At 42.3% G+C, this 288358-nt stretch overlaps 2 protein-coding genes across 3 annotated transcripts; one reads left to right on the forward strand and one right to left on the reverse strand.

The window, feature by feature from the left end:
- Positions 1-406: 406 nt before the first annotated feature.
- On the reverse strand, positions 407-88603 carry LOC126259237 (CXXC-type zinc finger protein 1-like). Of its 2 annotated transcripts, XM_049955861.1 has the most exons (10): positions 88433-88548; positions 88091-88247; positions 48234-48355; positions 31526-31616; positions 20828-20957; positions 7362-7723; positions 4533-4832; positions 4269-4427; positions 3974-4111; positions 407-741 (listed from the first exon to the last, which is right to left on the reverse strand). In XM_049955861.1, exons 3-10 carry the CDS (start codon positions 48329-48331, stop codon positions 592-594), a joined length of 1428 nt encoding a protein of 475 aa, XP_049811818.1. In that variant the 5' UTR covers positions 48332-48355; positions 88091-88247; positions 88433-88548; the 3' UTR covers positions 407-591. The 2 variants fall into 2 exon arrangements, with proteins under 2 accessions (XP_049811818.1, XP_049811817.1); XM_049955860.1 differs by lacking the exon at positions 88091-88247 and having other exon boundaries at positions 88433-88603.
- A 180-nt stretch (positions 88604-88783) lies between these two features.
- On the forward strand, positions 88784-200997 carry LOC126259238 (evolutionarily conserved signaling intermediate in Toll pathway, mitochondrial). The gene is made up of 4 exons (XM_049955862.1): positions 88784-89672; positions 160435-160661; positions 183721-183931; positions 200569-200997. Exons 1-4 carry the CDS (start codon positions 89204-89206, stop codon positions 200862-200864), a joined length of 1203 nt encoding a protein of 400 aa, XP_049811819.1. The 5' UTR covers positions 88784-89203; the 3' UTR covers positions 200865-200997.
- The last annotated feature ends 87361 nt before the right edge of the window (positions 200998-288358 follow it).

Consider the following 288358-nt stretch of genomic DNA (forward strand, 5'->3'; position numbering starts at 1 on the left):
AGAATAACAATGTAAAAACTTTATAAAATAGAACATATCACTCCCTTGCTCCATTTTTTATCTTCCCATGCTGGCCACATTCATTGCCCATAATCTCAAAAGCCTTTCTCTGCCAGGTATACACCTTCATAAATACATCACAAGCCACTGTACAGTCATGGTGGAGAGCAATGCTATTCCTTATCACTGTCTCCTTCTCCTCAGTAATGACAAGACTAATTTAATGGTCCCCACCAATACAAAAAAGCTAACAATTATTCCAGTGAACCATTGCTATTAAGTTGCTAATAATCACACCAGTGAACCATCGCTATAAAGTGGCTAATACCAGTCAACTGTTACCATTAAAAGGCTATGCAGGATTTTTATATGAAAAACAGTTTATCTTTTTTATGCAGTGCAGTCCATTTTATTTTCTGACAAGCAGAAAATGATGTTTAATAATTGCTCACTGTTGATAAAAACATACAATAATATGTTCAAGTGGAACCAAGAGATATTAACTTAACTGTAATTAAAATATTTCTTAAATGTAACACAGCATCAATATTGTGATACTGTAGTTGGTAACATTGCTTCTCTCGGTCAATATTACTGCTGTCGGTCTTGATTTGACGTCATCTGCTCCATGAGGTCGTGATTGTACGTGGAATGCAGCATCAGACCAAGAACACCTGCCCTGCTCGCCATCATGTGGCGTATTTGACGCTCTTGTTCTATCAGCTCATCTATCTTCAGCCACTGAAAAACAGCACCTGTACTGTGAACATCAGCACTAGTACATTAGATAATAGTTTGGAGAAAAAGAAAGAAATTATGAACTGAGTTGAAAGATATTTGATGGTTCTGTTATAAACAGTAACAACTTACACCTTTATCTACATGCACATTTATGGGTTTCCAGCATGCTGAAGAGTCAGCAACTCACGATGCTATTTCAACACGACGACCAGACAAAGTTGCAAAATACCTCTTTTTATTACTTGATGATGACTAGTTTTGGGTTTTCATTTATAACCTATTCTCAACTCACCCATGTAATCAGAATAAATACAGGGCGTTTCAAAAAGAAAGAGCAGATTTCAAACATTTATTTCTCAAAAACTACAAATGATAGAAACACAATTCAAACGTTTCTTGTCAGAGAAAGGTTCAAAGTTTTTCAATGGTCCGCGCAGAAGTTCCATGCAAATCCGCAGTGGCGCTGGCGTTTGTTTGTAGGAAAATGGCGACGACACCACAGGAACGATCATTTTGTGTGCTGCAATTTGCAAAGTTAGAGTCCATTGTTGGTGTGCAACGTGCATTCCGCCGTCAATTCAACAAACAGCCGCCTCGTCATAAGCAAATTTATGAGTGGCATCACAGATTCGTAGAAGATGGTTGCATCTGCAAGCGAAAAAGCACGGGTCGTCCACGCACATCGGATGAAAATGTCGAGCGTGTCCGTGCAGCTTACGAAAGGAGCCCTAGAAAATCCACGGCACGGGCAAGTCACGAACTAAACATGTCTAAAACAACGGTATGGCGCGTTCTGAGTAACCGTCTGCACATGAAGCCGTACAAACTGCAGTTATTGCAAGCATTGCGTCCTGACGACCACAACAAAAGGTTCGAATTTTCAACTGCAATTCTACAGGACATGGAAGAGGACAATTTTGCCGAACGATTAATTTTTTCAGATGAATCAACGTTTCACATTTCTGGTAAAGTTAATCGGCATAACGTACGAATTTGGGCGAGTGAAACTCCGAGGGACGTTATTCAACATGAAAGAGACTCACCAAAGGTTAACGTCTTTTGTGCAATTTCGGTAAACAAAGTTTATGGACCTTTCTTTTTCATGGAGAAAACTATCACAGGAACCATTTACCTGGACATGTTAGAAAACTGGCTATTTCCTCAACTTCAGGAAGATTCAAATCACTTCATCTTCATGCAAGATGGCGCCCCACCACACTTCTCTGAACCTGTACGACGGTACCTAAATAACACCATTCCAGGACGGTGGACTGGAAGAGCAGGAGCACAAGATCAATGTCATCGTCTGTGGCCTCCCAGGTCACCAGACCTTACTCCCTGCGATTTTTATTTGTGGGGGTACATAAAGGACTGTGTTTATGTCCCACCTATGCCCGCTACTCTTCAAGAGGTACGACATCGAATTGTTGCGGCCGTGAATTCGGTAACTAAAGACCAGTTGCGTCGTGTGTGGCAAGAAATGAGATACCGGTTTGATATTTGTCGTGTAACAAATGGTGCTCATATTGAGGTACAGTTTTGATATTTGTTGTGTAACATTTGGTACTCATATTGAGTGAAGGACCGTTGGAATTGTGTTTCTATCATTTGTAGTTTTTGAGAAATAAATGTTTGAAATCTGCTCTTTCTTTTTGAAACGCCCTGTATTACTCCACATAGCAAAAAATCATGAAAATCATTATGCAAAGGAGTCAAAGCAAGCCATCATAACTATTGTCATGCTTTTTTGCTATGTGGAGTAATATTTATTCTGAGTGGATGGATGATTTGAGAATGGATTTGAATAATAACCTAAAACTAGTCACCACCAAGTTATGAAAAGAGCTATTTTGGAGCACTGGCTGTTTGTCACATTGCTCTACATCTGCATCTCAGTGGCAACTTGTACCACTACCACTACTAGTTATTCCCTTTCTGTTCCACTCACAAATGGAGGGGGGAGGGGGGGGGGGAAGACTGTCTGTACGATTCTGTGTAAGTCCTATTTCTCCTATCTTGTCTTCACGGTCCTTACACGAAATGCATGTTGGCAGCAGTAACTTGTTCTGCAGTCAGCTGCAAATGCCGCCAGTCCCTTAAATTATCTCAACAGTGTTTTTCGGAAAGATCATCATCTTCCCTCTGGGGATTTCCATTCGAATTCATGAAGTGTCTCCATAATACTCGCATGGTATGCTTTATAGATGAGCTACATGTTTTCAAAATTCTACCAACAAAACTAAAGTTTACCATTCGCCTTCCCCCTACTACTGACTTTGTCCTGATTTCATTTTGTATCACTTTGCAATGTTATGCCTAGATACTTAATCGTCACAACTATGTCGGGGAGTACATCATCAATACTGAATTCTCGGGGAGTACAACATCAATACTGTATTCAAAGATTACAAGACTAAAGCTACATCGTCAGTACCTGACATTGTGATAGTTCCATGATTGTACAAGCTATGTTGTAAAAACAACAATTGTCCACTAATTAAATGAACTTTTACTTTTTTCAAACAATCCCACATACTTAACGTGTGGTGTATAGGTAATCTATTAGAAACATTTCAGGTCTATATTTGTGTTAGCAACTGGAGCAGTTAATTTTGGTGTCCTATGAGAGAGTAGTGTTTTGAAGCTCGCACAAACCTTCCTCATGAATCAAAGTAAAAGTGAAAACCAAACCAAAATCGTACATTAGTTTCTGAGATTAGCCTAACTTATACAGACACTGTGGTGGGGGATTTTGATTTAACTTAAAATGTAACTGATTAAAATTTCTTTCTCAGATCTATTACTAAAAACATGTTACCTAAAAACAATAGAATTATGAAAAGGCTGGAATGCTACTCACCTTAAAAATGACATGTCTAGTTGCAGACACACAAAACAAAGACAGTTACACACGTAGCTTTTAGCCAAAACCAGTTACACACTTAGCTTTTAGCCAAAGCCTTCTTCAGAAATGAAAACACGTACATATTCACACAAGCAAACACACCTCATGCGTACATGACTGCTCTCTCCAGCCACTGCAGCCAGAATGCCATCACGAATGCATGAGGTGCTTGTGTGAATGAATATTTCCTTTTCTTTTCTCAAGAAGGTTTTAGCCTAAAGGTAAGCAAGTGGTCATTACGGTGAGTAGCAATCTACCCTTTTAATAATATTGTTGATATTCCAACCTGGACTTTCCATTGTTTGATTTCACCTAGAAATAACATACCTGTCTAACTCTCTCCATATCAATTTCAGCTCTCCGCAATCTTTCCCAATGATAGTGTTTCACACAGCTCTTTTTTGGCGCACGACAAAATTCGCCTGTAGGTTCAAATACATTTACCACCAGAGGACAGCCACATACCTGAGATGAACAATAATGAAACAGAAATTTTTTTCTGACCTTGCAGTACAGATAATCTGATACAAATGGTAGGACATTTATTAAAACAACACTTAGCCAAATGAATACTACTTTATGTTCACTTTCAAGAAAAGTGTTCATCACATTTTACACACACCTCAGTATCAGAAATCTTTGGTTCTTTTGAATGTTCTGGGCAGAGTACCTTCAGTCTCTTGCAATATGTCTGGTTTGCTGGGTTATAATAGTCACAGAACATATTGTTACCCTCAATACGAGTTTTGTATATAGATCCAAATGAAGACTGACTTTCGTACTAAAACATAAAATGCAAACGGTTAACAGAAAAAAATATCACAATGAAAATTTAATTCTCATTTCGTAAGAAATAAGGCTAAGAATTCATAGCGTAGTGATCTACCTTGTTGAAGCACTTCTCCATATGCTTGATGGCAGTTCGTGAATGTATCTCGTGACCACATGTGATGCAGTACATGCTAGCTTCACATTCATCCTCTGCTTCCTCTTTCCAGTTAGGGTCAGCTACAGCAGCAGCTGCTCGATCTATCATAGCATCCAGTTCCTTATGCCGTTTATCAAGATCATGAAGAATAGCACGTACTTCCAACTGTTGTCTCCGTACACTTTCTAATTGTCTTTTATTGTTTTCTTCTGCAACACAAGGTGAAAGGGACCATTCCTGGATACGTTGTGGCAAGACCTAAATGATAAGACATTTCAGTCAGTATAATTTTCTCAGCAATTTTCAGTTATATTATTAACTTTAGTCTTTTGTTGTACTTTAATAAACAAAAGAATCTGAAAACAATAAAAGGTCTAGTTGTGGGCTTCAGATAGAAAGTGATAAACAAGTTCACAAAGTGTCTGAAGAGAGAAGTATTTGATGGTATGTGGCACTATGTGTACAGAATGAAAGGAGAGACAATTCCCCACGAAACACTTGAATCGTTGTTTAAACTGATTGTGATATTTAGTAAAGCTGGTACTATGCTACAGTATTGTTTAACTGAAAAGGTTCTACCAGCAGCTGATACACAGTTTCTGTTTCCACTGCACTGCTTTCTATTCATTCAGGACCAGTGAGGTGACATAGAAAAACTAGATTGATTGTTCACTTGAGGGATCTCAATGAACTTGGCTGCAAACTAAACAGCCACAAGAAAATCTTTTGTACGGAACACCTTAATCACTGTCCCGCCCACATATCCTCCAGGGAAAGTTTCAAAACCTGATATAATGGCTGTGAGGTTGTAATGCTTTATCTAATACCATTAAAGTGAAATGAATTCTACGAACATCCTCTGCAACAAACAACTTAACACCACCAGTAATGTGTTCCTGCACTTTTTGCCACACCCTATCCTACTAAACATTTTCACAGTTCTCTTTACTTTGTATTCAGTCTCATAACTCATTCATATCTGCACTTTCCTCCCTATGTCTCAACGCCTGTAATTTTACCTGTTTAGATAGTAACATGTTTTCAATCATTAATTTTTCTACATTCCATTACCTTCTCATATGATGTTACTATGCATATTAACAGAACTCATCTCAAGTGATTGATTTTTCTCACATACAAATCTCTGATACTGTCATTCGCTTCTATCCCATTCGTGTAGTCTTGATTTCTGGGTAGTGTGCTACCTTCACAGAATCATTTGGTCTTATTTTTTCCTCCCTATCTCTATTAAGTATTGTGCATGTACAAAATTTTCTCATAGCTTTCAATACAACATTTCCTTTTTCTGACAACAGCTGCTCTCTCATACAGCATTATTCACATTTACGTATTCATTTCAGTATGTTGAGGTTAACAAGAGTAGCACAGAAGTGCAACTACTTACAAAAACAGCTTCAAAAAATGTATTCCTGGATAGAACCTGCATCTACATTACATTACATCTCCATCTACATCGATTCTCCACAATCGATCTTACGGCGTATGGTACCCCGTATCCCTACTACTCATTTCCTTTCCTGTTCCACTGGCAAATAGAACGAGGCAAAAACGACTGTCTAAATGCCTCCACACGGCTCCCAATTTCTCGTGTCTAATCTTCATGGTCCTTACATGCAATGTATGATGGAGGTGGCAGAATCGTTCTGCAATCAGCTTCAAATGCGGTTTCTCTAAATTTTCTTAATAGCTTTTTGCAGCGCGCCTGTGAATTGCTTTGATGTCTTCCTTTAATCTGACCTGATATGGATCCCAAACACTCTTGCAATTCTCAAGAATGGGTCACACTAGTGTCCTATAAGTAGTCTGCTCTACAGATGAACCACACTCTCCTAAAATTCTCCCAATAAACTGAAGTCTACCATTCACATTTCCTACTGCAATCCTCACACACACATTCTATTTCGTATCGCTTTGCAATGTTGAGCCCAGATATTCAAATGATGTGACTGTATCAAGCAGGATACTACCAATGCTGTATCCAAACATCACAGGTTTGGTTTTCCTACTCAGCTACATTAACCTACATTTTTCTACATTTACAGCTAGCTGCCATTCATCACGCCAGCCAGAAATTAGGCCTACGTCATCTCGTATCCTCCTACAGCCGCTCAACTTCGACACCTTACTGTATACCACAGCATTATCGAGCAAACGACTGCACATTGCTGCCCACCCTGTCCACCAAATCATTTACGTATACAGAGAACAACAGCGGTCGTATCACACTCCACTGGGGCACTCTCGACAATACCCTCGTCTCCGATGAACTCTTGCCATCGAGGACAACGTACCTGGTTCTATAACTTATGTTTTTGACCCACTAACTACCTGCAAACCCCTTCCATATGCTCGTACCTTCTGCACAGCTTGCAGTGAGGCACCATATCAAATGCCTTCCGGAAATCTAGAAATATGGAATCTATCCATCGTCCTTCATCCGTAGTTCGCAGTATATCGTGTGAGAAAAGGGCATGCTGAGTTTCGCATGAGAGATGCTTTCTAAAACCACACGGTTTTGTGGACATAAGCTTCTCAGTCTCAACAAAATTTATTATATTCAAACTGAGAATATGCTCAAGGAATTTGCAGCATACCAACACAAAGCTACATTTTTGTATGAAAAATTAGGAAAATTACTTGAACTTACAATTGGCCTGTTTCCATTTCCAATAAAAAAATTACATGAAAAAGTAACAAAATACAATTGTACATGACAATGGCAAAGTAATTATAGTGAGTCCACAACATGAAATTTTGCTGTGTTACCTGATAGATGCGATTTGCAGCAAGCTTCAGGCCACAAGCATCACTGCAGTATTTGCTGGAGGGTCTTGCAGGCTGTGTACAGCTTGGGCCATAACACTGACGCACAATGCCACCGTGCTCAAAAACTGTAGGAGGCATAGCTCCTCCACCATCTGAACTGGAGTCGCGAGTACGTACACGACGTCTCGACGCTGTTGCAGAACGGTGGACGCCTATACAGAGTCTGTTGTAGCAGCGCGGTATCTGTCGTCCGTGCCTTATACCATCTGTATTACGACAACCGTCACAGTGTCCACAGTCTTCTGTTCGGTAACAGCCTTTGCAACGTCCACATCGCTTTGACATCCTGGTTTTCTCATCGGCTAGAGGAATAGAAATGAGTCATGTCCAACCCATCAGAGCTACACAATTTTTGTACAAACTGTTCTTTTGTTTCATAAAGCCAAAAAAAAGCCAAAAATATATATCAGAAAAAATATTGGTTAGTCTATTATGACCAAAGTGATTCAAGAAACTGTTACTGGAGAACTGAACTATTATCGGAATGTAAAACACTCATAAAATTGACACACAGTCAAAATATAGCTGTTACTCGTTGTCTGCTAGAATGGGGTGCTTATTATATTACTTAATATGACAGTGTGACTGCTTATCACCATCACTATTCAACAGTGCACTGAAACATATAAGAAGAGAATGGTCCAAGGATAACCCAAAGATGATGAGAATTGGAAGATACAAAAATGATACAACTTTAAACTACTTGGGATTTGCTGATGATCTTGTTCTCCTAGTCAAAAGTATTCAAAAAGACTAACAAGTTAAATCACTATGAGAAACAGGACAGAAAACAGGCCTCAAAATATAGTTTTAAAAAACTGACATTATGCTAACTCATCCACTACCGACGAACAAAATTACAACACAAAAACAGGAAATAAAAATGGCTGATAAAATTAAACATTTAGGTGAAATCATAATATACAACCTAAATGAGAAACCGACACGACAAAATAGAATTAAAAAACTGAACAGAGCAAATTAACTACAACACAACAAAAAAGTCTACTGATATTTGCAAAATGAAAGTATTATGAAACAGTTACACAGCTAGAAACAACACATGCATCTGAAACAACCCTCAAAATAACTAATACAGCAGAAACTGATGGAGCATTCAAGATAGAAAGAATAATAATTAGGATACACATAAATAAAAAATATCAAGTAAATATGCACATATGATAATGGCTCGAAATGAAACAGTACAGTATCCAAGAAAAGAGAACCGCTAATGAGCACAATCAAGCAGAAATGCATTTCACTCTTTCGACATCTGATCGCAACACCACTGGCAAATTAGTAAGAGAATAAAATAAAAACTGCAAAACAGTAAGAACACATTAAACGGATTACAGGAATTAAGAAAGATGTAAGAGAACTCCAAATAATGGAAAATCCAGGATGGAATGTAACAATATTATGAAAACGAAAGTTTCTACTCACCATATAGCAGAGATGCTGGGTCGCAGATAGGCACAACAAGAAGACTGTCACAACTAAGTGTAGTTTCAGATGCCGGAGACTGCAGTCGTGTGTGTGTGTGTGTGTGTGTGTGTGTGTGTGTGTGTGTGTGTGTCTAGTCTATTGTTGACGAAGGCCTGAATGGCCATAACCTCTAGTTCTGACAGTCTTTCTGTTGTGCCTATCTGTGACTCAGCATCTCTGCTATATGGTGAGTAACGACTTTCCTTTTGATAATATTGTAACAGAACTCCAAGTTACAATAAATAACATAAAAGAATAAGACAAAACTAAAATACTGCAAGACACACAAAGCAGATTACAGAAAGATCACTGAAGGACAACAGGAAGGGTGATCTCAAATGGAGAAAAGCAAACAAACAAACAAACAAACATACAAACAAACAAAGGGTGAATAACTATTGGGCAGAAAAAAATCTTTATATATAATTGAATATAATAAAGGGAAACATTCTACGCGGGAAAAATATATATAAAAAACAAAGATGCTATAACTTACCGAACGAGAAAGCACTGGTTGATAGACACAATAAAAAACACACAAACAAATTTCAAGCTTTCGCAACCCACGGTTGCTTCATCAGGAAAGAGGGAAGGAGAGGGAAAGACAAAAGGATGAGGGTTTTACGGGAGAGGGTAAGGAGTCATTCCAACCCCGGGAGCAGAAAGACTTACCTTAGGGGGAAAAAAAGGACTGGTATACACTCGCGCGCACACAAACACACACACACACACACACACACACACACACACACACACATCCATCCATCCGCACATATACAGTCACAGGCAGACATATGTAAATGCAAAGAGGTTGGGCAGAGATGTCCAAACCATAACAAAAAAAAATTTTTTTCTTCCCTTTCAACACTACCGCTGCTATAAAATCCACCGTTTCTAGTTCACAAACAGTTCCTTTCACCTATTAAACAACCATTTCGGCTAGTTCTAATAACTTTCACTTTATTTCCATTTCCGTTTTTCCCACATCACTGATCATTTTTAGCCGCTTCCCACAGGTTTTAACGCCATTATTTCTTCGTCAGACAATTGTTAGCCTCATTTTCATAATCTGCCACCACAAAACCACTCCTTTTAATAATCTACGCACAGTTTTTTCGAAATTTTCCCGAATTTCTCCACCCTTTAACGTGTTTTGGCGGCAACACAACCACCTAACCTTTGTGCACATCATTGTCTACCAACCCAACTTCACCACAGGATCAACATAGCCCAGCTTTAACCAACACTTTTTCGCCTTTTTTCACACCAGATCTCCAGTTGCTTTCTAGTTCACCTTTGTCTCTCCCCATATATTTTTATTTTCATTTTCATTTCAGCCTCATGTTACACTTTCCACCTCCTAATACCATGTCACCCTCACAACACCCCCACAACGACCCCATTAAGTTTTATTTATATTCCCTCCGCAAACATGCCTTCGCCCTAGTCAGATTACACTCCCATATTTTATTTTCTCAGGCTTGTCTGACATTTGGCACTACCCCCAAAGGCCTCACACTTAAAGTTCCCATCTCTGGCTGCAACCCTTCTTTCCATCAGTCCCTATACCAGTTCCAAACTGAACAATCCATTGCCCTCACCCACCTAATCCTTCACTAATAAAGCCTTTACAAATGTCTGCTTGTGTCTGTGTATGTGTGTGTGTGTGTGTGTGCGTGCGCGCGCGCACGCAAGTGTATACCTGTCCTTTTTTCCCCCTATGGTAAGTCTTTCCGCTCCTGGGATTAGAATGACTCCTTACCCTCTCCCTTAAAACCCACATCCTTTCGTCTTTCCCTCTCCTTCCCTCTTTCCTGATGAAGCAACCATTGGTTGCTAAAGCTTGAATTTTGTGTACGTGTTTGTGTGTCTATCGACCTGCCAGCGCTTTCGTTGGGTAAGTCACATCATCTTTGTTTTTAGATATATTTTTCCCACGTGGAATGTTTCCCTCTATTATATTTATATATAATTGTTCATATAAGCACTGTATTACTGAAAAGCATTATTGAATAACAACTCCCTGTATAACCCTTTATATAATGAACTACAATGGTCGAATGAAGGCAATAAAATAATAAAAATTAATAATTACTTAATTATAATTAATTAATTAGCCTTAAAAAGAAAGCAGAGCTGTGGGAAAAGCTCACAAGAAACTATCTATAGCCGAAACCCTTAGTGAGGAAAACTGATAGAAACATTAAGTAGATGGCTCTCATAATAAAAGGTGATTCACGAGATGCATGAAACTATTTACTGTCAGCATACGCATGACAAATTTCAAAGCTAATTTAGAGAGGTCAGTGTGCAGTGAGAGAAGAACACTGAAGCATTTACCCGAGAATCAGTTTAGCTGAGTACAGCAGTGTGACGGTACTTGGCACATGACCAAAAGTTTTTTGTCATTCTAAAAATTTGTAAATGGAAGTATGCATTTAGTGGGAAAAACATAAGTGTAATTTTATAAAGCAAACAATATAATCACTGAAAATATCAAAGAAACGTGACTGGAAAGAAAAAGTGAATCTTTATGATCCGTTTTTGTTACGCTTTTTGAGATGGTTTTCTTGTTTGTTGTTGCGAAAGAGTGAGCTGAGCAAAACTCTTTATTTGTAATGGAGCAGAGTTTAAAATTAATCATGTGCAAAATGTACAATATGAAGTACTCAAATATTTAGGTGTTACTCAATCATTACATATAAGAATTTAAGACAGTTTTAAGTCAAAGGACTTAACAAAGAATATGTCCAATTCGCCTCCATTATGGCTAACTTGTAAATAATTACTGAAAGGAGTGGTGACATAATAGACCTCATAAGGATCACAAGAAACTAAAAGGTAAAATGTCGAACTTCACAATATTTACAGATGCTGGACAGTGAGAGAGCATCAATGAACTGATATACAAATTTTCTTATGATGGCTGACTTGGCACAGCTTCATAATAATACATAAAAATTAACATGTCAATATTTAATTACATAATTGTTTCATATTTTCCTTGTGAGGTAGTCCACAATCTTTCCCATTATTATTGTTAGGTTAGGTTAGGTTAGGTTTGTGTTTAACGTCCCGTCGACAACGAGGTCATTAGAGACGGAGCGCAAGCTCGGGTTACGGAAGGATTGGGAAGGAAATCGGCCGTGCCCTTTCAAAGGAACCATCCCGGCATTTGCCTGAAACGATTTAGGGAAATCACGGAAAACCTAAATCAGGATGGCTGGAGACGGGATTGAACCGTCGTCCTCCCGAATGCGAGTCCAGTGTGCTACCACTGCGCCACCTCGCTCGGTCATTATTATTGTTGTTATGTTGAAGTAGTTCTAAATATATGTGAAACTATATCATTAGGCTCACTTACTAAACAAACAGCAGATGTACAGAAGATTGGTAATGTATTTCAAATTTTGCCAGAAGTTAAAAACAAATGAAAAATTACTTTTATTCGCCATATAGCGGAGATACTGAGTAGCGATAGGCACAACAAAAAGATTCACACAATTATAGCTTTCGGCCATTAAGGCCTTTATCAGCAATAGACACACACACACACACACACACACACACACACACACACACACACACACACACACACACGACCACACGTCTGCAGTCTCAGACAACTGAAACCACACTGAGTAGCGAATTTCCTTCTCTAATATTGTTACATTCCGTCCTGGACTTTCCACTGTTCGATAGTACTTTTATTCAGTTTTTTCAAAAGCTGTTTAAATAAAAAGACAGTTTAATTTTGTGCTCAGTTTTATTAAAGGTGAAATAAAACCACTGTGTGCCTAAGAAATGCAATATACACAGAAGAAAAATTATTTTTGGAACTGAGGTAAGCGTACAAAATTTCACACACTACTACGTTGGGCCACATTTTGAAGACTTGGCAAGTTGGTATTACTTTATAATACCAAATACAATGCCAGATGTGTGGAGGTTGAAGGATTGCTGATATAATTTGACAACTGATGTGTACTGCACTGTGCAGCTGTTATTTCACAGTCAGACACAAGATTACTTTTTTTGCCCAATAAACTGCAGCTCAAGGCAAAGAATCCGGTAACAGGATATGTATTGCATAAACTGGCTATGGGGGAAGAAAATGGTAGCAAAAGTGCTTGCCAGGCACGATTTTGATGTTACCCCATTTCCTGATTGGAGGCAAAGCCTTTGCTTTTAATAATTGTATGTTGAAAGCTTATTTGAGAAGGGTTTCTATATCATAATGAGACAAACAAATCTATAACTATAGGTTATGCCATGCTCGTCAAGTGACAGAAAATGCCTCTGGGCTATTACAGTCCTAGTGCTGAAGTACCCGATATGGCTGACGACCTGATATTATCGGCAATGTGGTTTACACAGTTTGCTACACGACGGTTGACTTGAAGCGAAAGATACTCCATTTTATGGTTACAATGTTAATTAAACAGCCACTCAAAACAACACACTTAGCTTTGCTAGTTTTGGAGGATTTTTAAACAGCAACGGATTTGAAATCGAAATCAGAGAAACTCGGATTTCTTCCGCAGTGAATATGGTTCTGTGGCATGGCAAGAGGCAGCTGTTTACAACGGGTTGTGAATAACAGTTTATACAAGACAAAATGTACAGACTTTCGCCTTTTTAATACATTCATAACAATTCTCATAAATCGTCCACTAAAATATTCCTGTATTCCTCACATCCTATATCATAAATTACGGAGTATCTTGACCACTTTCATTAACTTTTCTTCATCGGAGGCTGAAAAACTTATTTTTGTTGATCAAAGCAATATGTTTGGCCAGTAAAAGCAGTCTCGGGTCACGACACAGTTGGTGCCAGCTCTGCTGCTGGTTGCGGCCTGCTCCCGAGGCAGATGTACGGTGGCGACTGACGCTGTTGCTGTGTTCCACGTGCCTCACCTTGGAAACAGTGGAACCAGTGGTGCCACCTGTGCCTGGTCCATGCTACTTGCCATCTGCGGACATGGTTGGAATCCCACCTTACGAGTTACACGCTGCAACCATTACATTTGTCAACAGGAATCACGACATAATTCCAAGAGAAATGAGACAGTCATGATCATTAAGGGGGACACAGGGATTGTGACTATATAGGGTTGTCATTACACAGAAGGCACCATTACTAACCCCCCCCCCCCCTGTTCTTGTATCACTAAGAAAATGGAGCACCTACTGGGAGAAAGAACAGATAACTTTAAACACAACGAAAAAAGTTTTTATATGTTTTATATGTTTGGAAGTGGATGTCACACTTGGGAAGACAATCTTTCTTCTGGTCATAATGCAAATTTTATACTGCAGTTTAACTTCTACTCATTCCCTTACTGCTTTGTTCTCATGACTTTACAGGCTTATTCACAAGTATCCCCACGGTTTCAGAAGATAACACTGCAAAAACCACAGTACCTACAGAAAGTACACACATGCCAGTGGATAAAGCATCTCATCTCTCCAATTTTTCAACTCACGTTACAGATGCCCAATAAGGGAACCACTTGTGTTGCAACCAATGTCAATAGGACGGTCTAATTCTTGCTATACATGTCGCAACACTTCATGGTCAATATCACTGACCACAATAATCATTCTTTCTTGCAACTCTTCCAAATTAAGTGGCAGTGGAGAAAGGAACACATGATTTTTACACAACTCCATAAGAATAAATCACACGTAGTTAAATTAGGTGATCATTGAGGCCACTTGAGAGGAGGGCAGTCACGATGGGAATCCACATTCAATCCAACACTAGTATTATGAAAAGTTAATTGTAATGTGTCTTAACCCTTTCCACTCCAATGTCGAGTGCCGCTCGACATCGCGAAATTTGTTTTCCGCTCCGATGTCGAGCCTCATTCGACACTACTTTTCGAAGCTCTCAGACGTATTTTGAGTCTACTAGGCATTATTGCTGCAGTGTGCTGCCATCTCGGAGAACTAGTGTTAACTCGGTGTCAAACAGTAGCAGCTGTGTTAAGTCAAAGATTATAATTATTACGTTCAAGTCCACGCGCTCGAAATGGCTAGTTCTTCACGTACAGTCCTTTATGAGGATGAGATTTTAGATCATTTAGAGCAATCTCTAAGTGAAAACGAGAGTGAAAATGATTTTGATTATGATAGTGATTCATTTCAAAACAATTCAAGTGACAATGTGCAAGTTTCTAGTGATTCAGCAGAGGATTCGTGGCAAATGTCGAGCGACACTGACACTAACTTCACAGATTTTCCTTTTGACGAATCAAAGTGTGGTTTTATAACAGAAAGTAGTTCTGTTCCATCATCGCCCGTCAGAAACTTTCAATTAATTTTTACAGATAACCTATTTCAACAAATAGCAAATGAAACGAATAGGTATGCTACATCAAAAATACGTAAAGTGACACCACTTCCACAACATTCTGCATGGTGGGACTGGAGAAATGTTACCATGGAAGAAATGAAACGCTTCCATGGTGTGCTACTGAATATGGGATTACGAAAGTGTAAGAACTTGCAGGAATTTTTTTCAAGAGAATGGTTACAATGATCCAACTTCTTTCCAGACTGTTTTAGTCGCCGACGAATTATGCAAAGTTTCTGGGCACTTCATGTTTCTAATCCGACGAATGCTACACGTGTCAACAGTCAGGTTCAGTCACGTCTGAGTAAAGTGACAAATGTACTGAATTACTTGTCTGGCACGTTTCTCGAAATTTATCGACCGTATCAGTATTTAGCTGCTGACGAATCTACAGTATCATTTAAGGGTCGTGTATTATTAAAAATGTACAATCCTCAAAAACCAACAAAATGGGGACTCAGAGTTTATGTAATTTCGGATTCATCAAATGGTTATATCTGCAGTTTGATACCCTATTTTGGCGCTGTAACAACTGAGTCATTGAATTCTCCGCACTTGAATTTTTCTGAGAGAATAGTTCTTCAGTTGCTTGCTAATATCAGAAATGCTACAGGGCAATCAGGGTATCATTTGTACACTGACCGTTTTTATACAAGTGTCGCATTAGCTGATGAGCTGTTGAAACAGAACACGCATCTCACAGGAACGATTCGGGCCAATCGCAAAAACCTTCCAGCTGCTATCGAGAAAGGAGCTCTGCGTCTAAGGAAGCACGAAATAAAATGCCTCCGCAACAACAAAATGGTGGTTATGGCATGGCAAGATAAACGAACAGTTCTCATGCTTTCTACAAAAGCCAATAACTCAGTGTCACTTACAGAAAGGAGAAACAGAAAGGAAAGTGAAGAAATAAAGAAACCAAATGTGATTATTGATTATACTTCAAAATGGGTGGAGTTGATCGATCTGACGATTTTATTTCCAGTTACGGTTTTCTAATGAAAAGTCTCAAGTGGTGGCGAAAACTATACTTCTGGCTGTTGGAGGTAGGACTTGTAAACAGCTATTTACTATACAAGAACCACTGTGAGAAAAACAACTTGACAATACCATCTCACAAAGCATTCCGTAAAAGTGTTATAAGAGGATTAGTTGCCGAAGAAAGAACTCGAGGACAGAAACGAGGACGTCATTCAACTTCCGATGACGAGGAACGCTTGAATGGAAAGTTGCACATTATCGACAAGCTTCCTGGGAACAAGCATAAGGATTGTGCAGTGTGCTCAGACAGAAAAAAAGAAAGGTGTCAGGCGTGGAACCGTGTGTTACTGCGAAACACGCTCACGAAACCCAGCTCTCCACCCTGAAGAGTGTTTCAAAAAATACCAAACAATGGAAAGTTTTGTACTGTAAAAGCTTACGTTAATATACGAATGAAAGCACACGTTTTGTTTTAATGTATACCCCAATTGTTGGCCAGCGGCCACATTGTTTCCACAAAGAGATCCACGCAAATCTCTGCGGTGCACTGCCACCCGGGCGGGGGTGGTTTAAATAAGAGCACGCGGAGACGCCCTGTGTCTGCCTTACGGAGTGCAAAGGGTTAAGCAATGAATGAAATTCAAACAGTTTTTCTACTATTGGACAAAATTTAATACCGAGGAACGTGTTTGTTTGGACACTGTGACGCAACATACCTTACAAAACTAATTATACTGCTTTTTAACATCAACTTAACCCTCCACCTTTGTAACATAGCAGCAATATCTTATTTTCTATCAACTGTTTATAAATACCACCTGGAAAACAAATAACAAACTTTGTTGCACATGACACTTTTTATTTATTATTTTTCTCTATAAAATTTGGCTGTTCTAAAACACATTAAAGATCAGATAAGAAAGAACGAGACTGCTCATATTACTAAGGAAGCACTTAGTGTGAAGTATTTGTAAATGACTGTTTTTCAACTTTCAACTATGCCTTTATGCTACAACAAGAGTCATCAAAACTGATCATCTCACTATTACTGGATGAGCAAATTATTACAGGTGTGTTCTTGCACTCCAATATATGAGGAGTGATACAGAAGAAACAAGACTGATGCAGCAAATTGCACTTACCAAATACGTTCAATTACTGCTGGTCATCCTCAAAGCAGATTTCTATATGTCATATTCTCTGAGGCTCTGCATGACTGTAGTAAATTGCATGTCCTTTGCCACCAAGCGATCCGAGCAGTCGTACGCTATGACAAATAGCTCCTCAGTAGTATGAGCAGTTATGTTTCTTTTTGTCAGAGCTTGAACATTGCATCTCTAACTTCCAACAAATTTTTGGAGGACTGTTTCTTTGTATACACCAACTGAAAAATAACAATAACGTGAAAAGGATAGATTGCTACTCACCACATGGAGGAGGCACTGAGTCTAAGACAACACAGTGAGAAAGACCACTAAAATATTCATGTTTTTGGACAAAGTCCTGCTTCCACATGACCACTGTCTGAGCAAGGGGCCAGATTGTGACTGTGTGTGATGAAATCAGCAATCTGCTGGTGTGGACAGTGGGGGTAAGGAGGCAACACGGGCAGGAGGGGCGGGGGTGACAAACAGGAGGGTAGGAGTGGAGGAAGAGGCTAGTGTTGCTATGTTGCCTGTGGAAGCATGCAGAGACGTGGTGGGGACACTGTTATGTGTGATTTTGAGAAGGTGTTGTGTTGGGAAGAGGGGGGGTTGGAGGGGGTAGAGAATGGGAAAAGACTAAGAGATGCCTTAGCAGGATAGAAGGCATGTTTAGTGTTGGGGTGTGGGTGATAAGTAGTTGGAGGACAGAGACTAGTGTAGGTTGAGGCCAGGGAACATTATGGGAACATAGGATATATTGCTGGGGGAGAGAACACCTGTGTATTTCAGAAAAGCTAGTGTCGGTACGAAGAATTCAGATGACGCAGGCTGTGAAGCAATCGTGAAAGTGAAGCACGTCATGTTGGGTGGCATTTCCAGCAACTAGGTGCTCCAGCTGGGGCCATTTGTGCAGGCGAACAGCTTGTTAGTTGTCGTGCCCACATACAAATTGGTATCAAGGTTGCAGCTTGTTTGGCAGATCACAGAGCTGCTTTCACAAGTACTTCTGCCTCTGATCGGGTCGGAGATGCCTGTGACAGTACTGGACGGGTTGTCGTACCTGCAGCGATCAAATACGCCGAGGGTGTCACCGAGGCATTCACAGACCAAAATTACCCTTCCACTCTTGTCTGGAAACACATTTCCTGGGCTCTGTCTCTCCAGTACCTACCTTCTCCTACATATCCACTGTCTGGCCACAAAGCAACACTCCTCTCTCTGTATCTCAGTACCTCCCAGGAATGGAGCAACTCGACCACATTCTCCGCCAGAGTTTCAAATACTTCTAATCGTGCCATGAAATGAGAAATATCCTCCCCATTTCCCTCTGCACTCCTTCCACAATGGTATTCCATTGCCACCTGAATATCCTTTTCCATCCGTACTGCACCCACGATCCCAAACACCTTGCCTCATTCATGGCTCATATCCGTACAATAGACTTAGATGCAGGACCAGTCCCATCTACTCCTGACCTGTCACAATTATCTCCCACCCGATCAAAGGTAGGGCAATCTGTGGAAGCAGCCATATGATCTACCAACTAAGCTGCAAGCATTGTGCTATTTTCTATGAAGGCATGACAACCAACGACCTGTCTGTCCACACGAATCACCACCGCCAAATTGTGGCAAAGAGAGAGCTGGACCACTTAGTTGAACATCCTACCCAACACGATGTGCTTTACTTTAACGACTACTTCACAGCCTGTACTGTCTGCATTCTTCCTACCGACACCAGTTTTTCTGAATTTCGTACGTGGGAGCTCTCCCAACAACATAAACTTCATTCCCATTAACTTGCCTGGCCTCAACCTTCACTATGTCCTATCCTCCACCTACCAACACCTTTCCTGCTCCCGGTCCAGTGCTACACACGCCTTCTATCCCGCCAATGCTGTCTACTAGTGTTTTCCCCTTCTCTACTTCTCTCCCCCCCCCTCCCCTCCTCTCCCCCCAGCATACTGCTGTGCCTAGCAGCCCTGCCCTGTCCCCACCATGTTCTTGCACACTTCCACAGGCAGCACTAGAATCTTCCCCCATCCCTACCCTGCTATCCCTCCCCCTCCCTGCCACATGCACCTCCTTATCCCTACTATCCATCCCAGCTGATTGCTGCTCATGTCAGATGCAGTTGCAGTCGGCCCCCAGTGTCTGGAGACAGTGGCCTGCGTATGCGAGTTGTGCTCATGTGGATGTGTGAGATTTTTACTTAGGAATATTTTAGCAGTCTCCTTCACTGTGCCTGTCTGTGGCTCAACACTTCCCTATGTGGCGAGCAGCAATATACCCTTTCCGTATTGTTCTTACTCCACCCTAGACTTTCCACTGTTTGATTCTGCTTAAATGAAAAATATTTGTTTTTAAAAGTTATTGTAGCAACATATTCCAACTATTATAATTCCTTCTTTCTTGGCCTATGTATACATCTTATCTAGCTGTAATGTTCTTTTTTGAAAATTTGATATAACTGGACAGATAATAAGAGTCAGTTCATGCAGTGGTGGCAGAAGAAAACATATACGAAGGTTAAAGAAATGTGGAAGCTTTTGGGGCCATTGGTTCCTTCTTCTGGCAGGGTTGAATGGGAAGGAAAAGGAATGAAGAAAAAGTACTGGCAATATTTAGAAATGTTGAGCAGACCCCGGGTCAGGGGAGGGTTACTGGATTCTGGCCTAAATCTCGACAGTCCCTCTTCCTTCCCGTTGAACCACTGGCTCCAAAAGTTGGCACATACCTTTAACCTTTGTATAGTGCCCTCCTGCCACCGTTTGGTGTGTGTGTGTGTGTGTGTGTGTGTGATTACATTATACCAACACACAAGTGTTTTGCTTATCATCAGAACAATGATTTGCAATCACATAACTAAAATATTGATTTTAACAACACAATAAGTAAATTTTAGGTTTCGAGCTATGTTGACAATTTAATTTTTCTCCACAATATCTCAAATGCAGACCTAGTTTGATTGGATTCTCAACAATTATCACATCTACGGACATAGTGAATGAAATACTGTACATAAATCTGAAATCATAGTCTCATATACCCAAAAATGTGCCTTTCATCAATTATACTACAGAAGCCAAAATCAGGTCTGCATTTTTATTTATGTGAACCTGCATCTTATAGCCTCTCCATTTCGATAATTATTTATCAAAATAGACAGTAGACCTGTAGCTTGTACCATAAACTTTCTATACTAGCTATTTTACACATCCCCTTATATCCTCCATGTACACTCTGGCTTGACGTAAATTTTTTCCAATTATTTTATTTCATAATCAATCATACATACGGTAAGTATTGTATGCTTGAGATGAGGAGCTATGTTTAACACAGATCTCAAATGATATATTATCTGTACTTAATGATTTACTCTTGTTACAAAAAACATTGTGTTAAAAATATAAACAACTATGATAGTACATACCAGACCCAACTTTTTCTTTCCGTTTTCTGTCTCTCGACTGACGATCAATAGCATTTGAAGATGAATGTTCACCCTCTCGTTTTCTAGGCTTGTATTTAGTAACTAATGTAGGATCCTCTTCCCGACATCTCTGTGTAAATGTATAAAAAATACCACATTGTTTTATAAAACTCATATATGATGATAATTGATGCATAACTGAAATCAATGTTACAATGGGAATCACAGAAAATACATATGACATCACACCTCAAACATGTTCTCACAAATTTAAACTTCTGCTCAATACACACATAATGCCTATAAAAATTAATTTCAGTACCACAAACATGAGTCACCAGTCCCAATAACGAGGAAAGGCAACAACTCACCAGCAGATGACTGATGGGTGATAGTTGCACATAAATGATCAGATAGATGCACTAGCTCTTGAGTCTGTATGCAACTGTTTGGTTGGCTTTCCATTCTGAAATTTCTCAAGTTGTATTAATTCACCTGTCAGGTCCAGATGGGCTATTCAATTGGGACTTCTATTCTTTAAACAAACAGGATATTGCTTAAGTGCAAAACCAAAAATTACCTTAAAATACGACATGTTGGTTATGAGGGTAAAACATACAGCAGGTGACTCACAGTGAGGACAGTGGAGGGGGGGGGGGGGGGGGGCGGCATGAATATAGTATAGCACTAAAATCTAACTGCTTTCACTTAAATGAAGCTCAAAAATTAAACTTCATTATTGATAAATGTCTATCTATAGGAAATTTGCTGTTACAGGAAATTTTATCATCAAATGTTGGCAATTATTAATATTCTTTACAACTATTGCACTGTCAAATTGGATGGAATATTCTTTGAAGAACCAAATTTGTCATCTGAGAAAGTTTCACCAGCAAGGCATTTTATCGGTAATTCCAATTTACATACTGTTATAGCTACAACAAATATGATTTAAGGAGCACTTTATAGAGCCAACATAAGATATAATGAGGTACAGGTTGCGCGTAGCACTAAACACTCAGAATGGACAACAGTAATGAAGGTTACAGAATAGGCCGAATACTCTTTTCCAATCACTTAAATAAGGAGATTCACCAGAGTGTGTCAGGGGGCTGACCCAGGTGGCATCTGTAAGCAAAGCCCGTGAACTGAATGGATGTGCAATCTCTAAAATCATGCGCATGGTGAGTGAAGGTACATCAGAAACTTATTTCTTGCCTGTCACACCCTTGAGAATAACATCGCGAAAGTATACAATGGTTTATAAGTAACTGAAGAAAGATAATATAAATTGTTAAAAGTGAAGTTAAAACTATTCTTGATGTGGGAGGAATATATTTGTTCATTTGAAATTAATCAGTTTAAAGTAGTGAAAAACTTATCAAAGCTTATCTACAATAAATCTCTGAGCATTTAATATTTATAGAATGACGAGTATCAACTGATGTGTAAACTTATTAACAAAAGGCATATTACAACCAGTTATAAAGACAAATTGCACTGAATATTACACATTATACTATGCATGTTATGAAATAATATCTGCAAATTTATTAATGCATCTCAACTGCACATTAAATATAAAGTGAGTTCAAACTCACCATTTTTACATGGAAAGTTTCCTGTATATAGAATGAAATCAAAGGATTTTTTCAAGAAATGGAGGCAAAAGCTGAGCTGTGACCCAGAAAAATCACTTAAGTGTAGAAATAGCTGTGTTAAATACTGTGCTGCGTGCAGTAACCACAGACGTTACTCTTTGCATACGAAAAGCATTGCATTATCTCCAATTTTTATTATCTCTTTTGTTGACAGTAATGTTAATGACTTGGATACTGTTCTTGTTCTGATAAATTGTGAATACTACGTATTACAACCTGATAGTACGAGTAAAAGTTGTATTCAAGGGAGAAATAAATGAGTGCTCATCTCCAATAAATTATTAGAAGAGACTCGACTGTAAATATTAGTCTTTCTCATAACTGTAGGAAGTTTCAGCCACAGTAAGTTGATGTGGAGTTAGAGAGACGCTGGGGAGATTGGCCAACGAACCTGCCAATAAACATGGCGACTTTCAATGGACTCTAGAGCACGCAACAAGAAATCTGCTACAGCTCTTTACCAACATATTACAACACAACAAAACACGCGCAAGGCAAGTTTAGTTTCAATGGACAGTTCAATACACAATTTGAAAACCAGGAACACATGCTAGTCTTATCTGCAAAACTACAAAATACAATAAATATAACAATACACCAGCAGAACCCATGTGTCCTCCAAGCCATTCAAAATGACTGAAGTGTAGGAAGAGTTTCCTCAGAACATCAAGGCTACTTACTACCACTGCTGAAAAGTCAGGGAGCAACTTTGGAGGGATACAACTTCCCTTCCCTCTGGTTGGAAAAGAGCTTCTGAAACTCTGCCTCCAGGACATGAAGAGGAATGGATGACCTGGAAATCTTTGAATAGGCTTAGATCGGGTGTGGGTAGGTCAAGGTTTAATCTGGCAAGATGGAGCTGCAATATGGGAAACAATATTAAGTGTGATTGTGGAGAAGTCCAGACTGTCCAGCACATGCTTCAGTGTCGACTGTGTCCAGCCTCCTTTATTGCAGAAAACCTCCAAGCAACAGAAAATAGACTGGAAGTGACCAAATTTTGGTCAAAGACTACATGACACATTAACTATGTACCTATGTATGTTTCTGACTCAAGAATAAAAATTAAAAGTTCACTGCTGTGGCTGCCCCGAGCACTGCCCACACTGAGGCTGACCACTCACCCATGTGGAGTGGGAGGTTTCAGGATGTGGCAGGCAATGAAAGAGGTTCCTGGGAGGGGGATCAAAAGGCCTCCCTGGTTTATCTGACAAAGACCCTGAGCTAGATGCGATCACTTGTCATGTTTCAGAGGAAGCATCTCAGCCTGCAAGATCTGAGCATTCTCACAGAGGATGGGATTACTGTTAGTTGGGAGCTCCAATGCTTGTGATGTGAAGACAAAGCTCACCACCTGTAGCATTGTCGGCACGACTGATTGCGGACCTTTCGTACAGAGCAGAGGAGGGTTTGAATCAGAGGTTCAAACGGTTCTGTGACCGTGCAAGCTGCAGATTTCTCGACTTGCACCATAGGATGGTGAGGTTTCATTTTCTGCTTAATGTCAGGGGTCCATTAAACACAGGGTGGGGCTACATGGACAGCAGGGGCTGTGTGGAGTGGAGTGGACTGGGCAGTTTCTTTGGGTCAGAAGATCTCAGGAAACTACAGAGGGGGCATCAGTATAAAAGGGTACAGAGCAAACGCATGAACGTAGACCTAGTAACAGCTCATATTGTGGTTGCAAACTGTCGAAGTGTTGGAAAAGATCCAGAGCTCAAAGCGCTATTAGAAAGCACTAACACTGAAATTATTGTAAGTACTGAAAGCTGGTTAAGTCAGAGATAAGTTTAGATGAAATTTTTACTAAGAATCTAATGGTTTTCAGAAAGGAGAGATTGAATACAACAGGTAGCAGAGTGTTTATTGCTGTTAGATGTAGTTTACCCTGCAATGAAATTGAAACAGAGACTTCATGTAAGTTACTACAGGTAGAAATTATACTTGACAGGTAGAAGAAACAAATAACTGGTTCCTTTATCGGCCACCGACTTAGTTGATGTAGCTGATGAACACTTCAAAGAAAACTTGAGTTGCACTTCACTTCAAACAAGTACCCTAATCATACAATTATAGATGTTGGTGACTTCAATCTACCCTCTATATGTTGGCAAAAATACATGTTTGAAACACTGTCTGAAATCATTCTGAATGCTTTCTCCAAATGTTATTTTGAACAATCAGTTCGGGAACCTACCCATTATAGAGAGCATCACCACAGATAAAAGGATTAGTGACTAGCAACAATTAATACCATAAGATTCAAATTCACCAGAAATAAACACAAAATGCATCTATTTTAAAAATCGGATGTTTGACACCTTCCAAAGAGAGATTCTCCATTAAAACTGTAACAGTATTATGAGAAGGAAAGTTGCTACTCACCATATAGCGGAGATGCTGAGTCGCAGATAGGCACAACAAAAAGACTTTATACACACACACACACACACACACACACACACACACACACACACACAATTGCAGTCTCAGGCCACTGAAACCACACTGCGACCAGTAGCAACGGTGCATGATGGGAGTGGAGACTGAGTGGGGGTAAGGAGGAGGCTAGGACGGGGAGGGGAGGGATAGTATGATGGGGTGACTGACAATGAAGTGCTGGAGGTTAGATGGTGGGCAGGGGAGAGGTGAGGAGGGAGGACGTACGAAGCAGCAGGAGAGGAGAGAAATAAAAAGACTGGGTGTGGTGGTGGAATGACGGCTGTGTAGTGCTGAATGGGAACAGGGAAGGGGCTGGATGGGTGAGGACAGTGACTAACGAAGGTTGAGGCCAGGAAGGTTACGAGAACATAGGATGTATTGCAGGGAAAGAGGGAAATTCTCACCTGTGCAATTCTGAATTGGTGGGAACATTCCCTGCAATACATCCTACGTTCCCAAAATCCTCCTGGCCTCAACCTTCGTTAGTCATTGTCCTTGCCCATCCAGCCCCTTCACCGTTCCCATTACAGCACTACACAGCCGTCATTCCACCACTACACTCAGCCTTTTTATTTCTCTCCTTTTACTTTACTCCCCCCCCCCCTCCCCTGCTCACCGTCTAACCTGCAGCACTTCACTGTTCGCCACTCCCACCATACTATCCCTCCCCCTCCCAGCCCCAGGTGTATTTCAGCACATTTAAATATGCAAAGTCACAGTGGAAAATCTGGAATGGAATAAGAACGATATCATGAAAGGATGGAATAAGAACAATTTCATGAAAAGGATGGATTGCTACGAAAAGGATATGGAGGAGACAGTGAGTCACAGAAAGGCACACCAAAAAGACTGCTATACATTTAAGCTTTTGGCTAAAAAGCCTTCTTCTAAAGTAGAAAATACTGACACAAGCACAACTCACACTCTGGCTGGTGAGGGTCGTGTGTGTGTGTGTGTGTGTGTGTGTGTGTGTGTGTGTGTGTGTGTGTGTGTGTGTGTGTGTGTTTTTCTACTTTAGAAGGAGGCCCTTTGGCCGATACCTTAAATGTATGTATATCAATCTTCTAGTGCCTGTCTGTGTCAAGGTCTCATCTACACGGTGAACAGCGATCTATCCTTTGTGTGTTGACTCTTTCACCTCAGTATTGATAGTTTAGACGACTGTTGGAAGTGACTACTTGTTGTTCTAAGTTCATTAGAGTTTGGAATTTATATCTGTGGAGAATAAACTCAAAATTAGCAAAAATGGAAACTTAATCCTCTTGTAAATAAGAGCGAGGAACTTTAATTTTGGTGTAAGGTTGGTGACTTTGACAACTACTGCCCCTCCCCCCGGTTAAAAAGGATCACGCCACATGCATTTTTGCATTTTGATGTTCCCATATTTGGAGGGAAACAATAGACCAGGTCACAAACAGTTATTTTTGCTTGAGAACAAGAGATGGAATCTCCTTGAACAAAATGAAAATGTGCCTGCTAGTATCAGTGCTTCCTGAGGATGTGACAGTGACTGAAGAAAAATGCAGCATGCCAACCAAACATTTCAAAGCCACAATCAATCAAATGAGGAACATTTTCTTGTCTCCAGAAGATCACAGTTATCTTATTTGTGATTCAAATTTGTCCACGCAACAGGCTGAGCTCTAAGTTTCAGATTTAAGAGAATGGAATCATCTTTTTTGTAATATCAAACTGAAGTCTTTATTGTGACCACTATGCTGTTTTTCTTCTGAAAGTATGTCCACAGAAGGTGGCGACATTTTTTTGCAATATTATCGTGTCTGCCACGAAGACACTCGGCGACGACTTCAGTGTACGAGCAGTGCTCGTTCGTAGATTGCAGCAAACTTAGTCTGGAAGCAGTACTTTACATAATAGGAACAAATTTCATTCTGTTATGACTGTGCATGCAGTTAATCTTTAGAAGACATATGATAACTTTAAACTGCTTCTTACATTTGTCTCGTACGAAAAATACGAATAACGCGTGTGTGTGGAAATGTCAAGGAAACTGCAATTCCTCTCAGCATGCAGCTCAAATACACAAAGCACTGCTACTTTCTCACTGTGTGGAGCAGCTGAGCCAGAAGAAAGCCACTATTATGGGGGAAAGAATGGCCTGCTCTGAATGAACTATCTACACAGAAGGATATGGTGAACACTCCTCTTGTTGACCACAAAAATGTCTTTCCAGATAACCTTGGGGATGTTAGTAACAAATGTGGACAATGGTTCCACCAGGGCAGTTCTCAAATCAAAATGCATTATCAAGACAACAGGAGTATCACAAGTTGTCCAACTACTGCAGGTTCTTAAGAAGTGACGTTCCTGAGGTAAAGCACAGCAGGAAATCGAGAAAGAATTATTTTGGGTATGACTCTTTATTTTTCTTTCTACTTATGTTAATTATTTCTTTGATTCCTTTGTATATTTAAATACTTTTATTTTCTTTATCAGATACTTATAATACATAGGCTGCTATAAGCATTTACAAAAAAACCACATTACATGAAAACTGAGGCTGGTACAAAAGTTTGAAAATTAAATCTGGATTCAGGGATGAATTATCTTCTAGAAACAGAGTATATTGTTCTTTCAACTGAAAAAGACCTTCACTGTATTTACCCAACTATAATACAAGATTTTTTCCCCTTATTCGTCATTTGATAAATAGAGGGTAATCTTACATTTGCAGATTAAACTACTATCCTGAAGGGCAAAGTTTTTACATTGTATACTAGCTTAATACAGGTGCCATCTTACATTTACAGATGAAGCTTTGGCAAATTAGGTCAACTGCAGATTTAACCTGAAGACTGCGAAGGGTGGGAGAGGGAACAGTAGCACCAGTCAGCCGAGCTCTAGGACGAATCTAAGGAGGGGAGTGGGCAGCAAATTTTGTTGTGCTGTCAACTGTAGGAATTTATACCATGTACCTTGTCTTTTTATGAACATCTAGCATGCTTGAGTTTCAGTCTGCCTGAATCCCACTGTAATCAAAATTAAACTGTCTTTAAAACTGGACAAATACTCAACAATAGTCTACGTTTCTACAGGAGACAAATCAATGTTAACAAAAATATATTCACAAAGACTACTTGAAACATGGCACAACAAATGAAACATGAGCTTCAACAACAGTGATGAATATGTCACTGCTCAACAGCACTGTTCATTTTTAAGACATGAAACAATGTTAACATTGTCTGATATGATTTCTGCTGATTCAGCTGTAAGGGGCGATAGAGGACATCTTACTGTTGTCATTTGGTCTCCTTATATTGTGTGCTGTAAGCACTGAAAATTGCACCAATCAATAATGGGTTTAAATCATGGCCATAACTTTGTTGAGAAACATGTATCTACGAGTTCATTGTTCACAACTGTTTCATGCATAATACATGACACTCATTTTATGCTAACAGTGATTCATCAAGCAGAGGCCATAAAGAAGAAAATTTTGTAGGTAGGGCCAGGTGAAGAATAAATTAAAGACGACCAGTTCTACTTGCTACCCTACGAAAGAACTGAAACAGGGAATGTTTCATGAACTGGAACAGCTGGTTGCTCAGTAGATGTAAGAGAAATGCAATGAAGGCTTCCCGATTATCCGATAAACTGTTCGAAGGAAGGCGCTGGGGATAAGAGAAATAACTGCATGCATCATGGAATACAAAGCAAGTACTGGCGCATGTGTGAAGATGATGAAGAGGCTTACTGTATTTACCCAATTACAAGACGAGGTTTTTTTCCCAAATTCATCATTCAAAAACTACAGGGCCATCTTATATTCAGAGATTAAACTATTGCTGCTGAGGTTAACAATTTTATATTGTTTAATAGATTATATAGGGATTGTGTTACATTTACAGATGAAGCTTTGGCTATTGTGGCTACATGCAGATTTATTTTGAAGAAATTTTGACAGTACTGGGCAAATGATATTTTCATTCAAACAGGTTCAAAATTTCCTAATATTCCGAAGCACTCAGAGTATCGACGTTGCTCGAACAAACACTTAACACCTGACTCATGCTGAGCTAGTGCAAGTGATCCTTTATGCAAGGGACAACGAGAAACAATGAACAGTCACAACAGCAGCATCTTGCTATGCTTAAAATTTGACAATTTTGTGAAACACAGGAGGAAATAGCACTAAATTATATCATCTTACAAACTCTTTTTGTGTTTGGACAGGTTTGCAATAAAAGTTTTACCTGATTCTGCACCCAGATCAACACTTTTTTTGATTATGAAGGTCTGTAAATAAGTGGGTTCCGAATGAGAAAATCAGTGGTTGTTTGCATATTAGAATACCAGGTCAAAACGTTATTGGCTTTTAATCAGCTTTAGAACATGGTGGTGAAATTGAGATGAAACAAGAAGGAAATTTAATCCAGAATGAAATGTCTAACACACAAAATAAAGTATATTACACTAACTAACTGTTGCCGTGACAATAAATTACGGCAATAAAATCTGTTATGGAAATAGTACCAACAGAAGTCAGTAGATCGACTGAATCAAGATTGCTATCTTTTATTTATATATTAATTGCTGTTGCTACATATGACTTGCACCCTACAAGACAATGCAGTCCATGTTTCACATTTCCTCAAGCACAGCACTATGGACTCATTGGGGGCTTGACTGAGAACTTGATACGTGATGGGAGGGGAGTAAGTGGGTAGCTAATTATGTCATGTTGCCAACCATGGGGATATATACACATACAGTTTTTGATGTTTCTGAGCAACAGTCATAAAATAATTTTTAAATGAACATACTGCCATTTGACTGTATTGTTGTTTATTTTATTACGACCCAGGGCAAAACATAGGTCATAATTAAATAAACAACAATACAGTCAAATGGCATGTATTCATTTAAAAAATTTACTGGAGAGTTTCGCTTTTTAGAAACATCTACATCAATATCTACCACATTTTACACTGCAGTTTGCTTGAAACCATTTGGTGTCTCCATTGAATTGACTTCAAAAGCATGTTGAAAAAAAGGGGAACACCTTATGATCAGGATCTTCTTATACTCAGGTAAATACCATATGTTACAACACAGAATTATGCTACCAGCATCTTACAATCATTCTAAGAAAAGGCACAAGTACTTGCTAGGCCATATGAGCAACACTGATCAGACGCCTGATTATTTTGATATCTTGTCAAATGTTATTGTTGACGTGAACGGTATTAAAAGTGTTTCTATGAGAAGGTCTGGCAATGAAAAGACCTGAATGACAGTAATGTAGAAGGCACTAGTAGATAGGAGGAAGCTTCTCTCAGATGTGAAAAAACAAAAACCACCACGAACTGACAACAAATGGAACGATACTAGATTGGGTGAAGGTTGTCTTAAACAAAATGCCAGGTTCCTTGCTTAACAGAAGCAAAATATTGGTGCTGGATCCTTTCAGGAGACACCTCACCCAGGAAGTTAAGAATCTGGTATCAAGAAACAATCTTGTTGTTGTGGTCTTCAGTCCAAAGACTGGTTTGGTGCAGCTCTCCACGCTACTCTATCCTGTGCATCTCCGAGTAACTACTGCAACCTACATCCTTCTGAATCTGCTTACTGTATTCATTTCTTGGCCTCCCTCTTTGGTTTTTACCCCCCTCCCCCCATGCTTACCTCTAGTACTAAACTGACGATCCCTTGTTGCCTCAGAAGGTGCCCTACCAGCCAATCTCTTCTTCTAGTCAGGTTGTGCCACAATTTTCTCTTCTCCCCAATTCTATTCAGTACCACCTCATTAGTTATGTGATCTACCCATCTACACTTCAGCTTTCTTCTGTAGCACCACATTTCAAAGGCTTCTATTCTCTTCTTGTCTAAATTTTTTATTGTCCATGTTTCATTTCCACACATGGCTACACTCCATACAAATACTTCCTGACACTTAAATCTATACTCAATATTAACAAGAAACAGTATAGACCTGGTAATAATCCCTGGTAGTGGAGTGACCTCAAACTTCAAGTAATTACGCAAAAATGGAAGAGAAGGTAACAACTAATGTATACTATTTCATTTTGTTTATTTTATTTCTCCTTATACTGCCAAAGTGTAGACAGTCAATAAATAGCATAAATAATATAATTAGGTGGCTGCTTTATATCAATAAGATAGTTTGTAATTTGGATTAGTCAGAATATGTTAAAAATAAAAATGTCTCAAGGAGCCTCTTAGAAAGTAAAGGGGGGTAGGGTCAGCTTATACAAAGGGTTGTCTTATAGTTGGATGATGATGATGATGATGATGATGATGAATGATGATGATGATGAGTTTGTGGGGCACCCGACTGCGTGGTCATTAGCGCCAATTTTTTCACAGTCCGATCGAGCCACTGTCATGAATGATGATGAAATGATGAGGACAACACAAACACCCAGTCTCCAGGCAGATAAAATCCCTAACTCGGCCGGGAATCGAACCCGGGACCCCGTGATCCAGAGGCAGCAATGCTAGCCACTAGACCACGAGCTGCGGACATCTTATAGTTGGGCAAATACAGTAATTAAAACCACAAGCTTAAACTATGGACATACTAATTATATGATCTTGAAAGTGTTCTTACCACACAGAAGAACTGTTTGATATACTTTGCTTCTTTTTCACTGATTCGTATGCAGTCACCATGGTACCATTCTTCACAATTATCACATGCTCTGAAAATAGTGTAAATGAGTTAGCAATGTACCATTTGCATTTTAAGCACATTTACTATAATAATTTACAGCTTTACTCTATATGTAAATTATGTGTTGCGTTTTAAACTGTGGCCTCTAAAGAAAATGAAGGAAGGATGATTAGAGTCTAACATCCTGTTCTGTAAGTAAACAATCAGATAGTAAGCAATATAAAGTTATTGATACATTGGGTATGAAAGTAATTTGGAAAGACCAGATGGTACAAAGGTACCAAGAACATTTTCACTTACTGTTAGTACGATACTATTAGGTACTTACACACAACACTTCATACAACTTGTAAAGGGTATAAGGAGCAGCACATATAAAAATGTACCTATGTATGTGTGAATGTTCCACCATAGCACTGGAATACCTTGAGGAATATCAACCAAGCTTTGTAAATTTGTTAACTAATCGTATGGAAAATGCTGAGGGACAAAAGGTACTGACTCACCATATGCACGAGGCTTTAAGAGGTCAATTTGCATGTAAATGAGACCAAGCATTCCAACTGCAGTGCCACTATGATGGAGTTCACTGGGTCCACATGTGTTGTATTACATGAAGAACTTTCCATTACTATGTCATTACCTTGAAAAATATGCCATTGGAGTATGACACCCACAGTATGCATAGAGGTGGGGATGTAGGTTTGAATGATGTAACATATAGAAATAATTGAAAACAGCTGATACAGTCCAATTTTTGGGGTCACTGTTTTATAATTTGCAAACTATACTTATAGTGTCAAACACACACAAATAAACTAAGACAGGTATAAGGCTTGTTTCACTTATAGGTGGCAGTGCTGATGATATTTGCCCACGGGTGTGGGGGTTGCAGTAGGAATGAGGGATTTGGGCACCCCCGACCCTCCTAGGGTTGGAGGTAAGACGTTTGTGTAGGTATGAAATACGTGGATCAGTATCTCTCAAATTTAGTACACATTTCACTTACTATTTACAGATAAATAGTACAAACTATACTTATAGTGTCAAACACACATGAATAAACTACTACAATAAGTTTAATTGCTTTTCCTTATTTAACATAAGATTTGTATAAAAAAGTAACCGATTTGTTGGTTAGTTTTGTAACACGGGCACAGGCTGAAAAAAATCTTCAACAGACATACGAGTACAAACATCTTGCAGCAAGACATAAAAATATACGAGAACCACATAAGTGAACTGTGATGAAGCAATGTCGGTGCTTGGGAAAGAATAAAAATGTTGCCCTGACTCCGACATCACTACTCACTGTAACAATTGTAAGCAGTGAGCAACAGGACACCTATGCTCTACCAGTCAAGGCAGCCCAAGAAATACGTTGTAAAACATGCTGTGTGCTTACCAGGGTCACGGGTTGTTCTCCGTCAAAGGTTGTGGTGAACTTGCACGTGGAAGATTTCGAATACAAGGCCCTGGAGTAAGCCCAACAAAAACCAAACTGTTTCTACTGTTACTGGATGAGACGTTCATCAATTGGCTACGTAGATGGGACAGCTTACGTGAATTTCTCCATCACTCCAATCTACAATTTACCGTGCAGGTGGAACAGGATGGGGTCCTCCCATTTCTAGATGTCTTGGTGAAATGGAACCCAGACGGCAAGCTCAGACACAGCGTGTACAGAAAGCCTACATTCACTGATCTGTTTCTACACACCTCCAGTACCATCGCAACTCTCAGTGTGAAGGCACTTTACACACACTTGTTCATCGAGTTGCACCATTTGGTATTCCGAAGGAATGGATACGGCAACAAGCAGATAATGTATGTGTCTACAAAGTTTGTACTATACAATAGCCGGATGAAAAAGAGGAACAGAATGCAGCAAGGCATACATTGGGAAAACTGTACATACCGTCAGAGAGAGGTGCTGAGAACATATATGTCACACTAAATTAGAACTGAACATCAAATCAGCACTGGCTGACCAACTTATAAAAACTGGCAATACTATAAATTACAACAAAAATAAGACACTGAGGCAACTTTCCTCCTCCTGGGATTGCACGATTTATGAAGCGATTCAAATTAGGATCCAAGACAATCTAATTAACAAAGACAGTGGCCTACAAATGGAGTCAGGTCTGAACCTCCCCCCCCCCTGCACATACAAACCACTCTCGTACAGTGATGTACGCAGCCAGTGATAGTGTGGCACATGAAGATAGATGTTTGCAGCCAGGCAGCATCCCTCCCCTCTCCTCCTCCACCACCACCACCACCACCACCACCACCACAGTGGCTTCACGGACTGCAAAAGGGGCAGAGCGATGGAGGGGTAACTACCAATGCATACAAGACATTGAAAAAGGCAGCATCAGGAACCACCTCAAGATGGCAACAAGACTGTTTACCGAAATATTACGGAGAACTAGTGACCCAGGCGGATGATCGAGAATTCTACAAAAAATTACAACAATGTTATGGTACAGGTTCTAGAGTAGGTTGTTCTAGCTCAAGTACCTGCCCACAGGTAGCCAGTCGCCCTCAAGCTGCACGGGCAGTCAGGCAGTCGTGCTGTTGCACGCTCCATACTGCTCTGGTTTAATGTGCACAGGCAGGGGCTACCTGGGAGAAAGCTGAGACCAGCAGCACCTGCCTGCAAAGTGGGCTGATAGGTGTTCCCAGCACCTGAGCCACACGGGGAAACATCCGAACGGCCTGTCCTGGAGTTTGCACGTTAACAAATGTTTGCTCAGAGCCAACTCACCTTCTTGGCAGACTGCTCAAAGTATCAGAAGTTGAAAGAGTCCGGAGGGAGACGGGATGATGATGATTATGCTCAATCTGAACACACGGAATGCTGCCAGAACTATTTGAACTGGTTTCCATAGCTTGTGCAGCTTGTGGAATACTAGGGAGACAGAGCATATCCCTCCTCCACAGTACCCAGGGATGTTACAGAAGCATTCCCTGCTCAAATACGCTGAAGGTGTCACCTGGATCTTTATGGACAACAATTATTCCACGTCACCCAGCCCATAAGAAGTCTCCCATTTCCTCCTGTGCCACCACTTCATCTGCGACAGTGTCAATCCAGATATTTGTAATGTTTGCTGCTGCAAAAGACTGTCATAATGTATATTTCTCTAGTTCTGCCATTTGAAACATTGATAGGCTGAAGGAATGCTGTGCTTAAACAGTGCAATGTGGAAAACTTCAGTATGATGAAAAACCATTAGTCATTTATAAGTTTTGGTTGCCAACTAGTAAAATGTTAATAACAAAAGGTGTGGGTGACATGAAAATCATTTTTACCACAAATGCCTTTTTTTACCAAGTTTCACATTTCCACAAATGGAAGAGAAGGGATACGTGTTTGGTGAATTAGACTGTACAAACTAAATACAAATTATTGTGATGCAAGAGTAGACTCACAGAGAAAGACATTTAGCATTTCCTGTTCCAGTTTGACTCTTGATGCACAGCCTGAGCATACCAAAGAGGTGAGGTGACCTAATCCTTCCTTAAATTTCACTTCATAATGCTAAATTTGAGTTTGCTTCTATGAAGTGATTGATGCGAAACAGCTTTTAAGATACAACATATTCCATCAATTAACAGCCCCTGTAACATTTTTATTTGTCAGGCCAAGGTACAGCAGTTTGTATTAGAGATTCAAGCCTCTTAGCCACAAAACACCACAAACAACTGTTAACAAGAAATTAATAAAATATCCTTTAAGCGAAAAGATAATCAAAACTTTGCAGTTCGATCAACTGTCTTTTAACCACTATGTAGCATTTTATGTTACAATGACAGCCAATTAAATGTAAATACACACACACACACACACACACACACACACACACACACACACACACACACACACACACACACACACCTCATACACACATGACGGCCACAAACCAAATAACATAATTCATCAAAATTGACACTTAACTGCTTCAAACAGTGTAAGCTCCAGGTAAGAATGTCAACAATATAGGAAAAGAGAGATTGATACTCAACGCAAAGAAGACATGTCATGTTGCAGACAGACTGGATTACAACATTCACATTGTAGCTTTCAATCACAGCCTTTGTCAGGATGGGGGAGGGGGAGGGGGAGGGAGGGAGGGAGGGAGGGAGGGGGAGAGAGAGAGAGAGGGTTGTAGGGCAGGGAAGTGGGGGAAAAAAGGAACAAAAAATGAGAGGAGCGGGGAATACAGGTGGATGATGTATTGGCAGAGGGCTGCAAATAAACAAGCTGGGAGATGAGATTGGGGAGGAGATGATACAGCATATGGGGTGTAAACTGTTGTGTGGAGAGAGTACGGACAGTATGTTACTGAAGGTTGAAGCGAGAATAATTACGGGAGCGAAGAATGTGTTGTAAGGGTAACTTCCACCACGTAGTTCAGAAAAGCTGGCGGTGGAGGGAAGGATCCATATGGCTGGGGTAGTGAAACAGCCATTGAAATCAGGTTTGTTATGTTCAGCAGCATGTTGTACCACAGGGTGGTCAACTTTGCTCTCGGCCACAGTTTGGCGGTGGCCATTCATCCTTGTGGAAAGATTGCAGCAGAGCTGGTAAATGACATGGCTGCTTTCACAGGTGACCTGGCCAGTGATTGGATGGGATAAACCTATGACATGGCTGGAATAGGCAGTACTGGTTGGGTGGATTGGGCGGTTTTTGCACCAGGATCTTCCACAGGGATGTGATGCTTATGGCAAGGGGTTGTTATTGGGAGTGGCAGAGGGATGGACTAGGATGTTGTGGTTGGGTGGGCAACGGAACACCACTTTGAGAGGGGTGAAAAGTATATCTGGTAGCATGTCCCTCATTTCAGGATGTGATGAGAGGTAATCAAAGCCATGGCGAAGGATGTGGTTCAAGTGTTCCAGTCTGGGGTGGTACAGGGTAATGAAGGGGGGACACTTGTGGCTGAGTTCATGGGGGTGGTGGGAGGGTTGGGGTTGTGAGGACAAATGGCAATGTAGATTTGCTTGTGGACTAGTTTTGGGGGATAGTGCCTACCTGTGAAGGCCTTGGAGAGACTCTCAGCACAATGAGCAAGTGAGTTTCTGTCCTATCATCTCCTCCCCATTCTCATCTCCAAGCCTGTTTATTTGCAGCCCTCTGCCAATGCATCCACCCATCTTTCCCCACCCCTCTTTTTTTGTGCTCCGTTTATCCCCACCTCTCTGCCCCATAATCTCCTGACACTGTGCCAGTTGGAGTGTCAGACAGTGCTCCTCTCTCTCTCTCTCTCTCTCTCTCTCTCTCTCTCTCTCTCTCTCTCTCTCTCTCCCTCTCTCCCCACCCATACACTGCTATCCCTTCCCCTTCCCCACCTCCCCTGATTACTGATTGATGCTTGCATCCCACCTGATGTTGCATTCTGGCCCAAGATGCTAGAGTTGGCACCCCCCCCCCCCCTTCTCTCTCTCTCTCTCTCTCTCTCTCTCTCCACTGATGAAGGCTGTGGCCGAAAGCTAGAAGTGAATGTCCTAATTGTATCAGTAAGCAATATGACATGTCTTCTTTACACTGAGTAGCAATCTATATTTTCCTGTATTGTTGATTCCTACCTGGAGTTTCCACGGTTTGAAGCAATTAAGTGTCAATTTTGATAAATTATGATGATGATATTTGGTTTGTCGGGCACTCAACTGCGTGGTTATGAGCACCTATACAAAGTCCCATTCTTTTCACTGTCTAGTCTCATCACTTTCCTGAATGATGATGAAATGATGAGGACCACACAAACACTCAATCCCCGGACAGAGAATATTCCTGAACCAGCCGGAAATTGAACCCAGGACAATTCTGATGAATGCCCATTGCCAAGGATAAAACAGACCATCCAGTTACAATGCACACTGCTCACCACAACTCAACTGATTTCAACAGTTGCCTTCAGATTGTCTATATGGAACAACTGCTCCCCCAATCCCCAACTCTCAGCTTCTCTGAGCTGTGCATATGGCAACAGCTCCATTCTTCTCTTCCTTTTCCCTTTTCTTCTCTAATTTCATTCATATCAGTTGTTGCCCTCAGGCACTACTAATTTTACTACTCCTTGCTCTGTTTATAATAATCTTTTAATGTTATAATGTAACAGGTATATTCTCCTGATGGAGAGGCGAGGGGGGGGGGGGGAGGGGGGAGAGGGTTGAAACAAGTTCAAATAAGATGCTACAATGTACAAGACCTCGTCGATGTGTCAACTTATCAATACAGGTCATGGTTGTCTGTTCTCATACTACTGTTTACAATTCTTTTTATTTTAATTTATCTCTACATCTACATCTACGTGATTACTCTACGGGACTGATCCACCATGATATACAAAACACGTCACAACACTGTTGCAGAAGCAATGATAAAACACATGCCAAATTCAGAAGAACGCAAAATCCACAAGATTGGCTAAGTTTCACAGGTGATAATCTGAGCAGCCCCCCTTAGATTGTTTGCAGATGATGCTCTAATTTACCGTCTAGTAAAATCATCAGACCATCAATTCCAATTATCTAGAGAGAATTTCTATATGGTGCAAAAAGTGGCAATTGGCACTAAACAAAGGAAAGTGCGAGGTCATCCACATGGGTACTAAAAGAAATCCGATAAATTTTAGGTACACGATAAATCACACAAATCTACGGGCTTTCAATTCGACTAAATAGCTAGGAATTACAATTACAAGCAACTTAAACTGGAAAGACCACATAGATAATATTGTGGGGAAGGCGAAACAAAGACTGGGGTTTGTTGGCAGAACACTTAGAAGATGTGACAAACCCACTAGATAGCCTATATTACACTTGTCCGTCCTCTGCTGGAATATTGCTGCGCGGTGTGGGATTCCTTACCAGGTAGAATTGATGGAGGACATCGAAAAAGTGCAAAGAAGGGCAGTTTGCTTCATGTTATCGTGCAATAGGGGTGAGAGCATCACTGATATGATACACGAGTTGGCGTGGCAGTCACTGAACAAAGGCAGTTTTCTTTGCAGCGAGATCTATTTACGAAATTTCTATCACCAACTTTCTCTTCCGAATGTGAAAATATTTTGTTGACACCCACCTACATGGGTAGAAATGATCATCATAATAAAATAAGAGAAATCAGAGCTCTATCGGAAAGATTTAGGTGTTCCTTTTTCCCACACGCCATTCGAGAATGGAATGGTACAGAAGTAGTATGAAAATGGTTCGATGAACCCTCTGCCAGACACTTACGTGTGAATTGCAGAGTATCCATGTAGATGTAGACTCTGCTATTCACAATAAATGCCCTGGCAGAGGGTTCAATGAGCCACTTTCAAGCTGTCTCTCTACCGTTCCACTCTCGAACAGCACGCAGGAAAAATGAGGACTTACATTTTTCTGTGTGAGCCCTGATTTCTCTTTTTTTATCACAATGATCATTTCTCCCTATGTAGGTGGGTGGGTGCCAACAGAACATTTTTGCAATTAGAGGAGAAAACTGGTGATTGAAATTTCATGAGAAGGTCCCGTCGCAACAAAAAACGCCTTTGTTTTACTGACTGCCACTTCAATTCATGTATCATGTCTGTGGCACTATCTCCCCTATTTCAAGATAATACAAAACGTCACTGTGTTATAACAAATTCTGTTATATTTGATGTCATGTTATCTGTATGTTTTTCTTCTTTTCTAGTCCTGCAATCATGACACCATATAACTTCACCTGTTGATTTTTATTCTGACATGTTTTTTAAGTTGTTTGAAAATAACAAGCCAGTGTGTGTTGGCAAGATATGCATTCCCCCTTGCCTTTTTTTGCTATGCGTTTTTTAATGACAATTTTTAAAACTGAAACATTCAATTAATAATTTGCAAGTGCACGCTGGTATTTTGTGGTAATCTCTTGGCAAATAAAGAACCCTGTCACACCGAGGTCAGCTGTATAGGTGAATGTAAACAGCGGCTTCAGTTTTTGTGATCACTTCTCAGTTTTGGTTATTGATAATTTGATACCTGTGTCTGAGTTTAATTTGTACAGGTATGTTCTTTCCAACAGTTGGTCTACACTCAGGTGCATTTGTGGTTTTTGTTTTTACTCACTGATCGCTATGTAAAAATTTTTAACTTCCAGCACTGAAGATGTGATCAAAAATCGATTCTGCTACCAATAAAACATCAATATTACGGCCAACGCTGACCTTCCTTTTAATTTAGCATATATGGTCATTGTGCACACAGCACTCCATGGAGTCGCCAATCAATACAAAATGAGCTGCCCTTCTCTGTACTTTTTCAATGTCATCCAGCAGTCCCACCTGATGCGGATCCCACACCGCACAGCAGTACTTCAGAATAGGGCGAACAATTGTGGTATAAGCAGTCTCTATAGTACACCTGTTGCACCTTCTAAGTGTTCTGCCAATGAATCACAGTCTTTGGTTTGCTCTACCCACAACATTATCTATCTAATTGTTCCAATTTAGGTTATTTGTAATTGTAATCCCTAAGTATTTAGTCGAATTTACAGCCATCTGATTTGTGTGACTTATCGTGTAATGGAAATTTAGGGGATTTCTTTTACTACTCATGTGAATAACTTCACACTTTTCTTTATTCAGGGTCAATTGCCACTTTTGGCACCATACAGATATTTTATTTAAATCATTTTGCAATTTGTTTTGGTCATCTGATAACTTTACAAGATGGTAAATGACAGCATCATCTGCAAACAACACAAGACGGCTACTCAACTTCTCTCATATGTCGTTAATATAGATGAGGAACAATAGAGGGCTTATAACATTCCTCGCGGAAGACCAGATATTACTTCAGTTTTACTCGATGACTTTATGTCTATTACTATGAACTGTAACCTTTCTGACAAGAAAGCGTGAATCCAGTCACACAACTGAGGCGATATTCCAGAGGCATGCAAAAATTGATTAGAAAACGCTTGTGAGGAATGGTGTCAGAAGCTTTCTGTAAATCTAAAAACATGGAAGCAAATCGACATCCCGTCGATAGCACTCATTACTTCATGAGTATAAAGAGCTAGTTGTGTTTCACAAGAACGATATTTTCTGAATATGTGCTGTCTATGTGTCAATAAATCGTTTTCTTTGAGGTACTTCATAATGTTCAAATACAGTATATGTTCCAAAACCCTACTGCAAATCGACATTAGTGATATGGGCCTGTATTCATCATGATACTCTTTGTCCAGGATTATATTTTGCTAAGAGGTCAAGTATGCTTTCACAACCATTTACGCTTCGAGTGGGCTCATGAACAAATTGTTCAAAACAATTTTCTGAGAAAGCATTCAGTACAATTTAGGATGACGTTTTATGCCTGCCACCAGCTTTAAATGTACAATTTTTCCAGCACGTAGAGAGTAGAGTCCTAAGATCTCCTTAGGTATATTCTCTTCCTCTTATGTTTACTTTTTCGTAACCCCATCAATTTCGGTCTCTCCTTTCATGCCTCTCTCTCCTGATTATATTTAACCTTCAACTATCTTCCTCTCAGTTATACACTACAGGTCATTAAAACTGCTACACCACAAAGATGACATGCTACAGATGTGCAATTTAACCGACAGGAAGAAGATGCTGTGATATGCAAATGATTAGCTTTTCAGAGCATTCACACAAGGTTGGCGCCGGTGGCGACACCTATAACGTGCTGACATGAGGAAAGTTTCCAACCTATTTCTCATACACAAACAGCAGCTGACCGGCGTTGCCTGGTGAAACGTTGTTGTGATGCCTCGTGTAAGGAGGAGAGATGCGTACCATCACGTTTCTGACTTTGATAAAGGTCGGATTGTAGCCTATCGCAATTGCGGTTTATCGTACTGCGACATTGCTGCTCGCGATGGTCGAGATCCAATGACTGTTAGCAGAATATGGAATCGTTGGGTTCGGAGGGTAATACGGAACGCCGTGCTGGATCCCAACGGCCTCGTATCACTAGCAGTCGAGATGACAGGCATCTTATCCACATGGCTGTAATGGATCGTGCAGCCAAGTCTTGATCCCTGAGTCAACAGATGGGGACGTTTGCAAGACAACAACCATCTGCACGAACAGTTCAACAACGTTTGCGAAAGCATGTACTACCAGCTCGGAGACCATGGCTGTGGTTACCCTTGACGCTGCATCACAGACAGGAGCATCTGCGATGGTGTACTCAACGACGAACCTGGGTGCACGAACGGGAAAAGGTCATTTTTGCGAATGAATCCAGGTTCTGTTTACAGCATCATGATGGTCGCATCCGTGTTTGGTGATATCGCGGTGAACGCACATTGGAAGCATGTATTCGTCAATGCCATACTGGCATATCACCCGGCGTGATGGTATGGGGTGCCATTGGTTATACGTCTCTGTCACCTCTTGCTCGCATTGACGGCACTTTGAACAGTGGACGTTACATTTCAGATGTGTTACGACCCGTGGCTCTACCCTTCATTCGATCCCTGCGAAACCCTACATTTCAGCAGGATAACGCACGACTGCATGTTGTAGGTCCTGTATGGACTTTTCTGGATACAGAAAATGTTCAACTGCTGCCCTGGCCAGCATATACTCCAGATCTCTCACCAATTGAAAACGTCTGGTCAATGGTGGCTGAGCAACTGGCTCATTACAATACGCCAGTCACTACTCTTGATGAGCTATGGTATCATGTTGAAGCTGCATGGGCAGCTGTACCTGTACACTCCATCCAAGCTCTGTCCGACTCAATGCCCAGGCGTATCAAGGCCGTTATTACGGTCAGAGGTGGTTGTTCTGGGTAGTGATTTCTCAGGATCTATGCACCCAAATTGCGTGAAAATGTAATCATATGTCAGTTCTAGTACAATATATTTGTCCAATGAATACCTGTTTATCATCTGCATTTCCGCTTGGTGTAGCAATTTTAATGGCCAGTAGTGTGTGTGTGGGCGCATGCGCGCTGGCCCAAACCTGTGTGCGTGTACCAGCAGTCTCCAGCACAAACAGTAACTAAACCACTTAAAGTTTTGCAGCACCTGCATATCAGCAAGCACATGAGAGCTTACATTAAAGGGAAGCAAGGAATGATAAAATAAGGCTTATGAAACTTAACCTGCTGGGATAACACTTGAAAGTGTGTTCCCCCACCCTGTGCAATGGATTGTGCTGGCGTCTGTTTTGGAGTGCTGTCTACATGGAGACAGACATTGTTGTTCCACAATGGTGATTCTTCCGAGGTCATCCACTGAGTGAGGAGTGTTTCTTTGACATAACATACTGCCATTTCCAACTGACCCCAACCACGCTCAATAGCATTCACATCAGTAGATACTGTAGTCTTTTCCATTTGGTCAATTCCTGCTTGTCAGGAGAAGGTGTTTAAACGATGATCGCAGTGTGCTTGTGTATTATCTTGAAAGATAACCCACCGTTGAAATACTGACCGTAGGGCTGGGCAATACGTTGCAAGACAATATCCAGCTGTGCGCAATCTTCAAATTATTGTAGCAGTGATGAGAGGCAACTGACATTTATGCAAGGTACCAGTCAAAAGCATGACTGATTCCCCTCTCCTGTGGGACTTCCAACCTCTGATGCCTGTACTGTGGTTTGTAATGGAAGCCTATAGATCAAATTCATCATGTGGAGATGGTTGTGCACTTCCTGGGTTGACACATTTTGTTTATGAGTTCTGTAGATGCACCGAACACACTGTCACAAGCTGGATACAGTTAACTCTGCTGGCCGTGCCAAGAAAACAATGGGAAATGACCAAGACAATCTGACGTCTGTCAAAACAGCCAGTTATATCAGTCACTATCATGAATGTCTCCTTAAGAGTGAAAAATTTGTACCTATTGCATAAATATTGTGTAATGACCGAGACTGTAGAATTATAGAAACTGAGATTGTGAAATAAAAATGCAGAGTTCTTCAATAAAGTCATACAAAAATTTAAGTGTTTTGGCCACCACTGTTGGGGACTATGGCAATGAAGCTTCACAAATGCAAATTACTGGTCCCACACTTCTTTGGGTTGTAATTGCACCTGCCTAAGAATAAGAGCAGTACTTGTATCTTCTAACCTTCTGTTCTGTTCTTTTTATCTATCACTGCATTTCATTTCATACTTTATAGTACCCCAAATCTTTAAGCTAATTTTTATAAGTCTTTAACTTTTCTCCTGATTTTGTTTCTTCTATTACTATTTTATTTTTTTATTTACACATCAAGTTCCATAGGACCAAATTGAGGAGCACATCTCCAAGGTCATGGAACGTATCAGCACATGAAATTACAACGTAAAAGTAATAACAGATAAAAATAAGATGTTTATGAACCCAAAAAAAAGTCAAGCCTTAAGTTTAAGTAAAGGCAATCAACAATACAACAAGGATCAGCTTAATTTTTTAAGAAACACCTTGACAGAATAGAAGGAGTGACCCATGAGGAAACTCTTCCGCTTCGATTTGAAAGCATGTGGATTACTGCTAAGATTTTTGAATTCTAGTGGTAGCTAACTGAAAATGGATCCAGCAGTATACTGCACACCTTTCTGCACAATAGTTAAGGAAGTCCTATACAAATGCAGGTTTGATTTCTGCCAAGTATTAACTGAGTGAAAGCTGCTTATTCTTGGGAATAAGCTAATATTGTTAATAAGAAATGACAATAAGGAATATATACATTGAGAGGCCAATGTCAAAATACCCAGACTCGTGAACAGGGGTCAACAAGAGGTTCGTGAACTTACAGAACTTATTGCCTGAACTGCCCATTTCTGAGCCAAAAATAGAATTTTCAAATGGGAGGAGTTACCCCAAAATATAATACCATCCAACATTTGCGAATGAAAATAAGCAAAGTAGACTAATTTTCGTGTCGAACGATCACTCACTTTAGATATCGTTCAAACAGCAAAAATGGTAGCATTAAGTATTTGAAGAATATCCTGAACGTGGGCTTTCCACGACAGCTTACTATCCATCTGAACACCCAGAAATTTGAACTGTTCATTTTCACTAATCATATGCCCATTCTGTGAAATTAAAATGGCAGGTTTTGTTGAATTGTGTATTAGAAACGGTAAAAACTGGGTTTTACTGTGATTTAGCGTTGATTTATTTTCTACAAGCTATGAACTTATGTCATGAACTGTACTATTTGAAACCAAGCCAATGTGAACACATCATCCTTTACTACCAAGCTAGTGTCATCAGCAAACAGAAATATTTCAGAGTTACCTGTAACACTAGAGGGCATATCATTTATATAAAGAACAGGAGTGGGCCCAACAATGATCCCTGCAGCATTCCCTAATTGACTATACCCTACTTAGACCCCACATCACAACCGTTCTCAACACAGCGAATAATGACCTCTTGCTGTCTCTTCTTAAAGTAAGAGGTGAACCAATTGTGAGCTACTCCCCATATTCTGTAAAGGTTCAACATCTGGAGCAATATTTTGTGATCAACACAATCAAACGCGTTAGTCAAATCAAAAAATATGCCTAGCATTTGAAACCTTTTGTTTAATCCATCCAGTACCTCACAGAGAAAAGAGAATATAGCATTTTCAACTGTTAAACAACTTCTAAAGCCGACCTGTACATTTGATAGCAAATCGTGTGCAATAAAATGATCAGTTATCCTTACATACACAGCCTTTTCAATAACTTTAGCAAACACTGATGGCATAGAAATAGGTCTAAAATTGTCTACATCATCCCTTTCTCCCTTTTTATAAAGTGGCTTCACTACTGAGTACTTTAATTGTTCAGGAAACTGACCATTCCTAAAGGAAAAATTACAAATATGGCTAAATACAGGGCTAACATATGCAGCATAGTACTTTAATATTCTGCTAGGCACTCCATCATATCCGTGAGAGTCCTTAGTCTCAGTGATTTAATTGTTGACTCAATCTTCCCCTTGTCTGTTTCACAGAAGAGTATTTCAGACATCAATCTCGGAAAGGCATTTGCCAAGAGAGTTATATGATTTCCTGTAGGAACTAAACGTTTATTTCATTCACCAGCAATGCTCAGAAAATGATTGTTAAATACTGTACATATATCTGATTTATCAGTAACAGAAATATTTTTACTGCGAACCAAATTCATATCATTGACCTTGTGCTTCTGACCAGACACTTCCTTTATAACTGAGCATATGGTTTTAATTTTATCCTGTGAATTAGCTATTCTATTTGCATACCACATACTCTTTGCCATTCTAATAACATTTTTAAGCACCTTACAGTACTGTTTGTAATGGGCTACTGTAGCTTGATTGTGACTACTAAAATTTTGATATAATTTCTGCTTTGTTCTACACGATATCCTTATCCTGCTAGTCAGCCACCCGGGCTGCCTTTTACTGCTAGCACCCCATTTAGATCATTCTAATGGAAAGCAACTCTCAACGAGTATGAGAAATGTTTTAAGGAAAGCATTATATTTGTGATCTATGTTATCGGCACTATAAATATCCTGCCACTCTTGTTGATTGACGAGGCTTAAAAACTCTCTATTGCAATTGGATTAACTTTCCTAACAGTTTGTAATTATATGTGACATTTGTTTGAGTACAAAAGCATTTTAGTGTTAAAATCTGTGCATCATGGTCTGAAAGGACATTCATCCTTTGACTAATAGAATGCCCATCAACTAATTAAGAATGAATAAAAATATTGACTATTGCTGTGATACTTTCCCCCTGCACCCTAGTTGGAAAAAATACAGTTTGCATCAGATCATATGAATTTAGGAGATCTACCACCATCCTTTTTCTTGCACCATCATATACAAAATTTATACGGAAGTCACCACATATAACTAATTTCTGGTGGTTCCTATAAAGTGAATCAAGAACCAACCCTCTCTAGCTTGAGCATAAATGCTCTGAAGACAGAGTTAGGGGACCTATAAACAACAACAATTATAAGTTTAATTTCACTAAATTCAACTGCCCCTGCACAACATTCAAATGTCTGTTCAGTGCAGTGCCGTGATACGTCTATGGACTCAAATGGAATACTGTTTTTTTACGTACATAGCCACTCCCCCACCCCACAAGAAACTCCTTGAAAAACAGCCAGCCAATCTGTATCCTGGTAAAGGAAGCCTCTGAATTGTCAAATTATTTAAGTGGTTGGTTCAATATACTAATAATTTCAGAGTCAACATCTATAAGCAGTTCACTAACTTTATCTCTAATACCTATTACATTTGATGAAAGAAACTAATTCCTTTTCTACTTGGAAACATGATGTCCTCTGAAGGTGAGCCCTTAAGTTAGAGGGACTTCCTTTAAGCAGGTATACCTATCAGCTGACTTAAATCTAAAAAAGGTGCAGCTCTAACACCAACTACTACAGGAATTTTTCCACGAGTGATTCCACCACCACCCACTACACTGTCACCTATAAGCTTTGCCAACCTCCCCTTCCCATACCTACTGAAGTGCAGGCCATGCCCAGTGAAACCTGCTCTACTGATAGACTCAACTGTCACCATTGAAATATGACCCATGCCCTCTACCAGCAGTGCCCTCTCCAGCCCCATGTTAACATGTGTAACAGCCACATTAAGATGAGGCCGGTCATGATGCTGAAATAGTTGCATGAAATGCACGTTAGTGCCACCAGTTTGAGTAGCCATCTTTACCAGGTCAGCATCTACATCATATTCCCCACCCCCCATCAAGACTGTTCCCTACTCCACCCACTATCACTACCTTATCTTCCTTCGTAAAATTCCTACATAACTCCCCTATGCTGTCAGACACCTGAGCCAACCCTGCACTAGGCTTCACAATGCTGGTGACCTGGTACTCACTCCCCAACACTTCCTGCAACTGCTGGCCCACACCTCTACCGTGTGAACTACACCAAGCAGCAGAACCTCCTCCTTCCTGTTACTTTGCAACTGACCTAGGCCTCCTAATGCTGAGGACTTCTGCATGTTCCCTACACCTACAGCTTCAAGAGGCTCCTCTCCACTCAACTCTGACAGCTGGTCAAATCTATTGCATATACGCAAAGTATAACTGTCTGAATACCACCTCCTCCAAGTTTCCTTCTTGCTAACTGCCAGTTCCCATTCCCCAGCACCCTTTACCCTCCTCAACGTATTTAGTTCCTCCTTTGCATGTTGTAACTGCACCTGAAGGGCACATATCTTATGCTCCTGCTCCTCTATCAACTTACTTCTACTACAGATTCTGCATTCCCAGGAGAATGGTAACGCAAACGTGTTACTCCGATGAATGTACGAAGATTTGCAATGATGGACGAGACAAAAGAAAATTCGCAAATGGTACTTAACACAATCCAACAAAAGGCGTACCGAGACTGCTTCCGGAAGTGGAAACGGCAGTGGGAGCAATGTATCAATTGTGGAGGAGAGTAATTCGAAGAAGACCATGCAGAATAAGTAATAGATAAGCGACGAAAAATTTTGTGGAGGAAATTCTGGAATTTTTTGAACAGACCTCGTATAGTTAACAAAAATATGTAACACATGTAAAATATATGACGGTTAAGTGTTATGAGTGCAAGATGAAGATGTCAATAACAGATTCCAGGTGCAGATATAACTTCTAGAAATACAGAAAAAAAAAAAATAGAGAAAAACTTACATCATGAATCTCGAAGAATCAGAGGACCTGCAGATGCAGTAGGCTTGTCCATCTTGCTTCAGAAGTGTCGCTATTTTTGATTTTCTTTCCGGAAGCATAAACTGTCGAGCAATCTCCTCCTTCTGTGAATGACATTTCCAATTTCAGAAGCAATAACAGATGCGCAGTATAACTGTCAAGTTAGGCATGTACTTACAGCAATAACTTATATTCTGCAACACACAAAATGTCATTAAGTGCAAGGAGGAGGGGTAGGGACATGGAATGCATAAAACCAAAGAGGAAGAGTTAAAGAAGTATTACAGAATCTATATTAGTCATAAAAGTTTTATTTACCACATAAGAATAATGAAGAACATAATTCTCAGTGCGTGTGATGCAAGCAGAATAAATTAAGTGATGTATTACGCTACATAAAGGCAAAAATAAAGATAAAACTTATGTATTGGCATCTTTGCTTGTTAGCTTTATCCAGAGAAATGTTCCTAGTGTTCGTATTTTGAATGAACAGCAGTTGCTACAAGGCATAATGGTTCTTTCTGTGTAAACTCCTTAGATTTTGGGGGAGCATAAGGTGACCATTTTAGATTTTAGTCATATTTGGTACACTGATACATGTCTTAATAGTAAAACTGCCAAGTAGAGCTGTCCTAATTCTACCCTTTCATAAAAAAAGGTTTGAAGGGTCAAAAGTGTGTATCTAGAAACTAATCTGGCACCAATTTCCCCAATTTTCAGAGAACAACTACCAAGTACTGAAATGGTCACCTTATAACACACTGTGAGATTACATGTAATTTGTTATGCTGCACATCCTCTCATGATAGTACACTGTAGTATACAGTGTGGTGTTTTGGGGCTGCATTACTGTCAAGGCCAAGACCACTGCTGCTGGCCATCATTTTTCTGTGGAAAGAAATCTCTCTCAACTCTGAGCAAAAGATAGGGCAGAAAACTCTTTGAGGCACTCAATTTAACTACATGTAAAAATGTATGTAGCAGGATAGTTGCAGAGTAGTACTCAAGAGACCTATGATGTCAAGATCCCCTGCATAATATATCTGAGACACAGTTACATTTCATACTTAATGAAGTAATTTTTTACAGGACTCAACATTCTAAATTTTTTATCAGCAGACTGAAATAAAGGAAGAGGTTTTTAAAGAAAGGTCTGTTCTACTAAACCGGCAGTAATAGTTGGTATCAATATCAGTGCAGGCTTTGTTCTAACAAAGAGACTGCTTTATGAAGTCCAGGCCAAAACTGTTTCACAACATGATCAAAGAAAATTAAATCTAGCAGGTCCCCAAAAGAAGAGAGATAGAACAGAGACGGAAAGAGACAAGGACGGGGACTAAATTTATGAAAATTAACACAGAGAGCAAAATAACAAAGAGAGGCTGGGAATGATGAGCTAGAATAGATAAAAGAATGCAAAGAAAAAGTTAGACAGGGAGAAAGTCATAAGAGTACAAACCGTGTTGCAAGGAAAGGGACTGAAGTGAGTTACAAAACATAACTACATTTTATTTGTAATTAGGAGACTGCCAAATGGCCATTCAGAATGCAATTATGATTATGACAGGTACAATGGACATTATTCTGTTGTATCACCAAGAAAATTCCAGCTGGTGCAACACATGCTATTATATAATGACATTCCTATGTCATTTCTGAGTATATACATCAGCCTTTGTCATAACTGAACGTATTCATCAGTTCCAAATGTGGCTAAAACCAAACGGAAAACTGTTTGTGAATTGGGTAGCTGCAATAACTGTGACAAGTACAGGCATTGATGAGCCTAGCTCTGTATTTGGCTACTCAATTAGTATCCAAAAACACACACACACACACACACACACACACACACACACACAAAATTCCTAATGGTTGCTTTGTCCCCTACAGGCAATTCCTTTGTTTCTGAAGTTACATTGAAACACTTAAAGATGTTGAGTGGCAAAAAAGATACAGAGAAAGTGAGAAGTTCACTGTTTTAAATTAACTACTGTTTCCATCAGGGTACTAAAAATGAGCACAATAACTCGGCAAAGTTGTTAAATGGATCAACATTATTCTGTCGAAGAGTATAAGAGGGAGAAGTAAGAGCAGCTCTTGCTAAATTCAATAAGACTAGTATCTGGATTGATACAACCACCAATATTCTTTTAACAAACAACCTCCAAGAAGGCAATAGAATGAGATAAGTGTTTCGAGTATTTTCCTGAGCTTCAGAAGAAGTCAACTTTAGCCCATTATTTTGAAAGAAAAGATGTTTACACTAAATTTTTGATAAACATTAGGAAAAGATCAGGAAAAAGGAAGTTACACTAGAAACAGTCTTAGTAAATTTTGTAGCAACATATGCAGATGAACTATGCAGTCTGCACACTGCAGAGTTGAGCAAATAACCATTTTTACAGAATGCAGCTGACTTAATGAAAATAGAAAATTTTTGTATGCTATTGTAAGTGGCAACCGGACATAGGACAACTACTCATTTTGGACATTTCTTAATGCTGTCATCAGAGACCTAAGAAAAAAAGCTTCCAGACTTATGAACTGTTTGGTTTTTCTCAGATGGATGGGCTGGATGGTTAAAAAAAAAGATATACAATAACAGGATTAATTTCCTGAAGGCAGATTTTAACTTGTGTGGTTAGTGGAACTTCCTCCTCATGGTAAGGGAGCTGTAAATGATGATGGGAGTGTGTGACGAAAAAGGTGTGGCAACAAGTAAAGACCAGGAATAAAACTGTAACAAGAAGAAAATTATGATTGTGGAAAAAAAAGAAAAAAAGAAAAAAAAAGAAAAACATATTCAATAAGTAAAAATCCTTTTTGCACCAATTAATGCAATCTCCGAGTTATGTGAAATCTTTTCAGAAATATGGAAAACTGTACAAGCAATTATAAGGGTCCAAACAAAATATTTTAAAGACCATACAGAATCAAATATATTGAGAGGCCAATATTTGATAGTTTAAATAATTAATCAATGCATCACCAGGTACTGAAAGTGACGATACACAAGACGTGTGTGTGTGTGTGTGTGTGTGTGTGTGTGTGTGTGTGTGTGGATGGACACCACATTTATCTTTATGTATGTGTATGTCAAGGGAACAAAAATGTAAAATTATGAGTATTTGTTTCAAGTTTTTTGTTTATTTAAAACAACTTTAATTATTCTAGTGCTTGCCACACACATAAGATTATTAAAATGGCTATTATATTGAGAAATGTTATTACTGTATTATTCATTAAGGTTGTGAGCAGGTTCTAGTACATTACCAACTTAGCGTAATTACCTGTACCAGTCAGCTTCACAGAGAAATAAGTTGTCTTTAACAAGTCCCAAAGTAAGAGTCGGTTTCGTAAAATGTAGTGAAGAGAAATACACTAATTACCTTTATACCCATTACTCATCTGTGCTTGCCAGTTCTGTACTGGGAAGAACTTCAATGCGTGTTAATAAAAATATAAGTAATTTATCAAACAATGGAAACTCAACACAGGAATATCAACAATGAAGGAACTGTCAGAAGACACATTTTATTTCACACAGCCACAATTAAAAGACACTTACAGAGAGTTTTTTGCGAGAGCCTTCATCAGTACACACACACACACACACACACACACACACACACACGAGACTGCCAACTCCAGCATCTCGGATCAGAATGCAACTATCATGTGGGATGGAAGCAGCTATCTGGAGGGGGTGGAGAAGGTGAAGGGATAGCAATGTACAGGTGGGGAGAGAGAGAGAAATGCTGTTTGCTGGAGTGTGCAGAGTCTACAGTGCCAGCAGGCGTAGTGTCAAGAATTTGTGGGACAGGAAAGTAGGGGAAAAAAAGGAACAAAAAAGGAGAGGGGTGGGGAAAGATGGGTGGATGCGTTGGCAGAGGTATGCAAACAAACAGGATGGGGGATGAGCAGGGGGAGGAGATGTAGGACAGAGGGAGTGGAAACTGTTGTATGTTACCGCAGGTTGGGGACGCGATAATTACGGAAGCGGAGAATGTGCTGGAAGGATAACTCCCATCTTCACAGTTCAGATGGCTCAGGTAGTGAAGCAGTCACTGAAAAAAAGTGTCTTATGCTTATCTGCATGTTGTGCCACAGGATGGTCTACTTTGCTCTTGGCCACAGTTTGGGGGGAGGGGGGGGCGTTCATCCTTTTGGACAGCTGGTTGGTGATCGTACCAATATAAAAAGCTGCGCAATGATTGCAGCAGAGCTGCTAAATGACATGGATGCTTTCATGGGGGGCCCAGTCCATGATGGGGTAGGATAAACCTGTGACACGACTAGAATAGGAAGTGCTGGTTGGGTGGATTGGGCAGGTTTTGCACTTGTGTCCTCCACAGAGATACGATCGTTGTGGCTAGTGGTTGGGATCGATAGTAGCATATGGATGGACTAGGATGTTGTGGAGGTTGGGTAAGCGACCGAACACCACTTTAGTATCACTGGTAGGGTGTCCCTCATTTCAGGGCATGATGAAAGATAGTAAAAGCCCTGACAAAGGATGTGGTTCAGTTGTTCCAGTCCAGGGTGGTGCTGGGTGATGAAGGGGCCCTCCTTTGTGGCTGGTTCTTGGGGGTGGTGGGAGGATTGGGGGTGTGAGGGGAAATGGCATGGGAGATCTGTCTGTGGGCTAGGTCTGGAGTACAATGCCTGTCTGTGAAGACCTTGGCGAGACCCTCAGCATATTGAGCAATGGAGTTTTTGTCACTGCAGATGTGCCATCTCCAGGTGGCCAGGCTGTATGGAAGGGATTTGTTGGTGTGAAAAGGGTGGCAACTGTGGTTTAATGTGGACAGAGGTGCGGATGGAGCCATCAGGGATGAGGTCAACATCTAGGAAGTTGGCACACTGTGTTGAGGAGGACCACAAAGTGGATGGAGAGAGGGTGTCGAGGTAGTGAAGGAACAAAGATAGGGTGTCTTGGCCCTGAGTCCAGATCATGAAGATATCATTAATGAACCTAAACAAGACTAGGGGTTTGGTGTTTTGGGAGGCTAGGAAGGTCTCCTCTAGATGGCTCATTAAAAGGTTGGCATAGGAGAGTGACATGTTGGTGCCCATGGCTATGCTGCAAATTTGTTTCTATACCTTCCCTTAAGATGAGAAGTAGTTGTGGGTTAGGATGAAGTTAGCAAGAGGTAGAAGGAATGAGGTAGTGAGTTTGGAGTCTTAAGGACGATGGAAAATGTAGTTTTCAAGAGCAGTAAGAATTGAAATTCAATCCCTTGCCCCTCAGCACTTGGAGGAGCATTACAGATACAAGTTTCAGTCCTATCCAAAGGCCTCACCTTTAGCCCTTCACAAAATTTAACCAAGCTGGACTTGTCAAAGGCCTACTCGCCTTCTCCCAATCCCTGCAATGGAAGCACTTTTTTGCCGCCAATCCCTCAAACCAAAACCACTAATTCCAACATTGAGCCCTGTCTCTTCCAGTTCATACCTTGCCGCCAATCCCTCAAACCAAAACCACTAATTCCAACATTGAGCCCTGTCTCTTCCAGTTCATACCACCACCCAACCATGATCCTCCCCCCTCCCACCTAATAACCTGTTTATCACCTTGCAGGGATGCCTTACCTTCAATTTAGACTCACCATCCTTCTCCAGGTCCCTTCCTCAGAACACGAGCTTTTCAGCAGAATAGAGGACAGACATACACAACCTCAAAACAGGTTCTGACCTAATGATCTTACCTGCAAACAAAGGTTCTAACAATGTCATCATTAACTACAGTGACTACCTGGCAGAAGGGCTCCACCAATTATCTGACTAGTCCACCTATAAACTCTGCCAGAGTGATCTTGTCCCAGAAGTCCAACACAAACTCCAATCCCTGCTTAAAGCCTCGGGGCCTTCCCAGAACATCTCCCTCGAATCCATTTCCCTCCTCGCCCATATGACCCACCGCACACCCACCTCCTACATGTGCCTCCACTGAAATAATTTCAGCCCTCATTGATGAACACCTTCAACCAATCGTCCATAATCTAGCCTCCCACCAACCACTGCCTTCACTGGCTCTCCACCATCTGTGCCCTTTATCTCCTGGATCCCTACTCGTCACTGTTGACGCCACCTCCCTATACACCAACATTCCTCATTCCCATTGTCTTACCGCTATTGAACACTACCTTTCCCGATGTCCTTCAGACTCGAAACCCACTACTTCATTCCTCATTCACTGACTACCTTTGTCCTTACCCACAACTATTTCTAATTTGAACGGAAGGTATATAAACAAATCTGTGGCACAGCCATGGGCACCTGCATGGCACCCTCCTATGCCAGCCTTTTATCTGCATGGCAAAAGCTCCCTTGCTCAATATGCTGAGGGTCTGTCCACAAACAGATCTCCCATGCAATTTCCCCTTTATCATCCAGTACCACCCTGAACTGGAGCAACTGGACCACACCCTTCACCATGGCTTTGATTACCTGTCATTATGCACTGAAATGAGGGACATCCAACCAGATACTTCCCACCTCTCCTAAAGTGGTGTTCCATCGCTCACCCAACCTCCACATCTTAGTCCATCCCTATGCCACTACCAATCCCAACCATTAGCCACAAGAAACATATCCCTGTGGAAGGGACAGCTGGGCAAAACCTGTCCAATCTCCCCCCCCCCCCTCACCTCTTCCTATTCCAGTCATCACAGGTTTATCCTACTCCATCAGGAGGAAAGTAGCCATGTCATTTACCAGCTCTGCTGCAAACACTGTACAGTTTTTTTTTTTTATTGGTATGACTACCTATCAGCTGCCCCTGAGGATGAAAGGCCACGACCAATCTGTGGCCAAGAGCAAAATAGATCACCCTGTGGCACAACATGCTGCTGAACATAACACACTTTATTTCAATGGCTGCTTCACTACCTGTGCCATCTGGACCCTTCCCCCTACCACAAGCTTTCCTGAACTGTGCAAACGGGAATTATCCTTACAGCACATTCTGCAATCCTGTAACTTTCCCAGCATCAACCGTGGTAACATACTGCCTGCACAACCTTCACCCAACAGTTTCCACATACTGTGTCCTACATCTCCTCCTCATTCTCATCTCCCACCCTGTTTATTTGCAGCCCTCTGCCAATGCATCCGCCCATCTTTCCCCACCCCTCTCCTTTCTTGCTGCTTTTTTCCCCACCTCCCTGTCCCACAACCTCCTGATGCTGCACCTGTTGGCATTCTAGTCCCTGCACACCCCACCAGACAATGTTCGTCTCTCTCCCCACCTACACACTACTATCCCTTCCCCTTCCCTGCCCCCTCCAGATTGCTGCCTGCATCCCATGTGATAGTTGCATTTTGGCTTGAGATGCTGGAGTTGACGGTCATATGTGCGTGAGGTGTCCTTATTCGTGAGTGTGAACGGTGTTTGTCTCTCTTTACTGATGAAGGCTGTGGCCAAAAGCTCTATGTAAGTGCCTTTTAATTGTGCCTGTCTGCAACTTAACGTTTCTTCTTTATATATAATTTACATTTAACATTATCATTGGAAACCTATACTTTCCATATGGGCCATTTCATACCAAATCATACAATTTTGGAAAATGTTCTCAAATGACCATCATAGATTTTGATGAAACTATGTGTGAACATTCACACATGTCCCCCATGAAAATTTGTGTAGTTTTACTCTCTACAATTTAATTCTTGCAGGGATATAGCCATTTGGTTGATCATGAAGTGCAGCCTTGAGTTTTGGCAACTTTGACAAATAATAGCTCTGGTAAAATTTTCTTGAAAGGAACAAAACTATGCCATTTTGTACAACTTTTTGCACTCTGTTATGTATGATAATAAAAAAATATTTCATGAGCAATTTCCATAGAGATAATTTGAAGAAAACTCGGCCAGAAAAATAGCCACTTGGGGGAAAAAAAGAAAGCTAAGTTTAGCTTTTTATATCTAACGGGAATAATTGTGAGGTACATGTGAAACCCCACATAAAATAGCTAACCAGCACAGGTTCTTAATATCAAATTTCATTCTCCTACTGCTTTCTCATAGCTTACAAACTGAGGGCAAATTTGCCGTTAAATGCCAAATTAGTATTTTCAGCCAACTTTTTTGTAAAAGTGTTTAGTGCAAACTCTTTTATACTATTTTACTAGAAAGATCATATTCCAAACCTCCTAAAAAAGTTGATTTGGTTTTGCAATGCAATCATATATGGCCCTAAAAACAGTGACAAGACGAAGGTGCAGTAAAAATATGTCCATATTCCATTGGAAATAAAATCTGACATTTTAATTATGTTTTACAATTGTGTAATGCTGTCTGGGGAATGTAAAACAAGAAGTCTCTCTCTCTCTCTCTCTCTCTCTCTCTCTCTCTCTCTCTCTCTCTCTCTCTAAGTAATCCAATATTAAGGCTAGTTCCCATTTTTTATGTTTGTCTAATAATTTTGTGGTGTCACTGCCAGACACCACACTTGCTAGGTGGTAGCCTTTAAATCGCAGTGAATAGCAGACCGAGTGCCACCACACAGCAGGTCTAGTCTAGAGAGACTCCCTAGCACTCGCCCCAGTTGTACAGCCGACTTTGCTATCGATGGTTCACTGTCTACATACACTCTCATTTGCAGAGACGACAGTTTAGCATAGCCTTCAGCTACGTCATTTGCTACGACCTAGCAAGGCGCCATATTCAGTTGTTATGTCTTCTGAACAAATAATATTGTGAATCATGTGCCGTCAAGAGCGACGTTCATCATTAATGGATTAAAGTTAAGTATCAAACTAATTATGTCCGCTTTCTGAATTCTAATTCCTTGTCATGTTCCAGACCTCACGTCAGTATAGTTCTTCCCTCCTCACGCCAGCCTGCGTGAGCTAAAACGCGTGCATTTCGGCCTCCACTAGTAACACGGTGTTGGGTCTTCTACCAACACAACAAATTTGAGGTAACCATTTAATAATAAGGATAGCTTCTCGTCGTGGCAGTTTGCCCCCTGGAATTTAAATAATGCTTGCTACATCATTGTGAAAAGTGCCCTGGACCAGAAGTTTAGTATCTGCAGCTGCTAGTTATTTCATACAGCATGATCCACAGTAAATAACTCTGAAGAAGCAATAGATCCATACAGATTAAGACAAGAAGCAAGTAGCAGTGGACGAACTTACTGAAGAAGCAGAAACAAAAATTTGGAGTTTGTCATGCCATTATTACATCTCAAGATGGTGAACTTATTATCCTGATGGATTTTACCACAAAAATATTCATTTATCATTCAGGATTAAGTGCAACATGACACAATGACTGTTCATGTTTTTACAAAGGAGCTGATCAAATATGTAAAAACTAAGTTTGTTCGGATTTCACTGGTTGGTTAAAACTCTGACGAGCACGGTTAAAATTGACACACGTAGTCTTCTCAGGTGAGAACCGAAAGCCAGTTGTCTGGGCCCAGGGTTTCAGCCTCTTAATGGGCAGTTGTAGCTTCCTAGTCATCGCCGTAAGTTCAGAGGAAAAGTAGGAGATTGCAAAGTCGTCCACAAACAAAGAGCATTTGACAGGGTTTCTGATTGTGGAGCAAATGCCGTTGATAGTGATGGTAAACATTATGACACTGAGGAAACTGCCCTGGGGCACACCATTCTCCTGAACATAACCATCAGACATGTCATCACCAATGCGATAACGAAAATGCCGGTCCTCGAGAAAGGATTGGATCAGAAGCAGCAGGCGTCCACGTAGTTCCCATTCATGAAGTTGGCAAAGGATGTTGTACCTCCAAGTAGTGTCATATGCTTTTTCGAGGTCAAAAAATACACAAACCAAATGGTTCCGGTGTAAGAAGGACTCCTGTATCGGCGCCTCCAGTAGAGTTAAGTTGTCAAAAGTGGAACGGTAGCACCTGAAACCACACTGGGAGCAGCTCAGGTGACCTTCGGACTCTAGCAGCCAGATCAGGTGGCGGTTGACCACACGTTCAAGAGTCTTACCTATACAACTGTAAGGGCGACACTCCGATAACTGTTAGGGGTGCTACGGTACTTGCCTAGTTTCCACAGTGGAATTAATATGCCTCCTTCCAAGTCCTTGGGTACTGTCCATCAAACCAGATCTGATTGAAACAAGAGAGGAGCTGACCTTTCACTTCAGGGCACAGATGACGAAGCATGGCATAATGGATCTCATCAGGTCCTGGAACAGTGTCTCTGGCTGCAGACAAAGCTGATTTTAGTTCTCACATGGAGAATGGAAGGTTATAAACTTCCTCATTATGCGAGAAGAAATTGAGCTTCCTCATCTCTGCAGTCCGACAGGATTCCTGAAGAAAAGAAGCTTGTCTGGATGACTTAGTAACAGTAAAGAAGTGTTCAGCTAAAACTTGAGCCATGTCTTTTAATGTGTCCACCAAGACCCCATTATTTGACTAGGCCGTAAGGGGATGTGTACTATCCTTGCCTGAAATCCGTCTTATTGATTCCCAAACTTGTGCAGAGGAAGTGGACCGATTAAAGGAAGTCACAAATTCCCTCCAGGAAGCCCTCTTCTGTTCTTTGATCACTCGCCTTGCATGTGCTCTCACAGACCTGAAGGCATGAAGGTTGTCTGTAGTTGGACAGTGTTTGAAGTTCCACAGAGCTGTCCATCCGGCCCTGATTGCCAATCGACAGTCGTCATTTCATCACAGTACAGTCCGTTGTCTGAGGTGGTTACTAGACCTGGGGATGGGCTCTGTGGCAGGCCTCTGGATCTCATGAGCGATATGGGCCACTGCCTCCTGTTCACAATCCTTTTGTTCAAAAATAGCCTGTCAACTGTACTGTATCCAATTTGTCCTGTGCATCATCCACCTGCGTGGTATCCTGTTGGCCAGCGTCCTAGTCGGCAGACGGATCCACATTGGGAAGTGGTCACTAGAATGTAAATCTGGAGCCACTTCCCACCGAACTGAGTCTGCAATAGCTGGGGAACAAAAACAAACGTCAATAGCTGAAAAAGACCCTGTAACTGTTGAAAAGTGAGTGATCTGACCTGCATTCTGAAAGTAGATATTCTCAGAATGGACGAGTCGTTCGATCATCCGACCCTGACCCTGGGAGCAAGTAGTAGCAGAGCCCCACAGCACATTGTGGGCATTAAAGTCCCCCACAAGGAGGAATGGGTGTGGGAGTGCCTGGAAGAGGTCTGCCAGAGCGTCGGCATCCAAAGCGCCATTGGGGGGGCCGGGTACAAAGAACACACGGTGATATTAGAAGGTGCGAGAACTTTCACAGCAATTGCTTGCACGGTCATGGTAAGAGGGACAGGAGAGGAGTGGCATCTGTCGTCGAGGGAAATAGCCACTCCACCTTTAGCCCTGCCTCCAGTAGTATTGTCCTTCCTGTATATGTGGTGGCCCCACAATGCAGGTGTGTCAGTGGCTTTAAGATGTGTTTCTCGTAAGCAGATGCAGAAAGGTTTATCCTGGACCAGCAGCTGCAATTCTTCCAAATGTGAGTGATATCTACTTAAATTCCACTGCAACACAGAGATCCCTGTGGAAGCCATTGATTAGCGACGGTTGTTCTTTCTTTTCTCCCTCGGAGGTGGTGATTAACTGGGGAGGTAAGGGGAACGTTGGCCGGTTCCGTGCTCTCTGGCACCTCTGATTGGAAATCCATACCCTCAAGACCATAGTCTCCATCAGAAAGTGAGAGAGCTCATCAATCCGACGGTTTAACTATCACTTTCTCAGACTCTGAACTACTTTTCGAAGGACGTTTTTCTCTACTGATAGGAGGAGGCGGTTGCCTGGGTTGCGGGGATGGCTTAGTTGGCTTCTGATGTTGGGGAGTGCTACTGCTGACAAATTCGAACAATGTCAGTTGCAAGTGGCGCATTTTCCCCACGGGCACATCGACAAGTGCACGTTCTCATACTTGAATCTGTGGTCTGAGTTTGTGTGGAGGCATAACACTTAGTGATTGGTGTCTTAAGGGCTGATGCAAAAGAAGTAGCAAAAACCGGAGGTTGCATGGCTTTGAAAGCCTTTTTAGCTTCAACATAGGGTATGCGCCTCTTTACTTTCTTCATTGTAAACCCCACACTTTCTGCTCCACACTGGGTAATCCCCAGAGCAGTTTACACATTTTGGAGGAAGTGGACAAGAAGTCCCTGACTCGTGAGCCGAGCCTCCACAATTGCATCAAGTAGCCTTCCCATTATATCCCATAGTGGTATGGCCAAAGATTTGATATTTATAGCAACGCATGAGGTTAGAAACAAACGGGCAAACCTTATGGCGGATATAGCCTGCAAGGATATGTTCCGGTAATTCTGGAGTACTAAACATTACAATTAATGTTGCCAATTTTTCCAAGTTGCCATTGACTCTCCTCTTATAATTCTGCACCTCCGTGATGCCCACATTCTCGCTGCGGTGTCCACCTCCATTATATCGGAGCAGGTAACCACACCCTTATTAAAGTTAAGGGTGTTATGCAACTCAGCCTCGACTGGCTAGTCATCTAAGGCCTCACATACCAGAAGCTTAGATATATGGTTGGAATTAGCTGTTTCAACTAAAAGTGTTTCATTACGAAGTTGTTTGACACTTTTCAGAGACCCAGCAATACCTTCCCACGCCTTATGAATATAGAAAGGAGATATCTTCTCAAAGCTTCATCCATTTTGCTTCATTACGCCTGTTACTATGATTCTGAGGCTTCTTTTCTGGACTGACCAACCAAACTCTCTTTGAGGAGCTGGTGTAGGTGCTGCGTGATGGTACACCTGTCCCATCGGAAGTGGTAGTTTCATGAGGCAGTTCCACAGGGGATCCCACGAGACGCTAGGGAAACTACTGTTGACCTAGGCAGAACCCTGCGTGCCTGAGCAAGCCTTATACAACTGGGGGGCGGCAGGTGCCCTCTAAAGATTGTTTTACCTCAACAGCCATTCACCTCCTCAGCATGTAGCACACCTTGAGGTTGAGGGTATTTTTTTTATAGAGGTGAGTACCTTCCTCGCGGTCCGGGCAGTGAAGCCGAGACGCCCATTCTCCGAAACACGCAACATTCCACCACTGTGCCGCACGGTGGCCGCTGAAGTACGAGCAGAGCTTACGGTAACAGAGGGCTGGTGGTGCTTATCAGTCCCCAGCTCAGGAAGCCCGGGATCGCCAAGCCCGTACTCATCAAATGAATGCTGAGCCCCTGAGGGGAGGAAGTTTATAGAATGTATGTTGCAGCTGTTCTGCAACAATTTTACTACCATGATCTCTAGTGCCTTGGTAACACACATTTAAATTTTGAAGTTTATAACTAATTTGATTCTGATTTACTCTATCATCTTCTCAATCATTGCACTCCATCTTATTTGACTTCACTAGAAATGTATGCACAAATGCAAATGCAAACGGGTAGGGTCTATTAATCATCAGCAGTTCAAATTTACGGTGAATGATGGTATCCATTAGGGAAATCGCATCAACAGACAGGAAAGGACATCAGGTGCACTCAGTGTGTATGCCTAGGTGACTCATTCAAAATGTTGTTGATGTATCCCAGCAGCCATTGAGGGAACAATGGTGCAACCAGCTGCAGATTGAGATAAACACTGGAACAAATGACACCTGTCATCTTGGATCTGAGGTTATACTTCAATCATTCCAATGACTGGCGGAGAAGATTGAGAAGACTAGTCTTGCAAAGAGTTTCAATGACGGTGCAGTTTGCAGCACTATCCCCAGAACTGATCGTGGCCCCTCAGTTCTGAGTTGAGTGGAAGCAATGAGCCACAGACTTCGAAAGTTCTATGAACACTCTAGGCTGCAACTTCCTACACTATGCGGGGTGCAAACAAGTATTTTTTAAGATTAAGTGACTCTCCATCCAATACAGCTGTAGGAAACCAGAAGTATCAGTGTAAAATCTAAAGAAACATCTCCCACAGGTAAGAGTATTAAAATCCTAGTGGTTAACTCACTCTGATCTCTTGCTTTGGAAAAATAACAGAGACTGTGGTAAAAAATTGACCTGTGACCTATTTAAATAAATACAAGCTCTTTTCCAATAACCAGTTCGGTTTCCAACCAGGGAAAGGTACTGAATCGGCAACAGCATATCTAATAAAACATTTCCTAGATGCATTGGATGATGGGAATTATACAACAGGCATATTCCTTGATCTAACTAAAGCTTTCGACACAGCTGACCACAAAATACTGTTAAACAAGCTAGATGAACTGGAAATAAGGGGTTGGTGAAAAAGTGGTTTCAGTCATATCTAGAAAATAGAGAGCAGTTGACTCAAATGACACATATCAAGTAGCTCCAAATATATCTAAAAATATACTTCTGTACCTAAATACGTAAATATAGGGGTACAGCAGGGTAGCATGCTAGGTCCAGTACTATCCTTAATTTACATTTATGACTTATCACAAATTATCAAGCATGGACAAACAATTTTGTTTGCAGATGACTCTAATGTACAGATCACTGACAAATCACTTGAAGCACTATGAGAGAAAGCTGAAGAAACACTTAGCAGGGTATATGAATAGGCAATAAACAATTAAGTCACTCTTAATACAAAGAAAACAAGCACTACAAACATCTACATAACAAAAAAGCCAGATTACAACAACTTTAAAATAAATAATGAAGTTATACCATATGTGGAAAGCACAAAATTTCCAGGGATGCATGTTAACTGTCAATTCTGGAGGGAAGAATATGTAAAAATACTTAGTAATAGAATCTCTACAGCTCACTATGCCCTTCAAATTCTTATATATGTCCGAGATATTTCACATATCAGATCAGTGTATTTCGCTTATATTCATTCTGTTATTAGCTATGACAAAGAGTGATACATATAATGACCAAGAGTGGAAACATGTCTCATTGCCTCACACTTTTTAAAATGCTGGAAACATTAACTGTACCTTGTGAACATATTTTTCAGAGTGATATGTATGTTAAAAAATATTGACCACTATATTAAAAATCATTTAGCACATGATTATAAAACTAGAAAGTGCTCCAGTCTGCATGTAGGCAGAAGAAATCAAGTTGAAACTCAGCAGAGTTTATTGTACAATCATCACAGCATATAAAAGACATAGATACTATCTACTCTTTCAAAACAAAACCTAAAAATTATTTACAAAATAAAAGTTTTTACTTGCTAATGGAGTACCTAAATTGAAACCGGGTACCTATTATAAGGAGCAGTGTTTTAATGTGTATATAGAAATAATATTAGCCAAGACTATAAAAAACCAAATGTAATCAAAATAAACAAATTCATTGCCAATCACTGTATAAGAAATTAATTTTAAGCCTTAAAAATTTCAATGTTTCACTTGACAAAATCCATACAATGTAAATTGTTTCATGGGTTAATACATCAATCAATCAACAGCCAAAGTATTTGCAACAAAGTGCCAGAATTTGAAGCTCCCATGAAACGCAGTGAAGTGCACATACTAGTAGGTACAGAAAGCTGGTTGATACCTGAAATTGATGGCAGTGCGATTTTTGGGGAAAATTTAAGTGTATATCGAAAGGATAGGCAAATGTTTCAGTAGACAAGACATTCCAATCCACCGAGATAGAATTTGAAGCTGCATGTAAGATTGTTTGGGAAAGACTCAGTATCAGGGTTGGGCATAAAATGATAATTGGATCCTTCTATCACCCACCAGACTCATCTCCTGATGTAACCAAAAACTTTCGAGAAAACGTCAGTTCAGTTGTAAGTTCCCCAGCCATACTGCGATCATCGATGGAGACTTTAATCATCCAACAATTAATTGCAAAAATTACAGTTTTGTTAGTGGAGGGCCAGATAAGACATCCCGTGAAACTTTACTACATTCCTTTTCTGAAAACTGCCAACAACAGGTAGTCCACAACCTCACTCATGATGGAAACAGACTGTATCTAATGGCAACAAATACGTCTGACCTCTTTGAGGATGTCCACAATGAAACAAGCATCAGTGATCATGATGCATTTGCGGAAACAATGATTACCAAAGTGCAAAGGACAACCAAAACAAGCAGAAAGATATGTGCATTCAGTAAACTAGATAGAAAGTCAGCCGTGTCATATCTCAACGAGGAACCTGAAACTTTCGGCACAGCGCAGGAGCATGCAGAGGAACTATGACAAGTCTAAAAGAATAGCTGACCATGCATTTGACAGATATGTACCCAGTACAACAGTTCATAATGGAGAGGACCCTCCACGGTATACAGTCACCATAAAGAAACTTCTAAAGAAACAGATATACTGCATAATAGACGCAAAACACAGCATAGGACTATAGACAGAGAAGAGCAATGCATGATACCTTCAATGACTATAGCAGCAGAATATTGTCAAATGATCTTTCACAGAACCCAAAGAGATTCTGGCAATGTGTAAAGCCTGTTGGTGGCACAAAAGTTAGTGTCAAGTCATTAGCAAATGACACAGTAACTGACACTGAGGGTAGCAAAGCAAATGCTGAAATGCTTAACTCTATTTTCAAATGTTCCTTTAAAAAAGAAAACCCAAGAGAATTGCCCTAATTCAATCCTCGTATCACTGAAAAGATGAATGAAATAAGTAGTAGTGTCACTGGTGTTGAAAAACAGTTGAAATCATTAAAACTGAACAAAGCTCCAGGGCCGGATGGAATCCCTATTAGATTCTATACTGAATTTGCGACTGAGTTAGCTCCTCTTCTAACTATAATCTATCATAGATCCCTTGAACAAAAAACTGTGTCCAGTAGTTGACAGAAAGCACAGGTCACACCCGTGTATAAGAAGGGCAGTAGAAGTGAGCCACAAAACAGTCTTTCAATATCCTTGACTTCGATTTGTTCTAGAAACTTAGAACATAGTCTGTACTTAAACATAGTGACATATCTTTAACACAATGACCTCCTCCATGCCAACCACCACGGATTCCAAAAACATCAATCATGTAAAACCCAACACGCACTTTTCTCAAATGTCATACCAAAATCTTTGGATCGAGGCAGCCAGGTTGATGCAGTGTTTCTTGATTTTTGAAAAGCATCTGACTGAGTATCACGCCTACACTTTTTGTCAGAAGTTCGATCACTTAAGGTATCAAGTGAAGTTTGTGACTGGATTACGGACTTTTGGTAGGGAGGACACAACATGTTCTCTTGGATGGAGAGTCATCATCAGATGTAGAAGTAACTTTAGATGTGCCCCAGGGAAATGTGTTGGGCCCCTTGCTGTTAATGTTGTACATTAATGACCTTACGGACAGATGATGCAGTTACCTATAATGAAGTAATACCTGAAAGAAGTCGCATAAATATTCAGCGAGATCTTTATATGGTTTCAAAGTGGTGCAAAGATTGACAGCTTACTTTAAATCTTCAGAAATGTAAAACTGTGCACTTCACAAAATCGAAAAATGCAGTATCCTACAACTACAATAGCAATTATTCACAGTAGGAATTGGTCACTGTAACACTTTGTAGCGATATGAAATGGAATGATCACTTATGCTCAGTTGTGGATAAAGCAGGTGTTAGACCTGGCTTACTGGTAGAATATTGGATTGGTTGGGTGGTTTAAAAGGGAGGGAGGGGGGGTGGGGGGAGGGAAAAAAAAGATAGGTCATCGGTCCCTTGTTCTGAATAAAACAATGAGAGAAGGGTGAGAATAAAACAAGCAATACCGATAACACAAAATGGAGAGAAAGGAAAAAACAACAAGAACGACAGAAGGGCAACAAACACTTAAATGGGAAAAAGGGGAGAAGAAAACCACAGAAACGCAAGAAACAGGTAGAAGAGATTAAAACGACAAAACAGATTATCAAAGCTGGCTGACCACGAGAATAAAAAGGAGAAGCCAGCCACTCTGCAACAAAGGACATGCACTAACATTTAGATCAAATGATAAAACCCACCCTCATGAATAAACGTAAAACTAAATCTGCAGATGAGGCGTTGTCAGATAAAATTAGAGGCAATGAGTTCAGTAACCGAAGATTTCGTCGCAGAGCAGTCAAAGTGGGACAGTGCACCAGAATATAGGCCACTGCCAACTGAGCACCACATCGACACAGAGGCAGGTCTTCACAGCACAGGAGGTAGCCGTGGGTCACCCAAGCGTGGCCAACGCAGAGCCGGCAGAGAACCACAGAGTCCCTGCGAGAGACCCGCATGGAGGACGGCCACACATTCGTAGTCACCTTAATGGCATGCAGTTTGTTGCGTGTACTGAGACTATGCCATTCAGTCTCCCAAAGCCAAAAAACCTGGCGATGTAAAAATGAATGCAAGTCAGTTATTGGAATGCTGGACTGTTTCGCCAGCCTGTCAGCAAGTCCGTTGCCTGGAATTCCGATGTGTCCTGGGGTCCATACAAATACCACTGAACAACCGGACTGTTCCAGGGCACAGATGGACTCCTGGATGGTCGCTACCAAAGGATGACGAGGTTAGCACTGGTCAATAGCTTGTATGCTGTTCGCTCCTCAGGGCACGAACGGATGTGCTCAAGAGCACAAGATATAGCCACCAGCTCTGCAGCGAAAACACTGCAGCCATCGAGCAAGGAATGGTGTTCAATGTGTCCTCCATGGACATATGCAAACCCAAAGTGACCATCACCCATTGAGCTGTTGGTGTAAACCACCCATAGCCCCGATACACGTCAAAAACCGAGATGAAGTGACAGCGGAGAGCTGCTGGGTGAACTGAGTCCTTTGGGCCAAGTGAAAGACCCAGGTGAAGCCATGGCCTATGGTGTAGATCATGGAGGTGTACGTGAATGGACCTAAAGTATAGGTGGTAAAGGCAAGGACTCCAGTTCAGATAGAAGGGATCGGACACGAACTGCAATTGTAAGCCCTGACCTGGACTGCTGATGCAGGAGATGAACTGCCATGGGAGGAAAAAGGAGACGATAATTCGGTTGTGCAGGAGAACTACGAATGTGTGCAACGTAACTGGCGAGGTTTGTGCAAGCCTGACATGCAATGGAGGAATTCCAGCCTCCATAAGGACGCTGCTCACCAAACTCGTCCTAAAAGCTCCCATCGCTAGTCGAATGCCACAGTAGTGCACTGGGTCGAGTAAACGCAATGCTGAGGGCGCCACCGAACCATAAACCAGACTCTGATAGCCACGGCAGGATTGAACAAGGGCTCTGTATAGCTGCAGCAGCATAGGGTGAGCTGCACCCCAGTTGGTGTTGCTCAGGCAGTGGAGGGCATTGAGGTGCTGCCAACACTTCTGCTTAAGCTGACGAACGTGAGGAAGCCAAGTCAATTGGGCGTCGAAAACCAGCCCTAAGAATGGATAAGACTCCACTACAGTGAGCAGCTCGTCATTAAGGTAAAGTTCTGGTTCCGGATGAACAGTACGATGCGGACAGAAGTGCTTAGCACATGACTTTGTGGCCGAAAACTTAAAGCCGTGGGCTGGAGTCCATGACTGCACCCTTGGATGGCTCCCTGTAGGCGCCGCTCAGCAACACCATTACTGGTGGAGCAGTACGAAATGCAGAAGTCGTCTGCATAAAGAGAGGGTGAGACAGACGGCCCTACAGCTGCTGCTAGACCGTTAATGGCCGCTAAAAACAGACACATTCAATACAGACCCCTGTGGGACCCCATTTTCCTGGACATGGGGGAACTATGGGTGGCACCAACTTGGACAAGGAAAGTACAAAGCAACAGGAAATGCTGGATAAAAACTGGGAGCAGGCCTCGGATACCCCACTCGTATAATGTGCGAAGGATATGTCGTCGCCAGTTGGTGTCATATGCTTTTCATAAATCAAAAAAGACGGCAAAAAGGTGTTGGCATCTGGAAAAGGCTGTTCGGATGGCAGACTTGAGGGACAAGATTATCAGTGGTCGAGCGACCCAGGCGGAAGCCGCCCTGGCACGGAGCCAGTAGGCCACCTGACTCCAGGACCCAACCCAGCTGCCAACACACCGTATGTTCCAGCGGCTTACAAAGAATGTTGCTGAGGCTGATGAGCCGATAGCTATCCACATCAGGCAAGTTTTTGCTGGGTTTGAGCACTGGTATGATGGTGCTCTCCTGCCAGTGCGATGGAAAGACAGCATTGCACCAGATCCGGTCAAATATCACGATGAGATGTAGCTTGTAGTCAGACGAGAGATATTTATTCATCTGACTGTGGATCCGCATCGGGCCCAGAAGCTGTGTCGGGGCAATGTGCAAGGGCACTGAGGAGCTCCGCTTTGTAAATGGGGCGTTATAGGGATCACTGTGGAGTGTGGTGAATGAGAGGACTTTCTCTTCCATCCGCCGTTTGTGAGTGCAAAAGGCCTGGGGTAATTCTCCGACACAGAGGCACGAGCACAGTGCTCGGCAAAGCGCTCGGCAATCTCATTTGCGTCAGTAGATAACACGCCTTTTATGTTAACACCAGGAACACCTGTTGAGGTCTGGTACCCAAAAACTAGTTTGATCTTAGAACAGACTTGGAAAGGTGACGTACGGCACCCAATGGTCGACACACACTTCTCACAACACTCCTCTCTCCGCCTTTTGATAAGATGGCGAATGCGGGCACGTAGCTCTTTAAAGGCTACGAGGTGCTCCAGGGAAGGGTGCCACTTACGCCACTGTAAAGCTCGCTGCCGCTCCTTAATTGCCTCGGCGACTTACGGCAACCACCGAGGGACCGTCTTTCACCGGGTCACCCTAAAGAACGAGGGATTGCGTTGTCTGCCGCAGAAATGATCACTGTAGTTACCTGCTCAAGCACCACATCGATGTTACTGTGTGGGTGAGAGTCGACGGCGACAACAGAGGTGAAAGTTTCCCAGTCTGCCTCGTTTAAAGCCCATCTGGGCAGGCGTCTGTGGGCCTGACACCGGGGCAGTGACAAGAAGATGGGCAAGTGGTCACTACGACACAGGTCGTCACGTGCTCTCCAGTGGACAGATGGGAGAAGGCCAGGACCGCAAACCGAGAGATCAAAGGCCGAATATGTGCCACGTGTCACACTGAAACGTGTGGCGGCCCCAGTATTTAAGAGGCAGAGCTCGAGTTGTGACAGTACATTTTCGACACGTCTGCCTCGGCCAGTAAGAATGGTGCCACCCCACAAGGGGTTATGAGTGTTAAAATCTCCCAAAAGTAGGAAAGGTTTAGGGAGTTGATCAATCAGTGCAGCCACTGCGTTCAGGGGTACTGCACCACTGGAGGAAGATAAACGTTGCAGACAGTTATTTCCTGCATCGTCCTTATCCTACCAGCTATACGTCCCTCCCCATATGTGGTGTTTTAAGTGCTCGAAGTTTGGGCACACGTCTTCCCACTGCACTATAAGCGCCATATGTCGAGACTGCGGATGTCTGCTGCACCCAGATACTGCATGTGCGCCACCTCCCACCTGCATCAACTGTGGAGAGTACCACTCCCCCTGTTCGCCAGACTGCCCAGTACTCCAAAAGGAGCGGAAAATTATGGAGTACAAGACCCTGGACCAGTTGACTTACACAGAGGCTACACGTAAATTAGAAAGAGTGGTTTGAAGGGGCACAGGTTCACTGCATACCGAGTTCAGGACATAGACGCAAACTCCACTTGACACACTATTATAATTGCTACAGTTCCTGTAATATCCCTTATAGCCACGGAGGGCAGGGGTCTACATTGCCGGGAACCGGGTTTCCTGGAGGGCAATCCAGAAAGCAGGTGTAAAGTTTAACAGTTGCCGTAGCTCGTCCAGGTGGTGGAAAAAACTGCCGCAATTCCACTGGAGGATGACGTTATCGTGAGGCTGGGAAGGCAGAAATGCGCAAGGAGGCAGGTTACGCCTCAGTGTCATCTGCTGCCTCCGACTGAGTATTTGTAGCCATTTCTATGGTGCACGAGGCATCAGTGATATCCAGGTCCGCAGGGGACGCTAAGATCTCCACTGCACCCTCAGATGCAGAATCGATAGGGAGTGGTGGCGTCGGGGCCACCGGAGGGTCTCTTGTCGTAGCAGACTACTACTTAGTTTGCTTGCTCTCTCGCTTCTCTTTAGGGGCTCGCTGGGAAGATTTCTCCGAAGCAGCTTCAGTCGCGGAGGAAGACCGTGAAGCTCTTCATCCGGCAGCTTTTGGATCCTTTAGCCACTCGTGAGTGTCCGCCGTGGCATTAGTGGAGACCTCGGAAGAGAGGGCCCCGAGGGACCCCTTCTGCACAAGGGGAGCAGGAGGAGACCGTTGCTTCTCCGGCTGGGGGAAAGGGACCGATGCCTCCTGTGTTTGGGGGGGGCCTTGCTCCCAAAATAGGTGCTTTGGGAGCAATGGAGGAAGATTTGCCCCCTACCACCAAAGGGGCAGATGTATTCTGGAGGCCCACAGGGCCCACTGTTCGTGGCACAGAGTGAGTAAACACTGGCACTCGGGACGGCAATGGTGACGTAGCTATAGCGAATGTTGACGTCAACCGAACGGTGTGTAATCTTTTGAATTTACATTTAGCCTCTGTGTAAGTCAACTGGTCCAGGGTCTTGTACTCCATAATTTTCCGTTCCTTTTGGAGTACTCGGCAGTCTGGCGAGCAGGGAGAGTGGTGCTCTCCACAGTTGATGCAAGTGGGAAGTGGCACACGTGGAGTATCTCGGTGCAGCAGACATCCGCAGTCTCGACATGTGGCGCTTCATGTGCCCAAACTTCGAGCACTTAAAGTACTGCATAGGAGGAGGGACGTACGATTGAACATCACAGCGATAAACCATTACCTTGACCTTTTCGGACAATATATCACCCTCAAAGGCCAAGACGAAGGCAGTGGTAGTAACCCTCTTGTTTTTGGGTCTCCTGTAAACGCTCCGGATGAAATGAATACCCCGCCGTTCTAAATTGGCGTGGAGCTCGTTGTCAGACTGCAAGAGGTGGTCACAGTGGAAAATAATCCCCTGGACCACGTTGAGGCTTTTTGGGGGGTGACGGAAACAGGAATATCACCCAGCTTGTCACAGGCGAGTAACGCTCAGGATTGGGCTGGGGATACTGTCCGAGTCGAGACTGCGCAGTTTCTCATCTTGGACAGTGCTGTCACTTCTCCAAACTTTTCCTCAAGGTGTTCAACGACAAATTGACGTTTCATCGGTAGAAAAGAGTCCCCATCGGTTCTGCTACAGAATAAAAACCGAGGCGAATATGGCTCTCTCCGTTCTGTAGCTCTACATTCCTCCCACGGTGTAGTGAGGGAGCGCAACGATTTAGGGTCGTACCTTTCGGCATTGTATTCTATCTTGCCCTTCTTAGAGACTGCTGGTGCCGTATGATCACCAGCAAGAGATGACTTAGTCTGCTTCATTGCAGGTCATCCACCCTGATACCATCCACTCCGATCAGGGGGTGTCCCCACGGGCACCACCCAGCCACAGCAAAGGACAAATGGCACGATGGCCATTGCCGGGAGTCCTGATGCCCCAGAAAGACAGGCATCTACTCCTTGGCATACGTGGGGAATTTACAGCTCAGGCATCAGCAGTGCAATCCCTGTGTTGTCAAGGGGCTACAACCAAACGGGTACATGATGGCCCCACCACAATGGACTGGCTACCGTGCTGGACATTGGGTGCAGTGAAATCCAATATTGTCATGGGGGAGAAAGAGGATAGGAGACAACAGAAGAAGACGATACTCCCTATAAAGTGTCCTCACCCAAATAGTCGAATCGCAGGGGAGATGCAAAGCCATGACAAGAGATTCACGAGTTCGAATCTAAGGGCACTTGTGCACCACGTAAGGCGTCCTTTCTCCTATCCGCACTTCTGTAGATTTTTAAAAGTGGCATGTCAAATCATAGAATGGGACCTGAACTCATAGGGCCGAAAAGTATGAGACTCCTTTTAGTCGCCTCTTATGACAGGCAGGAATACCTTGGGCCTAATCTAACACCTGGACATGCAGGGGGGGGGGGGGGGGGGGAGGAGGAGGAGGAGGATAATACTGGGGAAGAGTAATCAGGCTACAAACCAGACTGCTTACAAATCACTCATGCAACCAATTCTAGAATATTACTCAAATGTTTTGGACCCGCACTAAATAAGATGGAAGGTGGAATTTAACGTATGCAGAGAAGGGCAGCACAAACAGTCACAAATTTGTTTAACCCTTTTGAGAGTGTTACAGTGATGCTGAAGAAATGGACCGAAAGACTCTTGAAGGTGGACATAAACTATACTGAGAAAGTTAACTAACATAGTTTCACGAACTGGCTTTAAACAAAGATTCTAGGAGTAATTACAACCCGCTACATATTGCTCACATAGGGACTATGAGGGCAAGATTGGAATAATCACAGCACACACAGAAACATACAAATAATCGTTCTTTGTGCTATCTGCTGCCATAGACTTCATGGTGTTTTGCAGAGTATACATGTAGATGTTATTCTACTACCTGAACAGCACAGCAGAAATATTCATTCCCAAAAAGAAGTAAAATTCTCTCTGTACAGTCACATAACACTCTCTAAATTGTTTTCTGTGTCAGGGACAATCTTCCTCAAAACATAAGAGAAATTAAATACCTTCCAAACTTGAAAAGACAGTTAATGGTCCACCTTCTATCACAATAGCCACCTCTCCCATGTTTTTTGCAGCTCATTCTTTGAAGTCCCCCTTCGCCCATAGCTTTTCCCTACCCCTTGTTAGCAGGGCCCTCTGCTTATGTTATGTTCTTTCCTAACAGACATTGTCACTGTGATTTCCATCTTCGCACCATCCTCCTTTATGCACTCTGCTCCTTAAAATACTAAACACAGCTTCACATGTGCTCAGCTAATCTATATCGCTCTAAATGTCCTTTACTATTATTACTGTTAATATTGGAAATGTTTTTATAAAATGTTTGGTGTGAGTTTTTCTTGGTCAGGTGTAAGAGTGGGCCTAAAGGCCATAATCTGGTCAGATTAAATAAGCAATAAGCAAACATATCATTGCAAGTACTGTACTGGTGATTGTGAAACTTTATTAAGATATACTGGGAACATGTAACAACATTCACACAACATTTCATCAAAATAGTTTGTCATAATGGAACCTCTAGGTAACTTGGCATTGAATGACCCAAATGTAAGCAAGGAATAATCCCTTTACTCCTATCATAAATGTTGTGGCAGTGATATGCTTATTTCTACTCAGCACCGAGAAACGGGCAGATAGGACCCCGTCAGAATACTGGCGTCATTTACGCAGCCTGGTAGATAGTTCGACAGTCTCTGATAGACTGTTACTCCACATATGGCAACAACAGCTACCAACGCAAGTAAAAACTACACCAGATATATACGACGAAAGATCAGTTGACAAACTGATGCTCGGTGCAGACAGAATCCACGAGACGCACGAGCCTATTGCAACAGTCACAATGACGTCGACAGATGCCGCGTACGGTAACTACCATTACCAGCAAGACCTAACTGACGACATAACAGTAAACTGTGCCGCGGTCGCAACGCGACAAACAACAAAAAGTTCAAACAAAATTAGAGATTTAAAAACTGCAATAGAGGTTTTGCGAACACAGCTACGCACGCTACAGCGACCACAAGTTATCTTTAAGCGCAAGAGAGACTGGGCTGGGCGTGAAACACGAAGTCATCAAGAGGACGACCGTAAGGTGTCTGTACACAAAGACTTATACAATTGCTCTCACGTAATGTTGCGAACAGACTCAGTCAGATCTGCCTTTACAACCAGCATATACGGGCCCATTTCAGGTGCTCAGTAGAAATAAGCATACCGTGGACATAATGTAGAATGGTGTTCCGACAAAGGAATCGATTGAGCGTGTCGAGCCAGCTCGGGTTTTACCCTCTCCGACCTCTTGACACCACGCCTGTGCATCAACACATGATGGACACAGAGCATACCGAAACACCGCTCAGTACATCGTCCGAGACAGGTGAACCACCACCACAAACAACGTCACCGCCCCTGAGACACCCGATGCACGCCAGAGCTGGACGTCGAATAAAATTCAAGTATCAAGATATCCCTGGAGCTCCGCACTTTAAGGGGGGGCGGGGGGGCTGTGTGGGAGTGATATTTTTCATGTCTGGTGCAAAGTGATATCAAAAGTGCACGAGAGGTTTTTTTTTCAGTCATGTGTTTTTTTTTTTTTTTTTTTATCTTTGCCGTAAGACTATAGAGTCTCTTAGTTTTTGTTACTTCTCTGTTGTGTTTTTTAGTTTCTTCTCATTGTGAGTTTTTGGGAATAAATATTTTTTCGTTAACACATTATACCAGACGGCTATGCAATTATTTGTTGTAGGCAAGTCACCTACAATGTATTTATTCCGTAACTGTACAATGTATAATTCATAACAATATGTCTGCTGCAGGAAAGGAATGCTACTTTGCTGGAGGTAAAGTTAAGCACGTCCTTATTAAATAAACTGAAATATCAGTCCATGAGCAAAATCATCCAATTATTAAAGACAATTATCAAATTAATACACATCTCATATACGTATCAAACATTTCAAATAAACAATTTCTAAACACACTGTATGTAACTGGTGCAGTCAGTTTCTTTTAAGTGCATTAAAATAAGCCTGAAACATGATACTAAAATTAGTCAACTTATAAACTGCAACTACTTAGTGGATATCGTGATAATTAATATCAGTAAAAAGCCCACAATTTTGTTAGTATAACATGCAGAAATCTGACAATTATTCCATCTTCAATATTACTACTGAACTCAAATTCAATGTACCACTTTCACAAGATTTTACTACTATCATCACTAGTCTACTCTTTTCTATTAGCACACATGGGGGCCACCCAATTGATAGGGTTGGGGTGGGGTTACTGTTTAAAAAACTTTAGGCATCGGAATGATCACAAAATGCATCGGAATGATCACAAAATGTACACTATCACTTCTTCTTCTCTTACCAGCCGACCGAGCGGGGTGGCGCAGTGGTTAGACACTGGACTCGCATTCGGGAGGACAACGGTTCAATTCCGCGTCCGGCCATCCTGATTTAGGTTTTCCGTGATTTCCCTAAATCACTCCAGGCAAATGCCGGGATGGTTCCTCTGAAAGGGCACGGCTGACTTCCTTCCCAATCCTTCCCCAATCCGATGAGACCGATGACCACGCTGTCTGGTCTCCTTCCCCAAACCAACCAACCAACCATCTTACCAGCCATGAAAACTTATGTTTTCTCCACACAAAATGTTATCAAACAATCGTAATCAAACCAACCAATGGCAAACTATAACAGATGGTGAATGATGTTCAGAGAAAGTATTGAACGATTTCCTGCAAACAGGTTATCAATTAACATGAGATGAATCCTGGCACATGAAAAGTACCATTGTAAATGGCAAAAAAAGAAAATTAATTACTAAAGCATGGTATTGAAGTGCCTTGGTGGAATACAGTTAACAGAGGTACTAAATGTTACCCCTCACCAAACAGTTGACGTGTGCCGAGTATTGGATATGCACACAAACAAAACCGAAAATGTTTCTAGTTTTTGGACAAATCCTTCTCAACAGCTATACAGTACACATTCATACATATACACAGTGATCCAAAAAAATGATTACAAGCTATCATGGCACATCGTGCATAATACAAAGATCACTGATCACACAGAAACTGGGCACGGCAAAGGCCATCCAGGGCTACTAAATGGCATTTAAGTTACTTAGTCACATGCTATAAACGTATGCCCACTACACGAGATGCTCAAAGTTCCGTTCAGATGCATCAAGATATGCCTGACTTCGATACTGCATTGAACGGCACACATTGTCAAAGATACCTCGTGTATCTCGAAGAGATCCTGCTTCTGCAACAATCCTGCTCACTAGGTCCTACAGAGGTGTAACAGGTGTTTCATACACAAGGCCCTTCAGATAAACCCTCCTCCCCAAGAAAAAAGTGTCCGGGGACAGATCAGGTGATTGTGGTGGCCATGCGACTGGCCCACTGTGACCAATCCAGCAGCTGAAAAGGCTGCCTGCAGATGTGCCCCCACTTTTCTGCTTGGCGGGGAGGGGGGGGGGGTGAAGCGGGGGGGGGGGGGGCGGAGGTGGTGTGCCGAAATCTAATATGGTGACCAACAGGCATAGGAACATCATTCGGCATGTCTGGTAGAAGTAATACGAGATACTTGCACTGTCAAGTCAGTCTGGGAAATGTATGGCCCAAATAACCAGTCTCCGACTATGCCAGTCCACACGTAACCGTAGTGGCTTCTCATAGCATTTGTGACCTCCCATTCCTATGAGATTACTAATCGCTGTATGCCCGATGTGGCATGTCAGTTTGTAAACAATTTTTTTGAATCACCCTAAATACCCTCACAGCTAAATCAAACTATGGAAACCCGCGATTGGAATATCAACAATATAAGGAAAAAATAGATGGCTAGTTGCCATAAAGGTGACATGTTAAGTTGCAGAAAGGCAAAATGAAAAAACTCTTACACATTAGTTTTCAGCCAAAGCCTTTGTCAGAAAATGAAACGCGCACACATAAAAATTCACAAAAGGATGCACACCTCACCGAACATGTGATGACCATCCCTGGCAGCTCGGACTGGAATGCAACTGTCGCGTGGAATGGAAGCAGCAATCTGGAGGGGGTGGGGATGGGGAAGGGATAGCAGGGTGTGGGTGTGGGAGAGGGAAGGGTGCTGTCTGGTGGAGCATGCAGGGACTAGACTGCCAACAAGAGCAATGTCGCTTGGTTGTGGGGCAGGGAGGTGGGTAAAGGGGAGGGGGGTGGAGGGTGAAGAAGGAGAGGAGCAGGGAAGGGGAAAGATAGGTGGGTGCATTAGCAGAGGGTGGGAGATGGGACTAGGGAGGAGGTGATAAGGCGAGAGGGGGTGGCGACTTACACTATCCTCTACTTAACCTATCTTTGGCACAGAAAGGGATCGAATATGCTGCTGTAAAACTTTTCGATAAATTACCAGATGAAATAAAATGTCCGACAGACAGCAGTAATAGTGTCAAAAATAAATTGAAATTACATCTCCTTGACAACTCCTTCTATACCATAGATTATTTCTTGAATAGGGATAAATAAATCTATAGGTATTTTGGAGAAAAGAGAACCACTTGTACGAATATCAGAAGCTCAGATGGAAACCCAGTTCTAAGCAAAGAAGGGAAAGCAGAAAGGTGGAAGGAGTATATAGAGGGCCTATACAAGGGCGATGTACTTGAGGACAATATTATGGAAATGGAAGAGGATGTAGATGAAGATGAAATGGGAGATAAGATACTGCGGTAAGAGTTTGACAGAGCACCGAAAGACCTGAGTCGAAACAAGGCCCCGGGAGTAGAAAACATTCCATTAGAACTACTGACTGCCTTGGGAGAGCCAGTCCTGACAAAGCTCTACCATTTGGTGAGAAAGATGTATGAGACAAGCGAAATACCCTCAGACTTCAAGAAGAATATAATAATTCCAATCCCAAAGCAAGCAGGTGTTGACAGATGTGAAAATTACCGAACTATCAGTTGAATAAGTCACAGCTGCAAAATACTAACATGAATTATTTACAGACGAATGGAAAAACTGGTAGAAGCCGACCTCGGGGAAGATCACTTTGGATTCCGTAGAAATGTTGGAACACGTGAGGCAATACTGACCTTACGACTTATCTTAGAAGAAAGATTAAGGAAAGGCAAACCTACGTTTCTAGCATTTGTAGACTTACAGAAAGCTTTTGACAATGTTGACTGGAATACTCTCTTTCAAATTTTGAAGGTGGCAGGGGTAAAATATAGCGAGCGAAAGGCTATTTACAATTTGTATAGAAACCAAATGGCAGTTATAAGAGTTGAGGGGCATGAAAGGGAAGCAGTGGTTAGGAAGAGAGTGAGACAGGGTTGTAGCCTCTCCCCGAAGTTATTCAATCTGTATATTGAGCAAGCAGTGAAGGAAACAAAAGAAAAGTTCAAAGTAGGTATTAAAATGCATGGAGAAGAAATAAAAACTTTGAGGTTCGCCGATAACATTGTAATTCTGTCAGAGACAGCAAAGGACTTGGAAGAGCAGTTGAATGGAATGGATAGTGTCTTGAAGTGAGGATAAGAGATGAAAATCAACAAAAGCAAAATGAGGATAATGGAATGTAGCCGAATTAAGTCGGGTTATGTTGAGGGTATTAGATTAGGAAATGAGACACTTAAAGTAGTAAAGGAGTTTTGCTATTTGGGGAGCAAAATGACTGATGATGATCGAAGTAGAGAGGATATAAAATGTAGACTGGCAATGGGAAGGAAAGCGTTTCTGAAGAAGAGAAATTTGTTAACATCGAGTATAGATTTAAGTGTCAGGAAGTCGTTTCTGAAAGTATTTGTATGGAGTGTGGCCATGTATGGAAGTGAAACATGGTCGATAAATAGTTTAGACAAGAAGAGAATAGAAGCTTTCGAAATGTGGTGCTAATGAAGAAGAATGCTGAAGATTAGATGAGTGGATCACATAACTAATGAGGTATTGAATAGAATTGGGGAGAAGAGGAGTTTGTGGCACAACTTGACTAGAAGAAGGGATCGGTTGGTAGGACATATTCTGAGGCATCAAGGGATCACCAATTTAGTATTGGAGGGCAGCGTGGAGGGTAAAACTCGTAGAGGGAGACCAAGAGATGAATACACTAAGCAGATTCAGAAGGATGTAGGTTTCAGTAGGTACTGGGAGATGAAGAAGCTTGCACAGGATAGAGTAGCATGGAGAGCTGCATCAAACCAGTCTCAGGACTGAAGACCACAACAACAGGTATAATATATGCATTTTGTGCCATTTAAGAGAATAGGAAAGGTAATTAAATATTTACGCTTTCAAAAACCTCAATTCGTATGTGCATTTCTGATGCACTTGACACAATCCAATCATAATGGTGACTATGAGATTGATTAATGTAACAAGTAACTAACTAACAACTAACTGCAGTAGTTGCACACTACAAAAACTACTAAGAATTATTAATAAAAGTTTCCAAAAAACCATAGAAGATGCACGTAATGTCATAAATCAATAATTCCAACAGCAGGCTTAAGGCTATATGGAATGTAGTGAAACTAAAGACAGGACAACCAGCCAAAGAAAAGGATACCATCACTAATGAACTGAATGGAAGGGCTATAAATGATGAGTCACAGGCAGTAAATGTATTTAATAACCATTTCTTAAATATAGTTCAAGGTAAAAATCACAGCAGTATGTTAAAAAAGTAACTGTCATAAAATTCAGTTATACAAATTTATCACCAACTTCTTTCTCTGAAATTAAGAAAATTATAAATTCTCTCAAAAATAAAAGCTCATCTGGTTTTGATACATTTTTCAATACAGTACTAAAGATTTGTTCTCATATAATAAACCTGGTCTTCTCTGAAATATTGCATGCATCACTAACTCGGAGCATTCTTCCAGAGAGACTGAAATACGTCGTTATCAAACCCCTCTTTAAGAAAGATTACAGGAGAGATGTAACTAACTAATGATCTGTTTCACTGCTGACATTTTCCAAAATTTGTGAGAAGGTGATACATTCTAGAACAGTATCTCACATGAGCAACACTAATACCCTCAGGAAATCACAGTATGCTCCTGGATAAATTGAAATTTTATGTGATTGACGGTATAGCAAACCAACAGATAACGAAGCTGTACTTTAGTAATTCACCCAGTGAAGTCCAGGGACATTATTCTGAAAGATTCCACCTTGGCTCCGTTTCAGGTTCACTATTACTCCTCATACACGTAAAGAATCTTCTGTCTAATATACAACATGCAGAATTAGTTCTTTTTGCAGATGACACCAATATTGTAATCAATCCAATCATATGTACAACAACAGAAAAACTGGTGAACAAAGTTCTTAAAAGTATTATTGACTGGTTTTCTGCAAATGGTCTCACCCCCAGTTTTAAAAAGACAACATCTTAAGTTCTGCAAAACGAGGATTACTACACCAATGATATATTTACCATTGCTTTCACTTGTGTAACAAATGAGAGAAAGTAACAAATATGATGGAAACTTCAAATTTCCTAGGTGTCCATATTATGACAATTTAAACCCGAATAAACATGGTTTGGACCTCCTAAAACAATTTAGTTCGGCCACATGTGCACTTAGACTCCTTGCAAATCTTTGGGAGAGACAAATTAGTTGGTTGACATATTCTGCAAATTTTCATTCAACATGTCATATGGAAAAACGTTCTGGGGAAACTCATCTTTAAGAAAAAAAGTCTTCATTGCTCAAAAAAAAAAAAAAAAAAGTGCTGTAAGAATATTACGGGGTGCTCACTCACTATCATCTTGTAGACATCTGTTTAAGGAGTTTGCCATTCTGACTACTGCTCCACAGTATATTTACTCACTCAAGTTTGTTACAAACAATCCACTGCAGTTCAAAGGGAACAATTATGTACTTAAGTACAATACCAGAATGAACAATGACATTAATTACTCCACATTAAAGTTTTCTTTGGCACAAAAAGGATTGCACAGTGCTGCAACTAAAATTTTTGATCACTTACCCAGTGATATAAAATGTCTGATAGAAAGATAAGTAAAATTTGAAAACAAACTGAAAAAGTTTCGCCTTGACAACACACATTCCATAGAATAATTTCTGTTACTGTAATGTGTAAAAGGCGGTGGGTAGGAATTTACTAACATCTCTCTCTCTCTCTCTCTCTCTCTCTCTCTCTCTCTCTCTCTCTCTCTCTCTCTGTGTGTGTGTGTGTGTGTGTGTGTGTGTGTGTGTGTGTGTGTGTGTGTGTGGTGGGAATGCAAAATGACTTGTTGAATATCATTATGATTTATTGTACAAAATGGTCCATAGAACATAAAACTAACTAACTATGTGTTATAAATTATATTAAGCTAATTGTGTGTAGATCAAAGAAAAGTGTATAATAGGGACCTATCGAATGAGGCAATCAACTATTAAAGACACAAACCTCATATTTGGGAGGATGGGGTTCACTCTGTCCGCCCATCTTGATTTGGGTTTTCCTGCATCACCTCAGGCAAATGCCAGGATGGTTCCTCCATCAAGGCCATGGCCCACAACCAGTTCTATCCTTATAGGGTGTAGATACGTATTCTGCAACTTCAGCTATTGATTTTCACCGTATTACAATGACAATTATTGTACCATTGTGAGATGATCCTTGGATGAATAAAAATAATAAAAAAATAAAATCTCAAAAAGTGTCTTCCATGTAGGATCACAATAAAAAGGTAGTCTTTTTTATGTAGAATGAAATTACACAATGTGAATTTTTTCACACATTTCCTTTCCCATGAAGTGATAAAAACATCTGCTATACTCGAGGAGTGTGTTACCCGCAGACAAAAAAGCGTCTACAGTTAGTGCAGTATTTGTGTAGTTCAACACAAATGTATATCATCATTAATATCACTGTAAATCGCCAGCAGTGTCTGTTCCTTCAGATATTCATGCATGTCTGAAAGACATTTGCATCAAACTATACATACACTTGAAATACAGGCACTGCACAAACTGTACTTCATGCTAAAGCATGGGAAACAGACAAGAAGAACATTGTCTCCTCCTATGAACAATGTGTGAGTACTATGGGACATAGACACTATGGTGTGTGCAGGTTTGGGTCAGCCCAGGTGGCGTGCATGGATAGCTGAAGTGATTGAGGCAACAGCTATCGACAAACGGGAAGTCCAGTTTGAGTCCTGAGCCAACCCAAATTTTCGTATGTCTATAGTAAACCATACGGCTGATGTAATATTGTATTCACTATTTGTGAATACATTTTATGAAATAATCATCATCATCATCATCATCATCATCAGTGTTCTGCCTAAAGGCAGGTTTTCACATGGTAGTTCTCCAGGCTGTCTGGTCTTCTGCCATCCTCTTCAGGTCTGCATAATTTCCTCTTCCCTTTATGTCATCTATCATCTTGTATCTCCTTCTTCCTCTCAGTCTTCTCCCACAAACCAATCCTTCCAAAGCATCTGCTAGCAAGCACTCCCTTCTCAATGAATGTCCCAACCTGTTCTTTTTCCTTTCTCATACAACCTTCAGCAGACATCTCTCACCAACCCTTTCCAATACTCTTTCATTACTCACTCTTTCCATCCAGCTTATTCTCTCCATTCTCCTCCACATCCACATCTCAAATGCTTCTAACCTTTTTTCATCCTCTCGTCTCAGTGTCCATGTTTCTGCTCCATATAGTGCCACACTCCAGACAAAACATTTGCCAAGCCTTTTCTTTAGTCCTTTATCTAATTTGCCCCATAAGAGTCTCCTCTTTCTGTTGAATGCCTCCTTCGCTATGGCAATTTGAGTTTTCACCTCCTGGTGACATGTAAAGTCTTCAGTTATTGTACTTCCGAGATATTTAAATTCACTTACTTGGCTAATGGTAGATTATCCTATTTTAATATTGGACAGTCTGTGTCTTGTACTGATGACCATACTCTTTGTTTTTGCTGTGTTTATTTGCATCCCATATTCCACACAAGCTTCATTCAGATCTTTCAGCATGTTATTCACTGTCCGCTCACTTTCTGCCACTAATACCATGTCATCAGCAAATCTTATACATTCTATTCTCTTTTCCACCAATACATATTCATCTTTTCCCATCTAAGCTCTTCGCAATAATCTCTTCAAGGTATACGTTAAACAACAGTTGGGAAAGGCAACAACCTTGTCTGACACCTCGTCCAATGCTGCTTCCTTCTGACATTTCATTTCCAATCCTTATCTTTATTTTCTGGTGTAAATATAGATTCTGTATCAGTCGTCTCTCTCTTTCCAATCTACTCCTTTCCTCTTCAAGATATCCATCAGCTTGTTCCACTGAACTCTGTCAAAAGCCTTTTCTGAATCTATAAAAACAGCAAAGATTTCTCTACCCTTTTCCATATATCTTTCCCCTATAGTTCTTAGCAGGCCAATAGCATCTCTTGTTCCTTTTCCTCTTCTAAATCCAAACTGCTCCTCTGCAATCCCTCTATCCAGCTTGCCATATAACCTTCTATTCAACACTCTCAGCAAGACTTTAGCTGCATGAGAAATTAGACTAATTGACCGGTGTTCTTCACATTTTTTAGTGTTTCTCTTTTTCTCTATTGGTATCATAACTGTCACAGCGAAGTCCTCAGGCCATTCCCCTTTGTCATATATCTCGTTACAGAGGTAGACTATTTCTTTTCTTGCCTTGTTTCCCAGGCTCTTCAACAGTTCTGCTGGTAAATCATATATTCCACATGCCTTCCTATTCTTCATCTCCTTCAGCGCCTTTTCTACTTCTGCTTCCAAGATGGTAAATCCCTTTCCATCTTCCGGCACATATTGCTCCTCTTCAACCTTAATTTCGCTTTGCATTTCATCCCCCTTACACAGACATTCAATATATTCTTGCCATCTGTTCAAAACCTCCTGTGGTTCTTCTGCTAGAGTACCATCCGCTCTTTCTATTTCCATGTTATTCCTCTTTCTTTTACGTCCAAAAACTATCTCACTAGCTAGTCTATACATCATTTCATACTTTCCCTCTCTCTCTCCATTTTCTCTATTTTGTCGCATTTCTGTTTCATCCATTTTTCTCTTGCTTCTTCAGTTTCTCTTCTTAATTCATTATTCAGTTTCCTGTACCTCTTTTTGCCTTCTTCAGTTTCTACACTTTTCCACTTTCTGTGCTCTTCCATCTTTTTCAACATGTTTTCTATTATCCATTTTTTCCTGGTGCTTTGGGATACTCTAATTCCTAGTACTTCTTTGGCAGAGTCCATGAGTCCTTCCCTCATTTTTATCCACTTGTCATTACCACTTTCATCAACACTACCTTTTTGCCATTTTTCCATGAATCTGTTCTCCAAATCTGATGCCTTTCCTACCTCTTTGAGTCTTTCTATGTTTAGTCTTTCCTTTGCTTTACCTTTCCAGACTTTTTTCAACTTCACTTGTATTTCTCCCATCACTAGGTTGTGGTCTGAATTTATATCCGCTCCTGGATAAGCTTTAGCATTCTTCAAACAGTTCCTAAACCTTTTTTGTATCAGGATGTAGTCCAGCTGGTATCTTGCCCTATTCAAGTTTGATATCCATGTGTAACATCTCCTTTTGTGGTGTTCAAATAATGTGTTACCCACTGCTAATGAATTTTCTTTACAGAAACTAATTAGTTGTTCACCTCTCTCATTTCTTATTCCTAATCCAAATTTTCCTACTGTATCTTCATCTCTTCCTTCTCCCACCACTGCATTCCAGTCCCCCATGATGATAATGCAGGCATTTCTATTTTCTTTCTCGATGAGTTCTTGTATTTTCTCATAATATTCTTCCACTTCCTCATCTCTGTGCTGGCTGGTAGGCATATATACCTGTATTAATACCAAATCTCTTGAACTACCCTTCAGTCATATCATTATCAGTCTTCCATCAATATATTGTACAATTTTATGAAAAAGCATCTCTAATGTACTGTACCATGGACTTGTAACATAATCTCCAAGTACTGCTCTACTATCATTGTTCAGGGGCAAATGCATTGTAATATTGCTTAGAAATCTACTTTCTCTCACTGCAACATCTCTTAAAGCTAACTGATAAGCAACAACAGGAAAACTGACGCTAGGAGCTGCATAATTTGGAGACAGGATGTGAGCATGCAGGCCTAGGCATGTGTAGAAGCTAGTTGAGGTACCACACCAGTGCCTTCATATTGTAAAATTTTAATAGTATTGACCTTGTATTGCAGAAGAATCAAGAATAGGTGATGAAGAAATTTTGGTATTCCTAAGACTGTAACTTTTTTTTCAACTCAGCTTAATGAACGTCTGTTGTTGAGAAGTGATCTATCGTAAGTAAAAAAAAAAAAAAAAATAGTGTAATTCAATACAATTTTCAATATATGACAGTCAAAAGCTACATCAAATATTCAAGTCTGCAGGAAAAGTTAAATTACTCTCTTCAAAGATTCTACAATTTATAGGTCCCAAGACTATTTTAAATGTGAAGAAAGTCAATCAACACTGTTGTAATCCCTTCTAAGTGGCTCAATAGTTATTAAGCAAATGCATAAGACAACAAATGACTACTGTTTCATGCTAATTCCTTATTTACGCATTTTCCATGTGTCACCAAAGCATCTTCGGGAGGATAGTTCACTGCCTGTGTGCTATCACAATTAAAAGTTGTGTTTCTTGTCAGAATCAAGTAATGAAAACTCCAGGTAGGAATATCAACAATGTAGGAAAAGACAGATTGCTACTTAACATTAAGATGACCCAGATCTAGATTTCTGGCAAATTCCATGAATCACTTAAGATGAATACCAAGGTGGTTATTTTAAGGGACATGGCTGATTTCCTCTCCTAATCTGAGCTTGCACCTACTGCTCCTATGTAATTGTTTAGGTTTATATTTAACAGTATACTGTCTTTGTGCTATATCAGGTTTGGTTCCACGTGGAAACGGATTTGCCAGCAGCCATATAGCAGGTTTGGCCACTACCCCACTTACTGCAACTTAATCTGAGCATAGGTAAAGTCAAGTATTAATAGTTTCATTTTATACAAATGTAAGGTCTCGTACAACCCGAACACATACTATTAAACATCTATGGCCATTAACAGAACCATATTTATTCTTGGTTCCCTGTTATTGCCATGCTTATGGCCATAAGTAAAAGACAAGCTGAGTGTGTCCTGTTTTGGCAAGTTTTAAAATTTATACAAAAATATCTATAATATATATCTGGCTGGAAACTAAGCATATTTTATTAAAGTGGGTTTATTTAAAATATTTCTGTTATTTTTATACCAAGATAGACCTAACTAATAGTCATGCCCGACCATCTCATAGTAATTTATCCTTTCCATGTTTCAAAATATGCAAAACAAATTACAAAATGATAACATTTTTAACTCAAAGTTTTTTTAGACACCCTGAGGATAACAGATTTCAATATTCTGTCAGCGATGTAAAAAATACACTGTTGGCTACTGTTAAGGGAATGACGGTTGCTGCTGCAAACAAGTTATACAAAGCCACAAAAACATTAAATTACAACTCTACTTCCACAGAAATCTACTGGGCAGTGTGGCCCTTACTACAATTTTTTTTTCTTTTTTTTTTTTTTTTGGGGGGGGGGGGGTTATATGTTGATGGACTTGGTTCTGGACTGTTCCAACATGGGGGTTCCATTTACTAAGGAAAGACTATGTATCTATGCATAAGCTTATTGAAAAGCCACATTTGTGAAGTTCTAAGGCTGCATTGCAAACAATCAACCAGGGAAAAAGTGATTATATGGTTTTTTGGAGAGAGAAAAAGAGTTTTGGCGCAAAAGATGCTGAATGTTAATGAAGCCAGAGTTCATATTGCAGGGGAAAAATTAGAAACTGGTAGCAGAAAGTATCAATCTCTGAATGATAAGGATATGTTATCTTACCCCTACAGGGTTTTTAATACGGGTGAAACCTCTTTCTGGTTCCTACAGTGGAATTAATAATTTGTTACTAGTTCAATCATTACAATACTGTTCCACTCAACTGCTGTAACTTCAACTGCTGTAACTTCTATTTACTTTATGGACACTTGTTTTCTTATATGCTTGTATAAAGAACAAATTACATTCTCTCCAGTTTTATAATAACAATCAGTGGCCAAAAGTGGAGACCTGACTGACCATTGCTATAGTTAATACAGCCAAAACTGGTGAAATACACCATTTTGTATTTTTCCCCCTTCTTCGATAAAAATTAGAACATTTGTTCCCACGTACTTGTAATGTACAGTCTTTGAAACAATATTGTATATTATAACAATATTTTGAAGTAACTTCCCCCCCCCCCCATAGTAAACATGTTGCCTATCTTGAACTGGCCTTACGATGGCCATAAGTGGTGCCGTGACCCTGTAGCAATCAGTTGCAAATAATGTTTATTGCACAACCACCTTTCGGTCACAGTGTGGTCACCTTCAGTGCAGTAAATGTAAGTTAAAACATTAAAACCAATAAGTCCCAACTGGACTGATTGCACTCAACCCTCGACATGACCAGTTCATTTGGAATTGTGTGTATATATAAGTCCCTTTAACATTTTAACTTACTTTTACAGCTCTGAAGACAGCCAAACATTGAGCAAAATACGGATTTGCAATAAAAGTTATTTGCGACTGATTGCCTTACCCTTTACTATTTGTATCATATCTCATGTAGCGATTTCTAGTAAAAAAGCCCAGGTTTCTAAATCTCTAACAGCGTTACATACATATTACGTTTAAGTACAGTCTTCATGCATGTGTATGGGTAAAGAGATATGAAATTACATGTAAGCCTGAGTAAAAATATTTTGTGTAGAATTATCTTAAATGTAACGCACATCCAATACCCCTGTAGTCCCATAAGATACAAAATATCTTCATATAAGAACTATTACAATAAAAACAGCCAACATTCATAAGCTTTTTAATTCATGTAAGTAGCACAAAATTTATGAAGACAGTAAAATCCATAGCAAATAAAAAGCCTCGTCGATAGCTTTTTACATATCTCATTTTATCACATTCAGCTAACTCACAAAAATAAATTATCTTTAATTTTTGCAATCGGATTAAGCATCAGTCATGGTGGTAAATTCATACAGTACTAAGCCAGTAGCCAATCCTGTGAAGATAATTACTAGTACCTAAATATAATTCAATGAATAAGTATAATTGTATGTATAATGAACTACCACTTCGGTTTACAATTTCAATCATGCATCAACAAACATAACTAGTCAACACGGATTTCTAAAAACACAATAATCCATGGTAGCGACGCAATCTTTCTCATTCTTACACTGAACTGACTTACTTTAGACTGACAATGTGTCGTGTTTTCTCAATTCGTTCAAAAAATAAAATTACTGATAGTATCTGATGCTGTGTTGCCTACAGATTTCTTCACAATTTCATTTACAGTACATTTAAGTACTGCATATCTGCTTTGTTCATTTACATCAACGGATGCCCTGTTGTAGAAAGAAAGATATGTCACGTGCTATCTTATCTGCATATTTTAAATAGATCGCTATCAAGCCTAATACAAAATCTATCTTTGCCACTACTGCTGTAGTGTTGTTTAGTGTGAGCTGTGAGTGATACGTATCGCGGTGCCGTAAACATGGGCGCAAAGTGCAAAGCAAATATCACCTACCGAAAGACCTGCATATTCCTTATCAGTCATTTTTATGAGCTCTTGCAGCAATCAGGAACGAGAAACTCCACACGTAAAATGAAATGTCTCATTCAACTGCTCTGAACTTCATTGTCAAAAATTCAAAATAACTCTCTTCCCACAACAACACATCTCCACTAACTTGTCGAGCAATATCTGTGAGTTTCACAGTTTTTTTTTTTTTCTTCGTACGTACAGTTGCTAAATCCACAGCCACTGCGGAAAATCCCTCAAAATAAATCAGCCAATATTAATCAGCTAACAAGCACTGAAACATAGCTGTATTTATGTCAAACGCTGAAAAAAGCAAAGAAAAATATAATTTTATTTACATCAGTCAGTGAAAATCAAAAACTGTTACAAGGGGTTTGTTTTCCAGTCATAATTTTTTTTGTCCAAACGAGGCCACTGGATTAATTTGTGGAAAGCTATCGCCTTATCACACCTGAATCATGTACTGTACTACCCATGAAGACGTGTGAAATGACAATGGGTGCATCTGTCTACATATAAGCGTTGAACGTGGGTCAAAGACGCTTGGTTGTATTGCCGGTGTGCGGTGTGAGATGGTTATAAACCTCTCACTGCTAGTAATCACGCTCGGTTCTTTTTTTCTACAGTTGTATGTTTGAACAACATTATACAGTGTGTTGTGGAATTATTAACTTTATCTGTATGGGTGTCATCTGGCATGCTCCGAAGCCAGAGGAGTGATAAAGTTTATATTTGCTGTGATGAGATTTGCAGACAATGTATAGGAGGAGTTTTCCTGTGATCTGTACAAAATTGCGATGCGTGTTACACGAGCATCGACGAAAGACAAGACCATCTGACCGAGCAGAGAATTTATTTCATTACGTTAGGCAAATTCATAGTGCCCGTCGACTGCTGGAGAAGGACAACACATACAAGAGACAGCTGATAAAAGCCGAAGATTTCGAAAATATCAAGGACAAGAGTAAAGAAACGTATCTAGAAATGGTTCATATATATGAGAATAGTTCGGTTCAAAGACGTGGACATGTAGAATTTATCTATTCGGCTATGAAACACATGAAGGAGTTTGGCGTGCACAAGGATTTGGAAGTGTACAAAGCGCTGATCAATGTGTTGCCTAAGGGGAAATTTATCCCGACAAACATTTTTCAAGCTGAGTTTATGCATTATCCTAAACAGCAACAATGTATTATAGATGTGTTAGAGCAAATGGAAGACAATGGTATGTATGAGTTGTAGCTCATTTTGGGATTAACTTTAGTCGTTTTCTTCTACATCTGTACTCCGTAAATTACTATTAAGTGTGTGGTAAATGGTACTTACCATTATATCGCATATTAGGGCTTCTTCCCATTCCATTAGACTGATCTTGGCTTCGTGAGCCAGCTGTAGTATGTAGGGGGACTCATTCAACATGTTAAATAGGCTATTCCGGCTGCCATTGAGGGAACAGGATGCAACCACTACAGATTGTGGTGCATGTTGGAACAAATGAAGCCTGTCATCTGGGCTCAGAACTGATTGTGCCCTTTGTTTCTGCATTGAGTGGAAGGACAGACGAGAGACTTTGAAGTGTCTGTGACAAGCTAGGCTGCGACTTCCTGGACTTGCACCGTAGGATTGAGAACTGTAGTGTCACCCCCCATGCAGGTCAGGTGTGCACTACACATCACATGCTGCTACTCAGGTAGCTGACTGTGTATAGGGAGCACACAAGGGTTTTTCAGATTAGGTGATTCTCCATTCAGTCCCAATAACAATAACTGTCGGAAACCCAGAAGTATCAGTGTAAGAGCAAAAGAAATGCCCTCCAAAGGCGAGAGTATGAAATAGCCTACTTTGGTAAACTGCCGAAGCATTCGCAGCAAAGTGCCAGAGTTCGAAGCACTCATGGGAAGCAGTGAAGCTCACATACTACTAGGTCAGAAAGCTGGTTGAAACCTGAAATTGATAGCAGTGAGATTTTTGGAGAAAATTTAAGTGTGTATCGGAAGTATAAGCAGATGGGAAGTGGAGGTGGAGTATTTTTTGCAGTAGACAAGAAACTCAAATCCACAAAGATAGAAATTGAAGCTGCATGTGAAATTATTTGGGCAAGACTCAGTATCAGGGGTGGACATAAAGTGATCATTGGATCCTTCTTTTGCCCATCAGACTCATCTCCTGATGTAACCAAACACCTCAGACAAAAACCTCAGTTCAGCTGTTTGTTGTTGCTGTTGTTGGTGTTATTGTTGTGATCTTCAGTCCTGAGACTGGTTTGATGCAGCCCTCCATGCTACTCTATCCTGTGCAAGCTTCTTCATCTCCCAGTACCTACTGCAGCCTACATCCTTCTGAATCTGTTTAGTGTATTCATCTCTTGGTCTCCCTCTATGATTTTTACCCTCCACGCTGCCCTCCAATACTAAATTAGTGATCCCTTGATGCCTCAGAATATGCCCTACCATGCGATCCCTTCTTCTAGTCAAGTTGTGCCACAAATTTCTCTTCTCTCCAATTCTATTCAATACCTCCTCATTAGTTATGTGATCTACCCATCTAATCTTCAGCATTCTTCTGTAGCACCACATTTCGAAAGCTTCTATTCTCTTCTTGTCCAAACTATTTATCGTCCATGTTTCACTTCCATACATGGCTACATCCCACACAAATACATTCAGAAACGACTTCCTGACACTTAAATCTATACTCGATGTTAACAAATTTCTCTTTTTCAGAAATGCTTTCCTTGCCATTGCCAGTCTACATTTTATATCCTCTCTACTTTGACCATCATCAGTTATTTTGCTCCCCAAATAGCAAAACTCCTTTACTACTGTAAGTCTCTCATTTCCTAATCTAATTCCCTCAGCATCACCCGACTTAATTAGACTACATTCCATTATCCTCATTTTGCTTTTGTTGATGTTCATATTATATCCTCCTTTCAAGACATTATCGATTCCGTTCAACTGCTCTTCCAAGTCCTTTGCTGTCTCTGACAGAATTACAATGTCATCGACAAACCTCAAAGTTTTTTTCTTCTCCGTGGATTTTAATTCCTACTCCAAATTTTTCTTTTGTTTCCTTTACTGCTTGCTCAATATACAGATTGAATAACATCGGCGAGAGGCTACAACCCTGTCTCACTCCCTTCCGGAACCACTGCTTCCCTTTCATGTCCCTCGACTCGTATAACTGCCTTCTGGTTTCTATACAAATTGTAAATAGCCTTTCGCTCCCTGTGTTTTACCCCTGCCACCTTCAAAATTTGAAAGAGAGTATTCCAGTCATCATTGTCAAAAGCTTTATCTAAGATAAGTCGTAGGGTCAATATTGTCTCACATGTTCCAACATTTCTACGGAATCCACCTGATCTTCCCCGAGGTCGGCTTCTACCAGTTTTTCCATTCGTCTGTAAAAAAATCATGTTAGTATTTTGCAGCACTGGCTTATTAAACTGATATTTGGGTAATTTTCACATCTGGATTGGGGTTGGAATTATTATATTCTTCTTGAAGTGTGAGGGTATTGCACCTGTCTCGTACATCTTGCTCAGCAGATGGTAGAGTTTTATTAGGCCTGGCTCTCCCAAGGCTGTCAGTAGTTCTAATGGGATGTTGTCTACTCCCGCGGCCTTGTTTCGACTTAGGTCTTTCAGTGCTCTGTCAAACTCTTCATGCAGTATCATATCTCCCATTTCATCTTCATATACATTGTCTTCCATTTCTATAATATTGTCCTCAAGAACGTCTCCCTTGTATAGACCCTCTATATACTCCTTTCTGCTTTCCCTTCTTTGCTTAGAACTGGGTTTCCATCTGAGCTCTTGATATTCATGCAAGTGGTTCTCTTTCCTTCAAAGGTCTCTTTAATTTTCCTGTAGGCAGTACCTATCTTACCCCTAGTGATATACGGCTCTACAGCCTTACATTTGTCCTCTAACCATCTCTGCTTAGCCATTTTGCACTTCCTGTCGATCTCATTTTTGAGACGTTAGTATTCCTTTTTGCGTGCTTCATTGCTGCATTTTTATATTTTCTCTTTTCGTCAATTAAATTCAATATTTCTTCTGTTACCCAAGGATTTCTATTAGCCCTCGTCCTTTTACCTACTTGATCCTCTGCTACCTTCACTATTTCGCCTCTCAAAGCTACCCATTCTTCTACTGTATTTCTTTCCCCCATTCTTGTCAATCGTTCCCTTATGCTCTCCCTGAAGCTCTCTACAACCTCTGGTTCCCCCCAGGGGGTCCACAACTCCTCTGTGGACACGTGCGTAGCAAGCACAGGACCCCAAGCTAATGTGGCCCTCCTTCCTTTCCGGGTTGCACACCTTCCTTTTCCACATCCTTCCTCATCCCCCATCTCCCCCCCCCCCTCACCACCACCTCTCCCCTTCCCTTTCTTCCCCTCTGGGAGTATGTTTAGTGCCTACGTCCGTAGATGGACAGTCTCTTTTCTTCGCTTTGTCTGTTGGCAAGTCTTTGTCCTTCCTTTGCCCTTCTCTTTTCCTTACCTCTTCTCTTTCCCATTTTCTCCGCTGCGGCGTTTGAGAACTCTCTTCTTTCCTTTTCTTTGTTCCTCCCTTTCTCTTAATTCCTCCCTGTGCGTGTCTGAAAGCTGGCCCACGCATAGCCGGTGACAGGGTAATGCGCAATTCCCCGACCCGGGTAGACAGGTAGGCCACATACGTACCCCCTGGTAACAGCCAGGCCCAGGGAGGGGTGATTACCTGAGCTGATACCTTCCGAAAGTGCCGGTTGGCCCCTCCGTGCGTTTCTTGGGAGGTGTGACCTGAGGTGTGAACAATCACCTAAAGAGGAAGTGCCCTCAGCGAGGGCCCCCACAAGGAAGGAGCGTGCCATTGGAGACACCGGTAATCATGGGGGATACTTCCGCAATGGTTTCCTCATCATCTACTATGTATGCTCACAGGCGTAAGTTCAATGAGTCTCAGCCACGGACAGTTCTTCCATCGTTGCCACAGTTCCTTGTTGTTTCTCGGTCAGATGAAGGTCAAGACTTCTCCACTGTCAACCCTTTCATTATTCAGAAAGGTGTCCATGCAATAGCAGGTCCTGTAAAGTCTTGTTCCCGACTATGAAATGGCACCTTGTTGCTAGAAACAGTCAGTGTCCTCCAGGCACAAAAATTGCTGCGTACTTCACTGCTACATACCTTCCCTGTCCAGGTGGAAGCGCACCACACTTTAAATTCATCACGTGGGGTCATTTATACACGCTCCCTCGATGGATTGTCCGAAGAGGATATTCAAAACTACCTGTCTGACCAGTGCGTAATGGCTGTTCATAGATTCATGAAAAGGGTTGACAAGAACATCGTTCCAACCCGTACTGTCTCCTTGACGTTTGACAGAGTTCAACTTCCATCGAACATAAAAGCGGGCTATGAGATAATTTCTGTTTGACCTTACATCCCAAACCCTACGCGTTGCTATTGGTATCAGCGGTTCAATCATACCAGCCAGTCCTGTTCCAATCCGGCCAAATGTGTTATGTGTGGCAAGGATGCCCATGGGGGTGCTTGTCCACCTCCATCCCCTCGTTGCATCAACTGTATGGGTGACCATGCTGCTTCCTCTAGAGATTGCCCCATTTTTAAAGACGAACGGCTCATTCAGAGTGAAGGAAAAGGTGTCGACCTTTGCTGCTCGAAAGTTATTCGCCAGTCGACAAGCCCACTTACACAGGTAAATACAGCACTGTCCTTGCCTCTCCACGGCCTACTAAGGAGGCAGCCACGCAGACTTCTGATCTCATCTTTAGTGCCACGGTCGTCAGATCAGCCAGCACAGAGATCGCCCGTTCAATGTCCCCACTCGCACCTGCTCACTCTATGGCTCACCCTTCTTCGGGTTCTGCTAAATCTCGAGTCCCAAAATCAGACACCCAGGCTTCCAAAAAAGAGCCTACTCGTGAAGACTTTCTACGTACCCCACCTTCACAACCATCGATTGCTCCGTCATCTCAACGTCCTGTTTCCAAGAAGGCTAATAAGAAACCCAGTTCCTCTCCTTCTCCGCCACGGCGTGTCTCATCTACAGCACCAGCTGGCGGTAACCGCCCTCGGCCGTCTTCTGTGTCGCCGAGGCGCACTGCTGGCGGCCGATCAACCAGCCGATCGCTGATGGCAGGAGCTGCTCCTGAACAACCAATGGATCAGGTTCTTCTGCCTTCGGCTGAATGCCATTCCACACTGTCGGTCGCAAGCTCTGAGCAGTCATTGAGTTGAGGGCAACCTTGGTCACAGTCTTCCCTTTTCTGTCCACCCTATGTCCATTATCCATTGGAATATCTGCGGCATTTGATCCAATCGGAATGAATTGTCGATCCTCTTATGATCCTACTCGCCAGTCGTCTTCTGTCTTCAGGAAACAAAACTGCGTCCCCACAATCGCTTTGTTTAACCTCATTTTCAGTCAGTCCGATTTGATCTCCCCTCTGTTGAAGGCGCTCCAGCACATGGAGGACTCGTGATTCTTCTCCATGATACTCTCCATTATCACCCAATCCCCTTAAACAGTTCCTTCCAAGCTGTCGCTGTCCATCTTTCCCTTTATGGATACACCTTCTCTCTTTGTACTGTATACATTCCGTCGTCCACACCAGTGGCAAGAGCTGATCTCCATCTTCCTGGTCAGCTTCCGCCCCCCTATTTGTTGGTTGGGGACTTCAATGCCCACCACCCGCTTTGGGGATCTCCGCGTCCTTGTCCGCGCGGCTCACTATTGATAGACGTCTTCCACCAAACAGATCTTGTTTGCCTCAACACTGGGGACCCTAAATTTTTGTCTGCCTCCACGACAAATTTCTCTCATTTGGACCTTTTGGTCAGTACTGTTCTGCTAGCTCGGCGCTTTGAATGGTTCGCCCTTGCTGATACACACTCGAGTGACCACTTTCCATGTGTCCTTCGACTGCAGCCACAAGTGCCATCTATGCTCCCGAGATGCTGGAAGTTTGCCCAAGCTGATTTGACACTCTTTTCGTCTCTAGCAACATTCGATGACCGTCACTTTCCTAACGTCGATGATGAGGTCACTCATATTACAGAAGTTATTCTTACAGCTGCGGAACATTCAATACCTCGCACCTCCGAATTGCCCCGGTGCCCCCCAGTTCCTTGGTGGAATGAGGCGTGCCGTGACGCAATACGTGAGCGGCGATGTGCTCCTCACGTTTTCCAACACCATCCTACTTTGGCCAACTGTATCCGCTATAAGCAGCTCCACGCGCGATGCCGTCGCGTCATTCGCGATAGCAAGAAGGCAAGCTGGGACTTCTTTACTAGCTCATTGAACACCTTCACTCCCTCCTCGGAAGTTTGGAGTCGGATTCGACGGTTATCTGGCGCGCCTAGTCCCCGGTCTCTGGGCTCACTGTCGCACATGATACATTAGTGGACCCCGTCGCAATTTCTAACTCATTGGGTCAACACTTTGCTGAGATTTCGAGCTTTCAAATTACCCGTCAGCGTTTCTCCTGAAGAAACGTGCAGAGTCTCCTGAAGAAACGTGAAGCGGAAGCCAACCTCTTGCTTTCTCCTCTCAAAATCGTGAAAGCTATTATACTGTTTTCTCCATGCGGGAACTCCAACATGCACTCTCTTCTTCTCGCTCTTCCGCCCCAGGACAGGATGGTACCCACATCCAAATGTTGATGCATGTATCATACCATAGTCTGCGTTACCTCCTTCGCCTTTATAATCGAATTTGGACCGACAGTACTTTCCCCAGACGATGGTGGGGAGCTATCGTCATTCCTGTTCCGAAACCTGGAAAGGACAAACATCTCCCCTCTAGCTATCGCCCCATTTCTCTCACGACTATTGTATGTAAGGTTTTGGAGCGTATGGTGAATTGCCGTTTAGCCCAAAGCCTTTTAACACCTGCCCAATGCGGTTTCTCAAAGCACCGTTCTGCAGTTGACCATCTTGTTGCTCTCTCCACTTATATTGTGAACAATTTTTTCAGGAAACGCCAAACAGTAGCAATATTTTTTGATCTGCAGAGAGCATACGATACCTGTTGGAGGACAGGCATCCTCCGCACACTGTTCTCTTGGGGCTTTCGAGGTCGGTTGCCCCTTTTTCTTCGTGAATTTATGGCAGAGCACACGTTTAAAGTGCGGGGGAACACTACTCTCTCCCGTACTTTCTCGCAAGAAAATGGGGTACCCCAGGGCTACGTGCTAAGTGTTGTACTGTTTGCCATTGCCATAAATCCAATTATGGATTGTCTCCTTCTTGATGTCTCGGGCTCCTTCTTTGTGGACGATTTTGCGATCTACTACCGCTCTCAACGGACAAGCCTTCTTGAACGATGTCTTCGAGGATGTCTCGATCGCCTCCACTCTTGGAGCATCAAAACCGGCTTCCTCTTTTCTCCCAGTAAGACCGCTTGTGTCAATTTTTGGCTTCGTACGGAGTTTCTTCCGCCTTCCCCACATCTAAGCCCTGTCGACCTTCCATTCGCGGACATCACTAAATTCTTGGGTCTTATGTTTGACAGAAAACTGACTGGTCCTCCCACGTTTCCTCTCTTTTGGTTCGCTGTCTGCGATCTGTCAACACCCTCCGTGTCCTGAATGGCACCTCCTGGGGAGCGGACCGAGTGGCCATTCTCCTCCTCTATCACACCTTAGTGCGTTTGAAATTGGACTATGGAAGCATAGTTTACTCCTCTTCTCGGCCGTCTATTCTTTGGCGTCTCAACTCTGTCCACCACCGTGGATTCTGTTTAGTGTCTGGAGCTTTTTACACCAGCCCTTTGGAAAGCCTTTATGCTGAGACTGCTGAACCTCCACTGTCCAATCGGCGTGCTGTCCTTCTGAGTTGTTATGCTAGCCATCTGTCTTCCATGCATGCTAATTTGGCCCATGACATTTTTTTCGATGCCTCCTTGGATTTAGGGTATGCAGGTCGCCCTTCCTCCCTACTATCGCTGGGAGTCCGCTTCTGTCAACTGCTATGCTCCACTTTCCCAAAAACTTTCTTGACAACTTGGGGTACAGCACCGCCTTGGCTCCGGCCCCGGACCTGCCTGCTCCGTGACATTTGTCAGTTTCCCAAGGATGGTACCCCTTCTCTTGTTTATCTTCAGGCATTTGCTGCTCTATGCGCACAAATGAAGGATGCCACATTTATTTACACTGACGGCTCAAAAACATCGTTTGGTGTTGGGAGTGCCTATATTGTTGGCAAAACCCCCAATCGATTTAGACTTCCCGACCAATGTTCGGTTTATACTGCGGAGCTTTACGCTGTTCTCCAAGCTGTCCAATACATCCGTCGCCATCAGTGGATACAGTATGTTATCTGTTCACATTCTCTCAGCTCTCTCCTCAGTCTCCGAGCTCTATACCCTGTCCACCTTCTGGTCCACCGGATTCAGGACTGCCTCCACCTGCTCCACTTGGGGGCGTCTCTGTGGCGTTCCTCTGGATTCCAGGACATGTTGGTATCTGTCGAAATGAGGCGGCCCCCCTGCGGGTCCGGGGTAAGAATAGGCCCGAGGTATTCCTGCCTGTCGTAAGAGGCAACTAAAAGGAGTCCCTCCCCCTCAAGGGGGTAGTTAGCGCCTGCGTCCGGAGACGGACGGTTCCACGACCTCTATTTGCGGTCATTTTGCTTTTTCACTTCTCGTTTCTTCCTTTCTTTGGTTGGTTCCTTTCTTTGCTCTTCTCCACCTCACTGTCTTCCTTACTCTTTCCCCTGCATAATCTCCTTGCCTTCTCATTGCCTTCTTCTCCTTGCCTTCTCATTGCCTTCTTCTCCTTGCCTTCTCATTGCCTTCTCATTGCCTTCTTCTCCTTGCCTTCTCTGGTCTCCGCCTCGGCGTTTGAGACACTGTCCTCTCTCTCTCTCTCTCTCTCTCTCTCTCTCTCTCTCTCTCTCTCTTCCCTTTTTCCTCTTCTTCCTTCCTCCCTGTGCGCGCCTGAAGGCCGACCCACGCGTAGCCGGTGACGGGGTAACGCGTAATTCCCCGCCCTGGGTAGACATGTAAGGCACGCGTGTACCCCCTGGTAAAGGCCAGGCCCGGGGAGGGGTGATTGCCTGAGCTGATACCTTCTGACCATGCCGATTGGTCCCTCCGTCTGGGTGTGACCTGAGGTGTAAACATTCACCTAAGGCGGGAGTGCCCTCTGAGAGGGTCCCCACAAGGAAGGAGCGCGCCATCGGAGACGCTGGCAATCATGGGGGATTTCTCCGCAATGGATTTCACTCCATCTCTCTCGACTTCTGCCCAAAAACGGAAACGTGACCAGCTACCAGTGACAAAAGTACTACCGCCTGCCCCACAGTTCCTCGTCGTTTCTCGATCTGAGGACGGAAAGGATTTTTCCTCTGTCAACCCTTTCGTTATCCAGAAGGGCGTCGATGCCATAGCCGGATCTGTCAAATCCTGTACCAGGTTGCGTAACGGTACCTTATTACTCGAAACTGAGAGCACCTTTCAGGCACAAAAACTGCTTCGGGCCACACTCCTGTACACATTCCCTGTCCGGGTGGAGGCTCACCGAACTTTGAATTCGTCTCGTGGTGTGGTCTACACTAGATCCCTCGACGGTTTGACTGACGAGGAGATTCAATCTTTCCTCGCTGAGCAGGGCGTGACGGCTGTCCATAGGGTCATAAAAAGGTCAACAATGACCTTGTACCGACCCGGACACTTTTTTTGACCTTCGATAGTGTTCAGCTGCCATCGCGCATCAAAGCGGGCTACGAGGTTATTTCTGTTCGCCCCTATGTCCCGACACCTACGCGCTGCTACCAGTGTCAGCGTTTCAATCACACTCGCCAATCTTGTTCCAATGCGGCTAAATGTGTCACTTGTGGCAGGGATGCCCATGAGGGTGACTGTCCACCTCCGTCTCCTCGTTGTGTGAACTGTCAGGGTGACCATGCTGCATCCTCCCGCGACTGTCCTGTCTATAAGGAAGAACGCTGTATCCAAGAAATTCGGGTCAAAGAGAAAGTGTCCACCTCGGCTGCTCGCAAGCTATTGGCTGCTCCCAGCGGGGAAATACAGTACTGTCCTCGCCTCTCCTCGGACTACCAGGGAGGTGGCAACCCAGACCTGCGATCTGACCTTCAGCACCACGGTCGTCCGTTCGCCCAGTGCTAAGATCGCGCGGTCGACGTCTCCTCTTCGTCCCATCACCCCACAGACACCAGCCCCTTCATCAGCTTCTGCTAAGACGAAGACCCAGAAGTCAGATGCACGGGCCTTCAAGAAGGAACCGTCCCATGCAGACTTCCTACGTACCTCGACCTCCCAGCCTTCGTCCGGTACTTCCACCAAACGACCATCTAAGAAGGCTAATAGGAAGCACAGTTCTCCTTCTCTGCCACGGCGCATTTCTTCTCCTGCGCCACCCAGCGGTTGCCGCCCCAGGCCGTCATCCCTTTCGCCTGGCCGCACCGCTGGTAGCCGAACATCTGGCCGTTCACCGGCGGAGGAAGCTCCCCCTCCCAGCCATCTTCCCAAGATGGCCGATGAACCTATAGACCCAATGGACGATGACTGTCCGCCTACTGATAGCGGCGGCAGTGCTCGCTCGAAGCCAGGCCCTCAGCGGCCTTCGAGGTGACCCCTTCTTTCATCTTTCTTTTTTCTTACGATGGCACTTATTCACTGGAATATTCGCAGCATTCGCTCCAACCGAGAGGACTTGAAGTTGCTGCTTCGCTTGCACCGTCCGCTCGTCGTAGCCCTCCAGGAAACGAAGCTACGCCCATGCGATCAAATTGCCTTGGCACACTACACCTCTGTGCGTTTTGACCTACCCCCTGTGGTAGGTATCCCAGCTCATGGAGGGGTTATGTTGCTGGTCCGGGATGATATTTACTACGATCCCATCACGTTGCACACCGGCCTGCAGGCAGTTGCCATCCGCATTACTCTCCCCACTTTTACATTTTCCATTTGTACCGTTTACACTCCATCGTCGTCTGCCGTTACCAGGGCAGACATGATGCAACTTATTGCTCAGCTACCTGCACCATTTTTGTTAACTGGAGACTTCAATGCCCACCATCCCCTTTGGGGCTCTCCAGCATCCTGCCCGAGGGGCTCCCTGTTAGCAGACCTTTTCAACCAGCTCAATCTCGTCTGCCTCAATACTGGCGCCCCTACTTTTCTTTCGGATACATCTCACACCTATTCCCATTTAGATCTCTCTATATGTACTCCCCAACTTGCACGCCGGTTCGAGTGGTATGCTCTTTCTGATACATATTCGAGCGACCACTTCCCGTGTGTTATCCATCTCCTGCAGCATACCCCCTCTCCGTGCTCATCTAGTTGGAACATCTCCAAAGCAGACTGGGGGCTCTTCTCTTCAAGGGCGACCTTTCAGGATCAAACATTCCCAAGCTGCGATAGTCAGGTCGCACACCTCACGGAAGTCATTCTCTCTGCTGCTGAATATTCCATCCCTCACCCTACTTCTTCTCCACGTCGCGTACCGGTCCCCTGGTGGACCGCAGCATGTAGAGACGCTCTACGTGCTCGTCGACGTGCTTTACGCGCCTTTAAACGCCACCCTACAGTGGCGAATTGTGTCAATTATAAACGATTACGTGCACAGTGTCGTCGTATTATTAAAGAAAGCAAGAAAGCCAGCTGGGCTGCTTTCACAAGCACCTTCAACAGTTTTACTCCTTCTTCTGTTGTCTGGGGTAGCCTGCGCCGGCTATCTGGCACTAAGGTCCACTCACTAGTTTCTGGCTTGACGGTCGCGAATGACGTCCTTGTGGCCCCTGAGGCTGTCTCCAATGCCTTCGGCCGCTTTTTCGCAGAGGTTTCGAGCTCCGCTCATTACCACCCTGCCTTCCTCTCCCGCAAACAGGCAGAGGAGGCTAGGCCACCTAACTTCCGCTCCTCGAATCGTGAAAGTTATAATGCCCCATTCACCATGCGGGAACTCGAAAACGCACTTGGCCGATCACGGTCCTCCGCTCCAGGGCCTGATTCTATTCATATTCAGATGCTGAAGAACCTTTCTCCTGCGGGTAAAGGTTTTCTTCTTCGTACTTACAATTGCATCTGGATTGAGGGACATGTTCCCGCATGCTGGCGCGAGTCTATTGTTGTCCCGATTCCTAAGCCGGGGAAGGACAAGCACTTGCCCTCCAGTTATCGACCCATCTCGCTTACCAGCTGTGTCTGTAAAGTGATGGAGCGAATGGTTAACTCTCGATTGGTTTGGCTGCTCGAGTCTCGACGCCTACTTACCAATGTACAATGTGGATTTCGTAGGCGCCGGTCTGCTGTTGTCCATCTGGTTACCTTGTCGACCTTCATTATGAATAACTTCTTGCGGAAGCGCCCGACCGCGGCTGTGTTCTTTGATTTGGAGAAGGCTTACGACACCTGTTGGAGGGCGGGCATTCTCCGCACCATGCATACATGGGGTCTTCGCGGTCGCCTCCCTCTCTTTATTCGTTCCTTTTTAATGGATCGACAGTTCAGGGTACATGTGGGTTCTGTCCTGTCAGACACCTTTCGCCAGGAGAATGGGGTACCACAGGGCTCAGTTTTGAGCGTCGCTCTCTTCGCCATAGCGATCAATCCAATAATGGATTGCCTCCCAGCTGATGTATCAGGCTCCCTTTTCGTGGACGATTTTACCATCTATTGCAGCGCGCAGCGTACGTGTTTCCTGGAGCGCTGTCTTCAGCATTCTCTTGACCGTCTTTACTCGTGGAGTGTCGCCAATGGCTTCCGTTTTTCTGCCGAGAAGACGGTCTGTATTAACTTCTGGCGCTACAAAGAATTTCTCCCACCGTCTTTACGACTTGGTCCCGTTGCTCTCCCATTCGTGGAGACAACAAAATTTTTAGTTCTTACATTTGACAGGAAACTTAGTTGGTCTCCACATGTGTCTTATTTGGCTGCCCGTTGTACCCGTTCTCTCAATGTCCTCCGTGTTCTCAGTGGTATGTCGTGGGGAGCGGATCGAACCGTCCTCCTTCGCCTATATCGGTCGATCGTCCGCTCCAAGCTTGATTATGGGAGCTTCGTATACTCCTCTGCACGGCCATCCATCTTACGCCGCCTCAACTCCATACAACATCGGGGTTTACGACTTGCGATCGGAGCGTTTTATACTAGTCCCTTCGAGAGTCTTCATGCTGACGCTGGTGAGTTGCCACTCACCTACCGGCGCGATATACTGCTTTGTCGGTATGCCTGTCGGCTACTGGCAATGCCTGACCACCCATCTTATCGTTCCTTTTTTGATGACTCTCTCGACAGTCAATACGGGTTGTATGTCTCCGCCCTGCTACCCCCCTGGAGTTCGCTTTCATCGCCTCCTTCAACACCTTCATTTTTCACTCCCTGCCACCTTTCGAGTGGGCAAGAGCCACACGCCACCTTGGCTCCAGGCTCAGGTTCGCGTCCACCTTGACCTCTGCTCGCTCCCGAAGGAGGTTACCCCCGATTCAGTCTACCACTCCCGTTTTGTCGAACTTCGTTCGAAGTTCATTAATATGACCATTTATACAGATGGCTCTAAGACCAATGACGGGGTCGGGTGTTCTTTTATTGTCGGGGCACAAAGTTTCCAATATCGGCTCCATGGCCATTGTTCGGTCTTCACAGCTGAGCTCTTTGCCCTCTACCAGGCTGTCCTTTACATCTGCCGCCACCGACATTCTGCATATGTCATCTGCTCCGATTCCCTGAGCGCTATCCAGAGCCTCGGTGATCCGTACCCGGTTCACCCTTTCGTGCACCGGATCCAACGCTCTCTTCAGCAGCTGGTGGACGTCGGTTCTCCGGTTAGCTTTATGTGGATTCCTGGCCATGTCGGTATCCCTGGGAACGAAGCTGCAGATGCTGCGGCCAAGGCTGCGGTCCTCCAGCCTCGGACAGCTTCTTGTGGTGTCCCTTCGTCAGATTGTAGCAGGGTAATTTGTCGGCGCATTGTCTCGCTGTGGCATGCCGCTTGGGCTGCACTTTCAGACAACAAGCTTCGGGCCTTGAAAGCTCTACCCGTGGCTTGGACGTCCTCCTCACGCCCTTCTCGGCGGGAGGAGGTAGTTTTGGCCTGGTTGCGAATTGGCCACTGCCGGTTCAGCCATCGCCATCTGCCGACGGCTGCGCCGGCGCCGTTCTGCCCATGTGGGCAATTGCTGACGGTCCGCCACATTTTAACGTCGTGTCCGAATTTTAACACCCTACGTCTCGATATTGGCCTGCCATGTACAGTAGAAGCCATTTTAGCGGATGACCCATGAGCAGCTGCTCGCGTTCTTCATTTTATCAATTTGACAACCCTCTCAAAGGACATTTGATTATGCTGTTTTCTTTTTTAATCCTATGCCTGTCAGTATGTCTTTCATCGTGTTTTCCGTTTTGTTGCTGTTTTAAACTTGTGACTCACGGTGCATTCCTAAAGTAGTCTGGGCGCTAATGACCGTTGACGTTGTGCGCCCTAAAACCACAAAAAAAAAAAAAGAAAAGAAATGAGGCGGCCGATATAGCGGTCAAGGCTGCAGTCTCTCTTCTTCGGCCAGCTATTCGCAGATTCCCTTTGCCGATCTACACAGTGTTTTATGTCGTTGTGTTGTTCTTTTATGGCACACGCATTGGTAGACACTTCCCAATAATAAATTGCGGGACGTGAAAGCTCTTCCCTGTGCTTGGACCTCTTCCTCCTGAACGCGTCGTCGGGAGGAGGTAATTTTAGCTAGACTCCGGATAGGGCACTGTCTTTTTAGCCATCAACCTCTTTTAAGCGGTGATCCCTCCCCCTCCCCCCCACTCTGTCCCCACTGCTCTCAGCTGTGGACGGTAAGACACCTTTCACTTGAGTGCCCCTATTTTACTCACTTACGTGCCCGTCTAAGTTGTCGCCTGATATATCTTCCATTTTAGCGGATGACACATGCTCAGCCGATTGCGTTCTCGAGTTTATTAGTGCCAGTTAGATGACGTCAGTCATTTGAGGCAATTTTTGGGGACAAACAACCCCCTTTTCATAGTGGTTTTATAAGCTTTCCTTCTGTTTTTAGTTTCCCCACTTTTTTGAGTTTTGCTCCCATTGCTGCTGGTTTGCAGTTTCGTTTTTTTACCTTTTCCTAAGTCACAGACCGGGCGCTAATGACCGTATCAGTTTTGCGCCCAAAAAAAAAAAAAAAAAAAAAGAGAGAGAGAGAGAGAGAGAGAGAGAGAGAGAGAGAGAGAGAGAGAGAAAGAAAGAAAACCTCTGGTTTAGTCAGTTCATCCAGGTCCCATCTCCTCAATTTCCCACTTTTTTGCCGTTTCTTCAGTTTTAATCTACAGTTCATAACCAATAGATTGTGGTCAGAGTCCACATCTGCCCCTGGAAATTGTCTTCCAATTTAAAACCTGGTTCCTAAATCTGTCTTACCATTAGATAATCTATTCGACACCTTCCAGTATGTTGTATGTAAGTTCCCCAACAATACTGTAATCATCAGTGGAGACTTTAATTGTCCAACAATTAATTGTGAAAATTAACAGTTTTGTTAGTGGTGGGTGTGATAAAACATCCTGTGAAACATTACTAATTGCCTTTTCTGAAAACTACTTAGGACAGATAGTTCGGAACCCCACTCATGACGGATGTATATCGGTTCTAGTGGCAACAAATACACCCGACCCCTTTGAGAATGTCCACATAAAAACTGGTATCAGTGAGCATGACATGGTCATGACAACAATGATTAACAAAGTACAAAGGCCAACTAAAACAAGCAGAATGATATATATGTTCAGTAAACTAGATAAAAAAATGTGTAGCATCGTATCTCAATGAGGAGCCTGAAACTTTAGTCACAGGTGAGGAGCATGTAGAGGAACTCTGGTTCAAGTTTAAAAGAATAGTTGACCATGCACTGGATAGATATGTACCCACTAGAACAGTTCATAATGAGAGGGAACCTCCATGGTATACAGCACTGTAAAGAAACTTCTAAAGAAACAGGGTAGTGCTGCAGATAGAGAGATGCTGAATGACACGCATTCTGCTGTCAAGAGAGCAATGCATTACTACTGTAGCAGAATATTGTCAAATGACATTTCACAAAATCCAAAGAAATTGTGGTCATATATAAAGGCTGTTAGTGTTGTGTCTAGACACAATGAGAGGAAGCCGAAAGGCACGCGCTTAAACTCACGCAGGCTGGCGTGAGGTCTGAAACAGGATACGTAATGAATGCTATAAAGAAAAGTACGTAGCTTCTGGAATACTTAACTTTAATCCACATGTGTAGAACATCGCTCTGGATGATACATTAATAGAATCTCAATATCAATTGAATATGGCGCCTTGCTAGGTCATAGCAAATGTAGCTGAAGGCTATGCTAACTATCGTCTCGGCAAATGAGAGCGTATTTGTCAGTAATCCATCTCAGGCAAAGTCGGCTGTACAACTGGGGCGAGTGTTAGGACGTCTCTCTAGACCTGCCGTGTGGTGGCGCTCGGTCTGCAATTACTGACAGTGGCGACACGCGTGTCCGACGTATACTACTGGACCGCGGCCGATTTAAAGGCTACCACCTAGCAAGTGTGGTGTCTGGCGGTGACACCACAGTTAGTGGCATCAAAGTTAGTGTCCGGCCCCAAACAAATTAGACAGCAACTGAAATTCAGGGGAGCAAAGCAAAAGCTGAAATTCTTAACCCTGTTTAAAATTTTTCTTTACAAACGAAAACCGAGGAGAATTGCCCCATTTAAATACTCTACCAATGAAAAGACAAATCAGATTCGTAGTAGTGTCAGTGGTGTTGAGAAAAAGCTGAAATTGTTAAAATTGAACAAAGTTCCAGATCTGGATGGAATCCCTATCAGATGTTATACTGAATTCGTGGCCAAGTTAGCTCCCTCGTCTAACTATAATCTATCGTAGATCCCTGCCCAGTTCCTGGAAAAAGGCACAGGTCTCACCTCTCTATAAGAAGGGTAGTAGAAGTGATTGACATAACTACCGTCCAATATCCTTGACAATGATTTGTTGTAGAATTTTAGAACATATTCTGAGCTCAAACGTAATGAGGTATTTTGAACAGAATGACCTCCTAAATGCCAGCCAGCCTCTACTTTGAAAACATCAATCATGTGAAACCCAACTCGCACTTTCTCACATGACACATTCAAAGCTTCGGATCAAGACAACCAGATATAAGCAGTGTTCCTCGATTTTCGAAAAGCATTTGATTCAGTATCACACCTATGCTTATTGTAAAAGTACAGTCTTGTATAGGGTATCAAATGAAATTTGTGACTGGATTGAGGACTTTTTGGTAGGGAGAGCACAGCATGTTATCTTGGATAGAGTGTCATCATTATATGAAGTAATTTCGGTGCACCCCAGGGAAGGATGTTGGGGCTCTTGCTGTTCATGTTGTGTGTTAGTGATATTGTATATAATATTAATAGTAAAATGAGGCTTTTTGCAGATGCTGCAGTTATCTGTAATGAAGTACTGTGTGAGAGAAGCTGCATTAATATTAACTCAGATCTTGATAAGATTTCAATGTGGTGCAGAGATTGGCAACTTGCTCTTTGTGTTCAGAAATGTAAAATTTTGCACTTCACATAACGAAAAAATGTAGTGTCCTGTGACTAACATCAATGAGTCACAGTTGGACCGAGCAAGTTGACACAGTGGTTCGCACACTGGACTCTCATTCGGGAGGATGACTGTTCAAACCTGCATTTGAGCATCCTGATTTAGGTTTTCCGTGATTTTCCTAAATCGCTTCAGGCAAATGCCGGGGGCGATTCCTTCGAAAAGGCACAGCCGACTTCCTTCCCCAATCCGATGGGACTGATGACCTCACTGTTTGGTCAGTTCCCCGCAAGTCAAGCAATCACAGCTGGAATAGGCCGACCCGTACAAACACCTGGGTGTAACACTTTGTAGGGATATGAAATAGAGTGATCACACAGGTTCAGTTGTGGACAGAGCAGGTGGTAGACTTTGGTTTATTGGTAGAATAATGGCGAAGTGCACTCAGTCTGCAAAAGAGATTGCTTACAAATCACGTGTGCGACCGGCTCTAGAATATTGCTCAAGTGTGTGGGATCTGTACCAGATAGGACCAACAGGGAATATTTAGTATATACAGAGAAGGGCAGCACAAATGGTCACATGTTTGTTTAATCCTTGGGAGAGTGTCACAGAAATACTGAAGGAACTGAACTGGCATACTCTTGAAGACAGGCGTAAACTATCCCGAGCAAGTCTGTTAAGAGTTTCAAGAACCGACTTTAAATGATTACTCTAGGGATGTAATAAAACCTCCTACATATAGCTCACATAGGGATCACGAGGATAAGATTAGAATCGTTACTGCATGCGCAGAGGCATTAAAACAATTATTCTTCCTGCACTCCACACGTGAATGGAACAGGAGGAAACCGTAATAACTGGTACTCTGCCGTGCTCCTCACCGTCTTTTGCAGAGTGTAGGTATAGACGTAGAAGTAGCTGTGTTTCACACCGAATCCATACTGGTTTTAGGCAACTTAATGAGAGTACTGTTGCTTTTCCATTGTCCAAAATTACAAATGTCTGAGTGTCCATTTTAAACCTTTATACGGTCTGAGCAGGGTGGCTGTAAAGCTGGCCAGATCGTATAATCCCTTAACATTACTAATTCACAATTACTCGGTGCCTTGTGCACGAAAATGTTTAGATTGGTATGTGAGGTAGGCGATGACACCTGCATATGGTTGATACGGTTCTTCATCCTCTGGACCAGCCCTGGGAATTCTACTGCGGTGATAGAATGAAATATGCTGGGAGTTTGGGTGATTCCTCACACAATATTTCTGCTAGTGATCCGCATAGGTCTTTCTTGAAAGCGATACAAAAATCCTAAGAGCACCCACAGTCACAGTCCTCTGTGGCCACTGCTCCCCAAGACGATTGTTCTGAGGGTGGTATGCAGTCAAACAATTATGTGTAATGCCACTGATATCACAGAGTGTCTTGACTAGAGTGAACTCAAATTGTCTTCCCTCGTCTTTCATTATCATTTCCGGGCAAACAAATTGAGCTGTTCAAGCACTGATGAATGCGTGAGCTGTTGACTCTGCTGTAACGCCTTTAGTTGGGACTGATTCCACCTAACGAGAAACTCTGTCAATAAGTGATAATAAGTATCTGTAACCTTCAGATTCTGGAAGGGGGCGTGACAATGTCATAGTTAAAGTGTTGAAAACATGCTTGTGATGTACCAAAGTATCTTAGTTGAGGTTGTATATGAGCACCAGCTTTGCTGCATTGGCACATCAAGCAAGGTCGTGCACAGGCTCAACAGTCACATTCAATGTTCGGGCAAATGAAACATTCATTTATGAGACATACTGTTGGCCTAACAAATGTGTGCACCAGGTTGTGTAATTGTTTGAAAATCGTGTGGGGCATATTGGTGTGGGGACTAGTGGTCCAATTTTGTTCTGAGAGAAATCACACAGAATTTGGATGTCAGTCCTGGGGACCATTCTGCATTCTTTGCGAGGATTGGTGGAATCTCTGTTAAGTAAGTCCGTAATGGCCATATCGTGCTTCTGGACTTTTGCTACTTTGTCATAATCTAGTTGTAGAAATAACATTGATTCGTGACAGGTGGTCTGCAACTATGTTGTCAGGGCGATCTAGATGCCAGACGTATGCTGTATATTCTGCAGTAAAAGTAGAGATGAGGAGTAAAGTCTTGATGGGTGCCATATGGTGTCTGCAAGTGGTGTGTGATCCATATAGCTCATGATGTGTTTTCCTTCAATATCTTTCCCAAAATATCTGACTGCTTCATAGACAGCAGCAGGTAATTCACGATCATTTTGATTTCAGGGCCATGGATTTTTTTTGGAGAAGCGAAGTGGTTGTGCTTCACCCACCATAAACTCTCATAAGACAACACCGATGGCTGAACCACTACACTAGTGCCAGAGTGCCAGTTGTGACAGCAAGTTGTGCATCGGGTATTGGATGAGTGAAAGTGCTCGCTTTTGCAAGGCAGTCTTTGGCTAGTCTGAGCACTTTGTGCTTTTTGTCGGCCCACTATAGATGCTGATACAAATTTATGGTGCCTGGAAAATGTTACAGGTCATGATAATTATGTAGAGGTAATAATTGCTAAAATAGTTCTGTTCGTTTTGAGTTGGGTGTGTTCCCTGTGGCACTTAGTACGTGTCTGAGAAAAGTCGCTATTGCTTACCACAGTTGTAATTTATCCTCATTTAGGACCACGGTCACATCCCTCAGGGCAGCAAGAAAAGTCAAATTTGAAGATAACGCTGTCAGTGAGTCACTGCCAACCTATACTGCATTAGTGTGTAAGGCATTAATAGGAATGGAAAATCTATACAGTGTGATTATTGTGGTCTTTGAGATGTTCTCTGGACTCATAGTTATATACTGCAGTCAATGATGCTGAACGTAGTGGCACCCACTAGAGAATGTGTGAAGTCATTAATATCTGGAATTCAGTAACTAACGTGTATTGTTCAAGCATTGAGAGCTCTGTAATCACCACATGATATAACGGAACTGTCCTTTCCCAGTACAGCATAGTCCATATCAATTCAGGTAGACTAGGAAAAAATCTTACCTTCATAATCTCAGATGATGTTGAATTTAGCATATGTTAAAATGAAGGACTAAGTAAGGAACACATGTTTTTTAACATTGTAACAAAGAAATTAGTAAGAAACAACTTCAGCAAAGACATACATTACCCCTGAAAATTAAAAAAATGACTTTTTTAAAATAAAACCTGTCCAACTTAAAAGTGGAAGCTCTCCTTTACAGAGAATATAGTACTACATGGCACTTATCAACAGAAAAAATCTTTTATGGATTGGCACTTTTGGAGGGGGGGGGAACGTTTTTTCTCTTTTTCTCTGTAACTTATAAAAAAATTCAAAAGGTGACAATAAAAGAACTTTGAGAAGAGATATGTCCAAACTGAGGATACCATTGTAATAATAAAGCAATTATCTTTCAAATAACAAAAGCTCTAACAAAATATCTACAGCTATTACAGAGATACAGCATTTTAAAAATTTTTCTGAAATTTGCATCTTCAAAATAGTGTTTGCAGTGTCATCTTTGGAGGCCTGTATCTTGGGGCAGGAATTTTTTGGAGAAAACAAAAAAATACGTGTTTCTTACTTGTTGTTGTGGTCTTCAGTCCTGAGACTGGTTTGATACAGCTCTCCATGCTACTCTACCCTGTGCAAGCTTCTTTATCTCCCAATACGTACTGCAGCCTACGTCGTTTGTTACTTACATGTGCTAAATTCAGTAACATTTGAGAATGTGAAGGTAACCCCCCTGCCTGAAGTGATACGGATTATGCCGTACAGTTTCATCGGGAAAGCCCACCGTCTGTCCAAAGGTCGGACTTTCTCCGGTTGTAATATGTAGATTGCCACTTTTTCCAGCTCGTAAATGTGCTCGAGAATATGGTGCACCTTACTGCACGAGTGGTGCATTGTACAACTCCTTTCACTCGTGCCTTGGTTTGAGGGGGGTGGGGGGAGGAGGAAGAGGAAGAAGGGACGCACAGAGACGAGGCAGAGTGCACTGTAATCACTGGTGTTTGGGGTCGCTGACAGCACGGAACAGGTCATAGTGACAGCGAGTCGTGGTGGCCAGATTGGACGTGGCAGACGTGTCGCCAATGTCGGCTGTGCGATGTGTGAATGAAAAGCTCTTGCATCGCACTAGTGCAGCAGACACGTTGTGTATGCTTCGATTTAGAGCTGCGTCGTCGGTACGAAGTGCATCCGGTGCTTTGTCAGATAAAGCTGGTGTGTCATTCATTATAAAGCACACCTTTAGTGCAGTAGAGTACGTGACACCGTCGTGCCGATGCCCAGTGCGGCACGAGACAGTTTGACGAACGAGGAGGCGTCGGGCCGAAGAGCCTCGGGACGAGTTGCACAGTGTCGTGATGCAGTAATGCTGCATTTGCTAAACTCGGTGTGAGGCGAAAGTGCTGTAGGAAGGAGAATCATATCACTGGTTCACTCATATCAGTAACAAAGGAAGTCCGTGGAAACCTTTGACCTGAGCTTAGTTTCAGGGTACAGTTAGAGGTTCTGTGCACGGTGGTACGAGAGTCATTTGAAGTGTGGAGTTGTAGGGATGTTGTGCCAGATAGTGCTGCATTTGTATACTTTGGCATCTCGTTCCGGAGTGGCACGGACGATGTTTGTCACACGAATTGTGGGCTTCGGCGGCTCGAAGTGTCAGTGCGAGCCGATGTGCGTACTGTGACCCCGATTTTGAGTTTGGGTAGCACCCTGTAGGCTGGCAATTACATGTAGCATCATCAAACTGGACACGATAACGACATTTTGGTAACCTCGATATGGTAGCTGGCGAGGAGATCGATTGTGTGCATGCCACGAAGGTCTGTGTACTGGCCTGGGGCACTGACGTCACTGTCGTGTGCTTTTGACACAGGTCGAAGCAGTTCGGCGCACACTACGTTCGACAGAGATCTAGCACTGCATGTCTTATTGTTAACAATATTGGTGCATTGTCTGTACTATATGACAATGAACGCTCTGTTCCAATATTATGAAAAGGATAGTTGCTACACACCGTATAGTGCAGATGCTGAGTCGCAGATAGGCACAACAAAAAAAGACTGTCACAAATAAGCTTTTGGCCAACAGGGCCCTCATCAAAAAAAAAAAAAAACACACACACACACACACACACACACACACACACACACACACACACACACGAGACCACAGTCTGTGGCAGCTGAAGCCACGCTACAAGCAGCAGGAACAGTGCATAATGAGCGAGGCAACTCGGTGCGGGTGAGGAGGAGGCTGGGGCAGGGAAGGGGAGGGGTAGTAGGGAAGGGGGGAGGGGGCGGAGTAGTGCTGCTGCGGAGCACGGAGGGATGGGGCAGAGAGGGGTTGGGCAGTTGGGTGCAGTCTGGAGGTTAGATTGCGGTCGAGGGGAGAGGAAGGGGGGGGGGGGAGGGGGTAGTGGAAAAGAAAAGTCAAAAGTGCGTTGGTGGAATAGAGGGCTGTGAGTGATGCTGGAATGGGAACAGGGAAGGGGCTGATGGGTGAGGACAACGACTAACGAAGGTTGAGGACAGGAGGAATATGGGAACATAGGATATATTACAGGGAGAGTTCCCACCAGTGCAGTTCAGAAAAGCTGATGTTGGTGGGACAGATCCATGTGGCACAGGCCAAGGAGCAGTTATTGAAATGAAGAATTCTGTTTTGGGTGTCATCCTCAGCAACTGGTGGTCCAGTCGTTTCTCGACCACAGTTTATCCGTGGCCATCCGTGTGGACAGACAGTTTGTCGGTTGTCGTGCCCACATAGAATGCAGCACAGTGGCTGCAGCTTAGCTTGTAGATCACATGACTGGTTTCACAGGTAGCCCTGCCTTCGGTGGGATAGATGGCAATTGTGACTGGACTGAAGTAGTTGGTGGTGGGAGGAGGATGTATGGGACAGGTCTTGCATCGAGGTCTATTACAGGGGTATGAACCGTGAGGTAAGGGATTGGGAGCAGGGGTTGTGTAAGGGTGGACGAGTATATTGTGTAGGTTCGGTGAATGGCAGAATACCGCTGTGGGAGGGTTGGGAAGAATAGTGGACAGGACGTTTCTCATTTCAGGGCACGACAATAGGTAGCCAAAATCGTGGCGGAAGATGTAATTCAGTTGCTCCAGTCCTGGGTGGTACTCAGTTACGAGGGGAATGCTTCTCTGTTGCCGGACGGTGAGACTTAGGGAGGTTGTGGGTGACTGGAAAGATAAGGCACAGGAGATGTGTTTTTGTACAAGATCGGGAGGATAATTACAGTGTGTAAAGGCCTCAGTGAGACCCTTGGTATATTTTGACTGCAAATGTGATAACCACGGCTGGCTAGGTTGTATGGATGGTGCTTCTTAAGATGTAGTGGGTGGCAGCTGTCGAAGTGGAGTCACTGCTAATGGTTAGTAGGTTTGATGTGGACCTAGATACTAATATAGCCGTCTTTGAGGTGGAGGCAGATATCTGAGAAGATGGCTTGTTGGGTTGAGTAGGACCGGGTGAGGCGAATGTCCAACTATTCCGTACCAAGAAGACTTTTCCATACAGCGTAGCCACACGTGGTCGTCGCAATTGCAGTGACGAGTGGATCCTCGAGAAATATACTAAGGATCTCACTGAGGCTGTTACAGGCCATAATTATCCTCCCAACCTTGTACAAAAACAAATCTCCCGTGCCTTATGTTTCCAGTCTCCCACCACTCCCTAAGTCCCACTGTCCAGCCAAAGAGGAGCATTCCCCTCGTAACTCGGTACCACCCAGCATTGGAGCAACTGAATTACATACTCCGTCAGGGTTCTGACTACCTCTTGTCATGCCCTGAAATGAGAGATGTCCTGCCAACTATCCTTACCACCCCTCCCACACTGGCATTCTGCCATCAACTGAACCTAAACAATACTTGTCCATCCCTACACAACCCCTGCTCCCAGTCCCTTACCTCATGGCTCATATCCCTGTGACAGACCTAGATGCTAGACCTGTACTATAAGTCCTCCCACCACAACCTACTCCAGTCCTGTCACAAACATCATCTATGTCATCCTGTGATCTACAAGCTAAGTTGCAACCACTGTGCTGTATTCTATGTAGGCATGACAACCAACAAGCTGCCTGTCCATAGTAATGGCCACCAACAAACTGTGGCCAAGAAACATGACATCTTTCATTTCAGTGACTGGATCCTTCCCTCCAACACCATTGCGCAGGTGGGAACTTGCAATACATCCTACGTTCCTGTAATGCTCCTGGGCTCAATCTCCGTTAGTCACTGTCCTCACCCATCATCCCCATCCCTATTCCCATTCCAACACTGCAGAGCCCTCTATTCCACCAATGCACTTTTTACTTCCCTCCTTTTCCGCTACCCCCCACCCCCACCCCCCCTGCCCTCCGCCTAACCTCCCAACTGCACCTAGCTACCGTACCCTCTCTCCGCCTCATCCCTGCATGCTTTGCAGCAGCACTTAACCGTCCCTTCCCCTTCCCCCCTTTCCCTGTTACCCCTCCCCCTACCTGCATTAGCCTCCTCCCCCCCCCCTCCCCAGGGGGCTCACCGCTCTTTGGTGAGTACGTGCTTGACGACCACGGGGGCCCAGCCCTCGCAGCACCGCTTCACTTTCTGTGCTGCTTGTCTCCACTTCTCATGTCCTTTTCCCCTCTCTTGGGGAGATGTCTCGTGCCTCCACGGGCTCTTGAAGCTCATTCGCGTTGGTTTGTGTGTAGGAATATTCTCCCTTTTTGTGTGTACTGCCCTTTCCCGATCCCTTTCTTTCCCTGTTCTGCTCTCTTTTTCCTTCACTGCTGCATTTGAGGCCATCCTCTCTTTCTTCCTTTCCTTCTTTTCTTTTCTTTTCTTTTCTTTTCCTCCGCATTTGATGCATAGCAGGAAACTGGGTAATGGGTAATTTCCCAGCCCTGGGTTGGCATGTAGGGCCTGCATGTACCCCCTGGTACAGGCCAGGACCAGGGAGGGGTGATTGCCTGAACTGTTACCTTCCTCCTCTGCCGATTGGTCCCTCCGTCTGTCGTTCGGGAGGCGTGGCCTAAGTTCGGGAGGCGTGGCCTAAGCCGAGGACAATCACCTGAGGCGGGGGGCTCCCCTTTGGAGGGTTCCTGCTGGAAGGAGTGCGCCATCAGAGACACAGGCTATTGTGGAGGGTTCTTCCCAATGACTGATTTTCCTTTTCTTTCTCCGAGTGTTTCACATAAAAGAAAGTGGAATGAGACTCCTGCCTCAATGTCTATTCCTGTTGCACCTCGTTACTTAGTAGTCTCACATTTAGATAAAAACCAGACTTTTGCTACTGTAAACCCCTTTGTTATACAGAAAGGTACGGATGGCATCGTCGGCCCTGTGAAGTCGTGCTCCCGTCTCTGCAATGGAACTCTGCTTTTGGAAATTGATAGTGCTCTCCAGGCCCAGAAGCTACTCAAGGCCCAACTCCTCCACGAATACCCTATACAAGTGGAGGCTCACAGGACACTTAACTCGTCCCACATTGTTATCTACACTCAGCTGTTAGATGGTTTGACGGAGGACAAAATAACTAATTATCTATCAGATCAGGGCGTTACTGCTGTTCATTGAGTTATGAAGAAGGAAGCTGCCGATTTGGTGCCCACTTATACATTGTTCCCGGCGTTCGATGGGTTAACGCTTCTTACCGAGATAAAGGTGGGCTACGAAGTCACCTCTGTCGGCCCTTATATTCCCAATCTGTTGAGGTGCTGTAACTGCCACCAGTTCAATCATACTGGCACATCGTGTAAAAATACAGCCAAATGTGTCACTTGTAGCAGGGGTGCAATGAGGGCGCCTGTCCACCTCCTTCCCCTCGCTGCATTAATTGTCGTGGAGAACACGCTGCTCCTTCTCGTTCTTGTCCTGCCTATCAAGATGAGCAGGTTGTTCTGGAGATAAGGGTGAAGGAGAAGGTACCTTTTCATGTTGCCCGGAAACTGTTGGCGAGCCGTAAACAGAATGTCCCTTTGTCTGGAAGCTACGGCACCGTGTTAGCCTCTCTCAGTCCCACGAAAAACGTGGCTACGCAAACTTGTGACTTACAAATCAGTTCGATGGTGGCAAAGTCGCCTCACCTTCAAGCTGGCACTCCGTCTCCCACTTTCCGGGCTGTAGATTCTGCTACCCGTTCTACGCTCTCACCGGTGAAGACAGTTGCAACGCAGCCAGCGAACCGTCAATTCAAAAAGGATTATTCCCAGGTAGATTTCTTGCATACCTCGAGTTCGCAGCCGTCTGGCTCTTCTGCCAATCGCCAAAAGTCAAAACAATCGTACAAAGGCAAAGTCTTCCCCCTCTCCGAATCGTCGGCCCTCTTTCACTTGTCGGTCCTTTTCAACTGACAGACAGCGGGGATCCTCCATCGTTCCTGCTGCGTTGATGGACGAAGATCCTCCACCTGTGGATTCTAGTGGCCGTCCTCTCTAGACAGCTCACCCTAAGCGGCTGTCGAGGTGAGTGTTTATTCTTCTTTCTCCAGTGTTCCTAAATTTTATGGCCCTTTCACAATGGAATATCTGTGGCCTTCGGTCAAACAGGGCGGACCTCCAGCTGCTCCTGCGGTCACAATGTCCGCTTGTAGTCTGTCTCCAAGAAACCGAGCTACGTCCTCAAGACCATTTTGCTCCTTCCCATTTTACTTTGCTACGGATGGACCTTCCCCTTACGGTGGGGATTCCTGCTCGTGGTGAGGTCGTGCTGCTTCTTCGAGATGATGTTTGTCATCGTCCTATCTCCTTGCACACCCACCTGCAAGCAGATGCTGCCCATGTTTTCCTTTCCGAATTTACCTGTGCTCTCTGCACCATTTATATCCCTTCATCTTCTGCGGTCACTAGGGCGGACCTGATGCGGCATGTTTCCAACGCTTTGGGCCAGTACTTTGTGGAGGTTTCAAGTTCCGCCCACTATCGTCCTGCCTTCCTTCCTCGGAAACAGGTGGAGGAGGCTCCTGCAATCTCTTTCCTCTCATTGAATCGATAATGCCACAATACTGCTTTTACCGTGAGGGAGCTCGAGCGTGCTCTCTCCTCATCCAGGTCTTCTGCTCCCGGGCCTGATACAATCCGTGTCCTCGTGCTGCAGAATCTTCCTCCTGCAGGAAAAGGCTTCCTCCTCGATACCTACAACCACATTTGGACTGACACTGTATCTCCCACACTTTGGCGTGAAGCTATTACTGTTCCCCTACCTTAGCCTGGTAAAGATAAATCTCTTCCTTCCAGCTATCATCCAATTTCCCTTACCAGCAGCATTTGTAGGGTGATTAAACATATGATCAGTGGTCGATTAGTGTGGTGGTTGGAGTCACACTCATCTTCTCACTAATGCTCAGTGTGGGTTCCGAAAGCGCCACTCGGCGGTTGATCATCTCGTCACCCTGTCGACATTCATCGTGAATAATTTTCTGCGGAAGCGCCAAACAGTGGCTGTATTCTTTGATTTGGAGAAAGCCTACGATACCTGTTGACGGACAGGCATTCTACGTACTACGCACAAATGAGGCCTTCGCAGTCGTCTTCCCACTTTCATCCGGGAATTTTTAACAGACCGAGTGTTCAGAGTACGTGTGGGTTCCACCTTATCCCACACGTTTTCACAGGAGAACGATTTGCCTCAGGGCTCCGTACTGTGTGTCGTCCTCTTCGCCATAGCCATCAACCCGATTATGGACTGCCTTCCAGCTAGCATTTCCAGCTCTCTTTTTGTTGACGACTTTCCTATTTATTGCAGCTCCCAGCCGACGTGTCTCCTGCAATGCTGTCTTCGGCATTGTCTGGACCATCTCTGTTTGTGTGTAGTGTCACAAATGGTTTCCGCTTTCCTGCTACCAAATCAGTTTGCGTCAACTTCTGGCGGTACAAGGCGTTTCTTCCACCGTCCTTACAACTGGGCCAAAATGCTCTCTCGTTCGTGGATGCAGCGAAGTTCTTAGGTCTTACGTCCGATAGGAAACTCAGTTGGTCTCCCCACGTGTCCTACCTGGCTGCATGCTGCACTCGGTCCCTCAATGTCCTTCGTGTGTTGAGTGGTACCTCTTTGGGAGCTGACCGAATTGTCCTCCTCCTCCACTATCGATCTCTTGTCCGCTCCAAGTTGGATTATGGATGCATTGTCTACTCCTCTGCACGGCCGTCTGTCTTATGCTGTCTAAATACAGTCCACCATTTGGGGATCTGTTTCGCCACTGGTGCGTTCCGTACTAGCCCAGTTGAGAGTCTATGCACAGAAGCCTGTGAACTACCACTGTCGTACCGGCGCGACATTCTACTCGGTAGGTATGCACGTTGGCTTTCTTCCGTGCCAGGTCACCCGACCTTTAACCCTTTTTTTGATGACATTCTTGACTGCCAGTACGAGATGTTCATTTCTTCTCTGTGACCTCCCGGCGTCCGCTTTCGTCTCCTGTCTCAGCAGCTGCAGTTCACACTTCCTGCCACTTTCCGAATGGGTGAGAGCCCTTCACCACCTTGGCTTCAGGCACGGGTTTGTGTTCATTTTGACCTCAGTTCGTTCGCGAAGGATTCAACTCCCGAATGGCCTATCGCTGCAAATTTCTCGAACTTCTCTCACAACTTGCCGATAGTGTATTTTTGTACACCGATGGTTCCAAGTCCGCCCGCTGTGTTGGCTGTGCTTTTGTAATCGGGGATGATAAGTTTCAATACCGGCTTCACAACCAGTGCACAATTTTTACCGCAGAGCATTTTGCCGTCTGTCAGGCTGTTCACTACGTCCGGAGTCACCAGCTTACTCGCTGTGTGATATGCTCTGACTCCCTCGGTGCCCTTCAGGGTCTGGATGATCCAGATCCAGTCCACCCCATTGTTCGACAGATCCGGGACTGCCTCCATTTGTTCCCGGATGGGGGAGCCCAAGTGATGTTCACGTGGGTTCCTGGCCGTGTCGGTGTGTCTGGGAATGACGCTGGTGATGCTGCAGCCGAGGCCGTAGTCCATCTCGGTCGGCCTTCCTCTTACTCTGTTCCCTCGCAAGATATTCGTAATTTTCTCTATTCGCGTATCACGTCACTTTTGCATGACCATTGGTGCTCTCTTCATGGGAACAAACTCAGAGAAGTCAAACTTCTACCAACAGCCTGGTAGACTTCCTCCCGGCCATCTCGCTGTGAGGAAGTAAGGTTTTCTCAGTTGCGAATAGGGCTCTGCCCCTTAAGTCACTGCCACTTGTTTAGTGGTGACTGTGCACTGAGCTGTCATTTCTGTAGCCACCCATTAACAGTCAGACATTTCCTGATCCTCTGCCCCTATTTTAGCCACTTACGTCTCAGGGTCGGGCTGCTGCCCGCTTTGCCAGACATTTTAGCGGATGACGTGCGAGAAAGCAGTAATATGACAAAAGAGGTTTGATTTCTACCTGGTGACTCCGGTGTCCTGTCGACATGCTTTAGATACTCTTCTGTAGCGTCTTGACATTTCGTGGTCCCAGCATTCTGTGGTTCTATACTGGCCGCTTATGACCTTAGATTTTTTTGCACCCTAACACCCCCCCCCCCCCCCAAAAAAAAAGCCTCCTTATCCCCATCCAGTTGCCTCTCCTATCACGTGCTGCTGTTGCTGCTGCTGCTGCCTGTAGTATGGCTTCAGGTGCCACAGATTGGGTCGTGCATGCAGAGAGAGAGAGAGAGAGAGAGAGAGTGTGTGTGTGTGTGTGTGTGTGTGTGTGTGTGTGTGTGTGTGTGTCTATTTTTGACAAGGGTCTTATTGGCCGAAAGCTTATTAGTGACATCTTTTTGTTGTGCCTATCCGACTCAGCATCTCTGCTATATGGTGAATGTTCTGTTCATCAAGTGTAACTTCTTCTCTATCAACTCTGCCTCGTGATCAAGCATGGTGAGTTGTAGGTGTGTTTGAAGCTTGACAATCCATAAAGTCCTTAATGCAACATCTTGCGTAGCAGAATGATCACATCAAGTAGTGTCCATAGCTGGTGCCACAGCTGGGATGATGTCCTCTCAGCAAGATGTTCATCATAGATCACTTGTTTGTTGTTGTTCTGGGTGTATGACAAATGCTCGAGCGAGGCAAATTTTGCTGCTTCTGTTTTTTCTTTTTCAGGTGGTGTAAAGATGACATTACTGTTGATGTTAGCATGCTCTACTAAGTGGCAAATTAGTTTCATAAATTGGGAGTTATCATCCAAAATTCCCAGTGAAATAAGCCCACTTTCTGCTGTTGTGAGCCAAAGTGTAGATTATTCCAGTCAGAACAGTGGCGGTTTGGATTGTGTCCCAAGTCTCTAAAGTGAAGTTGTTATTGCAATGATGCTGTCATGGGAAACATTAGAACTGATGAATTACCACGGAACATTTATGACACGGTTGCCTATCCGATAATCACACCTGGGTAGTGTGTGGCCTTTTACACTTCACTATACAGGTCTGTCATATTTCCTAATTACAACTGCAGTGCGGTTGGCACGGGAGTCGCATAATTGTTAAAATTTAAAGTAACCTGCCCTGCTGAAGCATAAACTGATGTAAAATGATGCACTTGATGCCAGATCTTTTACAAAATCCAATTGTAGATCGTTTGATGATAATCATTGCTGTGGCATGCTGGGCATGTGTCAATTTGATAAGCCAACACCCACGGTCACATTTACTTCGTGTTTGAGTCTGGTTGACAGTTATTACACTAATGGTGCACGTTACTCGTACTAGTCCGTAAGGCATTCTCTCAAGGGACTGGTGATGTGGTGCAACCGATACTAAATAGCTGCATTGTTACTGCATATTATCACAATACAGAATGGAAAATCTTCCTGTTGCATTATGCAGTTGTTGCAGGTCACCAGTGTGCTAGCTTTCCCTGTTAGGTGCAAGGATCATACCAGTAACAGAGATGACACGCTGATAAGACAGTACTGCTTTATTGCTCATAACCTGACATAAGACGTCCACAAGGTACAAAGCTCTAAACTGAACTAACTCTTTATAGTCCACTCAGATATTATACTCAGCCCCTCGTATTTTCTGGTCAGAAGTGTTTCTCATACTGGTGTCCCCACAAGCATAAGCCAATCTGTGACCTTTAGCAAAATTTACTGGGCAGTGCAAGTCAATTAAATATACGCGCGATATTTGAGATTAGCAGAAGGTATGTTGACTTTCTGGTATTAGCAGGGAGCTCTTGTCTGGTACTTCCTTCCACATACACTTACAGGAATATGTATATGAACTGTTTCATTTTTGTTGCCATATATCTGTTTCTGTTGTTTTCACACAATTCCTGTGTGCTACTACTAGCTATAATGATTCCCCCCCCCCCCCCCCCCCCCCACGACCACCACCACCACCAAACAGCGACTGCAATGAATAAAATGCTTAATTTCAACAAGAGGGTACTCATTTACTGTGAGCTAATAGAAATTATCTTCAAGAATTAGAGGCAGAATCGCAGAAATAAAGAACTTTTTGAAGGAAGTAAATGGGTCACTAGGAAAAACCTCAGTTGCTTTAACATTCGACCCCATTCCCATACACCTCCCCACCATTTTCCTTGTATTTCCAGAGAGTATTATAGCAGCAAAATTGGATCCAATACAGCAGACATTGGAGTGTTTTAAATTCCCAAACTTTCAGTACGCGACTCTTGTTTATATGATGGATGCAGATCAAAAGGAAATGAACAAAATGAATTGTTCAATCAATCCACAGGTGCACTGCCGGTCCATAGTGTCCAACAGGCACAATATTTCAGTGATCAGACATGTCACCATCCTCAGGTGCGCTGCCGAACTGAGCTCTTGAGGGTGGGCGGCCTTCTTAAATCCCCTCCCCCTGCGAGGCGTTCTCTCTGTGGTCTGCTGAGTCAGTGTGGAAGATTATATTGGACAGACAGTGTGCACCATCGAAGATAGTTTCTGAGAACATCAGAAGCACATTTGACTTAGGTACTCCAACAAGTCGGCGGTCGCAGGGCACTGTTTGTCTGAAAATCACTTAATAGACTATCAGCATACCAGGGTCTTGGCACAGACATCTAATTACTGGGACAGCATTGTTAGAGAGTTTATCTAAATTCATATCAGGGATGGACTCATCAACTGAGATTGCGGCTATAACCTCAGCAAGGCATGGGAACCAGCACTGAGTCTAATTAAAAAGACGCTCAGCAAAGAAAACGAACGGGTGACCAGGGCGGACGAGGCAAGTACACAGACGCCACCACAGATGCCGATGCCTAGCGTCTCAGCGACCGCCGATGCACGGCTGCGGGCACGCACTGCGGAGAGAACGCCTCGTAGTGGGAGGGGATTTAAGACGGCTGCCTGCCCTCAGGGGCTCAGTTCATCAGCGCATCTGACGATGGCGACGTGTCTGATCGCCGAAATATTGCGCCTGTCGGACACTGTGGACCCGCAGTACACCTGTGGACTGTTCGAGCAAGAAATATGCCGGGAGAAACGGAAGAATCACAAAATGAATTGTGTACATCTCCACCAAAGTGTATGAATTATTCAAGTGATCATCCTGTGTAAAGCAGTGACAGAAAAATTCAAGAACTGCAGGTCACCAAGAGAGAACCAGATAGTGAAATTAAGAAAGCCTGCAAGATGATATAACGTTTAGCATTCACCAAACTTTTGGAGCAATTCTTTAAAACATGCCATCAAAACTGTCCAACACAAACCCAAACATCGGATTTGGACATGTGTGCAGGTACTTGCAGCTGAATATACAAAGGAAAAGCTTACTTTGAACTGTTAAAGTGTTCAGAAGCCATCAGGTCACCAAAACAAGAACATTCAATCCTAAGAATCCAAAACTATGACCTTGTTTGCACACTCTCTACAACCACCAACAGGAGAGGAATGTTCAACTAAATGCTTACCATAGCTAAGTAAAAACCATTGAATTGTAAAGCACTGTCAGAGAGTGAGTGAGTGAGTGAGTGAGTGAGTGTGAGTGCTTACTGATTAATGATACTTGTAATTCGGTGGAACAAGAAACGGTTCAGAACTTGAATAGAGGAGCTTGGACTCCTAACAAAGGAAAAAAAAAACACTGTACTTGTCTGCAGGAGAGGCAATTCAAAAATTCTGGTGTGCTGTGCTAGGAGACTACTCTGTTCATAGAGAAGATAATCTTTGCACTGATATCCCCCTGTGGGTCCGGGGTTAGAATAGGTCCAAGGTATCCCCGCCTGTCTTAAGAGGCAACTAAAAGGTGTCTTACACTTTTGGGCCCTAGAAGTTCAGGTCTCATTTTATGGTTTGAACTGTCACTTTTCAAATTCTAGAGAAGTGCGGCCCATAGGGCGAAGGACACCTTACGTGGTGCACGAGTTATCCATAGTGCCTTTAGAGTCGATCTCTTGAACCTCTTGTCATGGCTTTGCATCTCCGACTGCAATTCGACTATTTAGGTGAGGACACTTTCCGGGGTATGTCATCTGTTTTCTCCTGTCTTCTTTCCCCTCCATGACAGTATTGGATTTCTCTGTGCCCAATATCCAGCACGATAGCCAGTCCGTTGTGGTGGGGCCGTCATGTACCCATTTGGTGGTAGCCCCCTGACAATACAGGGATTGCACTGCTGGTGCCTGAGCTGTAAACTCCCCACGTATGCCAAGGAGTAGATGCCTGTCTTTCTGGGGCATCAGGACTCCAGACAACGGCCATCGTACCAGGTGGTCTTTGCTGTGGCTGGGTGGCGCCTGTGGGGAGTGCCCCTGATCGGAATGGGTGGCATCGGGGTGGATGACCTGCAATGAAGCGGACCAAGTCATCTCTTTCTCGTGACTGTATGGCGCCAGCAGTCTCTAAGAAGGGCAAGATTGAGTACAATGCTGACAGATATGACCCTAAATAGTTTCCCTCCCTCGCTACACCGTGGGAGAAACCTAGGGCTACAGAAAGAAGAGAGCCATATTTGCTTCGGTATTTAGTCTGTAGCAGAATGGATGGGGACTCCTTTCTATCTTTGAAGCCTCAGTTGTTTGTTGAACATCTTGAGGATGAGTTTGGGGAAGTGGCAGCACTGTGTCCGCAGCCCGTGGTCATGCGGTAGCGTTCTCGCTTCCCGCGCCCGTGTTCCCGGGTTAGATTCCTGGCAGGGTCAAGGATTTTCTCTGCCTCGTGATGACTGGGTGTTGTGTGATGTCCTTAGGTTAGTTTTTTTTTTTTTTTTGATAGCACTGTCCAAGATGAGAAGCGGTGCAGTGTTGATTCAGACAGCATCCTGGGCGTTACTCGCTTGTGACCAGCTGGGTGATACCCCTTTTTCCTTCACTCCCCACAAAAACCTAAACATGTTCCAGGGCATTATTTTCCATTGCAACTTTCTCTAGCAGTCTGACAAACGAGCTCCACGCCAATCGAGAATGGCAGGGTGTTCATTTCATCCGGCACGTTTACAGGGTCCCAAAAGACAACAGGGTTGCTACTGCTGCCTTCATCTTGGCCTTTGAGGGTGATTCATTGCCTGAAAGGGTCAAGGTGACAGTTTACCACGGTGACGTTAAACCGTACGTCCCTCCCCCTATGCGGTGCTTTAAGTGTTGGAAATTCGGGCACGTGTCTTCCCACTGCACTTCCAGCGTGACGTGCCGAGACTGCGGACGTCCACTGCGTGCTCCCACTTGTACCTACTGCAGAGAGCAGGACTCCCCCTGCTCGCCGGGTGACACAGCACTCCCAAAAGGAGTGGAAAATGGTGGAGTAAAAGACCACGGACCGGTTGACTTACCAAGAGGCTAAACATAAATTTGAACGATTACACCCCATTCGGTTGACGTCCACGTATGCTGCAGCTACATTATCATTGCCATCACACGTACCAGTCGTACCTTACTCTGTGCTACGAACAGTGGACCCTCCGGGCCTCCAGAATAGATCTGGCCCCTTGGTGGTAGGGGAAAAACCCCTTCCATTGCTCCCAAGGTACCTACTTTGAGAGCAAGGCCTCCCCAAAGGCAGGGGACATTAGTCCCCTCCCCCCAGCCGGAGAAGCAACGGCCTCCTCGCTCCTCTCGTGCGGAAGGGGTCCCTCGGGACCCTCTCTCCCGAGGTCTCCACTAATGCTACGACACTCGCCAGTGGCTAAAGGAGCCGAAATCTGCTGGACAAAGAGCTTCATGGTATTCCTCCGTGCCTGAAGCTATTTCAGAGAAGTCCTCCCAGCAAGCCCTTAAAGAGAAGTTAGAGGGCAAGCGAGTATAATAGTGCGTCAGGTGGAGTTTGTGCCTATGTCCTGAACTCAGTAGTATGCAATGAACCTTTGCTTCTTGAAACCCTTCTTGAAGCTGTGGCTGTCAGGATAAGGACGACATAGGAAATAACTGTCTGCAACATATATTTTCCTCCAGATGCTGCAGGATCCCTGAACGCAATGGCTGAACAGATTCATCAACTCCCTAAACCTTCCCTACTTTTGGGAGATTTTAACACTCATAACCCTATGTGGGATGGCACTGTGCTTACTGGCCGAGGTAGAGATCTCTAAACTTGCCTGTCTCTACTCAACCTCTGCCTCTTAAAAGTCTGGGGCCCCCACACATTTCATTGTGGCCCGTGGCACGTGCTCGGCCATTGATTTATCCGCCAGCAGCCCCGGACTTCTCCCATCAGTCCACTGGAGATCCCACGATGACTTGTGTGGCAATGACCACTTTACCATCTTTCTGTCACTCCGCCTGTGCCATTCCCCTGGACATCTACCAAGATGGACTTTGAACAAGGCAGACTGGGAAGCTTTCACCTCTGCTGTCACCATTGAATCTCCCCCACATGGTACCATCAGTGTGGTAGTTGAGCGGGTCACTAGAACAATCATTTCTGCAGCGGAAAACACGATCCCTTGTTCGTTAGGGTGCCCCCAGTGAAGGTCAGTACCTTGGTGATTCCAAAAATCACTGAGGCCATCAAAGAGTGTTGGCAAGCTCTATAGCGACATAAGCAGCACCCTTCCCTAGAGCACCGAATAGCTTTTAAATGGCTCTGTGCCTGCATTCGCCAGCTTATAAAAAGATGGAAACAGGCGTGTTGGGAGAGGTACGTCTCGACCGTTAGATACCGTATGTCCCCTTCCCAAGTCTGGACGAAGATCATACGTGTTTGTGGGCACCAGACCCCGACAGGTGCTACTGGCATTAATATCGATGGCTTGTTATCTACCAGTGCAAACACAATTGCCGAGCACTTGGCTGAGCACTATGCTTGGGCCTCTGCATCTGAGAATTATCCCCCAGCATTTCGCACCCTCAAACGGCAGGTGGAAAGGAAAGCCCTCTTGTTCACTGAACATAACAATGAACCTTACAATGCTCCATTTACAGAGTGGCAGCTCCTCAGTGTCCTTGCACATTGCCGCGACACAGCCCGCATGGGTCAGATCGGATCCACAGTCAGGTGATCGGACATCTCTCATCTGACTACAAGCAACATCTCCTCGTCATCTTCAACGGGATTTTGTGCAATGGCATCTTTCCATTGCAATGGTGAGAGAGCACCCTCATTCCAGTGCTCAAACCCGGTAAAAACCCACTTGATGTAGATAGCTATTGGCCCATCAGCCTCACCAATGTTCTTTATAAGCTGTTAGAATGTATAGTAAATCGGCAGTTGTGTTGGGTCCTGGAGACATGTGGCCACTGGCTCCGTGCCAGGGCAGTTTCCACCAGGGTCGCTCTACCATTGATAATCTAGTTTCCCTCGAGTCTGCCATCCAAACAGCCCTATCCAGATGCCAACACCTGCTTGCTGTCTTTTTTTTATTTATGAAAAGCTTACGACTCGACCTGGTGACATCGTATCCTTGCCACATTGTATGAGTGGGATCTCTGGGACCCACTCCAAATTTTTATCCAAAATTTCCTATTGCTCTGTACTTTCTGTGTCCAAGTTGGTGCTTTCCATAGTTCCTCCCCATATCCAGGAGAATGGGCTCCCGCAGTTATTGAGTGTATCTCTATTTTTAGTGGCCATTAACAGTCTAGCAGCAGCTGTCTGGCCATCGACCTCACCTTCCCTGTATGCAGATGACTTCTAAATTTTGTACTGCTCGTCCAGTACTGGTGTTGCTGAGCGGCGCCTACAGGGAGCCATCCACAAGGTGCAGTCGTGGGCTCTAGCCCACGGCTTCCAGTTTTCAGTCGTGAAGATGTGTGTCGTGCACTTCTGTCAGCATCGTACCATTCATCCGGAACCAGAACTGTACCTTAATGACAATCCACTCACTGTATTTGAGATATATCAATTCTTAGGACTAGTTTTTGATGCCCGATTGACACGGCTTCCTCATCTTCGTCAGCTGAAGTGGAAGTGCTGGCAGCACCTCAGTGCCCTTCCCTGCCTGAGTAACACCAACTGGGGTGCAGATTGCTCTACACTACTGCACCTCTACAGAACCCTTGTTCAGTCCCACCTTGACTATAGGAGTCTGGTTTATTGTTTGGCAGCGCCCTCAGTGTTGCGTTTACTTGACCCAGTGCACCGCTGTGGTGTTAGACTGACAACAGGAGCTTTTAGGACGAGTCCAGTGACCAGCATTCTGGTGGAGGCCGAAGTACCTGCATTGAAGGTTAGGCGTGCACAACTGCTTGCCAGTTACATTGCACAAAGTCATAGTTCTCCTGAGCATCCAAATTACCGTCTCTGTTTCCCAGTCACGGCGGTTCATCTCCCGCATCGGAGGCCCAGTTCAGGGCTTAAGATTGTGATTCGTGTCCGATCTCTTCTATCTGAAGTGGAATCCTTGCCTTTACCACCTATACTTTAGGTCCATTCACATACACCTCCACGGTGTTCACCTAGGCCGAAGCTTCGCCTGCACATTTCACGTGGTCTAAGGACTCAGTTAACCCTGCAGCTCTTTGCTGTTACTTCCTATCGATTCGTGACATGTACCGGTACCACGAAGTGGTTTACACTGACGGCTCAATCGCTGATGATGGTCACATTGGCTTTGCCTATGTTCGTGGAGGACATATTGAACAGCACTCCTTGCCAGATGGCTGCAGTGTTTTCACTGCAGAGCTGGCAGCCATTTCTCGTGCTCTTGAGCGCATCTGCTCGTGCCCTGGCGAGTCGATCCCTCTCTGTACTGACTCCTCGAGCAGCCTACAAACTATCGACCGGTGCTATCCCAGCTTCCTATGGTAGCGACCATCCGGGAGTCCACCTATGCCCTGGAACGGTCGTTCTGTGGTGTTTGTGTGGATCCCAGGAAATGAACTTGCTGAAAGGCTATACAAAAACCGCTTCTGGAGATCGGCATCCTTGTAACTGACCTGCGATCATTATTACTCCGCAAGGTTTTTCAGCTTTGGGAGACTGAGTGGTATAATCTCATTGTGCACAACAAACTGCGTGCCCTTAAGGAGACTATTAATGTGCTACCGGCTCCGCGTTGGCCATATGTGGCCAACGCGTGGCTTCCTCCTCCATTGCGAGGATCCACCTCAGTGTTACTGTGGCTCACATATGACTGTTGTCCACATCTTGCTGAACTGCCCACTTGTAGCCACTCTGCAGCGGACTTTTAACGTTCCCTACCTTCAGTGTTGGGTGACAGTGCCTCAACAGCAGATTTAGTTCTACGTTTCATTCGTGAGGGGGGAGGGGGGGGGTCATCGTACCGTCTTGGGGTGGATATTTAGCCTTCTCTCTGAGGTCGCAACCCTCCCTTCATTTTTAACTCTGTCACACTTTCTTTGCATTTGTTTGTCTCGGTGGTTGTCTTTACCCTACATGTGTTCATCTCGCCTTGTCTCTTTGGGGTGGAAATTTTAAAGTGTTGCAGAGTGGCTGGCTCACCCTCTTTTATTATTGTGATCAGCCAGCCCAGACCATATGCTCTATGGTTTTAATACCTTCTTCCACTTTTCCTTGTGGTGTATGTTTTCCCCGTTTTTTTGTTCATTCCATTCATTTTCTTTTTAGGTGTGATATTGGGTGCTTTTGTACCTCGAGCCTTCCTTGCACCAGGAAAAAAGGGAATGGTGACCGTGTAGTTTTGTCCCTTTATACCCCCAACCAACCTACCTCGGCACTGACAAATCTAGGAGAGGGAGGGAGGGGTTGACATTATTTAACTACTGTGTCTGTGTGTACTCCACAAGCTACCTTAAGGTGCTCTCTTTACCCTGTTCAGTTTGTGAATGGGACATGGCAGAAACAACTGTTTATTTTAAAAAAATCCTTAAAAGCTACAATTTCTCTGATTTGTTCATTATGGTCATTTCACGATACGCATGTGTGGGGAAGTAATGTGTTGGCAGACTGTTCTTGGAATGTATGTTCACAGAATATCTTATAGTAAAACTCTCTGTGATCCACAGTGCATTTCCTGTAGCGTCTACAGCTGGAGTTCATTGAGCTTCTCTGTAGTGCTGTTTGCTTCCTAAATGCAAAATGCACCACCCTTTGTCGGATCTTGTCTCTCTTGCCTATTAATCTACATCTAAGTCCGTACCCCCCCCCCACCCCCCTGGGGTGGGGTGGGGGGGGGGGGCTCATACTTCGTTTGTGAGTTTGTACTAGGCACCCATGAGCTATTGGAGTCCGTTCTTCCTTCCTGGGCTGCAGTTCCTTCCCTGTGTCCCTCCCTCCCCATCCTTGCTCCTTCCCCGCTGCCATCTCCTCCCCCTCTCTTGGTGTTTTTATTTATGTCGACCTGGATATCCACTGGATTTTCTGTATTTCTTGTGGTTTTGTTTTAATTGCCATTTCTCTTTCATCCTTTTTGGCATTTTTGGTCCCCCTTTGGAGGTTGACCCCCAGTGCTAAATTTTCTGTCTGTAGTGTGAGCCATTTGCGGAAGAACTCGCTCCCTAGCATCTACGGCACGGATTCCTCCCCCCCCCCCCCCCTTTTACCCTCTTCCTTCCCCACCGTAGCCCCCTCTGCCCTGTTAGGTCACCAGCACTTGTAGTGAGTGTGTGTGGTAGGGTGTTATGTACCCATCTGGTTGAGCCTCCTGACAACACAGGGATCACACTTCTGATATATGAGCTGTTGCTGCCCCATGTATGCGTAGGAGTGGTTGCTCGTGATTCCAGAGCAACAGAACTCCTAGAAATGGCCGCCCTGCCAGGTGACCATTGCTGTGGCTGGGTGGCGCCCACGAGTAGAGCCCCTGATCGGAGTGGTCGGTGTCAGGGCAGATGCTTTGCGCATGATGCGTATCGAGCTCCAAAAAATTTGGCTCTTCTGCTACAGCTGTCTCTTTAAGTGGTAGCAGATCGTTGAATACTGCTTCTTATGACCCTGTGGACTTTCCTTCTCTGGCTACACCCTGGGAGGAGGGCCAGGCTCTTCTGCTTGGAGTGAAACACTTTCCCTGCTACCTGGTCTGTACTGGAATGGACAGGGTTACATTCATTGCCACAAAGCTGCTATCTTTTGTGGAAAATATTGAAGACAAGGTTAGCAAAGTGGAGTCTCTCGATAAGATGTGGTTGGGTTCCCTGTTGATTGTAGTTTTTCCTGCCAACCAATCTGCAGCTCTTTGTGCTTGTGATCAAGTTGGTGATGTCCTGGTATCTATTACATGGCACCGTTATCTGAAAATGGCCATGCGAGTCATTTTTAGTAGGGACCTCATCCTTCAAACTGATGAGGAACTCCGAGCTAATCTGGACGACAGAGCATTAATTTTGCTCGATGTGTGCAGAACGGTCGTAAAGAATACTGCACTGATATTGGTACCTTTATTCTGTCTTTCGAGGAAGATACCCTCCCAGAGAAGGACAAGGTTATACGATATTGATGTGATGTGACGTCCCACTAATCGTGACGTGCATTCAGTGCTCGCATTTCGATCACGTCTTCCCGATGTACGGGACTGTCTGTGTGGTGACTGTGGACACCGACTCCGTGAAGGGAGCCCCTGTGTTCCTCCACCCATACGTGTAAATTGTCACGACCGTCACTCTCCACGCTCACCAGATTGCCTCGGTTACAAGAATGAAAAGAAACTACAAGAGTGTAAGTCGCCGGATCGTCTATCTTACACTGAGGCTCATCGGAAATATGACGGACTCCACCCTGTGTCAATGAATTCCACTTTTGCCTCTGTTACTTCCTTTCCCCCCTCTCCTCTCCCACTCCCACGTAGTTCCCCTGCCCTTCCCTCCGTGTGCCACTCTGCCTCCCCTGCCGAAGATGTGTCCTCCTCCTCCTCGAGCACCAACTGGTGATGGGGCTACCTCCTGGGACTCGTCCCCCCAATGTCTCTCAGGCTGGAAGCTTGCTACCACAACTCAGCCAGGGGACCCACATTCTGTGCGCTCCAAGATCGTCCACTGTCTTTTGGTTCTGGTTCTTGCAGAAGCCTGCTCTCCCTCTGTGCCCTGCCCTCCCTCAATCTATGAAAGAGGAGGAGGAGGAGGAGGAGGAGAAGCACAGGTCCCAGAACAAGTCACCCTGCCCCCTCCAGAGCCCCTTGAGGTGCCATCTCCCCCCTCGAAACCGGAGTCTGATATCTTATTTATGGATGTCACCCCGTTGTTATTTGTGACATGACTGGCTCCAACCCATTCACCTCCCATTTGCATATTGACTCCATGTTTATTCATTGGAACTGTCAGGAATAGTACCATCACCTCCCAGAGCTGCAGTCCCTTACTGCCTTTTACTTGGCAGCTTGTGTCGTTCTCCAGGAATCTCATTTTACTGATGCTCACTCGCTGTCCGTTTGTGGGTTCTGTGCTTTCTGTTGGAATCACGTCGGCCCTTTGAGGGGTTCCGTTGGTGCGTGCGCTTTGGTCTGTATGGATATTGTCAGTACATGCTTCCCACTTCTTACCACATTAGAAGCATTTGCCAATTGGGTCTACGTGGACACTGTCATCGTGATTTGCAATCTCTGTGTCCTCCTGACAGGCCACATACATCTGCTGCCCTAACTGCCCTCTTTCAACAACTCCCCTCTCTCTTCCTCCTCCTTGGGGATTTTAATGCCCATCACCCTTTGAGGGGCAGTGCTTCTTCATCTAGTCAGAAGCTCCTTATTGGCCAATTTCTTGCAGACCACAACCCGTGCCTTCCTAATAGTGATTACCCTACCCATTTTAGTGCTGCATATGGCACTTTTACTCTCTTCCCCTCCCCTTCTCCTTTTCTAACACTGGTTGCCACATCATGACCTCTGTAGTAGTGACCACTTCCCGTCGATTCATTTCCTTTCCGTGTCCTGATGACCAGATTTCCCTGCTGGGATTTCCAACGTGATGATTGGCCTCTATATATCTCCTAGGTTGTGTTCCCACACTCTTTGTCAGGACGTATTGATGTTGTCCGTGATCTGTCCGATGAGATAATACGTGCTGCCAGCATTGATGTTCCACACTTGATGGGCCCTGTTCACCGTCAGCCAGTTCCGGGGTGTGTCACGGTTATTGCCATTGCTATCTGTGTGTGTCATCTTACCTTGCAACATTTTAAGCAGCTCCTCTGCTGGTCTTATTAGCTTTAAATGTCTTTGCGCCAAAGCCCGTTACTTAATAAAAGAGAGCAGACAGATGTATTGGGAATGGTTTTTCTCCTCTCTAGGTTCTTATGCCACTGAGTCATGGGTGTGGACTACACTCCACATCCTCCAAGGTTATCAGCAGCAGTCCTCCATTTCGGACCTTGTCACATTTTGTTACAGCATCAGTGTCAGTCTCCTATACAGCTGCCTCCCTCCTCTGGAATCGGCAGGCCGAAGCTTTACGCATAAATTTTACTGCTTGTCGGGTGGAATACTACAGTGAATCTTTTATTGAATGGGAACTTTTTCTGGCCCTCTCGTCTTCTCAAAATTCAGACTGTGGCCCCGATTCAATTCGTAACCAATTGTTCAATACCTCAGTCCTCCACAATGCCAATATCGCCTCCAGATGTTTAACCATACCTGGCTCCAAGGCATTTTCCCTTCTCAATGAAGAGACAGTATTGTGGTTCCCATCCTTAAGCCTAGCGAGCATCCGTCGTCCCTTTCACAGTTACCGGCCCATAAGCGTGACAAATGGTCCCTGCCAGGTACTAGAACAGATGGTGGCTTGTCAGCTGAGTTGAGTCCTTTAATCTCAGGACCTTTTGACTCCTTACCAGTGCAGCTTTTGGGATGGGCAGTCTGATCAATCGTCTGCTTTGATTGGAAACTGCAGTTTGGCAGGCCCTTTCTCAGCACTGTTTTCAGTTATCTTCCCTTAAGTCGAGGGTGTGCACGTCTGTTGCCATACTGTGGCCAATCTTGATCTGGAGCTCTACCTCAATGCCCAACATCTGACCTTAGTCCCCCAGTGCAATTCTTGAGCCTTCTTTTTGACAACAAGCTTACTAGATTGCCCCATATCTGTAATCTGAAGGTTGACTGCTTTCATTAACTCAGTGTTCTTCACTATATTGCCCACACCTTTTGTGGCACGAACTGTTAGACCCTACTCGGACTTTACTGTGCATTAGTTCTGTCCCGTCTCGACTATGTCAAGTGTACGGACCAGCTGCTCCTTCCGAGCTGCTTCTCTTGGACCCAGTTTACCATTGCGGTATCTGTTTAGTCACTGGCGCCTTTCACACTAGCCCTGCCAGTAGTCTTCTGGTTGATGCTTCCCTTTCGATTTGGCAGTCCCAGCTCCTGGTTGCCTATGCTATTATTATCCGCTCTTCCCCTGCTCACCCATTCTATTCTATTCTATTCCTGTCTTCAAGCTGTCATCCACCAGCTGCCCGCCCTCTGACGGGTTTACCGTTTGGGCTCTGCCTCGCCTTTCTCTGCCATGGCTCCCATCTCCCTCTGTCTTCTCGTTTCCACTATCTCTCCCGACCACTGCACCTCAGTTAATTTCTTGGCCACGGATTTGGATTTATCTCTTCCGGGGACCGAAAGCCTCCATCGCTCGAATGGTGAACCATTGTATGTTCCAAACACTGTTAATGGAGTTCAGGATGCCATTGTTCTTTTTACACTGATGGCTCTAAATCTCCTGATCATGTAGGAAATGCGTGCACATCATCTTTTGGCCTGGAACACCATCTCTTGCCTGCCATGTGTGTGGTAGATACAGAATTGATGGCCATCTACCGTTTATCAAATAGTCCTTTCTCACTTAAGTTATGTTATGTACGGATTCAGTGAGCGGCCATCAGGCTATCGCTCGGTGTTTTCTCCAGCATACCTCGGTCTCTGCCATCCACGACATTCGTTTGATTTTCTTTGGGTTCCTGGCCACATAGGTATCGTGGGTAGTGGGTGAGCTGATCATCTGGCTGGGGGAGGGGAATGCGACCACATACCCCCTTTCTCTGTGAACCCTCTGGGGGTGGATTTGCTGCTTTACATCAAATTCCTTTTTTGCTCTATCGTGAGCTGACTCTTGAGATGCTACCCCTGTCTAATAAACTTCTTACCATCCTTCCTTCTGCCTCTCCCAGCAGGAATCTATCATCCTCTGCCATCTTCATATTGGCCATTCCAGGTTGACCCAGGGTTTTTTACTCTGCATTGAGCTGCCCACACTCCCCCTCATCTTTCATAGCTGCCCCCTCCCCTGCCTTTTGGCCCTCACACTAAATAGGCCCTTCCACCTTCTTTGTATTGGGTGTTAGTGGATGACCCTCGTAGGGTTATGTCTGTCCTCGATTTTCTTGATGAAAGTGGCTTGTACTCTCAAGTAAAAGTCCTCGAATTTTCTGCTGGAATTTGAGTCCCTCAGTTAGCATAGGCATTGGTTATGGAGGCTTTGACCCTGCCTGCACACCGGCCAGTTTCTCCCCTACTCTGCTGTTTTGTTTCTCCTTTTCTCGTGTCTTCTTCCCCTGGTGTTCCCGTCGTATCGTGATAATGATGCGGTGTGGGTGTTGGAATATTTCAGTGGCAGTGCTGGTGCCTCATCACGTGCAGAGTTTCTGGAGCAATCCTGCTCTCCCCGTGTCCCCCCCTCACGCTCCTGTTCTTTCCTCTTCCTGCAGCCCTAATGTCCCTTTTCCCTCTTTGTTTGCACATTATCCCTTCCCCTTGACTGGACTGTGCTGTTTGTATTAGTCCTTCTCTGATTTCTGCCATCCTAGATCGTAGGACTGATGAGCTCGCTGTTTGGTCCCCTCCTCCAAATCGACCAACTGTCTAAGTCTGTATCCTGCAAGTCACCTTACAGTTTACGGTAGAAGGTACGTCGTGTACCATTATCAAGAACACGGTGGCATACGAGACACATTGCGAAAGCAGCAGCCAAATAAAAATTTTGTTGTTCTAAACTTAGCCACTCACAATACCCACTGATGGAAAAAGGTCAGAACACCAAAAAATAATTAATGTAGAGTAACGGAATTTCGGGAATGCGTATTGAAGTCTTTAACATTGTAAGATCACAGGTTAATGTAAATGCAAGATGGCTACTGCAAGTGTGAAATGCCGATACTTTAATAACCGGTGTAACTGGCGGAATGTTGAATCCTAGCACACAAACGTACACGCATTGTTTTGCGCAGGTTCCAGCTCGGGCAGTCAGTACGTGCGCGGTTAATGCCGGTTGCGCACGGCACTGGAGTTTTCTTACGATGGTGTCCCATTTGCGGTCACTCGGAGACAGATCTGGTGATCGCGCAGGCCAAAGTGACTTGTCGACACTGAAGAGTGTGTCGGGTTACAACAGTGGTAGATGAGCGGGTGTTATCTAGTTGGGAAACACGCCCTAGAGTGATGTTCGTGAATGGCAGCACAGCAGGTCAAATCTCCAGACTGACATACAGATTTGCGGTCGGAGTGGGATAGCCGTGAGAGAGCTCCTGCTGAGAATACAAAATCACACCCGAGGCCACAACTCCAGGTGTAGGTCCAGCGTGCCTAGCACACAGACAGGGTAGTTGCAGACCTTCAAATGACGTCGTCCTAATCGACACGTGGTCATCACTAGCACTGAAGCAGAGCCGTCTTTCATCAGGAAGGTTGGCTCAGAGCAGTCCTTGAAATAACTGATTTGTGACAGTTGATTGTCTCCCTGTGGTGCCAACAGCTACTCACATTGACGCTGTGGGTGCAGTACAATGCGCCACAGCCATACACTGAACACGATGGTCTTTCCTCTCTGTATTGCCACGTCGCCATCCACAGCCTCGTCTTCTTGCGACCTGACATTCTCGTGACCACGACTGCCAGTAATCGTATACAGTGGCAACATTCCTGCTTGGTCTTTCTGCCATATCACAGAAGGAACATCCTGCTTCTCATAGCACTGTGTGTGTGTGTGTGTGGGGGGGGGGGGGTAGTGTCAAGATAGTATAGTTCCCACTTTCAGCTTTAACTTACTTTTTTTCTTTTTTCAAAGTTTGATAGTAGTACAGGTAATATGGAGAGAGGGTACATTAGATATTGCCGTAGCCGTGGTGGTGGCAGGAGAAACTCGCACAAAAGTTAAGGAAACGTGTAAGCTTTTGTAGCCAGGGATGAAGGGATAGGACTGGTGAGGTTTAGGAAATGGGCAGAGTTATATTCTCGCTGTCTGCACAGGTTGTAAGCAATGACTTCAGTTTGGTTTCTGCCGTGTGAAAGCTTGTGTCGATTGTGATGCTCCGGCATGGTTATGCCTAGAAGATTCGTCTGGCTCTTCTGGTAATGCACTGATGGTAACTGCTGTAGTCAAAATGTAGGTCAGCAATAAATTACAGATTCTGTGAATGACTGCTCTCCTTTACGTTTGAGTTACAGAAAAGTTGCGTAGAATCCTGTGTCGGAGGAGACTTAACCAGATGGGACGGGAAAGAAATACTGGTTGTTGGAGTTTGTGCTGGATGAGATTTGAAAACCTGAGAGCTTAAATGTAGAAGATAGGCTAATAAGCAAGACTGAAATAAGGTAAGAAGCAATCAGTGAAGTCTATCTTGCTTATTACCCTATCTTCCACCTTAAAGCTTGCAGGTTTTTAAATCCCATCTAGTGCAGTCTCAAACACTGAGTCTTTCCTTCTCATCCCATCCAGTAACTATCTCCTGGCCCAGGGGTTCTGGATGACTTTTCCATAACTACCTTTCCCTAAACATCCTAAACATCACCAACCCTGTTCCTTCATACCTCTTCCTTCCTCTTCAACACTTCTGCTGGGAGGAGACCAGACTGGCTTCACAAATTTGTACATTTCCTTGACTGTTTGCCTGTGCCGCGGTGTGCTGATTAATTAATTAATTTATTTATCCAGTTATATAATATTTTCCATTATTGATTATTTTTATTGGTATATTATCCATGATGTATGACAGTTTCGCTCACAACAAGACAACTACTGCCGAAAACTTTCTGCGGTAGCCAGCGAGTTATGGCAGAATCTTCACACACTCTCTTAACTGCAGTGCCCTGACAGAGACAGAGGGCCTTATTTGATATTTGAACTGTTATCTACCCTCAGGGGGCTCATGGTTCTTTCATGGGTTCGTGCATGGCACACACGGGGCCCCAGGCTATTGCAGCCAGTTCTTCCTTCCCTAGCTGCATTTACTTCTCCCTGCACCCCCCCCCCCCTCCCTATCTCCGCTTCTTCCCCATCACCCCCTCCTTCCCCTCTCTGTGTTTTGATTTATATCGACTTGACTATCCACCTGGTTCCCTGTATTGCTTGCAATTTTGTTCTTTCTGCTATCTTTCATCCTTTTTGGCATTTAGGTCCCCACTTGAGGTTTGACCCTCCACTTCTAAATTTTCTCTTTTTGGTGTGAGCCATATGGGGAAGAACTTCCTCCCTAGTGTCTACGGTGTCCACACCATAGCCCCTCTCCACCCTGCTAGGTCACCAGCACGTGTAGTCAGTCCGTGTGCTGCGACAGTTATTTACCCAAGTGACTGTGAGCCCCTCGACTACACAGTGATCGTACTACTGATACCTGAGCTGTTCCCTCCCCACGTATGCCTAGGAGTGGTTGTTTGTCTTCCCGGAGCATAGGAACTCCTGGCAACGGCTGCCGTGCCAGGCAGCCCTCGATGTGGCCGGGTGTTGCCCACGGGGAGAGCCCCTGGTCGAAGTGGGTAGTATCAGGGCAGTTGCTTGGTACATGAAACATATCAAGCTGCAAAAATCTGGCCATCTCTTCGAATGGTTAAGGATCATTGAAGGCTACTTCGAACGACCTGGCAGCCTTCCCTTCCCTGGCTACACCATGGGAGAAGGGCCAGGCTCGTCATCTTGGGACAAATACTTTCCCCACTATACCTGATCTGTACTAGGACAGATGGGGACACATTCACAGTCACAAAGCTATTGTTTTTTGTGGAGAATATTGAGGACAAGTTTGGTGAATGGAGTCTCTCAGTAAGATGCGAACAGCTCCCTGTTCATCAAAGCTGCTTCTACCACCCAATCTGCAGCTCTGATACCTGATACCTTTGTGCTTGCGAACATCGTGGCAATGTCTGTGTCTATTACCCCTCACCAGCCTCTGAGTATGGTCCAGAGAGTGATTTTTCATAGGGACCTCATCCTGCAAACTGATGAACTCCAGGCTAATCTAGAGCAATGTGATATTCATTTTGTTTGATATGTGCAGAAGGCTCACAAAGATAACTGCACTGATACCAGTGCATTCTTTCTGGGTTTTGAGGGGGATACCATCCCAGATAAGGTCAAGGTTATGTGCTACAGATGTGATGTGAAGCCCACCCACGAGATGCTTTCGGTGCTCGTGTTTTGAACGTACGTCTTCCCGCTGCGTGGCAGGCCCTCTCTTTGGTGACTGTGGACACGCTCTCCCGTGAGGGAAGCCCTGGTGTTTTGCCACCTGTGTGTGTCGACAGTCGTAACCGTCACTCCCCTCGCTCGCCAGATTGCCCAGCTTATAAGAGATAAAAGAAGATCCGAGAGTACGAGTCACTGGTTCTCCTGTCTTATGCTGAGGCTTGCCAAAAATATGAGAGACTCCATGCAGTGTCACTTTCTTCAACGTTTGCCTCTGCTACATCCTGTCCCCTCCTACTTCTTCCTTACCCCAGCCCCCTCCCCCACGTCCGCTCTGCCTCCCCCTCCCACTCCCCCTCACCCTCCCAGGAGCTGCCCCCCCCCCCCTCCCTGCCTGGCTCCTGCCGGTGATGGGGCTCCAGCCCCCGGGATTCCTCTCCCCGGCATCTCACATGCCAGAAGCCTACTACCACAACTTGGCCATAAGATGCACCATCTGTGCGCCCCAAGGTTGCCTGCTCTCTTTCAGTGGAGGAGGAGGAGGAGGAGGAGGAGGAGGAGAAACTTAAGTCCCAAGACAAGGCAACCCCAGAGGTGCCATCTCCCCCCTTGCAACCTGAGTGCGGCATCTTATTTATGGATGTCACCCCGTCCTTGTTGGTGACGATGAATGACAGTGACATGACCTCTTCTCAACTTCTTTGTCTAACCTGCACTCTTGCCACATGATCATCCAGTGGAATTGTAACGTATACTATCATCACGTACTGGAAATACATCATCTTGTTTCTTCCTATTCTGCATTCTGTCTTGCTCTTCAAGAAACTCACCTCCACGATGACCGCTCTGCCACCTTTTGTGGTTATTGGGCATTCTGTCGGAATCTGTTGGCCCCGGAGTAGTGTGTGGCAGGGTCTGGACTTTGGTTCACTAGTAAGTCATTAGTGACTGGAACCCTCTTCGTACCAACTTGGAAGCAGTAGTGGTTAGAATGCAGACAACTCCAGCAATCACCATACGCAATGCCTACCTCCGTCCAGGTAGGCCACTTCCTTATGGTGAACTGTCTACCTTAATACAGCAACTCCTACCTCTGTTTCTCCTCCTCGGGGACTTTAGTGCCCACCACACACTGTGGGGGGAGGGGGGGAATGCCAATTCGACGTGTAGGGGTCTCCTAATTGACCAACTTATCACAGGCACTGATTTGTGTTCCCTCAATGATGGTTCCCCTACCCATTTCAGTGCTGCTTATTGCACCTTCTCTGCTGTCAATCTCACGATCTCCTCCCCTGCCCTCGTAGCTTCCCTACATTAGCCATCCCGTGATGACCTCTGTGACGGTGACCACTTTCTGGTGCTTCTATCATTCCCCTGCTGCTGTCAGGCAGACAGGCCCTCATGTCGGGCTTTCTGCAGGGCCGACTGTCCTTTATGTATGTCTGCTCTGCACTTAGACACCTCCCTCTCGAATTCCATTGATGCAGTCATGCGAGGCATCTCTGCCACTATTCTTCATACTGCTGGCACTACTGTCCCTCTATCCACAGGTCCCCCTCATCGTTGACCATTACCGTGATGGACCGAGGATGTCGCAGTCACTGTCCAGGACAGCTGACAGGCACTGCAGCAATTTAAGCATCTCTGTGCTAAGATTCGTTACCTTATTAAGCAGAGTAAAAGGGAATGCTGGGAGCACTACTTTTCCTTCCCGGGGACATACGCCTCTTCATCACGGATTTGGTCTAAACTCTGTAGCCTTCTAGGCTGCCAGCGACAGTCAACTGTCCGTGGTCTTAACCTCCAAGATACTCTGTACACTGATCCAGTGGTCCTTGCAAAACACCACGCAACACACTTTGTGACAGCATAGGTGTCCTCTTCCTATTCCACTACCCATCTCTGGAAGAAATGCCTAGTTAAACAGACTCCCCTCTGTTTCAGCCTGCACCACACTGAACCCTATAATGAACTCTCCACTGAATGGGAATTCCTGCAGGCTCTTACCTCTTCACGTGACGTGGCCCCAGGTACGGCTTCCTTCCAGAACCAGATGATCCAACACTTGGACGTTACCAGAGGCAAAATCTCCTCGTGGTCTTCGACCGCATTTGACTCACGGATGCTTTCGCTTTGCAATGGCGAGGCAGTATAGTTATCTCCGTCATTAAGCCCAGGGAGAACCCAACATCTCTCCACAGCTACTTCCCGATTAGGCTGACAAATGTACTTTGTAAATTGCTTGAGAGGATGGTTATCTTGAGATTATGTTGGGTTCTCAAATCTCGGGGCCTTTTGTCCCCATATCAGTGTGGCTTCAGGGAAGGATGACCTCCAACTGTTTTATCCACTAGTTTTTATCTCGCTGACTCTCCAGGTAGTGGCACTTCACTCAGCACCCCTCGGATTCAGGAGAACGGTATTTCACGGGGTTCTCTGCTAAGTGTCACACTCTTCCTCATAGCCGTCAATGGGCTTGTAAGCTCTGTTGGGCCTGTGGTTACCCCGGCGTTGTACGTCAACGATTTTTGCATCTGGTGTAGCTCCCCCGTGGTAGCATCTGCCGAGTGCCAGCTCCCAGGTGCCATCAGACGGGCCTCTGTGTGGGCCATCTCCCACGGCTTCCAGTTTTCTCTCTCCAAAACGCAGGAAATGCATTTTCGTTGTCGGCCCACTGTTCATCCCTATCCAGAACTTTATTTAGGCGACCAGCTCCTTGACGTTGTAGCACAGTCCCATTGCTTGGGCCTTATTTTTGATAACAATCTGACACGGTTGCCCCACATTCGCCGCCTAAAGGCCACATGTATGAAGTAGCTTAATGCTCTCCGCCTCCTGGCCCACACACCTTAGGGTGCAGACCATTCCACTCTTCTCTATCTTTACCATGCTCTTGTCTTGTCCAGACTAAATTATGGCAGTTAGGTTTATGGCTCAGCAGTTCCTTCCACTCTGAAAATACTTGACCCTGTTCACCATTGTGGGGTGCCACTGGCTGTTGGTGCCTTTTGCACTAGTCCAGCTTACAGTCTCCTGGCAGAAGCGGGGATTCCCCCTCTTTGCAAATGAGGGATCTCTCTCTGCTGATAACCGCCCAAGGATGGAATTGTCGGTAGGACTGCGTCTCACTTCCCTCTGTCGACATCTCCATCTACCTGGAATGCGCCCCGTGTATTTCCTCCCACACCCTTCCTGGATGGTGCCTAGACCAAGGATTAGGACCGACCTGTTCCAGGGTTCTAAGGTCTCTGTCGCTCCTATGGTTTCCCAGCATCTTGTTCGTGCTGTCCTTGCTGAGTTCCAGGGTGTCGGCATCTTCTACAACTGATGGTTCTAAGATGATAGACAAGGTGGGGTACACTTTTGTGTCTCCTCCTGGCTTAGAAAACCATTTATTGCCAGGATCATGTAGTGTGTTCTCAGCAGAGCTCCTAGCCATTCACAGAGTCCTCAATTTTGTTTCCCAGGCCTCCAGTGTTTTAATTTGTATTGACCTAATGAGCTGTCTGCAGACTATTGACTGATGCTACTCTAGTCACCCTTTACCCTCTGCTGTCCATGATCTTCTCCCTGCCCTTGGCTATGTCACCTCCACAGTTGCCTTTCTCCGGGTCCCAAGTCATGTGGGCATCCCAGGGATTGAACTGGCTAACTGTTTGGCTAGAGAAAAGATACTTATCCCCCATTTCCTTTCATGATTCCAGTTGTGGATATGCAGATCTACATCAAACCTCTCTTTGCCCAAAAGTGGGATGCCATCTGGAGCACTACTGCTCATAGTAATAAACTCCATACAATCAAGAAGTCTACTGCGGTTTGGCGCTCTTCCTTCCACTCCTTTCGGAAGGAGCCCACTGTTTTATGCCGTCTACGCGTTGGTCATACCAGGCTCACTCACTGTTTCCTCTTGTGTAATTAACAACTCCCACAATGTGGTTGTGGAGCCAGACTGACGGTATCCCATATATCTGTGGAATGTCCCCTTCTTTTGGCCCTTTGTACTCGGTATAGTTTTCCAGATTCCTAGAATTTAGTATTAGTAGACGATTCACTGATGGTTGAAGTGGCCCTCAGTCTCCTCCGAGAAAGTGGTTTTTATTTTCAGGTGTAAGGTTTTGCTTTGCTTCTGGAGCACAGGCAGGGTGATTGTGGTTGGCATATCTCTTCATGTTCTCGGTCTGGAACCCGTGACCACTCGTCCTTGCAAAGACTGCTCTTGTATCTCTCTGTTTTCCCAGTTTTTAGATTTCGGCTATCCTTTTATACCTTCTACTGTGTGTGTTTTAACTTCCTCATTTTATAGTTTGACTCCTCTCGACCTTTAGTGGACCCTCTCTCTCCCGTGTCTAAATGAACAATAAATCAAATCAAAATCTTCCGTGTGTAACTTGGGAATCGTAGGTCTGATGACCTCTCTATTTAGTCCCATACCCCCCAATCATCAGTCAGTCAATCGTTGAACTGTTACTTTCGTGTGTAAGAGTAGATGCCTATCCTTTTGAGGCACTGGGTATCTGAGTAGTGGCTGTCAGGACATTACTGGGGCTCAGCATTGCCCTTGAACAGAACTCACCTGGAGCAGGCAGAATCATAGTGGTTGTGTGACAAATGAGAAGAGTTAAAATTAGTTAAAGGCTGTGTAGAGTTAGCTGTTTAATGCAGAAGCCTGTAACCCCACAGCCTTCCCTTCGAGAGCCACACCTCAAGATAAAGGACATGATAAGAAACAAGGTCACTTGTTCTGACCAAACACTTTACTCAATATTTAGTGTACACTAGGACAAAGGGTGAGTCCTTCGCAATAACAAAACTTGTATTCTGTGGAGAATATCAAATATAAATCCAATGAAATAATCTACCTGGAAAAAATGCAGTAGGATCCTTATTGATTAAAGCATCAACAGAAATATGGTCTCAAGTACAGTGAGCATATACTGAGCTGGGAGATAGTAGTGTGTTTGGTACATGACCCCCTCCTCCAAGAAAGCTTTAATATGCCAAAGGCATTAATTAGCTTTCACAGATATGTAATGCTGCAGTGTGACAAACTCTGAGCAAACCTGGAACAGTGTAGCATTTGTTTTTGCGGTACATACAGAGGCCCAAAAGCAGACTAGGTGACACAGATGTCTTCATGTTGCCATTTAAACGGTATGTCTTACCTGGAAAAGTAAAAGTCGTGGTATTTAAATTTGGCAGAAGTTTACACTAAGATTGCCCTTGAGAACAACCTCCCCTCCTCCCCTGTACAAAAACTGCCCAGATTCTCTCTCTCTCTCTCTCTCTCTCTCTCTCTCTCTCTCTCTCCAGTTGCAAGTTTGCGCTAATTGTTATAAAGGAAAAGAAAATTCGTTTTAAACATTCACAAATTTTGTTGGCTGTCAAAGTGACTGCCTGATAGTAATATTGATAAAAACACAATATAATAAGTCACTCGATTGGAAGTTTATTTATTGATGATGTTACAAGTATTTAGTGTCTCCTGGCTTACAGAGATGTTACGTATACTGTATTTTTGTCTTATGGTCTGCAAAGATTATAATAAAGTTATACATCATGGCTATTGTTCCTAACATCTTTGTAAATAATTTTTACATATTTCTGCGTAAATGAGACCTGTGGTTAGTTAATTCTTCAAAAATGTCACGCATATGATTGAAAAATAATAGTAATATATATTATTTTGTTTGAGATCTGACTTTTTATTGTATAAACTAAATTGGATTTTAATTTGATCTATTTTGAAATATAGAAGAGGATCTGGAATAATCTAGACAAAATTAAGGAGGGTCAACTGCATACGAGGTGGTTTGAGGGAAGAGGCAAGCTTCACTAAAGTTCATTACTACTTTTGTTTATTCATTGTCAGTTATTTAATTCAGAATTACATCTGGCCGTCACTTGATGTGTATATATTTTTAATGTCTACAGTACATGTTGTAAATAATAAACTTCAAATTTAGTGACTGGTTATATTGCATTTATATTTTATACAAGACATTCAATTGCCGCACACTCTTTGAAGCCCCAAAAATATGTTAACGACTTCATTTTGTTGATATGATCACCAATTTTGCAAAGGTTACAACTAGCACCTACTCTGTTCAAAGTTGTGAACTACAGACTAAATCTGTAAACTATTTGAGGGAGAAGTTACTTCTCCCCTGTTTTTGAAAGCCGCCCGTACCCCATCAGTGGATGCATCTGTGTTGATGTAGCCAGAACCCTTCTGTCGTTCTCCAGTGAAACTGGAGAGATCACCCCTGGCTTGTCTTGTATTTTAACTGCCCTACACACACTCACATAGCAATCAGTGGGAGAAATTAGTACGAACATGTGGCTGTAAGACACTCCAGTGACCCTTGTACCCAGATATAAACTTGACACCGAGGTATAAACTTGACAGGCTCTCACAAGAAGCAAAATCTTCCAAGGAAAAAATGAAGAAGAAAGATAGGAAGTCGTCTTTTATTCTACCTGTAAGTTTGGATATTACACCAGTCTAACAGGAAGCTGGGGAAGAAACAGTTACTTAATTCAACCGGCTTACTCTTTCGCTGCCACATCATCCCATCTCGCTCGTACAATTAAATTTTAGTGGCTCTTATTGCCACCTGCCTGAACTCGAGAAGTTGATGTCTGTCTCCTCCACCGCACTTATACCGTGCGAGGATTGAGGTTATTGGAAGATCACCTTTCTGTAATCTGTTTGTGGTGACCCTTAAGGATGCAGCTTAACAAAGTGTGGAGCATGGTGGTGAGGGTCTGTTAAGCACCCTTGGCGCTAATGAGACAGAATTAGTAGTTTAGACATTTATTAGATTTGGGTTTTACAATTGAATCTTCTTAGCAGCAGCAGCAGCAAGGGCAGTAGAGGTGGCACGCAGGATTGGAAAGCGCGCACTGATGCATCCACCTCAGCATTCGTGGGGCCGTCGGTGAGGTCACGGCTGCTAACACAGCAGAAGTGGAACTGTGCGAGGCAGCCAGCCCAGCTGGCAGCAGGCGTCGCTTATCTGGCGTCGATGCCCCACAGCTCGATGACAAATTTTATAAGGTTGCACGTGTGCATGTGTTGTCATCAGAGGAGCACCCCAGTAAGCTCCCAGCAGCTCAGCACAGGATGGCGGCGGTTGTGTACGGTTATGTCTTGGCCTCTCCACCAGATGAAGGTCTAGGATGCTGTTATCTACTAATGAATGCAAATCAGGGGACAGCAGTAGTTATTGCACCTCCCTGGTACAGCGACAGTTCGACAGTGCACCTAAATGCCATCAGTTCCTCCGGTGAGCCAGTGGTAGAAGAATTCCAAGTCTTGACATCAGCGGATGAGAGGTCAGCAGATCCCAACAGCTATGTTTAGCTGACCTAGCTGGCTGGAGTCTCGAAGGCAGCAGTCGTCTGGCAAACGGTAGTCGGCACATCACAGGGTCCTGCCTTGAAGCTGGCTTACTGCAACTGGAATAGAAAAGGGCTCGAGGGTCCGAGTATTTGTAGCTGTCTGTCGGAGGCAGTGACGTTATCCTCGGTGAGGATGACCGAATCACGTCAGTGTCAGCTGTGTTTTTCAGCTCTTCGGTGTGGCACTTTCTGCCATGACAGCAGTCTGAAAGGCATTCTTGTGTGACATTTAGGTGTTTTTATGGCTCCTTACAGTGATGTCAGAATGACATTATGTTCCATTCACATTGAGGTGATATTGCTGAATTGACAATTCAGACACCTCGCTCAAGTGATATGTGGCAATGGCCTCAGTTGCGCGTCACAGTATTTGCAGTTTTTACTCTCTTGCCTGTTGGACATTCTGGTTGTGACACTACGCTAGGGTCTGTCGTGGCTTGGCTCTGCGCTGACTGGGGAAAACTTAAAAAAAATTTAAATTTGTCCAGTATATCATTCTGTGGCACTATAGTAGCAGTTGCATGAACACAAAGAAAGCTTCAGGAGGCATTTGCATATCAGTACAATTGCCTGTTTTTGGCAAAAAGGTACCGCTACACATCACACTGTTAGCTGTTAGAATCTAACTGTTTGTCTTGGTAGTGATTGCAACTTATACTTCTGCTCTAGACGGAGAGATCCCCTATCGGGGATAGAATGTCTCCCATTGTCAGAAAAGTTCCTGGACAGTTTTTTTTTATTTGTAGGTTTGCTGTACTAAAAAAGGAAAAATGTTTTTGTGTTATCTAGTTTTCATAGAAGTAGCTTTAAAAATTTTTAGTAGTTTTTTGATCATTAAAAAAAACTTTCACACAACTTTATATACCTTTAATCATTTAATTTCGGAAAATACTCAACACACAATATTTTTGTTTATGACTGTGAAACCAGATACCAATTTTTTCTAATTCTACATTCAAAATTGCTTTAACAGCAGCATATTTCCAAATAGCTTTTCATCCCCTCTTTCAGGCTCTTAGTAGTGGTATTTCAAACAATCTCTTCTAAACCAATGCCGATTATGTAAGATCAACACTCTCTCCAGATTTCAAGTTTCTGTCCATAGCAGTTTTGGCTGGGAGATGCTGACTGAGAACCCAAATACAAATTTTTTATATTTATATTAAAAAATGCTTCTGGTAAATTTTCAACAGCCACTGATTTTTAACTCTGTTACGATACGGATGTGTCACTTAAGGCTCAGCAGCCCCTTCTGTTTTAGGCCATTTAGACACTATACACCACAATGAAATCCATCCTAGGGTTTGAGTTTTCCAAATGAGCCCATTCTGTAGCCTGCTTGTGGAAGCATATATTCTACCTGTAAAGATACACACCAACAACTCTTAATTAATTCCATATTTAAGGTTTACTATAGGCTAGAACTTCACTGCTTTATCCGATCTCCAACATCTGTCACCTCATGAATCACTTGAAAACAGAGAGACCAGCAACGAACTAGATTGAAAGACATGCATCAGGAGCTCATTTTCAGTGTAATAACTTTCCCGCCTACACCACAAAGATCCCTCTTCGATTTATCCCCTGACCTGTTACATGTGTGGAGCTTTGGTGTGGCATTAAGATTCGGCCTTGCTCTAATATTCATTGCAGTAAGTCCTACTTTGTCTTCCAAGACTGTGCAACCTTTACTCAGATTTACACCAATAGCCCTCTCAAGGATGATGAAAATTGGCTATGCATTTGATGGCAGATTGGTTGTTTAATGGCTGTTGGTAATTAATGGCTCATCCATAAGTCATTTATGGACTAAGAACCACAGACCTCAATGTTTCCCTGACTGTGAAGAGGAGAGTGCTGTTTAGTGGGGCATGTAGGGACTAGATGTCAGCCTGGATAAGAGTGCCAGACACGGCATTGTTTGTGTGTGTGTGTGTGTGTGTGTGTGTGTGTGTGTGTGTGTGTGTGTGTGTGTTGGTTAAAGACCTTGTACTCAATTCACTATGACTGCATTAAATTGGTGGCGGAGCCTTAAGAACTAACCCTATACCCAAACACTGTGCTGAGGCTGGAGAACTGCCTCTATCGTTCCAGCACAAGTTTCACATGGTGCAATGTGCATATAAGGTCCATTCAACAACACAGCTCTATCCTTTAATCTTCTTGTCTGGCCATTTAAAATAAATGCACATAAACTGCAGAAGAGCAACAAAATAATTTGGGATTACTGCAAAAGGAAAATTTGCCGAGCATGAGGTGGTAGACTTGAATAGTTTCACAGGTTTGGAGAAAATATTATACATGGTTATGAGTAATGTCATACTGTTTTTAAACTTAACAAAGTACAAGAAATGTTGTTCACAAGATTTTTATTTAAACAAGCCTTTAAAAAAAAATTATGTCCACCAAAGTTTGTCATTTACACGGAAGGGACTAAATAGGGGCCTACTTGGCACCTCAGCTGTTTCCCCCGAGATCCCTGTCTGGAGCTGTTATCAGACAGTAACATGTTGTCACATTGTCTGCCTCTATACTTTTTTATTAGTGGTCAGCCAGCCACATGTACCAAAGAATAATGTAAATTAATAAATAAACAAATCTACTCACCAAGAGGCAGCAGGAGAACACGCACACAGAGGTTTTAACTTGTGCAAGCTTTTGGAGCCAGTGGCTTCTCCTTCTGGCAGAAGAGTTGAAGGGGAAGGAAGAGGGGTGAAGGAAAAGGACTGGAGATGTTTAGGAAAAGGTGCACAGTTCAGAAAAGTCACCCAGAACCCCAGGTCAGTGGAGATTTACCGAATGGAACTATATTGATAAGCAAGCACCATCTGTGTTGTTGCCAGGCAGTATTTCAAACCTCTAATATTTGTCAGTGGGTTATTTTACCAAAAAGAATACTTGCAAGGGAAGACTATGTACAAAGCATTTGTGAACCTTTGTACAGACCATTATCAGCTGCAGTAGTGGCTGAGGAGATGTGTATTTACTTTATTTGTAAATATCTGGAGGTTTCTAATTTTCTGTATGACATGTACTGGCAACTTGTTCTTGACATTTTCCCCAGAGTATAACATACAATTCTAAACTTTGCGGTAAAGATGACCAGTTTAGTTGCAGGCAGACACAACAAAAAAGAAAAGACTGTTACACATTATAGCTTTTGGCCAAAGCCTTCTTCAGGGAAAGAAAAATAACACACACACACACACACACACACACACACACACACACACACACACACACGGTAGGAGCTGCAGACTGTAATGATCATGTACGCATGACGTGTGTGTGTGTGTGTGTGTTATTTTTCTTTCCCTGAAGAAGGCTTTGGCCAAAAGCTATAACGTGTAACAGTCTTTCCTTTTTTGTTGTGTCTGCCTGCAACTTACCTGTACTATGTTACAGCCCACCTGGACTGGGGGTGCACTGATTCAGTTGGCAAGGTAGTCATAAATCTTATATAATCTTTGAAGGTAACCTGGCCCACAACTGTTGTAACTGGTCTTTGATATCCTGGATACTGGCATTGGGACAGAGTTGATGTCCGAATAAGTCAAGACAGTTTATAGAAGCACATGCCCTATGTGGTCGAGCTTTATCCTGTTGAAAAATTGCACCATAATACTGTTACGTGAGAGGTAACATGAGGATGCACGACGTCTGTGATGTATCATTTTGCTCTTAATCACTACCAGCTGTGACCTGAAGCAGTACCCGACGACTCCCCTCAGCGTGCTGCCAGGAGTAACATTCCCTCTCCAAAACATTGGAAGAATGGGATCTCTCCCCAGGTCACCTGCGTACTCGCCATCGATGTTCGTGCTCAACTGCAGTTCACTTCTGAACACAATGTGACACCATTCATCAGCAGTCAAAAGTTCCTGATAGTTGCACCAGTCTGAATGTAGCTTTCTGTGTTCTGGGTTTAGTGGTAGCTTACGTGTGGGACACTAATTCCTGAGCCGGCTGCTACTAGTCTCCAACCAATGGTGCAGGACGACAAAGAATGTCGCAGGGAGCCCATTATTTGTTTTCAGGCGGGAGGTGCACAATACAGCAGTCCTCTCTCTTGGTGGTCAGACTTGGTTGACTGGAACGCCACACGTGTGCCTCTCCTCACATTTTCATTTGGCCAAGCATCTGGCCACTGTCACATCCGAATGCCCCAAAAATCTGTATATTCTGCAGTTCGGCCAGCTGGATGACCTAAGTCTCACATGAGTACAGGGTATCTCAACCATTACAGCTTGGCTTAGAAAACTTTTGTGGTATTTCTTTTATCAATATTGCAGGGCAGGATGTTTCTGTGTGTAAATGAGACAAGGTTTTTCCAGTATAGACAAAGGAGTGCTATTCCTGTGATCCTCACCCAGGATGACTCAGATGGCCTAGCAAGCAGGCTCCATCATGTCTGCGCACGGAACTTTTGCCAATTGTGGCCAAGATTGGTTGTCCGCTCATTCACAATCGCAAACATACCACAGCATTCAAAACTAAATACATTTCCTAAACATAAATTTCAGTTCTTAATACCCAGAAGAGATGGTCAGATGTCAATGTAACTTTTTACACACACACACATTCAGCGAGCAGTGCTCCTTTCTGTCATGTTGTTGTTGTTGTGGTCTTCAGTCGTGAGACTGGTTTGATGCAGCTCTCCATGCTACTCTATCCTGTGCAAGCTTCTTCATCCCCCAGTGCTTACTACAACCTACATCCTTCTGAATCTGCTTAGTGTATTCATCTCTTGGTCTCCCTCTAGCATTTTTACCCTCAACGCTGCCCTCCAATGGTAAAATTAGTGATTCCTTGATGCCTTAGAACGTCCTACCAACCGGTCCCTTCTTCTTGTCAAGTTGTGCCACAAACTCCTCTTCTCCCCAATTCTATTCAATACCTCCTCATTAGTTATGTGATCTACCCATCTAATCTTCAGCATTCTTCTGTAGCACCACATTTCAAAAACTTCTATTCTCTTCGCGTCTAAGCTATTTATCGTCCACATTTCACTTCCATACATGGCTACACTCCATACAAATACTTTCAGAAACGACTTCCTGACACTTAAATCTATACTCGATGTTAAAAAATTTCTCTTCTTCAGAAACGCTTTCCTTGCCATTGCCAGTCTACATTTTATATCCTCTCTACTTCGACCATCATCAGTTATTTTGCTCCCCAAATAGCAAAACTCCTTTACTACTGTAAGTGTCTCGTTTCCTAATCTAATACCCTCAGCATCACCCGACTTAATTCGATTACATTCCATTATCCTCATTTTGCTTTTGTTGATGTTCGTCTTATATCCTCCTTTCAAGACACTGTCCATTCTGTTCAACTGCTCTTCCATGTCCTTTGCTGTCTCTGACAGAATTATGTCGTCATCGGCGAACCTCAGTTTTTATTTCTTCTCCATGGATTTTAATACCTACTCTGAAGTTTTCTTTTGTTTCCTTTACTGCTTGCTCAATATACAGATTGAATAACATCGGGGAGAGGCTACAACAATGTCTCACTCCCTTCCCAACCGCTGCTTCCCTTTCATGACCCTCGACTCTTATAACTGCCATCTGGTCTCTGTACAAATTGTAAATAGCTTTTAGCTCCCTGTATTTTACCCCTGCCACCTTTAGAATTTGAAAGAGAGCATTCCAGTCAACCTAAGTCTACAAATGCTAGAAACGTAGGTTTGCCTTTCCTTAATCTTTCTTCTAAGATAAGTCGTAAGGTCAGTATTGCCTCACGTGTTCCAATATTTCTATGGAATCCAAACTGATCTTCCCAGAGGTCGGCTTCTACCAGTTTTTCCATTCGTCTGTAAAGAATTCCTGTCAGTATTTTTGCAGCTGTGACTTATTAAACTGATAGTTCGGTAATTTTCACATCTTTCAACACCTGCTTTCTTTGGGATTGGAATTATTATATCCTTCTTGAAGGTTTTGAGGGTATTTCGCCTGTTTCATACACCTTGCTCACCAGATGGTAGAGTTTTGTCATGACTGGCTCTCCCAAACCGTCAGTAGTTCCAATGGAATGTTTTCTACTCCCGGGGCCTTGTTTTGACTCAGTATTGTATCTCCCATTTCATCTTCATCCACATGCTCTTCCATTTCCATATTCTCTTATGATTCTTGAACCAAGTGTTACCTATGATTAAGTTATGCTCTGTGCAAAATTCTACCAGGCGGCTTCCTCTTTCATTTCTTACCCCCAATCCATATTCACCTACTATGTTTCCTTCTCTCCCTTTTCCTACTCTCGAATTCCAGTCACCCATGACTATTAAATTTTCGTCTCCCTTCACTACCTGAATAATTTCTTTTATCTCATCATACATTTCTTCAATTTCTTCATCATCTGCAGAGCTAGTTGGCATATAAACTTGTACTACTGTAGTAGGTGTGGGCTTCGTGTCCATCTTGGCCACAATAATGCGTTCACTATGCTGTTTGTAGTAACTTACCCGCACTCCTATTTTTTTTTATTCATTATTAAACCTACTCCTGCATTCCCCCTATTTGATTTTGTATTTATAACCCTGTAATCACCTGACCAAAAGTCTTGTTCCTCCTGCCACCGAACTTCACTAATTCCCACTATATCTAACTTTAACCTATCCATTTCCCTTTTTAAATTTTCTAACCTACCTGCCCGATTAAGGGATCTGACATTCCACACTCCGATCTGTAGAACGCCAGTTTTCATTCTCCTGATAATGACGTCCTCTTGAGTAGTCCCCGCCCGGAGATCCGAATGGGGGACTATTTTACCTCCAGAATATTTTACCCAAGACGACGCCATCATCATTTAATCATACAGTAAAGCTGCATGTCCACGGGAAAAATTACGGCTGTAGTTTCCCCTTGCTTTCAGCCGTTCGCAGTACCAGCACAGCAAGGCCGTTTTGGTTAATGTTACAAGGCCAGATCAGTCAATCATCCAGACTGTTGCCCCTGCAACTACTGAAAAGGCTGCTGCCCCTCTTCAGGAACCACATGTCTGTCTGGCCTCTCAACAGATATCCCTCCGTTGTGGTTGCACCTACGGTACGGCCATCTGTATCGCTGAGGCATGCAAGCCTCCCCACCAACGGCAAGGTCCATGGTTCATGGGGGGGTCTTTCTGTCATATGCCATGTAATATGATATTCTCATTAAATTCATGAGGTGATTTGCTGGAATTAAAATCATAACTCCAAAACTCTTAATTTATTCTTACATTTTTTTCATAAATAAAACTAATATGTACAACAGAGAAGATTTATTTCCAGCATAATTTTAAGTTGTAATTTTAAATTAAATTTCTGCCATTATTCTAATGTGTATAATTTATTTCGAAAACATTGAACACAAAGTATTTAACTGTGAAAGAAACATTTTGGATGTAAAACAGCAATTTTATTCAAATACCGCCAAGCTGCAACTTATTGTATCTTTGCAGTTACTGATTTTTATTTTATATGAGTTATGTAGAAGCAGTGACAGTAGTAGTGGGGGTGGTAGTACACTGCTTGACAATTGATAAGGAGCAACCAAAAATTGCTACAGAACAACCAACCAATGAAGTAAAAGGAAATGTAGAGGGCAGGATGTGTTACCTGCAGTGAACATGTGTACAAACACTCTGTATGCATTCAGTAATTTGTGCATGTTGGTTGGGGTCAGTAACATTGGTTCAGAGTGATGTTCTCCAATGAATCCCACTTCACTGTGGTATGTGATTCTGGCCACCAGTTTGTGAGGAGAGAGTGTAACATTTTACACACCGCAGAATGTTCGCGAAAGTCTGCGGTACGGGCTAGGCATTATGTTTTGGGCAGATTTATGCGCAGTGGCTGAACACTGCTGCATGTCTTTCTGCCAGGTATTATTACACCACAGCAGTATTCCGGCTTTTCAGGAGTATGGTAGGTCCCGACTTTGTGTACGGATGACAATGCCTGCATACACAGTACTGCAGAGGGTTGGGCACACTGGAAGATGAAGATATTGAACATATGGAATGACCTACACTCTCTCCAGCCCAAATCATATAGAGCATGCCTGGGATGCTTTCAGCAGGCACGTTTCCCACTTAGCACCCCGTGCCCAAACCACGCGAGGACTGAAACTGTCTTGAGAGAGGAGTGGGCCAATATGCCCCAAGGACTCCTCAACAGTTTGGTAGCCAGCATGAATAACAGGTGCATAATGTGCATTACTGCCGAGAAGGGTGTATTCCTTACTGAGATTTCAATATCGACCATTATGTTGGGAGTCTGACTTCTGTCAAACGTGAACTTATGTCTGATATCCTACTTTCCCATGTGGTTAAATCTGTACCATTTTTCGTTATAAATACGAGGGCCGTTCAGAAAGTAACCTCCGGTTGATTTAAAAAAATGCACCAAGTTAAATAAAAATATTTTAATATATACATCTTACAACTACATCTTTGCACTATTTTTCTACATAGTCTCCATAGTGATTGAGGCACTTATCGTATCTCTTCACAAGCTTTGAAATTCCTTCTGCATAAAAATCACCCGCTTGTGCCTGGAGCCAGCCTGTGACCGCATCTTTGAGCTCTTCGTCGTCATCAAACCGCTGTGACCCGAGCCATTTCTTCAAATGCATGAAGAGGTGATAATCACTTGGCGCCAGGTCTGGGCTGTAAGGTGGATGGTTGATAACGTCCCACTTGAAGGACTCAAGAAGGGCCGTTGTTCTGCGAGCAGAGTGAGGACGGGCGTTATCGTGCAAAAAAATGATACCGGAAGTCAGCATACCACGGCGTTTGTTCTGTATAGCCCGTCGTAACTTTTTTATTGTTTCACAGTACACGTCTTGATTAATGGTCGTACCACGTTCCATGAATTCAACCAACAACACCCCTTTGGCATCCCAAAACACCGTTGCCATCAGTCTTCTGGCAGAAAAATCTTGCGAGGCTTTTCTTGGTTTGGTAGGCGAATTTGAATGTGCCCACATCTTTGATTGTTCTTTTGTCTCAGGGTTCACGTACTTAATCCAGGTTTCGTCACCGGTCACGATTCTGTTTAACAATGGTTCTCCTTCGTCCTCATAACGTGACAGAAAGTCTAATGCAGAGGCCATTCTTTGAGTTGTGGTGGTCGGTAAGAATTTTGGGCACCCATCATGCACAGAACTTACGGTAACCCAATCTCGCTGTCACTATCTCGTACAAGAGAGTCTTAGAAATCTGTGGAAAACCAGTAGACAACTCCGACATTGAGAAACGTCGATTTTCACGAACTTTTGCATCAACTGTCTGAACGAGTTCGTCAGTCACCAATGATGGTGTACCACTCCTCTCTTCATCATGAACGTTTTCTCGTCCACTTTTAAATAAACGTACCCATTCACGGACAACTCCTTCACTCATAACTCTTGGTCCGTACACGGCACAAAGCTCACGATGAATAGCTGCTGCAGAATATCCTTTGGCTGTAAAAAACCTTATGACAGCACGCACTTCACATTTGGCGGGGTTTTCTATTGCAGCACACATTTCAAACTGCCACAAAAACTAAACTAGCGCAGGTACGACGTTCACTCGACCACGGCTTGATGCCGACTGACCTGTTGAGTGCGTGAACGCACAGATGGCGTCGCTACTCTCCCCACAACCCGCACTGTGACCAATCGGAGGTTACTTTCTGAACCGCCCTCGTATACCACTCCACCTCCATTAAGTATGTGCTATGTTTCACGGTGTCCGTCGTTGCCTGTGATTGATCCTGTCCAGTGATATTTCTGTCCTTAGCAACTGCCAAGTAGTGTAGTATGATGGAGGAATTAGTTGGAAGATGGCTGTTGAAAGAAACACTGTGGAGTTGTCAGTGGTGTGAACTATTTGATTTGAAGCGATTTAGTTTGTGACAAAAAGTTGAGAGTTATATTTTCGAAGAGCAAACTCCTGTAACTGGTCAGTTCGTAGTTCATTCTTAAAAATGAAAGCCTTACTTCCAACATCTGTGGAATCGACCTGAACAGACACCGAGCAACTGTAAAGGAGGCACAGAACTTCACAAGTAATTAGAGTCGACCAGTATTCTTCTCGTAAATTTAATTTTAGATTTTACCTGTCCTCAAAACCAGCTGTTAGCGAAACAGTTAATTACACAAACACAGAGATACAGTCTATGGTCAACTTTTCTGACAAATTGTTAGTTTTTCAAGTGGTCTAGAATGGCTACCAGAGTGTCCTATTTTCGTTCACATTTAGTGTCGTTACTGGGCTCGATGGGTATATGAGGGGTACAGATGGCAACAAATGAGTGATCTCTGTGAAGGACAGGAGCTCGCAGCTTACGGCTCTTACTCGTCAGTGCTTTCTATTCTGCAGTCCTTGTAAAATTTCTGTAACACATTGAAAGCTCACATTCAGGAGCTCCCCAGTGACCATTAGCTTGTTTTGTAATGTTTGTTTTTTGGAATGTTTTGTTTTACATTTATTACCTATTATTAACAAAATACTCATATGTTCAGTGAAGTTTTCATTTACTTTTCTTGTTTCTTGTGGCTCTGAGTCTACAGACTGGTTTGACATAGTTCTCCATGCTAGTCTATCCTGTACAAGCCTCTTCTCCTCTCCACACCTACTGCCATTTCGACCTGTTCAGTGAAGTTCACTTTGATGTGCTCTTACAGTTTTCTTCTCCCCCCTGCCCCTTACCCCCAACTTTCCGCCATTACCAGACTGGCTCTACACTGATGCCTCAAAAACGAGTCTTGTCAACAATCCCTTCATTTAGTCAAATTGCACTATAAATTTCTTTTCTCCCCAGATTGATTCAGTACATCTGTATTAATTACTTGATCTGCCCACGTTAGGAGTACTACTAATTTTGCTGTCTTAACTTTCGATATTGTACTCCTTACGTAATCGCTGGCTCCTGGAATGTTAAGAATCGAGTGTGCCTTTTCTCTGTGAAAGCATTATCTTTCATGTAAAGACAACAAAACCCCAGTGCTAGTGGAAGAAAGATTCATTGTAAGCGGTCGCGTACCGCAGCACTGCAGATATGTAATATGTAAATCAGGTAGAAAGTGGAATTAATAGTCAAAAGTGTTACATTGGTTTATAGAAGAAAAGTATTCCAGTTATTTTGTGAAAATGGTGTTGGAATTAAGAGATTTATGGTTGATGCAGTGTCTTGTTGGAGAATCAATAATTTTGTGGGGAGCAACGTACATTCAGTGTTGTGCTTTAGAAGTAGTAATTGTCATGGAGAAAGATATTGAGAGTAGCAACAATATTTGGAAAAGGAAAGGTGCTACTCACTGTAAAGATGACCCACTGAATTGCAGATAGGCTCAGCGAAAAGACTCCTACACAGTATAGCTTTCAGCGAAAGCCTTCTTCAGCAAAGAGAGTGCACGAGTACACACACAACGCTATAATTAATGTGTAACAAAAGCTATTATGTGTAATGGTCTTGTTTTTGTGCCTGTCTGCAACTCTTACAGTGAGTAGCAATCTTTCCTTTTCCTAATATTGTTAATATTCCAACATGGAGTTACCATTGTAGAGAGTTTCACCTGTTTAATTTATGTGGAAAATGCAATGTATCTATGATTGGTTCTGTGTACATCTGTAACAAATACAGCTGTTAAACAGGACCGGATGACTATAGCCATTGTTTGGGAAGTGTCACGTAAAAAGTACAATAAACAATGGTAATTTAACTTGTAGTGTTACCATTTCACAGTGGCAGTTTTCATTCTTTAATTAAATGACTTCATTATTCTGCTACGTATAAGAGACATTTTGCAACATAAAAGAGAAATGGATTCTTAATAGATATGTGGTCAGTTTATTTTCATAACAAAGTGTGATCTCTGTGTAAGCTCTCAGTACTTGTGTTCAGTAGTCCAATGACTGCTAAAATAAACTAGGAAAGACAGTAATGAAGAGAGGGAGTAACTTAACATCTGTCACCATGACAGTGATGTGACCTAATGCCCATCTAATTTTAAGCATTCTTCTGCAGCACCACATGTTGTGTCTGAACTTTTCAGCATCCACATTTCTCTTCCCTACAAGACTACACTGCAGACAAATAACTTCATAAAAGACTTCCAACCACTTAAATATATGTCCAGTGTTAACAAATCACGTTATTATGTTTAATTGGTGTACACAGTTGCTTGAAGTGTTGCATGTTGTTGGTAGCTGAAAATTTGCAGTCTTTAGATGTTTCTCAGATGTAGATTTTGCAGAAGAGCGCAGATATCTGTACTTTCTAGGTGCATTTGTTTTCTGTACATTATTAAGACATTATCTTTTATGCAGTCTGTGAAATTTGCTTCTACAGACGCCTGTGATAGATATCTCTGATGCGTGAGTTTTGTACTTCCTGCTACCGTCAGTTGAAGATTTTTTTTGTACTCCGTGCCATAACATCTCAAGCATCCATCCGAGGTAACTTTAAATCAGAAGGGTAAAATGATTTACAAAATTTTAGCATACAAGGTCATGGATTAAAAACTTGTGGGTAATGATCAAGGACTTAAGGAAGTGAATGAAATTCTCTCGGGTTATCAGTTGGGTCGTGGCATCATGTGACAATATTTCAGTATGTTTCTTATCTGTCATATTCATACTCAGGTGAAGGGTGCAGTTTGTTCCTTTACAGCAGCCAGACCACAGACTCCTCTGCTGACGGCCTGGTGGGTGGGCCGATTAGCAGTGTTCCAGGAGAGACATTGCTGCCGGAGGTGAGGGACCTTCAAGCCACAGTGGAAGGGAAGGGAATCTGGGGATAGTGGTGCCGACACTTTGGAGTGCAGCATTCTGACCTTATCCATGTTGACTTCTGAGTTGTTGATGAAGGTGGTGGCCTTCCTTGTCAAAACTAATGTAGGATCCTTCTTCACTTGCTCATATGCTGGATTTATTAGTAGCATCTCAATCTTCTGCCAATAGTCGTCTAACAGTAACAGCCTTTGTCAGCTGCTAGGATGGACTGTCGTCGTTCTCACGGAAGGCATATATAGCCTGAGACAGCCAAAATGTTGAAGAATAACAGCTTTGTGGCAGCAGTTATAAAGGAACCAACTGAACATGAACCTGACTTCACCTGAAGACGACAAGTAGGAAACTAGTCAAAATGTTGCGACAACACTGTGCCACGACTCAGCTAATAAACGGAGAAGATTTCATCAATAACTAAAATTTGCCAAGAAAGCCTGCATTGCCACAGCATTTTAGCTTCTTGCACAGAATTCTAATGGCGACCCATGTATTTTTAAAGATTTTTAACAATTGGTGACATAATTATAAGCTAATTAGAAATCTGTCATTTAGTTTCTCAGGTTTCGTTTAAATAATATAATAACTGTAAGAGAAGCTACTAAAACAAAATAATAAGAGGTTTTTTTCATTGCTGTCATTACTTATGTGAAATATAAAAGGAGACAGCTCATGGTGGAGATTTTCTTCTTCTTCTTCTTCTTCTTCTTCTTCTTCTTCTTCGTAATTATTATTATTATTGTTATTATTTCTTTACTTTCTCAGACGTTAAGTCTGGTTGAGAATGGAAAGTGACGCGGACCTTGATCAAGCGTCACTTCCTATTAACTGTACGGTATGTGTTATATTGCATTTAGGAACTTTCGGGTAATTGAACATGTATCAATAATTACGAATTTCTGTAGTTGTATATATGTGTTTGGATGTAGCTCTATTGCATTGATGTACTGGTGGATATTGTGTGGTATGACTCCTGTAGTTGATACTATAATTGGTATGATGTCAACTTTATCCTGATGCCACATGTCTTTGACTTCCTCAGCCAGTTGGATGTATTTTTCAATTTTTTCTCCTGTTTTCTTTTGTATATTTGTTGTATTGGGTATGGATATTTCGATTAGTTGTGTTAATTTCTTCTTTTTATTGGTGAGTATGATGTCAGGTTTGTTATGTGGCGTTGTTTTATCTGTTATAATGGTTCTGTTCCAGTATAATTTGTATTCATCATTCTCCAGTACATTTTGTGGTGCATACTTGTATGTAGGAACTTGTTGTTTTAAAAATTTATGTTGTAAGGCAAGCTGTTGATGTATTATTTGAACAATCCACTATTGCAAGCTAGGTAGGCACAAATGTGATGACATGCATATAAGTCAGATAATTTTTAGGTTTTGACATGTGGTAAAGCACAGTTATGTCGACTTGATAATGGCCATATGTACGAAATTGCTATAGTGGGTTGTTCAAATAAAGAATTTAGCAGTCAAAGACAACCATGAAGTAGTTTATGTGCTAATATCATTGCTTTTCTCAACAGCTCATTCCAATGTAATTAATTGTAATGACAGATGTTAACTGATGATTGTTGTTTAGTACCTCAGTTGTGATGTATTTTGCTTGCAGGAGTTATGCCAGATGCAGAGTTAGAAACAATTCTAATAAATATTTTTGGTAGGAGAGGACATCCAGTACGTAAATACTGGAGAATGATGTACTGGATGCCAAAATTTAAAAACTTATCTCCGTGGCCACTACCAAACCCTGTACCAAATGATAATTTGGAACTTGCCAAATTAGCTATGAAAAGAATAAGCAGTGTCGACTTGCAGTCAAAGGTGGTGGTTTATCAGGTACATACGTACAGTAATGATACTATCTTTATTAGTCATGAAGCTTGTAAACTTTAGACACAGAAGCACTCTTGTAGTGGAATTTCCTGTGTTTGTAACTTCAGTGATTTGTTATAAACTGTTGCTAACAGTTACTATAATGGTGGAAGATAACGGTGTGGGAGAAGAAAGCAAGCCTGTCTGTCACAGCAAAAAGTAGAAATAAACAAACAGCATTGAAGAATTTCTATAACAGGTGGAGAGGTAGACAAATAAGAAAAAATGTACAATGTAAAATATAGCGGCACTGTTTTATCAGCATTAGTGTCTTCCATCCCTCCCCCATCCACAACCTCATACTAAGGCTCTGATTTCTATTTGTTTTGTCATCTGGAGCCACACTGTTTCAATACTTGCTCATAGCTCATTGTTATTTGTATTTAGTTTTAGTTGCATCTGGACCATCACATCCCATAAACACTTACTTCGAGTTTTGAAGATTGTTTCATGCAGCTACATGAACTGCATGAATCTATATACGTATTCTCAGTCATGCTTCATAGTGGACATTGAATCAGCTGGTCAGGGTAGAAAAATCACTAAGGGCCAGCAGCTTCATAAATGCAGGCAAACTGCTAAGCTGCTTGCTCTGTTTTTAAATGCTCCGGTGTGTTTTCTGCTGCCATATGCCATGGAAGTTGATGGTGCTTTGTGACTATGTAGTATACACTTCAGTTAGTTTCTGGATAATTTATAATATCATTTGCAACTGTTGCTGTGCACCACAATCCAGTAAGGGGTGTATAATAACTACCTCACTTTAGAGATGAAATGTCTTACCTATTTGTCATGTCAGTCAGTGGTGGGTGGAGGGGGGAGGATGTGTGGCCTTCAAGAACTCAATAACTCTGCAAAGTGTAAGATAATCTTATTGAACATAAATGCTAAAAGTGGTCAAAAAATATTAATCTATTGCCCACGCATTTGACATAAAGTTGTGGGATGATACAGAGAAGCCTAAGGAGTTGGAAGAGATTTCATTTTGAGGGAAGGAGGGTGGGGCACACATTCGTGTGAGCTTATAATGAAACCATTTGGTTAGGTGGCCTGTTAATGATGGAAAGAGATCTGCTGGGAACAAACTTATCCCAACTTTTTCATTCTGTAAGTGTAGAGGTAACAACTGGTAACCACAAAGCTATTGAACATCATTGATTACTAGTAATATAGAACAAAAAGTTGAAGGTAGAAACATATTTCTACTTAAGAAGGGAAGGAGAATGTGAACAATCTGACACAAAATCATAAATATTGCACACCACATGCTAGACATATTTGTGCTGTGGTAAGATAGTGTGAGATGGAAATGACCTACCATTGTTCAGTAACAATAATAGAAAAGTACTAGTAAAAATAGAGAATGATTTGTATGAAATTGAATCCTTGATGAGAAACGAGAGCTGAACAAAGTCAAAACAAGTGGAGACACAGATGTGTGAGAAGTGCTCAGTGTTTTTGAAAGAAGATTTTACTTGATGAGTTGTCATTTTTGGTCGTACAGAGTCATTAATTGGATCAAAGGTTTGTGTCCAGATTGTCATTGAGCATAATGCTACCACAATGCAAGATGATAAAATGACGGCTGAAACACACAAATTATCTGAAATTTCTATAATTATGAAGATTGCAGCATAGTTATTACTTTTGTCAATATCATGGATGCAAAACTTAATAGAAATATGTCAACATTGGAATAAATGAAAAGAGAAAAGAGGACGAAGAAGAAGAAGAAGAAGAAGATAGAGGAAAAACTACTGAGTCATGCGGCGTACCTTTCAGTTCAATGTTGGAGTGTAGAACTGACACCTCTTCTAGCAGTCATCTATTCTGTAGGTCACTGGAACATCAGTTTGTTGTAAAATCATGAAACTCATTTTGTGATGTTATGAATTTGTAGAAAAAGAATGGAGTTTATTCAAAGTGATGGGAGATTTTAATGCATAGGTAGGCAAAGACAGAAAGGGATTTGAGCAAGTATTGGGATGTTTTGGATATGGAGGCAGAAATGAAGAGGGAGAAAACTTCTGGATTTGTGCCAGAGGAATGCAGTGAAAATAGCAAACAGTTGGTTAAACAGCAAGGAAAAAGGCATGGGAAGAGTTTACAAAAAAACTTGAAGAAGATGTGAAGAGCAATAAGAATGATGAGAAATAAAAGGAAAGCTTCTGAAGTACCAGTAAAGATGGAAACAGAGGACGGTACCGTTATTGAAGATCCAGGGAATATAAAAGATCTCTGGAAAGAACGTTTTAAGAAGCTGTTAAACGCTGAGGAGCAGGTACACGAGGAAACAACAAATAATGGAGAAATTGAGAGAAGTTGGGAAGCAGAATTAGGACAAATTACACGGGAAGAAATGGAAAAAGCTGTGAAGAAGATGAATGGGAGGAAAGCCCCAGGACCCGATGAAGTATCAGTGGACACGATAAGAGCAGCAGGTCCAGTGGGAATGCAGTGGCTGTATAGAGTACTATCAAGCGTGTGGAGAAATAGTACAATACCTGACGACTGGAGAACAGGAGACATTGTTCCCATCTTCAAGAAAGGCAATAAAAGACTTTGTAAAAACTACAGAGGAATAACCCTTATGAGTCATACAGCCAAGATTTTTTGAAAGAATTTTACTAAATCGAATAACTGAAAAGATAGAATAGAGGCTGAGTGAAGAACAGCATGGGTTTAGGAAAGGATGACCTGATATTTTCTATCCGTCAACTGATGGAAAAAAGTTGGGAGTGTAACAAAAGGGTGATAATGGGTTTTTGTAGACATAGAAAAGGCATTTGACTCTGGGAAGAAATGAAGAAGATACATATAGAAGATGGATACATTAATGTAATAAAGACAATGTACAGAGGACACAATTGTAGAATTAGAACACCATTGGGGAACTCTGAATACTTCGAAATAAGACAAGGACTTAAGCAAGGAAGTATTCTATCCCCTGCACTTTTTAATGTTGTGATGGAGGGAATGAATAGGGCAGGTACAGATACAGTAAAAGAAAAAGACAAAAAGATAATTTTTGCAGATGATATGGTAATATGGGGTGATAAATAGGTAGATGTACAGTTACAGCTTGATGTGTGGAAGGAAATAATGAAAAGGTATGGATTAAAAATAATTAAAGATAAGAGTGAAGGAATGGTATTTGGAAGAGAGAAAGGGATCAACGGAAATATTACCTTAAATGGAGAACCCCTCAAAGTGGTAGAAAGTTTCACTTATTTAGGGAGTGAAATATTTAGGGATGGAAGAATAACTAACGAAATTAATAGGAGGTTACAGAAGGGAGGCAATTTCTACCAAACAATAAAGTTTCAGAAAAAGCAAAACTCCTTATGTATAAGAATTATTACTTCCCTATTGTCACCTATGGTGGAGAAACATGGACAATGGCAGAAAGGGACTGGAGCAGACTGCAAGCAGGGGAAATGAAATTTCTCAGAGCAGTTAAGGGAAAAACAAGAATGGACAGAGTAAGGAATGTAGAGATTAGAAAGGATCTTAAACAAGAAAGTATGAGAGAAGAAATTGAAAGAAAGAGATTAAGATGGTATGGGCATGTTAAGAGGATGCATGGGCAGAGACTCCCCAAAATTACGGAAAAACTAAAGTTGGATCGGAAAAGACCTAGAGGGTGCCCAAGAACATGGTGGAAAATGGGAGTGAGAATATCTGTAGAAAGGAGAGGTGTGACCTGGCAGCAAATGGAGGAAGAAAAGTGGTGGGAGGACCGAGCCAAATGGAGAGGACTCGTCAGCACCCAGACCCAGCAGTAGCTGGAGCAGGATTTGGATATAGATAGATAGATGAATTTTTTGGAGACCAGCGGAAACAAACACAGATTCTTTAAATACCTGTGAATGATGTTTGGCCCACTATGTTCATTCATAGGGTTGCAGACAGCAGAGCCCACAGTTGGGCAGTGCTTCTTGACTTCTAGACAGCTTTCAGCTCACTGCCACATATACAAAATATCTGAGACAGATGGAATTGGACCAAAGATTTCCAACTAAAAGAATCCATAAGTTATTTATAATGTGAAGACATCATCACAATTTAAAGTGACATCCAGTGTCCCTCAAAGAAATTTGATGGGACTGTCATTATTAAAGATACATTCAAACAAAATGACAGACAATGATTTTAGCTGTCTTCGGCATGCTGATAGATGATGCACTGGTATGAAGGGAAGTCACTTTATTAGAAAATAATTATGAAATGCGGGTACACTTGCAGAGCAACATCACTTGGTGAAAATACTGGCAGCTTACCTTCAACATAAATAAATGTAATGTATGTGTAAACTGACAAAAAGGCGATAACATAAACCTAAATCTAATACATGTGAGAGTTAAAGATACATATGGGAAAAAAGTAAAAACTATTTCTTCATTCTCATCAAGAAGTTCTCTTGCCATCATTTCATTGGTTGACCTAGTGATCTTGTACCATTGGGATGGTAGTGTAGTATAGTTTGGGATCTTCTGTGAGGTCATGTATTGTAGAAGTTTTTGCCAGTTGTTTTGGTAGTGCTGTATATAATGTGTGATATGTTCCATTTTAAGTTTCTTCAATGCGTCTTTATTCACAGACTGTTAGTATTTTCTGCATAATTTGTCTTTGGTGTCCAGGCTTCACAGCTGTAGCATAGCACACATCTTTCTAGGGCCTTATAAAGGCATATTTTGGTGTGCTTCTGAACTACAGAAGTTTTTATTACATTATTAATGAATCGCATTGTTTTTGTATAATTGATGGCTTTCTCAGCCAAGTCTGCTTCTTCAAGAAAGGATAGTTTACAACTTAAACTGCTGAATGTGTTCACTCTTTCTATAATTTTATTTTTCAAACACATATCACTTTGTCCTGGGTATTTTCCACAGATGGCCATAGTTTTTGTTTTTTAGTTGTTGATGTCTGTGCTGTATTTCTCAGATATAACCTGTAAATTGTATACAGAACATCTGCAGAAGGCAGAGCATGAAGCTTCGTGTTTCCTTTGATTTGAATGAAACCATGTGGCACATGTCTCCACTTAATAAAAACAAGAGTGGTGAGAGGCCACATCCCTTTACATTCCAGCTAGGATTCTGCCCCACTCTAATAATTTGCTCTTCTGTTCCATAGGTATTATCCTTGGTGAGATCTGAATTAATACACTGCATAACAGGGAAACTGCTGCTTTAAAAATGGTGGTGTTCCACTTACACTGTTCCATTGCTGTATGTCTGCCATTACACTTTGAATACATAAAGGTTGGAAAAATAACAAGAAGTCTGTCTTGGGCTTTCTAGTGTTGGAAAAGTAAGCTTTGTGTTTACACATCTAATTTCTGGAAATTGGTTTCTGACTAACTAAAAAACATTGATGTTATTGTATTATCCTTCACCCCCGCTACCCCTGTACTTTTGCAGTAGCATCTTCAGATGTGTTCTGAGCTGCAAGTACATCTGTTATCATTATGGTGTCATTATCTTGAACTTTATAGATTCTGTCATGAAGAAGATTTTTGGTGTCTACGTTGTTGGTACATCTGTGGAAAGCCACAATTCAGTTAGGGATATCAAGACCTGCTTTATTTAGTTTTATGGCAGCATACGGAGTTCCTGGGGAAAAAAAAAAACTTTTTCTAGTAAACACAGTAGCAGAAGAAACATTAACTTATTAATGTAGATTGGGAGACTTTCTCATTTCAAGTCATCTGTCTTTTTGACTGGTTTGATGTTGTCCTATCCTGTGCTGATATTTTAATATTTGCAGAACTACCAAACCCAACACCCTGTGTATTGTGTTTTACACACTCAGGTATCTTATCTAACCTCCCCCTCCACTGCTGTTGCTCCTTCCAATGGAAGGTTAACTATTCTTGGTGGCCTTAGCAGTAGCTCTTCTTCAGATTTCTTGTGGACCACATGTTGTTGTTGTTGTGGTCTTCAGTCCTGAGACTGGTTTGATGCAGCTCTCCATGCTACTCTATCCTGTGCAAGCTTCTTCATCTCCCAGTACCTACTGCAACCTACATCCTTCTGAATCTGCTTAGTGTATTCATCTCTTGGTCTCCCCCTACGATTTTTACCCTCCACGCTGCCCTCCAATACTAAATTGGTGATCCCTTGATGCCTCAGAACATGTCCTACCAACCGATCCCTTCTTCTAGTCAAGTTGTGCCACAAACTCCTCTTCTCCCCAATCCTATTCAGTACCTCCTCATTAGTTATGTGATCTACCCATCTAATCTTCAGCATTCTTCTGTAGCACCACATTTCGAAAGCTTCTATTCTCTTCTTGTCCAAACTATTTACCGTCCATGTTTCACTTCCATACATGGCTACATTCCATACAAATACTTTCAGAAATGACTTCCTGACTCTTAAATCTATACTCGATGTTAACAAATTTCTCTTCTTCAGAAACGCTTTCCTTGCCATTGCCAGCCTACATTTTATATTCTCTCTACTTCGACCATCATCAGTTATTTTGCTCCCCAAATAGCAAAACTCCTTTACTACTTTAAGTGTCTCATTTCCTAATCTAATACCCTCAACATAACCCGACTTAATTCGGCTACATTCCATTATCCTCATTTTGCTTTTGTTGATTTTCATCTCTTATCCTCACTTCAAGACACTATCCATTCCATTCAACTGCTCTTCCAAGTCCTTTGCTGTCTCTGACAGAATTACAATGTTATCGGCGAACCTCAAAGTTTTTATTTCTTCTCCATGGATTTTAATACCTACTCCGAATTTTTCTTTTGTTTCCTTTACTGCTTGCTCAATATACGGATTGAATAACATCGGGGAGAGGCTACAACCCTGTCTTACTCCCTTCCCAACCACTGCTTCCCTTTCATGTCCCTCGACTCTTATAACTGCCATCTGGTTTCGGTACAAATTGTAAATAGCCTTTCGCTCCCTGTATTTTACCCCTGCCACCTTTAGAATTTGAAAGAGAGTATTCCAGTCAACATTGTCAAAAGCTTTCTCTAAGTCTACAAATGCTAGAAACGTAGGTTTGCCTTTTCTTAATCTTTCTTCTAAGATAAGTCGTAACGTTAGTATTGCCTCACGTGTTCCAACATTTCTACGGAATCCAAACTGACCTTCCCCGAGGTCCGCTTCTACCAGTTTTTCCATTCGTCTGTAAAGAATTTGCGTTAGTATTTTGCAGCTGTGGCTTATTAAACTGATTGTTCGGTAATTCTCACATCTGTCAACACCTGCTTTCTTTGGGATTGGAATTATTATATTCTTCTTGAAGTCTGAGGGTATTTCGCCTGTTTCACACATCTTGCTCACCAGATGGTAGAGTTTTGTCAGGACTGGCTCTCCCAAGGCCGTCAGTAGTTCCAATGGAATGTTGTCTACTCCGGGAGCCTTGTATCGACTCAGGTCTTTCAGTGCTCTGTCAAACTCTTCACGCAGTATCGTATCTCCCATTTCATCTTCATCTACATCCTCTTCCATTTCCATAATACTGTCCTCAAGTACATCGCCCTTGTATAGACCCTCTATATACTCCTTCCACCTTTCTGCTTTCCCTTCTTTGCTTAGAACTGGGTTTCCATCTGAGCTCTTGATGTTCATACAAGTGGACCACATAGTATTTCTTATATAATGCAGTGCTCCAAGCATACACTTTCAGAGACTTCTTCCTCGTTTTCATACCAGTATCTGAAACTTTTTTTTTTTACTGAAGAAAGCGTTCTTTGTCTCTGTAAATCTGCTTCTCGCATTCTCTCTTACCACTGTAGGATGACCACTGTTACAACAGTGACTATTATATTCAGTGTGTGCATAGAGAAAATAGTGTCAGTAAACTCACTGTTTCAAGAAAGCATATTAAAACCATTGCAGAGCTTTTATTGTATAAACTCTTGCAAAGTCGGAGACTGCTAAGAAGAGACATACATGCTGCAAATATTAATCTTGCACTACTGACCAATGCAAACATTTACTGTGTCCCCTAACACAAAATATCTGTGTGTTGAGAACATAACATTCTTTAATGTTTTGGATAGTTGTATCATGGTTTTCAAGGGGGCATTTGGTCTAGTTAGAATGTTCGTGACATGATTTTTGATATTATACCTAGTAGATGACTGAAATTTTGAAGGTAGCTATGGTCATCTCCTTATAAATGTGAAAGATTAGTGGATCAGCATGAGGGTGAAATAAGACCTGTCTGGTCTACATAACTGTCATGTCTGGAAATACAGGTTGTTTGAAAAAGACTCATCCAGTTTCACAAGCCTATGTCTTCTACATGAATGGAGATAAAATCTTGGGGGTGGATTTTAACTTACTCATAGGATAGTTAGTTTTTATTTTCATTTTTTTTTAAATAACCATCTCATTTTTAGAAGTGAATGTATTTTACAAACATTCACATACAGTGTTGGGGTACTTTTTACATTTATATTTAGGATCAAAGTTTTCATTTACCACTCACAAATGCTCCACCAGATGTGTCACAAACATCCAGACAATAATCAAACTTGTCCCATATTTTTTTGTTGATGTCTGTATTTACCCCTGTCACTGTGTGGTGGTGGAGTTCACCCAAAGTTCTCGAGTCAGGAGGCACGCAAGTGAAACGGTTCAAAAACTACACAAAATCACATACTGTGAGATCATGTGACCTCGGTGGCCAGTGGTGCAGTGGAAGATCCGTATGGCCTGTACAGTATAGACTACACTATTGACAAGTCATGCCAAGCAGTTGCAAGTGCATTGCACCTGTTGCTCTATTATCACCAACATGGCAGCAAGTAGCAGATTGAGCTACCTGCCTCAGGGAGACCCCTGCTGGCAAAAACATAAGCTGACAAGTTGCAACTGGCACCAAGGTAGACCTTTAGTTCTGATGTGCAAGTACAAATTTACCTCAAGTTTATATCTTCATTCATTTAGGGGATACAGTTTCCTGAAACTAGATGAATCTTTTTGAAGCACTATGTAATATTAAACCATTACAGCTGCGCCTGGAAAAGAATCAAGGTTCCACTGCACTTCTTTGGTATCACATGCAATTAGAACACTGTCTTTGTGGGAAATGTATAAAATCCCATTGAGTGCTATTAAGGACTTAAGGCCATTGACCCCCAGGACGTTTGAATCTGTTTGTGATGCCAAAAGTTGCCCTGTTCCACAAGGAAAGTGTGTTAATATCACTTTTGTAAGTTCACAGTCAATTAGTTGATGCAAGAAACATCTTTGCACTGTAATCACAATGATTTATTTTACCATGAACACTGTCCCTTGTACTATTAACATGCTTACATAGTTTCAGAATCAAGAAATTCATGTAATTTATGTGAATAGTTCCTGAAGAAGAGAAATTTCTTAACATCGAGTGTAGATTTAAGTGTCAGGAAGTCTTTTCTGAAAGTATTTGTATAGAGTGCAGCCATGTATGGAAGTGAAACATGGATAATAAATAGATTAGACAAGAAAAGAATAGAAGCTTTTGAAGTGTGGTGCACACAAGAATGCTGAAGATTAGATGGGTAGATCATGTAACTAATGTGGAGGTACTCAACAGAATTGGGCAGAAGAGGAATTTGTGGCACATCTGGACTAGAAGAAGGGATCGGTTGGTAGGACACGTTCTGAGGCATCAAGGGATCACCAATTTAGTATTGGAGGGAGACCACAACAATGACAGTTGACATTTGCTTCATATAACTAGGTGACAGTGAAGTTCTTTTTTTACAAGATCAGAACTTTGAACCATTGACTGTGTTGTTAAAAGCTTATGCAGAGATTATTTTTAACCCTCAATCAGTTACAGCTGTTCACACCAATGCAAGTTGGCGTTCTCTGTCCATTACTTTTGACAGTTGACAGCTATGGTACCTTCGCTGTAGCAGCTCCTTGTCTCCCACTTTGTTTTGTTACAAGCTGGTTTCAGGATGACTGCTCTGTCCGCTAGATGTCTACTAATTGTTCATTTTGTTAGACAATATCCATTATCATTTCTTTTCAGTAATACATTTAGTTTTAATTACATCACACAGGAGATAATACAGCAATAGTTTAGCATGTAACATGCATTTATTTTCTCTTTAAAGAGTTTCAATACTTTTACATTCGAATTGCAAGCTGATACACTGCACCTGGCTGCATTATTTCAGAGACCTTATCATATTTTAGGTGAGGTATGGTTGATCATGGCAGGCAGCAGTAACATATGTAATATCCTTGATCCAGAACGTTTTGGAGAAATCAAAACATGCTGCTTGAAGAGGATAACAATGAAAAGGAAGATATTTTGAAGGACACCACCACTATTATGAGACCCTGTGAACCTGGTACTGTCAATCAGTTCACAATATAACTACAGGTAACTGGTTGACCAGTATTGGATTTTTGAAGAAATTACCTTTCATTTTTAGGGTTGATAAAAAAAAGAGCTAGTAAAGGAAAAGCTGTCAACATTTCACTTTTCAATTTGAAAACTGGCTGTACGTTGGTATCGTAGTGGAGGAACATTTATTTTCCTGCACACAGGAAGTGCATATCTTGGCATTAAACATGCGTGGTGTTAGTTAAAAGATGCTGGCATAGAAGATAAGTAGAAGCATTTATCACATTTTAAAATAGAGTGAAAGATGGTGTAGGCAATGCTGACAAGTTGCATGCTTCTTATAATGTACCGAGAACTGTGCTCATTACCCATGGTCATACATTTTGATATGGTCAATACGATCACAATCAATACAGATATAATATACTAAAAGGAGTATTACAAAAAGAAGAAAATTCTGAAATGATTACCTGAAACATTAGCTCTGTACCATTGGGATGACAGATGCTTAGTTATCCCAGGACATTCAATAGACACTAAAATGTTATGAAGCAAAATACAATGTAGAATAAAGTAGAAATAATGGAAATGAAAGTCACAGCAAAAGAAGAAATGACGTGTTTGCAAAGAGGAGAAAAACATTGATGAAATAATCTTGAAGAATGTAAATCTTAGCTCTTACTGAAAGAAAAGCTCACAGTTGTTCCCCCTAAATAACTGGACTGTGGAATAGGGGACTTTTCCTCATCTTGCTTCACACTAGTGATCTGTAGTGTCTGTAAATATTTCTGCTTAGTTTTGTAGTAAATTGTTTTTATTGGTGAGACAGCTGATAAATGACATTTCTGTTATTTTTCCTGTGCTGGTTTTTTCTGTTATTTTATTGTCTTCTACTGATTCTTGCATTGATTCAGTGATGGAAGAAGCATTATTAATTTGGCTTATTCCATGTTAAGAGGCTACCAGTTGTTTTCAAATCTAACTGGAAGGCAACTAAGAATGAATGCTTAAGTAATAGTTCAAAACAAATTCTAAAAGTACAAAAATAAGTTCTGTGTTAATTTTTATTGACCCTGTCTCAACTTTTTGTATCTCCATCCTTTTGACTGGAGGTCTTTGAGACCACAGCCACTGACTATTGTAAGAAAATGAAACACCTACAGCTGTCCTTCTGTTCTTATTTATTATATAGCTACCAGTTCCAGTGTTTCAGTGCACTTTTTTCAGGGCTCAGTTGACGCTGAAGGGGTTATCACGATCCATATAGACACTGCATCAGTGGCCAACATAACTGGTTTATGCAGTCTATCTGTAAGTGTGATGTTGGCACTCTTTGAATGTTAATCCAGTCAGTTGGCAGTTTGGCTGGAGTGCTCACATCACAGGTACAGGTAGTCTGCGTAAACCAGTTACGTTGGCCCACTGATGCAGCATGTATATGAACTGTAATAACCCCTTCAGCATCAACTAAGGCCTGAAGATGGCATATTGAAGCACCAGAACTGGTAGCTACACAATAAATAAGAATATAAGGGCAGCTGTAGGCGTTTCATTTTCTTACAACTGTCGCAACTTGTTTGAAACATCAGTGATAATGGAATGTTAGACAGGGTGATTACAATTAAAGCTAAACTTTCAAAATGCTGTAGGAATAACATCACTCGTTAGAACGACTTCAAATTACAACGGAATGTTATCGGAGGAGGAGGGAAATCGTATGGCAGAAGGAAAAAAAAAAAAAAATAATAATAATAATAATAATAGTGTGAAAATTGATCAATAGATGGCACTGTATGTGTCAGAATATGTAAATGAAAATACCTGTCATTCACACGACCCACTTAAGTTGGTATAAACATGCCAGGTACACGGCTTTTCCTCCTTTCGCATCTGTGACTTCACTCTGCTTGTAAAGCTGTGTTACGAGAATGATGACTGTGCACACGTCACTCTGCAGAAATTCCAGACACTGGAGGGTTTTGGTCCAATGACTGCCGAGGGTCTGGAGAAAGTGATTCGGAAATTCGAAAAGATGGGTTCTTTTGGTGTGCAGCCTGGTAGAGGAAGGAAACAAATTGAAGCAGTGGCCACAGCAGTGCTGGAGGAGACGAGTGGTGGTGTACAAACGTGTGGTGCACGGAGAATTGCCCGATCATTGGACATACCCGTGAGCACAGTGTGTAAGCTCCTAAAAAACATCCTTCTTTGCTATCCATTCGAAATTACCCTTGTGAATGAGTTGCTTCCTGTTGACCTGCCAGCAAGAGAGGCCTTTGCTTTAGAATTTCTTGCTCCCAAGGAAGTGGACAGTGATTGGCTGTGGGAGATTTTGTGGACAGACGAAGCCCACTTCCATCTGACAGGATATGTCAATATACAGAACTGTCGAATATGGGCTGTGGAAAATCCACACACAAATCGACCAGTACCACTTCATCCAGAAAAGGTCACTGTGTGGTGCAGGTTTACGGCATCCTTTATCGTAGGGCCATATTTTTTCGAAGAGACAATTGCTTCTGGTCCTGTTACTTTTACCGTCACTGGTAAGCACTGTGGGTGTCTTACACAATCGAGTCATTCCAGCTCTCCAACAGCACGGATGTGTAGATGGGATCATTTTAATACAAGATGGCACACCTCTGCACATTGCAAATCCAGTTAAGCAGCTGCTGAACTGCTGTTTCAGAAATGCTAGAATTATCAGCCGCCGCTTCCCTACAGCCTGGCCGCCGTGGATCACCTGATCTTAATCCGTGTGACTTCTGGCTGTGTGGCTCTCTGAAAGGTGTTGTGCTCAGTGTTCCGATTACAAACTTAGCTGCACTGAAGGCACACATTGCGCTACACATTCTGAATGTGACCCCGGAAACACTTTGATCGGTTGTGGAACGTGCCGTTTCTTGATTTCAACTTTTTGCAGAAAATGGTGGACAGCATATTGAATATGTTTTGCGCCAGTGATATCGAAATTAGTTATCCAATTTGAATTTGATTGGTGCTTTTTATGCAGTTTTTTGTCTCGGGACAATTAAAAGCTGATGTTATTGATACTTCTTATGCAGTTTTTGGTCTCAGGACAATTAAAAACCGATTTTTCCTGTGCGATGTGATATGACCTTGCGGTGGTGAATGGGCTTATGTAACTAACAGTATCACACCTGTACGCCCATGCACACTGAGTAGTACAGTTTGTTTAATGTCAAACATATGCCTTGGGCATTGTTGTATGATTCATTTCTCATTTGTAATCGACCATTATTAAATTATGATTCTTGCAGCGCCATCCATTGCTACATTTTGTAACTATTTATTTTTCTTCTGCTATATGTTTCCTCTTCCCCCATGAACCATGGACCTTGCCGTTGGTGGGGAGGCTTGCGTGCCTCAGCGATACAGATGGCCGTACCGTAGGTGCAACCACAACGGAGGGATATCTGTTGAGAGGCCAGACAGACATGTGGTTCCTGAAGAGGGGCAGCAGCCTTTTCAGTAGTTGCAGGGGCAACAGTCTGGATGATTGACTGATCTGGCCTTGTAACATTAACCAAAACGGCCTTGCTGTGCTGGTACTGCGAACGGCTGAAAGCAAGGGGAAACTACAGCCGTAATTTTTCCCGTGGACATGCAGCTTTACTGTATGATTAAATGATGATGGCGTCCTCTTTGGTAAAATATTCTGGAGGTAAAATAGTCCCCCATTCGGATCTCCGGGCGGGGACTACTCAAGAGGACGTCGTTATCAGGAGAAAGAAAACTGTCATTCTACGGATCGGAGCGTGGAATGTCAGATCCCTTAATCGGGCAGGTAGGTTAGAAAATTTAAAAAGGGAAATGGATAGGTTAAAGTTAGATATAGTGGGAATTAGTGAAGTTCGGTGGCAGGAGGAACAAGACTTTTGGTCAGGTGATTACAGGGTTATAAATACAAAATCAGATAGGGGTAATGCAGGAGTAGGTTTAATAATGAATAAAAAAAATAGGAGTGCGGGTTAGCTACTACAAACAGCATAGTGAACGCATTATTGTGGCCAAGATAGACACGAAGCCCACGCCTACTACAATAGTACAAGTTTATATGCCAACTAGCTCTGCAGATGATGAAGAAATTGATGAAATGTATGACGAGATAAAAGAAATTATTCAGGTAGTGAAGGGAGACAAAAATTTAATAGTCATGGGTGACTGGAATTCGTCAGTAGGAAAAGGGAGAGAAGGAAACATAGTAGGTGAATATGGATTGGGGGGAAGAAATGAAAGAGGAAGCCGTCTGGTAGAATTTTGCACAGAGCATTACTTAATCATAGCTAACACTTGGTTCAAGAATCATAAAAGAAGGTTGTATACCTGGAAGAATTCTGGAGATACTAATAGGTATCAGATAGATTATATAATGGTAAGACAGAGATTTAGGAACCAGGTTTTAAATTGTAAGACATTTCCAGGGGCAGATGTGGATTCTGACCACAATCGATTGGTTATGAACTGCAGATTGAAACTGAAGAAACTGCAAAAAGGTGGGAATTTAAGGAGATGGGACCTGAATAAACTGACTAAACCAGAGGTTGTACAGACTTTCAGGGAGAGCATAAGGGAACAATTGACAGGAATGGGGGAAAGAAATACAGTAGAAGAAGAATGGGTAGCTCTGAGGGATGAAGTAGTGAAGGCAGCAGAGGATCAAGTAGGTAAAAAGAAGAGGGCTAATAGAAATCCTTGGGTAACAGAAGAAATATTGAATTTAATTGATGAAAGGAGAAAATATAAAAATGCAGTAAATGAAGCAGGCAAAAAGGAATACAAACGTCTCAAAGACGAGATCGACAGGAAGTGCAAAATGGCTAAGCAGGGATGGCTAGAGGACAAATGTAAGGATGTAGAGGCTTGTCTCACTAGGGGTAAGATAGATACTGCCTACAGGAAAATTAAAGAGACCTTTGGAGAGAAGAAAACCACTTGTATGAATATCAAGAGCTCAGATGGCAACCCAGTTCTAAGCAAAGAAGGGAAGGCAGAAAGGTGGAAGGAGTATATAGAGGGTTTATACAAGGGCGATATACTTGAGGACAATATTATGGAAATGGAAGAGGTTGTAGATGAAGATGAAATGGGAAATAAGATACTGCGTGAAGAGTTTGACAGAGCACTGAAAGACCGGAGTCGAAACAAGGCCCCGGGAGTAGACAACATTCCATTAGAACTACTGATGGCCTTGGGAGAGCCAGTCATGACAAAACTCTACCATCTGGTGAGCAAGATGTATGAGACATGCGAAATATGCTCAGACTTAAAGAAGAATATAATAATTATAATCCCAAAGAAAGCAAGTGTTGACAGGTGTGAAAATTACCGAACTATCAGTTTAATAAGTCACAGCTGCAAAATACTAACGCGAATTCTTTACAGACGAATGGAAAAACTGGTAGAAGCAGACCTCGGGGAAGATCAGTTTGGATTCCGTAGAAATGTTGGAACACGTGAGGCAATACTAACCTTACGACTTATCTTAGAAGAAAGATTAAGAAAAGGCAAACCTACGTTTCTAGCATTTGTAGACTTAGAGAAAGCTTTTGACAATGTTGACTGGAATACTCTCTTTCAAATTCTGAAGGTGGCAGGGGTAAAATACAGGGAGCGAAAGGCTATTTACAATTTGTACAGAAACCAGATGGCAGTTATAAGAGTCGAGGGACATGAAAGGGAAGCAGTGGTTGGGATGGGAGTGAGACAGGGTTGTAGCCTCTCTCCGATGTTATTCAATCTGTATATTGAGCAAGCAGTAAAGGAAACAAAAGAAAAATTCGGAGTAGGTATTAAAATTCATGGAGAAGAAGTAAAAACTTTGAGGTTCGCCGATGACATTGTAATTCTGTCAGCGACAGCAAAGGACTTGGAACAGCAGTTGAACGGAATGGACTGTGTCTTGAAAGGAGGTTATAAGATGAACATCAACAAAAGCAAAACGAGGATAATGGAATGTAGTCAAATTAAATCGGGTGATGCTGAGGGGATTAGATTAGGAAATGAGACACTTAAAGTAGTAAAGGAGTTTTGCTATTTAGGGAGTAAAATAACTGATGATGGTCGAAGTAGAGAGGATATAAAATGTAGACTGGCAATGGCAAGGAAACTGTTTCTGAAGAAGAGAAATTTGTTAACATCAAGTATAGATTTAAGTGTCAGGAAGTCGTTTCTGAAAGTATTTGTATGGAGTGTAGCCATGTATGGAAGTGAAACATGGGCAATAAATAGTTTAGACAAGAAGAGAATAGAAGCTTTCGAAATGTGGTGCTAATGAAGAAGAATGCTGAAGATTAGATGGGTAGATCACATAACTAATGAGGAGGTATTGAGTAGAATTGGGGAGAAGAGGAGTTTGTGGCACAACTTGACTAGAAGAAGGGATCGGTTGGTAGGACATGTTTTGAGGCATCAAGGGATCACAAATTTAGCATTGGAGGGCAGCGTGGAGGGTAAAAATCGTAGAGGGAGACCAAGAGATCAATACACTAAGCAGATTCAGAAGGATGTAGGTTGCAGTAGGTACTGGGAGATGAAGAAGCTTGCACAGGATAGAGTAGCATGGAGAGCTGCATCAAACCAGTCTCAGGACTGAAGACCACAACAACAACATATGTTTCCTCCTTCTCTGATAATATTCTGTTGCAATTTGACGTCATTCTGACCAGTGGTGTTATTTCTACAGGGGTTGGAAAGTTTAACTTTAATTATAATCACCGTGTACATTATTCGTAAATATTTTTCTGTGTACAGAACGCAACTGCACAATTACACCAAAGAAAGACATACAGTACCTTGAAGAGTGTGTGTAAACTTTCATCAGAAGCCCTAAAAATTCTTAGATACAGTGGAAGCCATGAGCTGCTGTAGGTAGTGACTTTCATGCAGATTTTGTGCAGTGGCTAGAGGAAGGCAGCTTATCACATAAATTAATATTTATTGAGAAAGCTATGGTTGATGTGGGTGGAACAACCAAAAGAAGGGATAAAAATATTGTGACACTAATTGCTAATAGCCATTGCAGTATGTTTTGATATGTATGTCGAAAATTAACATACCATCACCTAACAAAGTGCAGCCACATTGAACCCTCATAAAATTTGGGTGATACTCAAATTGTAGAATTATCTTATATTTACATCTAAATTTTAAGATTCATTTAAAATCTGATTTTAGAATGGCACTAAACATGTGACCACTGTCAGTGAGAGGATTCTTGAGGGGGCGGGGGGAACACAACTGAAACCAGTCACCAGTCATAGTTTTTGAAAAGGTTTTGCATTGTACCATTTGTAATTTTCTCTTTGTGAGATGCTAATTTGACCAGTTATAGAGTAGTGGCCCAGCATTTGGAGTCTTTATCAAGTAAGCAAGATAGCAGAAATTGAATGAATACAGAGAGACAGAGGCTGTAGGACTGTAACAGGTTGGTACAGTCCATACGAAAAGGTAACAGACACTTGGGGACAGAGCATTGAGTAACGTTATACTGAGTGCACTATCCAAAAATTACCTGGAGCAATTAAACAGAGAACCGACTCATGGAGATAACATCTTGGACCTACTGATAACAAACAGACCCAAACTTTTCGACTCTGTAAGCGCAGCACAGGGAATCAGTGATCATAAGGCCGTTGCAGCATCCCTGAATATAGAAAGTAAATAGGAATATAAAAAAAGGGAGGAAGGTTTATCTGTTTAGCAAGAGTAATAGGAGGCAGATTTCAGACTACCTAACAGATCAAAAGAAAATTTCTGTTCTGGCACTCTCAATGCAGAGTGTTTATGGAAAGAGTTCAAGGCAATCGTAAAATGCTTTTTAGACAGGTATGTGCCGAGTAAAACTGTACGGAAGGGAAAAACCCACCGTGGTTCAATAACAAAGTTAGGAAACTACTGCCAAAGCAAAGAGAGCTTCGCTGCAAATTTAAATGCAGCCAAAACCTCTCAGACAAACAGAAGCTAAACGATGTCAAAGTTAGCATAAGGAGGACTATGCGTGAAGTGTTCAGTGAATTCGATAGTAAAATTCTATGTACCAACTTGACAGAAAATCTAGGAAGTTCTGGTCTTATGTTAAATCAGTAAGTGGATCGAAACAGCATATCCAGACACTCTGGGACGATAATGGCATTGAAACAGAGGATGACACGTGTAAAGCTGAAATACTAAACACCTTTTTCCAAAGCTGTTTCACAGAGGAAGACCGCACTGCAGTTCCTTCTCTAAATCCTCACACAAACGAAAAATGGCTGACATCGAAATAAGTGTCCAAGGAATAGAAAAGCAACTGAAATCACTCAACAGAGGAAAGTCCACTGGACCTGACGGGATACCAATTCGATTCTACACAGAGTACGCGAAAGAACTTGCCCCCCTTCTAACAGCTGTGTAGCGCAGGTCTCTAGAGGAACGGAAGGTTCCAAATGATTGGAAAAGAGCACAGGTAGTCCCAGTCTTCAAGAAGGGTCGTCGAGCAGATGCGCAAAACTATAGACCTATATCTCTGACATTGATCTGTTGTAGAATTTTAGAACATTTTTTATGCTCACGTATCGTGTCATTTCTGGAAACCCAGAGTCTACTCTGTAGGAATCAACATGGATTCTGGAAACAGCAATCATGTGAGACCCAACTCGCTTTATTTGTTCATGAGACCCAGAAAATATTTGATACAGGCTCCCAGGTAGATGCCATTTCCCTTGACTTCCGGAAGGTGTTCGATACAGGTCCGCACTGTCGCCTGATAAACAAAGTAAGAGCCTACGGAATATCAGACCAGCTGGTCACTGGATTGAATAGTTTTTAGCAAACAGAACACAGCTTGTTGTTCTCAATGGAGAGACGTCTACAGACGTTAAAGTAACCTCTGGCGTGCCACAGGGAAGTGTTATGGGACCATTGCTTTTCACAATATATATAAATGACCTAGTAGATATGAATATAATAGAAGGAAACATTCCACGTTGGAAAAAATATATCTAAAAACAAAGATGATGTGACTTACCAAACGAAAGCGCTGGCACGTCGATAGACACACAAACATACACACAAAATTCAAGCTTTCGCAACAAACTGTTGCCTCATCAGGAAAGAGGGAAGGAGAGGGAAAGACGAAAGGATGTGGGTTTTAAGGGAGAGGGTAAGGAGTCATTCCAATCCCGGGAGCGGAAAGACTTACCTTAGGGGGAAAAAAGGACGGGTACACACACGCGCGCACGCGCACACACACACACACACACACACACACACACACACACACACACACACATTCTTCTCCCACTCGATATGTAAGTGTGGTTCCAAGTACACACTATCGTGCACTGTAAAGCACCTTACGGAGTACATATGCAGATGTACACTTGCTTATAATATTTTCTGTCTCCAATATGTTTCGTATGATATTGCTTATCCATCATACAACAGGTGCACTTGTCCTCAGGAATTTGGATGAAGAATAAGATGTTGAACAACTTGATATAACAGAGCAAGATTGCAGATACCAGATGATTTCAGAGGAAAATGATGCAGAAAAAATTGTACTTGGAAATTTTAATGAAGCATTGTCATTGTAAAACATTTTCTTATGACTTTAAGCCAGAGATAGACATGACTCATCAGTAGACTTATTATTTTACACTGAGTCTTCAAATTCTAGGGAGATGTTCCTTTTTTTAAAAAAATGTTTTTCTATATAGCTCTATGCAGTTGTCGAAGTTCTGGAAGAGATTAGGGTTTATCAAGGGGTTGCACAAAACTGTATTACCTGATCCAGTTTTCCTTGTATTCGTAGAATATGTACTAACCAATAAAAACTGGCAAAGTGCAACAAGGACTCACACTCCGAGGGTTCCACCCTGGGAATCAACAGTTTTGACAGTTGTTCCCTATTATCAACATTGATACTGGCAAGATACTAGTCCTTAGAATGTGATGACTTTCTGTCTGCCTCCATAGCTGAGTGGGCAGCACAACAGAATACCAGGCGAGGGGCCTGGATTAAATTCCTAGGTGGGTCATTTTCTCCTCAGGGTCTGGGTGACCATCATTATTATTTCATCCTCACTGACACACAAGTCGCCGAAGTGGCAGCAACTAAAAAGACTTGCAACAGGCGACTGGTCTACCGAACAGGAGGCCCTAGCTACATGCACATTTCATTTCAAAGGCTTTCAGCGATGTTTTAATTTTAATTTCGAAGTCTGAAAAATGAATAAAAAACAAATATTTTTGTGAGATGTAATTACTAATTAACAATTTTCTGATTTTTCCCCTTTACTTGTACTGTGAAACCTTGGTTCTTGCCAAATTTCATGATTCTAGGCAAATGGGAGGTGCCGTGTAGGTTTTAATGAGCGAGTTTGTGAGTATCAAAGTATGTGACATAATGGGCCATTTCTTTTGATTGCATGGCTTAGAAGCTTCAATTTCTTATACTGCCAAGGGACCATAGACATAAGTGTGTGACATAAATTTCAACTTCATATGTCTACTGATTCCTGTGAAAAGGGTTTTTAATGGTTGGACAGACAGACGTCTGGACAGAAGGATGAAAGGATGGCGGTTCAATTTTTACCGATTGAGGCATGTAACTCTAAAAATCACTCAGTTCTTACATGAATTTACCCCTTCATGTGGCAGTATTGGAGACCAGCCGTATTTGACAAATACTGAGTCACATGGCAGTTAAATGGGAATTAACTGGAACAACAAATGGTCAATTATGGAATACAGTATAGCATAGCCTACTCCAACTGTACTTTCAGTCTCCTCTTCATTGAGAAACTGGATATGTAAATGGAAGAATGTGTGGCTATATGTTGTAAATAATGAATTAAGGAAATGACACACTTCCTATACTTTCAGATATATTTTAATCCCTAAATGATACTGTCTAAATGAGTTGTTTGCACCAGTACACTTAAGGTCTAATGGTCAGTTCATAAAATGTAAAAAGTTATTTCTTCTGTCATGTCTTATTAGATCCTATTTCACGTGAGAGCTCATTTTTCCTCCCCCAAAAGTAAATGTATCACAGGACAAACATAAACAGTACAGTGCATATAAATTATTGTGGTGTTAAAATAACTTTCCCTCTTGGTTACATACTTCACAATAGGCCCAATCTGCATCTACAGGGTGTGATGATTTGTAAGCACCCTTATTTCTTTCTTTCTTCTTCCTGTCTCTTACTTCCACACTTACTGTTTGCTCAGCAGATGTTGAGGAATCTTTGTACACAGCTCCTGTAAACCATATGTCAATCAACTATATTATATAGTTATTTCGCCTAGTGGAAGTAGAATCAGACTAGGATTGCAATCCTAGTCTGACTCCCACTTTTCTAGAGTAAATTCCATCTACAGTTCTGAGAAGTTCAGTTTGTTTTGTATCTCCTTCTGTTGGTATAGAGTCACAGAAGTAGTTATGTAGCTATTTCATATCTTAAATGGTTCATATAAATAAAAATAAAACATAGCTTTTATCATCACCAGTGTTAAATGTTACAAACTTGCCTATTAAATAAAAAAGGAAATTTAAATCAGACAACTCTTTCGAAAATGCTTCAGTTATTGGCAAAAGCAGTATCTTAAAACAGTGCAGTTTTCAGAGAAGGTAAGACTCAGACCTGCTCTAAAACTTTTCTTTTTTTAACTCTTAGAGGTGGGTAAAAATTGATCACTAAAACATATACTAATAACTATTGATATAATTTCACCAGCACATTTAATATGTGTGATACTTCATGGAGTTTACAAAATCTTAAGAATTAATAAGTCACTTATTTAAAGCAAAGCCTATGTCATGTCTGCAGTGTAGGGGTACCTTTATCAAAATTAACTGCTAGGTTCTGTTCGGCTTGGTGATATGGTAGTAATGAGCAGCTGCCCCGTATCACTGTGTCTGATTTGTTTTACCATCTGACAAGATGATCCGCATAACAATGAAGATTTTGCAAATACGCTTCTTGGGTTTGCCGCTGAATCGTACTGTGTAACTCGCACAATATTTCCTGGATGCAACTGCTCGACATCATCAGATGGTGGTAGCTGCTGCTGTCACTGCTGCAAGGCACGACGGATGTTGCACCGAGGAAATATTGTGCGAGTTACACAGTACGATCCGGCGGCAAACCCGAGAAGCGTATTTGCAACAGATCCGTCAGAAAAGCATGAAAAGTCACAATGAAGATTTTTTCGATGCATTTTAGAGTTGAGAATAAGGTTGTAAAAGGTATAAATTTCATCTTGCGTTCATTAAAATCATGGAAGTGTCATTCAATGGTTCCAGTAAATCACTGTGCATATGACTGTATTTAGAAACTTGAGAATGATGAACTTGGAGTACGGCCAAGTTTTTCTGTATGGGGTTTACTTTCCTTAATGTTTACTTTCCCTTGTTCTGCAAAAATGGACAGTGGACAGCTCTTAACCTAGTGTGTCTTCCCCCCCCCCCCCTTTTCTTTTTTCTTTTCCTTTTACAACCATTACCTACTTACCTCACTGAAGAAGGTACATTTAGGAGTTAAGAGAGGTGGAACCTCCATTTTCTGCTTAAATGTTCCTAAATTTCTGTTAAATGGACAGACTAAATTTTGCATTAGGAAATATATATATATATTTTATTTTGTAGCTTTTCTGCATAATTAAACCATTTTGTGTGTAAACTTTTCTTAACTGTGTTGCAGACAGCAGAGCTAGCTGACAGTGTAGATGATACATGGGTTGTGAGTGTCCAAAGTCCAGATCAAAGGAAACTTGTAGACACACACCCTGAAAACATACCAGTTTATGTTAAAGGGGCTTACAGAGTGTGGCTACGAGATGCTGCTGTTAATTACTTCATACTCATGCGAAAACCAGTGCAAAAACCACAAGTTGCAACTGAAGATCCAGATGGTTTGTATATATGTGTGTGTGTGTGTGTGTGTGTGTGTGTGTGTGTGTGTGTGTGTGTGTGTGTGTGTGCGCGCGCGCGCTTGTGTAAAAGAGGCATACAAATAAGGCATAGGTCAAAGACTTGAGCATCAAAATCTCACTTTTCACCTTGAACATCAAAGGAGGAGGAAAGCTGTCATTTATTCCACATTAAAAAATGCCGTTCATGCAGCACTAACTCCTGTTGTCCCCAGTATCATCTGAATTATAGCTGAGAATGTGTGGTCACATGCTAAGGTGACACGTGCTCAATACATCATTAGTAAGCACCTTATACAGTATTTTCTCTGAAATCACCATAATTAGATGTGGTTTTTCAGTGGACCTTGTATTTAACTGTAGTCACCATCTCTGTACGTTGCCTTCTGTTTCGTCTTTGCCCCCTTCCGAAACATTATGAAAGCTGAGATGTAATGTGAAACGAGTATCATAAGATCTTAAATGATAGGCTACTACTAACATCCACATTTCATTGTAGAGCTCAAAATTTTCTTTGAGTTGGAGTGGTACAGCCATAATTTTAAGGATCATTATTAGGTAACTGAACAAGATAACTAACTTTTTAATCGCTCTGTCCCCACCCCCACTCACAACTCTTTTGAGTATGCACTTAACAAACAAGGAGCTTCAGAACTTGCAATATTACTACTTTCACTGTTCATCAAGTCTTATCCTTCTACTATTCTTTCCCAGGCTGTCCTCCTCCTGTCTTGTTCATAGATTTTTTTTATGTTCTTACTCTGCTTCAGTGTCGGTCTTCCTTGTCACCTTCTTACTCGCATGCATTCCTGAAGGCCAGTCACATGTTAAACGTGTAAAAGGTGACTGGTACCCGGGGTGAGAGGCAGGGCCCACACACGTTCCCTAGTGGAGGTCAGTGAGTGCCAGAGCTCTGGTACCTCCCCAACCGCCAGCCAGTCATTCGGTCTGGAGGTGGGGAGACGAGGACAGTCATAAAGGCATGTTAGTACCCCAATAAGACAAACACCCAGAAGGAAAGAGCTCGCCATCAGAGACGCTGACAGTAATGGAGAATCAGACTGCAGCATGTGAGGGAGTCTACAAAACCCCACCCCCGCCTCCCAGTGTTAACTGTACAGAATGCCGTGCCACTTTGTCCTGCAAATGCTCTGTGTACCTTGTCCAAAAAATGCAAAGCAAATGATAAAACAAATAAAAAGAAATTTTCCTGCCCCTATTCTGTCTCTGAGATCCCTTCAATAACAGTCCTGTGCAAAAACATCACCCAGCAAATCTGTAGTGTGAATCACCAACTGTTCCTCTGCCATAGAGACAGCTGACAAAAAAAAAAAAAAAAAAAAAAAAAAAAAAAAAAAAAAAAAAAAAAAACCCTACCTCTGAAGAAATAATGGAGCAGGATCCTCCTGCTTCTGAATGCTGTAGTACAATGCGTACGAAACCAGGCACTGTGAAGCTGCCAAGATAATCGCCCCTAATATGCAGTTAACAGCTGTTGGCACCGAGCGAGGTGGCGCAGTGGTTAGCACACTGGACTCGCATTCGGGAGGACGACGGTTCAATCCCATCTCCGGCCATCCTGATTTAGGTTTTCCGTGATTTCCCTAAATCGTTTCAGGCAAATGCCGGGATGGTTCCTTTGAAAGGGCACGGCCGATTTCCTTCCCAATCCTTCCCTCACCCGAGCTTGCGCTCCGTCTCTAATGACCTCGTTGTCGACGGGACGTTAAACACTAACCACCACCAACAGCTGTTGGCCTTAAAAATAGCTAAACTCCGATGGAATGTATGCAGCATCAGTTCACATAGGGCATGTGAGGCAATGTCTACAATGAGGAGTAGAGCCTCCCCACAGCTTTAGAAAGCTGACAAGTCATCTTGCACGTGGCTTGTATGTGGTTAGTAAACAAATTATGCACAAGAAATATTTGCTTGTGTTTAAATTCAGTATGATAGACTGCTCCAACTGGTGAGTGGGTTGTGCATTGTCACACTTGGATTTCAGGTGAGCACCACTACATCCACACGAGGTGGGCTTCCCTCCTCAGGCCGACAAATAATAACTCTGCAGCAGTGAAGACGGGGTAGAGTACTTTGTCAACATTATTCTCAGTGCCAGCTAAGTGTTTCATAGCCAGGACATTTTCCTCTTTTGTTAATTTTTCTAAATGTTTTACTCTGCCTTTTTATTAATAGTATGAAAGAGAGAGATTGCTACTCACCATAAAGATGACTTGTCGAGTTGCAGACAGGCGTAATGACAAGACTGTTACATATTGACCTGTAGGCCAAAGCCTTCTTCATAAGGAACACACACGTTCACACTAGCAAGCACACTTGCTTAGCGTTGGGAGGCAGGAGAGAGTGAAAAAGGAGACAAGCAGAGAAGGGAAAAAGACCAGTGGGTGCCTTGGCAGAGAGAGGTGCACACTGAGGCTGAGGGGAGGTGGTAATAGACTGGGTGGAAACTGTTTGGTGGAGAGTGTGGGGACAGTAGGCTACTGTAGCTTGAGGCTGAGACAATTTCAGGAGCAGATAATGTGTTGTAAGGGTATCTCCCATCTGCACAGTGCAGGAAAGCTGCTGGTTGAGGGGAGGATCCGCATGGCCCAGGTTGTGAAGCCGCCATTGAAATTGAGCATGTTGTGTTCAGCTGCACGTTGTGCCACAGGGTGATCCACTTTGCCTTTGGCCAAATTTCTACAATCTGTCCTTTTTGTAATATTTCTGATATTTCTGCGTGGACTTTCCTTTAATACTTCTTTTGTTTTTTGTAATATACTTTGTCATGTTGCGGGGCACAGATCTATCTTTAGATACCTGGTTTTACTTTTGTGAAAAATATCTTTATTGGTCCTCGAGCCAGTGCTTCAGTGGTCTCAAACTGTGCACATTGCTGTTCTGCCTTCCTGCCTCAGAAGTGAGTGGCCGATGCTTGGGAAATGTCTTTCACTTCCCGTGATTGTGAATACTACGAGACTGCTTGTACTGTGATGAACTGGAGTATGCCTTTTCAGTGTTATGCTCCTCCACTCTGGGACCGTATGACATCCACGTTCAGATGTTGCAGCACCTATCTCCTGCTGGCATGCACTTTCTCCTCGATACTAACAATTGTATCCGAAGAATAGCACATTTGCTGTACGTTGGTGCAAAGTCACTGTAATCCCTGTACCTGTGTGTGGTGGAGACAGGCAACGCTCCATTTCCCTCACCAGTAGTGTCTGCAAGGTAACGAGATGGATGAACAGCGTGCAGCTGGTATGGTGACTTGTGTCTCAGGAATAGTCAACAAACATCCAGTGTGGCTTTTGTAGACATCGTCACTCAACAGTTGACCTCCTTGTCACTTTGTTGACTCACATCATGGACAACTTTCTGTGGAAGTGTCACACTGAAGCCATATTTTTTGATATGCAAAAGGCCTATGACACTTACTTGTCGGAGTGTGGGCATCCTTCGTACAATGCGAATGTGGGTCTTCTGAAGCCCCGTGCTCAATTTATTTGGGAGTTTTTAAAAAGGCTGGGCTTTTAATGCACTTGTGGGTTTATGCTACCAGACATTTTTATTCAGAACAGGTTACCTATGACTCTATGCTAAGTATAATCTTATTTCCTATAGCAATAAACCCACTTATTGACTCTTTCCCACCAGATATCTCAGACTCTTTCTTCAGCTATGATTTTGTGGTCAATTGCAGCTCTCAGTTAACCTATTTACTTGAGCAATAACTTTGTGCTGTTTCGACCACCTCTACTATAGGAGCATAGATAATGGGTTCCACATTTCCACAAAAAAAAAAAAAAAAAAAACATTTATATGAATTTCTGGTGGTGAAATTAGTTCCTTCTGTGGGGTCCTGCGCACTCGTCTCTTATAGAGTGCCTAAAGGTTGCTGCTTTCTCAGATAGCTATACAACAATTCAAGCAACTCACATTAATCATTTTTATTACAATAAAGTAGACTGACAATACTTAAACTTTGGTTTACAAGAACATGTGGCAAACAATTAGTGAGATGCAAACAATCGATGTCTTTCGCTATATACAATGTGGTTTCTAGTCCAGGTCTGCTACTGCCCGTCTTTTGCTGTCCGCCCATGGCTGGCAGGAGTGACACTAATATTCTCTTCGGGTAGAGGCCGCTCCTGTGACGTCCTATTCGGTGTGCTATTGGCTGATGTCGTCTCACAGCCGTCTCTGTTCTTTCATTCTTCATGTTCGTGCCGGCAGTTTCGTTACGCTGGAACACCGTCCACCATCCTTACTTCTCGGTTCAGCTTCTCTTTCATCCATTAAAACCACTAAGTTCTTAGAATTAATGTTTGATAGAAAGCTATGTTGGTCCTCCTGTATGCCCTACCTGGCAGCACCCTGTCTCTGTTCTCTGAATGTCCTACACTTTCTTACTTACACCTCATGAGGAGTGGGCCAGAGAGTTCTCCATTGTTTGTATCTATCCTTTGATCAAAGCTGGACTATAGGTGTGTTGTATATTCATCTGCACAACCATCCACTTTACATCACCGTAAAACATTTCATCATAATGGGATCTGTTTGGCTTCTCTACCAGTCCAGTTATGAGTCTTTATGTGGAAGCAGCTGAACTCCCACTGTCACTCCACCAGGATGTTCTCAACAGCAAACACACTTGCTGATTGTCCTGTGTGCCCAGGAAATATGTTTCCTTCTTTGATATCTACCTTGACCGTGAGTATGAGCCACTCTGCTTCTTTGTTGTCTCCCAGAATTTACTTTTGTGTTCTGCTTCGAAAGCTTTAGTACGTATTACTTGCTGCATTATGAAGGGCTGAGAGACCTTCCCTTCTATTGCTTTGTGCAGAGGTCCTTTTTGGACTTACTTCACTTCCAAAGAATATTAGTCCAGCTTCAGTCATTTGCTTGACATTTCTGGAACCTCTTATAAAGTTTGAAAGACCACCTTCATTTACACTGGTGGCTCTAAGGATGACAGAGGTACTGGATGCATGTCTGTTATTGGTGAAGAGGATTTTAGGTATTGCCTTTTAGACCTGTACTCTTATTTTCACTGCAGAGCCCTCCCATTTATCAGGCCACATGCTTGGTGACACAGAATCTCTAAATGTTTTGAATGCCATGATCCTCTGAGTGCTCAGCAGTTTTCATGTGCTGTACATGTACAGCAAATCCAGGTATGCCTTAATTAGCTCACTGATGCTGGCACTGGTGTGTTGTCATATTGGTTCTTTGATAGGTCAGCGTGTTTGGAATGAGGCTCCTATTTTATTTTTCTTCTTCTTCTGAGGCTGCCAGTCTACACCCCAGCCTTTTAGTTGCCACGTCCCCTCAGAAGATCTTAATATTGCTGTACATGGGAACATTTTATCATTTTGGAATGCACACTGGTCATCTCTCTGTGGGAATGAGCTCGGGGAGGTTAAACCTCCCAATGGATTAGATGTCTTCCTTAGGACCATCTCGTCATCAGGTGATGGCTTTAGCTGTACTGTATATCGGGCACTGTCTTTTCAACCACAATCATTGTCTGTCGACTGGCGGCCCTATACCACTTTGCGATGACTGTAACAAACCAATAACAGTACACCACTTTCTAACTCAATGTCAGTTTCTTAACCCTCTGTGTTTTATGAGAATGAAGTATTTCACAACAGCACTGATACGTAAAACATTCTCGGTTTTCTTGTTGCATTAATTCGCAATAAAATATCGAGCTATCGACGATAGCCTCCATCGTCACAGTCGGGAGCAACTGACTGTCTTCACTGCTGCTGTGGTGGCCTTATGCAGCCCAGGGACGGACGGCTCCTGATTGGTTGGCTTGTGATTGATTGGCAATTATGTACTGCCGTTGCAGACAGTGTCAGTGTCTGCGCTGGTGGTGCCACTGCTTCTGTGGGAATGTAAAAACTGCAAGGAATGTCTCTGCTGCTTCTCTGCATCGAGCTCTCATTTCCGTGCACTGCTCAGATAATATTCGCTATCACATTTAAAGTTCTTCTCGCTCATTCGTATTTCAGCAGCCTCCTTAATAACAGAATCCCAGTATGTGGAGGCATGGGCAAAATTTTTGTTCCATAAAACAGTATTTTATGTTTGTTAGTGAGGCTGTGCTCCGCAATTGCCAATTTCTATATTTTTAATATGCCATTGGTGTTCTGCACAGCGGTCGGAAACTGTACGAGTACATATTACTTTCCTCTACGGGGAGCACATTGCATGCCAGGTTCATCAGCTGGAGAAACTGCACGTCAAATATGCACAGTTGCGGAGTAATTTGGCATTTCTGCAACACTGTCAGGATAAGGAGATTGTGCCAAAGTTTGCTGTGTTTAAACACCATATCAAAATGGTTGTAATGAAGAATATATTATGGAAGACCAGCCAGGTGATTGTCAAAGATAGGTTATGACACACAAGGTACGAACTGGATTTTAATGCACGCAGTTTATATAGTTGCCATCTTTTGTTATCTACAGTTTTCTCACCTTTTGCCTGGGAGTGGGTCGATATGACGACGGCTGCTCATCAAAAAGCTCATCTTAGCAATACATCGGCTAAACAAGTAAAGAAATTTGAGCATCTTGCAGGTATGCAAAGATCAGAGTCATCGTTTGAAACAGCATGCACTGTTGTCAACCTGTCTGACAAGAACCTGGACAAAGGAGCTATTTTGGCTCTTAATAAAGGTTTGAATTTTGCTCCCCCATCGTGGATCTTATCAGTGAAGGACAATGCCGACGAAGTGAGGCTTATTACCAGTCACTTTTTGGCCTCAGTTAGGCTCCCAAATCTAATATCAGTAGAGAGGAGAGAGGTGGGCTCCATTTACTTTGGAGAAATGAAGGTTTTGTCATGTTACCACCAGGCAAAGGAAATGCCACTGCCATTCTTAATACTATTGAATATCATAGCAAAATGACATCAGTATTGAAGGACAACACATATAAATGTTTTAAACGGGACACAGATCTGAAACTTCCTGGCAGATTAAAACTGTGTGTCGGACCGAGACTCGAACTCGGGACCTTTGCCTTTCGCGGGCCAGTGCTCTACCGTCTGAGCTACCCAAGCACGACTCATACCCCATCCTCACAGCTTTAATTTCGCCAGTACCTTGTCTCCTACCTTCCAAACTTCACAGAAGCTCTCCTGCGAACCTTGCAGAACTAGCACTCCTGAAAGAAAGGATATTGCGGAGACATGGTTTAGCCACAGCCTAGGGGATGTTTCTAGAATGAAATTTTCGCTCTACAGCAGAGTGTGTTCTGACATGAAACTTCCTGGCAGATTACAACTGTGTACTGGACCAAGACTCGAACTCGGGACCTTTGCCTTTCACGGGCAAGTGCTCCACCGACTGAGCTACCCAAGCACTACTCATGCCCCGTCCTCACAGTTTTAAAACTACCAGGCTGTGGCTAAGCCATGTCTCCGCAATATCCTTTCTTTCAGGAGTGCTAGTTCTGTAAGGTTCGCAGGAGAGCTTCTGTGAAGTTTGGAAGGTAGGAGACGAGGTACTGGCGGAATTAAAGCTGTAAGGATGGGGCGTGAGTCGTGCTTGGGTAGCTCAGTCGGTAGAGCACTTGCCCATGCAAGGCAAAGGTCCCGAGTTTGAGTCTCGGTCCGGCACACGGTTTTAATCTGCCACGAAGTTTCATATCAGCGCACACTCCGCTGTAGAGTGAAAATTTCATTCTAGGGACACAGATCTGATGTACAGCAGAAAAACTATGGAGCTACTGAAGAATTCCCATCTTTCAGATGATGATATGAAAAATCTCAGACTGAGCTCCTAGACCTCCCAGGTTGTACGTACTACTGACGATCCACAAGGATAATGCTCCCTTGAGACTTATTGTCAGTGCAATAGGTTCCCCTACTTACAAGCTGGCCAAGTACCTAACGAAGTTGATGATTCCTGTAGTCAACTGTTGTGAACATCACATCAAAAACTCCCACATATTCGTTGAGAACGTCAAACAGATTAGAGTTGGTCCAAATGACGTTTTAGTCAGCCTGGATGTGGTATCACTGTTTACTAAAGTTCCTGTGGAGGACACTTTGAAAATGTTGGTGGATCTTTTTCCTCCTGAAACTATAAAGTTGTTCTGGCATGTGATGACGACCACCATACTTCTTGTATGGTAGTAAATTTTATGAAATGACAGATTGTATAGCAATGGGTTCTCCATTGTCTCCATCATTGGCTGACCTCTTTATGGAGAATTTTGAGGTACATGCATTAAATTATAGGAGCCCCTCTGTCCATCCTTATTTTATCATTATGTTGACGATACATATATGGTCTCGCCACATGGCTCAGCTCCTCTCGAACAATTCATGGAACACATGAAGAGCATGCATCCAAATATCTGGTTCACTGTCAAGATGGAGAAGGAAGGAAGCTTGCCATTCTTAGATGTTTTAGTAAGACGACAGGCGGATGGGTGTCTAGGCCACTCTTGTGTACTGAAAGCCAATACATACTGATTTATATTTTCATGCACAGAGTTTCCATCATCCTGTTCAGAAGAGAGCCATTTTGAACACGTTGGTATAAAGAGCAAAAACTGTTTCTGACAAGGATCATTTGAAGTTCTAAATTAACCATCTGAAGTACGTGTTCCGAAAGAATGGCTGTGGTGGACGCGATATAAAGACAGTGTTCTCCAAGAAAAGGAAACATGAAAATGCTGCACACTCACAGGATGAACCACCAATTGCGGTTCTTCCTTTTTTGTGGCGCTATATCCAATAAAATAGGGAGAGTCTTGGGTTGATGGGGTACAAGACCGATTTTTTGTGCTCCTAAGAAAATTAAGATGATGATGCGCCCTGTTTAGGACAGTCTTGACCTCTGGGTCCCTGGAATTTATAATATCCTTTGTGAGTGTGAAAGCAGTTACATAGGTCAGGCCATTTGTATGGTTTCTGACTGCTGTATGGAGCACCAGTGGCATATTATAAATAGAGAACTAGAGAAATTGGCAATTGCGAAGCACAGCCTAACTAACAAACATAAAATACTGTTTGATGAAAAAAAAAATTTGTCCCATACCTCCACATACTGGGATTCTGTTATTAAGGAGGCTGTTGAAATACAAATGAGCGAGAAGAACTTTAACCACGATAGCGGGTATTATCCGAGCAGTGCATGGAAATGAACACTCGATGCAGAGATGCAGCAGGGACATTCCACCAGCACAGACATTGACACCGTGTGCGACAGCAGTACATAATCCCTGACCAATCACAAGCCGACCAATCAGAAGCCATTCGCAGGCTATATAAGGCCGCCATAGCAGCAGTGAAGACAGTCTGTTGCTCCTGACGATGACGATGGAGGCTATCATCAAAAGCTTGAGGTTTTATCCCGAATTGACATGGCAAGAAAATTGAAAAGGTTTTAGATATCCCCTGAGTTTTAATGTGTTTTAGTCATCTGTGGTTTTAGCAAGTACAGCACATGCTGTAGAATGTATTCTACTTTTTAGTCATTTGGGCAACATGGCAAAGGAGATTTAATTTTCGACTAGTTGCAGGTGTCATAGCTTCACTGAGCAGCCTCTTTAAACTTTGAAGACTGGCCGGATAGAGAAATATCGGGCAAAGAAGACCAGTCATTTATGCCATTGTTTTAACCACTTCTGGCACATGTCTAACTGATATATCTTAAAGAGTAATACATATTAAAACAGGACAAAGCCTCATGATTTTGTTTTTGTATTTACTTCAGTTTTTAGATAGATTACAAATTTTAAAATAGTAATGTCAGAAAGTATTATTAGCAGAATGAAATTCTCACTCTACAGCGGAGTGTGCACTGATATGAAACTTCCTGACAGATTAAAACTGTGTGCCGGGCCGAGACTCGAACTCTGGACCTTTGCCTTTCGTGGGCATGCGATCTACCATCTGAGCTACCGAAGCACAACTCACGCCCGGTACTCACAGCTTTACTTCTGCCAGTATCTCGTCTCCTACCTTCCAAACTTTACAGAAGCTCTCCTGCGAACCTTGCAGAAATAGCACTCCTGAAAGAAAGGATATTGCGGAGACATGGCTTAGCCACAGCCTATGGGATGTTTCCAGAATGAAATTCTCACTTCTTCCAGGAGTGCTAGTTCTGCAAGGTATGCGGGAGAGCTTCTGCGAAGTTTGGAAGGTAGGAGACGAGGTACTGGCGGAATTAAAGCTGTGAGGACGAGGCGTGAGTCGTGCTTGGGTAGCTCAGTTGGTAGAGCATTTGCCCACGAAAGGCAAAGGTCCCGAGTTTGAGTCTCAGTTTTAATCTGCCAGGAAGTTTCAGTATTATTAGCCTTTCAAAAAAGAGTGAGAATTGAGTTATCAAGAAATTTCTTCTTGAACTTCCAAAATATCTTGCTCACTCAACAAACATGATTTATTTGTAACATAATTACAGCAAAGTGCGAAACGGAACAAGTACATGCACAAAATTATGTCAGAGCCATCGCATATTGGTTCAGCGATTCATGGCAGCAGTTGTTTTGTTTGCTAATGTACCTTTCAGAATAATTATAGAAATTGACTACAAGAAGGCAACACCTGTCCTTTGACAGGTAGTGAGACATCCGTACATTGTTCTCATATGAAATGAGTCCAGTTTCTGAGTGAAAGATTGCTTGTGCATTTATTAAATTGAGGCCCAGGCTATACTCGGGCAAGATGTCGGCCGAGTGGTGCTGAGGCTTGGACTCTAAAGTGCTAAAAGGGGATGTCATTCAAGTTGTTGACTTTACTGCTCCACTGTGTTTGTTGCTTTTTTAAACTATTATTTAATGTCCTTTGTCATTGGTCCTTACAGTTTTACCGACCTGTTAATGCTGATTAGGCTCTTGTGTGTTATCTAACCTCAAGAACCGTGGAGTGCTTTACTTAGAAATCAGCCCTTTGTAAGTTAGGATTTGACAAATGATTTCACAAATGTTAAAACAGCTGTGTGTGTAAGACTAAGATTCATATCCCCTTTTACTTTCTCAAGTATGTGATGTAGTAGTGGTGACATTTCTGGAAAAGTTTTTGAATTGGAGACAAGCGGATCTAATCTTGGTATCACCTTGTAGTATTTTAACATTGGAAATTGTATTTAGTTAAATAAACTCTAGTAGTACTTCACTAGATGTATGTTATCTGTTTAAAAAGTGCAAACAGTTTTGACTTGCTAGCATTGGCTGAGACAAGAATCATCATATTATGTAATTGTGTACATCAGAGGTTCCCAACAAAATGTTCTCGAGGACCCCCTCATCGAGCACGATAGGTACCTTGTCATATCACAGTAGCAAGTACCTAAAGAAGCCAAATTAAGAGTCTCTCTATACGTTTTCTATTTTTGGAACTTAGATCTGTTATCATACGAAATATATTTAATATATTTTTTATTCTAATAGCATCTTGCGGACCCCTCTGGCAAAGCTCGCGGACCCCTGGGGGTCCGCGAACCACCTGTGGGAAACCACTGGTGTAGATAATAAAATCTACCAATCAAGCAGCAGCAGGAGAACACACATATAAAGCTATTTAAATTTGCAAGCTTTCAGAGCCAGTGGCTCCTTCTGGCAGAAGGTTTGAAGGGGATGGAAGAGGCATGAAGGAAAGGACCAAGGACACAGCCAAAGGGGTGGGCGGGGGGGGGGGGGGAGGTCCAAGGGATTCCAGAGCCCTCCTATCACCTAAATGTAATTACACACAACTTATTTGCCATGTAGTGGAATTGAGATATGTTTATTTTCAATCATATGACGAAAAATTATTGATAGTCAGCAAGGCCAACGATAGATTTAAACTATCTACACGTCCATAGCACTGTCAGCCATCACCAGTCCCTATTTTATGCAAGACCAATTGTTGGCCTTACTTGAGCTTAGTTGTTTTTTTAATCAGTTCAGTTCTTACTTGCAGTTGAAGTGAATGTTAAGTACTACCATTTATTGTTTTTGTGCAGTGTGCTGTTGTAATAGTTTCTAATTATGGATACATTCTTAACAAGAAAAAGGAAGAAAACAGATTTTTATTCATCTGCCAGCTTTATGCTAAGTTAAAAATGTGTATGCACTACTATAATAGCCTAATTACCAATCTATAGCAGTTAAATGTTGGCACTGCAGTCATTATTTGGAGACTGCTAGAACTTCAGGGTTCCAATATTTCAGTATTTCCCTAGTCAGCTAAGTGGTAAATACCATAACAAATAATGTTAAATTAAAATAAATGCATCAAAATACACTTGGATTTGTCTGTGTCATCCAAACATCATGCTGATCAACAAAAATATCACCCAGATTGTAATGGTTGCATTTCTTTAAAATATTTGTTCAGTATTCTATCATTAGTAGCCAAAATATCACCAAATCTGGCCATCCGGTGGTACTCAATTACGAAAGCCAGTTCCGATGGAATGATGGGGAGAGGTTTGTGGAGAGGGAGGAATGACAGCACATGCCATAGTTTGCTCGTTTCTAAAAGATTTTTTTCAACGGGCAGCTTGAATTCATCGGAGCCGACAGTGCCCTTCGTTCCTCCCTCCCCCTTTCATCTTAAACCTATTTATATTCTTGTAATACTATAATAACTGAAGCCAGCTATTCCATGCACAGTTAAATCTTAAAATATGCATGTATTCATGCACTATCAAATTACTAAACATCCACACTTAATTGAAAAACATGCAGTCAGAATTCAGTCTTTTGTTGTGATGCATTTTATTTTATTTTAAAACAATGTACAACAAGCAGTTTTTCCAAACTCTCCACTGGCTTCAGGTAGCTCTGCACATTGAGCCACTGAGCTAGCAATCCCTGGATTCGGGAGGCAAGATGGTTTGAATCCATCTACTGGCAACCTTGAAAATGGTTTTCAGCAGTTTCCCATATTCTTTTTACGCTAGTGCTTAGGTTGGTCCCTTACTATAGGCCACAGCTAATTCCTTCCGAACACCATTCTTTGCTGACAGAATCCAATGCCCTTAAAGATGCAACCCGTCTGCTTAAATGAAAAGAGCTGTATTGAAAGTGAACTGAGCATCTCTTTGGAGAGTCTTGGCACTAAAAGTCATATGATAAATAAATAATAATACAAATGCTCCTTCCCTAGGCTCACACATTCATCTGCTGGGATATTCTTTTAAAGCAGAAAATGATCTTTCTTTTATTGCAAGACATGACAGATGCATATTTAGATGAGGAAATTTGGGAAGTTTAAAGTCGAATAATTTCAGACCCTTCGCATTTTCGCCACCAAAAAAAAAAAAAAAATGTTCTAGCATCTCTGTCGCACAGAGATTCTTTATTCCGAAAGCCCTGTTGGTAATAATCACGGTGTCCCTAAGATTAGAGCTTCTGCACTCTTGATCACTTCATCAGCTCAAATGCAGACTGAAAGAAGAGCAGCGTAAAATGACCTTGGATGATGAAGGGAGATTGGAGCATGGTTGCTTCTTAGTGATATGCCAATATACAGCACTCTTAAGCAACAAGATTGTATCTCCACTTGATGAGAGCTCAGAGATCAATTTTGAATAAAATGGTTTATTGTTCTTTACAGACATTTTAAAAATAAATGAAAAACATGACTCTTTCAAGATCCTTTTTAAGAAATCAGATCCCCCCCCCCCCCCCTCTTTTGACAAAATCCTGGCTACATCCTTGAAAGGTCTGGTGAGGCTTAGGAAATGGGGAGAATTTGGATAAGTTGCACAGAACCTCGGGTCAGGGTCAACTTACTTGACGGAATGATAAGGAAAGACATATTTTTGGGGACTGCACCAGACGAGATTTGAAACAGCAATATACCACCATTCTCACCTGATCCTTCACTGGACATATTTAAACTACTAGCCTAGTTCAGAAGCCGGTTTCCCGGGCCATCACATCCAATGCTGGTATTGCTGATCCCTCCAAAAAACAACTTAGGAGTACACCTCTTGTCATTCCCTATTATCATGGTCTTGAATGGGTTAATCAACTACTTCAACAAGGCTATGACTTTAAAATCACACCCTGAAATGAGATCCATTGTGTCAAACATTTTGCTCACCACACCTAAAATAGCCATTTCTTGCCTCCCAATCTCCACAATATCCTTGTCAGACCGTATGCTCCTTCCCATTTTGCTAACATATGGCTCCAACCACTGTTACTGTCTCCACAGTAAGACTAGCAGTATGTACTCTCCTACCACCACCTACACATCATATACCAGCTACTATGTAAACACTGTGTGGCCTTTTATTAGTTGACCACAATATTATTGCACCTGAGAGTGAAGGCGCTTTGGTTGGTTTATCATCAATTTTTATTGTGATATGCCATGGGGATGGGCTGAACCACTTGATATATATGCCCAAGTGTCCTGAAAACATTCACAGTGCGATGGGTTTCTTTGAACACCACTGTACTTGTTCAATCTAACGTCACTGCGTGTTCTGTTAGTGGCCACAGGAGGCCAAATGCAGTAATATAGTGGTCGTGTAGTACATCAGCATGACAACCATAATATTATCAGTTAGGATGAATGGGTATAGGCAGAGGATATATACTGGCAACACACAATATCCTGTTGCAGAGCATGCTCTAAAACATGACAGTCGTGACCTATGTGCCTGTCTCACCACATGTGCCATCTAGATTCTTCCCCCAGACACCAATTGCTTAGAACTCCACAGGTGGGAACTGGCATTACAGCTTGACCTCGGTTCTCACCACCCACTTAGCCACAATTTATGTTAATTTCTTCAATCTCAGAATTTCTTCACAGTAACCATTCCTTTCTTCACTCCCTTTTAGTTCTCTACATCTTTCATTTTCTGACCTGTACATCCCCCCCCCCCCTCCCATCACCATTACGTACAATGCACTTAGCCTTCCACTCTTATTAAGTATTGTACAATGTTTTAGCAATAATCTTTGCCTTGAGTATTACCCTGCCTTCCACCTTTAAGCTCTCAGGTTTTCAAATCTTATCCGGTGTACTCCCCAACAATCAGTCTTTCCTTCTCATCCTGTCTAGTAAGTGTCCTCTAACCTGAGGCTCTGGGTGGCTTTTCCAAACTCTCCCCATTTCCTAAACCTCACCAGCTCCTTTCCATTACACCTCTTCCTTCCCCTTCAACCCTTCTGCCAGGAGGAGGAGCCACTGCCTCTAGAACCTTGCAAATTTAAATACCTTTATATATGTGTTCTCCTGCTGCCAATTGGTTGAGTAGACTTTTTGTCTATCCAATTACATTATAGTGTCAAAAACTGGTTATTTTTGTTAATCATCATATTAGTATTACTGTTAGCTCTTACTCAAATTGCCTTAAACTGTGCGCGAGAGTAAATGTAGTTTGAAGCTGTAGCTTTTGCTCATTATTGTAATTAAACATCAGAAATTGTATTGACTCAGTAGAAATAAAATAACAAATAAGTAGAGCAAAAGGTTAAGTGTAAAAGCAGGAGAACAAAGGTAGAAAAATTGGATCACTACAAACTGGAAAACATTAAACATTGCATTAATTACACCCATATCATACACTCTACATCTGTTGAGTTTCTCTCATGTATATTTTGCCACCAATGTACATCATTTTCTTTGTCCTGTAGTAAAAACTAAGCTAAGAAAAGTTTTATAATGATATAAAATACATATTTTAAGACTTGCATATGAATTGATTTGTTGTATAGTGTTCTCAGGAGGAATAGAAAATCTTTTAGGAGGTGGTAGTGTAGACAAATTAGAATAAAAAAAATTCATTTGCCATACATTGAATTTTCATTGATTACAGAGGCAAAATTAGTTATGCAGATAAGAAACATGTTATCATTTGATATGTTGGTACAACTGTTGCAGGGGTTTATTTATTAATGTCATTTTGGTTGTGCTTAAGTGTATATATTTGAAGTGTTCAACACTGATTATGGTTATTTATTGACCAGTTCCATGGTATTGTTTAAGCGTCACCTTATAGGTCCTCATTTTCTAGACTTCCCTGAAAACGAGCTTCCAGCATTATTCCAAGAGTTTTCTTTTATTAACAAGCATGGGTTATGTTCTTCCAGCATAATGCACATTCTAAATGTCAGGTGACATCATCTAAACCTAATGCTGTCCTGAACATGGAGCATCAGAAATGGTCATGTTTTTTGGCTACTTAAGTCCCCGGTGGGCATTATCAATTTACATTTTTGCTTGTGGGGATAGTTGAAAGGCAAGACACAAGAGATGACTTAACCATCTGGATTACGAATGGTGCTGCCCTCATAAAAGAACGCCAAGACGATCTCGGAACTAAATGTGTTGTTGGCAACCAAAAGTTCACTGAAGTCATGGAATGAGGGGTGGGGTGGGGGTGGGGGAGGGGGATGGGAGTTATGAAAATCAACTTTGAACTTAATGATTTGTCTTTGCTTAATACTTTTTGTGAGTGTCCATTGGGTTATATTTTGATAACTGTATCTCTGCATGTTACAACTGTATCTCTGTATCCTGTAAAAATTGCAAACAACCCCCTTATATGACTCTCATAAGTTAACAGACAAATGTGCAACATAGTATCAATTTAATTCCAGCAAGTTCCATATTGAATTCATGTGAATCACTGTCTAATGTTGCAGATGTAAGCAATCTAAGGGATCCTGTCATCGATATATCGGGAGACAGAATTACTGCTGTTGTGCAAGCACCCAGTGTACACGAACAAGATGATGGCACGATATTGGCCATGTGTGCTACTGGTACTTCAAGCAGAGATTCTCTGCTTTCTTGGATTAGATTGCTGGAAGCTGACGGAAATCCACAGTTAGCCAAGATACCTGTTGTGTTCACTTTGAAATCTCCACCAGGAGACAAACTGTTTTTAGAGGAAGGAATAATAAGTGAAGAACAAAAAACTATCCCACCCAGCAAATGAAGTGCTTCCCAATTGTACTGTGTGATTGGTGTCTCATCTTTTGTCAACTGCATGGTAAATAATGCAGATTGACAGTTATCAAAATAAAAGCTAAATAAAACTTAGTTTGTGCTCGTGCAGTGCTTATAATTTATTTCCTTTGAAACAGTGCAATTTTAGTAAGACTCTTAAGTCAATGTATGAAATGTAATATATGATGGAGAAAAATGATTCAATAATGAAGTCTGAGCAGGGTAGGTAATGTCAAATGAACAAAATTTTCTAAATGACAGTAAGTCGGAAATGCACCATTGTGAAGCTATGGCTACAGAACCGGCAACTCGGCTTCATTTGTCCAGTGAATGTGTTCTGGGTTGTCTAGCATTGCAGTTTTGTCTGACTAAGCTGCTGCTATGTAATGCTTATTATCTTTTAATGTAATTACAGTACTTTTAGCATTGCTGATTCAGTACTGAAGCTGTACCCAGTAAATATTACAGATAATTCCTGTCTAATGTAACTAGCCATTCAGAAATTTAAAGTTTGACAAATGTTATTTTTTAGCTGAAATAATTATCTTCAGCTAATTTAATTAAATTAGTAACTGCACTCTTTAGTGTAGCAAATATTAACTGGAACAGGTTAGTGTAAAAGCACAAACTTTCATAAGCTCATTTCTGATTGGTTGTTGTTTTGATGGCTGTAGTTCCACTGTGGTGTGCAGTTTTAACTTATGGTTATCTGCAAAATTTTGCAGATCCCTTAGCCTACTTTTACCTTATTATTAGTTACTATTCTTGACCCTGCAAAAGGACCCTAGACATGCAACATGCATTCTGTATTAAGTTCCATTGTAATCCTACAAGTTATAACATCTGTAAATGGTATCATCAGTTTGAAGACACAAGCTGCCTTTGCAAAGGGAAGAGTGTGGAAAAACCGTGAGTGACTGTAGAGCATGTTGAACGAGTGAGAGCCTTCCATGCTTAGCTCCAAGAAAACAGTTCAGAAGGCTAGTCGTGTATTAGCAATTCTGGTGAAATCTGTGTTGAGATGTAAGGAGATACTACATCCTTTTTGTTTACAGTTGGTACAAGCTCTAAAAAAATGTTCAAATGTGTGTGAAATCTTATGGGACTGAACTGCTAAGGTCATCAGTCCCTAAGCTTACACACTACTTATCCTAAATTATCCTAAAGACAAACACACACACCCATGCCCGAGGGAGGACTCGAACCTCCGCCGGGACCAGCCGCACAGTCCATGACTGCAGCACCTTAGACCGCACGACTAATCTCGCGCAGCCGAGCTCTAAAGCGCGCAGACTGTGGTTTACGTGCCTACTTTGAAAAAGAAATGTTGCTGCATGACGAAGATTTTCTGTATCGTGTTGTCTTCATTGATGAATTGACATTTCACCTAACTGTAAATGTGAGCGCACATAATGTACACATCTGTAGTCAGCAAATTGCCACAAGATAGTACAGTTGCAATGAGATTTTCCTAAACTTAATGTTTTTTGTGCCATATCCCAGCGGAAAGGTTATGGGTGTTTCTTTTTTGGCAGAGCAACTATACAGCAGTGCTGGTTTATGAGAGCAGCACTCCCGGCAGCTGATACATCCCTGGTTCAATTAGGGTTAAGTGGCTGCAACCAGTGCTCTCCTTGGTGGCAAGAGGTGGTCCACACAGAGTGGCATAAGCAGATTTGTCTTTTTGGTCACTTCATGTTGTTATTTTAAGCTTCTGTTGCATCGATAACAACTATTGTCTATTCCATATAGTTGCTATGGTTTACTTTGTTGACTGGATTGTTACTAGCTGTTCACTGGTGACTACACTTGGACTTGCCTTTGTGCATTGGACTTGTACTGTGTGCAAACTATTCTTGTGTCTCAAGTCCAGTAAACAAAATGTGTGCCACAATCTCAACAGTGGTGAGACAGTACAAATCGATAGTGCTGCTAGATAGGTGCAACATTACTAGGAGTTTTGAAAAGTCTCCAGCAACAAATGACCTTGCATCAGCTGCAGTTTGGAGCTCAGCAGGAGCTGCCTCAGCAGCAGATGGCCGTATAACGACAGCAGCTGCAGCAACAACAACAGTTACCACCATTTTAAAACCATGGAATAGCAACAGTTACCATTATATGAGACCAGCACTGGTTGGTAAGTATTCGTACATTGCTGTCATGTCACAACTTTTAAAGTATATGATCCTGATCTTTAGAAATCATTATTTTTGTTAGGTGACCCATGGATTGTCCCTCTGGAGAGCGAAATGAGATGTCAGGATGATAGTAGATTTGTTTAATTGACTTCTTTATTCCTGCCCTTGGCCATATTACATCTGGAACAGCTTCATAGAAGCATCCAGTTGCCTCTCTCATGAAACAATAAATCTCTGGCATCACAGACCGAAAAGAGTGGGGCTGACAATGGCATCACTTGAATGCTGCTGTTAGCGATGTTCCTGGGTGTGACTGTGATGACAGCGTGGCAGCCCTCGTGACTCGAGGCAGGTTGCCCCATCCTTTGGCCGAACAGCAGACCTCGCACTGCATTTGCTCCAGATGTCACAGGCTCGTGGTGAAAGCTGTGAAACTGAGACGAGAATATTTTAGTAGTACTTTGAAGTCTAGCCTATGTTCATTTAGAGCTTAAGGCACGTACTTTAAACTCCTCCTCGGTGGCAAGTGAGGAAAGACTTCCATCTGTTCACTAATGTATTGCAGGGTCAGTTGTTGTTGCACCGCACCCAGCTGCCTCTCCTCTTGGGGGCTCACCACTCCTCGGTGAGTTCGAGCCTGGCTACCACAGGGCCCCAGCCTTTGCAGCACCTTTTCCCTTCCTGTGCTGCATGTCTATCTTTCTGCTATTCTTTTTCCCCTCTCCCTTGGGGAACATGTCTGATATTTTGGGAATTTATTCTAAAGTTTTAGTAGCCTGATATCAGAACAATCTCTCATCTGTTTTATCTCTCTTTCTTCATTTACCCTCTCCTACCTTCCTCCACATAGATGTTTGAGGTTCCCCTTTGTTTCTTCTTCTTCTTCTTCTTCCTCCTTCCTTCCTTCCTTCCTTCCTGTGCGCACATTAAGGCCGGCACACACGTTTGACACATAACAGGTGACTAGGTAGGGCATAATTGCCAGCCCCAGGTTGACAGGTAGGGATCACGCTTACCCATGCTACAGCTCAGGCCCAGGGAGGGGTGATTGCCTGAGCTGTTACCTTCCCAGACTGCCAATTGGTCCCTCTGTCAGGAGTTCGGGAGGTGTGAACAATAACCTAAGGCGAGTGAGCCCCCTTCTGAGGGGAAGGGGGGGGGGGGCCTCCCAGTTTGAAGGAGCATGACATTGGAGACACTGGGTCATTGCAAGAAAATCCCTCTGTGACTCCCAATCACCATCTCAGTCTACATTTTCTAAACGTAAGCAGAATGAGGCTAAAGATTCAAAGAATCTCCCAGCTACACCTTGGTTCCTCATGGCAACATACACTCCTGGAAATGGAAAAAAGAACACATTGACACCGGTGTGTCAGACCCACCATACTTGCTCCGGACACTGCGAGAGGGCTGTACAAGCAATGATCACACGCACGGCACAGCGGACACACCAGGAACCGCGGTGTTGGCCGTCGAATGGCGCTAGCTGCGCAGCATTTGTGCACCGCCGCCGTCAGTGTCAGCCAGTTTGCCGTGGCATACGGAGCTCCATCGCAGACTTTAACACTGGTAGCATGCCGCGACAGCGTGGACGTGAACCGTATGTGCAGTTGACGGACTTTGAGCGAGGGCGTATAGTGGGCATGCGGGAGGCCGGGTGGACGTACCGCCGAATTGCTCAACACGTGGGGCGTGAGGTCTCCACAGTACATCGATGTTGTCGCCAGTGGTCGGCGGAAGGTGCACGTGCCCGTCGACCTGGGACCGGACCGCAGCGACGCACAGATGCACGCCAAGACCGTAGGATCCTACGCAGTGCCGTAGGGGCCCGCACCGCCACTTCCCAGCAAATTAGGGACACTGTTGCTCCTGGGGTATCGGCGAGGACCATTCGCAACCGTCTCCATGAAGCTGGGCTACGGTCCCGCACACCGTTAGGCCGTCTTCCGCTCACGCCCCAACATCGTGCAGCCCGCCTCCAGTGGTGTCGCGACAGGCGTGAATGGAGGGACGAATGGAGACGTGTCGTCTTCAGCGATGAGAGTCGCTTCTGCCTTGGTGCCAACGATGGTCGTATGCGTGTTTGGCGCCGTGCAGGTGAGCGCCACAATCAGGACTGCATACGACCGAGGCACACAGGGCCAACACCCGGCATCATGGTGTGGGGAGCGATCTCCTACACTGGCCGTACACCACTGGTGATCGTCGAGGGGACACTGAATAGTGCACGGTACATCCAAACCGTCATCGAACCCATCGTTCTACCATTCCTAGACCGGCAAGGGAACTTGCTGTTCCAACAGGACAATGCACGTCCGCATGTATCCCGTGCCACCCAACGTGCTCTAGAAGGTGTAAGTCAACTACCCTGGCCAGAAAGATCTCCGGATCTGTCCCCCACTGAGCATGTTTGGGACTGGATGAAGCGTCGTCTCACGCGGTCTGCACGTCCAGCACGAACGCTGGTCCAACTGAGGCGCCAGGTGGAAATGGCATGGCAAGCCGTTCCACAGGACTACATCCAGCATCTCTACGATCGTCTCCATGGGAGAATAGCAGCCTGCATTGCTGCGAAAGGTGGATATACACTGTACTAGTGCCGACATTGTGCATGCTCTGTTGCCTGTGTCTGTGTGCCTGTGGTTCTGTCAGTGTGATCATGTGATGTATCTGACCCCCGGAATGTGTCAATAAAGTTTCCCCTTCCTGGGACAATGAATTCACGGTGTTCTTATTTCAATTTCCAGGAGTGTATATTGAACGAAGTCAGTCCTTTGCTACGGTTAATCCATTTATTATTTGGGAAGGTTTTGACGCAATTGCGGGCCCTGTCTAATCGTGTTCTCGTTTACGTAATGGAACTTTGCTTTTGGAGACCAATTGTGATTTGCAGATTGACTGTTGTCAGGTGTGCCTTTGTCATTGTCACCATCCATTTTCAGTATTCACAGTAGAGTTCTTCGTTCTGTATCAGGCCATGCAGTACATATGGTGACACAGACTTTTTAATTGTGTCATCTGCTCTGATTCTCTCAATGCCCTTCAAAGACTCTGTGTGCTGTACACAGTCCATCCCGTAGCGCAACGGGTCCAAGGAAGTTTTCACTTGCTCACTCTTGAGGGAGCCACTGTGACGTTCACGTGAGTTTCTGGTCACATCAGTCTGAGGGGAAAAGAGGCTGCCGACATTGCTGCCAAGACTGCAGTCCTCCACCCTCGGTCTGCTAACTCTATCATCCCTTCGCATTATCTCTATGTTGCCGTCTTTCAGCAGGTGGTATCATTTTGGCATCACCACTGGTCTTATCTTCACAGGAACATGCTCCAGAGAATTAACCTTCTCCCAGCAGCTTGCCTGACCCCATCTGCAACCCCCACCCCCCACAGTATGGAGTACCACCGGCGAGGCTTGAGTGGAGGTCGTGTGCGAGTCAGCAGGCGCACAACCGGGTTTTCCATCTCAGTTGAGGCAGAGGCGGAGTGACTGGCGGCATGTCCACCTCATAGTCAGTTAACCAGCAGAGCTGGACGATGCGTCAATTGACCAGAGAGCAGGCTGTTGTACTGCCCCCACTGCAATGTCGCTGGCGTCCATAGTGATGAACAACTCGACCGACGGGTCAGGATGGGCGAGTGTCATGGCGTGAACTAAGGAAGCCTTGAAGGCCTCCAGCTTAGGTTCAGTCCAACGAACTGGTTTAATGCCTGAAGTCTGTTTGCCCGCCAGCGAGTCTGTCAGCGGGGCCTGCATAGCGGCGGCAGAAGGCAGGTGCCGATGTTAGTAATTTATTGTACCCAAGAAACGTCGGAGTTCTTTGTAAGCAGCCAGAGGCAGAAGTGACGTGAGGGCCTGCACGCGGGATTTGGGAGGCTGTATTCCGTCTGTTGAGACAGTGTAACCCAAAACTGTGACAGAGGAATGGCGCAATTGGAATTTGTCCTTGTTGACCTCGACGCCGTTAGAGTTCGAGGACTGGAGGACCTTGTATAAATGATTTTCGTGTTCCTCAGCTGAGTTGCTGAAAATGAGTGTCATTCATATATTCAAAGCAAAACTCGAACTGTCGTAAGATTGAGTCAATGAAACATTGCCACATTTGTGCTCCATTTTTCAGGCCGAAGGGCAGGAAGTTGTATTGGAACAAACCGAGCGGCATGATAATAGCCGTCTTTGGAATGTCTTCCGGGGAATCCGGTGACAGGCACATTACAGTCAATCACACTGAAGATCCCGATAACATGTGAGTAAAATCGTTTATGCTTTGGCACGGGGTAATTGTCCATGACGTTACGAGCGTTTAAGCGTCTGTAATCACCGTACGTTTGAAAAGAACCGTTGTGTTTGGGGATGAGGTGAATCGGTGAAGACCAGTTGCTGTCAGACAGTTGTAGAATAACCTGCCTCCAAAAGTTCACTAATTTGCTGCCGGGTCGCTCGCAGCTTAATGGGGTTGAGGCCTGTGCCTAATGGGAGGGCTAGGAGTGGTAATTATCATGTGTGCCATTCCGTCAGTGATGGAAGAAACTGAGAACTGCACATGAGACTGAGTAACGTCCTGACGTGAAGTTTTTGGATGAGTGGGGCGCGATGAGGCCTAACTGTTAGCGCGGGTGGGAAAAGGCAGCACGAAAGTCACATGTCTATTACGTGAGCATGGCGTGCACTTGTTTGGAGAGGTCGGCTGTGTGCGCAGCATGGAGCGGGTCGGGATGTGCAACGACTGTCTGTTGTCAGTTTTTATCAACACGCAGGGCGGCTGCCTGCGCGGTGGGCGTGGTCGTATCGTGCGCACAATTGTCATTAGAAGCACTGAACGTGGCGAGTGCATCGGGGGGTGCGGTGTGTACCGGACATAAATCATCACACACAATTAATGTTTTTGGACTAACCTGCCGAGTGTCTGAGCTGGTGTCTGCTGGAGAAACAAGGTTATGTGGTGGCACTATGGACTGCAGTTTCATCAGCGAGGTACGAGCCGCGACGAGATCATTGTGTGTGCTATTCATTGTTTCAACTCGTCGTTTGCCCGGCAGAGTTGTGCTGCTGCATCGTATTCTGACAGTAGGTTAGTGACGCAGGTCACAATGTTGCCTGCGAGGGCGGAGCACTTGCACTCGCCTACTAACTCACATGTCACCTGAGAAACAGAACGTGGAACATAAGTGCGGGAGCACAGTATGTGAGTGTTAGCGGGATGGTGTAGCACCGAGCCCTGAACCACGTTCGTAGAGAGTTTGTAATGGGACAAAAAGTCCATAGCAAGAATTGGTTCATCGATGTCGGCAATGTAGAAAGTCCACGGAAAACACAGATAAGGAGATAGGTGCATCGTAACTTTGACAGAGCCTGAGGTTTGTAACGTTGATGTGTTGACAGCTCACAGAAGCGACCTCGTCGGTGAAAAGACGGGGGGGGAGTCATCGACGTAGGTATGATAAGACACATCAGCACCAGTGTCGACAAGGAAAACGAGACGTGACGAAATATCAGTCACATAGAAATGACCGCTCGGACGAGTGGACGGAGTATGGATGAGCTGGATGTGGTGGTGGTGGTGACTGCGGCAGTGGAGGAGGAGGCTTGTCCTCGTTGCTTTGTTCTGGCGTGTATATCGGCACATATGGTGCGTGGGCGATCCTGGAATGTGCAGATGGTGGAGAGATCAAGTGTGTACTGCCAGATGATACAGAAAGCGCGGACGTGGAGCGAGCTCTGTCTCTGCCAGCAGACGGCCGGTAAACAGGAGCAGTTGTGCCGACCAGCGATGAGTGGTGAGCTGGTTGGTGTTGTCGTAGCAATGCATACAGCTGGTCTGCGATGCAGAGACGAGAGCCGATTGACTCAAGGAGTGCAGTAGCAGGTGGAGGTAGGCAATTTGGCGGACCATACCGCCCACAGAGTGACTTCCAGCATTGTATGCTCACTCACGAGCAACCGAAGACGGCGCCAGAGTTATGGTGGAGTTCGGTCCCCCAGGTGTTCCTTGTACAGGATCTTGATGATTAATTCTTGTGTTGAGCAGGCGAGTTGGTCCATGATGGTTTTCTTCGTGACTCGTACTTCTGTGGAGGCAGTGGCGAGAGTAGAAGATCGCAAATTAAGTCTGAGTGATCATGGAGGTGCGTGACGAGACACAGGAATTTAGAGTTGTCGTTGGACACATGATGCAACTCGAAAAGATGCTCAACAAGCGCAAACCATGATGCAGGGTTGTCCTCATATAAAGGAGGCAGCTTTGACAGATGACGTGGGGGGGGGGGGGGGGGGGGGAGATGAAGGCGGCTTCGGTGTCCCTTGGAAAACCAGTTGGTCCACGGTAGGAGAGGCCATACAGCAGACCGGCACAGTAGGTGTAGGTGTGTTACTGGTAAGCATGTCCATAGCAATGGCGGGTTGCATTATCCTTGGCGTGTCACGAAAACATGACGTGGCTGGCACGGTCGGTACCGTGGGAACCAGCGGTTGCACAGTGGGTGCAGGGTCCCATAAACTGGACCAGATTACAGGAACTGAATTGAATTGACCCATCCCGGACATAACGTGGAAAGCAGGCGCGGAAGACAGGTGATGCTGTGGGAGAGGCGAGCAGCTGTGCGACCGAAACCGGGTCCCCCTGAGAGTGCGGGGGAGGGGGGGGGGGGGGAACTTGTATGATCAAAGTTTAAGTTCTTCTTAAGTGAGCATGGAGAATTGTGCGCACTAAAATGTTCTTGATTAGTTTGCCAATGAGGCAAAACTGGAACAGGTCGCAGTTGATAGTGGCAGGGTGCATTTTGCAATAATGGCGGTGCTGCACACAGCACGACAGTAACTGTTGTTGTAGTCCTTTGAGAGCCAAAGTATGCATGCGAATGTAGATCACTCTGAGCATTATATGATTGATCAGTAGGTACACAGTTCTGAATATTATTCACTTCACACGTTGGTGAGCACAGTCCGGCGACATGAAACCAGAGTCCATTGTTTGTGTTAGCGATGTAGCACTCGACCGTTGTAGAGCTACAAAGTTTGAAGTTAATGTGGCTGGAGATCGCAAATCACTGTGAATTAATGTAGAACCGGTCGTTGGCGAAGGAATGAAGACGTCTGGGGATCGTTATTGTGCTTCCATGTCTTCAAACAAAGTGTTGGGTGAGGTAGCCATGGCGTCGTGTGCATAACCTGTTTTGGCGGCAACACAACCACCTAAGCTTTGTGCACATCGTTGTTTACCAACCCAAGTTCACCTCAGGAGCAACATAGCTCAGCTTTAACCAACACTTTTTCGACTTTTTTCACACCAGATCTGTTGCTTTCTAGTTCACCTTTATCTCTCTCCATATACTTTCATTTTCATTTTAGCCTCCTGTTACACTTTCCATCTTCTAATACTATGTTACCCTCACAACATCCCCACAACGACCCCATTAAGTTTTATTTATATTCCCTCCGCAAACATGCCTTTGCCCAAGACAGATTACACTCCCATATTTTATTTACTCAGCCTTGTCTGACATTTGGCATTACCCCCAAAGGCCTCACACTTAAAGTTCCTATCTGTGGCTGTACCCCTTCTTTCCATCAGTCCCTATACCAGTTCCAAACTGAATAATCCATAGCCCTCACCCACCTAATCCTTCACCTACACATCAACTCAGCCAACGAACACACCCGTCAACTCCTATCCTTAATAAAAGTCCTCAATCTTTCCTCTCCCACATCCACATCGGCTGTTCAGAGCATCCTCCTACAGGCCAACCGCAAATTAGAACAGCATGCCACCCTCCACCTCAAAAAACTATCCAATCTCCTGGTTTTCCACCTCCGGAAAGGCAACTCACTCACCCTCCACAACCTTTCCAGCAAAACTCAACCTCCTCTCATTGCACACAGACCCAGTCTCTCCCATCTAATCAATCTCCGACTTACAGCTCCACTCCCCCCAAAACCTCAAAATTCTAATCAACACAATCTGAAACCACAACACCCTAATTCAGTAGTTAACCTTTCCTCCAAACCTCTCTCCCAATCCGAAACCTCTGTCCTATCCAAAGGCCTCACCTTCAGCCCTTCTCCCAGATTCAACCAAACAGCCATTGTCAAAGATTTACTGTCATACACTCGTACTCTCTGCTGGAAATATCACTTTGCCATGAAGAAAAATAATCCTAATCCTACTCATAATGATCCAACTCCCCAAGACACTGTCCAAATTGAACTCTGCCTGGAACAGTTCCGTCCTCTGTCACAGCGGGACCCACCTCCTCTTCCTCAAAATCACCCTCTCCAAACCTTCCAGGAATTTCTCACTTCCAGCCCTGCCTCTCAATCTTTCTTGAAAAACCTTAATCCTACTCCCAACATCACCACTGCTCAAGCTCAGGCTATCCTTGATCTGAAGGCTGACCGATCCATCGTCACTCTTCCGCTGGACAAGGGTTCCATGCCCATGGTACTTGATTGTCGGGAGTATGTGGCTGAGGGACTGTGTCAGCTTTCAGACTACACTACATACAAAGTTTGCCAAGGTAATCCCATTCCTGATGTCCAGGCGGAGCTTCAAGGAATCCTCAGAACCTTAGGCCCCCTACAAAACCTTTCACCTGACTCCATCAACCTCCTGACCCTACCGACACCCCGCACCCCTACCTTCTACCTACTTCCTAAAATTCACAAACCCAATCATCCTGGCCAACCCATTGTAGCTGGTTACCAAGCCCCCACAGAACGTATCTCTGCCTACGTAGATCAACACCTTCAACCCATTACATGCAGTCTCCCATCCTTCATCAAAGACACCAGGCACTTTCTCAAACGCCTGGAATCCTTACCCAATCTGTTACCCCCGGAAACCATCCTTGTAACCATTTGAACCAACTTCCTTATACACAAATATTCCGCACGTCCAGGGCCTCGCTGCGATGGAGCACTTCCTTTCACGCCGATCACCTGCCACCGTACCTAAAACCTCTTTCCTCATTACCTTAGCCAGCTTCATCCTAACCCACAACTTCTTCACTTTTGAAGGCCAGACATACCAACAATTGAAGGGAACAGCCATGGGTACCAGGATGGCCCCCTCATACGCCAACCTATTTATGGGTCGCTTAGAGGAAGCCTTCTTGGTTACCCAAGCCTGCCAACCCAAAGTTTGGTACAGATTTATTGATGACTTCTTCATGATCTGTACTCACAGTGAAGAAGAACTCCAGAATTTCCTCTCCAACCTCAACTCCTTTGGTTCCATCAGATTCACCTGGTCCTATTCCAAATCCCATGTCACTTTCCTTGACGTTGACCTCCATCTGTCCAATGGCCAGCTTCACACATCCGTCCTCATCAAACCCACCAACAAGCAACAGTACCTCCATTATGACAGTTGCCACCCATTCCATATCAAACGGTCCCTTCCCTACAGCCTAGGTCTTCGTGGCAAACGAATCTGCTCCAGTCTGGAATCCCTGAACCAGTACACCAACAACCTGAAAACAACTTTCGCAACCTGCAACTACCCTCCCGACCTGGTACAGAAGCAAATAACCAGAGCCACTTCCTCATCCCCTCAAACCCAGAACCTCCCACAGAAGTACCCCAAAAGTGCCCCACTTGTGACAGGATACTTTCTGGGACTGGATCAGACTCTGAATGTGGCTCTCTAGCAGGGATACGACTTCCTCAAATCCTGCCCTGAAATGAGATCCCACCGAGCGAGGTGGCGCAGTGGTTAGACACTGGACTCGCATTCAGGAGGACGACGGTTCAATCCTGCGTCCGGCCATCCTGATTTAGGTTTTCCGTGATTTCCCTAAATCACTCCAGGCAAATGCCGGGATGGTTCCTCTGAAAGGGCACGGCCGACTTCCTTCCCCATCCTTCCCTAATCCGATGAGACCGATGACCACGCTGTCTGGTCTCCTTCCCCAAAACCAACCAACCAACCAAATGAGATCCATCCTTCATGAAATCCTCCCCACTCCACCAAGAGTGTCTTTCCGCCGTCCACCTAACCTTGGTAAGCTCTTGGTTCATCCCTATGAAATCCCCAAACCACCTTCCCTACACTCTGACTCCTACCCTTGTAACTGCCCCCGGTGTAAAACCTGTCCCATGCACTCTCCCACAACCACCTACTCCAGTCCTGTAACCCGGAAGGTGTACACTATCAAGGGCAGAGCCACGTGTGAAAGCACCCACGTGATTTACCAACTGACTTGCCTACACTGTGAAGCTTTCTATGTGGGATTGACCAGGAACAAATTGTCCATTCGCATGAATGGACACAGGCAGACAGTGTTTGTTGGTAGTGAGGATCACCCTGTGGCTAAACATGCCCTGGTGCACGGCCATCACATCTTGGCACAGTGTTACAGCATCTGGGTTATCTGGATACTTCCCACTAACGCAACCTATCAGAACTCCGGAGATGGGAACTTGCCGTTCAATATATCCTCTCTTCCCGTTACCCACCAGGCCTCAACCTCCGCTAATTTCAAGTTGCCGCCGCTCATACCTCACCTGTCATTCAACAACATCTTTGCCTCTGTACTTCCACCTCGACTGACATCTCTGCCCAAACTCTTTGCCTTTACACATGTCTGCTTGTGTCTATATATGTGTGTGTGTGTGTGTGTGTGTGTGTGTGTGTGTGTGTGTGTGTGTGTGTGTGTGTGACATCACACACATCCATGCCCAAGGCGGGATTCGAACCTGCGACCGTAGTGGTCGCACGGTTCCAGACTGTAGCGCCTAGAACCGCTCGGCCACCGCGGCCGGCGAACACATCCATTTCACACTTCTTATTCACTGTATATTTGTGTGCTATAACTAATACAGCAACCTTTTATTTTTTCATCTTTGATCTGGAACACGTGTCACATCTTACTTGTTTTCCTAGAGCAACTCGAGGTTTTCAAGATCCACATTTCAGAATTCTGGTAATTGCTAGTCCTACCTCATGCTGAAAGTGTGGGTTGATAGCTGTCTCTTCAGATATGATCTCATCAACTGCCATTTCAGAAACTTGAAGCAAAAATGTGATTATTCAATTTTCTGTCAGTGATGAATATATCACTAATGTATAGGTATATTCATGATGGTATAGAACAGTGCAGGGCCATCTTCTGCTGGGTAGACTAAACTGTGCACTTCACATCCAGTGCATCAATTTCTTCATAGGTAGTATCATAGTACACTACTATCTCAGACTTGATTGTTGCGATGCTCAATGAAACAGCATTATGCCTTGAAGACACTAAACTAACAGCCTTCTTAAGTTTTTGAATGAAGGATATAAGAAGTAATATATCCAAAAACAATTAAGTTTTACATTTTGCTGTCAGGAACTCTTTTGGAATCTTTCCTTTTATTATTATTTTGTACATATGTGGCCTTTTTGTTTCCTCTTCCCAGTTTGACGAGCACATCTGATTTGCTTAATGGGGATATTTATGGTTACAATAAATAAATAAATAAATAAATATGTGGATACAATGCAACCTGCAAACCAAGATCATCCTCCAAAACTTTACGAGCCTAGGAAATAAGCACAATGATTTGGACATAGTAGCATGTTTTAATAAACCAGATGTTTCAGTTATTACTGAGCATTGGTATACCAAAAAAGAATCTTATTATGCACCCATTAACAAAGAAGTTCTGCTCATCTTTCAGTAGGGATATCAAACCTTATGGTAATGTTGCAAAAAGTGGCAATAATTGGTGCTCAAAGATGTAATTCCTACGTGTTGAAGGTGTTACTCAACTTTCTGCGATAAGCTGTAGATGGGAGAGGAAACATAATTTTAGATACAGACAAACCTCCATCTGAAATTACAAATTTGTTGTAGCTAATCTCTATCAGTTGCTTGTAGAGAGAGATAGTAAATACTAAGGGAAAACGGCTGGTAATTATGCTGATAATTGTTCACAGTTTAATAAAACCTTATCTAACACAAATCAGTTTTCACTCATAAAGATGGCGAGTGGCACACACAGATCTAACGTTACTGATAGGTAATACAGGGTACCCAGGACTTTGTACTGGGATACTTCCTTTTGTTGATTTGTGTAAATGACAAAATACTGCTCCTCAAATTTAAGGATAGTTCTGTATGCTGATGCTACACCCATTGCATGCAAGTGTAAAGATCGTGAGCAACTACAAAAACTATGAAACTGTATTACAAATGAAATAACTCAGTATTTCTATGAAAGTCATCTCATTGTCAGCACAAGATAGCAGCAGTAACGGATTTTCACCCCACAATACAGATTTTTAAATTCAGTTGTGCACTGGAACTGATATTGTCACCAAAGAAAACTACTGCTTGGTTACAGTTAAACTTTCTATATTTAACATGTTATAACATGGAAATAAACGGTCCTTATCAGAGCCAACTTTAACTATCATATCTATAAATATTGAAGGCATATCATCAGCCAAAGAACATCTGTTATCCAACCTATGCCGTGACAAAAAATGCAACGTCCTGTGTATGCAAGAGACGCATAGAGATGAGCGACAGAGACGACCAAAAATACCGGGCATGAAATTAGCTGCAGAAACACCGCACTCTCAGTATGGAAGTGCTATATTTGTAAGACCAGGGCTTCAGATAATCAGTGCTCACTGCACTGTAGAAAGTAACATCGAAGTCATTTCAGTGGAGCTGAGTAACTGCGTGGCTACCTCTGTGTATAAGCCCCCTTCGGCTGCATTTTCCTTCACACCACCCAGGAACTTCCATAACAGCAAGACGTCTGTAGTAATCGGTGACTTTAACAGCCATAGTCATTTGTGGGGATACTCTGAAGATGACGAAAATGGGGAGGCAGTCCTCTCCTGGGCTGAATCCTGCCAGTTGTCTCTTATACATGACAGCAAGCTACCCCCCTTCCTTCAACAGTGGCAGGTGGCAACGTGGATTTAACCCTGACCTCCTCTTTGTGAGTGAAGACATCACACAGCTTTGCTCCAAATCAGTGTGCTCGCCCATACCAAAGACGCAACACAGGCCACTACTGTGTCAGGTTCTTCCAGCAATAAGGCCACAGGAGGTGAATTTCAAACGGAGATACAATTTCAAGAAAGCTGATTGGAAAAAATTTGCTAAGATGCTGGACAAGGAGATTAAGTCTGTGCGACCTATTCCTGAAGAGTATGACAGCTTTGTTCAAACTGTCAAACATTGCTCCCGGGCATCAATTCCAAGAGGGTGTAGGACAATGTATCTGCAGGGTGTGACACCTGAAACAGCTGCTCTGCTGTACGGATACTATCGACTATATGAAGAAAACCCTTATAGCGAGGAGACTTATCTGGCTGCGCAAAATACTCTCTCCTCAATCTCTGAGGCGAAGAGAGAACAGTGGATTAAACTGATGACAGAATGTGAGATGAGTAGAAGTAGTCAAAAGGCCTAGAGATTGTTACGACACCTTAACAATGATCCCTCCCAAACCAATACGCATACAAATGTGAAGGCAGACCAGATCGCATACCAGCTTTTGAAAAATGGTAAACCTGATCATACCAGTAAAATCGGGAGACGAACCCTGGAAAGGGAGCCCGAACAAGAGGGAAACACTCTGTCTCGACCATTCAGTTTGAATGAGCTCGACTCAGCTCTAAATAAGTGCCAAGTCGGAAAAGCAGCAGGGGTAGATGACATAAGAAGTGAACAGATCAAGAACTTTGGTCCAGGCGCAAAGTGCTGGCTACTCGAGCTAATGAATAATTGTATCAAGAGCGGCAAGATACCAAAATCTTGGCGGAAAGCAAAAATTATAGCTATACATAAACCAGGGAAAGACCGGGATGACCCCAAAAGCTATAGGCCAATCTCCCTCCTATGCCACCTGTATAAGGTATTGGAAAGGTTGATCCTCCAAAGAATTACAGATATGATAGAACCATTACTGATCCCTCAACAGGCAGGATTCAGACAAGGGAAGAGCTGTACAGCACAGGTGTTGAATTTGACACAGCATATAGAGGACGGCTTCCAAAGGTGGCAGATAACAGGAGCGGTGTTTATAGATCTTTCAGCCGCCTACGACACTGTCAACCACAGACTCTTGTTGTTGAAGCTATACAACCTCACCAAGGACTATAAACTAACCTGTCTAATTAGAAATCTTCTGCAGAACCGAAGATATTGTGTGGAATATCAAGGACAAAGAAGCAGATGGAGGCAGCAGAAAAATGGGTTGCCACAGGGCAGTGTACTGGCACCCACACTCTTCAATATATACACTAATGACCAGCCGTTACCAGAAGGAACACAAAGCTTCATATATGCAGATGACCGAGCAATCACAGCACAAGATTACAGCTTTGAGAGGGTGGAGCGGAAGCTAACTGATGCTCTGAAAGAATTAACTGCCTATTACAGGGACAATCAATTGAAACCAAATCCTTCTAAGACCCAGACCTGTGCTTTCCACCTCCGAAACAGACAGGCTAGTAGAACCTTGCAGATAGATTGGGAAGGAACCTCTTTAGAACACTGCAAGACTCCAAAATACCTTGGAGTCACTCTGGACCGTGCTCTTACATATAAGGAACACTGCTTAAAAACAAAGCAAAAAGTGGCTGCCAGGAACAATGTGGTTGGGAAGCTGACTGGAACAACATGGGGAGCACAGCCAGACACAGAGCGCACATCCGCATTAGCCCTCTGCTACTCTGCAGCTGAGTACGCTTGCCCAGTATGGTGCAGATCTACACATACAAAGAAATGAGACATGTCGTATCACTACGGGTTGTTTAAGAGCCACACCTGTGGAAAACCTGTACTGCTTATCCGGCATAGCCCCCCTGGACATCCGAAGAGATACAGCAGCACGGAGTGAAATGAAGAAGGCATTAACATCCGAAGCCCACCCACTACATGGCCACCAACCGGCACAGCAAAGACTTGTGTCTAGAAAGAGCTTCCTTCACAGTACAGAACCACTCGCTGACACTCCACATCAACACCGGGAGAAGAGATGGCAGGTCAGATGCCAGCATCTGGAGGAGTGGCTGATACCGCAAGAAGTTCTTCCCCCAGGCCACACAGAGAAATGGTCCACATGGAAATCACTCAACTGCCTGCGTTCTTCTGTCACAAGATCCAAGAGTAATCTGGAGGGGTGGGGCTTCCAGGTGGACTCTCTCCAGCGTGACTGTGGAGCTGCCGTGCAGACATCAACACATCTACTACAATGCACATTACCTCCAACTGTGTGCGCCATGGAGGACCTCGTAAACGCTACACAAAGTGCACTGGACGTTGCAAATTTTTGGGCATTCACTGTATAGATTAAAATCACCTTATGTTTGACAACACAATCTGTGTCTAATCATTTATTTCATTCTTGACTAGTTTAATTTATAAACCATAATGTAGTAATGTATCTAATATTGTTTTCTGTTTAGTTTGCTTCTGACATGATGAATAAATAAAATAACATGTAAACTAATTACCGTACAAGAACATAACTTGGTAGCATTAATGTCAAGGACATGGGGAAGAGAGATAATGCAGAATCAATTCAATTGAAACACTTTTAATGTGCTGCTACAGTACACCATACCATTACATACCAGTACCATTACTGGTGACGGTGATGGGGGCTGTTATGAAAAGCTTGCGATATTATTCAAATCTGATATGGCAAGTTAACAAAACTTTTGATCCATGTGAGTAAAATTATTGTGTAAAATCGATAGTGCAGCTTCTTACAGAAGTCTCTTCAGGGCCTTCGGAGTCTTTCACTTACATGTCAACATATTTACTCCCTAATAGTATTTGTTGTCCATAATAGGGGTAATTTTACTCTGTTCAGTGAAATGAACTTGCAAAATACTGGAAGGAAATGGAATTTCACATTCTGATTGAAAGTCTTTAAGAGGTTGCTGCAAGACATCAGGCAGCAAACTGAAAATCAAGATTTTAATAAAACACAAAGTAAAAAAATTATTTTATTAGCCTCTCCTTCTATAATTATAATTAAACGTAATGTTCTTACTCAAGGATGCATATGATAGTTAACACTAAGGTTCAAATTAAGAGGGTTTTAATGTTACCATTATATGTAGGGCTGCCAGTACTCATTGTACAGGGTGATTCAAAAAGAATACCACAACTTTAAAAATGTGTATTTAATGAAAGAAACATAATATAACCTTCTGTTATACATCATTACAAAGAATATTTAAAAAGTTTTTTTTCACTCAAAAACAAGTTCAGAGATGTTCAATATGGCCCCCTCTAGACACACGAGCAATATCAACCCGATACTCCAACTCGTTCCACACTCTCTGTAGCATATCAGGTGTAACAGTTTGGACAGCTGCTGTTATTTCTCGTTTCAAATCATCAATGGTGGCTGGGAGAGGTGGTCGAAACACCATATCCTTAACATACCCCCATAAGAAAAAATCGCAGGGGGTAAGATCAGGGCTTCTTGGAGGCCAGTGATGAAGTGCTCTGTCACGGGCTGCCTGGCGGCCGATCCATCGCCTCGGGTAGTTGACGTTCAGGTTTCATAACTAACCTTTTTCGTAGGGACTCTGCATACAGTTGATTGTGGAATTTGCAGCTCTCTGCGAGTCGATTTTCCTGGGCTGCGAACAAATGCTTGCTGGATGCGTGCTACATTTTCATCACTCGTTCTCGGCCGTCCAGAACTTTTCCCTTTGCACAAACACCCATTCTCTTTAAACTGTTTATACCAACGTTTAATACACTACCTATCAGGAGGTTTAACACCATACTTCGTTCGAAATGCACGCTGAACAACTGTCGTCGGTTCACTTCTGCCGTACTCAATAACACAAAAAGCTTTCTGTTGAGCGGTCGCCATCTTAGCTGACGCCTAGTCAACAGCGCCTCAAGCGAACAAATGTACAACTAAATGAAACTTTATAGCTGCCTTAATTCGCCGACAGATAGTGCTTAGCTCTGCCTTTTGTTGTTGCAGAGTTTTAAATTCCTAAAGTTGTGGTATTCTTTTTGAATCACCCTGTAAAATTCTGAAATGCTTTGTACAAAGTATGAGAGAAACAGCACTTGAATAAAAAAAACATTTCTAGCTTTCAGGGTCATTACTTCCTTCCTCTGGGAAGATGAATATGTTCCGTGACTGGAAATGAGGGGAAGATCACTTAGACCACCCGTATCGAACACTTATGTGACACATTCATGAGTACTGCTCCAGAGTTTGAGATCCATGTCAGATTTAAGCAACACATTGAAGCAACTCAGGGGCTGGATGCTAGATAGGTTACCAGTAGTTTCAAACTATGTGCGAGTATTATTTTGTATAACACTATTGAGAAAATTTAGAAGGCATGAGAAATCAGGGATCGTATGATAGACAGCCTTTCTTCCCTCTCTCTATTTGCGAGTGGAACGGTACCATTTGGTTGCTTGTGTAGTATGTATATACATAAAAATACGGAAGAAAATTGTGACTGCCTACTACATTAAGAAGTAATAGTTGAACTAACCTAAAGCTTCGTGATTTACTTCAAATGTTTTGTCCCACTGACACACTCTGACAATCAGTGACTTCCATCTATAGCAGTCTTACAATTTGGAGATGTCAGTATTGCTTCGATCTATTAATATTCCCTCATTGAGCTCTTTTTATTTTAAGATCACATAAACTGGATTTTTGAGAAACTACATACAGGAAGATGTGATTGGCATATAGCTGTTTGTTTACAGAAAAACAACGAACATAATTTAAGCATATCGGTAACGCACACAGGGCAAGAGCACATATCTGGGCAAGAGCACTATACTGGATTTCGCCCCCTTTTCCCTAGAAACCTTGACTGGAGTAATAACTTTATTTGTAGCATAGTCTGAGGTCTACATTAGATTGAAAAGCGATAATTCCGTTGACAGTTGTGGAACCCAGCGAATGAGAAATAAAGGTTGTGGTAACAGACAGACGTTTGTCTTTGCCTAATATTTGTTTGTGGCATATTTAAATGCACTTTCCCACATTTAACGCATTTCTCATAATAAAAAAAATAAAGCTACTAGGTCATTCCCAAAAAACATATATTAGAAAATGAGCAAGCATCCGATGTGTTTTGATGCATATTACGTACAGATATCGTACATAAACTGGAAAAATGCAATGGGCGTTCCACTACGCATCCTTTACCATATTTGATTCGTTTTTCCGCATTTGCTACTGCTGGTATGGGTTCAAAGACAAATTCGTGCTGCAAACGTCTCAGTGGTAGTTAGCCTACACTAGTAAGCAGCAGTTAATGCGCTAAAAGCATTTAGACACATTGTCCGCAATGCGTAATATGTGTTATGCTATGAATCACTCTGCCTTTCGATCAATAATTTGTAATGAGTTGGTTTCAATCAATCACGTACGGCTCTAATATGTAACCTTGACTACGCTGCGGATTTATCATGTCACCATAATACAGATTATTCGCATTTAAACCTTCTTTCTACATTTTATTCTGTTAACTGAAGCTTCATTCAAACAATCTGGATTGATTTGACATTCCAAAACAACAGCGGAAGGCAAGTCTGTACAAACACTGTAGCCAATGTGTGACGTCACTTACGTCAACAGAGTTGTTTACAGGTCTAGTCACCAGGCAGCGCTGTCACGCTTTCAGCCTTGTTGATGACGTCATGAAGCGATTCCTCTGGGCCCGCGAGACGCACGTTGAATGGAACGGATCGTACTCTTAAACAAACGAGTGTAGCATGCCGTAAAATAATACATTTAACGTGACTATTATTTACGCGCGAATTCATTAAAACGAGTTTGAAGATGATTGAAATAAATAAGAACACGAGAGTAGTTACGAGCGCATATATTACATTTTACAAATGTACTGCAAAAAAATCTAAATAATGATCCGTCGAATAGTTGGAATCGGTAACTAGAAGCAACCTATGTTGGACGTCGTTTCTAGTTACCGATTCCAATATTACTGTTTGTTGCGCAAAAATCTTATATCAGAAACGTGCTTAAAAATGATCTTGTGAGTAAACTAGAGAATACGACTAGAATTAAAAAAAAAAAATCTTTACATACACTACTGCACACGCAAAGAAATAAAACGCAAAAATGATAAACCTTGCAACCGAAAACTATACTACATGAAAGACACACCAGCTACAGTCTCAAATAACTCTCAGTAAAATCGACACACCAGAAACGACAGCAAAAATAAGAGAAGTGTAGTAGAAACATCGACAAGGAAAACGTAAAAGTGGCGACATAAAAAGAAACTTACCACGTATGAACTTCCAAAGGAGACAAATATCGAGGCTGACAAGAACGAAAGGAGGACAAAACAAGAAATAATAATGTTGGGTCAAACTGCAAGGAAAGAAGCAAAATCCAGAATAATAATGAAAGAAATAATAAGAAACACAAACTGCCAGGAACGAATGAGATACCACCCAAATCAGTTCTTCCCTACCACCCGCCCTCAATCTCTATATATATATATATATATATATATATATATATATATATATATATATATATATCACAAGTCAATAACATAAACCCTATGATGGGAAAGACACAGAAATGCCCCTTGGACCACCACTGTAATCAGAAAATATTAAAACGACAGAAAAACCTCCGTGCAGAGAAACCAAAAAAGTAGCACTGGCACAATACAGTAATATAAAAAAAACGCAGTGTAAAACAATAAAAAGTACCAGACCCACAAACACGTAACTAACAAGACGAGGCTTGTATATTTTGCCGAATACTTTCATAAATGCAAGACATAAACAATAACCTTTAGGAATACTATTCCTCCAACAGTATTCGTCTAAATGGCCTTACAACACAGAAATCCTTTCCTTTCCCCGCCTGACAACAGATTTTACAGCCCTCAAATACCACTCGATAGTACTGGTACATGCCCCCGTCTTATAATCTTTAAACTGAATATTGTGATTCACGACCAAATGATGATAACCCCGCCGGCCGGTGCGCTACAGTCTGGAACTGCGCGACCAGTACGATCGCAGGTTCAAATCCTGCCTCGGGCATGGATGTGTGTGATGTCCTTAGGTTAGTTAGGTTTAAGTAGTTCTAAGTTCTAGGAGACTGATGACAGATGTTAAGTCCCATAGTGCTCACAGCCATGTGAACCATTTTTTATAACCCCTTTCGCCCAACCCCCTGTACGAAGCAAACCTATCCGACATGACTACAGTACCTTCTTCCACATATTCTATTAAAGATGTCAAGACTTCCTTTGTCCGATTTGGTACAACCCTAAATACATCAGCACAATCTCGTCCAGAAACTACTACTCCAAAAACCCAAAGCCCAACAACATCGTGCCCCCTTTCGTACTTTCTCTTTCCAAAATGTGACTCGTCTACCTCAACTACAACCCCTGCCCCCTCCCCCCCCCCCCCCCTCAAATGGCCCCCTATACTTTATAAATTCCCCGCAGACTCTTCTACAAAACGAGAATCAGTCGACTACAGCGCCACACGAAACCCCTGCTTCGTGAGTGACAGATTTACAAGAATATTCATAGCGAAAATAGTAGGTTAGCATGACAATTACCTCTAAATTCAGTCTCGAACTTTCGAGTCACATCCCACTGCGTATGGATCTCCATATGTTATTTTTTTCTGCACCTCCACATGAATTCGTCGGAAGTTCGTGATGACGCAATCTCCGCCAAAACCGTATAATTTCCACAGACACTGTACTTGCAAAATTCAGCAATGACGCCCAATGATTGCAAAAATTTTATAGTTGATTTACGGTCATTCATTTTCTGAAGAAGAATTTTCGCAGTAAAAACAACTGACTCATCCATAACGAACAGCCCCAGAAATAAAGACCTTATAAATCACGACAACTTACAAATCACTATTTTCATTAACGAAAGATGTCGGAAACAAATTACGAGATGAAAATAATACAATCTACAGCGAATTTTTAATATAAGCGAGTAACGAGGAAATCCAGCGAAATAATTTAACGTTCATCGACAACAATCTGCAGCAGAAACAAAATAACATCACACATTACGTCATTGATCAAAGCCGACGGGTGGTATCGGACACTAGAATTGACCCGATTATTCTGTTTATAGACACTTCCATAACCACTGTTAGAAATTAAAACATTTTTAATTCTCCCTTAAATATTTTTCCAACTCGCCGTAGCGATAATATGTAAGTGATGAGACTTCGCATGCGTCACAGAATAACGAATCTTTGTTAGTAGCAAACTCTTTGGCCTTTCCATAAGTAATTAAGTTATTTCAATTAAACTTATTCATCATTTAGGAAGCTTTTCCCCTTAATTGAAATCTTTTCTTTAATATTGAGAAGATCTACTTTCAGTAGATTATTTATAATTACATTCTTTCAAGAACCTTTTACCAAGCACATTTAAAAACACCACTTTATACGTGATATCGACTCCATTGTATCAATATCTTTGAATTACACTCATTTAGACTTCCGAAAATTCTATAGATATATTCACACTAGATACCAATTAAATAGACTGGAAGGTTTCCTTTAACCCCAATAAAATTGGATTTATTTTCCTTCTAGGTATCTCAATATACATTGTTTATCACCAGTGAACGAGTCCCAGCAAATATATTATCATTCCCCACAATACGGAAACAAGTAATAAAAAAATCAAACAAAAATCCTAAATGTCACCGCCACTTTTCAACTAACCTTAAGTTACAATTTAAAAGCAAATCTTCACCTCTTCAGGTGTTGACCACACACGACCCGCTAAGTTCCCTAACATTTAAATCGGCCTCTCGTGACCTTGATGAATCAAGTTTTGGTTTAGCTACGTGTAGCTCGTTAAATGGTTCCTTCAATTTACTATCGCTTGTCTATGCACACCATCACCGTATAGTGAAACAGTTTGTCGTTCTATGAGCCAATTCTCTGTCTGCTGCAAGCTAGTGGTCTTGAACATACAACTACCAGCACGTGTTCGAGGCTTTCCCTTCTCGATACACACATGCACAATACCCAAACCACCTCAATAAAAACGACAAGCAACCTAATTACCTCTGGGTGCGTCGCGACCACTCAACATACAATGCAGACGGGATATCGGTCACACTGATTCCACAAAACTCAGCACCTAACAAATCAGTCTCTCAAGTAAATCAGGCTCACGCGGGACTCACACCAGCAAATTTTACGAACGAAACTATTCCCACAACTATAATCGACAAAATTCCGTGAACTCTCCCAAGACTTAGGTGTCAACTGAGTAGCCTCACTACACCACGCAGTGAAACGCTGTAAGATCAGACCTGATATACACCACTATCACCACTTGGTCGGTGAGAGGTCTATCCGGGAACTAACTAACCCTTTCCGTTGTACAAAGGAACCATTTAAAACGAACAAACACACAACGCCACGCCAACTTCTAACAATTAATGTAATAATCATCGATGCTGTCAATTCTTCGCAATAGTGGCCGGCTGCTGCGCGTCGCTCAGGCGGCATCCCTGGACGCAGCGAGGGCGATATGGTATATCGCTGCAGTCGCGCATGCTCGCCACCCGCTATCCCGTAGACGCTCTCACATCATCTAGGACACAATTTGATTTTGGTTTTACCACATCATACATGTATATTATCGTGACCACCAGGAGTTATCATTGATTTATCACGCAGGATGCACCAGTAAGGGCGAACGTACCCTGTGCGTTTTGACACAGCACAATGCCACCATTAAAATGGAACAGGAATATTTCCTTCCCCATGCAATATAAGTGGGCCCTCTAACCTACCCAGGTTCACTGTGGTGCAAACCAAGTGAATCCTCTGCAGTATTTCCACAAGGAAACGTTGACGTTAGCAATCCATGTTTCACAAACTGTTGGGCATGTGTGTTTCAGACCGGATATCACTACCCATTGCATACATTTCTGTCAGTGCCCAGTGTGGAAGTTACTACACTCAACATGTCACTGAAGGTACTGTTCATTCGCCTGCTCTCGTATGCTATGTATCTTCCGTTGTCGCCTCAATGAACCACTGTGTTTCCACACATTCCACATACGGTGATTTTGGACCTCTCCTTCCCAAGTGGGCCTTGGGCAACACGTCACATCATGCTCTTGGAAACCACAAAAGCACATCCCTGATGCATTCAACAACCACGGTCGTCCCTTCCCCCTCCAACCCATCGGTCAAACACACTCTTGTGCCCACAGTGTACTGTACAGCATGTAGTCACCTTCTTGACCACTCCCCACCACAAAGACATTGGGTGACACTGCTCTCTACCACCCATCACTCAAACAAGGTTTTGCTCTCAGCACCTCATCTCCCTCAAAGCCTCAGGGTGCACCGATTCAACTGTCTCCAAACCAGAATTTTCTCATCAGCAGGGTTCGTAAACTGCCGCCCTCTCCATTGAAAGACAACCCTCTGACCTGGTTTACAATCTTTTAAACCTGCTTCGCATCGCAGATGAGGATTCATGCTTCATCTGCCTGATGAACCATCTTCATGACCACACAGACCTTATCTATGACCTCATTCTCTTCCCACCTACGCTCCAGAAATACTCAGCTGGCAAAGCAGCGATAATCAAGTGTCTATCACGCCTTTCATCTGAAGTTATTCACTACAGTGTGCATGAAGAAAGCTTGGGTTGGCACACATCATTCCAACTCAGACATTGGGCAGAGGCTTGCCAGTCCCGACTGGCCTGTGGATACCAGGGTTGGTACTAACGATGACACCCCACCTTCCATCTCGCTCAGCTGGCAACGGATGAGTGAGAGTATGCATGGCACTTCAAGACACACAGCCACCTGGTGGCAACCTTTGCCCGTTACCTGCAACTACCACCCGACCATTCTTGAGCAATACTGAGTTTAAATATTTATTTATTTATTGGGCCAAGAATCAGTTCTGTACATTGTTTGTACATGTGATATAGGATAGTGGTAAACCTAGTTAGTTTACCATACAGTAGTCATTTTGACTACATTGTTGACATAATAAAAATGCATAATAATGTAGGATGGTGTACTACATTGCTTCTACATGTTATAATAGCAGTTATTAAGTGACGTGACAAGATAAGCACAATGCAAACTATATTATGAATTGACAGTTAGTGAATTTGGTAACCGAGGTTAAATTATTATGATGCTCCATAAACTCAGACAAAGAATAGAAGCAGTGGTCAAGCAAGAACTGTTTTAACTTTATTTTAAATGCATTTAATGTTGGTATGCATTTTAGGTAAGAAGGCGTATGATTATATAACATAGCTCCAGAATGATACACTCCTCTTTTGCATAAGTTTGTATTTACTATGTTCCTCTGTAGGTTCATCTTCTGTCTAGTTTCGTATGTATGTATATCACAGTTGTGTTTGAAGAGATTTTCCTTTTTTAAGATGCTCCCTTTTGTGAAAATTAGTATTTCGTATATACAGGGTGTTACAAAAAGGTACGGTCAAACAATCAGGAAACATTCCTCACACACAAATAAAGAAAAAATGTTATGTGGACATGTGTTCGGAAACGCTTAATTTCCATGTTAGAGCTCATTTTAGTTTCGTCAGTATGTACTGTACTTCCTCGATTCACCGCCAGTTGGCCCAATTGAAGGAAGGTAATGTTGACTTCGGTGCTTGTGTTGACATGCGACTCATTGCTCTACAGTACTAGCATCAAGCACATCAGTACGTAGCATCAACAGGTTAGTATTCATCACGAACGTGGTTTTGCAGTCAGTGCAATGTTTACAAATGCGGTGTTGGCAGTTGCCCATTTGATGTATGGATTAGCACGGGGCAATAGCCGTGGTGCGGTACGTTTGTATCGAGACAGATTTCCAGAACGAAGATGTCCCGACAGGAAGACGTTCGAAGCAATTGATCGGCGTCTTAGGGAGCACGGAACATTCCAACCTATGACTCGCGACTGGGGAAGACCTAGAACTACGAGGATACCTGCAATGGACGAGGCAATTCTTCGTGCAGTTGACGATAACCCTAATGTCAGCGTCAGAGAAGTTGCTGCTGCACAAGGTAACGTTGACCACGTCACTGTATGGAGAGTGCTACGGGAGAACCAGTTGTTTCCGTACCATGTAGAGCGTGTGCAGGCACTATCAGCAGCTGATTGGCCTCCACGGGTACACTTCTGCGAATGGTTCATCCAACAATGTGTCAATCCTCATTTCAGTGCAAACGTTCTCTTTATGGATGAGGCTTCATTCCAACGTGATCAAATTGTAAATTTTCACAATCAACATGTGTGGGCTGACGAGAATCCGCACGCAATTGTGCAATCACGTCATCAACACAGATTTTCTGTGAACGTTTGGGCAGGCATTGTTGGTAATGTCTTGATTGGGCCACATATTCTTCCACCTACGCTCAATGGAGCACGTTATCATGATTTCATACGGGATACTCTACCTGTGCTAATAGAACATGTGCCTTTACAAGTACAACACAACATGTGGTTCATGCATGATGGAGCTCCTGCACATTTCAGTCGAAGTGTTCGTACGCTTCTCAACAACAGATTCGGTGACCGATGAATTGGTAGAGGCGGAACAATTCCATGGCCTCCACACTCTCCTGACCTCAACCCTCTTGACTTTCATTTATGGGGGCATTTGAAAGCTCTTGTCGACGCAACCCCGGTACCAAATGTAGAGACTCTTCGTGCTCTTATTGTGGACGGCTGTGATACAATACGCCATTCTCCAGGGCTGCATCGCACATTAGGGATTCCATGCGATGGAGGGTGGATGCATGTATCCTCGCTAACGGAGGACATTTTGAACATTTCCTGTAACAAAGTGTTTGAAGTCACGCTGGTACGTTCTGTTACTGTGTGTTTCCATTCCATGATTAATGTGATTTGAAGAGAAGTAATAAAATGAGCTCTAACATGGAAAGTAAGCATTCCCGGACATGTCCATATAACATATTTTCTTTCTTTGTGTGTGAGGAATGTTTCCTGAAAGTTTGGCCGTACCTTTTTGTAACATCCTGTATAAAAGCAAGGCAGTGGCAATATTTTCAAAGTTTTAAAAAGGGGTCTACAGGAATCCTTACATTTAGCTTTTTTATCACCCTGATAATCTTTTTCTGTATTTTAAATGTTTTTGTAGTATTTGTGGAATTCGCCCCAAAAATTATTCCGCAACTGTATACTGCAGTGATACATTGTCAGCACTGATGAGCAGCTTGTATTTTGAGTGAGGTTACTAACAGCATATGCTAGTGAATTCAGTCTCTCATTTATATTGTTTAGGTGTACCTCCCACTTCAGATCTGCCTGAACATGTACACCTAGAAATTTGTATGACTGACCTTCAGCACATTTTTTTTTCCTTCTATAGTGAAAACAGGGTTCACACGATGGAGGTTTTGTGTCATATGAAAGTTAACTGCCACAGTTTTTTTTCAGAATTTATGATGAGACTATTGGTCTTGAACCATTGTGTTAAGGTATGCATAACTGATACTGCAGCCTCCTGAAGATTTTCCTCATTGTGTGATTTAATTAGAATATTAGTATCATCTGCAAACAGTACAGTGGTTCCATCATGTATTTTACTTGCCAAGTCATTTACATACAGCAGAAATAGGACACATCCTAGAACTGACCCTTGTGGGACTCCATACTTGATTTTCTGGTCACCACTGAAAAAACTAGAAATTTTTTGTGTTTCACTATCTTTGTGTTTTATTTCTGTAATCTGCTGACGATTACTGAGGTACGACTGGATCCACTTTACTTAATTTACACAAGAGAATGCCATGATCAATTACATCAAAGGCTTTACTTAGATCCAGAAATATCCCAGATACATGTTGTTTATCATCCACTGCTTTTAATACATTTAAGGAGGCAAAAATTGCTGACTGAGTTGACTTTCCAACTCTGAACCCATGTTGGGAGTCACTTATCAGCCTCTCTTTATTTAAAAAAAAACTGTTAGTCTTCTAAAGAACATTTTTCCATAATTTTTCTGAAGCCCGACAAAACTGAAACTGGTCTATACTCAGCAATATCACTTTTTGCACGGTTCTTATGCAGAGATGTTACTTTTGCAGTTTTTAGATTATTTGGACATACACCACTCTCAAAAGATGAATTTACTATGCCTGTTAGTGGTTCCACAATACATGTTGCACTAACTTTAATAATAGCATCTGGTATCTCATCAACACCCACTGAATATTAATTAGGTAATTCTTCGAGGATTCTTGACAGTTCCTCAAATGTTGCTGGATACAGGAATAATGTGTTTGAATGAATTTTTTGATCTGAGTGGTAGGTTGGCTGTTTGTCATGGGGTGTATTTATTAACTGCTGTACTATATTTGAGAAATAATTGCTGAAAGCACTAGCAACATATTTAGGGTCAGTTAGTTAATTTTTATTCATAATCAGCTCTATATTACTGTGATTAACGGGCCTGATACCCCATTTCTTTCCTTGTAATTTGCCAGGTTGCTTTAGTTTTGTTTTTGGAATCACACAATATTTTGTCATTTTATAGTTTTTTGCTTTTGAAATAACTTCTTTTGTATCTTTTGAAATATGCAATAAAGCCAGGACTGGTATTATGTTTGGTTTGTTTTTTGAGTAGAGTTCAACATAGTTGTTTTCTTGGGAAAAGCCATTAAAAAAATTTGTATGTAGCTATAAACCTATATTTCTCATTAGTCATATACATCTTTCCAATTTTCACCCTCTAGTAGAGAACAAAAATATTCCATTTTTGATACTGAAATTCCTTACAGTGTGTGGGAATTTGGTGTCCTGAAACATTCATTGCAAGAATTTGAGCATAGTGATTGCTAAAACCCATGTTATAGGCATATTTGCACTATTTATCAAGATCTTATCAATAATAGGTGCAGAGGTAGGTGTTTCTCGAGTTGGTTCAGTTACCGTTGGACTGATGTTGAACGATTGTAGTAAATTTATGTCATCTCTGAATGTAATGGATTTCGAGACATCTATATTAAAGTCACCATATATATTTTTCTCGGGAGAGTGAATTTCTTCCAAGTGTTCCTCCATGTGATTGTAAAATACTTTGTCTCCATCTGGTGACCTGTATACACAAATAATAATTGTATTTTGCCTTGGTAGTTCAGCAATAGAATGTTCTATATCTTTTTCACAGGACAGTTTATGGTATTTAGTTACACTATTGAATTCAATATTTTTCTTTAACAGGGTGTATACGTGGACGAGGAAAAAAAAAATGAAATTCCCATAGTTCCCGGTTAAAAGTGCCCTTCCTCCTGGGTGAAAATAAACTTTTTCTGTGTTAAGTGAGAGTATACTTTTCCTCAGAACTGTAAAAGTTATCATTCTTTTGAATGGTTTTGGTTTTATGCAACACCGTAGAATTTCCCAGCACTTTAGCAAAAGAAACTCAGGTAACAAAACTTGTCAGTCAATAGCAACATCACTGTTAAGTAGAGCGAACACACAAATAGGAAAAGTTAATGGTTTAAATTAATATACGTTGTGTTGCCACAAGAAAAGAAAAGCTTTCACATATAATGTTGCCCCTTTTTGCACTTGTTACACTTTAAGATACATCACACAAATGTGCCAGGAAAATTTTTAAGAACATAAATGTAAGATCTTCTGGGCTCGAAATTATTCTAAATCATCGTACTCAAAGAGCTGATTTTTAAATGAGAGTAAAACGCTCTGTGATTTAAGAAATTCATCGTACATTCTCACACACAGTTCGTCTTCCATAAAAGGAAATTTACTTTGAAAGTAACGGATTTCAAACAACCATTCGCAATATTTTCCTGTGACCTGTTAGAAAGAGGTTCGTTTCAGCAGTTGCCAGAGAGCGCCAGATAACAAGTGTCACCACGCTTGCGCACCTACGCAGTAAGGCCGTATGTTCGTACATGTAAAACATTAAAAGATCTTACATAATGCCATAAAAGAGACAAGACATTAGATGATACTCCAAGAGCATGGGAATTTCGTGCACCATATGAAAATGCATAATTCGGCTGAAAGTGCACATTCGTATGTAAATTTTGTTGGAGTACCAGTACTGTATTATCTCATGTTTGATTTTTTATTATGGCATAATGCCATATGTGCTAGGAGATGAAAACATGCACTTGAAATCCAGCGAACATTTGAAACTACATCTATATATATATATACTCCGCTAGCCACCAAGCGGTGTGTGGCGGAGGGCACAATTCGCGCCAAAGTCAAATTCCCCCCCCCCCCCTCTTCCACTCGTGGATCGCGAGGGAAAAACGACTGCCTGAATACCTCAGTACGAGCTCTTATTTCCCTTATCTTTGAATGATGATCATTACGCGATTTGAAAGTTGGTGGCAATAATATATGCTCTACATCCTCGGTGAAGATTGGATTTCGGAATTTAGTGAGCAGTCCCTTCTGTTTAGTGCGTCGTCTATCTGCAAGTGTGTCCCAATTCAAACTTTCTATGAGATTTGTAACGCTCTTGCGATGGCTAAATGTACCAGTCACGAATCTTGCCGCTCTTCTTTGGACCTTCTCAATCTCTTGAATCAGAACCAACTGGTAAGGGTCCCTTACAGACGAATAATACTGTAAGACTGGACAAACTAACTTATTGTAAGCTATTTCCTTTCTTGAAGAACTGCATCTCTTCAGGATTATACCAATAAACCGCAATCTAGAGTTCGCCTTACCCGTTACTTGTGTAACCTGATCATTCCATTTGAGATCATTTCGAATAGTCACACCCAAATACTTCACTGATGTTACCGCTTCCAAAGACTGATCATTTATTTTGTACTCATACATTAATGGGGATTTTCGCCTTGTTATACGCAGTAGGTTACTCTTACTAATAATGAGAGATAACTGCCAGTCATTGCACCACGCATTTATTTTTTGCAAATTCTCATTGATTTGTTCACAACTTTCGTGTGATACTACTTTCCTGTAGACTACAGCATCATCGACAAACAGTCTAAGACCGCTGTCAGTACCATCAACCAGATCGTCTATGTAAATCGTAAAAAGCAGAGGACCTATTACGCTACCCTGGGGCATACCTTAAGTTACCTCGTTCAGGACGACATACTGCTCCCTGTCTTTTCGAAAACTTTCTATCCAACCGCATATGTCATTGGATAGGCCGTAAGCGCGCACTTTTTGTAGCAAGCGACAGTGAGGAACTGATTCGAACGCCTTTCGAAAGTCAAGAAATACGGCATCAACCTGGGAGCCGGTATCTAGAGCCTATTGTATATCATGCACAAAGAGGGCCAGCTGTGTCTCGCATGACCGCTGTTTCCTAAAACCGTGCTGGTTTCTGCAGATGAGCTTCTCAGAGTCTAGAAAGGTCATTATGTCTAAACACAAAATTTGTACCATTATTCAACAACAAATCGATGTCAGTGAAATTGGCTGGTAATTATGTGTATCCGATTTTCTACCCTTTTTATAGATTGCTATTATCTGGGCCTTCTTCCAGTCCCGTGGAATTTTCCGCAGTTCCAATGATCTCTGATAGATGATGGATAAGAATGGTGCTATATTTGTAGCATAGTCAACATAAAATCTTATGGGGATACCGTCTGTCCCAGATGCCTTCCTGGTGTCTAAGGATCTTAACTGTTTTAAAATCCCAGGTACACTAAACACTGTGTCAGCCATCCTTTTGTTTGTTCGATAACTGAAAGGGGGAATGGTGCTGCAATCCTCTATCGTAAGAGAGTTTTTGAAAGCTAGGTTTAGAATTTCGGACTTCTGTTAACTAGGCAATAGCGTGTAATTAAACGCTCGGTTTCAAATAAATTCGCTGGCTTAGGTGGAAAAGATTAATTAGAGCCAAACTTCTTTAACAAATTGACAAAAATAACTTCATTGTTCTGCAAGGCGATTAATGCTTGACTGTCAGAAAGGGGACATAAAATAAAATCTAAAACTAATAACGTATTTTAGCCTTCTGTAATTATGTAAATGTATTTTAATTGACTTGATAGCTTCCGGCCACAGAAATCCGTGCTGTTTTCATTTGATGTGAGAGCCATAAACAAAAAGGAAACAGCAAACTCGCTGAACGTAAACGCGGGTCACGTGAGACTATCCACCTCCCCATTACAACTTAATACTGCTCTGTGGATCAGCCCTGGTCTACGATATTTCCGAACCGGGGCAATACTGGATAGTGGCGCCCCTCCTCCCTCGAGTGTTTGAGGTACGACGCCAAAAGTTTTAAAAATCGACTTTTCAAAAATATGTACACATATTTCTGAAGAGTCCGATACGTAAAACGTAGGCGTTTGAGGAAATGTTTGGTCTTAAATGTGCGAAAGTGCAGTGCCACACCTCTTCAGACAGAATTCTTCTATCACACGTCACAGTATTTCGCTCTGTGGAATTCAAACGTGTAACATTTTGTAACGGGTGCCATCAAACTGTATTCAGGACAGTGGAAATTAAAATGTCCTCTCCTGCTCTCAGTAGGCCCCATTTAAAAAGCTCACAATAAATACTGGATGGAATTATTTGTAACCGGGAGAACAGGAACTCTTCACAAAATTTGCACTCTTTGTTGCCTATTAGCTAATAATTTGATGTTTTGTGTGGCATAAGATTAAAATAGCATACATAAAACCAGTAAAGACAATAGACAAGCAAGACAGTACACATTTCTTCAATCTTTAAGTCCCAGCATTGCTTTCCTCACCAACCTTAGTATAGCTTTACATGGCGTGCTTTCCTTTTGGGAAAGAATCCATTAGCTCATCAAATTTCGTTAAAGGCGTGGGAGCATGCAGACGAATAGTTGCGTGTGCACAATACAGGGGCAGCAGCAAAGACTCTAGTGTGCACATAATCATTTACTCTTTGCTTTGTGTCCGTTTTTGTCTTAGATGTTCTATGTTAATGTCTGGCTCATAGCTTCACAATAAGGTTGAACATTAAGAATACGAACGAGTCTATCATTAACAGAATGGAGCTACGTAGTGGCTACGAAGTGCTGATCCCAAAGTCAAAAGAACACATACTGCAAGAGGCAGAGGAGAAGGACAACGAAGGTAAACTACAACATACGGCAGAAGCTCTACAGCACGATCAGTACACCAGCAGGGTACGGTGCGCGGTCGGGTTCGGGAATTATGGAACGACGTTCGACACCACGGAATGGATTCAGCGGAGGGGGACAGTGATATTACCAGGACAAAATCTGCGGCCGGAACACACATACAAGAGGAAGATTCACTGGGGCAATGCATGAAAGTACGCCCGCCGCCGTTCCTGGCCGATAAACCGGAACTTTGGTCCTCCATGTAAGAACTGGCATTCATGCATAATCGGGTAACTGACGACCGGGAAAAGTTCATGATAGCGGCAAACAGTCTGGATGCCAGGACAGCGATATTGGTTGAAGAGATAATTAGACGGCCCCTGGAAACGCAGCAATATACAACACTGAAGGGCTTTTTAATAAGCCGACTTACTAAACCGCTAGATCAAAGAATCTGCCACGTGTTGCGAGGTGAACGTAGAGGTGACGGAATTTCCCCCGCATATTGGTAGCATTTGCGTGGAATCGTGACGGAAAATAAATTTTCGAACACTACGCTTCATTCCGTTTGGGCAGCACAGCTTCCGTCTGCATTAAGAGCAGCTGTGGCAGCGAATGACGGATACGATATACAAGCACTACTCCAACTCACCGACAGGGTTCATGCGACGGTTGAACCAACAAATTCTCTCAGTACAGCAAAGGTGGAGGCGACGACGGAAGAATACGAAGCGGCGGCGATTAATAAGCAGCGATGCGCTGTTACTGGTACACAACTTCAAAAACTCAAGGAGCAGCTAGACGGGCTACAGAGGCAGACGGAGACATTGAGAGCTACCGGTTCGGAGGTCCTGCCGACACATAAGGGCAGCGGAGATGCAAGGAAGGAGTAATTGTTGGTATCATCGACGATTTGGTATCATCGACGATTCGGGGAGTGAGCCTCAAAGTGCCTTCTACCGTGCAGTCACGCTCGCCGCGTAAATAACATGGAGACTGTAAGTACAGATATTTCTTTACTAACAGTATTTCGGCGACTTTATGTTCGGGATGTGACTGCTTCATGTTATTATTTGATAGACACGGGGGCTGATGTCAGCACGTGGCCAAAGGGGAAATGTACTTCACTCAGTGACAGCACATCTTTTTGCCTCAAGGCTGCAAATAAACAGTCCATAATGACGTATGGCAGTTGTGTCAGAGAAGTGAATTTAGGACCTAGTATTATTTGTCATTGGACTTTTGTCATTGCAGATGTGGCAGAGTGCATATTAGGAGCAAATTTTCTATATGCATTCGGTTTTGCGGTGGACATTCGGTTATCGCAGCTTAGAAGGGGCAAAGAGGTGGTGCAGGGTCATGTAGGAATAATCACAGAGAAGGTACACGGTCCAGTTGGAGTGATGGAAGTATGCCGACTTAGAGGACCGTCAGCGCAGCTGATAGCCGTGGTGGCCCATCATACAGTTCACCACAAAAACACCGTGCCCGGGCCTCTGGTCTCCATCAGACCGAGAAGATTGGCCCTGGACAGATTTGCAGACACAAAAGCTGAGTTCGAAGAGATGTTGGAAATGGGAGTGATACGAAGATCTGATAGTGCATGGGCCTCGCCTTTACATTTACTGCGGAAGAAAGACAGAAGTTGGAGACCTTGTGGTGATTATAGGTTGTTCAATGGCCGTACGATACCTGATCGGTATCCGGTTCCCAACATTCGAAACTTTACAAATAAATTGGCCGGAGCTGAATGTTTCAGTGTAGTCGACTATAAAAAAGAATACCACAAAATACCGGTGGCTGACAGTGACATACCGAAGACAGCAGTCACTACACCTTTCGGTCTTTTCGAGTTTTTACGCATGCCATTTGGCTTAAAAAGCGCTGCACAGACATGGCAATGTTTCATCAATGAGGTACTGCGAGGGCTAGATTTCACTTTTTCCTATTTAGACGATGTACTGGTGTTCTCGGCGACAGCAGCCTTCCATGAAGAGCACCTCCGGACAGTTTTTCGAGAGGCTACGTACTTATGGTGTAGTGGTGAATGACACCAAATGCAGTTTGCGTAAAGATTGGGTGACTTACCTGAGTCACACAGTCTCAGCAGCTGGCATCCGTCCTTTGGAGGAGAAGGTCGAGGTTATACAGCAGATGCCTCGCCTGTTAGATTTGCAACAGTTGCAGAGGTTCCTAGGTGTTTTAAATTTTTACCGCAGACATCTGCCAGGAGCTGCGGCTTTACAAGCGCCACTCATGGAGGCTTTGGCTGGCACGAACACTGGGAAAAATCAGAAGCTACAATGGACATCAAGCATGCAGTGCGCGTTTTGAGCAGGTCGAAGAAAGCCTAAAGAAAGCGGTTTTACTAGCTCACCCAGAGAAAGATGCGAAGCTAGCTATTGGTGTTGACGCAAGTCAGGTGGCGATTGGGGCAGCATTGCATCAGTGGACTGCTGGTCACTGGCAGCCTTTAGGATTCTTCTCCAAGAAACTAACAGACCCACAGCGAAGTTTGAGTACGAATGATAGAGAGCTGCTGGCTGTTTACGAAGCCATAATGTATTTCCAGTCTTACATGGAAGCCAGACCATTTACATTGTTCACACATCACAAACCGCTCACTTTCACATTCTGCAAGTGTACAGATACTTTGTCACCTACACAATTCTGGCAACTGGAATATATAAGCCAGTTTACTACTGATTTACGACATATTACTGGTTTACGACATATTAATGGGGCAGAGAATATGGTGGCAGATTGCTTCTCATGAGTTGCGGCAATAAAGTATTTAGTGAACTATGCTACAATGGCGAGAGAGAAGAAGGATGATGCACAACTGCAAGCTTTTCGGCAGAGCACCCCCACCAGGTTGAAGTTAAGAAAACTGTGTCCAGAAGGTGAGACAATACAGTTACGGTGCGATACCTCACAGGGACGGCCTAGACCTTTTGTGCTGGAGAGTTTGGACCGGAAGTATTCGAAGGGTTACACGGTTTGGCTCATTCGGGACTCCAAGCGAGTGTAAAATTAATGACGGAGAGTTTCGTGTGGCCAGGAATTAAGAGAGACTGTCGGATGTGAATGCAGAAGTGTCTGGATTGTCAGCGATGTGAAGTGGGAAGCCATGTGAAGAAGCCAGTGGGTAAAGTTGATGGGCCAACTGGTCGTTTCGAACATGTGCATCTGGATATTGTTGGACCGTTGCCAATATCCGAAGGCTATCGGTATCTATTGACGGCAATTGACAGATTTACGAGATGGGCAGAAGCAATCCCCGTTTCAGACATATCAGCAGAGACAGTAAGTCGGGCGTTCTTGCTGATGTGGATGGCACAGTTTGGAAGTCCAGTACATGTCACGACGGACCAAGGATGTCAGTTCGAATCCTCCTTGCTCCTGGAGCTGGCAAACATGTGCGGGTTCCGCCGTCACCGTACCACAAGTTATCACCTGGAAAGCAATGGCACGGTAGAGGGGTTGCACCGAACACTTAAGGCCACATTAATGTGCCAAGGCGAGAATTGGTCAGCAGCATTGCCACTAGTGTTACTAGGTTTACGCACTGTTTTCAAACCTGACCTCGGAGCAGCTACAGCGGAATTAGTACACGGGGAAACCTTACGCCTACCCGGAGAGTTTTTTCAGAAGAGTACAGGCGAGAAGGACCTACCGTACTTGTTAACGGGAGTAAGGGCTCAACTGGCCGAGCTTAGGCCACAACCAGTGACACGGCATGGCGTTAGGCCGTCGTTCGTACATCAAGAATTGAGCAAATGCTCGCATGTAATGTTGCGAACCGATGCAGTCAGAACTCCATTGCAGCCGCCATATACGAGACCTTATAAAGAACTATACTGTACAGACCTGGCCATGACTCTCCTAGTTCACGATAAGAGTGTTACTGTGTCAATAGACCCGGTGAAGCCGGCTCACTTACTGCTAGAAGATGTAAGACAAGAAGAGGAGGTGGGCCTGCAGCAAGACGAGGGGCCCCTGCAGGGTGCAACGGATGGTAGGACAGTGAGCCGGATGAAGCCGCGAGAGGATACGACGATGGAGGAAGTACAGCCGGAAATTCGCACAAGAGCCGGGCGAAGGGTCCGATACAAGTTTCTGCACATTCCTGGATCTCTGCTCTTCAGGGAGGTGGCTGTGTGGGAGCACACAGACAAATAGTTGCGTGTGCACAGTACAGGGGCAGCGGCAAAGACTCTAGTGTGCACATAATCATTTACTCTTTGCTTTGTGTTTGTTTTTATCTTAGATGTTCTATGTTAATGTCTGGCTCATTGCTTCACAATAAAGTTGAACATTAAGAGTACAAACGAGTCAATCATTAATAGAATGGAGCTACGTAGTGGCTTTCCTCCTGCATCAAATTGACAAAAGTTGGTGGGCTGGTACTGATTGAATTGTGTTTCTACAGAACTGTGGGTTTGAGCGTTGTCAAGTGGTGAATGGTAATGTATCTGCACTTGTTCATCACGTGAGGGTGAATTATTCCACGCTCCTGACGCGTGATGTGGGGAATTTTCAAATTGACATTTGAGAGTATAAACTTCATCAATTACCTGTTGACACCATTCAGGTAAATCCTGAGCTAATGTTCGTCTTATCTGGCCTAATTCTGACAGGATAGTGTCTCCTATTTCTCCAGGGGCCGCCAGTAGTTCAAAGAATACATTTTTGACAGCTTCCCTGAGTTCGTTCTTGACCTCCTTTTCTATGAATCCGTCTTTGTTTTTAATCCACTCCTGGTAGTGGTCGGACAGTGCTTCGGCATGTGCCTTGACAGTATTCTTTACTTGATCCTCTATATTGAGAGTTTCAGTCTGTTTGGAGAGATCATCAACAGCATTATCGATCGTATCTATTGCGGTTTTAACTTCCTTTACCTTACCAGAGATTGCATTATAACCTTCTTTTCATGTCACAGCTTGTTGACGGTGTGGGTGCACGCAGACGAATAGTTGCGTGTGCACAGTACAGGCACAGTCTAAAGCCCGGTCCACACGCAACGATCTGTCTGCGCAGACATCGGTGCAGATGTCTGTACATGCAAAAGATCGCTGCAAATGTGGTGTGTCCACACGACACAAACCCCAATCTACTACTCGCCCGCCATCTGTCGGTGTAGAAAAGAAATATCAGTGGCAAGCGACTACGCTCCCCATAAACGTCAAACATTTAATTCAGTTATTTTGAAATATAGAAATGGAGGAAGCTTTGTTGTGGTCTGTGTTCGCAACTTGTGTTGCAAAAAAACATTCAGACCAACCGCAGGAAACAGAGAAAGCGGGCAAAATGGTGTAGACAGTGGCTGCTAAAGCGAAAGCAGTTTTCTCACGTAAATTTACTGAGAGAGTTGCAGGACGAACCTAACGACTGGCGAAATTATTTGCGGATGGATGTCAAAACTTATAATTATCTCTTAAAGCTTGTAACCCTTCATATTATGAGGAAAATACTTGAATGAGAAGGGCAATTTCTCCTCATGAACGGCTGGCGGTAACATTGACACTCCAATTTCGTCTTCAGTTGTACTCCTGCTTGGTCTTGGTGTTTCTTGATCACTAAGAAAGCCAAGCAGATCAAAATACCGTAACGTTGGCTGGTATACTTGATCTACTCCTACACCAGATCTAGATTTCTGAACTTTGGATAACTCAATTAGAGCATTGTATGCTGCAATCTTTTTGTCTCGGTCACTATATTCTTTACTTTTAATCTTCCACAAACATGGGTGGTTTCTACAAATTCAATGAATTCACTTGCAAACTCTCGAGAACACTGACGAGTATCAGCCAATTTAATGCCCTGTGCGCACAAATACAAACACTAGACTGAGCAAACAGCTGTTTCGCGCCAGATTTGCGGCGATCTCCTGTCCACACGCTCCAACTTGTCTGCGCAGATGTGGTTTGAACCCACAGATTTGAGAGGTTTCGCTCAAACCTCCAACTCCAACTTCCAGGTTTGCACACACCTCAGGTTGGTGCAAATCTTCTGTCCACACGCAACGATCTGTCTGCGCAGATGTGATGTGTGCAGACATTTGCGCAGACAGATCGTAACGTGTGGACGGGCCTTAACATAAGCGGCAAAGACCCTAGTGTGCACATAATCATTTACTCTTTGCTGTGTGTTTGTTTTTTTCTTAGATGCTTTATGTTAATGTCTGGCTCATTGCTTCACAATAAAGTTGAACATTAAGAATATGAACGAGTCTATCATTAATAGAATGGAGCTACGTAGTGGCTACAAAGGTTTTGCTACATGAAAAAGCCAAATGCCGTTGTCTGATACTGAAAAAGCTATTAATACCTATGAATAGTACCCAAGACTGGTGTGATTTCTCGATCTGATTACGTGTATTTTGTCACTGTCAGCTACATAACATGAAATACGTCTGCCTTATACTGCAGCAATTTTAACACACACCGCCACTGTTCTGGTACAAATGGTCATTTTTATAACACGACAGAATATGATCACGAAGTACCAATATCAAATGCTTAAGTTTCACGTTAAGAAATAGTTTCACATTTCATTCATACGCTCTAGCTTCTGAAGCATGAGACTGAAAAGTAGTAGTAGTACAAATTTTTTTACATAAATTTGGAATCGTCATATTCTTCCATAATTTGTGTGATATCCCCGTTTCTTCTCCTTCCTATTTCTAACAAACACTTGTCATCACCATGTAGTAAATATATTATACGTAAATATTTACTCTATGGTCATCACTAATTCTGTAACTATTCCTGCCAGGGTTAAAACTTATTCTCTGGTTGACTTGACTAACCCTGCCACAGTCACCAGTTTAGTTATGCCGCGTTTATTCTATGGTTAGGCGTTATTACGTGTTCGTACAACGTGTTTTCCGTGTTACTCTCAGAATAGGTTTAGCTGCTGCTAGCCGGGGGCTGTACAAATGGCTCTTACCAGTGTAGCGTTCTGGCAGAAAATTTTGTAACAAAATTTCATTTTCTTGGTTACACCGAGAAGATAATACGTAATCTTTCTTACCTGTTATTTAACAGGGATGCGTTTCAAAATTATGTGAATAATCGATGGACCGACGTGCGCTGGATGCTAGGCCCTTTGTGAAACAATATCTCCCCCCCCCCCCCCCCCCAACAAAAATTGCCGCCCGGGACAGATATCCCGGTTTGGCCCCGACCCCTATATCCAGGCCCGTTGCACATGCGTGAATCTGACAGCTTGGGCACACCAGTAAAATTATTTCCGGGTAGCATCTATCTGGCTGCTTGCCGCTATTGCTTATACAGCTAACTGCCACACTTCTGTAGCTAGAAGCGGGAGAAGGTACTACTCATAAGTGACTCAACTGCGTATGCGCTCACTCGCAACTGCTCAAACGAATCTAATGTAAACATTTGTGACGTCACGCTCATCGGAGGCAATTTGTTGTTATGAAGCATTGCGTAGTCTTCCTAAAGCCGTTTACACATTTTGCTGTTGGCAGACTCTTAGATTAGATTTCTTAGATTAGATTTACTTTCATTCCACTTGATCCGTAGTGAGGAGGTCCTCCAGGATGTGGAACATGTCAAAAAACAATACATGACAAATATTTACAAGCAAAACAAATAAGCTAATGTACCATTCCACAGGTCCCAAGTGGAATGATCGTCATTTTTTAATGAACACTATATGAAAGACATTTTACAAATACTAATGCACTGAATTTAAAATAAAAAAGTTTTTTATTTACTTATAAGGTAATAAACATGTAATACAACTACTATAATACTTATTTACAATGAACACATTACTACACTGAAATGGTGCAGAAGTTAGATTGTACTTACACACACACACACACACACACACACACACACACACACACACACACACACACACACATTTACAATGAACACATTACTGCACTGAAATTGTGCAGAAGTTATATATACACAAATCAGTTCGTTTTACGGAGAAATTCATCAATGGAGTAGAAGGAGTTGGCCACCAATAAATCCTTTAGGCTTCTCTTAAGCTGAATTTCATTGGTTGTTAAACTTTTTATGGCTGCTGGCAAGTTATTGAAAATGTGTGTTCCTGAATAATGCACACCTTTTAGTACAAGACTAAGTGACTTTAAATCCTTGCGAAGATTATTCTTATTTCTAGTATTGATTCCATGAATTGAGCTGTTGGTATGAAAAAGTGATACACTTTTAATGACAAATTTCATTAAGGATAAAATATATTGGGAAGCAGTAGTTAGTATCCCTAGTTCCCTAAACAGGCTTCTGCAGGATGTTCTTGAGTTCACACCACATATAACTCCTACTGCACGTTTTTGTGCCTGGAAATGCTCGCGTGGCTTGAATTACGCCACAAAATAATCACATATACATTATAGCCTGAAAGTAAGCATAATATGCCAGCTTTTTCATTTTTATATCCCCTATGTCTGACACAATTCGCATTACAAATAGAGATTTGTTAAGACGCTTCAGCAGTTCTGTGGTGTGCTTCTCCCAGTTGAATTTATTATCAAGCTGTAATCCCAACAATTTAACACTGTCAACTTCTTCTATCTTCTTGTCATCGTATGTCAGACATATACCCGTGGGACACCCCATACAAGTTCTGAACTGCATGTAGGGTGTTTTTTTTTCAAAGTTTAGTGACAAAGAATTGGCTAGGAACCAGTGATTAATGTCCACAAATATTTTATTAGCCGATCTTTCTAAGACTACGCTTGATTTGCTATTTATTGCAATGTTTGTATCATCGGCAAACAAAACGAACTTGGCATCTGGTAATGTTACTGATGAAAGGTCATTGGTATACACAAGAAAAAGTAAGGGCTCCAAAATGGAACCTTGTGGGACCCCAAATGTATTTAGTTCCCAGTTGGATGATGCCTGATACATGTCTCTTTCTTAATAACACCCTTTGTATCCTGCCAGAGATATAAGATTTGAACCATTTTTCAGCATTTCCTGTTACACTATAATACTCTAATTTTCTTAAAAGGATATTGTGATTTACACAGTCAAATGCCTTTGACAGATCACAAAATATACCAGTTGCCTGCAATTTTTTGTCTAATGAATTAAGCACATTTTCACTGTAAGTGTAGACAGCCTTCTCAATATCAGAACCTTTTAGAAATCTAAACTGAGACCTTGACAGTAGCCGGCCGCAGTGGTCTCGCGGTTCTAGGCGCGCAGTCCGGAACCGTGCGACTGCTACGGTCGCAGGTTCGAATCCTGCCTCGGGCATGGATGTGTGTGATGTCCTTAGGTTAGTTAAGTTTAAGTAGTTCTAAGTTCTAGGGGACTGATGACCACAGCAGTTGAGTCCCATAGTGCTCAGAGCCATTTGAACCTTGACAGTATGTTATTTGAGATAAGATGGTTATAAAGCCGACTGTTGTCTTGTGACAGCCAGAGCGAGAGGACCAGCAGCAGCGAGTACTGTTTGTATAAAGCGTTTATTTCGCATTTTGTATACGACCTTCCACTAAGGAAGGGATTCTATTAGTGTTTATCTGCTCTGCATAGAAACTAACAGTTCTTGATCGTTAGGAGAGAAATTTATTTTGTACTTATTTGCTGCGATTAGCTTTTAAATAGTTTTTCTGGGAAAACCTAGCGTAGTTTTCGCGTCTCGTATTTCAGTGAGTGTTTCTTGATTATCAGAGTAGCTCATCAGAAGATTATCTTGGGAATTTGTCACCGTATAGAGTAGGGTAAACATAGTCATGTGTAGGGACTGTGGTTGTTGTGAGCGGACGCAAGGAGAATTGGCCACTCTTCGGGGGCAGGTGGAGGCTTTGTCTGTTAGGCTCATCGAGCTCGAGGCGCAGGCGTCGGCTCGTAGTGGCGTTGGGGCAACTGTGGTGAGACCTATGCCTACTTCGGTGGCCTTGGAATCACATGGAACCCCTGATGTCGCTGCGTCTTCCGGCAGTGAGCATCTTACCGGTCAGCCATCACTCCAGGGTGAATGGCGGACAGTGGTGGGCTCGCGCGTGCCTGGCCGAAAGGCGAAGGTGGGATCTGGCCGCGTGGCAGCTGCCTTACCCCTTTCCAACAGGTACGGGGTGCTTCCTAGTGGTGATGACATCGTTTCCGAGCCACCACAGGATGCCTCGCCTGTTGGGCCAGTGGCCGATTCTCCGGCAAGGTCCCGACAGTCACAGAGGGCGGGCCTATTAGTTATAGGGAGCTCCAACGTTAGGCGGGTTATGGAGCCCCTCAGGAAAATAGCGGGTAGGTCGGGGAAGAATGCCAGTGTGCACTCGGTGTGCTTGCCGGGGGGTCTCGTCCGTAATGTGGAGGAGGCCCTTCCGGCAGCTATTGAACGCACTGGGTGTGACCGGCTGCAGATAGTAGCACATGTCGGAACGAATGACGCCTGCCGCTTGGGTTCTGAGGCCATCCTTGGTTCCTTCCGGCGGCTGGCTGATTTGGTGAAGACAACCAGCATCGCACGCGGAGTGCAAGCTGAGCTTAATATCTGCAGCATAGTGCCCAGAGTCGATCGCGGTCCTCTGGTTTGGAGCCGTGTGGAGGGTCTAAACCAGAGGCTCAGACGACTCTGCGACTATAATGGTTGCAAATTCATCGACCTCCGTTATTGGGTGGAGAACTGTAGGGCCCCCCTAGACAGGTCAGGCGTGCACTACACACCGGAAGCAGCTACTAGGGTAGCAGAGTACGTGTGGCGTGCACACGGGGGTTTTTTAGGTTAGAGGGACCCCCCCTTGGGCGAAACGATAAAATACCTGACGGCTTAGCAGAGAGAACATCAGCATCGTTGATAAAGAACGTCCGTCCTCAGAGACCAAAAACAGGAAAAGTTAACGTAATATTGGTAAACTGCAGGAGTATCCAGGGCAAGGTTCCTGAATTAGTATCGCTTATTGAAGGAAATAGTGCGCATATAGTATTAGGAACGGAAAGTTGGTTAAAACCGGAAGTGAACAGTAACGAAATCCTAGACACAGAATGGAATATATACCGCAAGGATAGGATAAACGCCAATGGTGGAGGAGTATTTATAGCAGTAAAGAATTCAATAATATCCAGTGAAGTTATTAGCGAATGCGAATGTGAAATAATCTGGGTTAAGTTAAGTATCAAAGGTGGGTCAGATATGATAGTCGGATGCTTCTATAGACCACCTGCATCAGCAACCGTAGTAGTTGAGCGCCTCAGAGAGAACCTGCAGAACGTCGTGAAGAAGTTTCGTGATCATACTATTGTAATAGGGGGAGACTTCAATCTACCAGGTATAGAATGGGATAGTCACACAATCAGAACTGGAGCCAGGGACAGAGACTCTTGTGACATTATCCTGACTGCCTTGTCCGAGAATTACTTCGAGCAGATAGTTAGAGAACCAACTCGTGAAGCTAACGTTTTAGACCTCATAGCAACAAATAGACCGGAACTTTTCGACTCCGTGAATGTAGAAGAGGGTATCAGTGATCATAAGTCAGTGGTTGCATCAATGACTACAAGTGTAATAAGAAATGCCAAGAAAGGAAGGAAAATATATTTGCTTAACAAGAGTGATAGGGCACAAATCGCAGAATATCTGAGTGACCACCATCAAACGTTCATTTCTGAGGAAGAGGATGTGGAACAAAAATGGAAAAAATTCAGAAACATCGTCCAGTACGCCTTAGATAAGTACGTACCGACTAAGGTCCAAAGCGAGGGGAAAGATCCACCGTGGTATAACAATCATGTACGAAAGGTACTACGGAAACAAAGAAAGCTTCATCATAGGTTTAAGAGTAGTCGAATCATAGCTGATAAGGAAAAGCTGAACGAAGCGAAAAAGAGCGTAAAGAGAGCAATGAGAGAAGCATTCAACGAATTCGAACATAAAACATTGGCAAACAATCTAAACAAGAACCCTAAAAAGTTTTGGTCATATGTAAAATCGGTAAGCGGATCTAAATCCCCTATTCAGTCACTCGTTGACCACGATGGCACCGAAACAGAGGACGACCGAAGAAAGGCAGAAATACTGAATTCAGTGTTCCGAAACTGTTTCACTGCGGAAAATCGTAACACGGTCCCTGACTTCAGCCGTCGCACGGACGCCAAAATGGAAAATATTGAAATAAACGATATCGGAATTGAAAAACAACTGCTATCACTTAGTAGCGGAAAAGCATCCGGACCAGACGAGATACCCGTAAGATTCTACAGTGATTATGCTAAAGAACTTGCCCCCTTTCTATCAGCAATTTATCGTAGATCTCTGGAAGAACGTAAAGTACCTAGCGACTGGAAGAAAGCGCAGGTCGTTCCCATTTTCAAGAAGGGTCATAAATCAGATGCGAATAATTATAGGCCTATTTCGCTTACGTCAATCTGTTGTAGAATAATGGAACATGTTTTATGTTCTCGTATTATGACGTTCTTAGATAATACAAATCTCCTTCATCATAACCAACATGGATTCCGCAAACAGAGATCATGTGAAACTCAGCTCGCCCTATTTGTCCAAGAAATTCACAGTGCCGTAGACACTGGCGAGCAGATTGATGCCGTATTCCTGGACTTCAGGAAGGCATTTGATACGGTTCCGCACTTACGTTTAGTGAAAAAAATACGAGCTTACGGAATATCGGACCAGGTTTGTGATTGGATTCAGGATTTCCTAGAAGAAAGAACACAACATGTCATTCTTAACGGTTCAAAATCTGCAGATGTAGAGGTAATTTCGGGAGTACCGCAAGGAAGCGTGATAGGACCTTTATTGTTTACAATATACATAAATGACTTAGTTGACAACATCGGTAGCTCCGTGAGGCTATTTGCAGATGACACGGTTGTCTACAAGAAAGTAGCAACATCAGAAGACTCGTACGTACTCCAGGAAGACCTGCAGAGGATTAATGAATGGTGCGACAGCTGGCAGCTTTCCCTAAACGTAGATAAATGTAATATAATGCGCATACATAGGGGCAGAAATCCATTCCAGTACGATTATGCCATAGGTGGTAAATCATTGGAAGTGGTAACGACCGTAAAATACTTAGGAGTTACTATCCGGAGCGATCTGAAGTGGAATGATCACATAAAACAAATAGTGGGAAAAGCAGGCGCCAGGTTGAGATTCATAGGAAGAATTCTAAGAAAATGTGACTCATCGACGAAAGAAGTAGCTTACAAAACGCTTGTTCGTCCGATTCTTGAGTATTGCTCATCAGTATGGGACCCTTACCAGGTTGGACTAATAGAAGAGATAGACATGATCCAGCGAAAAGCAGCGCGATTCGTCATGGGGACATTTAGTCAGCGCGAGAGCGTTACGGAGATGCTGAACAAGCTCCAGTGGCGGACACTTCAAGAAAGGCGTTACGCAATACGGAGAGGTTTATTATCGAAATTACGAGAGAGCACATTCCGGGAAGAGATGGGCAACATATTACTACCGCCCACATATATCTCGCGTAATGATCACAACGAAAAGATCCGAGAAATTAGAGCAAATACGGAGACTTACAAGCAGTCGTTCTTCCCACGCACAATTCGTGAATGGAACAGGGAAGGGGGGATCAGATAGTGGTACAATAAGTACCCTCCGCCACACACCGTAAGGTGGCTCGCGGAGTATAGATGTAGATGTAGATGTAGATGTACATTACTTCTTCTAAAATTTTTGAGAATGCTGGCAAAAGTGAAATTGCTATTTCTTTAACTCCCTTCTTAAACAGTGGCTTAACTTCATATTTCAACCATCCAGGAAATATTCCACTGATAAATGACTGGTTACACAGATAGCTTAATATGTTACTTAGCTCAGAATCACATTCTTTAATTAGCTTTGTTGATATTTCATCATATCCACTAGATGTTTTTGATTTTAAAGATTTTATGATGGACATTATTTCTGTTGGGGTAGTGAGGGTCAAATTCATATTATGGAAGTTGCTTGAAATTTCTGATCTGAGGTATTCCATAGCAGCATCTACCGAACCTGACAACCCCAACTTTTCAGTAACAGTTATAATATGTTTATTAAAAAGTTCTGCAACACTATACACATCTGTCACCAATGTATCAATTACTCTTAGTGCTATTTGTTCCTCTTCATGTCTGGTTCTACCGGTCTCCTCCTTCACTATATCCCATATTGTCTTTATTTTGTTATCTGAGATGACTATCTTTTCCTCGTAATATAATTGCTTTGACATCCATATTACAGTCTTTAATATTTTGCAGTATTTCTTGTAATGTGCTATAGCATCAACATCGGAACTGTTTCGAATTGACAGATACAGTTTTCCTTTTGTTTTACAAGATACCCCTATTCCTCGAGTAATCCATGGCTTTTTTGTAGACTTTGCTCTAACCTTGGTAAGTTTTGGGAGAAAACAGTGTTCAAATAAGGTAAGCACTTTATTAACAATATTTTTCATTCATGCCATGAGCACTGTAAACATCAGTCCAGTGAATGTCTCTGAGGAGTGTCCTAAAATAATCAATTTTTGGCTTATTGATTACCCTCTTGAGCTCAGATTTAACAGATTTTATATCCTGTTCAGTATTAACATTTAACAGAAGGAACTGCATGTCATGGTCTGAGAGGCCATTGACTATTGGTTTTGTAATATAATTTTGTTCATTGGACTTTTCCATAAAGATATTATCAATGGCTGTTTGTGAGCAAGTGGCTACCCTAGTGGGGAACTTTACAGTGGGAATTAAGTTGAATGATAGTGTTACTAACTCAAATAAGTTCTTATTGGGAGAGTCTTTAAGGAAATCTACATTGAAATCACCGGCAACCACTATTTCTTTGTTTTCGGTTGTTAAATGGGCCAGTACAGCTTCGAGGTGGTTTACAAACAGATTAAAGTTACCTGCAGGTGCTCGATACACACTTAATATTATGAAGGATGTTTTGTGAAATTCTAATTCTGTTGCACATGCTTCCATATGCTGTTATAGGCAAAATTTATGAATGTCTATGTTCTTAAATTTATGACAGTTCCTAATGAATGTGGCAACTCCTCCTTTCTCCATTTCTGATCTACAAAAGTGAGATGCTAACCTAAACCCTGTAACACTTAAAAGTTCTATACCAGTGGTCACATGATGTTCAGAGAGGCAGATTATGTCAGAATATTTTGATGCAATAAAGATAGCTAACATTTCACATTGACTGAGTTAAAATTGGGTAGAGTTATAATATCTGCTGACTGTTGAAAATTATTAACCAATAGCTGTTTATGCTGATGTAATAAGCTGGAATTCTGTTTTTTGATTTCTTTCTCAAACTTAAGGTTTGTCTCATTTCTAACCTCTCTTAAAATTTGCTTTCTTTCTGTCCTTCCTACCCTAAAAAAGGGTCTTTTCTGAACCCTATAACCACTGGTATTTTACCACTCATGACAGTGCCTCCCCCCTTTAACTTTCCTGCTATTTACCCTTCCCCTTCCTGTTGAGGTGAAGGCCATGCCTAGTATAATCCCACTTACTGAGAGAATCAACAGGAACCACACCAATGTGTGACCCTGTACCCAACATAAGCAGCCGTTCCAACTCCAAATAACCTCTCTTGACAGAAGAGTTCAAATGAGGTCGGTCATGGCACCCAAGAACAGATGCAAACTCAACATTAGTATGCTTCGATGCTGATGCAATCTTTGCCAGGTCACACTCTATACTGTACCCACAATCTCTGTCAATACTATTACCTGCCCCATCCACTATAACCACGGTGTCTTCCTTAGTGAAATCTTTGCAAAGTCATACTAAATCCTCTGTCACCTGCTCCAGACCAGCACTAGGTTTAAAAAAATTGGTGACCTGGTATTCTGATCCTAGTTCATCCTGCAGAAGTTGGCCAACACTTCCATGGGAACTACCTAACAACAACACTTTCTTTCTCTTTACTGATTTCCCTACATTCTTACTTTTCAATTTGCTGCTGAAAGTTTGTTGTGCCCTGTCTACACCTGCAACTGCTTGAGGCTCACCAGCTTCTAACTGAAGCAACATGTCAAATCTATTTTCCACAATCAACACGAAGCTGTAAGACAAAGTTCCTCCTGTTGCCACTTCCCACCTCTCTTTACCCTTCTCCCTCCTTGACCTGTCAAGATCTCCCCTGGCCTTGTCTAACTCAGCCTGAAGGGTGGCAATTTTCCCCTCCTGTTCTAGTATCTTCCTATCTCTACTGCAAATCCTACAAAACGACTGATGAGTCTGATTTACTTCCCCCTATTCCCTCACAGCTACAGCACCCATCACACCAAAGCCCCGACCTAACAATTCTACGGCAAGTCAAGCACTTTTCACTCGTGATAAACGTAATAGTTTATTAAGAATAAGTCAGTTAAATTACAGATAAACACGAAAATATGGTTCCACAAATTTGGCCTATATGCAATTGTGTGTAAACAAAAACAACAGTGCAAAGTTTCTCAAACAACAACTTAAACTTAACACTACTTTCCGGAAATGCTAGTTAAATAATGAAGAGGTACACTACAGTTAAATTGCTGGAGAGAGCAAGGAACAACTGAACGAAATTCTATAGATTTGCTGCAGCAGAACGTAAACAGAAAATACGACTGTACTGTCTTTTCGCGTCTTCTGCTTTATTACGTAAAGAAAAATGAAACTTTTAATGGTACACTTAAAAGGCACACTAATACACCTATTTACCACGTAATCAGTACTAATCTATATGTTTTATAATCTAAAATGACTTATCTTTATGAGAACACCAAAACTCGCGCTAGTCGCCTGGCTGCAGGTCTTAAGTGAGCACTTTGTTTTGTTGCTGTATATGGCGCATTTCCTTGGCAACTTAGTTTTATTTTCTTTTTTTTTTCTCTTTCATGTTTTATTGCTGCAGTATTATTCTTCAGTAGCGAGGTACAGTAATATCCTTTGATACAGTATTGGTTCTTACCAGCCAATGTTACAAAAATTTAACTGAAAACTGAAACAATGAAAAATTCCTTGAATTCTAAAAAATTCCCGGGTTTTTCCCGGATCTCCTGGGTCGTATACACCCTGTTTGAACACTATTGAATTCAATATTTTCTTTCACATATATACAAGTACCCCATGACTCAATATTTTACTACAAAACATGCTTGCAAGTTTGAACTGAGGTAGGTGTGTTTGCTCTAACATATCTTGTTTGAGCCAGTGTTCTATAAAGCATAGTACAGAAATATCATTTAGATCATTTAATATTATTTCTCTTTCAAGTAACAGAATCTGGCAGATGTCATGCACGCAGCATAGAATACTCCCACCCTGTGAAAATCCTGCCACCTTTGGCAATGCTGCATGGAACTGGCGACCTACTTGCATATTCCCAAACTCTGCTTGCAGATCGGTTGACATACCCCAGTCATTCCACCTGTGTGCTTTACAAAACAACAATCGACATACACCACCTCCTCTCCTTGTGGCCATGTGTACAAGTTAGACCAAACATCGGGCATATTATTTCTTATCGATACAGGTGTGGAGGCTAGTGTCATTCCTATTGTGTTAGTCCCTGCTCATACATCACAACCAAGCTAACATTATGTGCTGTAGAGCTTCACGTCCACCTCACTCCCAATCTTCATTGTCTACTGGCTTTCCATGTTGCAGATGTGGATGAATCCATACTGGGTACAGATTTCCTTACACAGTTCAGCTATCACCTATATTCAGTTGACCACATTGCTCCACTGCACCTCTGGCTCCCTAGTCCTGGAGTTGTTCAGCTCTACTCTCTTTTCGCCCTCTAACGTCCACCTCCTTAGCTCTCTCTCTCTCTCCCTCCGTGTGAGCGCTCTCGAATCTAACATCTCAACTTTCCACATCACTGGTCGAGCTTATGCTCGACTGCCTGGCTTCCGATGCTCAAAAATGCACAATGCTATGCTTTGCCAGCTGATCATTGCAGCATCCACACAACTGGCATGAGCTCATTAGACACTATCATCTCTCCATTGAGCATTCATCATGCCCGATAGGTATTTCGGCAACTACAATCAAGTCTCTTCTGGCGCCAACTCCTGAAAAGGACTCAAAGATCAGTGACACTTAACTCCCCTATGCCCTCTCCCTCAGACCAACACTGATGATGTTACTTGGGGGTTCACACATAGGTCAATATTAATCATACTTGCCACAGAATCAATACTATACAGGGACTCCCCACTCAAAACATGGCTCGCCGCCTTAATCCCTAAACACTGCACCACTCTTAAATCAGCTATTGGTGAACTACTTGACACGAGCATTACATGCCTGTCAGATAGCAATTGGTCTTCTCCCACTCCCAATGTCCAAAAGAAAAGTGGTTTGTTTCGACTGTGTAGGGACTACAGACTCCTAAACTCTCACATTAATGTCGACAATAATTTGATCCTACACATTCAAGACTTCGCCCAATTGTTCAAAGGCACACATGTGGTCAGTGTACTCGATTGTCGTAAAGGTAATCACCAAATTATCACGTTCAAGGATAACATCCCCAAGGCTGCTCTAAATACCCTTTCTGGACGATTCGAGTAGTTTCATGCCATATGGTCTAAAAAATGCAGTCCAGACTCGGCAGTGGTTTATTGATTCCTCCCATTCATGTATGCCTATCTCAATGACATCTTGATTTCCCCCTCCCTGGGAAGCACAAACAGCATGGGACAATGGTGTCAAAATTAACCACAAGAAATGTCAACTGTCTCAAGGTAGTGTAAATTTTCTTGGCTGTATGGCTTTGGCTGAAGCCATCTGTTCGACATCCGATCATGTTGATTTTATCTGTAACGTTCCTCTACCGACAGGCTACCACAAATTACAAAGATTCCTACGCACTATAAACTTCTACAATCATCACCTCTCTTATGCTGCCTCCATTCAGGCACCACTGCCTTTATCAGTAAAATCACTTTGCTCATGAGGAAAATTCCTTGGGCTGATGATATGATGCAAGTGTTCGAGTCCTTCGCCCACGACGTCACAGTCAGTACCTGATGCCCTCATCGCCGCCACTGCCAACACAAGCGATACATTGATAGGCACGGTTTTGCAACAGTATTTTGGTGATACAATGAACCTCTCCGGTTATTCTCCAAAAACACTCTCCTGCACCATGTTAATGGTCTATGTATGACTGCAAAAACTCCTCATGGTCTGTGAGACAACCAGAAATTTTTGTGATGACATTGAAGGGTGAAAGTTCACTATCTTTACGAATCACCAGCCGCTTGCAGGTGCCATCTGCAACCCTGGTAAAAAAGGTTCCTCACTGATGCCTGTGACACATGGACCTAATCAGCCAATATTCAACAGATGTATGCTAACTACAGTGTTCTGACAACGTTGTTGCCAATTACCTGCCTTGGGTGGATATTATCATGTCCCCTATTGACATGGATGGCAAGTTAAGACACCTAGTCGGCAGACATGCTAAATGACACAAAAAGGGCACCGACTCTCGAGCCACGCCAACTACCTGGCTCAACCACTCCCACTGTGCACGACACTTTGACGAGTACTCTCCAACCAGTGGTACCTCCCCATCTCCTTCAAGAGGTTTCAAAATCCCTGCACACACTCTCACTCAGCGAGGCATCAAGGCCATTACTGCACTGGTTACCAAATGATTCATGGTTGGAGGTAAGGACAATTGTCATTACTGGACACGGGCCTGTTTGACTTGTCAGTGAAGTCAAGTTGGACAACATGCACAGCTTCCTCTAGGACAGCTTAGCATCCTCAACGGACGCCTATGTCATGTACACATCCATAACCACTGGCCAGGGCCACCAATTCGAATCCTCACTGTTCTCCAAATTTATGAGCTGTGCAGTTTTGACAAGTTCCACTCCACCACCTGTCACCCACAGAGCAATGGTCTTGTGGAGCATCGGCACCATACTCTTAAGGCAGCATTCATGTCATGGAGGTTCCTTGTCAGAAGCACTACCATGTATCCTCCTGGGAACATGAATCGCCCACAAAGAGGACTTAAAAGCGTCACTTGCCGACATCCTGTATGACGAAACACTCATCCTCCTGGCTGAGTTCGTTCAACTTTCCCACCTCCTGAGTGAGGATGAGCTTCCCACTCCAGGTGATCTAGTATGTGAACACATTTCACTCATCCTTACTCCTGTGCCGAAACCACATTCCCTACCACGAGTCTTCGTTCACAAAGATCTCGCATCTTCAAATTACGTTATGCTCTGTGACGACTCTGTCTGTGCATTTCTCAAGCCCACTACTCAGACTCTCACAAAGTGCTTGACCAAGGACAGAACACACAGGACAGTCTAGTAAATGTCAAAAGCTAAACTGTCTCAATAAATAAAGCCAGCCTGGCTGTTAACAAAGCTCTCTTTTCTCATAGCTTCACGAGCTACAGTCGAAACAAAGCTTGAAGTGTGTGAGGACTTCACCTTCCTCTGTGACACCCCCCCCCCCTCCTCCTCCTTTGCCCGCTCTCCATAGTGTTTGCAATTGATGTTATGGACACCAACCAGGATGATCTCTCTATTGAGGTTCGAAATGGTGCTGTATTCATTTTAACTGTCCTACCACAACTCGTTGTGCCAACAACTCACAAACAGTTATTGAAATCTTGCAGGTTCCCACCAGACACTGAGCAGGACCTAACAGTGGCCAAAATCTCAGGTACCGGCATCTTCTCCATTGTTGTGCCTTTCCACCCACAACTCATGCACCTTCCTCCATTTGATGAACCTGCCTACTCCCAAGCAGGATCATACTTCTGACCTGGACAGCATCTCCATTCCTCACGTGTGTTCCACACTACAAAGGGGAGGAGGTCCTCAGTGAGGCATTTGGGCACTAGCGTGATTATTAAATGGAGACTGACAATTTTCTGTGAAACAGTCTCATTTCATATTTCTTTCAGCTATATTCTATTTTGGCGCCAGTGTAGGCACTAAGTAACCAAATAAATGATGTCTGTCAGCTTTCTGACTTTATGTATGCCCAAACCTGACCCTAGAACAAACCCTGTGACTTATTCATAAGATGGATTGAAATCAGTCATACCTATGCTTATAGTATTGTAGGTTTAGAGACATGTTTTGAAAATGTTGAGTGGAGCACAAACTTTGAAGTTCTGAAGAAAACATGTATGAAATGCAGAGTGTGAAAGATTATCTGCACCTTGTGCAGTAACTGGACAGTTATACATATGACACAGAACAGGGGCCAACAATTGGGAAAAGAGTGAGACAGGATTTCAGTTGACCTCCATATAATTCAGTCTGCACATTGAGCAAGCAGTCAACAAAATCAAAAAGAAATTTTGAAAGGGAAATGCTATTCCAACAAGAGAAATTAAAACTTTGAGGTTTAGCAATGACATTGTAATTCTGTTTAATTCTGTTGGAGTCGACAAATGACATAGAAGAGCATTTGAACGGAATGTGTTACTGAGACAATGGAAAACACACACACACAGAGAGAGAGAGAGAGAGAGAGAGAGAGAGAGAGAGAGAGAGAGAGTGTGTGTGTGTGTGTGTGTGTGTGGTTTTTTTATTAATTTAATATACAGTTGTGGAACAACAGCACACTCTGAAGGAAGTACTATATGCGCAAACCTGCTTATTTGACATTTCTCAATCCTCAACAATAATGCTGCTATCACATGCTCACTCTAGACAGGGAACGAAAAACAATGAACATTCACAGGGAAAATCTTTTTAAATCATTTGCAGATTCCCACATCTATCAATAAAGAGAGACAAGCCAAAGCAAGAAATGTGTAGATGCTCAACAATGTGGTTAAAATATCAGCATTAAAAGGAATAAATTGGAAACAAACTTCATTTAACGATTTCAGACCCTCTGGCTATAATTGTGTATATTAACTTTACTATGTCTTAGCTGCAACAGATGTATTTTTTCCCAGTGGAAACCTGAGGTACACATTTGTGAATGTTCAACCTTTTCATCATGCACATGTGCTGCCAACTATGAAAATATTAGCATGTCAGTGTAGCAGTGCACAAAAGCTCATGACCACTAGGATACACGGATGTGGTTGGTTTGCTATATTCCACTGTGTAATTGAATATTTTGTTATTTTACATGGTAATTACTGAATGATCATTTTACTATTCGTTACAATAGAGAATATTTTCTAATTAGTTACACAAAATGAAGCAAGTGAAGAAAATCTGTTTTGAAAATGAGACTTATTTTTGCATAAATCTTGCATCTAAAATCGTTCGAAAACCATCTAAGAACATTACTTCATAAATAAAAATTTTCTTTCCTCCAGAAAAATTTCAGGTCTGAAAGGATTAATATTACACTCACTGTCCCCCAGCCATACATCCATGCAATCACAAAAACTATAAATTTGGTCAAATCTTCTAAAACTCTTTTGTTTCTTTTTTTTTTTTTTACGTAATACTAGGAGGCAGCAAAATAATGACTCCAACAATATGTGGCTGGCTGACTGCTTACAAAAACAGCAGAGAACCAGCCGTCCTGATAACACATTTTAAAATTGTATCACAGTTTTCTCAATTCACATAAAATAGAGGGCAGATTTGCAGGTAAATTAGCTATTGCCCTCTTGTCTGAATATAAAACAGTGTCCCACAAAATTCCTTGCATTTTATCTGTACATCACACGCATCTCACATTAGACAGCCCTCTCACTGGAGCAAGAAGCCATGTGTGACAGGACTATATCATCTGCACTGAGACACACATCATCTTGTCTATGGATTGGTAGGAGGTACACATTTTTTTTTAATATGATTTAAACACAGAATAAAATTACATTGAAGAAAAGTAATTACTGCAGAATTAATGGATATCACAATCTGGTTTGAGATGTGAAAGTAATTCTTCGTATTATACATTTCCATAAATGCAGTACTAATAATATACAAATTATTGTTAGAAAATTAATTTTATCCCACTTTAATGACAAGTAATTGCTTGTTATACAAAAGCAACTGCACTTATGGATAATCATTTGAGTAATTCTGGAGAAACTTGGGAGATGTCACTGAACATAAAGTAAAAACTGAAGAATTTACACAATAAAAAAATTTGTAAAATTGCTCTAATGCATAAAAGTCACTTAAGAAAAGCTATAAAATAATGTAATGGAACCATTCCATGCCAAGTAGTCTAGAAGGCTCACATAAGTAATGGATTTTGATGAAATTTTGTGTGAACTTTTGCAAATGTTCCCAATACACATTGGTAAAGTTTCGTGATCCCTAATTCTATAGTTCTGGAGACACAGTCATTTGTTTGACCCCTTAGCACAGCTATCCACAGTGCATCCAAATATATTTTATTGAGAGAAAATAACAGAAACATTTCCTGAGCAATTTTCATATGGACAATTTGAAGCAAAGTCGGCCGAAAAAATAGGCGCTAAAAAAAATGTGATGTTTAGCTTCCATATCTACAGAAGTGACTTCGTAATAAACCTGAAACTTTGCATGTCATAACTTACCAATACAAAGTCTTAGAATATATAAGTTCATTTGTCTACTGCTATTCAATAGTTTACATACTGAGGACAAAGTTGATCATTTCCTAAAAACATCAGAAATGGCTAATTTTGGCCCATTTTTACAAAAAGTCTTCTGCTAATTCCTTGTACCATTTTCATTAGACCATGATCTAAACAGCCTAAAAACCTATATTTGGTTCTACAATGCTAGCATATAATGCCCTAAAAACAAGATAGAGGAGCACTGAAGATGGGTCCATAATCCACTGGTACTCAAATATGATATATTTCATTACGTTCTACAATTATGTGCATAAAATCTGCTATAACTAACAAAACTAGAGTTGTTATAAACTTCCACAATTTCACTGTACATTACCAAGGCAACTGAGATCATGATAGTAAAACTGTCACATAACAGCTGCAGCGCACATCGTATAAATAGTCTTCAGGTTTTCACATTTTGGTGAAATTCATAGCAGTCAGCCTGGCATATTTTGGAATGGATTCATGTTATGAACAATTATTAGTATATCTTTTATACTGTGTAATGCAGTTAATGTACTGGTTCAATTCCAGTTTAAGGTATAGTGTATTTGGTATTAGTCTAGTTTGTGGTTTATGTGGAGCATTAGCGTACTGATGAAAAGTTGTATTAGTTTTGCTGTGGTGGCTTAACCACTGCTCGTTACTTTTAAAGTGAGAAAACCAGCATTCGCATCACCATAGGGTCCACACCTGATAGCTGCGCAACAGCAGATGGATGGGTTTCTTCACAAGTTCCCAAGCCTGATGATGCATTTCTGTGTGTCAGAGGCCAAAGCTAGATGAGTTCTCTTTTAGGTTCCTAAGCTTATGTTTACTTCAAGCTACATGAATTTTTACAGGTTTCATTAATTCACTGTAGAATGTCATACGGAAAGCTATACTGCTGACCACATGATGTCACTGATGGAATTATTTAAGAAGAAATTCTGACAAGACTGGGGCGGGGGGAAGGGGGGGGGGACGGAATTTACACTTTTAAATGTGATGCCTCAAATTATTAGAGCCACAAAACGGGGAAACTATTCTTTTTGTTGAATTACTTATTCCATTTCATTTTTATTAAAAGAATTTTTGTAGAGCTTAATGCTGTAAAGATGTCTAAAACACAAAAAGACTAGTTATTTGCAGTTTTCTGACTAAAGTTAATTTCGTAGTCATCAGGAGGTTTGATATTAACTTCCACAGAGAGTACTAAACAAGTAGAATTTGAGTACTAGCACAATATGTGCCTATTTTCAAAGCTCTTTTCTTTTTTTTCTTTTTCTTTCTTTAAGGGCCCTTACGTGCTTGCACTGCAAAACCAAATTTAGTGTAGGTGGTTTAGAACATGGTGTTTCTAGTGAAAACTGTTGAAATAAGTTTGCAGAGGACAGTTTTGTGGGACAAAAACTGCCATTTTTTGGTGTTTTTAGAAAAATTGTCAACTTTGGTCTCAATTGTTAAACTTTTGGAAAGAAGTGGGAGAATGAAATTTTAAATTCTTGGTATGTTGTGGGGTGCAAAGTTGTAGCTTTGTCTCTCAATTATTTCTGGAGATATAAAAATCTAAACTCAACATTTTTTTCCAAGCATGTTTATTCAGCCAACTTTGCTTCAAGTTATCCACACAAAAATTGCTCACAAAGCCTTTTTTTATTATTTTGCCGGAGATATTAGGTCTCAAAGTTGCCAACAACTCACGGATGCGCTGCTGATAGCCATGCTACAGGATCAAACAAATGATTATATCTCTGGAAGCACTGAATTATTAATCATGAAACTTGACCAATGGTTATCAGAAACATGTGCAAATCTTCACACAAAATCTGTGTTGGTCATGCAGAAACTTTTCCTAAGTTGGCATGGAATAGCCCAATGCATTTTATTAATTGTTAAAACTCTATATGGTGATATAGAGTAGAGGTTCCTAGGGACTGTATGTTAGCTGTGAAATAAACACCAGTCATAATCTTAAAAACACGGGACCACCTCAATACTGATTCTGCAGGAATAATTTGTCTAATGCTAAGCATAAAATTAGCCTTGATAATACAATTTTGCCAAGAACTATGTGGTAGGAAAAGTCAAGCCAAAATTAGTTTTAGTATTCAAAGAATCTGCACCTTGTTACATCGAAACAAATTTACGCCAAGTTTCAGATTAAAAATAAGACGAGATGATGTAGAAAATAGTGATCTACTGAGTGATCCATAGTGGATGAATCTTCAGGACTTGCGATTTTTGTATGTCACATGCTTGCAGAGCATAGGGCTACAAGCCTTTTAGTATTGTGCTGCATTTTTATTTTCTGTACTGCCTCATTTTTCAACTATACTGCTGAATATTATCTTCTTCTGTTATTGATTCCTTTCTCGAACACGAGGTTTCATGATGTTATACACTAAGTAATTGTACACGGTACATGTGTTTGCCGTATTTTACTAACAGTATGAAATTTAGATTGTTATTGTGTCATTAAGTAATAACAGGTCCATACAGAAATAACTGTACAGAGCTCTTTTTCCATTTATTACTTGCCGACATGTAGTTGAAGTATTTGTGTCATTGGTTTCCAGCATATTATAATTTTGCACATTAAATTTAATACTAATTATGGAGTTAGTTTCTTTCATGATTTTTTTTTATTGTGAAGTGAAACATGGTACTATTAAACCAGACGTTATTCACACCAAGGTCATTTATTGTACAATGTTGGATGCATGTCTTCCCTTTCCATTCCCTTCACCTGTGGCCAACAGTGAGTAAACACATGCACACTAAAGTCAAAGATTGCTCAGTTCATTTGCTGAAGCCCATGTGATGAATTCAATTAAATTCCATCTCTGTGCTCACTTAGAAGTGCACACACGTGTCATACAGTAACCAACGTAAGTGTTAGGAGTAAATATGTTTTCAACTTAAGAAGGTAAAATTAGAGTGCTTGATTAAATCCAAGCCAATGCTTCTGCCCTAATGGTTATGACAGAGCTTGGCATTGCCAAGCTGGGTTTTTATGACAGTATGATAAAACACAATAAAACTTTAGACTTTGTGCTAAGACAATATGGATTTGTTGGAAAATGAAAACCGACAACTGGACAAAAACTGACGGTTTTCCATACTCCTGCAATAAAAACCAACACTCCAAGTTCCTGTAAGGAGCATCAAACTGCAGCCAGCAACAGAAAGATCTGGAGATGAATTAAGCCAAACAGATTTCGAGGTTAGTACTGTTGGCTGTTCATACTCTGTAACTGGCACATTATTTCCAACAGAAAAGTGTATGGGTAAACATTACGCGCAGACATTTTAAGTATTGAAGCATTTCATAAAGAATTGAAGACTGCTTTAGAAGACGGAAATTCGTCTTTGTCACAGGTCTACAACCTACAATCTAGTCTGTTTCGGAAGTCTATCGCAACAACACACGGGCCAGCAAGAAAGACATTTCAGCATCTGGACATAAAACCTTGAGTAAGGAATGAATAGCTGGTCTTTTGTATGCTAATGCTGATACTATTTAAAATCACTCATAAGTGGCAACTGTAAACTGTACGACAATCAAAATTACCAGTATTATCACCACAATACCAGTCATCTATGAAGCTAACAACAAGGTTTGTGTTATTACACATCTATTCTTTGACTTGTTCAAGAAATACTGTTCCTGGAGTTCAAAACAGTCTTCAACAGTAATAAAATAAGTTAAAGCAATGTCAACGCAAAGGAAAGGAAATCATGAACAGTTAATATTGATAATACAAGACAGTGCTAATCCAATAAAATTAAACAGAGAGCAATTAAAATGGGAAATTAGAAGAGAAGAGGAAAATGTAGACAAAATTAACTTGGGAGAAGTGCTGCAAGAAAAAGTTATTTGAACTGTCAGTAACTAAGGCCTGGGAGAATTTAACAAAAGGGGCATTAATAGTAGACAGTAATAAAGTTTACAATGTTACAGACAAAAACAAAAATGTAGGCAAAAATGTGACTGAACCAGAACCTATTTTAGCAGCTGAACCTAGCCCTGTTGTTAGTGTTGAAACCTGTGCAGAGTAAAATATTTAGTGAAAAAGATCACAAAAATAATTCTTTTCGTGCACAACACATCATTTAATATGATAATTTTATGCCAATTATTCTGTGTGGGAAAAGTTATTTAAATTTAGCAAACAATTGCAGATTTATTGGTGGGAAAGTATCAAAACAATTTTTGCCAACAATTAGAAAAGTAAGCAAGATGAAAATGACCTATGATAGCAAAGTACATTGACTCATGTAGAATGGTTATTTGTCATGAAAAAATTTCAACATGTTGATCTTTATTTACAATGAATTTGCAGCCTGTGAAAGCAAAATCACTCATGAAACAGTTACATTACAGATGGTTGCAGAAAATGTTTTGGAAGGACAATGTTTAGCTTTGACATTAACATGGAAAAAGTACCTGAGGGTGTAGTACCATATTTAAAAAGCTTAAAAACCTATAGAAAAAAGATGTTTCTCAGACAAATAACAATGATGTACAAAATTTATCTCCTTATATTTTGGTAATGAACATTTTCTTGCCCTATCAGGCTACATTTTGTGAGCAGAACACAGCCGGAGAATGTGTAGAATGATTAATGATAGGAAGTGTAATACGTTAAACATGTTATCCATATTTTGACAATGATCATTTTTGATTGGACTATGTTGTACTATGAATATCTGGTGATTGCATTTAGTATTGAAAGCTGACTATTGCTAGGATTAGGATAAGAGGTTGGCAGCCCTGCAGCTAGGCAACTAGCACAAGTTTTGGTGTTCTCATAAAGATAAGTCATTTTGGATTATAAAAACATATAGTTTATTACTGATTACGTGGTAAATAGGTGTATTAGTGTGCCTTTTAAGTGTACCATTAAAAGTTTCATATTTCATTACGTAATATAGCAGAAAACGCGGAAAGATCGTACAGTCGATTTTCTGTTTACATTTTGCTGCAGCAAATCTATAGAATTTCATTTGGCTGTTCTTTGCTCTCTCCAGCAATTTAACTGTAGTGTACCTCTTCATTATTTAACTAGCATTTCCGGAAAGTAGTGTTAAGTTTAAGTTGTTGTTTGAGAAACTTTGCACTGTTGTTTTTGTTTACACACAATTGCATATAGGCCAAATTTGTGGAACCATATTTTCGTGTTTATCTGTAATTTAACTGACTTATTCTTAATAAACTATTACGTTTATCACGAGTGAAAAGTGCTTGACTTGCCGTAGAATTGTTAGGTCGGGGCTTTGGTGTGATGGGTGCTGTAGCTGTGAGGGAATAGGGGGAAGTAAATCAGACTCATCAGTCGTTTTGTAGGATTTGCAGTAGAGATAGGAAGATACTAGAACAGGAGGGGAAAATTGCCACCCTTCAGGCTGAGTTAGACAAGGCCAGGGGAGATCTTGACAGGTCAAGGAGGGAGAAGGGTAAAGAGAGGTGGGAAGTGGCAACAGGAGGAACTTTGTCTTACAGCTTCGTGTTGATTGTGGAAAATAGATTTGACATGTTGCTTCAGTTAGAAGCTGGTGAGCCTCAAGCAGTTGCAGGTGTAGACAGGGCACAACAAACTTTCAGCAGCAAATTGAAAAGTAAGAATGTAGGGAAATCAGTAAAGAGAAAGAAAGTGTTGTTGTTAGGTAGTTCCCATGGAAGTGTTGGCCAACTTCTGCAGGATGAACTAGGATCAGAATACCAGGTCACCAATTTTTTTAAACCTAGTGCTGGTCTGGAGCAGGTGACAGAGGATTTAGTATGACTTTGCAAAGATTTCACTAAGGAAGACACCGTGGTTATAGTGGATGGGGCAGGTAATAGTATTGACAGACAGGGTCACACATTGGTGTGGTTCCTGTTGATTCTCTCAGTAGGTGGGATTATACTAGGCATGGCCTTCACCTCAACAGGAAGGGGAAGGGTAAATTGGCTGGGGAAATAGCAGGAAAGTTAAAGGGGGGAGGCACTGTCATGAGTGGTAAAATACCAGTGGTTATAGGGTTCAGAAAAGACCCTTTTTTAGGGTAGGAAGGACAGAAAGAAAGCAAATTTTAAGAGAGGTTAGAACTGAGACAAACCTTAAGTTTGAGAAAGAAACCAAAAAACCTAATTTTAGCTTATTACATCAGCATAAACAGCTATTGTTTAAGAATTTTCAACAGTCAGCATGTATTTTAACTCAGTCAATGAGAAATGTTAGCTATCTTTATTGCATCAAAATATTCTGACAATCTGCCTCTCTGAACATCATGTGACCACTGGTATAGAACTTTTAAGTGTTACAGGGTTTAGGTTAGCATCTCACTTTTGTAGATCAGAAATGGAGAAAGGAGGAGTTGCCACATTAATTAGGAACTGTCATAAATTTAAGAACATAGACATTCATAAATTTTGCCTGTAACAGCATATGGAAGCATGTGCAACAGAATTAGAATTTCACAAAACATCCTTCATAATATTACGTGTGTATCGAGCACCTGCAGGTAACTTTAATCTGTTCGTAAACCACCTTGAAGCTGTACTGGCCCATTTAACAACCGAAAACAAAGAAATAGTGGTTGCTGGTGATTTCAATGTAGATTTCCTTAAAGACTCTCCCAATAAGAACTTATTTGAGTTAGTAACACTATCATTCAACTTAATTCCCACTGTAAAGTTCCCCACTAGGGTAGCCACTTGCTCACAAACAGCCATTGATAATATCTTTATGGAAAAGTCCAATGAACAAAATTATATTACAAAACCAATAGTCAATGGCCTCTCAGACCATGACATGCAGTTCCTTCTGTTAAATGTTAATACTGAACAGGATATAAAATCTGTTAAATCTGAGCTCAAGAGGGTAATCAATAAGCCAAAAATTGATTATTTTAGGACACTCCTCAGAGACATTCACTGGACTGATGTTTACAGTGCTCATGGCATGAATGAAAAATATTGTTAATAAAGTGCTTACCTTATTTGAACACTGTTTTCTCCCAAAACTAACCAAGGTTAGAGCAAAGTCTACAAAGAAGCCATGGATTACTCAAGGAATAGGGGTATCTTATAAAATGCAAAGAAAACTGTATCTGTTAATCCAAAACAGTTCTTATGTTGATGCTATAGTACATTACAAGAAATACTGCAAAATATTAAAGACTGTAATATGGATGTCAAAGCAAATATATTACAAGGAAAAGATAGTCATCTCAGATAACAAAATGAAGACAATATGGGATATAGTGAAGGAAGAGACCGGTAGAACCAGACATGAAGAGGGACAAATTGCATTAAGAGTAAATGATACATTGGTGACATGTGTATAGTGTTGAAGAACTTTTTAACAAACATTTTATAACTGTTACTGAAACGATGGGGTTGTCAGGTTCTGTAGATACTGCTATGGAATACCTCAGACCAGACATTTCAAGTAACTTCCATAATATGAATTTGACCCTCACTACCCCAGCAGAAATAATGTCCCTCATAAAATCTTTGAAATCAAAAACATCTAGTGGATATGATGAAATATCAACAAAGCTAATTAAAGAATGTGATTCTGAGCTAAGTAACATATTAAGCTATCTGTGTAACCAGTCATTTATCAGTGGAATATTTCCTGGATGGTTGAAATATGAAGTTAAGCCACTGTTTAAGAAGGGAGTTAAAGAAATAGCAATTTCACTTTTGCCAGCATTCTCAAAAATTTTAGAAGAAGTAATGTACAGTCGGCTTTATAACCATCTTATCTCAAATAACATACTGTCAAAGTCTCAGTTCAGATTTCTAAAAGGTTCTGATATTGAGAAGGCTATCTACACTTACAGTGAAAATGTGCTTAATTCATTAGACAATAAATTGCAGGCAACTGGTATATTTTGTGATCTGTCAATCACAATATTCTTTTACATAAATTAGAATATTATAGTGTAACAGGAAATTCTGCAAAATGGTTCAAATCTTATATCTCTAGCAGGAAACAAAGGGTGTTATTAGGAAAGCCACATGTATCAAGCTATCAGGCAGGCATCATCCAACTGGGAACTAATTACATGTGGGGTCCCACAAGGTTCCATTTTAGGGACCTTACTTTTTCTTGTGTGTATCAATGACCTTTCATCAGTAACATTACCAGATGCAAAGTTCGTTTTGTTTGCCAATGATACAAACATTACAGTAAATAGAAAATCAAGTGTAGTCTTAGAAAGATCGGCTAATAAAATGTTTGTGGACATTAATCACTGATTCCTAGCCAATTCTTTGACACTAAACTTTGAAGAAACACCTACATGCAGTTCAGAACTTGTAAGGGGTGTCCCACGGGTATATGTCTGACATACGAGGACAAGAAGATAGAAGAAGTGGACAGTTTTAAATTCTTGGGATTACAGCTTGATAATAAATTCAACTGGGGGGAGCACACCACAGAACTGCTGGCGTATTATGCTTACTTTCAGTCCATAATGTCATATGGGATTATTTTTTGGCATAATTTATCAAGCCAAGCAAGCATTTCCAGGCACAAAAATGTGCAGTAAGAGCTACATGTGGTGTGAACTCAAGAACATCCTGCGCAAGCCTGTTTAGGGAACTAGGGATAATAACTACTGCTTCGCAATATATTTATTCCTTAATAAAATTTGTCATTAAAAGTGTATCACTTTTTCAAACCAACAGCTCAATTCCTGCAATCAGTATTAGAAGTAAGAATAATCTTCACAAGGATTTAAAGTCACTTAGTCTTGTACAAAAAGGTGTGCATTATTCAGGAACACACATTTTCAATAACTTGCCAGCAGCCATAAAAATCTTAACAACCAATGAAATTCAGTTTAAGAGAAGCCTAAAGGATTTATTGGTGGCCAACTCCTACTATATTGATGAATTTCTCAGTAAAACCAACTGGCTGGTGTGTGTGTGTGTGTGTGTGTGTGTGTGTGCGCGCGCGCTCTTCAAGAAAGGGAACTGACCACAGAGGTAAAGCAAGTTTTGAAAATTTTTATAGGTGAGAGCCAAGAGTAATTTTTTAAGTAAACTATATTAATGATAACCTTTTAGGAAGGAAGTTGAATGATACAAGGATACAGTATTGCCACAGGTGGAGCTCATGTAGTATAATTTCTGCTGCTATGCATGTATAGCTCAACTCATTGCCACTTCAGTACCACCTGTGTCGTCGATCTGGCTTGTTCTGTTCATTTGCAGTGATTGTGTTTGTTAGTGCTGTTTTGTTCTTGTTTTGGTTTGTTTTTTATGATGGCAAGTTTAAATGAACAACATGGAGCTGTAAAATTTTGTTTTCTTCTTGGTAAAAATGCTGCTGAAAGTATTATAATGTCGGAAACAGCTTATCAAGATGATGCTATGGAAAAACTCAAGTATATGAGTGGTTTGCCCTATTTAAAAATGGCGACATGTTGATTGATGACAAACCTCATTCTGGACATCTATCACCTGCCCGAATCAACAAAAATATTGAAAAAACTAAAATATAGAAAAAATTCAAGAGCCTGTGCTCATAGACTGTCAACAGACAACAGATCAACTGTCAGAGATTAGCGGGTTATATTGGAACTCGGTTCAGCGAATTGTAACAGAAGATCAGGGAATGAAAAGGGTTGTTGCCAAGTTTGTTCCTTGGGTTCTGACTGACAATCAAAAGGAATACTGAATTGAAACATGTCATGCTTTGAAACGGCAGCCTGAAACTGATCCAAATTTTCCGTCAAAGGTTGTTATTTGTGATGAGCTATGGTTACCACCTTGAAACAAAGCAACTGTCACAAGCCAATGGAAGACACCACCACCCCATTAAAAAAAAAAATAGTTGTCAATTCAAATCAAACATCAAAACAATGCTGATTTGCTTTTTTGATGTAAAGCGCGTAGTTCATTCAGAGTCTGTTCGCACAGGTCAGACCATCAACCAAACTTTTTATTCCGAAGTTTTAAGAAGATTGTGCAACAGTGTTCGTCTAAAAGGACCCGACTGGTGGCAGACACGAGACTGGTTCTTCCACCATGACAATGCACCTGCATGCACAGCCATCTCTGTTAAGACAATATTTTCCACTACCCCATGCATTTTACTCACCTGACCTGGCTCCGTGCGACTTTTTATTTCCACGCACGATAAGGGGCACGAAAGGACACCGATTTGACAACATTGAAGAAGTCAAGAAAAAATGAAGGAGGAGCTGTCAGCCCTTTCTCAAGATAACTACAAAAAATGTTTCAAACAGTGGGAGCATCAGTGGGACAAATGTATTTCTGTAATGGAGAGTGTTTTGAAGGTGATATGATTGTTTTGTAAGCAACTGGAAAATACACAGATTTTAAAAAAAATAATTCCCTTTTTTTTGGGTACCCCCTTGTATAAAGAGGGCATCCCAGGAGGAATGGTCAATATTCAGGGATACGACAGGAACAATCACTCGAAGAAAGACAGTCTAGGAAACATGGGCTCTAAATGTGTACCTTAAGAGTAATGAGCAGTATTGTGTGTTTCACATTAGCGGAGGTGATCAAGTGCTCACAGCTCTTAAGGTATCCCTTTTAGAGTGCATGATTAGTGAGCTTTTTTGCTTCAAATTATCATTACTTCCATATCCCTGAATATCAGCTATTCCTCCAGGGATACACTGTGGACTGAATGTTACACCCTATGGTGAGAATATCTATACAATATTAAGCTGTTAATATAATAGAGGGAAACATTCCACGTGGGTAAAATATATCTAAAAACAAAGATGATGTGACTTACCAAACGAAAGCGCTGGCAGGTCGATAGACACACAAACAAACACAAACATACACACAAAATTCAAGCTTTCGCAACAAACTGTTACCTCATCAGGAAAGAGGGAAGGAGAGGGAAAGACGAAAGGATGTGGGTTTTAAGGGAGAGGGTAAGGAGTCATTCCAATCCCGGGAGCGGAAAGACTTACCTTAGGGGGAAAAAACGACGGGTATACACTCGCGCACACACACACATATCCATCCACACATATACAGACACAAGCAGACATATTTAAAGACAAGTCTTTGTCTTTAAATATGTCTGCTTGTGTCTGTATATGTGTGGATGGATATGTGTGTGTGTACGTGCGCGCGCGTGCGCGAGATTGTATACCCGTCCTTTTTTCCCCCTAAGCTAAGTCTTTCCGCTCCCGGGATTGGAATGACTCCTTACCCTCTCCCTTAAAACCCACATCCTTTCGTCTTTCCCTCTTTTCTGATGAGGCAACAGTTTGTTGCGAAAGCTTGAATTTTGTGTGTATGTTTGTTTGTGTGTCTATCGACCTGCCAGCGCTTTCGTTTGGTAAGTCACATCATCTTTGTTTTTAGATATATTAAGCTGTTAGATTGAGAACTGGGTAGTGAATATATAATGTTAAAGAAGGGTGTTTGCAGATATTGACAGGGGAGAAAATGTGATAATGATGATGCTTTTGATGAAGAAGTTATAATGATAATATGTAAGATTAAGATTCACAAGCTTAGGGAAATAAATTTTGAATTATGGGTTAGGAGACACTGATTTGCAGACAGACACAATAAGAAGACTACTAAACATTTCAGATTTCGACCAAATAAACAGCGCACACACCTTCTCACAAGGACAACTCACACACACGTGGCCACGAGCTCCAGCGGCAGCAGCTGGAGACAGTTCCCATTTGTGTGTTAGCTGTGCGTGTGAGAATGTGTGCGTGCTATTTCCAAACAAGGCCTTTTAGCCAAAAGCTTAAATGTTTAACAGCCCTTTCATTGTGCCTGTTTGCGAGTCAATCTCCTCTATGTGATGTGTAGCAGTCTACCCTTTTCATAATACTGAATTATGGTGTATAGTGTACATTTATGTGGAAGAGAATGTGTTTGTGTCAGTTGTATTGTCTCCGTGAACTGACTTTAGTAAAGATGTTAAATGTACATTAAAAAATACTCGTGTCTAATTCGCAAGGTAAAAGTTTACAATAATATCCTTTTGTTCCTGTAAAAGTAGCTTTCTTTCCCGGGCAGTATGATACTAATATTAGTGAACTACTCCCCTTGTTGGCCACCTTTACAGTGCATAATATTAATTGTGTTAAATACGGCCCCACGACCTAAGTTTTGCTAAATAAAAGTGCTAAATTCTTAACATCTGATGAAATACTGAATAATAGTCTTTACAATTTTCGCATGTTGCTTCAACTTTTATGTTACCTAATAGTAGGTAGAATGGGGAAATACTACACTGTGTGAAGGAAATGATAATGTTACGATATTGCTGACTACCAATTTATACCACCAGAATGTTGGAACAGGTCTGTCTATTTAAAACCAATTTACGTAAAGAATGAGTGATGGGAAATTAAAACTGAAAAAAATATATATCAGAAACGGTTTTTGAAGTAGAGCACTACAAATACTTCCTGTTTTCTAAATTTAAAAATGACTGAAAACTCTGTGAAATCATTCTTTTTCTCCAAACATTTTTCATGTTGTGTATTAAAGAAGAATATGTTTGTTATGTATGTTACTTAAATTTTGCTTTTGTATCTGATTGATGACCATTTTAGTTAATTTAGCGTTATGGTATCCTGAAATCATGTGTAGTCAGAGTGAACCAATTTTTACGCACTTACCTGCATCAGTGTATGCACAGCTAATTAATTTTGTTATTTTTTATTTTTACTTCACCACCTTGATAATGCAAACATCGTTATATTTTACACAGAATTCTGTCTTTTTTATATCTTGTAGCACACATGTGACAATAATATGCATGTCATAGTGAGGAGGAATACAAATTTGCTTAATGTTTTTTTTTCCAATTTTTCACTATTTGCAAAGTAAATACTTATATGATTTACACCAATAACTGAAATTCATAAATGCAGATTTAATCATTTTACAAAATAATGACTTTGAAAATGTTTGATTTTGAAGTTAGAACAATAATGTACAACTACACAAATCAATCTCTCTCTCTCTCTCTCTCTCTCTCTCTCTCTCTCTCTCTCACACACACACACACACACACACACACACACATACACATATATTCACTTCCAGGAAATTAATTATTTCTATGTTTGTCAGAATTGTGCATTGGGCAGTTTCACTATTTTGTGTCAGAATTTTTCTCATAGTTTCATGCTTACAAAAGTTTTGGAGGGCTATTGTAATGGAACTGATGTACGGACCTTTTTGTTACTTTTGTACTTCGTGATACATGCAATCTGAGTACTCAAAATATACAAATACTCAGTGTACCCAATACACCAAGACAAACAGATCACTTGATACACAAACATTTTTTGGATTTATAGTAATTTTTGGAAAGATATTAAAAATTGTTGTCACTACTGTATGTGAGGAATTATTTGAAAAGAAATAATTAATAACACAGAAATTTCTCTGGAGGTAAGAATTGATACTTTGTACGATATCCGTGCTGCAATTTCTTTTCTCTCTCTGGTCTTCCTGGCCTAACATGTTTTCAGCATAATGAAAAGTTGTAGTCTGTTCTGGGAGTCTGTGCTGTTCTGCTGTAAGTTGAAGCTGGAGTATGCACTTGGCAGGAGAATGATGTGGTTTTGTTGGCACATAATGCGATGTTGAACAGCTTTAATTTGAAGATTTTATTCTTACAAGTTAACTGAAAAATTTGAATAAAATGACAGAACAATTAGACATGGATCACAGTTCCTACATGTCAAATTAGTCCTTCAGTGAGCCACATTTTCAATGAGGAGCCACAAGAAGCAGCAGAATAAAATATAATTTACTACTACACGAACTACTTTGTCACACACTTATTAGTTGCACTACACTAGTTTTGCAGTTACTAAATAAGTGCACTGAATGAATATTTTTCAAATTCAAACTTATTAATGGTTTTTGCAACAGAGAGGAGGACCACTGGATGGACCAGGCACAAGAAGATTCCAAAGAAGAAGAAGAAGAAGAAGAAGTGGTTAATGTCAGTGAATATACAGTTACTAGCTCAATGTTTAAACTGCCAAACATAATGTCATCATCATGTTATGCCCTTAGAATTCTATCATCAGTGCGTAACATGCAGTGCCTTTTAGTTACATATTATTCATATGTACACTCAATTCTTAGCTATGGCATTCTTTTATGGGGAACAAACGCACAAAATATGAACACAATTTTCAAACTCCAGAAAATTGCCATAACAATAATAACCAAAAATACTAGTCGAGCTCATTGTAAACATCTGTTCAAAACACTGGGGATTTTAACTGCTCCATGTGAATACATTTACCATTCAGTTTTACACAGCAGAAATAACATTGATAATTACTGCACAAACAGTTCTGCCCATGACCATGCAACAAGAGATAGACTCAACTTATCTTTACCAAGAAAAAATACACATAAAACTCTGAACAGCATTTTATACCAAGGAATAAAACTGTACAATAAATTACCAAGAGAGATTAAAGAAATTGCAAAAATACAGTTATTTAAAAAGGCAGCTAAAAATTACGTGTTGTGCAATACATTTTATACATTGAAGGATTACTTAGATAAAACTGAGCAACGGTTTGATAAAAAAAATGTTCTACAAATAAATAACAATAACAATAATAATAACAATAACAATAATTATATTATTATTATTATTATAAAACATCCAACATTCCACATAACACCTTCACTCTATGTTTTTTCCCTTTATTTTCCTTTCTAGAAATACTTACCCCCAAGCTATGCATAGCACAATACTAACATCTCTTCCTCTTTCTGAGCTCAACATCTCATTCATTATGGAGGGATACTGACTCAGTTTTTCAGGATAGCAAATGGGAAATTGCAGTACAGAAAATAGCCCAGAGATCACCGGTGTGTGTGTGTGTGTGTGTGTGTGTGTGTGTGTGTGTGTGTGTGAGATATTGAGATATGAGTGAACAGTGTGGCATTACATTATTTAATAAGTTATTTGAGAGGGGAAAAAAAGGGGGGAGGGGAAGAAGAAGTATTGTGTACCAGGAGTAAATCTAATGATTGTCTTTAACTAGAATGCTGTAAATGTATGTATGTACGAATTAGCTTATTTTAAATTAGTCTTAACTTGTAAATACTTTGACATGTTATATATCCTTCTAAAAAGATATCTACAGGTGAATAAAGCTGCCACCACCACCACCACCACCACCACCACCACCACCGGAAAATTTGGATACACTGACCGACTTAACTGATATTAATTCAGATTACAAAAAGTACCACCTTGCATTAAAAGGGATTTGACATTTGTTCTTTAAGGTATGACCAACATATATTACCGATGAAACTACAGCCATAGCAACAAATGGCTATTAAGATGTTTACCATGCTACAGTAAATGTACTACATAAATTTCCAGTACAGTGTAGTCACTCAATTTTGAATATGTACAATAATGTATATGTGCAGTAGTTTATACATCCAAGTTAGGTTATTTAATATATTTGAATATGTGTTGTAACTTTAATTTTTTGATGCTATTATTCGTTATCATGATACATTTCTGTTTTTAAAGATTTCACAAAATATTACAATTCTTTAGTTTTTATTTAACCATTACATGCAAGTATGTTATATTCCTAATTATAGCTTCATATAATGTTGACAGGTTAAAAAATCTATCACCAAGTGGTGGCATGAAACAATAATAAAAGACGTGGAAATATACAAGCTTCTGGAGGCAGTGGCTTCATCTCCTGGTAGAAGGGATCAGGAAAAGGACTGATGAGGTTTAGGACATGGGAAGAGTTACAGAATAGTCACCCAGAAGCCAGGTCAGGGGAAATTTACTGGACGGGATGAGAAGGAAAGGCTGATTATTATTATTTGCATGAGAGGAGATTTTAAAACTGGAGAACTTAAAGGTGGAAAATAGCATAATAAGCAAGACAGATTACTGGGAGGAAAATAAATAAATAAATTTGTGAACAAGTCATAAGAGCAGAAAGCTAAGTGCATTATACGTGGTGGACAGGTGAAAGTGGCAGAGAAAAATAGGTCAGAAAAGAACCAACATAAAGCAAAAGATAAATGGCAGAAAATAAAAGGAATAGTTAAATGGTTCAAATGGCTCTGAGCACTATGGGACTTAACTTCTGAGGTAATCAGTCCCCTACAACTTAGAACTACTTAAACCTAACTAACCTAAGGACATCACACACATTCATGCCCGAGGCAGGATTCGAACCTGCGACCGTAGCGCCTAGAACTGCTTGGCCATTCCACCCAGCAAAAGGAATAGTTACCAAACAGCAATGCTGAGACCACAGAAAATATGTAAATTTTGGCTAGGCAGTTGGCAAGAATCAGGCACATGTTGTAAAGCCTGTTTCCACCTGAAATTCTGAGAAAATGTTGGCAGGAGAGAGAACCCAGTTGGCATGTGTGATGAAACAAGGTCACAACTGTCATGTTGTAGACTGTGTTCTGCAACAAGGTATTGTGTGTTGTTGCCAGTATACATATTCTGTTTACACCCATTCATATGTAAACTGGTGGTAGCCTGGCAAAGTATAACGCCAAGCAGTGTCTGCACAACAGCCAGTACACAACACATGTAGTTCCGCGTATGGGGCATGGTAGAGGATACCCTGTATCACTACTAGTCATTTCCCCTCCTGTTTCACTCACAAATAGAGTGAGAGAAAAGCAGCGGTCTATGTGCCTCTGTATGAGCCCTAATTTCTCATACACAATATGCACCCACTTTTACGTATCCTGGAATTAACAGTTTCCCACCGTTTATGACTTTTTTAAAATCATTACCATCAAATTTCGTATGTCCACAGTGTTAATTTGCACCCGATTTTGTGTCAATATATTTATAATTTTCCTGCGATCTAAGCATTACAAAAAAATTGTGTGTGTGTGTGGGGGGGGGGGGGGGCGGCGGGGTGGGGGGGGGGGGGGGAAGTTCCGGTGCTGGCCCAATGTTGGGCATCCAGTAGTATTTACAAATATTATGTGGTTAAGTTTTTTGACACCGGGGCACTCTACACGCTACTCAGCAGATTTGAACTGGTAAACATGTGAAAGTTGGAACAACGCGTACTGTATCTCCCGCAGGTGCCAAGATCCACTTGGCGTTGTGGCTGACGGGAGTAACTAGGTTTGTTCGAGTAAAGATATACTATGTGATCAAAAGTACCTGGACACCTTGCTGAAAATGACTTCAAGTTCACGGCGCCCTCCATCGGTAATGCTGGAATTCAATATGGTGTCGGCCGACCCTTAGCCTCGATGACAGCTTCCACTCTCGCAGGCATACGTTCAATCAGATGCTGGAAGGTTTCTTGGGGTACGGCAGCCCATTCTTCACGGAGTGCTGCACTGAGGAGAGGTATCTGTGTCTGTTGGTAAGGCCTGGCATGAAGTAGGTGTTCCAAAACATTCCAAAGGTGTTCTATACGTCAGGACTCTGTGCAGGCCAGCCCATTACAGGGATGTTATTGTCATGTAATCACTTCGCAACAAGCCGTGCATTATGAACAGGTACTTGATTGTGTTGCAAGATGTAATCGCCATCCTTGAATTGCTCTTTGCTCTTCAACACAGGGAAGCAAGAAGGTGCTTAAAACATCAATGTAGGCCAGTGCTGTGATAGTGGCATGCAAAACAAGGGGCACAAGCCCCCTCCATGAAAAACACAACCACACCATTACATCACCACCTCCAAATTTTACTGTTGGCACTAAACATGCTGGCAGATGATGTTCACCAGGCATTCGCTGTACCCACACCCTGCCATAGGACCGCCACATTGTATACCACGATTCGTCACTCCACACAACATTTTTCCACTGTTCAATGGTCCTATGTTTACACTCCTTGCACCAAGCGAGGCATCATTTTGTATTTACTGGCGTGATGTTTGGCTTATGAGCAGCTGCTCGACCATGAAATAAATGTTTTCTCACCTACCACCTACCTGCCATAGTACTTGCAGTGGATCCTGATGAAGTTCTGAATTCCTGTGTGATGATCTGGATAGATGTCTGCCTTTTACACATTATGATCCTCTACAACTGTCGGCGGTCTCTGTCAGTCAACAGACGAGGTCGGCCTGTATGCTTTTGTGCTTTACTTGTCCCTTAAGGGGCTCCGGAACGCCCTATACTTGCAATGTTAAAATAACGCTTATAAATTACATCTTTCCTCACAAAGTATTTGAGGTAGGAAGTTGAACTTTTTACAGATTATTTATTGGAATATGGGCTACAACTTAACACAGGGATTTTACAAAATTTTAGTTCAGTTATTAAAGATGATTTTTTTTCAATTGTAATGAAAACTCACAACATTTTTTTGCACTTTTTTTATTTATATATTAAAAAATATACAGTTTTTTGGAAAAAGGCTGTGTTAAATTATGCAGAAGGTACTGTGTAACATTTACTGAAAGTTTGAATCAAATATGTTTGGAAGATCCTTAGAAAACATGTAATTAGTATGAGAAAATAAAAGTTTTGGGAATCGAGCGACAAAGATTGGATTAACTTTTTAGTGCATTCCAGGTCCATAGGATGGATTATCTTCATCCTCTGCAAACTCCTCCTCCAGCTTACTCTTGTTCCTCCTCCTGTTTACTCTTGCTTGTATTTCTAGACTCTTTACAGACCTGTCTGCAGCCCGAAGGCGTTCCTTGTCTAAAGCAAGCATCGCTCGTACCATGTTAGAACCTATCTTCATTCCCATATTTCTAAATACCTTTGGCTTTCCAACATTTCTCCTTTTCTTAAAAGCCTTCAGAGGATTTCTAATAACTTTACTTTTACTCATTATTATACTTTAACAAAACAGAGACTCAAGAAACAGAATTAATTACGAATATTTTCGAGATAACGACAGAGTAAATAAACATGAAACAATCGACAATCACACCAGCGATATATATTGAACCATCACAGGTTAGCCACAACACATACTTTATCTCACATCACTAAAATGTACCTGATGAACACGGACGTTAATAATAACACCATTTGACAGCAGTTTAACGGTGCCACAGTGGGTCACGCCCATGTAGAACACATTTCAAAAAAAATTTAAAAATAGTTGTAATCTTCGGAATTGAATAAATTATATATCTATTAAAAGGTAATAGTCTGCAGATTCAGAAAACGCAAAAAAGTAAAAATTGAACTTTTCATGATTTTGAGCCTTTCCGGAGCCCCTTAACGTTTCCACTTCACTATCACATTGGAAACAATGGACCTAGGGATGTTTAGGAGTGTGGAAATCTTGCATACACACATATGACAAGTGACACGCAATCACCTGACAAAGTTTGAAGTCCATGAGTTTTGTGGAGTGCCCCATTCTCCTCTATCACGATGTCTAATGACTACGGAGGTCGCTGATATGGAGTACCTGACAGTAGGTGACAGCGCAATGCACCCAATATGAAAAATGTATTTTTTTGGGGATGTCTGGATACTATGCAAACACAGTTTCGTGAGTGTTGTGACTCGAACTATATTTAGTGTTTTTCGCCATTTGGCCTCTTGTAGCACTAGCTGACACCGTCATTCACTCTGCGTTGCTAAAATGTTTTCAGTTTAAACACAGTGTAGGTTACATATTTTTTTTCATACTGGGCAAAACATGTTTTGATAATTTATTCTCATTGTCAAGTGCAGTATTAACGTATGTATTTTTTGAGATGTTACACATACAGTGTGAGTGATAGTTTGCGTATGTGGGGTTTTCCACGCAACTGAGGAGGCACAGTACCTGATACCCTCAAAAAGACAAATGCAGTGCAAGAGACGCTGAGTAACACATATTCAAACACCACACAAAAAAATACTTAAGTACATATCTGCACTTGACAACAAGAAAAAATTCTCGAAACGTGTCGTGCAAGGCATGAAAAAATATTTAACTAGTGCAGCATTCCATTATTTAAATAATGAATGACAGCTGCAGGCTTTCAAAAACATTGATTATAACATATGAAATTGAGTCAAATGTTCCTACTTCCGAGACTTATCAGTTCCAGTTACATCGGCGGTTTTTATTGGCTAATAAACCTGCATTAGATAATAAACAAATCCCTGATAAGTCTTTTGCTGCCAGTTATGTACATATATCATATACAAAGTGCAAAAAATGCCAGACAGTATCCTACACAGAACTTTTACAGCTTAAGAAAATGCTATTTCCCACATTTTACACAATTTTTTTGAAGTCCCTTGAAAAGCATAAAAGCGGGGTTTCACTGTATATTCTTTGTGGTCTGCATGTAAAACATATGTAATCATTCTGCTGTCAGCTTTCTCATTATTGTTCCTTGAAAAGAACATTGTCTTCCCTCCAAGGATTCCCATTAGAGTTCTCAAAGCATCTGTGTAACATTTGCATGCTGTTTGAACCTACTAGTAATAAATTCAGCAGCCTACCTCTGAAGTGCTTAGATGTCTTCCTTTAATCTGACCTGGTACTGATCTCAAACATTCAAGCAGAAGTCGAGAATAGGTCACACTGGCACCCTATGTGCAGTCTCCTTTACAGATGAACCACATTTTCCCAAAAATTCTCCCAATATATGGAAGCCGACTGTTTGCCTTCCCTGCCACAATCCTCACATGCTTGTTCCACTTCATGTCGCTTTGCAACATTACAACCAGATATTTTGTCTAAGTTATCTTTTACTCTCCTGCAGTCATTCAACTTCCATATCTTCCCATACATCACAGCAACATCAGCAGATGACCACAGATTGTGGCCCACACTGTCCATCAGATCATTATTGTATACAGAAAATAATAGTGGTCCTATCACGCTTCTCTGAGTATTCCTGACGATACCCTTGTCTCTGATGAACACTCGCTGTCGAAGACAACATACTGGGTTCAAACATTCAGATGCGAATAAAAGCTTACTTAATTTTGTAGTTCAAAACAGGAAATGTGGACGTGCCATTGCAGCTGAAATGATTCAAACTGTAGGCTGCAAAAGAGCCCATGAAAGAAAAATTTTGCCAATTAAGTTTAAACTTACATATGGATAGGTTTGATGATTTATGCAATCAAATAATCTGATTGTCAAGGAAGTATAATTGCACAAAAACTGCCTCAAGCTTAAAGAAACAATTTGGTAGCTTTTCAGTCTTATGTAATCCAACTTGTTGTTGTTGTTGTTGTTGTTGTTGTTGTTGTGGTCTTCAGTCCTGAGACTGGTTTGATGCAGCTCTCCATGCTACTCTATCCTGTGCAAGCTTCTTCATCTCCCAGTACCTATTGCAGCCTACATCCTTCTGAATCTGTTTAGTGTGTTCATCTCTTGGTCTCCCTCTACGATTTTTACCCTCCACGCTGCCATCCAATACTAAATTGGTGATCCCTTGATGCCTCAGAACATGTCCTACCAACCGATCCCTTCTTCAGGTCAAGTTGTGCCACAAACTCCTCCCCAATCCTATTCAATACTTCCTCATTAGTTACGTGATCTACCCATCTGATCTTCAGCATTCTTCTGTAGCACCACATTTCGAAAGCTTCTATTCTCTTCTTGTGTAAACTATTTATCGTCCACGTTTCACTTCCATACATGGCTACACTCCATACAAATACTTTCAGAAACGACTTCCTGACACTTAAATCTATACTCGATGTTTACAAATTCCTCTTCTTCAGAAACACTTTCCTTGTCATTGCCAGTCTACATTTTATATCCTCTCTACTTCGACCATCATCAGTTATTTTGCTCCCCAAATAGCAAAACTCCTTTACTACTGTAAGTGTCTCATTTCCTAATCTAATTCCCTCAGCATCACCCGACTTAATTAGACTACATTCCATTATCCTCGTTTTGCTTTTGTTGATGTTCATCTTATATCCTTCTTTCAAGGCACTGTCCATTCCGTTCAACTGCTCTTCCAAGTCCTTTGCTGTCTCTGACAGAATTACAATGTCACTGGCGAACTTCAACGTTTTTATTTCTTTTCCATGGACTTTAATACCTACACCGAATTTTTCTTTTGTTTCCTTTACTGCTTGCTCAATATACAGATAAAATAACATCGGGGACAGGCTACAATCCTGTCTCACTCCCTTCCCAACCACTGCTTCCCTTTCATGCCCCTCGACTCATAACTGCCATCTGGTTTCTGTACAAATTGTAAATAACCTTTCGCTCCCTGTATTTTACCCCTGCCACCTTCAGAATTTGAAAGAGAGTATTCCAGTCAACATTGTCAAAAGCTTTCTCTAAGTCTACAAATGCTAGAAACCTAGGTTTGCCTTTCCTTTTCTAAGATAAGTCGTAGGGTCAGTATTGCCTCACGTGTTCCAACATCCAACTTAGACGCACAAAATTTTATGTACAGTCGCAAACAAAGAGCGCAGAGCAAACACTGGTATATTTTGATACGCCCAACAGCACTACAGTAAATAATATAGAGGAATGTAGTATGCACGTACATACATGTGGTGCTGAAAACCCAAGAACAGCTACTGCATTTGTGAACAATGTGTACGTTTTTCTGCAACTTTCTCCTCAAGTCTTTGGTGGTTAACAAAAGTAACTGCAGTAACTTGTAATGGTATTAATTTCAACCCATTAGGTAAATGAACATGCCATTTCAAAGTTTATGATTCGTGATCTGAGGGGGAAGTCTTTTTTTATAGGCTGCAGCATGAATTGTCAAAAGCTACAATTTAGGAAAAAAAGTGAGGCCTATATTCACAGAAACGTAGATACTGCACTGACATCAACTAAATTGTCAAAGTAGATTATAAACACTGTAAACTTTCGGTTGGAATACCATCGATATCAGGAAAAGGATAGATTGGTATTCACTGTAAAGATGCACTGTCTCGTTGCAGACAGGCACAACGAAAAGACTAACACATTACAGCTTTTGGCCAAAGCATTCTTTAGGAAAAAACACAAGCAAGCTTACCTCATGCACTCATGACCGATACCACCAGTAGCCCCAACCGGAATGCGACTGTCACATGAATAGTAGAAATCTGGAGTTGGACAGGGAAGGGAGAGGGATAGCAAGATATGTGTGGTGCTGTGGGGAGGGGGGGGGGGAGGGGGTGTGTGAAGAGGAGAGCGCTGTTTAGTGGGACATGTAGGGACTAGATGGCAGCCTGACAAGACTGCCAGGCACAGCATTTTGTGTGTGTGTGTGTGTGTGTGTGTGTGTGTGTGTGTGTGTGTGTGTGTGTGTGTGTGTGTGCGCGTGTGTGTGGTGGGGGGGGGATGGCAGTAGTGGGGGTGGGAGCAGCAGGGAAGGGGAAATGACAGGTGGATGCATTGGCAGAGGGCTGCAAAAATGAGGATAAAGGGATGTAAAAAGAGAGATCATGATAGGATAGAGACACTGGAAACTGTTAGGTGGGGGGGGGTGGGGAGAATAGGTTATCATAAGTTGAGGCTGCTATACTTTCGCGAGTGAAGAATGTGTTGTAAGAATAACTTCCATTTGTGCAGCTCAGAAAAGCTGGTGATGGAAAGGAGGGGGAGGAGTCCACATGACCCCGGTTGTGAAGCAGACATTGAAAACAAGTATGTTATGTTCACCTAGCTGTATGTAGCAGAGACCTCAGGGTGGTCTACTTTGCTCCTGGCCACAGTTTAGCAGTGGCCATTCATCCTGGTGGGCAGACCATTGGTAGTCCTACCAATATAAAAATATGTTGCAATGGTTGCAGCTGCAGCTGAGCTGGTAAACAATATGGCTGCTTTCACAGGTGTCCTGGCATTTGATGAAGTAAGGTAAACTCATGATAGGACTGGAGTAGGAAGTAATAAATGGGTGGGACTGGGCAGGTCTTGCACCTCGGTCTTCCACAGGAATATGATTCCAGTGGCAAGGGGTTGGGATTGGAAGTGGCATAGGAACGAACTAGGATGTTGCTGATGTTAGGTAGGCAATGGAACACCACTGTATGATGGGTGGGAAGGATCTCGGGTATGATGTGTTCGTATCAGGGCACCATGATAAATAATTGAATCCTGACAAAGGATGTGGTTCAATTGTTCCAGTCCAGGTTGGTATTGGTTGACAAAGGGAGGCACTCTGTTGTAGCTGGCTCTTGGGGGTAGTGGGAGGAAATGTCATTGGAAACTGTTTGCGGACTAGGTCTGGAGGATGGTGCCCGTCTGTGAAGGTCTTGGTGCTACTTTAAGCATACTGGGAAATGAAGTACTTATCACTGCAGATATGCCACCCCAGGTGGCGAGGCTGTACGGAAGTGGGTTTTGGAGTGGAAAGTACAGCAGCTATCGAAATGCAGGTACTGTTGATGGTAGGTGGATTTAATGTGGACACAGGTGTGGATGGAGCCATCAGAGAGGAGGCGATCAACATCGAGTATTGTGGCATGCTGTGTTGAGGAGGATCGGGTGAAGTGGATGGGAGAGAAGGTGTTGAAGTTGTTAAGGAATGACGATAGGATGTCTTGGCTCTGAGTCTAGATCACAAAGATATCATCAATGAACCTGAACCAGAACAAGGCTTAAGAGGGTTAGGAAGGCTTTCTCTAGATGGCCGATAAACAGGTTGGTATAGGATGATGGCATGTGGGTGCCCATGGCTGTGCTGCAGATTTGTTTGCATATCACCTATCAAAAATTTTTCCTAAATGAATGGAGCATGTCTTAATTACCTTTTGTTCGCCATAGAATTGACCATATTTACTGAGTAGTTAGATCTTATACAGGGAAGTACTGGGCCCAAAAGCCGACACACTCATGTTTGTCGCCGAAGTGGGTGCTGTGGCTGCCATCCAGGTACTAAGACAGTGACAGAAATTGAACTCACATGCAATTTAAAATTATTTGTAATCACAATCTTCGTTTCATTGTGCTCCTCTTGTAAACACACGGAATGACCGAGGGAATAGGAGCATAGACATTTCTATTGTGAAGTAGAACACACTTCACACTGTTTTGAATTGTCTACAAAGAAACACTAGTCATCTGGATTGTACAATGCAATCCCTAATTCCTGGAGAAGACCTGAGACATTATGGCAATATACAAACTTATTTTCCTCTTTCTTTCAAAGACCCCTTCCTGCTTTCGTTAATATGACACTTTTACAGTATCATTTAGTATACTTTTTTTTTTTTTTTTTTTTTTGCAATCTAGAGGCTAACACTTCAGCTGCAGGTGTGCAGAGATGCAAATCACACACAAGGATATTCAGCTCAGACGCGTTAAACTGGTGAGGACTGTGAGGGATTGGAGGCACACACATCAAAGTCACTTTCTTAACTTGTCTCCAGGTCTTGGTCGCTATCAACATCTGTAAATGAAGTGAATCCTGTAAAAATTGAATGTGGTAGCTCAATGGAGTGCATACTAGGTCTGATTGCTGAGAAAGTATTAGGATATGATGATTTACATGTGTTTTTCAAACCAATTGCCTTTCTATTAATAATAAAAAAATAGCACTCACTCATGTGAGCCACTAATTCTCCTCAGAGTATGGGATTCCCAAAGGTAAAACCTTAGACTTTCCTTTCATCCCGTCAAGCAGCATTTCACCACAGTTGTGACATACAGTATGTGGGACACACGTTTTTCTTGGTTGCCGAGAGTAAGTATGATATGCTACATAAGCTACATAAGCTTGCCTCACAAGAAAGTTACATCGCATCTTTCATAAATAAGAGTGTGGTATTCACAAATGTTGTTGTTGTTGTTGTTGTGGTCTTCAGTCCTGAGACTGGTTTGATGCAGCTCTCCATGCTACTCTATCCTGTGCAAGCTTCTTCATCTCCCAGTACCTACTGCAACCTACATCCTTCTGAATCTGCTTAGTGTATTGATCTCTTGGTCTCCCTCTACGATTTTTACCCTCCACGCTGCCCTCCAATGCTAAATTTGTGATCCCTTGATGCCTTAAAACATGTCCTACCAACCGATCCCTTCTTCTAGTCAAGTTGTGCCACAAACTTCTCTTCTCCCCAATCCTATTCAATAATTCCTCATTAGTTATGTGATCTACCCATCTAATCTTCAGCATTCTTCTGTAGCACCACATTTCGAAAGCTTATATTCTCTTCTTGTCCAAACTGGTTATCGTCCATGTTTCACTTCCATACATGGCTACACTCCATACAAATACTTTCAGAAACGACTTCCTGACACTTAAATCTATACTCGATGTTAACAAATTTCTCTTCTTCAGAAAAGATTTCCTTGCCATTGCCAGTCTACATTTTATATCCTCTCTACTTCGACCATCATCAGTTATTTTACTCCCTAAATAGCAAAACTCCTTTACTACTTTAAGTGTCTCATTTCCTAATCTAATCCCCTCAGCATCACCCGATTTAATTTGACTACATTCCATTATCCTCGTTTTGCTTTTGTTGATGTTCATCTTATATCCTCCTTTCAAGACACTGTGCATTCCATTCAACTGCTCTTCCAAGTCCTTTGCTGTCTCTGACAGAATTACAATGTCATCGGCGAACCTCAAAGTTTTTACTTCTTCTCCATGAATTTTAATACCTACTCCGAATTTTTCTTTTGTTTCCTTTACTGCTTGCTCAATATACAGATTGAATAACATCGGGGACAGGCTACAACCCTGTCTCACTCCTTTCCCAACCACTACTTCCCTTTCATGCCCCTCGACTCATATAACTGCCATCTGGTTTCTGTACAAATTGTAAATAGCCTTTCGCTCCCTGTATTTTACCCCTGCCACCTTCAGAATTTGAAAGAGAGTATTCCAGTTAACGTTGTCAAAAGCTTTCTCTAAGTCTACAAATGCTAGAAATGTAGGTTTGCCTTTTCTTAATCTTTCTTCTAAGATAAGTCGTAAGGTTAGTATTGCCTCTCGTGTTCCAACATTTCTACGGAATCCAAACTGATCTTCCCCGAGGTCCGCTTCTACCAGTTTTTCCATTCGTCTGTAAAGAATTCGCGTTAGTATTTTGCAGCTGTGACTTATTAAACTGATAGTTCGGTAATTTTCACATCTGTCAACACCTGCCTTCTTTGGGATTGGAATTATTATATTCTTCTTGAAGTCTGTGGGTATTTCGCCTGTCTCATACATCTTGCTCACCAGATGGTAGAGTTTTGTCATGACTGGCTCTCCCAAGGCCATCAGTAGTTCTAATGGAATGTTGTCTACTCCCGGGGCCTTGTTTCGACTCAGGTCTTTCAGTGCTCTGTCAAACTCTTCACGCAGTATCTTATCTCCCATTTCATCTTCATCTACATCCTCTTCCATTTCCATAATATTGTCCTCAAGTACATCACCCTTGTATAAACCCTCTATATACTCCTTCCACCTTTCTGCCTTCCCTTCTTTGCTTAGAACTGGGTTTCCATCTGAGCTCTTGATATTCATACAAGTGGTTCTCTTCTCTCCAAAGGTCTCTTTAATTTTCCTGTAGGCAGTATCTATCTTACCCCTAGTGAGACAAGCCTCTACATCCTTACATTTGTCCTCTAGCCATCCCTGCTTAGCCATTTTGCACTTTCTGTCGATCTCATTTTTGAGACGTTTGTATTCCCTTTTGCCTGCTTCATTTACTGCATTTTTATATTTTCTCCTTTCATCAATTAAATTCAATATTTCTTCTGTTACCCAAGGATTTCTATTAGCCCTCTTCTTTTTACCTACTTGATCCTCTGCTGCCTTCACTACTTCATCCCTCAGAGCTACCCATTCTTCTTCTACTGTATTTCTTTCCCCCATTCCTGTCAATTGTTCCCTTATGCTCTCCCTGAAAGTCTGTACAACGTCTGGTTTAGTCAGTTTATTCAGGTCCCATCTCCTTAAATTCCCACCTTTTTGCAGTTTCTTCAGTTTCAATCTGCAGTTCATAACCAATCGATTGTGGTCAGAATCCACATCTGCCCCTGGAAATGTCTTACAATTTAAAACCTGGTTCCTAAATCTCTGTCTTACCATTATATAATCTATCTGATACCTATTAGTATCTCCAGAATTCTTCCAGGTATACAACCTTCTTTTATGATTCTTGAACCAAGTGTTAGCTATGATTAAGTTATGCTCTGTGCAAAATTCTACCAGACGGCTTCCTCTTTCATTTCTTCCCCCCAATCCATATTCACCTACTATGTTTCCTTCTCTCCCTTTTCCTACTGACGAATTCCAGTCACCCATGACTATTAAATTTTTGTCTCCCTTCACTACCTGAATAATTTCTTTTATCTCGTCATACATTTCATCAATTTCTTCATCATCTGCAGAGCTAGTTGGCATATAAACTTGTACTACTGTAGTAGGCATGGGCTTTGTGTCTATCTTGGCCACAATAATGCGTTCACTATGCTGTTTGTAGTAGCTAACCCGCACTCCTATTTTTTTATTCATTATTAAACCTACTCCTGCATTACCTCTATTTGATTTTGTATTTATAACCCTGTAATCACCTGACCAAAAGTCTTGTTCCTCCTGCCACCGAACTTCACTAATTCCCACTATATCTAACTTTAACCTATCCATTTCCCTTTTTAAATTTTCTAACCTACCTGCCCGATTAAGGGATCTGACATTCCACGCTCCGATCCGTAGAATGACAGTTTTCTTTCTCCTGATAACGACGTCCTCTTGAGTAGTCCCCGCCCGGAGATCCGAATGGGGGACTATTTTACCTCCGGAATATTTTACCCAAGAGGACGCCATCATCATTTGATCATACAGTAAAGCTGCATGTCCTCGGGAAAAATTACGGCTGTAGTTTCCCCTTGCTTTCAGCCGTTCGCAGTACCAGCACAGCAAGGCCGTTTTGGTTAATGTTAACTTATCTTACCGCATCAACGGCTGGGTCACCTGTGAAAGCAGTCATGTCATATACCAGCTCAGTTGCAACCACTGAACAGCTTTTTATAATGGTATCAGTACCAGCCAGCTATCCACCAGGATGAGTGGTCACTGCCAAACTGTGACCAAGAACAAATGTAAGAGAAACTATATGGGTGACCATTATATTGACATCTCTTAGTAAACATAATGAAATGACATTCGATCTTACAAAACAAAAGCTAGCAATATCACAACCCTGTTGAGAACAAACATATTATTAACCTAACTACAAACTGTTTTAAACGGAAAATTTCAAATTGCACAAAAACTAGAGCATGGAGAGCAAAACCAATTTCATACTTGAAATCAGCACATCAAAAACATTCAGAATGAGTATTAAAAAATCCCATGCAAGTGAGACTGAAAAAAATGGTTGACCACTGTTACCTATCATCATGCCATGAAATGAGAAACATCTTATCCAATATCCTTTCCATCCTTCCTAAAGTGGTGTTCCATCACCCACCCAACCTTCAGAACAGCCTAGTCCATTCCTACAACATTTCCCATTCCAACCCTATGTCACAGGGAACATACCACTGTGGAACACCCAAGTGCAAGAACTGCCCAATCCGCTCATCCAGCACATACTGTTCCAGTCCTGTCAGGCACTTATCTTACCGCATCAACGGCTGGGTCACCTGTGAAAGCAGTCATGTCATATACCAGCTCAGTTGCAACCACTGAACAGCTTTTTATAATGGTATCACTACCAGCCAGCTATCCACCAGGATGAGTGGTCACTGCCAAACTGTGACCAAGAACAAAGTGGATCACCCCATGGCACAACAGGCAGCTGAACACAACACACTCGATTTCAATGGCTGCTTCACTACCTGAGCCATCTGGATTCTTCCCTCCACCTCCAGCTTTTCTGAACTGTGCAGATGGGAGTTATCCTTAATTATCCCGGCCTCAATCTATGGTAA

This window comes from Schistocerca nitens, chromosome 5 (assembly GCF_023898315.1).
Source record: "Schistocerca nitens isolate TAMUIC-IGC-003100 chromosome 5, iqSchNite1.1, whole genome shotgun sequence".
Lineage (NCBI taxonomy): Eukaryota > Metazoa > Arthropoda > Insecta > Orthoptera > Acrididae > Schistocerca > Schistocerca nitens.

Excerpts from the sequence above, each read along its gene's own strand:
- LOC126259237 (XM_049955860.1), bottom strand. The coding sequence starts at position 88,462 with ATGACTGATAAGGAATATGCAGGTCTTTCG. Across the intron at positions 48,356-88,432 it reads AGGAATATGCAGGTCTTTCG|AAGGAGGAGATTGCTCGACA; the intron begins GTAGGTGATATT and ends TGTCATTCACAG. Across the intron at positions 7,724-20,827 it reads GAAAGAAAAAGTTGGGTCTG|CCGATGAGAAAACCAGGATG; the intron begins GTATGTACTATC and ends CTATTCCTCTAG.
- LOC126259238 (XM_049955862.1), top strand. The coding sequence starts at position 89,204 with ATGTATAGGAGGAGTTTTCCTGTGATCTGTACAAAATTGCGATGCGTG. Across the intron at positions 160,662-183,720 it reads CAAAGGTGGTGGTTTATCAG|ACAGCAGAGCTAGCTGACAG; the intron begins GTACATACGTAC and ends ACTGTGTTGCAG. Across the intron at positions 183,932-200,568 it reads TGCAACTGAAGATCCAGATG|ATGTAAGCAATCTAAGGGAT; the intron begins GTTTGTATATAT and ends CTAATGTTGCAG.